The 245,000-nt window shown below is 45.7% G+C and overlaps 4 protein-coding genes across 13 annotated transcripts in view; 2 read left to right on the plus strand and 2 right to left on the minus strand.

Moving 5' to 3' along the window:
* The first annotated feature begins 11,484 nt into the window (after window positions 1-11,484).
* On the plus strand, window positions 11,485-119,623 carry LOC110510383 (anoctamin-1-like). Of its 2 annotated transcripts, none has more exons than XR_005041890.1 (26): window positions 11,485-12,200; window positions 18,888-19,298; window positions 25,337-25,435; window positions 31,007-31,158; window positions 31,363-31,417; window positions 31,537-31,588; window positions 46,132-46,187; window positions 46,340-46,384; window positions 51,117-51,181; window positions 52,274-52,408; window positions 59,220-59,380; window positions 61,285-61,367; window positions 68,408-68,512; window positions 70,719-70,802; window positions 80,838-80,912; window positions 85,124-85,325; window positions 86,111-86,222; window positions 88,227-88,284; window positions 88,403-88,503; window positions 89,840-89,988; window positions 93,787-93,939; window positions 94,045-94,097; window positions 102,320-102,498; window positions 115,383-115,488; window positions 118,416-119,364; window positions 119,491-119,623. XR_005041890.1 is itself a non-coding variant. In XM_036972743.1 (26 exons), the coding sequence occupies exons 2-26, from the start codon at window positions 12,168-12,170 to the stop codon at window positions 118,809-118,811; spliced, it is 3,120 nt and encodes a 1,039-aa protein (XP_036828638.1). In that variant the 5' UTR covers window positions 11,485-11,921; window positions 12,159-12,167; the 3' UTR covers window positions 118,812-119,623. The 2 variants fall into 2 exon arrangements, 1 of the variants encoding a protein (XP_036828638.1); XM_036972743.1 differs by having other exon boundaries at window positions 11,485-11,921; window positions 12,159-12,200; window positions 118,416-119,623.
* Window positions 119,624-119,908: 285 nt separating this feature from the next.
* On the plus strand, window positions 119,909-121,738 carry LOC110515991. 9 transcript variants are annotated; one of them, XM_036972770.1, is made up of 5 exons: window positions 119,910-120,465; window positions 120,506-120,720; window positions 120,758-120,933; window positions 120,973-121,296; window positions 121,385-121,738. In XM_036972770.1, the coding sequence occupies exons 1-5, from the start codon at window positions 120,189-120,191 to the stop codon at window positions 121,440-121,442; spliced, it is 1,050 nt and encodes a 349-aa protein (XP_036828665.1). In that variant the 5' UTR covers window positions 119,910-120,188; the 3' UTR covers window positions 121,443-121,738. The 9 variants fall into 9 exon arrangements, with proteins under 9 accessions (XP_036828666.1, XP_036828665.1, XP_036828668.1 ...); XM_036972773.1 differs by having other exon boundaries at window positions 121,045-121,296; XM_036972768.1 differs by having other exon boundaries at window positions 119,910-120,205; window positions 120,242-120,465; window positions 120,758-121,296.
* Window positions 121,739-133,722: 11,984 nt separating this feature from the next.
* On the minus strand, window positions 133,723-142,934 carry LOC110515990 (golgin subfamily A member 6-like protein 22). The gene is made up of 6 exons (XM_036972774.1): window positions 142,895-142,934; window positions 139,781-139,823; window positions 138,268-138,381; window positions 136,270-136,338; window positions 134,688-134,783; window positions 133,723-134,046 (listed from the first exon to the last, which is right to left on the minus strand). Exons 2-6 carry the CDS (start codon window positions 139,820-139,822, stop codon window positions 133,954-133,956), a joined length of 414 nt encoding a protein of 137 aa, XP_036828669.1. The 5' UTR covers window position 139,823; window positions 142,895-142,934; the 3' UTR covers window positions 133,723-133,953.
* Window positions 142,935-172,383: 29,449 nt separating this feature from the next.
* LOC110516398 (neurotrophin-3-like) overlaps window positions 172,384-245,000 on the minus strand; it is a 113,517-nt gene continuing 40,900 nt past the window's right edge. The window contains exon 2 of the mRNA XM_036972737.1: window positions 172,384-174,483. Coding sequence (XP_036828632.1) covers window positions 173,674-174,483 — 810 coding nt within the window. The 3' untranslated portion in view covers window positions 172,384-173,673. The remainder of the gene's footprint in view (window positions 174,484-245,000) is intronic.

Genomic DNA, 245,000 nt, shown 5'->3' on the forward strand with positions numbered 1-245,000 from the left:
TTCCATATAGCCAGTAAACCTCTACAGAACAGAACAGTTCCATATAGCCAGTAAACCTCTACAGAACAGTTCCATATAGCCAGTAAACCTCTACAGAACAGTTCCATATAGCCAGTAAACCTCAACAGAACAGTTCCATATAGCCAGTAAACCTCTACAGAACAGTTCCATATAGCCAGTAAACCTCAACAGAACAGTTTCATATAGCCAGTAAACCTCTACAGAACAGTTCCATATAGCCAGTAAACCTCTACAGAACAGAACAGTCCCATATAGCCAGTAAACCTCTACAGAACAGAACAGTTCCATATAGCCAGTAAATCTCTACAGAACAGAACAGTTCCATATAGCCAGTAAACCTCTACAGAACAGTTCCATATAGCCAGTAAACCTCTACAGAAGAGGACAGAAGGACAGTCATTAGAGCAGGGTTTCTCCTCCCTTAATCTCCCATTAGGGAATTAACCCCAGACCACAACCTAACACACTCTAACCCTAACTGCTGCTAGTTACAGCACTAAGCCTGGACACATTGAGAATATCCTCTGAACTCAACACACAGGACGCTCTGTCTGTCTGTCTCACCATGGCAACTGGAAGGCCCCCCTCCTGTACAGGTAAGAACCAGTGTCCAGTCCTTTCAGTGTGTGTGTGAGCCACATGGTTGTTAATGAGAGAACTCAGCGCATGCAGACTACTGTTGTTCTCAGGATCAGTTTATTATGGTTAGATGTTAAATATATCACATGGTTCTGTACTGACCATGTGACTGTCTGCTGTTACTGACCTGATGGGAACTCTCTACATGGTTCTGTACTGACCTGATGGGAACTCTCTACATGGTTCTGTACTGACCAGATGGGAACTCTCTACATGGTTCTGTACTGACCAGATGGGAACTCTCTACATGGTTCTGTACTGACCAGATGGGAACTCTCTACATGGTTCTGTACTGACCAGATGGGAACTCTCTACATGGTTCTGTACTGACCTGATGGGAACTCTCTACATGGTTCTGTACTGACCTGATGGGAACTCTCTACATGGTTCTGTACTGACCTGATGGGAACTCTCTACATGGTTCTGTACTGACCTGATGGGAACTCTCTACATGGTTCTGTACTGACCTGATGGGAACTGACCTGATGGGAACTCTCTACATGGTTCTGTACTGACCTGGTGGGAACTGTCTACATGGTTCTGTACTGACCTGATGGGAACTCTCTACATGGTTCTGTACTGACCTGATGGGAACTCTCTACATGGTTCTGTACTGACCTGATGGGAACTGACCTGATGGGAACTCTCTACATGGTTCTGTACTGACCTGATGGGAACTCGCTACATGGTTCTGTACTGACCTGATGGGAACTGACCTGATGGGAACTCTCTACATGGTTCTATACTGACCTGATGGGAACTCTCTACTCTACCTTCCTTTATCAACAGGATAGATAAAGTACATGTTGTGCTGTAGAATTTGTGAATGATGTCTCTTGTATAATACATTCTATACATTGACCCCTGAGACATCCCGAAAATCTATCTGTAGTGTCTGTAGTGCTTTAATCCACAAACCATTATGACCACTCTATGGAAAGGGGAGACTGTCATGAACGTGATGGTGTTCTCCATAAGTGTCACAGGGGAGGGGGGGTTATATTTATCATTAAAATAGGGTTCCTTCAACGTTGCTCTGATGTCCAAAAGCTTTCAGGTCGAGGTGGGGGTGGGGTGGGGGGTAGGCAGTTCTATGTATAACTAGTCACAGCAGGAACTCCATTAGAAACCATTAGATATTTATAACACTGGGGAGTCTGTCTATAGTGCTGAATCCAGCACATCATGTCACTATGGCGACGCTCTCTAAATAATCACAACGCTTTTAGACATCATACACCCCTCCTGGCTGATCCTGCTGTGTGTCTGTTCCATAATGTGGTAGGATATATGACCTGTCTGTGTGTCTGTTCCATAATGTGGTAGGATATATGACCATGCTGTGTGTCTGTTCCATAATGTGGTAGGATATATGAACTGTCTGTGTGTCTGTTCCATAATGTGGTAGGATATATGACCTGTCTGTGTGTATGTTCCATAATGTGGTAGGATATATGACCCTGCTGTGTGTCTGTTCCATAATGTGGTAGGATATATGACCTGTCTGTGTGTCTGTTCCATAATGTGGTAGGATATATGACCCTGCTGTGTGTCTGTTCCATAATGTGGTAGGATATATGAACTGTCTGTGTGTCTGTTCCATAATGTGGTAGGATATATGACCTGTCTGTGTTTTCCATAATGTGGTAGCATATATGACCTGTCTGTGTCTATTCCATAATGTGGTAGGATATATGACCCTGCTGTGTGTCTGTTCCATAATGTGGTAGGATATATGACCTGTCTGTGTGTCTGTTCCAGAATGTGGTAGGATATATGACCTGTCTGTGTGTCTGTTCCATAATGTGGTAGGATATATGACCCTGCTGTGCGTCTGTGTGTTCCATAATGTGGTAGGACATATGAACTGTCTGTGTGTCTGTTCCATAATGTGGTAGGATATATGAACTGTCTGTGTGTCTGTTCCATAATGTGGTAGGATTGATGACCCTGCTGTGTGTCTGTTCCATAATGTGGTAGGATAGATGACCCTGCTGTGTGTGTTTTCCATAATGTGGTAGGATATATGAACTGTCTGTTTGTCTGTGGGTTCCATAATGTGGTAGGATATATGACCCTGCTGTGTGTCTGTTCCATAATGTGGTAGGATATATGACATGTCTGTGTGTTCCGTAATGTGGTAAGATATATGGCCATGCTGTGTGTCTGTTCCATACTGTGGTAGGATATATGACCTGTCTGAGTGTTCCATAAAGTGGTAGGATATTTCACCATGCTATGTGTCTGTTCTATAATGTGGTAGGATATATGACCTGTCTGTGTGTCTGTTCCATAATGTGGTATGATATATGACCCCTCTGTGTGTCTGTTCCATAATGTGGTAGGATATATGACCTGTGTGTGTCTGTTCCATAATGTGTTAGGATATATGAACTGTCTGTGGGTTCAATAATGTGGTAGGATATATGACCCTACTGTGTGCCTGTGTGTTCCATAATGTGGTAGGATATATGACCCCACTGTGTGTCTGTCCCATAATGTAGTAGGATATATGAACTGTGTGTCTGTTCCATAATGTGGTAGGATAGATGGCCTGTCTGTGTGTCTGTTCCATAATGTGGTAGGATATATGACCCCACTGTGTGTCTGTGTGTTCCATAATGTGGTAGGATGTTTGACCCTGCTGTGTGTCTGTGTGTTCCATAATGTGGCAGGATGTATGACCCTGCTGTGTGTCTGTGAGTTCAATAATGTGGTAGGATATATGAACTGTCTGTGGGTTCCATAATGTGGTTGGATATATGACCCTGCTGTGTGTCTGTTCCATAATGTGGTAGGATTTATGACCCTGCTGTGTGTCTGTTCCATAATGTGGTAGGATACATGACCCTGCTGTGTGTCTGTTGCATAATGTGGTAGGATATATGACCCTGCTGTGTGTCTGTTCCATAATGTGGTAGGATACATGACCCTGCTGTGTGTCTGTTCCATAATGTGGTGATATATATGACCCTGCTGTGTGTCTGTGTGTTCCATAAAGTGGTAGGATATATTACCCTGCTGCTGTTTCTGTGTGTTCCATAATGTGGTAGGATATATGAACTGTCTGTGTGTCTGTTCCATAATGTGGTAGGATATATGACCCTGCTGTGTGTCTGTTCCATAATGTGGTAGGATATATGACCCTGCTGTGTGTCTGTTCCATAATGTGGTAGGATATATGACCCTGCTGTGTGTCTGTTCCATAATGTGGTAGGATAGATGAACTGTCTGTGTGTCTGTGGGTTCCATAATGTGGTAGGATATATGACCCTGCTGTGCGTCTGTTCCATAATGTGGTAGGATAGATGAACTGTCTGTGTGTCTGTGGGTTCCATAATGTGGTAGGATATATGACCTGTCTGTGTGTCTGTTCCATAATGTGGTAGGATACATGAACTGTCTGTGTGTCTGTTCCATAATGTGGTAGGATATATGACCCTGCTGTGTGTCTGTTGCATAATGTGGTAGGATATATGACCCTGCTGTGTGTCTGTTCCATAATGTGGTAGGATACATGACCCTGCTGTGTGTCTGTTCCATAATGTGGTGATATATATGACCCTGCTGTGTGTCTGTGTGTTCCATAAAGTGGTAGGATATATTACCCTGCTGCTGTTTCTGTGTGTTCCATAATGTGGTAGGATATATGAACTGTCTGTGTGTCTGTTCCATAATGTGGTAGGATATATGACCCTGCTGTGTGTCTGTTCCATAATGTGGTAGGATATATGACCCTGCTGTGTGTCTGTTCCATAATGTGGTAGGATATATGACCCTGCTGTGTGTCTGTTCCATAATGTGGTAGGATAGATGAACTGTCTGTGTGTCTGTGGGTTCCATAATGTGGTAGGATATATGACCCTGCTGTGCGTCTGTTCCATAATGTGGTAGGATAGATGAACTGTCTGTGTGTCTGTGGGTTCCATAATGTGGTAGGATATATGACCCTGCTGTGTGTCTGTTCCATAATGTGGTAGGATATATGACCCTGCTGTGTGTCTGTGTGTTCCATAATGTGGTAGGATATATGACCTGTCTGTGTGTCTGTTCCATAATGTGGTAGGATATATGACCCTACTGTGTGTCTGTGTGTTCCATAATGTGGCAGGATATATGACCCTGCTGTGTGTCTGTTCCATAATGTGGTAGGATATATGACCTGTCTGTGTGTCTGTGTGTTCCATAATGTGGTAGGATATATGAACTGTCTGTGTGTCTGTTCCATAATGTGGTAGGATAGATGAACTGTCTGTGTGTCTGTGTGTTCCATAATGTGGTAGGATATATGACCCTGCTGTGTGTCTGTTCCATAATGTGGTAGGATAGATGAACTGTCTGTGTGTCTGTGGGTTCCATAATGTGGTAGGATATATGACCCTGCTGTGTGTCTGTGTGTTCCATAATGTGGTAGGATATATGACCCTGCTGTGTGTCTGTTCCATAATGTGGTAGGATAGATGAACTGTCTGTGTGTCTGTGGGTTCCATAATGTGGTAGGATATATGACCCTGCTGTGTGTCTGTTCCATAATGTGGTATGATATATTGACCTGTCTGTGTGTCTGTTCCATAATGTGGTAGAATATATGACCTGTCTGTGTGTCTGTTCCATAATGTGGTAGGATATATGACCCTGCTGTGTGTCTGTTCCATAATGTGGTAGGATATATGACCTGTCTGTGTGTCTGTTCCATAATGTGGTAGGATAGATGAACTGTCTGTGTGTCTGTTCCATAATGTGGTAGGATAGATGAACTGTCTGTGTGTCTGTTCCATAATGTGGTAGGATATATGACCCTGCTGTGTGTCTGTTCCATAATGTGGTAGGATAGATGAACTGTCTGTGTGTCTGTGGGTTCCATAATGTGGTAGGATATATGACCTGTCTGTGTGTCTGTTCCATAATGTGGTAGGATATATGACCTGTCTGTGTGTCTGTTCCATAATGTGGTATGATATATGACCCCTCTGTGTGTCTGTTCCATAATGTGGTAGGATATATGACCTGTCTGTGTGTCTGTTCCATAATGTGGTATGATATATGACCCCTCTGTGTGTCTGTTCCATAATGTGGTAGGATATATGAACTGTCTGTGGGTTCAATAATGTGGTAGGATATATGACCCTGCTGTGTGTCTGTTCCATAATGTGGTAGGATATATGACCCTACTGTGTGTCTGTGTGTTCCATAATGTGGTAGGATATATGACCCCACTGTGTGTCTGTCCCATAATGTAGTAGGATATATGAACTGTGTGTCTGTTCCATAATGTGGTAAGATAAATGAGCTGTCTGTGTTTCTGTTCCATAATGTGGTAGGATATATGACCCTGCTGTGTGTCTGTGGGTTCAATAATGTGGTAGGATATATGAACTGTCTGTGGGTTCCATAATGTGGTAGGATATATGACCTGTCTGTGGGTTCCATAATTAAAAAAAATATATATTTCACCTTTATTTAACCAGGTAGGCTAGTTGAGAACAAGTTCTCATTTACAACTGCGACCTGGCCAAGATAAAGCATAGCAGTTCGACACATACAACGACACAGAGTTACACATGGAGTAAAACAAACATACAGTCAATAATACAGTATAAACAAGTCTATATACGATGTGAGCAAATGAGGTGAGATAAGGGAGGTAAAGGCAAAAAGGCCATGGTGGCAAAGTAAATACAATATAGCAAGTAAAACACTGGAATGGTAGATTTGCAATGGGAGAATGTGCAAAGTAGAAATAAAAATAATGGGGTGCAAAGGAGCAAAATAAATAAATAAATAAAATGCAGTAGGGAAAGAGGTAGTTGTTTGGGCTAAATTATAGGTGGGCTATGTACAGGTGCAGTAATCTGTGAGCTGCTCTGACAGTTGGTGCTTAAAGCTAGTGAGGGAGATAAGTGTTTCCAGTTTCAGAGATTTTTGTAGTTCGTTCCAGTCATTGGCAGCAGAGAACTGGAAGGAGAGGCGGCCAAAGAAAGAATTGGTTTTGGGGGTGACTAGAGAGATATACCTGCTGGAGCGTGTGCTACAGGTGGGAGATGCAATGGTGACCAGCGAGCTGAGATAAGGGGGGACTTTACCTAGCAGGGTCTTGTAGATGACATGGAGCCAGTGGGTTTGGCGACGAGTAGGAAGCGAGGGCCAGCCAACGAGAGCGTACAGGTCGCAATGGTGGGTAGTATATGGGGCTTTGGTGACAAAACGGATTGCACTGTGATAGACTGCATCCAATTTGTTGAGTAGGGTATTGGAGGCTATTTTGTAAATGACATCGCCAAAGTCGAGGATTGGTAGGATGGTCAGTTTTACAAGGGTATGTTTGGCAGCATGAGTGAAGGATGCTTTGTTGCGAAATAGGAAGCCAATTCTAGATTTAACTTTGGATTGGAGATGTTTGATATGGGTCTGGAAGGAGAGTTTACAGTCTAACCAGACACCTAAGTATTTGTAGTTGTCCACGTATTCTAAGTCAGAGCCGTCCAGAGTAGTAATGTTGGACAGGCGGGTAGGTACAGGTAGCGATCGGTTGAAGAGCATGCATTTAGTTTTACTTGTATTTAAGAGCAATTGGAGGCCACGGAAGGAGAGTTGTATGGCATTGAAGCTTGCCTGGAGGGTTGTTAACACAGTGTCCAAAGAAGGGCCAGAAGTATACAGAATGGTGTCGTCTGCGTAGAGGTGGATCAGAGACTCACCAGCAGCAAGAGCAACCTCATTGATGTATACAGAGAAGAGAGTCGGTCCAAGAATTGAACCCTGTGGCACCCCCATAGAGACTGCCAGAGGTCCGGACAACAGACCCTCCGATTTGACACACTGAACTCTATCAGAGAAGTAGTTGGTGAACCAGGCGAGGCAATCATTTGAGAAACCAAGGCTGTCGAGTCTGCCGATGAGGATGTGGTGATTGACAGAGTCGAAAGCCTTGGCCAGATCAATGAATACGGCTGCACAGTAATGTTTCTTATCGATGGCGGTTAAGATATCATTTAGGACTTTGAGCGTGGCTGAGGTGCACCCATGACCAGCTCTGAAACCAGATTGCATAGCAGAGAAGGTATGGTGAGATTCGAAATGGTCGGTAATCTGTTTGTTGACTTGGCTTTCGAAGACCTTAGAAAGGCATGGTAGGATAGATATAGGTCTGTAGCAGTTTGGGTCAAGAGTGTCACCCCCTTTGAAGAGGGGGATGACCGCAGCTGCTTTCCAATCTTTGGGAATCTCAGACGACACGAAAGAGAGGTTGAACAGGCTAGTAATAGGGGTGGCAACACTTTTGGCAGATAATTTTAGAAAGAAAGGGTCCAGATTGTCTAGCCCGGCTGATTTGTAGGGGTCCAGATTTTGCAGCTCATTCAGAACATCAGCTGAGCAGATTTGGGAGAAGGAGAAATGGGGAAGGCTTGGGCGAGTTGTTGTGGGGGGTGCAGTGCTGTTGACCGGGGTAGGAGTAGCCAGGTGGAAAGCATGGCCAGCCGTAGAAAAATGCTTATTGAAATTCTCAATTATGGTGGATTTATCAGTGGTGACAGTGTTTCCTATCTTCAGTGCAGTGGGCAGCTGGGAGGAGGTGTTCTTATTCTCCATGGACTTTACAGTGTCCCAGAACTTTTTTGAGTTAGTGTTGCATGAAGCAAATTTCTGCTTGAAAAAGCTAGCCTTGGCTTTTCTAATGTGGTAGGATAGATTCACTGTCTGTGGGTTCCATAATGTGGTAAGATATATGACCCTGCTGTGTGTCTGTTCTATAATGTGGTAGGATATATAACCCTGCTGTGTGTCTGTTCCATAATGTTGTAGGATATATGACCCTGCTGTGTGTCTGTTCCATACTGTGGTAGGATATATGACCCTGCTGTGTGTGTGTTCCATAATGTGGTAGGATATATGAACTGTCTGTGTGTCTGTGGGTTCCATAATGTGGTAGGATATATGACCCTGCTGTGTGTCTGTGTGTTCCATAATGTGGTAGGATACATGAACTGTCTGTGGGTTCCATAATGTGGTAGGATATATGACCCTGCTGTGTGTCTGTTCCATAATGTGGTAGGATATATGAACTGTCTGTGGGTTCCATAATGTGGTAGGATATATGACCCTGCTGTGTGTCTGTGGGTTCAATAATGTGGTAGGATTTATGAACTGTCTGTGTGCCTGTTCCATAATGTGGTAGGATGTATGACCGTGCTGTGTGTCTGTTCCATAATGTGGTAGGATATATGAACCTTTTGTGTGTCTGTGCGTTCCATAATGTGGTAGGATATATGAACTGTCTGTGTTCCATAATGTGGTAGGATATATGACCCTGCTGCGTGTCTGTTCCATAATGTGGTAGGATATATGACCCTGCTGTGTGCCTGTTCCATAATGTGGTAGGATATATAACCCTGCTGTGTGTCTGGTCCATAATGTGTTAGGATATATGAACTGTCTGTGGGTTCAATAATGTGGTAGGATATATAACCCTGCTGTGTGTCTGGTCCATAATGTGTTAGGATATATGAACTGTCTGTGTGTTCCATAATGTGGTAGGATATATGAGCTCTCTGTTTGTCTGTTCCATAATGTGGTAGGATATATGACCCTACTGTGGGTCTGTGTGTTCCATAATGTGGTATGATGTATGACCCTGCTGTGTGTCTGTGGGTTCAATAATGTGTTAGGATATATGACCTGTCTGTGGGTTCCATAATGTGGTAGGATATATGACCCTGCTGTGTGTCTGTTCCATAATGTGGTAGGATATATGACCCTGCTGTGTGTGTGTTCCATAATGTGGTAGGATATATGAACTGTCTGTGTGTCTGTGGGTTCCATAATGTGGTAGGATATATGACCCTGCTGTGTGTTCCATAATGTGGTAGGATATATGATCCTGCTGTGTGTCTGTGTGTTCCATAATGTGATAGGATATATGACCCTGCTGTGTGTCTGTGTGTTCCATAATGTGGTAGGATATATGACCCTGCTGTGTGTCTGTTCCATAATGTGGTAGGATATATGAACTGTCTATGGGTTCCATAATGTGGTAGGATATATGACCCTGCTGTGTGTCTGTTCCATAATGTGGTAGGATATATGAACTGTCTGTGGGTTCCATAATGTGGTAGGATATATGACCCTGCTGTGTGTCTGTGGGTTCAATAATGTGGTAGGATTTATGAACTATGTGTGCCTGTTCCATAATGTGGTAGGATGTATGACCCTGCTGTGTGTTTGTTCCATAATGTGGTAGGATATATGACCCTGCTGTGTGTCTGTGGGTTCATTAATGTGGTAGGATTTATGAACTGTCTGTGTGCCTGTTCCATAATGTGGTAGGATATATGACCCTGCTGTGTGTCTGTTCCATAATGTGGTATGATATATGACCCTGCTGTGTGTCTGTGCGTTCCATAATGTGGTAGGATATATGAACTGTCTGTCTGTTCCATAATCTGGTAGGATATATGACCCTGCTGTGTGTCTGTTCCATAATGTGGTAGGATATATGACCCTGCTGTGTGCATGTTCCATAATGTGGTAGGATATATGACCCTGCTGTGTGTCTGGTCCATAATGTGGTAGGATATATGACCCCACTGGGTGTCTGTTCCATAATGTGGTAGGATTTCTGACCTGTCTGTGTGTCTGTTCCATAATGTGGTAGGATATATGACCCTGCTGTGTGTCTGTTCCATAATGTGGTAGGATATATGACCTGTCTGTGTGTCTGTTCCATAATGTGGTAGGATATATGAACTGTCTGTGTGTCTGTTCCATAATGTGGTAGGATACATGAAATGTCTGTGTTCCATAATGTGGTAGGATATATGACCCTTCTGTGTGTCTGTGTGTCCCATAATGTGGTAGGATATATGACCTGTCTGTGTGTCTGTTCCATAATGTGGTAGGATATATGACCTGTCTGTGTGTCTGTTCCATAATGTGGTAGGATATATGAACTGTCTGTGTGTCTGTTCCATAATATGGTAGGATATATGACCTGTCTGTGTGTCTGTTCCATAATGTGGTAGGATATATGACCCTGCTGTGTGTCTGTTCCATAATGTGGTAGGATAGATGACCCTGCTGTGTTTGACTGAGTGTGTGTTTTGGATAATGTGATATTAGATGTTGTGTGTAACTGAGTATTTGTATAGCACAATATGGTGTGTATATTGGATATTGTGATGTGTATACTAGGTGTCTATGATGTGTGTGTATTGGATAATGTGATGTGTATACTAGGTGTCTATGATGTGTTTGTCTGCAGGAACATGGAGTGGCTGCAGGGTGCCCACAGCTGTCAGCGAGTCATCGTCCATACACAGTGATGCCCTGTTCGACCCGGGGCCTGGTACTCCTGATCTGGGTCTGGACCGGAACATGTCTCTGGGCTCTACAGGTCCTGGTCTAGGTCGGAACATCTCTCTGGGCTCTACAGGTCCTGGTCTGGGTCGGAACATCTCCCTGGGCTCTACAGGTCCTGGTCTGGGTCGGGACATAGACTCCCTAAAGGAGCTGACACATACAGTATGGACATGATTTAGGAGCAGTGCTTGACTTGGACAGAAAAAAAGTTGTCAGAGGCATATATGTGTGTGTGTTTTAAATCAACAATATCGATGTTTGTCCAATCAGATGATTTCAGTGGAACAGTTTGAACGGTCTTATTATGCTGAATACCTTTCTGACTACCGTGTTGGAGAAACATTAAAACGAAATAGCTCAACTATAAAAAGTATTTCATTTGACAGTGTTAAAGGCGTTCGAGCCTGTCAGGTGTGTTGATACTTGGAACGTTTCTACGGTTACGCGCTCAGGGAAAGAACATGGCAAGCGCTGTCATGTATGAAAAATGAACACGTACAAGAGGCGTGGATACATAATTTTAATGAAGAATAAACACCAACAAGAGGCGTGGATACCTACTGCTCATTATTTAAAGGTCGTAGTATTTTTCGGTCTCATTGTAATGAAAAACAACAATTATTAATATACGTTCTTCGTGCATGACAGTGCTTTCCACTTTAATTCCCTGAGCGCGTCGCCGTAGAAACCATCAGTATCACCTCACCTGTGAGCCCGGTTGTTCCCACTGGTTCCTCGTTACCGTAATTTATCAGGGAGCATCGACCAATCAACCCACCTGGGTGAACATGAGTTGAGCGTGTGCCAAACTTCCGAGGACGCGCGCAGTCAGAATCAACAGACGGATGAATCGACGGAACCTGTAGCTCAGACTCATAGCCCAATTAATTCACGGGGAGCTCCAGGTAGACTATAGTTTGATAGGTATCTAGATGAAACATGTGTGTAGGCCATAGCCTACTAATCTTGAGTCCCCTGCCAAGTGAGAGGCGCGTCGCTTGGCTCCCCCAAATTGACGGATTACCGAGATGCGCGTGCTGATAATGATGAGTTCTGCGCGTACAGCTGCTGCTACTATTCCGTTATTATTCTCCTCCCGGTCTAACGACACCGTTCCTTTATTCTCCTGTCTGTGTTTGTAGCGCTACAGAATGCATCAATACGCCAGCCAAGACAAGATTCCTGTAAGTAACTCCGCAAACGGTTGACTTTCTGCTAACTGTTGATTCTGCTCCTGCGTTTGTTTGTTATGACATGCCAAATCCTTTCCCAGTACGTACGTATGTGAACTGAAAACATGTTTTTGTTATAGAGTATTTTATGTCGCCTGGCTGGTTATTACTGTAGAGATTGTCCTCCATTTATGCTGTCAAGGAGAACCTCTCACCTAAAAGGTATTGCTGAATTATTTAACCCTACATTACCAGACTTGATATAACCTCATCAGTGGTCTCCAACCCTGGTCCTGTGGAGATACAGGGTGGTCAACAGTGGTCTCCAACCCTGGTCCTGTGGAGATACAAGGTGGTCAACAGTGGTCTCCAACCCTGGTCCTGTATAGTTACAGGGTGATCATCAGTGGTCTCCAACCCTGGTCCTGTATAGTTACAGGGTGGTCTCCAACCCTGGTTCTGTAGAGATACAGGGTGGTCATCAGTGGTCTCCAACCCTGGTCCTGTGGAGATACAGGGTGGTCAACAGTGGTCTCCAACCCTGGTCCTGTATCGTTACAGGGTGGTCAACAGTGGTCTCCAACCCTGGTCCTGTATAGTTACAGGGTGGTCTCCAACCCTGGTTCTGTAGAGATACAGGGTGGTCATCAGTGGTCTCCAACCCAGGTCCTGTATAGTTACAGGGTGGTCTCCAACCCTGGTTCTGTAGAGATACAGGGTGGTCATCAGTGGCCTCCAACCCTGGTCCTGTATAGTTACAGGGTGGTATCCAACCCTGGTCGTGTATAGATACAGTGTGGTCTCCAACTCTGGTTCTGTATAGATACAGGGTGGTCATCAGTGGTCTCCAACCCTGGTCCTGTATAGATACAGGGTGGTCTCCAGCCCTGGTCCTGTATAGATACAGGGTGGTCAACAGTGGTCTCCATTCCTGGTCCTGTATAGATACAGGGTGGTCAACAGTAGTCTCCAACCCTGGTCCTGTATAGTTACAGGGTGGTCTCCAACCCTGGTCCTGTATAGATACAGGGTGGTCTCCAGCCCTGGTCCTGTATAGATACAGGGTGGTCAACAGTGGTCTCCATTCCTGGTCCTGTATAGATACAGGGTGGTCAACAGTAGTCTCCAACCCTGGTCCTGTATAGTTACAGGGTGGTCTCCAACCCTGGTCCTGTATAGATACAGGGTGGTCTCCAACCCTGGTCCTGTATAGTTACAGGGTGGTCTCCAACCCTGGTCCTGTATAGATACAGGGTGGTCATCAATGGTCTCCAACCCTGGTCCTGTATAGATACAGGGTGGTCTCCAACTCTGGTCCTGTATAGATACAGGGTGGTCATCAGTGGTCTCCATCCCTGGTCCTGTATAGATACAGGGTGGTCTCCAACCCTGGTCCTGTATAGATACAGGGTGGTCATCAGTGTTCTCCAACCCTGGTCCTGTATAGATACAGGGTGGTCATCAGTGGCCTCCAACCCTGGTCCTGTATAGTTACAGGGTGGTCTCCAACCCTGGTCCTGTATAGTTACAGGGTGGTATCCAACCCTGGTCGTGTATAGATACAGTGTGGTCTCCAACCCTGGTCCTGTATAGATACAGGGTGGTCATTAGTGGTCTCCAAACCTGGTCCTGTGGAGATACAGGGTGGTCTCCAACCCTGGTTCTGTAGAGATACAGGGTGGTCATCAGTGGACTCCAACCCTGGTCCTGTATAGTTACAGGGTGGTCTCCAACCCTGGTTCTGTAGAGATACAGAGTGGTCATCAGTGGACTCCAACCCTGGTCCTGTATAGTTACAGGGTGGTCTCCAACCCTGGTTCTGTAGAGATACAGGGTGGTCATCAGTGGTCTCCAACCCTGGTCCTGTATAGATACAGGGTGGTCTCAACCCAGGTCCTGTATAGTTACAGGGTGGTCTCCAACCCTGGTCCTGTATAGATACAGGGTGGTCATCAATGGTCTCCAACCCTGGTCCTGTATAGATACAGGGTGGTCTCCATCCCTGGTCCTGTATAGATACAGGGTGGTCATCAGTGGTCTCCATCCCTGGTCCTGTATAGATACAGGGTGGTCTCCAACCCTGGTCCTGTATAGATACAGGGTGGTCAATAGTGGTCTCCAACCCTGGTCCTGTATAGATACAGGGTGGTCATCAGTGTTCTCCAACCCTGGTCCTGTATAGTTACAGTGTGGTCTCCAACTCTGGTCCTGTATAGATACAGGGTGGTAATTAGTGGTCTCCAAACCTGGTCCTGTGGAGATACAGGGTGGTCTCCAACCCTGGTCCTGTGGAGATACAGGGTGGTCATCAGTGGTCTCCAGCCCTGGTCCTGTATAGATACAGGGTGGTCTCCAACCCTGGTCCTGTATAGTTACAGGGTGGTCTCCAACCCAGGTCCTGTATAGTTACAGGGTGGTCTCCAACCCTGGTCCTGTATAGATACAGGGTGGTCTCCAACTCTGGTCCTGTATAGATACAATGTGGTCATCAGTGGTCTCCATCCCTGGTCCTGTATAGATATAGGGTGGTCTCCAACCCTGGTCCTGTATAGATACAGGGTGGTCATCAGTGGTCTCCAACCCTGGCCCTGTGGAGATACAGGATGGTCATCAGTGGTCTCCAACCCTGGTCCTGTATAGATACAGGGTGGTCATCAGTGGTCTCCAACCCTGGTCCTGTGGAGATACAGGGTGGTCTCCAACCCTGGTCCTGAGGAGGTACAGGGTGGTCATCAGTGTTCTCCAACCCTGGTCCTGTATAGATAGATACAGGGTGGTCATCAGTGGCCTCCAACCCTGGTCCTGTATAGTTACAGGGTGGTCTCCAACCCTGGTCCTGTATAGTTACAGGGTGGTCTCCAACCGTGGTCCTGTATAGATACAGGGTGGTCATCAGTGGTCTCCAACCCTGGTCCTGTATAGATACAGGGTGGTCATCAGTGGTCTCCAACCCTGGTCCTGTGGAGATACAGGGTGGTCTCCAACCCTGGCCCTGTGGAGATACAGGATGGTCATCAGTGGTCTCCAACCCTGGTCCTGTATAGATACAGGGTGGTCATCAGTGGTCTCCAACCCTGGTCCTGTGGAGATACAGGGTGGTCTCCAACCCTGGTCCTGAGGAGGTACAGGGTGGTCATCAGTGTTCTCCAACCCTGGTCCTGTATAGATAGATACAGGGTGGTCATCAGTGGCCTCCAACCCTGGTCCTGTATAGTTACAGGGTGGTCTCCAACCCTGGTCCTGTATAGTTACAGGGTGGTCTCCAACCCTGGTCCTGTATAGATACAGGGTGGTCATCAGTGGTCTCCAACCCTGGTCCTGTATAGATACAGGGTGGTCATCAGTGGTCTCCAACCCTGGTCCTGTGGAGATACAGGGTGGTCTCCAACCCTGGTCCTGTATAGTTACAGGGTGGTATCCAACCCTGGTCGTGTATAGATACAGTGTGGTCTCAAACCCTGGTCCTGTATAGATACAGGGTGGTCATCAGTGTTCTCCAACCCTGGTCCTGTATAGATACAGGGTGGTCATCAGTGGCCTCCAACCCTGGTCCTGTATAGTTACAGGGTGGTCTCCAACCCATGTCCTGTATAGCTACAGAGTGGTTTCCAACCCTGGTCCTGTATAGATACAGGGTGGTTTCCAACCCTGGTCCTGTATAGATACAGGGTGGTTTCCAACCCTGGTCCTGTATAGATACAGGGTGGTTTCCATCCCTGGTCCTGTATAGATACAGGGTGGTCATCAGTGGTCTCCAACCCTGGTCCTGTATAGTTACAGGGTGGTCTCCAACCCTGGTTCTGCATAGATATAGGGTGGTCATCAGTGGTCTCCAGCCCTGGTCCTGTATAGATACAGGGTGGTTTCCAACCCTGGTCCTGTATAGATACAGGGTGGTTTCCAACCCTGGTCCTGTATAGATACAGGGTGGTCATCAGTGGTCTCCAACCCTGGTCCTGTATAGTTACAGGGTGGTCTCCAACCCTGGTTCTGCATAGATATAGGGTGGTCATCAGTGGTCTCCAGCCCTGGCCCTGTATAGTTACAGGGTGGTCTCCAACCCTTGTCCTGTGGCGATACAGGGTGGTCATCAGTGGTCTCCAACCCTGGCCCTGTGGAGATACAGGATGGTCATCAGTGGTCTCCAACCCTGGTCCTGTGGAGATACAGGGTTGTCATCAGAGGTCTCCAACCATGGTCCTGTATAGAAACCGGGTGGTCATCAGTGTTCTCCAACCCTGGTCCTGTATAGATACAGGGTGGTCATCAGTGGGCTCCAACCCTGGTCCTGTATGGTTACAGGGTGGTCTCAACCCTGGTCCTGTATAGTTACAGGGTGGTCTCCAACCCTGGTCGTGTATACATACAGTGTGGTCTCCAACCCTGGTCCTGTATAGATACAGGGTGGTCTCAACCCTGGTCCTGTAAAGTTACAGGGTGGTCTCCAACCCTGGTCGTGTATAGATACAGTGTGGTCTCCAACCCTGGTCCTGTATAGATACAGTGTGGTCTCCAACCCTGGTCGTGTATAGATACAGTGTGGTCTCAACCCTGGTCCTGTATGGTTACAGGGTGGTCTCAACCCTGGTCCTGTATAGTTACAGGGTGGTCTCCAACCCTGGTCGTGTATAGATACAGTGTGGTCTCCAACCCTCGTCCTGTATGGTTACAGGGTAGTCTCAAGCCTGGTCCTGTATAGTTACAGGGTGGTCTCCAACCCTGGTCGTGTATAGATACAGTGTGGTCTCCAACCCTGGTCCTGTATAGTTACAGGGTGGTCTCCAACCCTGGTCGTGTATAGTTACAGTGTGGTCTCCAACCCTGGTCCTGTATGGTTACAGGGTGGTCTCCAACCCTGGTCGTGTATAGATACAGTGTGGTCTCCAACCCTGGTCCTGTATAGATACATTGTGGTCTCCAACCTTGGTCCTGTGGAGATACAGGGTGGTCTCCAACCCTGGTCCTGTGCAGGGGGTGCAGGCTTTAGTTCCAGCCCAGCACTAACACCTGATTGCACAAGTCAAGGTGATGATGAGTTGATTTGTTGAATCATGTGTGTGTGTGTATTCAGATAGAAATAGATTATGTAGAATAAGGTGTCAGGTGTATGTACAGTACCAGTCAGAAGTTTGGACACACCTACTCATTCCAGGGTTTTTCTTTATTTTTTTAAACGTTTTTCTACATTGTAGATTAACAGTGAAGACAAAAACCATGAAATAACACACATGGAATCATGTAGTAGCCAAACGAGTGTTAAACAATTCAACATATATTTGAGATTCTTCGAAGTAGCCACCCTTTGCCGTGATGACAGCTTTGCACACTCTTGGCATTCTCTCAACCAGCTTCATGGGGTAGTCACCTGGAATGCATTTCAATTAACAGGTGTGCCTTCTTAAAAGTTAAGGTGTTTGAGCCAGTCAGTTGTGTTGTGACAAGGTAGAGGTGGTATACAGAAGATAGCCCTATTTGGTTAAATACCAAGTCCATATTATGGCATGAACAGCTCAAATAAGCAAAGTGAAATGACAGTCCATCATTACTTTAAGGCATGAAAGTCAGTTAATCCGGAACATTTCAGGAACATTGAACTTTTCTTCAAGTGCAGTGGCAAAATCCATCAAGCGCTATGATGAAACTGGCTCTCATGAGGACCGCCACAGGAAAGGAAGAGTTACCTCTGCTGCAAAGGTTAAGTTCATTAGAGTTAACTGCACTCAGATTGCAGTTCAGAGGAGACTGTGAGACTGATACTTATTTCACCTTTATTTAACCAGGTAGGCTAGTTGAGAACAAGTTCTCATTTACAACTGCGACCTCATTTCCAACATGGCTACCACAGCTTTTTGCAGGGATACGCCATCCCATCTGATTTGGGCTTAGTCCCACTATCATTTGTTTTCCACAGGACGATGACCCAAAACACACCTCCAGGCTGTGGAAGGGCTATTTGATCGAAAAGCAGAGGTGTGAGTCCTGCATTAGATGACCTGGCCTCCACAATCACCTGACCTCAACCCAATTCAGATGGTTTGGGATGAGTTGGACCGCAGAGTGAAGGAAAAGCAGCCAACAAGTGCTCAGCGTATGTGGGAACTCCTTCAAGACTGTTGGAAAAGCATTCCAGGTGAAGCTGGTTGAGAGAAGGCCTAGAATGTGCAAAGCTGTCATCATGGCAAAGGGCGGCTACTTTGAAGAAATAAAATATTTAGATTTGAACACTTGTTTTGGTTACTACATGATTCCAGATGTGTTATTTCATAGTTTCGATGTCTTTACCATTATTCTACAATGTAGAAAATATAAAACATAAAGAAATCCTCTTGAATGAGTAGGTGTCAACATTTGACTGGTACTGTACAACTTCTGCATGTTTCAATAAAGTTGACCTGCTATTCACCCTCCTCAGAACCAGGGAGGGGTGTGTTCATCTCTGTTTTAGATTTGTGTTTTGGTGTTGAATTTAGCTACTTCTGCCCTACTGAACAGTGACTGACCAGTCCCCTGTCTGTCTCCTCTCCTCCAGGGAGGGGGTGTTAGTTACTGACCAGTCCCCTCTCCTCTCCTCCAGGGAGGGGGTGTTAGTTACTGACCAGTCCCCTCTCCACCAGGGAGGGGGTGTTAGTTACTGACCAGTCCCCTCTCCTCCAGGGAGGGGGTGTTAGTTACTGACCAGTCCCCTCTCCTCTCTTCCAGGGCGGGGGTGTTGGGCTAGCGGCCCCCCAGGATGGCCAAAGTTCTTGTCAGTTCTTCTCAGATGGTCGGAGGAAGGTGGACTATGTTCTGGTGTTCTACCAACGCAAACAGATCTCTGTGAGGGGTGGCGACCGGCTGCACCGTCTCTCCGCCCCTCCACACCCTCCTCATCGCCTCTCTGTCATCTCCAATGGTAGCTCCCCCCTCTCCGGCCCTGTGGGGGGTGTAGGGCAGGGGGGTTTGGGATGTGCAGCCGGGCAGCGGAGTGCGGGGGACGGGGAGGTGTGTGTGGACCTGGCGGTGGAGGTGGAATTAGAGGCGGACCCAGCTGAAGGAGAGATGGTGCTGATCAGGGAGGAGTTTGAGGCCAGGCTACTGGAGGCGGGGCTTGAGATGGAGAGAGACACCGAGGTGAGAGACCAACCGGTCTGTGTGTGTGTGTGTGCGCGCTCGGTGGTTGCTGGTCTGGTGTTATTTCTGGTGAAATGTATCATTATCGCTGCAGTTTAAAAAATAACAAAGTAATTAACAAACCAATTTGTAATATTTAACATTGCTCACCTAATGAAAAGTAAGGGGAATTTGACCCTAAATATATTTTCACTTGTATTTCTAGTCCATCCACCATGCATGCGGTCTGGAAATATCGTCATTTAGTGTACGTTTGCATCATAGTTAAAGAAACACCCGTCTTTCAAAAAGTTGCATTGCCGTCACCATATGAGACTCTGCTCTTCCGCCCTGCTCTTCTAGCCCAGTGATTCTCAGAAAGCAGCAGACGTTAACTGACTCTACCTCTCGTGTTGTTCAACCAAGCAGCAGACGTTTTAACTGACTCTACCTCTCGTGTTGTTCAACCAAGCAGCAGACGTTAACTGACTCTACCTCTCGTGTTGTTCAACCAAGCAGCAGACGTTTTAACTGACTCTACCTCTCGTGTTGTTCAACCAAGCAGCAGACGTTAACTGACTCTAGCTCTCGCGTTGTTCAACCAAGCAGCAGACGTTAACTGACTCTACCTCTCGCGCTGTTCAACCAAGCAGCAGACGTTAACTGACTCTACCTCTCGCGCTGTTCAACCAAGCAGCAGACGTTAACTGACTCTAGCTCTCGCGCTGTTCAACCAAGCAGCAGACGTTAACTGACTCTACCTCTCGCGCTGTTCAACCAAGCAGCAGACGTTAACTGACTCTACCTCTCGCGCTGTTCAACCAAGCAGCAGACGTTAACTGACTCTACCTCTCGTGTTGTTCAACCAAGCAGCAGACGTTAACTGACTCTACCTCTCGTGTTGTTCAACCAAGCAGCAGACGTTAACTGACTCTAGCTCTCGCGCTGTTCAACCAAGCAGCAGACGTTAACTGACTCTAGCTCTCGCGCTGTTCAACCAAGCAGCAGACGTTAACTGACTCTACCTCTCGCGCTGTTCAACCAAGCAGCAGACGTTAACTGACTCTACCTCTCGTGTTGTTCAACCAAGCAGCAGACGTTAACTGACTCTACCTCTCGTGTTGTTCAACCAAGCAGCAGACGTTTTAACTGACTCTACCTCTCGTGTTGTTCAACCAAGCAGCAGACGTTAACTGACTCTACCTCTCGTGTTGTTCAACCAAGCAGCAGACGTTTTAACTGACTCTACCTCTCATGTTGTTCAACCAAGCAGCAGACGTTAACTGACTACCTCTCGTGTTGTTCAACCAAGCAGCAGACGTTTTAACTGACTCTACCTCTCGTGTTGTTCAACCAAGCAGCAGACGTTTTAACTGACTCTACCTCTCGTGTTGTTCAACCAAGCAGCAGACGTTAACTGACTACCTCTCGTGTTGTTCAACCAAGCAGCAGACGTTTTAACTGACTCTACCTCTCGTGTTGTTCAACCAAGCAGCAGACGTTTTAACTGACTCTACCTCTCGCGCTGTTCAACCAAGCAGCAGACGTTTTAACTGACTCTAGCTCTCGCGCTGTTCAACCAAGCAGCAGACGTTTTAACTGACTCTACCTCTCGTGTTGTTCAACCAAGCAGCAGACGTTAACTGACTCTAGCTCTCGCGCTGTTCAACCAAGCAGCAGACGTTAACTGACTCTACCTCTCATGTTGTTCAACCAAGCAGCAGACGTTAACTGACTCTACCTCTCGCGTTGTTCAACCAAGCAGCAGACGTTTTAACTGACTCTACCTCTCGCGCTGTTCAACCCAAAGGTGGGCGTGTAGTCCCAATAATCTTCTGTGACCAATGTTTACTAGAGCCCTGCATGTATTTTAACCCTGATTCCTACCCATACCCGCAACTTTCAGACCCCACCCTACCCAGGCCCAGTTGCGCTGCCTGAAACCCAAAATGAGAAATTACTTATTCCCTTAGTAAAGCCATTAGTTGCTCCACTCTGTGTGTCACCCTCACTCTGCATGCGCTCTGCTCATGGTGGCTCTGTGGGGCTCACAGCGTTGTACGAGAACTTCAGTTGCTTGGCAATTTCTCGCATGGAATAGCCTTCATTTCTCAGAACAAGAATAGACCGACGAGTTTCAGAAGAAAGTTCTTTGTTTCTGGACATTTTGAGCCTGTAATCGAACCCACAAATGCTGATGCTCCAAATACTAGTCTAAAGAAGGCCAGCTTTATTGCTTCTTTAATCAGAACAACAGTTTTCAGCTGTGCTAACATAATTGCAAAAGGGTTTTCTAATGATCAATTAGCCTTTTTTAAAATGATACACTTGGATGAGCTAACACAACGTGCCATTGGAACACAGGAGTGATGGTTGCTGATAATGGGCCTCTGTAGATATTCCATATATCTACATAGGCGTCCATTTTGCTTTGTCATTGTGGTGTATTCTGTGTAGATCGCTGAGAAAAGGATACATCTATTTTTCTATTCAGCTGTAGGAGCTGGGTTCTACAGTATGAACCCCTGCTGTCTCTGGCTCCACACCCACCCGGCCATCTAGATGTGTGAAAGTTAGTGTATAAGCTAATGATCCATCTATGACATTCCTTGTGTAAACTTAAATAGTGTATTACCATACCATTTTTTGTATGTTCTCTATAGTTACTGGTATGTACTTGAAAATGTATCAATTGACCAATATTGTCCAGTATTTGTTTTATTATTTGACCTTTAGTTAATTAGGCAAGTCAGTTAAGAACAAATTCTTATTTTCAATGATGGCCTGGGAACAGTGGGTTAACTGCTTTGTTCAGGGGCAGAACGACAGGTTTTTACCTTGTCGGCTCAGGGATTCGATCTTGCAACCTTTCAGTTACTAGGCCAACGCTCTAACCACTGGGCTATCTGCCACCCTGTCCAGCATTGCGATACTTCACCGGATCAATCTGGAACTTTGCACACAGACTGCTATATTATATTATGGCCTTTCTCTTGCATTAAATAATAATAATAATAATAATAATAATAATAATAATAATAATAATAATAATAATAATAATAATAATTTGAAAACACTTTAAAATGATATTTTACCAGATCTAATGTGCTATATTCTCCTACATTCATTTCACATTTCCACAAACTTCAAAGTGTTTCCTTTCAAATGGTGTCAAGAGTATGCCTGTCCTTGCTTGAGGGCCTGAGCTACAGGCAGTTAGATTTGGGTATGTCATTTTAGGTGAAAACAAAGGGTTCGATCCTTGAGGATTTATGACATGAAGGGTCAGTCAATCCGGATAATTTCAAGAACTTTGAACATTCCTTCAAGTGCAGTCACAAAAACCATCCAGCGCTATGATGAAACTGGCTCTCATGAGGAGCACCACAGGAAAGGAAGACCGTGATTTACCTCCGCTACAGAGGATAAGTTCATTAGAGATACCAGCCTTAGAATTTGCAGCCCAAATAAATACTTCAGAGAGTTCAAGTAACAGACACATCTCAACATCAACTGTTCAGAGGAGTGTGTGAATCAGGCCCTCATGGTCGAATTACTGCAAAGAAACCACTACTAAAGGACACCAATAAGAAGAAGAGACTTTGGCCAAGAAACATGAAATCTGTCCTTTTTTGTCCGAGTCCAAATTTGAGATTTTTGGTTACAACCGCCGTGTCTTTGTGAGACGAAGAGTAGGTGAACGGAGGATCTCCACATGTGTGGTTCCTACCGTGACGCATGGAGGAGGTGTGGGGGTGCTTTGCTGGTGACACTGTGATTTTATTTTTTTGAATTCAAGACACACTTAACCAGCATGGCTACCACAGCATTCTGCAGCGATACGTCATCCCATGGGTTTGCGCTTAGTCCGACTATCATTTGTTTTTCAACAGGACAATGACCCCAAACACACCTCCAGGCTGTGGAAGGGCTATTTGACCAAGGAGAGTGATGGAGTGCTGCATCAGATGACCTGGCCCCCATAATCACCCGACCTCAACCCAATTGAGATGGTTTGGGATGAGTTGGACCGCAGAGTGAAAAACAGCCAACAAATGCTTAGCATATGTGGGAACTCCTTCTATACATTCCAAGTGACGATCTCATGAAGCTGGTTGAGAGAAGGCCAATAGTGTGCAACGCTGTCAAGGCAGGGTGGCTAATTAGAACCTAAAATATATTTAGATTTGTTTATCAAATCAAATCAAATCAAATCAAATTTATTTTATATAGCCCTTCGTACATCAGCTGATATCTCAAAGTGCTGTACAGAAACCCAGCCTAAAACCCCAAACAGCAAGCAATGCAGGTGAAGAAGCACGGTGGCTAGGAAAAACTCCCTAGAAAGGCCAAAACCTAGGAAGAAACCTAGAGAGGAACCAGGCTATGTGGGGTGGCCAGTCCTCTTCTGGCTGTGCCGGGTGGAGATTATAACAAAACATGGTCAAGATGTTCAAATGTTCATAAATGACCAGCATGGTCGAATAATAATAAGGCAGAATAGTTGAAACTGGAGCAGCAGCACAGTCAGGTGGACTGGGGACAGCAAGGAGTCATCATGTCAGGTATTCCTGGGGCATGGTCCTAGGGCTCAGGTCCTCCGAGAGAGAGAAAGAAAGAGAGAATTAGAGAGAGCATATGTGGGATGGCCAGTCCTCTTCTGGCTGTGCCGGGTGGAGATTATAACAGAACATGGCCAAGATGTTCAAATGTTCATAAATGATCAGCATGGTCGAATAATAATAAGGCAGAACAGTTGAAACTGGAGCAGCAGCACAGCCAGGTGGACTGGGGACAGCAAGGAGTCATCATGTCAGGTAGTCCTGGGGCATGGTCCTAGGGCTCAGGTCCTCCGAGAGAGAGAAAGAGAGAAGGAGAGAATTAGAGAACGCACACTTAGATTCACACAGGACACCGAATAGGACAGGAGAAGTACTCCAGATATAACAAACTGACCCTAGCCCCCCGACACATAAACTACTGCAGCATAAATACTGGAGGCTGAGACAGGAGGGGTCAGGAGACACTGTGGCCCACTCCGAGGACACCCCCGGACAGGGCCAAACAGGAAGGATATAACCCCACCCACTTTGCCAAAGCACAGCCCCCACACCACTAGAGGGATATCTTCAACCACCAACTTACCATCCTGAGACAAGGCTGAGTATAGCCCACAAAGACCTCCGCCACGGCACAACTTAAGGGGGGGGGGGGGGGGGGGGGGGGGGCGCCAACCCAGACAGGATGACCACAATGTCAATGTTTATCAATGTGTTATTTCATAGTTTTTATGTGTTCACTATTATTTTATAATGGATAAATAGTAAAATAAAGAAAAACCCTTGAATGAGTCGGTGTGTCCAAACTGTTGACTGGTATTGTGTGTATATATTTAATACAGAATGGCTAAAAAATAAGTGAAACTTGAAAAATTCTCCAATGGATTTTGATAATTTGCTGTTAAAGTGGAGGACCGTTTCCTATTTCCTAGTTGCTCCAAAGCTCAGGTGGCCAAGTGTCGGCAATGGAGACGAGCTGTTGGTTCAGCCAAAGATGATCTATTATACTGCTCAGTCGCCACTCGCAAAGAGGAACAACTGTGTTTGTGATGAATTAACAACGCCATACTGGAGAGTGGTAACATTGAAATAAAACCAGAAAAGGAATTTAGACTGAAGTATTAGCACGTCATCTCATAGAGGAAACACACGGCATTGAAAATATCAGAAGTTTACAACTTCAACCACAAATATATAATACTTTGACTAAAATGACGACTTGACTTAAATCATCGTGCACTATTATGGGTAAGCTATGGATATCGTCTTTCCGCTGAAAATAAGTGGATTTCCACTCTAGCGGGCGTTTTAAGTCAATTTAAATGGGGATTATACAACCTGTATTTCTTGACAAACCTACTTTATCAAATAATTGATGGGGCAGGGTTGGGAGGTGGTGGGAGGGTTTGCAATCCTACCTGACTGTTGGTTCCCACCACCTGTCCTCCTCCTGGTATTAAACTATGGTTCCTACCTGTTGGTTACTGTCCTCTCCCCCAGGTCAGGGTCTACGGGCCCAGCTTCACGAGACTCCATGTCCCCTGGCAGGTCCTGAGCAGAGAGGCAGAGTTCCTCAAGATCAAAGTCCCCACTAAGAAGGTGAGACCTCCACCACTTTACAGCCGTGTGTGTGTGTGTGTGTAATCCTATGGATGGCTCCTCCCCTAACATAAACAGGGGGTTAATCTCGGTGTTTCCCTGCACCTTTTTTAAATGTATTTTTTAACTCATCCGTTGTTGTTGCCTTGTTTATAGAAGTTTAACAGTCTTTAATGTTGCATCAGATTGCCCAGCTACAGTAGAGCCACATGAAGACACGGTGGGATTATTCTCCTACTTAGATTACATTTGCTGGTACCTGAAACATTATGTGAATCAAACACACTACAGCAGAGACTTGTCTTTTACAATGTAACAACTCACATTGGGGAAAATGGACCAAAGGGGACATACTTCATTGGAACGCCGACTGCGAGCCAGGTCTAATCGCCCAACATCAGTGCCCGACCTCACTAATACTGTTGTGGCTGAATGGAAGCAAGTCCCCACAGCAATGTTCCAACATCTAGTGGAAAGCCTTCCCAGAAGAGTGGAGGCTGTTATAGCAGCAAAGAGGGGACCTACTCCATATTAAATCCCATGATTTTGCAATGAGATTTTGGATGAGATCACCATGCGCAATGCTAAGCTTTGGCTGGAGTGCCATTTTGGAATGAGCTGTACAACGAGCAGGTGTCCACATACACTACTTGACCAAAAGTATGTGGACACCTGCTCGTTGTACAGCTCATTCCAAAATGGCACTCCAGCCAAAGCTTAGCATTGCACATGGTGATCTTAGACTTGTGTGCGGCTGCTCAGCCATGGAAACCCATTTCACGAAGATCCCGACTGACAGAAATTAAATGCATTCAATTGTCTTTTTCCCCCTCATCAATCTACATACGATACCCCATAATGACAAAACAAAAACAAGTTTTTAGAATTTTGTTGCACATAAAAAAAAGCTGAAATAACACTTACATACATTTTCAGACCCTATAGTTAGTACTTTGTTGAAGCACCTTTGGCAGCGATTACAGCCTGTAGTCTTCTTGGGTACAAGCTTGACTCTCCTGTATTTGGGGAGTTTCTCCCATTCCTCTCTTCAGATCAATCAAATATATTTACATAGCTCTTCTTACATCAGCTGATGTCACAAAGTGCTGCACAGAAACCCAGCATAAATCCCCAAAAGGCAAGCAATGCAGGCTGTGCCGGGTTGAGATTATAACTGAACACGGCCAAGATGTTCAAATGTTCATAGATGACCAGCAGGGTCAAATAATAATAATCACAGTGGTTGTAGGTCAGCACTTCAGGAGAAAATGCCAGTTGGCTTTTTATAGCCGACCATTCAGAGTATCTCTACCGCTCCTACTGTCTCGAGAGAGTTGAAAACACCAGGTCTGGGACAGGTTCTCTCAAGCTCTGTCAGGCTGGATGGAGAGCGTCGCTGCACAGCTATATTCAGGTCTCTTCAGAAATGTTCGATCGGGTTCAAAACCGGTCTCAGGCTGGGCCACTCAAGGACAGTCGGAGACTCGTCCCGAAGCCACTCCTGAGTTGTCTTGGCTGTGTGCTTAGGGTCATTGTCCTGTTGGAAGGTGAACCTTCGCCCCAGTCAGGACCTGAGCCCTCTGGTTTTCATCAAGGATCTCTGTACTTTGCTCCGTTCATCTTTGCCTTGATCATGACTAGTCTCCCAATCCCTGCTGCCAAAAAATATCCCCTCAGCATGATGCTGCCACCACCATGCTTCACCGTAGGGATGGTGTCAGGTTTCCTCCAGACGTAACGCTTGGCATTCAGGCCAAGGAGTTAAATCTTGGTTTCATCAGACCAGGGAATCTTGTTTCTCATGGTCTGAGAGTCTTTCTTTAGTTCCCTTTTGGCAAACTCCAAGGGGGTGTCATGTGCCTTTTACTGAGGAGTGGCTTCCATTTGCCCACTCTACCATAAAGTCCTGATTGGTGGAGTGTTGCAGAGATGGTTGTCCTTCTGGAAGGTTCTCCCATCTCCACAGAGGACCTGTCAGTGACGATTGATATTTTGGTCACCTCGCTGACCAAGGTCCTTCTTCCACGATTGCTCAGTTTGGCTGGCCGGCCAGCCCTAGGAAGATTCTTGACATTATGGGGTATTCTGTGTAGATTGCGGAGTTACGTTTATTTATTTAATCCATTTTGGAAAAAGGCTGTAACGTAACAAAATGTAGGAAAGTCAAGGGGTCTGAAAACTTTCTGAAGAAACTGTATATAGAGGTACTATCACTGCTCCCGTTCCACCTCCCTGATGTGGAGGTACTGTCACTGCTCCCGTTCAACCTCCCCTGATGTGGAGGTCACTGCTCTCGTTCCACCTCCCCTGATGTGGAGGTACCGTCACTGCTCCCGTTCCACCTCCCCTGATGTAGAGGTACTATCACTGCTCCCGTTCCACCTCCCCTGATGTAGAGGTACTGTCACTGCTCCCGTTCCACCTCCCCTGATGTAGAGGTACTGTCACTGCTCCCGTTCCACCTCCCCTGATGTAGAGGTACTGTCACTGCTCCCGTTCCACCTCCCCTGATGTAGAGGTACTGTCACTGCTCCCGTTCCACCTCCCCTGATGTGGAGGTCACTGCTCCCGTTCCACCTCCCCTGATGTGGAGGTACTGTCACTGCTCCCGTTCCACCTCCCCTGATGTGGAGGTACCGTCACTGCTCCCGTTCCACCTCCCCTGAAGTGGAGGTACCGTCACTGCTCCCGTTCCACCTCCCCTGATGTAGAGGTACTGTCACTGCTCCCGTTCCACCTCCCCTGATGTAGAGGTACTGTCACTGCTCCCGTTCCACCTCCCCTGATGTAGAGGTACTGTCACTGCTCCCGTTCCACCTCCCCTGATGTAGAGGTACTGTCACTGCTCCCGTTCCACCTCCCCTGATGTGGAGGTCACTGCTCCCGTTCCACCTCCCCTGATGTGGAGGTACCGTCACTGCTCCCGTTCCACCTCCCCTGATGTGGAAGTACCGTCACTGCTCCCGTTCCACCTCCCCTGATGTGGAGGTACCGTCACTGCTCCCGTTCCACCTCCCCTGAAGTGGAGGTACCGTCACTGCTCCCGTTCCACCTCCCCTGATGCGGAACGGGAGCATACTGATTGAACGCATTCTGTCCAGTGGAGGCTGCTGAGGGGAGGATGGCTCATAATAATGGATGGATGAGCTTAATGTCTTTTTATGCTCGCTTTGAGGCAAGCCACACTGAAATATGCACAAGAGCACCAGCTGTTCTGGATGACTGTTATAACGCTCTCGGTAGCCGATGTGAGTAAGACCTTTTAAACAGGTCATCATTCACAAAGCCGCGGGGCCAGACGGATTACCAGGACGTTGATTTAAAGCATATGTTGACCAACTGGTAAGTGTCTTCACTGACATTTTCAACCTCTCCCTGACCGAGTCTGTAATACCTACATGTTGCAAGCAGACCACCATAGTCCATGTGCCCAAGGAAGCGAAGGTAACCTGCCTAATTGATTACCGCCCCGTAGTTCAGCAGGTGGTAAGATTAGGCAACAACACTGTCACACTGATCCTCAACACTGATCCTCAACACTGAGGCCCCTCAGGGTGTGTCCTTAGTCCCCTCCACGACTGCGTGGCCAAACACGACTCCAACACCATCATTTAGTTTGCTGACGACACAACAGTGGTAGGTCTGATCACGACAACGATGAGACAGCCTATAGGGAGGAGGTCAGAGACCTGGTAGTGTGGTGCCAGGACAACAACCTCTCCCTCAATATGACCAGGACAAAGGAGCTGATCATGGACTACAGGAAAAGGCGGGCCAAACAGGCGGGCCGAACAGGCCCCCATTAACATCGACGGGGCTGTAGTGGAGTGGGTCGAGAGTTTCAAGTTCATTGGTGTCCACATCACTAAGGTAGTCGTGAAGAGGGCACGACACATCCTTTTTCCCCTCTGGAGACCCCAGATACTCAAAAGGTTCTACAGCTGCACCATCGAGAGCATCCTGACCGGTTGCATCACCACCTGGTATGGCAACTGCTCGGCATCTGACTGTAAGGCGCTACAGAGGGTAGTGCGTACAGCCCAGTACATCACTGGGGCCAAGCTTCCTGCCGTCCAGGACCTATATACTAGGCGGTGTCAGAGGAAGGCTGCTGAACAATTAATCAAATGGCCACTGGACTATTTACATTTACCCCCATCCATTTGTTTTTACACTGCTGCTACTCGCTGTTTATTATCACTTTACCCCTACCTACAAATTACCTCAACTAACCTGTACCCCTGCACACTGACTCGGTACCCCCTGTATATAGCCTCGCTATTGTCATTTTATTGTGTTACTTTTTATTATTGTTTACATTAGTTTTATTTGGAAATATATTCTTAACTCTTCTTGAACTGCACTGTTGGTTAATCAAATGTATTTATAAAGCCCTTTTTACATCAGCCGATGTCACAAAGTGCTGTACAGAAACCCAGCCTAAAACCCTGATGTTAATGGGGGCCTGTAAGGGCTTGTCAGTAAGCTTTTCACGGTGAGGTCTACGCTTGTTGTATTCGGCGCATGTGACAAAGTCTGATTTGGAACAGAGTGAATGGAAACACATGGAAGCCATGTCTGATGTATTTAATCCCATTCTGCTTCAGCCATTACCATGAGCCCGTCCTCCCTAATTAAGGTGGCACCAACCTGCTGTGATTCTGTCCTACTTCTTGACCTGCTGGTTAGGGAAAAACAAGGTCAAACAGAAAAATAGGTTGGGCAAGATAGTCAGAACTTGTGGAGAAATCATGTCATCCCTCTACCTGGGCAGAGCCCTCCATCCCTCTACCTGGGCAGAGCCCTCTATCCCTCTACCTGGGCAGAGCCCTCCATCCCTCTATCTGGGCAGAGCCCTCCATCCCTCTACCTGGGCAGAGCCCTCCATCCCTCTACCTGGGCAGAGCCCTCTATCCCTCTACCTGGGCAGAGCCCTCTATCCCTCTACCTGGGCAGAGCCCTCTATCCCTCTACCTGGGCAGAGCCCTCCATCCCTCTACCTGGGCAGAGCCCTCCATCCCTCTACCTGGGCAGAGCCCTCCAGAAGGCCAACACAATAGAGGTTGACTCTTCCCATCCACTCCACCCTGAATTACAGCCCCTGCCTCTGGCTGCAGGTACAGACTGACCTGAAGTCTTAAAGAATTCGGGCCAAGTTCTCTTTTATTGCAATTCTGCAACTTACTAAAATGTTGGCCTGATTGCACATTTACATGGAGTCTGTTTTGACTTTTACATGGAGTCTGTTTTGACTTTTACATGGAGTCTGTTTTGACTTTTACATGGAGTCTGTTTTGACTTTTACATGGAGTCTGTTTTGACTTTTACATGGAGTCTGTTTTGACTTTTACATGGAGTCTGTTTTGACTTTTACATGGAGTCTGTTTTGACTTTTTTCTAAATATTTGCTATTTGCTGTTTTTATTTTGTTTTTATGACCACTGCACCATGAGTGGCCTCTGAGGACATTACATTTTTCTGAATCCCCAGCCCCTGCTGCAGTGGGAGGGAGACCCTGTATATGAGCCACAGCAGGTGCCTCTATTAATCTGTCTGTGTTGGTCTGTCTAGAGCTATGATCTGAAGCAGGAGAATGGGTTCAGTGCCAGCCTCAGTGAGTTCTGGAGGAAGGTGAACCAGCCGTTCCAACCCAACATCCCCCAGCTAGGCCACAGCACCACTAAGCAGCTCTCACACTGCTTCTCCAGGGACAAACTACACTTGTAAGATGCACCCACGCCACACCACGCCCCACGCACCACACCAAGCCCCACGCCACGCCCCACACCACGCCCTACGTCACGCCACGCCCCACGCTATGCCCCAAGCCCCACACACGTCCTCACACACACTCTGACAACAGCTGGTCTGTATATGGAGTCACCATCAGTTTCCCTGAGTTGACACCTGTTCTTTGTTCTCTACAGATTTAACATCACCTCTAAAGACACGTTCTTTGACAACGCAACACGCAGTCGAATAGTGAGTCTGTCATTCAGGATGTTTCTCTGTTTTATATGAATGTCAAGAATCAATGGGAATATGGTTTCAGCTCTCTGTTTCTCTCTGACACAGTATTCTGTGTGACCTAACCCCCTCAGGTGTACGAGATCCTGAGACGCACCGCCTGCACACGCACCAGCCAATCCATGGGTGAGTGACCTCTAACCTCTGATTTGCCCAAAGTTGCCTACTTTTTGAGGTCATTGACCTTCTCCATGGTTCCACAGTACAGGTCCAGACAGGGTTACAGTGAGTGATTGGTGTTCTCCATGGTTCCTTCTCCATGGTTTCTCAGTACAGGTCCAGACAGGGGTACAGTGAGTGATTGGTGTTCTCCATGGTTCCTTAGTACAGGTCCATACAGGGGTACAGTGAGTGATTGGTGTTCTCCATGGTTCCTTAGTACAGGTCCATACAGGGGTACAGTGAGTGATTGGTGTTCTCCATAGTTCCTCAGTACAGGTCAATACAGGGTTACAGTGAGTGATTGGTGGAAGGTCTGCATTAGAGGTGGATACGGGATTGAAATAAATTCTGGTCCTGTCTAGTTCTGTCATGATTAGTTCATTATTGGAGTCCGGTGTGTTAGTTGGGGCTGGGGAAAAAGTGTGAAATTTGCCCATCCCTGGTGTAGTGTGTAGGGGGTAGTGTTGTAGGGGGTAGTGTTGTAGGGGGTAGTGTTGTAGTGGGTAGTGTGTAGGGAGTAGTGTGTAGTGTTGTAGGGGGTAGTGGTGTAGGGGGTCGTGTTTGGTGTCACATTTAGAAATAAATACACTGATCAGCTCGGGGGGGGGGGGGGGGGGGGGGGGGGGATCACAGTTAGAAATAAATACAATGATCAGATAGGGGGGAAATCACAGTTAGAAATAAATACAATGATCAGATAGGGGGGAAATCACAGTTAGAAATAAATACAATGATCAGATAGGGGGGAAATCACAGTTAGAAATAAATACAATGATCAGATAGGGGGGAAATCACAGTTAGAAATAAATACAATGATCAGATAGGGGGGAAATCACAGTTAGAAATAAATACAATGATCAGATAGGGGGGAAATCACAGTTAGAAATAAATACAATGATCAGATAGGGGGGAAATCACATTTAGAAATAAATACAATGATCAGATAGGGGGGAAATCACAGTTAGAAATAAATACAATGATCAGATAGGGGGGAAATCACAGTTATAAATAAACACAATGTATGTAGCTTCTCCACCTACAGGTTTCTGTGCCAATGTGCCACACAACTTATAAACAAAGCATAGTGACTTCGGGACCTTCATGGTTTGTGTTTTCAACACCACAATAGACTATGAATCTGGACAAACAGAAAACACATCCCACCCTGCCTTGCAGTCCTACTCAGGTTTAAAGGCTTGATAATCTCCGAATGTCATTCAACTTTTGGGTGTTTTGTAACAGATGTCTCTTTCCGTTCATCAATTGGCCGCTGCACAGTTTGGATTGATTGATTGATTGATTTGTCAGTTAAAATAAATAAATATATTCACACAGTACAAATATGTTTTAAAGGATTTGCACAATAAAGCCAGGGACTCATTTCCATTATAGTCCCTATTTTTAACATGACACTGCTGGGGAACCATGATGTATACAACAGCGATGGTCTATACAAATGTGTTCTTATCCAATAAGACTTTGTATTTAAAACAGTGAATGTTGGTCTCTGGCATTATGATGGCGGACAACTCTAACTCATGGAAAAACAGTTGGATAGGGACCTGGGGTCTGAGTCCATGATAATTCTGTGGACCAGACCAAGCTGAATGAATACTACCACAGACAGCCAGGCTGTTTAAAATGCACAACCTCCAGATGAGTATGAGGGGGGAGTACAGCTTGTTATGCTTGTTATGGCTGGTCTGGAGCATCTGTAGATGGTTGGGGCTGCTGGGGAACCATGATGCTCAGCATAATCAGACACTAGACTAGATGTTTGGGCATGCTGGGGGACCATGATGTGCAGCATATTCACACTGGACTAGCACACAGAGACTTTTGGGTGGCTATGACTAGGTATCCATACAATTAGCGACCAGGTTTTAATGTGAATATTTAAAAAAAAAAACATTTTCCCATCGGAGTTGTGTTTCTATCAAATTGACTTGTTGTGCACATAAAAATAACATTGTGGTTAAATTCCTAGTTAGTCTATTGGTGGACATAGTGCAGGATAGACAGACTGGTAGTCTATATTGTTACTATGAATGGTGGATAGACAGACTGGTAGACTATATTGTCACTATGAATGGTGGACAGAGGGCAGGATAGACAGACTGGTCGTCTATATTGTCACTATGAATGGTGGATAGGCAGACTGGTAGTCTATATTGTTACTATGAATGGTAGACAGACTGGTAGTCTATATTGTTACTATGAATGGTGGACAGAGGGTAGGATAGACGGACTGGTAGTCTATATTGTTACTCTGAATGGTGGATAGACAGACTGGTAGTCTATAATGTCACTATGACTAAATAACACCCTACCCTGTCCAATAAATAACACGCTACCCTGTCCAATAAATAACACGCTACCCTGTCCAATAAATAACACGCTACCCTGTCCAATAAATAACACACTACCCTCCCCTGTCCAATAAATAACACACTACCCTGTCCAATAAATAACACGCTACCCTCCCCTGTCCAATAAATAACACGCTACCCTGTCCAATAAATAACACACTACCCTCCCCTGTCAAATAAATAACACACTACCCTCCCCTGTCCAATAAATAACACACTACCCTCCCCTGTCCAATAAATAACACGCTACCCTGTCCAATAAATAACACGCTACCCTGTCCAATAAATAACACGCTACCCTGTCCAATAAATAACACGCTACCCTGTCCAATAAATAACACACTACCCTCCCCTGTCAAATAAATAACACACTACCCTCCCCTGTCCAATAAATAACACACTACCCTCCCCTGTCCAATAAATAACACGCTACCCTGTCCAATAAATAACACGCTACCCTGTCCAATAAATAACACGCTACCCTGTCCAATAAATAACACACTACCCTCCCCTGTCCAATAAATAACACACTACCCTGTCCAATAAATAACACGCTACCCTCCCCTGTCCAATAAATAACACGCTACCCTCCCCTGTCCAATAAATAACACACTACCCTGTCCAATAAATAACACGCTACCCTGTCCAATAAATAACACGCTACCCTGTCCAATAAATAACACACTACCCTCCCCTGTCAAATAAATAACACACTACCCTCCCCTGTCCAATAAATAACACACTACCCTCCCCTGTCCAATAAATAACACGCTACCCTGTCCAATAAATAACACACTACCCTTTCCAATAAATAACACACTACCCTCCCCTGTCCAATAAATAACACACTACCCTGTCCAATAAATAACACACTACCCTGTCCAATAAATAACACACTACCCTGTCCAATAAATAACACGCTACCCTGTCCAATAAATAACACACTACCCTTTCCAATAAATAACACACTACCCTCCCCTGTCCAATAAATAACACACTACCCTGTCCAATAAATAACACGCTACCCTGTCCAATAAATAACACACTACCCTGTCCAATAAATAACACACTACCCTGTCCAATAAATAACACACTACCCTGTCCAATAAATAACACGCTACCCTGTCCAATAAATAACACACTACCCTCCCCTGTCCAATAAATAACACACTACCCTGTCCAATAAATAACACACTACCCTGTCCAATAAATAACACGCTACCCTCCCCTGTCCAATAAATAACACGCTACCCTCCCCTGTCCAATAAATAACACGCTACCCTCCCCTGTCCAATAAATAACACACTACCCTCCCCTGTCCAATAAATAACACACTACCCTCCCCTGTCCAATAAATAACACGCTACCCTCCCCTGTCCAATAAATAACACACGACCCTGTCCAATAAATAACACGCTACCCTCCCCTGTCCAATAAATAACACGCTACCCTCCCCTGTCCAATAAATAACACACGACCCTGTCCAATAAATAACACACTACCCTCCCCTGTCCAATATATAACACACTACCCTGTCCAATAAATAACACACTACCCTCCCCTGTCCAATAAATAACACACTACCCTCCCCTGTCCAATAAATAACACACTACCCTCCCCTGTCCAATAAATAACACGCTACCCTCCCCTGTCCAATAAATAACACACGACCCTGTCCAATAAATAACACGCTACCCTGTCCAATAAATAACACGCTACCCTCCCCTGTCCAATAAATAACACGCTACCCTCCCCTGTCCAATAAATAACACGCTACCCTCCCCTGTCCAATAAATAACACGCTACCCTCCCCTGTCCAATAAATAACACGCTACCCTCCCCTGTCCAATAAATAACACGCTACCCTCCCCTGTCCAATAAATAACACGCTACCCTCCCCTGTCCAATAAATAACACACGACCCTGTCCAATAAATAACACGCTACCCTGTCCAATAAATAACACGCTACCCTGTCCAATAAATAACACGCTACCCTTTCCAATAAATAACACACTACCCTCCCCTGTCCAATAAATAACACGCTACCCTGTCCAATAAATAACACGCTACCCTGTCCAATAAATAACACGCTACCCTTTCCAATAAATAACACACTACCCTCCCCTGTCCAATAAATAACACACTACCCTGTCCAATAAATAACACGCTACCCTGTCCAATAAGTAACACGCTACCCTGTCCAATAAATAACACGCTACCCAGTCCAATAAATAACACAATACGCTACCCTGTCCAATAAATAACACGCTACGCTACCCTGTCCAATAAATAACACGCTACCCTCCCCTGTCCAATAAATAACACGCTACCCTCCCCTGTCCAATAAATAACACGCTACCCTCCCCTGTCCAATAAATAACACGCTACCCTCCCCTGTCCAATAAATAACACGCTACCCTCCCCTGTCCAATAAATAACACGCTACCCTCCCCTGTCCAATAAATAACACGCTACCCTGTCCAATAAATAACACGCTACCCTGTCCAATAAATAACACGCTACCCTGTCCAATAAATAACACGCTACCCTGTCCAATAATTTTTTTTATTTTTATTTTACCTTTATTTAACCAGGCAAGTCAGTTAAGAACAAATTCTTATTTTCAATGACGGCCTGGGAACAGTGGGTTAACTGCCTGTTCAGGGGCAGAACGACAGATTTGTACCTTGTCACCTCGGGGGTTTGAACTCACAACCTTCCGGTTACTAGTCCAACGCTCTAACCACCACGCTACCCTGTCCAATAAATAACACGCTACCCTCCCCTGTCCAATAAATAACACACGACCCTGTCCAATAAATAACACACTACCCTCCCCTGTCCAATATATAACACACTACCCTGTCCAATAAATAACACACTACCCTCCCCTGTCCAATAAATAACACACTACCCTCCCCTGTCCAATAAATAACACGCTACCCTCCCCTGTCCAATAAATAACACACTACCCTCCCCTGTCCAATAAATAACACGCTACCCTGTCCAATAAATAACACACTACCCTTTCCAATAAATAACACACTACCCTCCCCTGTCCAATAAATAACACACTACCCTGTCCAATAAATAACACACTACCCTGTCCAATAAATAACACACTACCCTGTCCAATAAATAACACGCTACCCTGTCCAATAAATAACACACTACCCTTTCCAATAAATAACACACTACCCTCCCCTGTCCAATAAATAACACACTACCCTGTCCAATAAATAACACGCTACCCTGTCCAATAAATAACACACTACCCTGTCCAATAAATAACACACTACCCTGTCCAATAAATAACACACTACCCTGTCCAATAAATAACACGCTACCCTGTCCAATAAATAACACACTACCCTCCCCTGTCCAATAAATAACACACTACCCTGTCCAATAAATAACACACTACCCTGTCCAATAAATAACACGCTACCCTCCCCTGTCCAATAAATAACACGCTACCCTCCCCTGTCCAATAAATAACACGCTACCCTCCCCTGTCCAATAAATAACACACTACCCTCCCCTGTCCAATAAATAACACACTACCCTCCCCTGTCCAATAAATAACACGCTACCCTCCCCTGTCCAATAAATAACACACGACCCTGTCCAATAAATAACACGCTACCCTCCCCTGTCCAATAAATAACACGCTACCCTCCCCTGTCCAATAAATAACACACGACCCTGTCCAATAAATAACACACTACCCTCCCCTGTCCAATATATAACACACTACCCTGTCCAATAAATAACACACTACCCTCCCCTGTCCAATAAATAACACACTACCCTCCCCTGTCCAATAAATAACACACTACCCTCCCCTGTCCAATAAATAACACGCTACCCTCCCCTGTCCAATAAATAACACACGACCCTGTCCAATAAATAACACGCTACCCTGTCCAATAAATAACACGCTACCCTCCCCTGTCCAATAAATAACACGCTACCCTCCCCTGTCCAATAAATAACACGCTACCCTCCCCTGTCCAATAAATAACACGCTACCCTCCCCTGTCCAATAAATAACACGCTACCCTCCCCTGTCCAATAAATAACACGCTACCCTCCCCTGTCCAATAAATAACACGCTACCCTCCCCTGTCCAATAAATAACACACGACCCTGTCCAATAAATAACACGCTACCCTGTCCAATAAATAACACGCTACCCTGTCCAATAAATAACACGCTACCCTTTCCAATAAATAACACACTACCCTCCCCTGTCCAATAAATAACACGCTACCCTGTCCAATAAATAACACGCTACCCTGTCCAATAAATAACACGCTACCCTTTCCAATAAATAACACACTACCCTCCCCTGTCCAATAAATAACACACTACCCTGTCCAATAAATAACACGCTACCCTGTCCAATAAGTAACACGCTACCCTGTCCAATAAATAACACGCTACCCAGTCCAATAAATAACACAATACGCTACCCTGTCCAATAAATAACACGCTACGCTACCCTGTCCAATAAATAACACGCTACCCTCCCCTGTCCAATAAATAACACGCTACCCTCCCCTGTCCAATAAATAACACGCTACCCTCCCCTGTCCAATAAATAACACGCTACCCTCCCCTGTCCAATAAATAACACGCTACCCTCCCCTGTCCAATAAATAACACGCTACCCTCCCCTGTCCAATAAATAACACGCTACCCTGTCCAATAAATAACACGCTACCCTGTCCAATAAATAACACGCTACCCTGTCCAATAAATAACACGCTACCCTGTCCAATAATTTTTTTTATTTTTATTTTACCTTTATTTAACCAGGCAAGTCAGTTAAGAACAAATTCTTATTTTCAATGACGGCCTGGGAACAGTGGGTTAACTGCCTGTTCAGGGGCAGAACGACAGATTTGTACCTTGTCACCTCGGGGGTTTGAACTCACAACCTTCCGGTTACTAGTCCAACGCTCTAACCACCACGCTACCCTGTCCAATAAATAACACGCTACCCTCCCCTGTCCAATAAATAACACACGACCCTGTCCAATAAATAACACACTACCCTCCCCTGTCCAATATATAACACACTACCCTGTCCAATAAATAACACACTACCCTCCCCTGTCCAATAAATAACACACTACCCTCCCCTGTCCAATAAATAACACGCTACCCTCCCCTGTCCAATAAATAACACACGACCCTGTCCAATAAATAACACGCTACCCTGTCCAATAAATAACACGCTACCCTCCCCTGTCCAATAAATAACACGCTACCCTCCCCTGTCCAATAAATAACACGCTACCCTCCCCTGTCCAATAAATAACACGCTACCCTCCCCTGTCCAATAAATAACACGCTACCCTCCCCTGTCCAATAAATAACACGCTACCCTCCCCTGTCCAATAAATAACACGCTACCCTCCCCTGTCCAATAAATAACACACGACCCTGTCCAATAAATAACACGCTACCCTGTCCAATAAATAACACGCTACCCTCCCCTGTCCAATAAATAACACGCTACCCTCCCCTGTCCAATAAATAACACGCTACCCTCCCCTGTCCAATAAATAACACGCTACCCTCCCCTGTCCAATAAATAACACGCTACCCTCCCCTGTCCAATAAATAACACGCTACCCTCCCCTGTCCAATAAATAACACGCTACCCTCCCCTGTCCAATAAATAACACACGACCCTGTCCAATAAATAACACGCTACCCTGTCCAATAAATAACACGCTACCCTGTCCAATAAATAACACGCTACCCTTTCCAATAAATAACACACTACCCTCCCCTGTCCAATAAATAACACGCTACCCTGTCCAATAAATAACACGCTACCCTGTCCAATAAATAACACGCTACCCTTTCCAATAAATAACACACTACCCTCCCCTGTCCAATAAATAACACACTACCCTGTCCAATAAATAACACGCTACCCTGTCCAATAAATAACACGCTACCCTGTCCAATAAATAACACGCTACCCAGTCCAATAAATAACACAATACGCTACCCTGTCCAATAAATAACACGCTACGCTACCCTGTCCAATAAATAACACGCTACCCTCCCCTGTCCAATAAATAACACGCTACCCTCCCCTGTCCAATAAATAACACGCTACCCTCCCCTGTCCAATAAATAACACGCTACCCTCCCCTGTCCAATAAATAACACGCTACCCTCCCCTGTCCAATAAATAACACGCTACCCTCCCCTGTCCAATAAATAACACGCTACCCTGTCCAATAAATAACACGCTACCCTGTCCAATAAATAACACGCTACCCTGTCCAATAAATAACACGCTACCCTGTCCAATAATTTTTTTTATTTTTATTTTACCTTTATTTAACCAGGCAAGTCAGTTAAGAACAAATTCTTATTTTCAATGACGGCCTGGGAACAGTGGGTTAACTGCCTGTTCAGGGGCAGAACGACAGATTTGTACCTTGTCACCTCGGGGGTTTGAACTCACAACCTTCCGGTTACTAGTCCAACGCTCTAACCACCACGCTACCCTGTCCAATAAATAACACGCTACCCTCCCCTGTCCAATAAATAACACGCTACCCTCCCCTGTCCAATAAATAACACACGACCCTGTCCAATAAATAACACACTACCCTCCCCTGTCCAATATATAACACACTACCCTGTCCAATAAATAACACACTACCCTCCCCTGTCCAATAAATAACACACTACCCTCCCCTGTCCAATAAATAACACGCTACCCTCCCCTGTCCAATAAATAACACACGACCCTGTCCAATAAATAACACGCTACCCTGTCCAATAAATAACACGCTACCCTCCCCTGTCCAATAAATAACACGCTACCCTCCCCTGTCCAATAAATAACACGCTACCCTCCCCTGTCCAATAAATAACACGCTACCCTCCCCTGTCCAATAAATAACACGCTACCCTCCCCTGTCCAATAAATAACACGCTACCCTCCCCTGTCCAATAAATAACACACGACCCTGTCCAATAAATAACACGCTACCCTGTCCAATAAATAACACGCTACCCTGTCCAATAAATAACACGCTACCCTTTCCAATAAATAACACACTACCCTCCCCTGTCCAATAAATAACACACTACCCTGTCCAATAAATAACACGCTACCCTGTCCAATAAATAACACGCTACCCTGTCCAATAAATAACACGCTACCCTGTCCAATAAATAACACGCTACGCTACCCAGTCCAATAAATAACACGCTACCCTACCCTGTCCAATAAATAACACGCTACCCTCCCCTGTCCAATAAATAACACGCTACCCTCCCCTGTCCAATAAATAACACGCTACCCTCCCCTGTCCAATAAATAACACGCTACCCTCCCCTGTCCAATAAATAACACGCTACCCTCCCCTGTCCAATAAATAACACGCTACCCTCCCCTGTCCAATAAATAACACGCTACCCTCCCCTGTCCAATAAATAACACGCTACCCTCCCCTGTCCAATAAATAACACGCTACCCTCCCCTGTCCAATAAATAACACGCTACCCTGACCAATAAATAACACGCTACCCTCCCCTGTCCAATAAATAACACGCTACCCTCCCCTGTCCAATAAATATCACGCTACCCTGTCCAATAAATAACACGCTACCCTGTCCAATAAATAACACGCTACCCTGTCCAATAAATAGCACGCTACCCTGTCCAATAAATAACACGCTACCCTGTCCAATAAATAACACGCTACCCTGTCCAATAAATAACACGCTACCCTGTCCAATAAATAACACGCTACCCTGTCCAATAAATAACACGCTACCCTGTCCAATAAATAACACGCTACCCTGTCCAATAAATAACACGCTACCCTGTCCAATAAATAACACGCTACCCTGTCCAATAAATAACACGCTACCCTGTCCAATAAATAACACGCTACCCTGTCCAATAAATAACACGCTACCCTGTCCAATAAATAACACGCTACCCTGTCCAATAAATAACACGCTACCCTGTCCAATAAATAACACGCTACCCTGTCCAATAAATAACACGCTACCCTGTCCAATAAATAACACGCTACCCTGTCCAATAAATAACACGCTACCCTGTCCAATAAATAACACAATACCCTCCCCTGTCCAATAAATAACACACTACCCTGTCCAATAAATAACACGCTACCCTCCCCTGTCCAATAAATAACACGCTACCCTCCCCTGTCCAATAAATATCACGCTACCCTCCCCTGTCCAATAAATAACACGCTACCCTCCCCTGTCCAATAAATAACACGCTACCCTCCCCTGTCCAATAAATAACACGCTACCCTCCCCTGTCCAATAAATAACACGCTACCCTCCCCTGTCCAATAAATAACACGCTACCCTGTCCAATAAATAACACGCTACCCTGTCCAATAAATAACACGCTACCCTCCCCTGTCCAATAAATATCACGCTACCCTGTCCAATAAATAACACGCTACCCTGTCCAATAAATAACACGCTACCCTGTCCAATAAATAACACGCTACCCTTTCCAATAAATAACACACTACCCTCCCCTGTCCAATAAATAACACACTACCCTCCCCTGTCCAATAAATAACACGCTACCCTGTCCAATAAATAACACGCTACCCTGTCCAATAAATAACACGCTACCCTGTCCAATAAATAACACGCTACCCAGTCCAATAAATAACACAATACGCTACCCAGTCCAATAAATAACACGCTACCCTACCCTGTCCAATAAATAACACGCTACCCTCCCCTGTCCAATAAATAACACGCTACCCTCCCCTGTCCAATAAATAACACGCTACCCTCCCCTGTCCAATAAATAACACGCTACCCTCCCCTGTCCAATAAATAACACGCTACCCTCCCCTGTCCAATAAATAACACGCTACCCTCCCCTGTCCAATAAATAACACGCTACCCTCCCCTGTCCAATAAATAACACGCTACCCTCCCCTGTCCAATAAATAACACGCTACCCTGACCAATAAATAACACGCTACCCTGTCCAATAAATAACACGCTACCCTCCCCTGTCCAATAAATATCACGCTACCCTGTCCAATAAATAACACGCTACCCTGTCCAATAAATAACACGCTACCCTGTCCAATAAATAGCACGCTACCCTGTCCAATAAATAACACGCTACCCTGTCCAATAAATAACACGCTACCCTGTCCAATAAATAACACGCTACCCTGTCCAATAAATAACACGCTACCCTGTCCAATAAATAACACGCTACCCTGTCCAATAAATAACACGCTACCCTGTCCAATAAATAACACGCTACCCTGTCCAATAAATAACACGCTACCCTCCCCTGTCCAATAAATAACACAATACCCTCCCCTGTCCAATAAATAACACACTACCCTGTCCAATAAATAACACGCTACCCTCCCCTGTCCAATAAATAACACGCTACCCTCCCCTGTCCAATAAATATCACGCTACCCTCCCCTGTCCAATAAATAACACGCTACCCTCCCCTGTCCAATAAATAACACGCTACCCTCCCCTGTCCAATAAATAACACGCTACCCTCCCCTGTCCAATAAATAACACGCTACCCTCCCCTGTCCAATAAATAACACGCTACCCTGTCCAATAAATAACACGCTACCCTGTCCAATAAATAACACGCTACCCTCCCCTGTCCAATAAATATCACGCTACCCTGTCCAATAAATAACACGCTACCCTGTCCAATAAATAACACGCTACCCTGTCCAATAAATAACACGCTACCCTTTCCAATAAATAACACACTACCCTCCCCTGTCCAATAAATAACACACTACCCTGTCCAATAAATAACACGCTACCCTGTCCAATAAATAACACGCTACCCTGTCCAATAAATAACACGCTACCCTGTCCAATAAATAACACGCTACCCAGTCCAATAAATAACACAATACGCTACCCAGTCCAATAAATAACACGCTACCCTACCCTGTCCAATAAATAACACGCTACCCTCCCCTGTCCAATAAATAACACGCTACCCTCCCCTGTCCAATAAATAACACGCTACCCTCCCCTGTCCAATAAATAACACGCTACCCTCCCCTGTCCAATAAATAACACGCTACCCTGACCAATAAATAACACGCTACCCTCCCCTGTCCAATAAATAACACGCTACCCTCCCCTGTCCAATAAATATCACGCTACCCTGTCCAATAAATAACACGCTACCCTGTCCAATAAATAGCACGCTACCCTGTCCAATAAATAACACGCTACCCTGTCCAATAAATAACACGCTACCCTGTCCAATAAATAACACGCTACCCTGTCCAATAAATAACACGCTACCCTGTCCAATAAATAACACGCTACCCTGTCCAATAAATAACACGCTACCCTGTCCAATAAATAACACGCTACCCTGTCCAATAAATAACACGCTACCCTGTCCAATAAATAACACGCTACCCTGTCCAATAAATAACACGCTACCCTGTCCAATAAATAACACGCTACCCTGTCCAATAAATAACACGCTACCCTGTCCAATAAATAACACGCTACCCTGTCCAATAAATAACACGCTACCCTGTCCAATAAATAACACGCTACCCTGTCCAATAAATAACACGCTACCCTCCCCTGTCCAATAAATAACACAATACCCTCCCCTGTCCAATAAATAACACGCTACCCTCCCCTGTCCAATAAATAACACGCTACCCTCCCCTGTCCAATAAATATCACGCTACCCTCCCCTGTCCAATAAATAACACGCTACCCTCCCCTGTCCAATAAATAACACGCTACCCTCCCCTGTCCAATAAATAACACGCTACCCTCCCCTGTCCAATAAATAACACGCTCCCCTGTCCAATAAATAACACGCTACCCTGTCCAATAAATAACACGCTACCCTGTCCAATAAATAACACGCTACCCTGTCCAATAAATAACACGCTACCCTCCCCTGTCCAATAAATATCACGCTACCCTGTCCAATAAATAACACGCTACCCTGTCCAATAAATAACACGCTACCCTGTCCAATAAATAACACGCTACCCTGTCCAATAAATAACACACTACCCTCACCTGTCCAATAAATAACACGCTACCCTGTCCAATTAATAACATGCTACCCTCCTCCCATAGCAAAATGTCTCTCTGTCCTTATCATTCGTTTTCAGTTGTTTTCTACATATAAAACTAGATGGCTAGCTAGATGAATAGAATTCACGTATTGCCAGATGATAATTATAAAGTAAAACGTTAATTACATAAAGCAATCTTGTTTCGTCTGTATTGGTAAAAGGTAACGTTAATGCAGGAATGTTAGCACAGAGTGCTTCTCAAATGGACCATTTTATGCACGGTATTATACATATTAGGACACACCCTCTGTTTTTCTCTCTCTTCGCCTGAGCCTCTCCCCTTCCCCCCCTCTTCCCAGTTCCCTTTATTGTCCTCTCCCCCCTCTTCCCAGTTCCCTTTATCATCCTCTCCCCCCTCTTCCCTTTATCGTCCTCTCCCCCCTCTTCCCAGTTCGCTTTATCGTCCTTTCTCCCTCTCCCCCCTCTTCCTAGTTCCCTTTATTGTCCTCTCCTCCTCTCCCCCCTCTTCCCTTTATTGTCCTCTCCTCCTCTCCCCCCTCTTCCCTTTATTGTCCTCTCCTCCTCTCCCCCTCTCTTCCCAGATCCCTTTATCGTCCTTTCTCTCTCCTGAAGTGTGTTGTGGGGTCAGGCTGAGATTTAAGCAGAGGTATGTGGGAGTTGTGGTCCCTGTAGCTGTGCTGTGATTGGCTCGTTGGTGAAGCTAATTACTGTGATGTTTCTGGCTTCGTAGAGGTCTTGTTAATTAGTTCATGAGGTAATGAATCAATTAGTTAAAGCTGTTCCCACTGAGCTTCCCACTGTTCCACCCTCCCCTCTCCTGCCCTCTCATCTCCTTCCCTCTCCTCTCCTGCCCTCTCCTCTACTGCCCTGCCATATTCTCTCCTCTCTTGCCCCCACCCAGCCACTTCTCTCCTCTCTGAATGGGAAAGCTGATACAGATCACTGAAGCATCTCTCACTAATATTAGATGAGTTGTTTGATACATTGAGTAACCGACACCTCTCCCTCTTTCTCTCTCAGGCATCACCACATTAATAGCTAAAGGTGTCTATGATTCAGCCTTCCCTCTCCATGATGTAAGTTCCTGTCCTTCCAGCTGCACATACAGTATTTGTGATGTTACTGTTAACCTCGTGATAATGTTGCTATTGATAACGCAAACTGTAATACACTGTGAGCTTTCTAATTGTGATGTGATTGGTCTGTCTGACTCCTCCCCTCTCTGCAGGGGGATTATAAGGTCGTGGGTCACTCTGAGAGGAATGACAGACAGGTAACTACTGCTCTACTGTACTATACTATAATATACTGTTGCTACAACCTGGCTCAAGATTGTAACAAACAATGGGAAACCACACACTGAATGAAGGAATATTTTTTTTATTTTATTTCATAAATAAACACTCACAACAATAATCAGATGAGGCATGACAGTCAGTAAATTAGGTGTCAACTGCCAAAACCACAACGAAACGACCAAAGGTATGCATGGAGAGAGGAATCTCTTGCTGAATGGGGAAACGGTGGCTTTATGCCACAGCTGAGCTGTCACAGGTGTACCCCATCAGCCATGACGACCCTCCCAGCTCCGCCCACCTCTCCTACTCCGCCCACCAATCTCCTGCAGGAAGTAAGCACAGCAAAACCCAGTAGACAGAGCAGGGAGGTGCCGTAACACTACTCTACTACAGTGCTTCCCAAACTGGGGGTTGGGACCCACTTGTGGGTCCAGGTGGGTCACAGGATTTAGCTTTAAAACTGCAAAATGTTCTCTCTGCTGCCGATATGTTTTTTCTTTTTCACACTCAACCCTTACGTTGGGTCACGATAACACACCTCTATTGGTGGGCCACGAGAAGTAAAAACGATTGGGAAATCCTGATGTCTGGACTCTACTCTGATGTCTGGACTCTACTCTGATGTCTGGACTCTACTCTGATGTCTGGACTCTACTCTGATGTCTGGACTCTACTCTGATGTCTGGACTCTACTCTGATGTCTGGACTCTACTCTGATGTCTGGACTCTACTCTGATGTCTGGACTCTACTCTGATGTCTGGACTGGACTCTACTCTGATGTCTGGACTGGACTCTACTCTGATGTCTGTATTGTACTCTACTCTGATGTCTGGACTCTACTCTACTCTTATGTCTGGACTCTACTCTACTCTTATGTCTGGACTCTACTCTACTCTGATGTCTGGACTCTACTCTGATGTCTGGACTCTACTCTGATGTCTGGACTCTACTCTGATGTCTGGACTCTACTCTGATGTCTGGACTCTACTCTGATGTCTGGACTCTACTCTGATGTCTGGACTCTACTCTGATGTCTGGACTCTACTCTGATGTCTGGACTCTACTCTGATGTCTGGACTCTACTCTGATGACTGGACTCTACTCTGATGACTGGACTCTACTCTGATAACTGGACTCTACTCTGATGACTGGACTGGACTCTACTCTGATGACTGGACTGGACTCTACTCTGATGTCTGGACTGGACTCTACTCTGATGTCTGGACTGGACTCTACTCCGATGTCTGGACTGGACTCCACTCCGATGTCTGGACTCTACTCTACTCTGATGTCTGGACTCTACTCTGATGTCTGTATTGGACTCTACTCTGATGTCTGGACTGTACTCTACTCTGATGTCTGGACTCTACTCTACTCTGATGTCTGGACTGGACTCTACACTTATGTCTGTACTCTACTCTGATGTCTGTATTCTACTCTGATGTCTGGACTGTACTCTGATGACTGGACTGTACTCTACTCTGATGTCTGTATTGTACTCTACTCTGATGTCTGTACTGTACTCTACTCTGATGACTGGACTGTACTCTACTCTGATGTCTGTATTGTACTCTACTCTGATGTATGTACTGTACTCTACTCTGATGACTGGACTGTACTCTACTCTGATGTCTGTATTGTACTCTACTCTGATGACTGTACTCTACTCTGATGTCTGGACTGTACTCTACTCTGATGACTGTACTCTACTCTGATGTCTGGACTGTACTCTACTCTGATGTCTGGACTGTACTCTACTCTGATGTCTGTATTGTACTCTACTCTGGTGTCTGTATTGTACTCTACTCTGATGTCTGTATTGTACTCTACTCTGATGTCTGTACTGTACTCCAATCTGATGTCTGGACTGGACTCTACTCTGATGTCTGGACTCTACTCTACTCTGATGACTACTGTACTCTACTTTACTCTGATGTCTGGACTGTACTCCTACTCTACTCTGATGACTGGACTCTACTCTGATGTCTGGACTGGACTCTACTCTGATGTCTGGACTCTACTCTACTCTGATGTCTGGACTCTACTCTACTCTGATGTCTGGACTCTACTCTACTCTACTCTGATGTCTGAACTCTACTCTACTCTACTCTGATGTCTGGACTCTACTCTACTCTGATGTCTGGACTGGACTCTACTCTGATGTCTGGACTGGACTCTACTCTGATGTCTGGACTGGACTCTACTCTGATGTCTGGACTGGACTCTACTCTGATGTCTGGACTGGACTCTACTCTGATGTCTGGACTGGACTCTACTCTGATGTCTGGACTGGACTCTACTCTACTCTGATGTCTGTACTCTACTCTACTCTACTCTACTCTGATGTCTGGACTCTACTCTACTCTACTCTGATGACTGGACTCTACTCTACTCTGATGACTGGACTGGACTCTACTCTACTCTGTTGACTGGACTCTACTCTACTCTGATGTCTGGACTCTACTCTACTCTGATGTCTGGACTGGACTCTACTCTACTCTGATGTCTGGACTGGACTCTACTCTACTCTGATGTCTGGACTCTACTCTACTCTGATGTCTGGACTCTACTCTACTCTGATGTCTGGACTCTACACTACTCTGATGTCTGAACTCTACTCTACTCTGATGTCTGAACTCTACTCTACTCTGATGTCTGGACTGGACTCTACTCTGATGACTGGACTCTACTCTACTCTGTCTGTATTGTACTCTACTCTGATGTCTGGACTGTACTCTATTCTGATGTCTGGACTGTACTCTACTCTGATGTCTGGACTGGACTCTACTCTGATGTCTGGACTGGACTCTACTCTGATGTCTGGACTGGACTCTACTCTGATGTCTGGACTGGACTCTACTCTGATGTCTGGACTGGACTCTACTCGGATGTCTGGACTGGACTCTACTCTGATGTCTGGACTGGACTCTACTCTGATGTCTGGACTGGACTCTACTCTGATGTCTGGACTGGACTCTACTCTGATGTCTGGACTGGACTCTACTCTGATGTCTGGACTCTACTCTACTCCGATGTCTGGACTCTACTCTACTCTGATGTCTGGACTCTACTCTACTCTGATGTCTGTATTGGACTCTACTCTGATGTCTGGACTGTACTCTACTCTGATGTCTGGACTGTACTCTGATGTCTGGACTCTACTCTGATGTCTGTATTGTACTCTACTCTGATGTCTGTATTGTACTCTACTCTGATGTCTGGACTCTACTCTACTCTGATGTCTGGACTGGACTCTACACTTATGTCTGTATTCTACTCTGATGTCTGTATTCTACTCTGATGTCTGGACTGTACTCTGATGTCTGGACTCTACTCTGATGACTGTATTGTACTCTACTCTGATGTCTGTATTGTACTCTACTCTGATGACTGGACTGTACTCTACTCTGATGTCTGTATTGTACTCTACTCTGATGTCTGTATTGTACTCTACTCTGATGTCTGTACTGTACTCTACTCTGATGACTGGACTGTACTCTACTCTGATGTCTATTGTACTCTACTCTGATGTCTGGACTGTACTCTACTCTGATGACTGGACTCTACTCTGATGTCTGGACTGTACTCTACTCTGATGACTGTACTCTACTCTGATGTCTGGACTGTACTCTACTCTGATGTCTGGACTGTACTCTACTCTGGTGTCTGTATTGTACTCTACTCTGGTGTCTGTATTGTACTCTACTCTGATGTCTGTATTGTACTCTACTCTGATGTCTGTACTGTACTCCACTCTGATGTCTGAACTGGACTCTACTCTGATGTCTGGACTGGACTCTACTCTGATGTCTGGACTGGACTCTACTCTGATGTCTGGACTCTACTCTACTCTGATGACTACTGGACTCTACTTTACTCTGATGTCTGGATTGTACTCTACTCTACTCTGATGACTGGACTCTACTCTGATGACTGGACTCTACTCTGGACTGGACTCTACTCTGATGTCTGGACTCTACTCTACTCTGATGTCTGGACTCTACTCTACTCTACTCTGATGTCTGAACTCTAGTCTACTCTGATGTCTGGACTCTACTCTACTCTGATGTCTGGACTGGACTCTACTCTGATGTCTGGACTGGACTCTACTCTGATGTCTGGACTGGACTCTACTCTACTCTACTCTACTCTACTCTGATGTCTGGACTCTACTCTACTCTACTCTGATGACTGGACTCTACTCTGATGACTGGACTCTACTCTACTCTGATGACTGGACTGGACTCTACTCTACTCTCATGACTGGACTCTACTCTACTCTGATGTCTGGACTCTACTCTACTCTGATGTCTGGACTCTACTCTACTCTGATGTCTGAACTCTACTCTACTCTGATGTCTGAACTCTACTCTACTCTGATGTCTGGACTGGACTCTACTCTGATGACTGGACTCTACTCTACTCTGTCTGTATTGTACTCTACTCTGATGTCTGGACTGTACTCTATTCTGATGTCTGGACTGTACTCTATTCTGATGTCTGGACTGTACTCTACTCTGATGACTGGACTGTACTCTACTCTGATGTCTGTATTGTACTCTACTCTGATGTCTGTATTTTACTCTACTCTGATGACTGGACTGTACTCTACTCTGATGACTGGACTCCACTCTACTCTGATGACTGGACTGTACTCTACTCTGATGTCTTTACTGAACTCTACTCTGATGTCTGTTCTGTCTAAGCTGCTGCATGATGAGTGGGCCAGATATGGAGCCTTCTACAAATACCAACCTGTGGACCTCATCAGGTATCTACATTACTACATGATTACTACATGACATTATCATTGGGTGTCGGCATTACTACATTAATACCACATTACCAACAATACTATGTTATAACAACATGACATTATCAGATGCCCACATTACCACAACTATATTACATTATCATCCGGTACCAACATTACAACATTGTTATTTCATTACATTATCACCAGGTGCCCACATTATTGTTACATCATCGGGTACCTACATTATTATTGCATTATCATCAGGTGCCTACATTACTATATTACTGCGTTACAATATCATCAGGTACCAGCATTACTACAATGTTACCATATTACTGTTATTACTACATTACATATCAGATACCAACATTAATATGCTATCACTACATGACATTATCAGGTATCAACATTACATTATTACTGCAGTACATTATCAGATAACAACATTACTATGCTATTACTACATGACATTATCATTACATTACAATATCAGATACCAACATTACTATGCTATTACTACATTATCATCAGGTATCAACATTGCATTATTACTGCATTACATTATCAGATACCAGCATTACTATGCTATTACTACATTAAATTATCATTGCATTACATTATCAGATACCAACATTACTATGCTATTACTACATTATCATCAGGTATAAGCATTGCATTATTACTGCATTACATTATCAGGTACCAATACTACTATTATTACTACATAGATCATTAGATACCATTATTACTACATTACATTGTCATTTTTTTACAGAGCAATTTACAGGAACAATTAGGGTTAAGTGCCTTGCTCATGGGCACATTGACCGATTTAAAAAAATAAATATATAAAAATAATTCTCGCCTGGTCGCCTCAGGGCTTCAAACCAGCGACCTTTCGGTTACTTGCCCAATGCTCTTAATCGCTAGGCTACCTGCTGCCCCCTCATTAGTTACCAACATTAGATTAAAACTACATTATCATCGCTCAATATTACTAGTGAACCCAAACCCTAACAGCTGCCTCACCAGGCTCTATTAGTACATTACAATGCTGCATTATATTAAGTATCACACATCTGACTGCTGATGACCTCTGACATACAGGAAGTACTTTGGGGAGAAGATCGGTCTGTACTTTGCCTGGCTGGGCGTCTACACTCAGCTGCTCATACCAGCCTCTATGGTTGGGATTATCGTCTTCTGCTACGGCTGTTACACTGTGGATATGGACGTACCCAGGTACACACACACACACCAGCTACACGCCAGCTACATGTCAGGTACACACACGCCAGCTACATGTCAGGTACACACACACACACACACGCCAGCTACATGTCAGGTACACACACGCCAGCTACATGTCAGGTACACACACGCCAGCTACATGTCAGGTACACACACACGCCAGCTACATGTCAGGTACACACACACGCCAGCTACATGTCAGGTACACACACAGGCCAGCTACATGTCAGGTACACACACACACACACACACACACACACACACACACACACACACACACACACACACACACACACACACACACACACACACACACACGCCAGCTACATGTCAGGTACACACACACGCCAGCTACATGTCAGGTACACACACACGCCAGCTACATGTCAGGTACACACACACGGCAGCTACATGTCAGGTACACACACACGCCAGCTACATGTCAGGTACACACACACGCCAGCTACATGTCAGGTACACACACACGCCAGCTACATGTCAGGTACACACACACACACCAGCTACATGTCAGGTACAGACACACGCCAGCTACATGTCAGGTACAGACACACGCCAGCTACATGTCAGGTACAGACACACGCCAGCTACATGTCAGGTACACACACACGCCAGCTACATGTCAGGTACACACACACGCCAGCTACATGTCAGGTACACACACACGCCAGCTACATGTCAGGTACACACACACGCCAGCTACATGTCAGGTACACACACAGGCCAGCTACATGTCAGGTACACACACAGGCCAGCTACATGTCAGGTACACACACACACACCAGCTACATGTCAGGTACACACACACACACACACACACCAGCTACATGTCAGGTACACACACAGGCCAGCTACATGTCAGGTACACACACAGACCAGCTACATGTCAGGTACACACACAGACCAGCTACATGTCAGGTACACACACAGGCCAGCTACATGTCAGGTACACACACAGACCAGCTACATGTCAGGTACACACACAGACCAGCTACATGTCAGGTACACACACAGACCAGCTACACACACAGACCAGCTACACACACAGACCAGCTACACACACAGACCAGCTACACACACACACACACACACACACAGACCAGCTACACACACACACAGACCAGCTACGTGTCAGGCACACACTCTAGTCTTGTCTGTGTGTAGGAGGAACATTGGCAGACTGGAAACAACAGCTGAACAGGAAGGCACTGGGACCTCATTTAGAAACGTTGTGTTTGCACAAAGTATGCCCCAAAACGTGCCAGTTTTCAGCCAAAAGTCATTTAAAGAGAGGCCCGTTAGCGTCCGCTATGGTCATTTAAAGAGAGGCCCGTTAGCGGCCGCTATAGTCATTTAAAGAGAGACCGTTGATGGTTCTATAGTCATTTAAAGAGAGACCGTTGATGGTTCTATTGTCATTTAAAGAGAGACCGTTGATGGTTCTATAGTCATTTAAAGAGAGACCGTTGATGGTTCTATAGTCATTTAAAGAGAGACCGTTGATGGTTCTATAGTCATTTAAAGAGAGGCCGTTGATGGTTCTATTGTCATTTAAAGAGGGGCCGTTGATGGTTCTATAATCATTTAAAGAGAGGCCGTTGATGGTTCTATAGTCATTTAAAGAGAGACCGTTGATGGTTCTATAGTCATTTAAAGAGAGGCCGTTGATGGTTCTATAGTCATTTAAAGAGAGGCCGTTGATGGTTCTATAGTCATTTAAAGAGAGACCGTTGATGGTTCTATAGTCATTTAAAGAGAGACCGTTGATGGTTCTATAGTCATTTAAAGAGAGGCCGTTGATGGTTCTATAGTCATTTAAAGAGAGGCCGTTGATGGTTCTATAATCATTTAAAGAGAGACCGTTGATGGTTCTATAGTCATTTAAAGAGAGGCCGTTGATGGTTCTATAGTCATTTAAAGAGAGGCCGTTGATGGTTCTATAGTCATTTAAAGAGAGACCGTTGATGGTTCTATAATCATTTAAAGAGAGGCCGTTGATGGTTCTATAGTCATTTAAAGAGAGACCGTTGATGGTTCTATAGTCATTTAAAGAGAGGCCGTTGATGGTTCTATAGTCATTTAAAGAGAGGCCCGTTAGCGGCCGCTATAGTAATTTAAAGAGAGGCCGTTGATGGTTCTATAGTCATTTAAAGAGAGGCCGTTGATGGTTCTATAGTCATTTAAAGAGAGACCGTTGATGGTTCTATAGTCATTTAAAGAGAGGCCGTTGATGGTTCTATAGTCATTTAAAGAGAGGCCGTTGATGGTTCTATAGTCATTTAAAGAGAGGCCCGTTAGCGACCGCTATAGTCATTTAAAGAGAGGCCGTTGATGGTTCTATAATCATTTAAAGAGAGACCGTTGATGGTTCTATAGTCATTTAAAGAGAGACCGTTGATGGTTCTATAGTCATTTAAAGAGAGACCGTTGATGGTTCTATAGTCATTTAAAGAGAGACCGTTGATGGTTCTATGGTCATTTTAAAGAGAGGCCGTTGATGGTTCTATGGTCATTTTAAAGAGAGGCCGTTGATGGTTCTATAGTCATTTAAAGAGAGGCCGTTGATGGTTCTATAGTCATTTAAAGAGAGGCCGTTGATGGTTCTATAGTCATTTAAAGAGAGGCCGTTGATGGTTCTATAGTCATTTAAAGAGAGGCCGTTGATGGTTCTATAGTCATTTAAAGAGAGGCCCGTTAGCGGCCGCTATAGTAATTTAAAGAGAGGCCGTTGATGGTTCTATAGTCATTTAAAGAGAGGCCGTTGATGGTTCTATAGTCATTTAAAGAGAGACCGTTGATGGTTCTATAGTCATTTAAAGAGAGACCGTTGATGGTTCTATAGTCATTTAAAGAGAGGCCGTTGATGGTTCTATAGTCATTTAAAGAGAGGCCGTTGATGGTTCTATAATCATTTAAAGAGAGGTCGTTGATGGTTCTATAGTCATTTAAAGAGAGGCCGTTGATGGTTCTATGGTCATTTAAAGAGGGGCCGTTGATGGTTCTATAATCATTTAAAGAGAGGCCGTTGATGGTTCTATAGTCATTTAAAGAGAGGCCGTTGATGGTTCTATAGTCATTTAAAGAGAGGCCGTTGATGGTTCTATGGTCATTTAAAGAGGGGCCGTTGATGGTTCTATAATCATTTAAAGAGAGGCCGTTGATGGTTCTATAGTCATTTAAAGAGAGGCCGTTGATGGTTCTATAGTCATTTAAAGAGAGGCCGTTGATGGTTCTATAGTCATTTAAAGAGAGGCCGTTGATGGTTCTATAGTCATTTAAAGAGAGACCGTTGATGGTTCTATAATCATTTAAAGAGAGGCCGTTGATGGTTCTATAGTCATTTAAAGAGAGGCCGTTGATGGTTCTATAGTCATTTAAAGAGAGACCGTTGATGGTTCTATAGTCATTTAAAGAGAGACCGTTGATGGTTCTATAGTCATTTAAAGAGAGGCCGTTGATGGTTCTATAGTCATTTAAAGAGAGGCCGTTGATGGTTCTATAGTCATTTAAAGAGAGGCCGTTGATGGTTCTATGGTCATTTAAAGAGGGGCCGTTGATGGTTCTATAATCATTTAAAGAGAGGCCGTTGATGGTTCTATAGTCATTTAAAGAGAGGCCGTTGATGGTTCTATAGTCATTTAAAGAGAGGTCGTTGATGGTTCTATAGTCATTTAAAGAGAGGTCGTTGATGGTTCTATAGTCATTTAAAGAGAGACCGTTGATGGTTCTATAATCATTTAAAGAGAGGCCGTTGATGGTTCTATTGTCATTTAAAGAGGGGCCGTTGATGGTTCTATAATCATTTAAAGAGAGGCCGTTGATGGTTCTATAGTCATTTAAAGAGAGGCCGTTGATGGTTCTATAGTCATTTAAAGAGAGGCCGTTGATGGTTCTATAGTCATTTAAAGAGAGGCCGTTGATGGTTCTATAGTCATTTAAAGAGAGACCGTTGATGGTTCTATAATCATTTAAAGAGAGGCCGTTGATGGTTCTATAGTCATTTAAAGAGAGGCCGTTAATGGTTCTACAGTCATTTAAAGAGAGGCCGTTGATGGTTCTATAGTCATTTAAAGAGAGGCCGTTGATGGTTCTATAGTCATTTAAAGAGAGGCCGTTGATGGTTCTATAGTCATTTAAAGAGAGGCCGTTGATGGTTCTACAGTCATTTAAAGAGAGGCCGTTGATGGTTCTATAGTCATTTAAAGAGAGGCCGTTGATGGTTCTATAGTCATTTAAAGAGAGACCGTTGATGGTTCTATAATCATTTAAAGAGAGGCCGTTGACGGTTCTATAGTCATTTAAAGAGAGACCGTTGATGGTTCTATAGTCATTTAAAGAGAGACCGTTGATGGTTCTATAGTCATTTAAAGAGGGGCCGTTGATGGTTCTATAGTCATTTAAAGAGAGGCCGTTGATGGTTCTATAATCATTTAAAGAGAGACCGTTGATGGTTCTATAGTCATTTAAAGAGAGGCCGTTGATGGTTCTATAGTCATTTAAAGAGAGGCCGTTGATGGTTCTATAGTCATTTAAAGAGAGACCGTTGATGGTTCTACAGTCATTTAAAGAGAGGCCGTTGATGGTTCTATAGTCATTTAAAGAGAGGCCGTTGATGGTTCTATAGTCATTTAAAGAGAGGCCGTTGATGGTTCTATTGTCATTTAAAGAGAGACCGTTGATGGTTCTATAGTCATTTAAAGAGAGGCCGTTGATGGTTCTATTGTCATTTAAAGAGAGACCGTTGATGGTTCTATAGTCATTTAAAGAGAGACCGTTGATGGTTCTATAGTCATTTAAAGAGAGGCCGTTGATGGTTCTATTGTCATTTAAAGAGAGGCCGTTGATGGTTCTATAGTCATTTAAAGAGAGGCCGTTGATGGTTCTATAGTCATTTAAAGAGAGGCCGTTGATGGTTCTATAGTCATTTAAAGAGAGGCCGTTGATGGTTCTATTGTCATTTAAAGAGAGGCCGTTGATGGTTCTATAGTCATTTAAAGAGAGACCGTTGATGGTTCTATAGTCATTTAAAGAGAGACCGTTGATGGTTCTATAGTCATTTAAAGAGAGGTCGTTGATGGTTCTATTGTCATTTAAAGAGAGACCGTTGATGGTTCTATAGTCATTTAAAGAGAGGCCGTTGATGGTTCTATTGTCATTTAAAGAGAGGCCGTTGATGGTTCTACAGTCATTTAAAGAGAGGCCGTTGATGGTTCTACAGTCATTTAAAGAGAGGTCGTTGATGGTTCTATAGTTCCTCTGTGTTCTTTTGCCCATCTTTATTGTTATTGGCCAGTCTGATATTTGGCTCTTTCCTGTGCAACTCTGCCTAGGAGGCCAGCATTCTTGCCTCTTCACTGTTGACGTTGAGACTGGTGTTTTGCGTTTACTACTTAAGGAAGCTGCCAGTTGAGGACTTGAGGCATCTGTTTCTCAAACTAGACACTCTCATGTACTTGTCCTCTTGCTCAGTTGTGCACCGGGGCCTCCCACTCCTCTTTCTATTCTGGTTAGAGCCAGTTTGCGCTGTTCTGTGACGGCAGTAGTACACAGCGTTGTACAAGATCTTCAGTTTCTTGGAAATTTCTCGCGTGGAATAGCCTTAATTTCTCAGAACAAGAATAGACTGACGAGTTTCAGAAGAAAGTTCTTTGTTTCTGACCATTTTGAGCCTGTACTTGAACCCACAAATGCTGATGCTCTAAATACTCAACTAGTCTCAAGAAGGCCTGTTTTATTGCTTCTTTAATCAGAACAACAATTTCAGCTGTTCTAACTTAATTGCAAATGGGTTTTCTAATGATCAATTAGCCTTTTAAAATGATAAACGTGGATTAGCTAACAATTCTGAACAATTTTATGTTTTATGTTATTTTAATGGACAAAAAATGTGCTTTTCTTTCAAAAACAAGGACATTTCTAAGTGACCCCAAACATTTGAATATACGTAATACATAGATATCATTATCAAGTTCTCTAATTCCTTTAGATACCGTCTTGGCCTATTTCCAATACTTCCACAGTATACAGATAATAAGGGTGTTATTGTCCCCATAACAGGTGACTGATGGGTGTTTTTCAGGCAGAATTATAATGCCTGTTCTCGCGTGCACAGTTTGAAGACCGGTGTGATTTATACCAGGAAGCGTGGGTATGTTTGGCGTGCACCAAGTTTAGAAGTATCAATATGTTTGTGGGTTAGCAGTCTGTACAGAAATGGTGCACGCAGATATTTAGTGTTCAATTTACTCAGCGGTTATAAATGAGGCCCCGGGTGTCTCTGGAACATTCCAAGTCGGGGTTGGGACCCCTATTGGAGGCACAGGGGAATTGCAGTGGAGTCCCCTCATACAAAATTGACCTTTTTTTGTTGCGAAAGAAAAATGTGACTGTGTGTAGCCTGGAGATGTGTGATAAGCAGCAGAACTTCACTGTGTGTAGCCTGGAGATGTGTGATAAGCAGCAGAACTTCACTGTGTGTGTGTGTGTGTGTGTGTGTGTGTGTGTAGCCTGGAGATGTGTGATAAGCAGCAGAACTTCACTATGTGTCCCCTGTGTGTGTGTGTGTGTGTGTGTAGCCTGGAGATGTGTGATAAGCAGCAGAACTTCACTGTGTATGTGTGTGTGTGTGTGTGTGTGTAGCCTGGAGATGTGTGATAAGCAGCAGAACTTCACTGTGTGTGTGTGTGTGTGTGTGTGTGTGTGTGTGTGTAGCCTGGAGATGTGTGATAAGCAGCAGAACTTCACTATGTGTCCCCTGTGTGTGTGTGTGTGACTGTGTGTGTAGCCTGGAGATGTGTGATAAGCAGCAGAACTTCACGATGTGTCCTCTGTGTGACGGAGTGTGTGACTACTGGCACCTGTCCACCGCCTGTGGCACCGCCCGCGCATCCCACCTGTTCGACAACCCTGCCACCGTCTTCTTCGCTATCTTCATGTCCCTCTGGGGTATGTATTAACGTTCTGTTGTCCCCTTACTACCCCCATCTTCATATCCCTCTGGGGTATGTATTAACGTTCTGTTACCCCTTACTACCCCCATCTTCATGTCCCTCTCGGGTGTGTATTAACATTCTGTTACCCCTTACTACCCCCATCTTCATGTCCCTCTGGGGTATGTATTAACGGTGTTACCCCTTACTACCCCTTACTACCCCCATCTTCATGTCCCTCTGGGGTATGTATTAACGTTCTGTTACCCCTTACTACCCCCATCTTCATGTCCCTCTGGGGTATGTATTAACATTCTGTTACCCCTTACTGCCCCTTACTACCCCCATCTTCATGTCCCTCTCGGGTGTGTATTAACGTTCTGTTACCCCTTACTACCCCCATCTTCATGTCCCTCTGGGGTATGTATTAACATTCTGTTACCCCTTACTGCCCCTTACTACCCCCATCTTCATGTCCCTCTCGGGTGTGTATTAACGTTCTGTTACCCCTTACTACCCCCATCTTCATGTCCCTCTGGGGTATGTATTAACGTTCTGTTACCCCTTACTGCCCCTTACTGCCCCTTACTACCCCCATCTTCATGTCCCTCTCGGGTGTGTATTAACGTTCTGTTACCCCTTACTACCCCCATCTTCATGTCCCTCTGGGGTATGTATTAACGTTCTGTTACCCCTTACTGCCCCTTACTACCCCCATCTTCATGTCCCTCTGGGGTATGTATTAACGTTCTGTTACCCCTTACTGCCCCCATCTTCATGTCCCTCTGGGGTATGTATTAACGTTCTGTTACCCCTTACTACTCCCATCTTCATGTCCCTCTGGGGTATGTATTAACGTTCTGTTACCCCTTACTACCCCTTACTGCCCCTTACTACCCCCATCTTCATGTCCCTCTGGGGTATGTATTAACTTTCTGTTACCCCTTACTGCCCCTTACTACCCCTAACTACCCCCATCTTCATGTCCCTCTGGGGTATGTATTAACGTTCTGTTCCGTCAGCCAGCCCGCCCGTCAGCCAGCCCGCCCGTCAGCCAGCCCGCCCGTCAGCCAGCCCGCCCGTCAGCCAGCCCGCCCGTCGGCCAGCCCGTCGGCCAGCCCGTCGGCGAGCCGTCCCGTCAGCCGCGAGCCCACCCGTCAGCCTGCGAGCCGTTCCGTCAGACGGCGAGCCGTTCCGTCAGCCAGCCCGTCAGTCAGCCAGCCCGTCAGTCAGCCAGCCCGTCAGTCAGCCAGCCCGTCAGTCAGCCAGCCCGTCAGTCAGCTAGGCCGTCAGCTAGCCCGTCAGCCAGCCCGCCCGTCAGCCAGCTTGTCAGTCAGCCAGCCCGTCAGCCAGCCCGTCAGGTAGCCGTCAGCCGGCGAGCCGTCCCGTCAGCCGGCGAGCCGTCCCGTCAGCCGGCGAGCCCGCCAGTGAGCCAGCCCGTCAGTCAGTCAGCCAGCCCGTCAGTCAGTCAGCCAGCCCGTCAGTCAGCTAAGGCCGTCAGCTAGCCCGTCGGTCAGCTACCCCGTTAGCCAGCTAGACCGTCAGCTAGGCCGTCAGCCAGCCAGCTAGTCCGTCAGCCAGCTAGTCCGTCAGCCAGCTAGTCCGTCAGCCAGCTAGTCCGTCAGCCAGCTAGGCAGTCAGCTAGCCCGTCAGTCAGCTAGGCCGTCAGCTAGCCCGTCAGCCAGCCAGCCCATCAGTCAGCCAGCCCGTCTGTGGGGGGCCAGGTCTGTGTATTATTAGACACAGTAGGACCTCTGGGGGTGTAACCAAAGTGTAACCCCCCGCTGCTCTGCTACCACTGTGTCTCAGGTTTCCTCTGCTAGAGTTGGTGGACCTATATTCACATGCCTGTGTGTGTCTGTGATCATGTCTGTGTGTGTCTGTGATCATGTCTAAGTCTGTGTGTGTCTGTGTGCGTAGTTGCGACGTTCCTGGAGCACTGGAAGCGTCGTCAGATCAGTTTGAACCACAGCTGGGACCTCACAGGACTAGAGGAAGAGGAGGTAAACACCATTACATATCACACCCCACAGCCTCACAGGACTAGAGGAAGAGGAGGTACACACCATTACATATCAGACCCCACAGCCTCACAGGACTAGAGGAAGAGGAGGTACATACCATTACATATCACACCCCACAGCCTCACAGGACTAGAGGAAGAGGAGGTACACACCATTACATATCACACCCCACAGCCTCACAGGACTAGAGGAAGAGGAGGGACACACCATTACATATCAGACCCCACAGCCTCACAGGACTAGAGGAAGAGGAGGTACACACCATTACATATCAGACCCCACAGCCTCACAGGACTAGAGGAAGAGGAGGTACACACCATTACATATCAGACCCCACAGCCTCACAGGACTAGAGGAAGAGGAGGGACACACCATTACATATCACACCCCACAGCCTCACAGGACTAGAGGAAGAGGAGGTACACACCATTACATATCAGACCCCACAGCCTCACAGGACTAGAGGAAGAGGAGGGACACACCATTACATATCACACCCCACAGCCTCACAGGACTAGAGGAAGAGGAGGTACACACCATTACATATCAGACCCCACAGCCTCACAGGACTAGAGGAAGAGGAGGTACACACCATTACATATCAGACCCCACAGCCTCACAGGACTAGAGGAAGAGGAGGGACACACCATTACATATCACACCCCACAGCCTCACAGGACTAGAGGAAGAGGAGGTACACACCATTACATATCAGACCTCACAGGACTAGAGGAAGAGGAGGGACACACCATTACATATCACACCCCACAGCCTCACAGGACTAGAGGAAGAGGAGGTTCACACCATTACATATTCACTTCACACTACCCCATCCCACCACATCCCACCACATCCCATCCCATGCCACCACATCCCATGCCACCACATCCCATGCCACCACATCCCATGCCACCACATCCCATGCCATCCCATCCCATGCCACCACATCCCATCCCATGCCACCACATCCCATGCCACCACATCCCATGCCACCACATCCCATCCCATGCCACCACATCCCATCCCATGCCACCACATCCCATCCCATGCCACCACATCCCATCCCATGCCACCACATCCCATGCCACCACATCCCATGCCACCACATCCCATGCCACCACATCCCATGCCACCACATCCCATGCCACCACATCCCATGCCACCACATCCCATGCCACCACATCCCATGCCATGCCATCTCATCCCATGCCACCATATCCCATCCCATGCCACCACATCCCATCCCATGCCACCACATCCCATCCCATCCCATGCCACCACATCCCATGCCACCACATCCCATGCCACCACATCCCATGCCACCACATCCCATGCCACCACATCCCATCCCATGCCACCACATCCCATCCCATGCCACCACATCCCATCCCATGCCACCACATCCCATCCCATCCCATGCCATCCCATCCCATGCCATCCCATCCCATGCCACCACATTCCATGCCACCACATTCCATGCCACCACATTCCATGCCACCACATCCCATGCCACCACATCCCATGCCACCACATCCCATGCCACCACATCCCATCCCACCACATCCCATCCCATCCCACCACATCCCACCACATCCCATGCCACCCCATCCCATGCCACCACATCCCATGCCACCACATCCCATGCCACCACATCCCATGCCACCACATCCCATGCCACCACATCCCATGCCACCACATCCCATGCCACCCCATCCCATGCCACCACATCCCATGCCACCCCATCCCATGCCACCACATCCCATCCCATGCCACCACATCCCATGCCACCACATCCCATGCCACCACATCCCATGCATCCCCTTCTTAATGGTCAGTTTACTCCACCCCTTAATGGTTACTATACTCTACTCCTTAATGGTTACTATACTACACTCCTTAATGGTTACTATACTCCACTCCTTAATGGTTACTATACTCCACCCCTTAATGGTTACTATACTCCACTCCTTAATGGTTACTATACTACACCCCTTAATGCCAGGTTACTATACTCCACCCCTTAATGGTTACTATACTCCACTCCTTAATGGTTACTATACTACACCCCTTAATGGTTACTATACTCTACTCCTTAATGGTTACTATACTACACTCCTTAATGGTTACTATACTCCACTCCTTAATGGTTACTATACTACACCCCTTAATGGTTACTATACTACACTCCTTAATGGTTACTATACTACACTCCTTGATGGCTACTATACTACACCCCATAATGGTTACTATACTACACTCCGTAATGGTTACTATACTACACTCCTTAATGGCTACTATACTACACCCCATAATGGTTACTATACTACACTCCTTAATGGTTACTATACTCCACTCCTTAATGGTTACTATACTACACCCCTTAATGGTTACTATACTACACTCCCTAATGGTTACTATACTACACCCCATAATGGTTACTATACTCCACTCCTTAATGGTTACTATACTCCACTCCTTAATGGTTACTATACTCCACTCCTTGATGGTTACTATACTCCACTCCTTGATGGTTACTATACTCCACTCCTTAATGGTTACTATACTCCACTCCTTAATGGTTACTATACTACACCCCTTAATGGTTACTATACTCCACTCCTTGATGGTTGCTATACTCCACTCCTTAATGGTTACTATACTACACCCCTTAATGGTTACTACACTCCACTCCTTAATGGTTACTATACTCCACTCCTTAATGGTTACTATACTCCACTCCTTAATGGTTACTATACTACACTCCTTAATGCTTACTATACTACACCCCTTAATGGTTACTATACTCCACTCCTTAATGGTTACTATACTACACTCCTTAATGGTTACTATACCCCACTCCGCAATGGTTACTATACCCCACTCCTTAATGGTCAGGTTACTATACTCCACTCCATAATGGTCAGGTTACTATACTCCACCCCATAATGGTTACTACACTCCTTAAAGGTTACTATACTCCACTCCTTAATGTCAGGTTACTATACTCTACTCCTTAATGGTTACTCTACTACACTCCTTAATGGTTACTATACTACACTCCTTAATGGTTACTATACTCCACTTAGTGCCACCACATCCCATCCCATCCCATGCCACCACATCCCATCCCATCCCATGCCATCCCATCCCATAGCACCACATTCCATGCCACCACATTCCATGCCACCACATTCCATGCCACCACATTCCATGCCACCACATTCCATGCCACCACATCCCATGCCACCACATCCCATGCCACCACATCCCATCCCATCCCATCCCATCCCACCACATCCCACCACATCCCATGCCACCCCATCCCATGCCACCACATCCCATGCCACCACATCCCATGCCACCACATCCCATGCCACCACATCCCATGCCACCACATCCCATGCCACCACATCCCATGCCACCCCATCCCATGCCACCACATCCCATGCCACCCCATCCCATGCCACCCCATCCCATGCCACCACATCCCATCCCATGCCACCACATCCCATGCCACCACATCCCATGCATCCCCTTCTTAATGGTCAGTTTACTCCACCCCTTAATGGTTACTATACTCTACTCCTTAATGGTTACTATACTACACTCCTTAATGGTTACTATACTCCACTCCTTAATGGTTACTATACTCCACCCCTTAATGGTTACTATACTCCACTCCTTAATGGTTACTATACTACACCCCTTAATGCCAGGTTACTATACTCCACCCCTTAATGGTTACTATACTCCACTCCTTAATGGTTACTATACTACACCCCTTAATGGTTACTATACTACACTCCTTAATGGTTACTATACTACACCCATTAATGGTTACTATACTACACTCCTTGATGGCTACTATACTACACCCCATAATGGTTACTATACTACACTCCGTAATGGTTACTATACTACACTCCTTAATGGCTACTATACTACACCCCATAATGGTTACTATACTACACTCCTTAATGGTTACTATACTCCACTCCTTAATGGTTACTATACTCCACTCCTTAATGGTTACTATACTACACCCCTTAATGGTTACTATACTACACTCCTTAATGGTTACTATACTACACTCCTTGATGGCTACTATACTACACCCCCTAATGGTTACTATACTACACTCCGTAATGGTTACTATACTACACTCCTTAATGGCTACTATACTACACCCCATAATGGTTACTATACTACACTCCTTAATGGTTACTCTACTACACTCCTTAATGGTTACTATACTCCACTCCTTAATGGTTACTATACTACACCCCTTAATGGTTACTATACTACACTCCCTAATGGTTACTATACTACACCCCATAATGGTTACTATACTCCACTCCTTAATGGTTACTATACTCCACTCCTTAATGGTTACTATACTCCACTCCTTGATGGTTACTATACTCCACTCCTTAATGGTTACTATACTCCACTCCTTAATGGTTACTATACTACACCCCTTAATGGTTACTATACTCCACTCCTTGATGGTTGCTATACTCCACTCCTTAATGGTTACTATACTACACCCCTTAATGGTTACTACACTCCACTCCTTAATGGTTACTATACTCCACTCCTTAATGGTTACTATACTCCACTCCTTAATGGTTACTATACTACACTCCTTAATGTTTACTATACTACACCCCTTAATGGTTACTATACTCCACTCCTTAATGGTTACTATACTACACTCCTTAATGGTTACTATACCCCACTCCGCAATGGTTACTATACCCCACTCCTTAATGGTCAGGTTACTATACTCCACTCCATAATGGTCAGGTTACTATACTCCACCCCATAATGGTTACTACACTCCTTAAAGGTTACTATACTCCACTCCTTAATGTCAGGTTACTATACTCTACTCCTTAATGGTTACTCTACTACACTCCTTAATGGTTACTATACTACACTCCTTAATGGTTACTATACTCCACTTAGTGCCACCACATCCCATCCCATCCCATGCCACCACATCCCATCCCATCCCATGCCATCCCATCCCATAGCACCACATTCCATGCCACCACATTCCATGCCACCACATTCCATGCCACCACATTCCATGCCACCACATTCCATGCCACCACATCCCATGCCACCACATCCCATGCCACCACATCCCATGCCACCACATCCCATGCCACCACATCCCATGCCATCCCATCCCATCCCATCCCATCCCACCACATCCCATGCCACCACATCCCATGCCACCCCATCCCATGCCACCACATCCCATGCCACCACATCCCATGCCACCACATCCCATGCCACCACATCCCATGCCACCACATCCCATGCCACCACATCCCATGCCACCACATCCCATGCCACCCCATCCCATGCCACCACATCCCATGCCACCCCATCCCATGCCACCACATCCCATCCCATGCCACCACATCCCATGCCACCACATCCCATGCCACCACATCCCATGCATCCCCTTCTTAATGGTCAGTTTACTCCACCCCTTAATGGTTACTATACTCTACTCCTTAATGGTTACTATACTACACTCCTTAATGGTTACTATACTCCACTCCTTAATGGTTACTATACTCCACCCCTTAATGGTTACTATACTCCACTCCTTAATGGTTACTATACTACACCCCTTAATGTCAGGTTACTATACTCCACCCCTTAATGGTTACTATACTCCACTCCTTAATGGTTACTATACTACACCCCTTAATGGTTACTATACTACACTCCTTAATGGTTACTATACTACACCCATTAATGGTTACTATACTACACTCCTTGATGGCTACTATACTACACCCCATAATGGTTACTATACTACACTCCGTAATGGTTACTATACTACACTCCTTAATGGCTACTATACTACACCCCATAATGGTTACTATACTACACTCCTTAATGGTTACTCTACTACACTCCTTAATGGTTACTATACTCCACTCCTTAATGGTTACTATACTACACCCCTTAATGGTTACTATACTACACTCCCTAATGGTTACTATACTACACCCCATAATGGTTACTATACTCCACTCCTTAATGGTTACTATACTCCACTCCTTGATGGTTACTATACTCCACTCCTTAATGGTTACTATACTCCACTCCTTAATGGTTACTATACTACACCCCTTAATGGTTACTATACTCCACTCCTTGATGGCTGCTATACTCCACTCCTTAATGGTTACTATACTACACCCCTTAATGGTTACTATACTCCACTCCTTAATGGTTACTATACTACACTCCTTAATGGTTACTATACCCCACTCCGCAATGGTTACTATACCCCACTCCTTAATGGTCAGGTTACTATACTCCACTCCATAATGGTCAGGTTACTATACTCCACTCCATAATGGTCAGGTTACTATACTCCACTCCATAATGGTCAGGTTACTATACTCCACTCCATAATGGTCAGGTTACTATACTCCACTCCATAATGGTCAGGTTACTATACTCCACTCCATAATGGTCAGGTTACTATACTCCACCCCATAATGGTTACTACACTCCTTAAAGGTTACTATACTCCACTCCTTAATGTCAGGTTACTATACTCTACTCCTTAATGGTTACTCTACTACACTCCTTAATGGTTACTATACTACACTCCTTAATGGTTACTATACTCCACTTAGTGGTTACTATACTCCTTAATGGTTACTATACTCTACTCCGTAATGGTTACTCTACTACACTCCTTAATGGTTACTATACTACACTCCTTAATGGTTACTATACTCCACTTAGTGGTTACTATACTCCTTAATGGTTACTATACTACACTCCTTAATGGTTACTATACTACACTCCTTAATGGTTACTCTACTACACTCCTTGATGGTTACTCTACTACACTCCTTAATGGTTACTATACTCCACTCCTTAATGGTCAGGTTACAATACTCCACTCCAACTGACACCAGTCCAGGTCCTCATCACTGACTGACCATCAGAACAAATGAACCGGTCTCTCTTCTCCCCAGGACCACCCGAGGCCCAAGTATGAAACCATCCTGCTCCAGAAGAGACAGATGATGAGGAACAAGGAGAAGAAGAACGAGAAAAAGAAGAAGAAGAAGAAGATTGAGGTGGGGATATATTTTACTCCCCCCAGGATTTAAACCCTCAACTGGTGTTTGATCTGTTGCCAATGTACAAACACCAGCTTTCTACCGGTAGAAACCCCAGGGGGACTGAGTAGAGATGGGGGGTGCTACGGTATAGAAAGCCCAGGGGGACTGAGTAGAGATGGGGGGTGCTATGGTATAGAAAGCCCAGGCGGACTGAGTAGAGATGGGTGGTGCTACTGTATAGAAAGCCCAGGCGGACTGAGTAGAGATGGGGGGTGCTACGGTATAGAAAGCCCAGGGGGACTGAGTAGAGATGGGGGGTGCTACGGTATAGAAAGCCCAGGGGGACTGAGTAGAGATGGGGGGTGCTATGGTATAGAAAGCCCAGGCGGACTGAGTAGAGATGGGTGGTGCTACTGTATAGAAAGCCCAGGCGGACTGAGTAGAGATGGGGGGGTGCTACGGTATAGAAAGCCCAGGGGGACTGAGTAGAGATGGGGGGGTGCTACGGTATAGAAAGCCCAGGGGGACTGAGTAGAGATGGGGGGGGGGGGGGGGTGCTACGGTAGAAAGCCCAGGGGGACTGAGTAGAGATGGGGGGTGCTACGGTATAGAAAGCCCAGGGGGACTGAGTAGAGATGGTGGGGTGCTACGGTATAGAAAGCCCAGGGGGACTGAGTAGAGATGGGGGGGGGGGGGGGGGTAATACGGTATAGAAAGCCCAGGGGGACTGAGTAGAGATGGGGGGTGCTACGGGAGAAAGCCCAGGGGAACTGAGTTGAGAGAGCGATGGGGGGGGGGGGGATGCTACAGTATAGAAAGCCCAGGGGGACTAGATTGAGATGGCAGGGGGGTGGGATGGTGCTACGGTATAGAAAGCCCAGGGGGACTGAGTTGAGATAGAGATGGGGGGTGCTACGGTATAGAAAGCCCAGGGGGACTGAGTTGATATAGAGATGGGGGGTGCTACGGTATAGAAAGCCCAGGGGGACTGAGTTGAGATAGAGATGGGGGGGTGCTACGGTATAGAAAGCCCAGGGGGACTGGGTTGAGATAGAGATGGGGGGGGTGCTACGGTATAGAAAGCCCAGGGGGACTGGGTTGAGATAAAGATGGGGGGGTGCTACGGTATAGAAAGCCCAGGGGGACTGGGTTGAGATAGAGATGGGGGTGTGCTTCGGTATAGAAAGCCCAGGGGGACTGGGTTGAGATAGAGATGGGGGGTGCTACGGTATAGAAAGCCCAGGGGGACTGAGTTGAGATAGAGATGGGGGGGGGGGGGTGCTATGGTAGAAAGCCCAGGGAGTCTGAGTTGAGAGAGATATGGGGGTGTGCTACGGTATTGAAAGCCCAGGGGGACTGAGTAGAGATAGGGGGGGGGGGTGGTGCTACGGTAAAAAGCCCAGGGGGACTGAGTTGAGATAGAGATGGGGGGGGGGGGGGGGTGCTATGGTAGAAAGCCCAGGGAGTCTGAGTTGAGAGAGATATGGGGGTGTGCTACGGTATTGAAAGCCCAGGGGGACTGAGTAGAGATAGGGGGGGGGGGGGTGGTGCTACGGTAAAAAGCCCAGGGGGACTGAGTTGAGATAGAGATGGGGGGGGGGGGGGGGGGTGCTATGGTAGAAAGCCCAGGGAGTCTGAGTTGAGAGAGATATGGGGGTGTGCTACGGTATTGAAAGCCCAGGGGGACTGAGTAGAGATAGGGGGGGGGGTGGTGCTACGGTAAAAAGCCCAGGGGGACTGAGTTGAGATAGAGATGGGGGGGTGCTACGGTATAGAAAGCCCAGGGGGACTGGGTTGAGATAGAGATGGGGGGGGGGGGTGTTACGGTAGAAAGTGAGGAAGTAGAGCCGCTGTCTGTCTCTCCAGGCCTGTTGGAGCAGCCCCATGCAGAGCTGCTGTCTCTTTCCAGGCCTGTTGGAGCAGCCCCATGCAGAGTCACTGTCTGTCTCTCTCCAGGCCTGTTGGAGCAGCCCCATGCAGAGCTGCTGTCTGTCTCTCCAGGCCTGTTGGAGCTGCCCCATGCAGAGCCGCTGTCTCTCTCCAGGCCTGTTGGAGCAGCCCAATGTCTTCACAACAACACATTGTGCTGATTCAACATACTGGGATGTTACCATCATACCATGTTCCTAACCACTGTTTGCTGGAGGGATATGGTTGGAGGGTGGGAAGGCATGTGTGTTGGCTGTTTGTGTCCTGTGTTCAGCCATGCTCTGTGTTGCAGCCTGTGCAGCGGGAGGAGGACGTGGCGGCAGGGAAAGACAGGTGGAGACAGAAGTTACTGTCTGCTATGAACACTGGGACATCGGTAACACTCCTCTTCTCCTCTGCTTGCTCCTCTTCTCCTCCTGCTCCTCTTCTTCTCCTCTGCCTGCTCCTCTTCTTCTCCTCTGCCTGCTCCTCTTCTTCTCCTCTGCCTGCTTCTCTTCCCTTCCTCCTCCTTCTGCTCCTCCTTCTCCTCATCCTCTCCCCTCCTCCTCTTGCTTCTAAACAGGCAGACTCTCAGGAACTCTCTATTTGAGCAGCAGTTATGTTAGCGAGCGGCTGTGTGGCCGAGGAGCGGCTGTGTGGCCGAGGAGCGGCTGTGTGGCCGCTCTCTATATGGCCTGGAGAGGATGGCAGCCGTCTTTTTATTGGCTCTTAACCAACTGTGCTATTTTGTTTTGTTTTTTTCTCATTGTTTGTAACTTATTTGTACATAATGTTGCTGCTACTGTCTCTTATGACCGAAAATAGCTTCTGGACATCAGAACAGCGATTACTCACCTCGAATTGGACAAATAATTTCTCTTGAATGAGTCGGACAGGAATGATATACTCCAAACACCCGAACAGACCCTCCTCCCTGTCATTCACTGAAGAAACAGAGATTTCCCGGAACGAGATTGCCTTGTGAGGATCAGGTGGTGAGAGCCTAATCTGCCTTGGCTAACAGTACGGATGGCAATGTTCAATCGTTGGAAAATAAATGGGACGAACTGAAGGCACGTATATCCTACAAACGGGACATTAAAAACTGTAATATCTTATGTTTCACAGTCGTGGCTGAACAACGACATTAATAACATCCAGCTGGCGGGTTATACACTCTATAGGCAGAATAGAACAGCGGCCTCTGGTAAGACACGGGCGGAGGTCTATTTATATTTGTAAACAACAGCTGGTGCACGATGTCTAAGGAAGTCTCGAGGTTTTGCTCGCCTGACGTAGAGGATCTCATGATGAGCTGTAGACCACAGTAACTACCTAGAGTTTTCGTCTGTATTTTTTAAAGCTGTCTACATACCACCACAGACCGATGCACTAAGACCGCACTCAATGAGCTGTATACCACCATAAGCAAACAGGAAAACGCTCATCCAGAGGTGGCGCTCCTAGTGGCCGGGGACTTTAATGCAGGGAAACTTAAATCTGTTTTGCCTCATTTCTATCAGCATGTTAATGTGCAACCAGAGGGGGGAAAAAACCTCTGGACCACCTTTACTCCACACACAGAGACACGTACAAAGCTCTCCCTCGCCCTCCATTTGGCAAATATGACCATAATTCCATCCTCCTGATTCCTGCTGACAAGCAAACATAAAGCAGGAAGCACCAGTGACTCGGTCAATAAAAAAGTGGTCAGATGAAGCAGATGCTAAACAACAGGACTGTTTTGCACAGACTGGAATATGTTCCGGGATTCTTCCGATGGCAGTGAGGAGTACACCACATCAGTCACTGATTTCATCAATAAGGAAAGGGAAAGATGAAATACCTAGCCAGTTGTACAACTGAATGCATTCAACTGAAATGTTTCTTCTGAAATTAACCCAACCTCTGAATCAGAGAGGTGCGGGGGCTGCCATAATCGACATCCACGCCTGGACGAACAGTGGATTAACTGCGTTGTTCAGGGAAAGAATGACAGATTTTTTATCTTGTCAGCTCGGGGATTCGATCCAGCAACCTTTCGGTTAATGGCCCAACACACCTACCCGCCAGGCCACCTCCCACTATGCCCAAGAAGTGCATCGATGATGTCGTTCCTGCAGTGACTGAACGTACATCCCCCAGCCAGAAGCCATTGATTACAGGCAACATTCGCTCTGAGCTAAAGGTTAGAGCTGCAGCTTTCAAGGAGCGGGACTCTAACCCGGAAGCTTATAAGAAATCCCGCTACGCCCTCCGACAAACCATCAAACAGGCAAAGCGTCAATACAGTACTAAGATCAAATCGTCCTACACCAGCTCTGATGCTCATCAGATGTGGCAGTGCTTGCAAACTATTACAGACTACAAAGGGAAGCACACCTGAGAGCTGCCCAGTGACACGTGCCTACCAGAGGAGCTAAATAACTTATATGCTCGCTTAGAGGCAAGTAATACTGAAACATGCATGAGAGCATCAGCTGTTCCGGACAACTGTGATCACGCTCTCCACAGCCAATGTGAGTAAGACCTTTAAACAGGTCAACATTCACAAGGGCGCAGGGTCAGACGGATTACCATGATGTGTACTCAAAGCATGCTCTGTCCAACTGGCAAGTGTCTTCACTGACATTTTCAACCTCACCCTGTCTGAGTCTGTAATCCCAACATGTTTCAAGCAGACCACCATAGTCCCTGTGCCCAAGAACCTGCCTAAATGACTACTGACCCGTAGCACTCACGTCTGTAGCCATGAAATGCTTTGAAAGGCTAGTCGTGGCTCACATCAACACCATTATCCCAGAACCCCTTGGTCCTCAGATCCTCAAAAGGTTTTACAGCTGCACCATCGAGAGCATCCTGATGGGTTGCATCACTGCCTGATATTGCAACTGCTCGGCCTCCGACCGCAAGGCACTACATAGGGTAGTGTGTACGGCCCAGTACATCACAGGTCCTGTCATCCAGGACCTCTATACCAGGCGGTGTCAGAGGAAGGCGCTAACAATTGTGAAAGACTTAGTCATAGACTGTTCTCTCTGCTACCACACGGCAAGCTTTACTGAAGCGCAAAGTCTCGGTCCAAGAGGCTTCTAAACAGCTTCTTGGAACAGCTAATCAAATGGCTACCCAGGCTATTTGCATTGCCGCCTCCTCTTCTACGCTGCTGCTACTCTGGTATTATCTATGCATAGTCACTTTAACTCTACCTACATGTACATATTACCTCAATTACCTCGACTAACCGGTGCTCCCGCACATTGACTCTGTACCGGTACCCCCTGTATGTAGCCATGCTATTGTTATTTACTGCTGCTCTTATTTTTCTTACTTTTCTAAGTGTTTTCTTGAAACTGCATTGTTGGGCTTGTATGTGACAAATACGATTTGATTTGACTACAGACAGAAACATGGCTTCACTAACTGAATAGAGACAGAAACATGGCTTCACTAACTGAATAGAGACAGAAACATGGCTTCACTAATTGAATAGAGACTGAAACATGGCTTCACTAATTGAATAGAGACTGAAACATGGCTTCACTAACTGAATAGAGACAGAAACATGGCTTCACTAATTGAATAGAGACAGAAACATGGCTTCACTACCGGAATAGAGACTGAAACATGGCTTCACTACCGGAATAGAGACTGAAACATGGCTTCACTACCGGAATAGAGACTGAAACATGGCTTCACTAACTGAATAGAGACAGAAACATGGCTTCACTAATTGAATAGAGACAGAAACATGGCTTCACTAACTGAATAGAGACTGAAACATGGCTTCACTAACTGAATAGAGACTGAAACAGAAACATGGCTTCACTAACTGAATAGAGACAAACAGAAACATGGCTTCACTAACTGAAACATGGCTTCACTAACTGACTAGAGACAGAAACATGGCTTCACTAATTGAATAGAGACTGAAACATGGCTTCACTAACTGAATAGAGACAAACTGAAACATGGCTTCACTAACTGACTAGAGACAGAAACATGGCTTCACTAATTGAATAGAGACTGAAACATGGCTTCACTACCTGAATAGAGACTGAAACAGAAACATGGCTTCACTAACTGACTAGAGACAGAAACATGGCTTCACTAATTGAATAGAGACTGAAACATGGCTTCACTAACTGAATAGAGACAAACTGAAACATGGCTTCACTAACTGAATAGAGACAAACTGAAACATGGCTTCACTAACTGAATAGAGACTGAAACATGGCTTCACTAACTGAATAGAGACTGAAACATGGCTTCACTAACTGAATAGAGACTGAAACATGGCTTCACTAATTGAATAGAGACTGAAACATGGCTTCACTACCTGAATAGAGACTGAAACCTGGCTTCACTACCTGAATATAGACTGAAACAGAAACATGGCTTCACTAACTGAATAGAGACTGAAACCTGGCTTCACTACCTGAATAGAGACTGAAACAGAAACATGGCTTCACTACCGGAATAGAGACTGAAACATGGCTTCACTCCCTGAATAGAGACTGAAACATGGCTTCACTACCTGAATAGAGACTGAAACATGGCTTCACTAACTGAATAGAGACAAACTGAAACATGGCTTCACTAACTGAAACATGGCTTCACTAACTGACTAGAGACAGAAACATGGCTTCACTAATTGAATAGAGACTGAAACATGGCTTCACTAACTGAATAGAGACAAACAGAAACATGGCTTCACTAACTGAATAGAGACAAACTGAAACATGGCTTCACTAACTGAATAGAGACTGAAGCATGGCTTCACTAACTGAATAGAGACTGAAACATGGCTTCACTAACTGAATAGAGACAGAAACATGGCTTCACTAACTGAATAGAGACTGAAACATGGCTTCACTAATTGAATAGAGACAGAAACATGGCTTCACTAATTGAATAGAGACTGAAACCTGGCTTCACTCCCTGAATAGAGACTGAAACATGGCTTCACTACCTGAATAGAGACTGAAACATGGCTTCACTAACTGAATAGAGACAAACTGAAACATGGCTTCACTAACTGAAACATGGCTTCACTAACTGACTAGAGACAGAAACATGGCTTCACTAATTGAATAGAGACTGAAACATGGCTTCACTAACTGAATAGAGACAAACAGAAACATGGCTTCACTAACTGAATAGAGACAAACTGAAACATGGCTTCACTAACTGAATAGAGACTGAAACATGGCTTCACTAACTGAATAGAGACTGAAACATGGCTTCACTAACTGAATAGAGACAGAAACATGGCTTCACTAACTGAATAGAGACTGAAACATGGCTTCACTAATTGAATAGAGACAGAAACATGGCTTCACTAATTGAATAGAGACTGAAACAAGAACATGGCTTCACTAACTGAATAATCAAATTGTATTGGTCACATACACGTGTTTAGCAGATGTTATTGCAGGTTTATCAAAATGCTTGTGTTTCTAGCTCCGACAGTGCAGTAATATCTAACAATTTCACAACATATACCCAATACCTACATATCTTAAGTAAATGAATGGAATTAAGAATATATAAATATATGGAGGAGAAATGTCAGAGCAGCATAGACTAAGATACAGTAGAATAGAATACAGTATATACATACGAGATGAGTAATGCAAAATATATAAACATTATTATTATTATTATTATTATTATGAATAGTGTTCAATGTATTCAAGTGGCCAGTGATTTAAAGTCTATGTATATAGGCAGCAGCCTCTGTGTTAGTGATGGCTATTTAACAGTCTGATGGCCTTGAGATGGAGGCTGTCTGATGGCCTTGAGATGGAAGCTGTTTTTCAGTCTCTCTGTCCCTGCTTTGATGCAGCTGTACTGACCTCTCCTTCTGGATGATAGCGGGTGAACAGGCAGTGGCTCGGGTGGTTGTTGTCCTTTGCTGATCTTTTAGGCCTTCCTGTGACATCAGGTGGTGTAGGTGTCCTGGAGGGCAGGTAGTTTGCCCCCGGTGATGCGTTGTGCAGACCTCAGTACCCTCTGGAGAGCCTTACGGTTGTGAGCGGAGCAGTTGCCGTACCAGGCGGTGATACAACCCGACAGGATGCTCTCGATTGTGCATCTGTAAAAGTTTGTGGGTTTTAGGTGCCAAGACAAATTTCTTCAGCCTCTTGAGATTCTGTGTGGGTGTACCATTTCAGTTTGTCAGTGATGTGTACTCCAAGGAACTTAAAACATTCCACCTTCTCCACTACTGTCCCATCGATGTGGATAGGGGGTGCTCCCTCTGCTCTTTCCTGAAGTCCACAATCATCTCCTTTTTGTTTTGTTGACGTTGAGTGAGAGGTTATTTTCCTGACACCACACTCCGAGGGCCCTCACCTCCTCCCTGTAGGCTGTCTCATTGTTGGTAATCAAGCCTAACTACTGTTGTGTCGTCTGCAAACTTGATGATTGAGTTGGAGGCGTGCTTGGCCACGCAGTCATGTGTGAACAGGAAGTACAGGAGAGGGCTGAGAACGCACCCTTGTGGGGTCCCTGTGTTGAGGATCAGCGAAATGGAGGTGTTGTTTCCTACCTTCACCTCTTGGGGGCGACCCGTCAGGAAGTCCAGGACCCAGCTTCACAGGGCGCAATGATGAGCTTGGAAGGTACTATGGTGTTGAATGCTGAGCTACTGTAAATTAACAGCATTCTTACATAGGTATTCCTCTTGTCCAGATGGGTTAGGGCAGTGTGCGTTGCGATGGCGATTGCATCGTCGGTGGGTCTATTGGGGCGGTAAGCAAATTGGAGTGGGACTAGGGTGTCAAGTAGGGTGGAGGTGATATGATCCTTGATTAGTCTCTCAAAGCACTTAATGATGACAGAAGTGAGTGCTACGGGGCGATAGTCGTATAGCTCAGTTACCTTCGCTTTCTTCGGAACAGGAACAATGGTGGACACCTTGGAGCATGTGGGAACAGCAGACTGGGATAGGGAGAGATTTAATATGTCCATGAACACACCAGCCAGCTGGTCTGCACAAGCTCTGAGGACGCAGCTAGGGATGCTGTCTGGGCTGGCAGCCTTGCGAGGGTTAACACATTTAAATGTCTTACTCAGGTCGGCCACGGAGAAGGAGAGCACACTGTCCTTGGTAGTGGGCCTCGTCAGTGGCACTGTGTGATCCTCAAAGTGAGCGGAGAAGGTGTTCAGTTTGTCCAGAAGCAGGATGTTTGTGTCCACGACGTGGCTGGTTTTCCATTTGTAGACCGTGATTGTCTGTAGACCCTGCCACATATGTCTGGTGTCTGAGCTGTTGAATTGTGACTCCCCTTTGTCTCTATGCTGATGTTTTACTTGTTTGATTGACTTGCGGAAGGAATTAACTTGTTTGATTGCCTTGTGGAGGGAATAACTACACTTCATATTCTGCCATTGTTCCCAGTCACCTTGCCGTGGTTAAATGCGATGGTTCACGCTTTCAGTTTTGCGCGAATGCTGCCATCTGTCCACGGATTCTGGTTAGGGTAGGTTTTAATAGTCAGTGGGTACAGCATTGCCTATACACTTCCTGATAAACTCAGTCACCGTATAATCAGTAAATCCCCAGTATAATCGAATAGAGACTGAAACAGAAACCTGGCTAACTGACTAGAAAGGAAATTAGCAGTACTGTGGCCTGGTTGAACACAGCAGATTCTATCCCAGCTTAACCCAGCCTCCTGACCTTCACCCAGCCTCCCGACCTTCACCCAGCCTCCCGACCTTCACCCAGCCTCCCGACCTTCACCCAGCCTCCCGACCTTAACCCAGCCTCCCGACCTGATCTTCACCCAGCCTCCCGACCTGATCTTCACCCAGCCTCCCGACCTTCATTAAGCCACCCGACCTTCATTAAGCCTCCCGACCTTCGCCCAGCCTCCCGACCTTCACTTAAGCCTCCCGACCCGAACTTCATTCAGCCTCCCGACCTTCATTCAGCCTCCCGACCTTTACCCAGCCACCCGACCTTCACCCAGCTACCCGACCTTCACCCAGCCTCCCGATCTGACCTTAACCCAGCCTCCCGACCTTCACTCAGCCACCCGACCTGACCTTAACCCAGCCACCCGACCTTCATTAAGCCTCCCGACCTTCGCCCAGCCTCCCGACCTTCACTTAAGCCTCCCGACCCGACCTTCATTCAGCCTCCCGACCTTCATTCAGCCTCCCGACCTTCACCCAGCCACCCGACCTTCACCCAGCCACCCGACCTTCACCCAGCCTCCCGATCTGACCTTAACCCAGCCTCCCGACCTTCACTCAGCCACCCAACCTTCACTCAGCCACCCGACCTTCACCTAGCCTCCCGACTTGACCTTCACCCAGCCTCCCGACCTTCACCCAGCCTCCCGGCCTGACCTTAACCCAGCCACCCGACCTTCATTAAGCCACCCGACTTTCACCCAGCCTCCCGACTTGACCTTCACCCAGCCTCCCGACCTTCACCCAGCCTCCCGACCTTCACCCAGCCTCCCGACCTGACCGTAACCCTGTCTGACTTCCTCTTCCCTTCCGTCTGACGTTGCTCTGACTAGATGGCAGAACATTGTCACTAGGTGCCTTGTGGTACATCTCTGTACTCTGTTAATTCCTGCTCTAGATAGAAAGGGTGTGTGTGAGGTGACATATGGCCCAGAGGAAATCCCATGACAGTAATTTCCCAAAGGGCTTAGCGGCCTGCAGGGAGGAGGAGTGTGTGTGATGCACTCTGACAGGGATGTGGTGGTGTCAGGAGAGAGTCCTGACCTTATAGTGGGTCTCTTTGGGTTCATTTCAGTGCAAGACCACATGGTTACCACCCTCAGCAAGGGTGCTGAAAACCAGATTCATCCAGTTTACAGGGGAAATGGAAAGAGAGCCTGTGAAGCAACTTCCTCTTTTGGACGTTAACAAGCAGACACTCCAGCTTAACTCCTCCTCCACAATTACTGGATTGGTTGAACAGTGCAGAAGAGAACCATCCAGACAGGACCAGAATGAAAGGCCTGCTACATTAGGTTATATGGACACTAATCTCCTGTGTTACTGCCATCACTTTTACTAGTGTCAAGACGAGAGGTGGGGGGAGGAGACAAGAGGTGGGGGGAGGAGACGAGAGGTGGGGGGAGGAGACGAGAGGTGGGGGGAGGAGACGAGAGGTGGGGGGAGGAGACGAGAGGTGGGGGGAGGAGACGAGAGGTGGGGGGAGGAGACGAGAGGTGGGGGGAGGAGACGAGAGGGGGGGAGGAGAGGGTTAGAGTATTTATGTCAGTGCTGTGTGGATGTGTTTGGGTGGGTGCTAGGTGGTGGATGTGTGTGGGTGGGTGCTAGGTGGTGGATGTGTGTGGGTGGGTGCTAGGTGGTGGGTGTGGGTGTGGGTGGGTGCTAGGTGGTGGGTGTGGGTGGGTGCTAGGTGGTGGGTGCTAGGTGGTGGGTGGGTGTGGGTGGGTTGGTGGGTGTGGGTGGGTGGGTGGGTGCTAGGTGGTGTTTGGGTGGGTGGGTGCTAGGTGGTGTTTGGGTGGGTGGGTGCTAGGTGGTGGGTGGGAGGGAGGGTGGATGTGGGCGGGTGGTGGGTGGATGTGGGTGGGTGCTAGGTGGTAGATGTGGGTGGGTGATAGGTGGTGGGTGGGTGCTTGGTGCTGTGTGTGTGTGTGGGTGCTTGGTGCTAGGTGCTAGGTGGTGCTGTTGTCCACCTTATGATCTGACAACGTGCTGCATCACTGGGACATCTACAGTCACTGTCTGTGTGTGTTTCAACTTGTAATGTCACAAGTACTGGGAAATGGTTTCTACCAGCTCCAAACCCAACAATGTAGTGATCACTATCAATGGTTAGGGTTAGAGGTCAAACAGCAGTCCTGTCTCAGAGGACCAAACAGCAGTCCTGTCTCAGAGGACCAAACAGCAGTCCTGTCTCAGAGGACCAAACAGCAGTCCTGTCTCAGAGGACCAAACAGCAGTCCTGTCTCAGAGGACCAAACAGCAGTCCTGTCTCAGAGGACCATACAGCAGTCCTGTCTCAGAGGACCATTAGTTAGTGGCCAAACAGCAGTCCTGTCTCAGTGGTCTTTCTTGATCTTTACTGGTGTCTACTGGTCTATCTTGGCTTCTGTTGACTTCTGTTGGCTTCTACTGGTCTATATTGGCTTCTGTTGGCCTCTACTGGTCTATATTGAGCTTTATTGGTCTCTTCTGGTCTCTACTGGTCTCTTCTGGTCTCTTCTGTTCTCTACTGGTCTCTACTGGTATCTTCTGTTCTCTACTGGTCTCTACTGGTCTCTACTGGTTTCTTCTGTTGTCTACTGGTATCTTCTGTTCTCTACTGGTGTCTACTGGTCTCTCTGTTCTCTCTGTTCTTTACTGGTCTACTAGTCTCTTCTGGTCTATATTGGTCTCTAATGGCAATCTACATGTGCTTGTGCTCTTAATGTGTCTCTAACCTCTAACCCAGACAGGTGTGGAGAAGCTGACCTGGAGGGACCGTCTGCCTGGATACCTCATCAACATCTCCTCCATCCTCTTTATGGTGACTGTGCTTTTAGTTTGGCCTAATGTTGTCTCTCTCTCTCTCTGTCCCTCGCTCTGTGTCTCTCTCTCTCTCTGTCCCTCTCTCTCTGTCCCTCTCTCTCTGTCCCTCTCTCTCTGTCCCTCTCTCCGTGTCTCTCTCTCTGTCTCCTCTCCGTATCTGTCTCCGTGTCTCTCTCTCTGTCTCCTCTCTCCATGTCTCTCTCTCTCTCTGTCCCTCTCTGTGTCTCTCTCTCTGTCTCCTCTCCCCGTGTCTCTCTCTCTGTCTCCTCTCTCTGTGTCTCTCTCTCTGTCCCTCTCTCCGTGTCTCTCTCTGTCTCCTCTCTCTGTCTCTCTCTCTGTGTCTCTCTCTCTCTCTGTCCCTCTCTCCGTGTCTCTCTCTCTGTCTCCTCTCTCTGTCTCCTCTCTCCGTGTCTCTCTCTGTCTCCTCTCTCTGTCTCCTCTCTCTGTCTCTCTCTCTGTGTCTCTCTCTCTCTGTCCCTCCGTGTCTCTCTCTCTGTCTCCTCTCTCCGTGTCTCTCTCTGTCCCTCTCTCTCTGTCCCTCTCTCCGTGTCTCTCTCTCTCTGTCTCCTCTCTCTGTGTCTCTCTCTCTGTGTCTCTCTCTCTCTGTCTCCTCCCTCTGTCTCCTCTCTCTGTCTCTCTCTCTGTCCCTCTCTCCGTGTCTCTCTCTGTCCCTCTCTCCGTGTCTCTCTCTCCGTCTCCTCTCTCCGTGTCTCTCTCTCTCTCTGTCCCTCTCTCCGTGTCTCTCTCTGTCTCTCTCTCTCCGTGTCTCTCTCTCTCCGTGTCTCTCTCTCTCCGTGTCTCTCTCTCTCCGTGTCTCTCTCTCTCCGTGTCTCTCTCTCTCTGTCTCTCTCTCTCTCTCTGTCTCTCTCTCTCTCTCTCTCTGTCTCTCTCTCTCTCTGTCTCCTCTCTCTGTCTCTCTCTCTCTCTCTCTCTGTCTCTCTCTCTCTCTCTCTGTCTCCTCTCTCTGTCTCCTCTCTCTGTCTCCTCTCTCTGTCTCCTCTCTCTGTGTGTCTCTCTCTCTGTCTCTCTCTCTCTGTCTCCTCTCTCTGTCTCCTATCTCTGTGTCTCTCTCTCTCAAGGGGCTTTATTGCTTTGGGAAACATATGTTAACATTGCCAAAGCAGGTGAAGTTGATAATATCCAAAAGTGAAATATACAATAAAAATGAACAGTAAACATTACACTAACAGAAGTTCCAAAAGAATAGACATTTCAAATGTCATATGTACAGGGTTGTAACGATGTGCAAATAGTTAAAGTACAAAAGGGAAAATAAATAAGCATAAATATGGGTTGTATTTACAATGGTGTTTGTTCTTCACTGGTTACCCCTTTCTTGTGGCAACAGGTCACAAATATTGCTGCTGTGATGTCACACTGTGGTATTTCACCCAGTATATATGATTCGTTTTTTTGTGGACCTGTGTAATCTGAGAGAAATATGTATCTCTAATATGGTCATACATTTAGCAGGAGGTTAGGAAGTGCAGCTCAGTTTCCACCTCATTTTGTGGGCAGTGTGCACATAGCCTGTCTTCTCTTGAGAACCATGTCTGCCTATGGCATCCTTTCTCAATAGCAAGGCTGTACATAGTCAAAGATTTCCTTAAGTTTGGGTCAGTCACAGTGGTCAGGTATTCTGCCACTCTGTGGTCAGGTATTCTTTCCAAAATGTCAAGTAATTATCTTTTGGTTTTCTCATGATTTGGTTGGGTCTAATTGTGTTGCTGTCCTGGGGCTCTGTGGGGTCTGTTTGTGTTTGTGAACAGAGCCCCAGGACCAGCTTGCTTAGGGGACTCTTCTCGAGGTTCATCTCTCTGTAGGTGATGGCTTGGTTATGGAAGGTTTGGGAATCGTTTTCTTTTAGGTGGTTGTAGATTTGAATGGCTCTTTTCTGGATTTTGATAATTAGCGGGTATCTGCTTAATTCTGCTCTGCAGGTATTATTTGGTGTTCTAAGTTGTACGCGGAGGATATTTTTTGGTGTTTGTCCCATTTAGTGAATTCTTGGTTGGTGAGCGGACCCCAGACCTCACAACCATAAAGGGCAATGGGTTCTATAACTGAGACAAGTATTTATATGTAGAATTTATGTTCCTTTTGATTTCATAAAAGGCCCTTCTTACCTTGTCTCTCAGATCGTTCACAGCTTTGAAGTTACCTGTGGCGCTGAAGTTTAGGCCGAATATTGTATATTTTTTTTATGTGCTCTAGGGCAACAGTTTCAAAATGGAATTTGTATTTATGGTCCTTGACCTTTTTTGGAACGCCATTTTTTGTCTTCCTGAGATTTACTGTCAGGGCCCAGGTCTGTCAGGGCCCAGGTCTGTCAGGGCCCAGGTCTGTCAGGGCCCAGGTCTGTCAGGGCCCAGGTCTGTCAGGGCCCAGGTCTGTCAGGGCCCAGGTCTGTCAGGGCCCAGGTCTGTCAGGGCCCAGGTCTGTCAGAATCTGTGCAGAAGATCTAGGTGCTGCTGTAGACCCTCCTTGGTTGTGGACAGAAGCACCAGATCATCACCAAACAGTAGACATTTGACTTCAGATTCTAATAGGGTGAGGCCAGGTGCTGTAGACTGTTCTAGTGCCCTCGCCAATTCGTTGATATATATATATATGTTGAACAGGGTGAAGTTTAAGCTGCATCCCTGTCTCACCCCATGGCCCTGTGGAAATAAATGTGTGCATACTTGTTGATTGTGTACATGGATTTTATAATGTCGAACTGCTTTCCATCAATTTGTCTAGCAGACCCTCATGCAAAATTGAGTCAAACCCTTTTTTTAAATCAACAAAGCATGCAAAGACTTTGCCTTTGTTTTGGTTTGTGTGTTTGCCAATTAGGGTGTGCAGGGTGAATACGTGGTCTGTCGTATAGTAATTTGGTTCTGGTAGTCTTTAATAGTTGATTCTAAGATTTGTATTTGATAATTTAGATGTTTTGCTGTTTGATCTGTGTTATAGGGCCAACAGATTGAAGAAGTGGTTAACCCATACATCTCCGTTGTGGAAAGATAACTCTTCGTGTTTGTTTAGTGTTTCCCATTTGATTCATCATAGTGAAACGGAGGCTCAGGTTTTCTGCTCAGTTTGGGCTGAGGGACTAATACAGTAATGTCTCTCTGTCCTCGTTTGGGCTGAGGGACTAATACAGTAATGTCTCTCTGTCCTCGTTTGGGCTGAGGGACTAATACAGTAATGTCTCTTTGTCCTAGTTTGGGTTTAGGGATTAATACAGTAATGTCTCTCTGTCGTAGTTTGGGCTGAGGGACTAATACAGTACTGTCTCTCTGTCCTCGTTTGGGCTGAGGGACTAATACAGTAATGTCTCTCTGTCCTAGTTTGGGCTGAGGGACTAATACAGTAATGTCTCTCTGTCCTAGTTTGGGCTGAGGGACTAATACAGTAATGTCTCTCTGTCCTCGTTTGGGCTGAGGGACTAATACAGTAATGTCTCTCTGTCCTCGTTTGGGCTGAGGGACTAATACAGTAATGTCCCTCTGTCCTCGTTTGGGCTGAGGGACTAATACAGTAATGTCTCTCTGTCCTAGTTTGGGCTGAGGGATTAATACAGTAATGTCTCTCTGTCCTAGTTTGGGCTGAGGGACTAATACAGTAATGTCTCTCTGTCCTCGTTTGGGCTGAGGGACTAATACAGTAATGTCTCTCTGTCCTAGTTTGGGCTGAGGGACTAATACAGTAATGTCTCTCTGTCCTCATTTGGGCTGAGGGACTAATACAGTAATGTCTCTCTGTCCTCGTTTGGGCTGAGGGACTAATACAGTAATGTCCCTCTGTCCTCGTTTGGGCTGAGGGACTAATACAGTAATGTCTCTCTGTCCTAGTTTGGGCTGAGGGATTAATACAGTAATGTCTCTCTGTCCTAGTTTGGGCTGAGGGACTAATACAGTAATGTCTCTCTGTCCTCGTTTGGGCTGAGGGACTAATACAGTAATGTCTCTCTGTCCTAGTTTGGGCTGAGAGACTAATACAGTAATGTCTCTCTGTCCTAGTTTGGGCTGAGGGACTAATACAGTAATGTCTCTCTGTCCTAGTTTGGGCTGAGGGATTAATACAGTAATGTCTCTCTGTCCTAGTTTGGGCTGAGGGACTAATACAGTAATGTCTCTCTGTCCTAGTTTGGGTTGAGGGACTAATACAGTAATGTCTCTCTGTCCTAGTTTGGACTAACACAGTAATGTCTCTCTGTCCTAGTTTGGGCTGACGTTCTCTGCGGTTTTCGGTGTGATCGTGTATCGTATTGTCGTTTCCGCTCTAATGGCGATGTCACCTGACCCGGAGACCAAGTCTAACGTGCGTGTCACCGTCACGGCAACCGCTGTCATCATCAACCTGGTGGTCATTCTGATACTGGATGAGATCTATGGAGCTGTGGCCGTCTGGCTCACTGAGCTGGGTAACACACCTCTACATTCAGATTATTAAGTGTTGTAGCTGGGTAACACACCTCTACATTCAGATTATTAAGTGTTGTAGCTGGGTAACACACCTCTACATTCAGATTATTAAGTGTTGTAGCTGGGTAACACACCTCTACATTCAGATTATTAAGTGTTGTAGCTGGGTAACACACCTCTACATTCAGATTATTAAGTGTTGTAGCTGGGTAACACACCTCTACATTCAGATTATTAAGTGTTGTAGCTGAGTAACACACCTCTACATTCAGATTATTAAGTGTTGTAGCTGGGTAACACACCTCTACATTCAGATTATTAAGTGTTGTAGCTGAGTAACACACCTCTACATTCAGATTATTACATGTTTGTGTCCTGTGTGCTAACTCAGATTTCTCAAATACTTTTTCATACGGTCTCCTGAATAAGACATCTCTCTCTCCTCTTTCCCATCACTCTCTCCCATCACTCTCTCCTCTCTCCCATCCCTCTCTCCTCCTCTCCTCTCTCCCATCACTCTCCCATCACTCTCTCCTCTCTCCGATCCCTCTCTCCTCCTCTCCTCTCTCCCATCACTCTTCTCTCCCCTCTCCCATCACTCTCTCCTCTCTTCTCTCCCCTCTCCCATCACTCTCTCCTCTCTTCTCTCCCATCACTCTCTCCTCTCTCCCATCCCTCTCTCCTCCTCTCCTCTCTCCCATCACTCTTCTCTCCCCTCTCCCATCCCTCTCTCTTCACCTCTAATCATCCTTCTTCTCTCCATTCCCCCTCTCTCCTCTCCCAGAAATTCCAAGGACAGAGAGTAACTTTGAGCAGCATCTGATTCTGAAGGCTTTTCTACTGAAGTTCATGAACGCCTACGCCCCCATATTCTATGTAGCTTTCTTTAAGGGACGGTACGACACAGACGCACACATGTATACGTGGGGTTATGTGGAGAGATGAATGACACTGGGTTAGGGATTAGGGGTTGGGGTTAGGGGTTAGGGGTTAACATGTGGAGAGATGAATGACACTGGGGTTGGGGTTAGGGGTTGGGGTTAGGGGTTAGGGGTTAACATGTGGAGAGATGAATGACACTGGGTTAGGGGTTAACATGTGGAGAGATGAATGACACTGGGTTAGGGATTAGTGGTTGGGGTTAGGGGTTAGGGGTTAACATGTGGAGAGATGAATGACACTGGGTTAGGGATTAACATGTGGAGAGATGAATGACACTGGGTTAGGGGTTGGGGCTAGGGGTTAGGGTTAGGGGTTAACATGTGGAGAGATTAATGACACTGGGTTAGGGGTTGGGGTTAGGGGTTAACATGTGGAGAGATGAATGACACTGGGTTAGGGTTGGGGTTAGGGGTTAACATGTGGAGAGATGAATGACACTGGGTTAGGGTTAGGGGTTAGGGGTTGGGGTTAGGGGTTAACATGTGGAGAGATGAATGACACTGGGTTAGGGGTTAGGGTTAGGGGTTGGGGTTAGGGGTTAACATGTGGAGAGATGAATGACACTGGGTTAGGGGTTAGGGGTTGGGGCTAGGGGTTAGGGTTAGGGGTTAACATGTGGAGAGATTAATGACACTGGGTTAGGGGTTAGGGTTAGGGGTTAACATGTGGAGAGATTAATGACACTGGGTTAGGGGTTGGGGTTAGGGGTTAACATGTGGAGAGATTAATGACACTGGGTTAGGGGTTGGGGTTTGGGGTTAGGGGTTGACATGTGGAGAGATTAATGACACTGGGTTAGGGTTAGAGGTTAACATGTGGAGAGATGAATGACACTGGGGTTGGGGTTAGGGGTTAACATGTGGAGAGATGAATGACACTGGGTTAGGGGTTAGGGTTAGGGGTTAACATGTGGAGAAATGACACTGGGTTAGGGGATAGGGGGTGGGGCTAGGGGTTGTTAGGGGTTGTTGACCGTTTGAGACAGAACTGTGAACAGACAGGACTCTACTCTGAGTAGGACCGTTTGAGACAGAACTGTGAACAGACAGGACTCTACTCTGAGTAGGACCGTTTGATGAGACAGAACTGTGAACAGACAGGACTCTACTCTGAGTAGGACTGTTTGATGAGACAGAACTGTGAACAGACAGGACTCTACTCTGAGTAGGACTGTTTGATGAGACAGAACTGTGAACAGACAGGACTCTACTCTAAGTAGGACCGTTTGATGAGACAGAACTGTGAACAGACAGGACTCTACTCTGAGTAGGACTGTTTGATGAGACAGAACTGTGAACAGACAGGACTCTACTCTGAGTAGGACTGTTTGATGAGACAGAACTGTGAACAGACAGGACTCTACTCTGAGTAGGACTGTTTGAGACAGAACTGTGAACAGACAGGACTCTACTCTGAGTAGGACCGTTTGATGAGACAGAACTGTGAACAGACAGGACTCTACTCTGAGTAGGACCGTTTGATGAGACAGAACTGTGAACAGACAGGACTCTACTCTGAGTAGGACCGTTTGATGAGACAGAACTGTGAACAGACAGGACTCTACTCTGAGTAGGACCGTTTGATGAGACAGAACTGTGAACAGACAGGACTCTACTCTGAGTAGGACTGTTTGAGACAGAACTGTGAACAGACAGGACTCTACTCTGAGTAGGACCGTTTGATGAGACAGAACTGTGAACAGACAGGACTCTACTCTGAGTAGGACTGTTTGATGAGACAGAACTGTGAACAGACAGGACTCTACTCTGAGTAGGACCGTTTGATGAGACAGAACTGTGAACAGACACCCATACTATCATACTATCATGCTGAATAGAACAGGTCTTTGACAGCCTTTATGTAATTATACTCACCCTGCTGTGTGTGTGTGTGTGTGTGTGTGTGTGTGTGTGTGTGTGTGTGTGTGTGTGTGTGTGTGTGTGTGTGTGTGTGTACAGGTTTGCAGGCAGGCCGGGAGACTACGTCTATGTTTTTAATGACTACCGGATGGAGGAGGTGAGGTGGAGGGGGGTGTTTGTACACTAATGTTCTTGCTTACAACTTTACTGTCTGGCCTCTGTCATACTCTTGGCTCTGCCCCCCCCCCCCCCCCCCCCCTCTCTCTCCCTCTCAGTGTGCCCCTGGAGGTTGTTTAATAGAGTTATGTATTCAGCTCAGCATCATCATGGTGGGGAAACAACTCATTCAGAACAATGTATTTGAGATCGGCATCCCGTGAGTACACCAGACACACACACACACACACACACACTGCCCTGCCCATTCCTCCTCTATATCTGCCTTTATCAGATTCTGCTGAAGGACATTTTCTCTCCTGACTTTATGAGCCTAACATCAATATCAGGGATTTAATATTTTAATGTTAGGACGTTCTCTATTACTCTGTGCTGCTTCACTGGGGATCATAGTGGCTCATAGTGGTTCATAGTAGTTCATAGTGGCTCATAGTGTCTTATTTAATATTTTAATGTTAGGATGTTCTCTATTACTCTGTGCTGCTTCACTGGGGCTCATAGTGGCTCATAGTGGTTCATAGTGGCTCATAGTGGCTCATAGTGGCTCATAGTGTCTTATTTAATATTTTATTGTTAGGACGTTCTCTATTACTCTGTGCTGCTTCACTGGGACTCATAGTGGCTCATAGTGGCTCATAGTGGTTCATAGTAGTTCATAGTGGCTCATAGTGTCTTATTTAATATTTTAATGTTAGGACGTTCTCTATTACTCTGTGCTGCTTCACTGGGGATCATAGTGGCTCATAGTGGCTCATAGTGGCTCATAGTGGTTCATAGTGGTTCATAGTAGTTCATAGTGGCTCATAGTGGCTTATAGTAGTTCATAGTAGTTCATAGTGGCTCATAGTGTCTTATTTAATATTTTAATGTTAGGACGTTCTTTTACTCTGTGCTGCTTCACTGGGGATCATAGTGGCCCATAGTGGCTCATTTAATATTTTAATGTTAGGACGTTCTCTACTACTCTGTGCTGCTTCACTGGGGCTCCTAGTGGTTCGTAGTGGCTCCTAGTGGCTCCTAGTGGCTCCTAGTGGTTCCTAGTGGCTCCTAGTGGTTCATAGTGGTTCATAGTGGCTCATAGTGGCTCATAGTGGCTCATAGTGGCTCATTGTGGCTCATTTAATATTTTAATGTTAGGACGTTCTCTACTACTCTGTGCTGCTTCACTGGGGCCCATAGTGGTTCATAGTGGTTCATAGTGGCTCCTAGTGGTTCATAGTGGCTCATTTAATATTTTAATGTTAGGACGTTCTCTACTACTCTGTGCTTTCTCACTGGGGCTCGTAGTGGCTCGTAGTGGTTCATAGTGGCTCATAGTGGTTCATAGCATATTTTTTAATGTTAGGATGTTCTCCATTACTCTGTGCTGCTTCACTGGGGCGCATAGCAGCTTATAGCAGCTTATAGTGGCTCATAGTGTCCTATTGTGTCCTATAGTGTCTTGGTGTCATCGAGTTTCATGGTTCTCTTTCTCTCTGACTCATCTCTCCTTTTCTCTCTCCATCTTTTCCTCCCTTCTCGCTCTCCCTCGTCAGTAAGTTGAAGAAATTGATCCGAGCATGGAAGGGTAAGGGGATTTCATTGGAGGAGAGAGAGGAGCAGCGTGCCAGACCTCCTCAACAGTGGAACCTCGACTACACCCTGGTCCCCTTTGAAGGACTGACCCCCGAGTACATGGAGATGAGTGAGTATATAGTAACAGTAGGTAACAGAGGTGAGGAGGTCAGGTAATTAACTAGACACCTGGACCATACCACCCTGCCTCTCTCTCCCTGTTACCTGGACAGAGACCATACCACCCTGTTACCTGGACAGAGACCATATCACCCTGCCTCTCTCTCCCTGTTACCTGGACAGAGACCATACCAGCCTGCCTCTCTCTCCCTGTTACCTGGACAGAGACCATACCACCCTGCCTCTCTCTCCCTGTTACCTGGACAGAGACCATACCACCCTGCCTCTCTCTCCCTGTTACCTGGACAGAGACCATACCACCCTGCCTCTCTCTCCCTGTTACCTGGACAGAGACCATACCACCCTGCCTCTCTCTCCCTGTTACCTGGACAGAGACCATACCACCCTGCCTCTCTCTCCCTGTTACCTGGACAGAGACCATACCACCCTGCCTCTCTCTCCCTGTTACCTGGACAGAGACCATACCACCCTGCCTCTCTCTCCCTGTTACCTGGACAGAGATCATACCACCCTGCCTCTCTGCCTCTCTCTTAGACTTGGTACACTTACAGCTCATCTCTTGGCAGTAGTACTATAGATTACTTTATCACTGAACCTCATCCCAGATCCAAGATGGCGTAGCAGTTCAGACGTCTTTGTCTTGTCGTGTCCCGTGTATATATCTTAGGCTTGGTACACTTACAGCTCATCTCTTGGCTACTGTAGATTACTTTATCACTGAACCTCATCCCAGATCAAAGATGGCGTAGCAGTTCAGGCGTCTTTGTCTTGTTGTGTCCCGTGTATATATCTTAGGCTTGGTACACTTACAGCTCATCTCTTGGCTACTGTAGATTACTTTATCACTGAACCTCATCCCAGATCCAAGATGGCGTAGCAGTTCAGGCGTCTTTGTCTTGTTGTGTCCCGTCTATATATCTTTTTTTTCCATCGTATATATTTCGTAGATATTTTTTATATTTTTAACCTCAGTTTCAACATGCTCTCCTACAACCCGCCACCCAATGTGGTATGGATCTGCTATTTTCTATACTGCAGAACCGGAACCCCCAACAGGAGATAGCCAGCTTACTAGCTAGTAGTCAGTTAGCCACTGCTAGTGGTCATCAGCTAACCTTAGCCTGGTCAACTCCTGCCAGTCAGCATAGAGCGACTCAACCCAGATCATACCGGACTGCTTTTTCTCCACATTTCCGTGTTTCCTACCGCAAGCTCTGAACCTTTTCACCTGGATCATCACAGCTAGCTAGCTGCTATCCAAGTGGCTACCCCCTGGCTATCGTCTCTGTCCCGACGCAAACACCAGTGAGCCTGGAACTAGCCTCGTGCTAGTCCCATCTCCCGGCTAGCTGAAGAGGTCCATCAGCCACTCCTTGGGCTACAATACATATTTTGCCAATTGGCCTGGACCCCTTTTACTGCCGACACTGAGCCCCGACGATTCCATCACGACTGGTCCACCGACATAATCTGCCGAGGGGTTTCAACAGGCTTCTCTGTTGCGACATCCCCTGAAGGCCCATCCGCTAGCCTGCTAGCCGCGACCCGCTAGCTGTTTAGAGCATATTGGAATGTTAGCTGAAGAGGACCTTCAGCCAATTTCTTGGGCTACAATACCTATTTTGCCAATTGGCCTGGACCCTTTTACCACACGGAGCACTGCTGATCCATCATGACTGGTCTGCCGACGTAACCACACGAGGGGGCTACAACAGACTTCTTCCGTTAAGACGTCCCGCTAAGGCCCTTCTGCTAGCCTTTTAGACCCGGCCAGCTAGCTGTCTGACTCGCCGTGTCTCCAGCTCACCTAGCTTCCCACTGGTCCCTATGATCACTCGGCTACGCATGCCTCTCCCTAATGTCAATATGTCTTGTCCATTGCTGTTTTGGTTAGTGATTATTGTCTTATTTCACTGTAGAGACTCCAGCCCTGCTCAATATGCCTTAACTAGCTATTTTGTTTCACCTCCCACACATGCGGTTGACCTCACCTGGTCTAAATGGTGGCTCTATAGACAAAACCTCTCATCGTCACTCAATGCCTAGTTTTACCTCCACTGTATTCACGTCCTACCATACCCTTGTCTGTACATTATGCCTTGAATCTATTTGTCCGTGCCCAGAAACCTGCTCCTTTTACTCTCTGTTCCGAACGCACTAGACAACCAGTTCTTATAGCCTTTAGCTGTACCCTTATCCTACTCCTCCTCTGTTCCTCTGGTGATGTAGAGGTTAATCCAGGCCCTGCAGCGCCTAGCTCCACTCCCATTCCCCAGGCGCTCTCATTTGTTGACTTCCCTAAACCACTTCAGCGAGCAGGCCATTCTAATCGACCTGGCCTGGGTATCCTGGAAGGATATTGACCTCAATCTGTCAGTAGAGGATTCCTGGTTATTCTTTAAAAGTGCTTTCCTCACCATCTTAAATAAATAAGCATGCCCAATTCAAAAAATGTTGAACCAGGAACCTATATAACCCTTGGTTCTCTCCAGACCTAACTGCCCTTGACCAGCACAAAAACATCCTGTGGCATTCTGCATTAGCATCTAATAGCCCTCTGTGATTTGCAATATTTCAGGGAAGTTAGGAACAAATATACACAGGCAGTTAGGAAAGTTAAGGCTGGCTTTTTCAAACAGAAAATTGCATCCTGTAGCACAAACTTCAAAAGGTTCTGGGACACTGTAAAGTTCATGAAGAATAAGAGCACCTCCTCCCAGCTGCCCACTACACTGAGGCTAGGAAACACTGTCACCACTGATAAATCCACGATAATTGAGAATTTCAATAAGCATTTTTCTACGGCTGGCCATGCTTTCCACCTGGCTACCCCAACCCCGGTCAACAGCACTGCACCCCCCACAGCAACTTGCCCAAACCTCCCCCATTTCTTCTCCTTCACCCAAATCCAGATAGCCGATGTTCTGAAAGAGAATCTGGACCCCTACATATCAGCTGGGTTAGACAATCTGGACCCTCTCTTTCTGAAACTATATCACAATTGTTGCAACCCCTATTCCTAGCCTGTTCAACCTCTCTTTCGTATTGTCTGTTATCCCCAAAGACTGGAAAGCTGTCGCAGTCATCCCCCTCTTCAAAGGGGGACACTTCTGTCCCTTCTTTGGACACTGTGTTAACTAACCTCCAGACGAGCTTCAATGCCATACATCTCTCATTCTGTGGCCTCCAACTGCTCTTAAATGCAAGTAAAACTAAATGCATGCTCTTCGACCGATTGCTGCCCGCACCTGCCTGCCCGCCCGTCCAGTATCACTACTCTGGACTGTTCTGACTTAGAATATGTGGACAATTACAAATACCTAGGTGTCTGGTTAGGCTGTAAACTCCTTCCAGACTCACATTAAGCATCTTCTAGGTCCTGAACTCGGGGTGGGTCCCCTGCTAGGTCCTGAACTCGGGGTGGGTCCCCTGCTAGGTCCTGATCTCGGGGTGGGTCCCCTGCTAGGTCCTGAACTCGGGGTGGGTCCCCTGCTAGGTCCTGAACTCGGGGTGGGTCCCCTGCTAGGTCCTGAACTCGGGGTGGGTCCCCTGCTAGGTCCTGAACTCGGGGTGGGTCCCCTGCTAGGTCCTGAACTCGGGGTGGGTCCCCTGCTAGGTCCTGAACTCGGGGTGGGTCCCCTGCTAGGTCCTGAACTCTGGGGTGGGTCCCCTGCCCTCCAGCTGTTTGTTGATGTGTTGTAGAGGACTACCAGATAAGATAATGACTTGTTCCATACACTTCCTCATGTTGTTCCTCTCTACCACTCTGTGTGTGTTCTCTCCCCAGTTATCCAGTTTGGTTTTGTTTCTCTGTTTGTCGCGTCGTTCCCTCTGGCTCCTCTCTTCGCTCTTCTCAACAACGTGATCGAGATCCGCCTCGATGCCAAGAAGTTTGTCACCGAGCTGCGACGACCGGACGCTGTCCAAGCCAAAGACATCGGTAACACACACGCTTGCACGCAAAGACGCATGTCCACACACAGATCCACACACAGATCCACACACCTCCACTCTTCTCTCACAACTCTGTTCTCTCTCTCTGTAGGAATCTGGTACAACATCCTGAGTGGAATGGGAAAGTTCTCTGTCATTATAAATGTAAGTGTTAACATTGGAGCGCACACACTCATTCTAAAAACAGTGTATTTTTGCACCCTGATGCAATAAAGATAATATTCATCCATTTTTAATGTTATATTGTTTTTCTGCATCTCTTAGTGATGTTCTGTCATTTCCCGGGGTTATTTAATGTTTTCATGTGTATCTGAGCTATTGCCGTTCAAGCAGGCAGAAACCTGTCCGAAATGAAGTAGCACTGTGATAGTCAGTCACTACACTGGAAGTTAATATGAAGTAGCCCTCTGATAGTCAGTCACTACACTGGAAGTTAATATGAAGTAGCACTGTGATAGTCAGTCACTACACTGGAAGTTAATAGGAATATGACTTTTAGATGGTAAAACGTCTAATAGTGACTGATGTCATAACTCTTCTCTCCAATGGGGTGATGATATGTTTGATGTTCCTACCTGGAGAAATGTGTCATTCTAAGAGGAGAGCCCACCACAATGTCTCCTATTTGTCTGCCTCTTCAGTCCAGGTGCATTGCATGGTGCCGTTGCCAATGTCAGACTCCACTCTGCTTCAATCTGCAGGTTGGATATGGTGAGATTGTAGACTCCTAAATTGATAGGGCAGTTTGTTTAGGCGATTTTACAACTAGATACAATACATGCTGATATTGTCTTTGGTATTATCGTCTGCAGACATGTTGGCTTGCCATCCAGCTCATAGAGATTCACGTTTTATGAGTCGTATGTATGGGATACACATGGGATACATCGTCCAACTAAATGCTTACTTGCAGTTTCCTTCTAGACAATGCAACAACAATAAGAACTAATAAACAATAACAATAGAAACTAAGTAAATGTCTCAGTAGAATTAACATGTTAGCATCAGTATAATACACGAAGGCACAATTTGTAGTCCAATATTTGTATGTGTATTGGGGAAGGGTGGGTTGGAGGGCAAGTGTATAAACTGAGCAGTATTGTAAGAGTCTGGTAACAGCAGTTGTGTGTGTGTGTGTGGCATGAACATGTGTCCTTGTGAATGTTAACCTGTTTAAAGGTCTTACTCACGTCAGCTACGGAGAGCGTGATCACACAGTCGTCCGAAACAACTGGTGCCGTCATGCATGGTTCGGTGTTGCTTGCATCGTAGCGGGATTTCTTATAAGCGTCCGGATACGTGTCCCCCTCCTTGAAAGCGGCAGCTCTAGCCTTGAGCTCAGTACGGATGTTGCCTGTAATCCATGGCTTCTGGTTGGGATGTCTACGTACGGTCGCTGTGGTGAAAACGTTGTTGTTGTTAATGATTAATGAATCCGGATGAATCCCGTAACATATTCTCTGCTAGCTAAACAGTCCTGTACCTTAGCATCCGTTTCATCGGACCACTTTCTTATAGAGCACATCACTGGTACTTCCTGTTTGAGTACGCAGGAATCAGGAGGATAGAGTTATGGTCAGATTTGCCAAATGGAGGGAGAGCCTTGTATGTGTCTGTGTGTGGAGTAAATGTGATTCAGTTTTTTTCAGCTCTAGTTGTACGTGACATGCTGGTAGAAATGACATAAGATGGATTTCAGTTTTCCTGCGTTAAAGTCTCCGGGTACTAGGAGCGCCACTTCTGGATGAGAATTTTCTTGTTTGCTTATGGCCTTATACAGCTCATTGGGTGTGGTCTTAATCTGAGGACCCATGCCAAATATTTTTAGTTTCCTGAGGGGGAAAGGCTTTGTTGTGCCTGCCCTATTCACGACTGTCTTGATTTGTTTGGACCATTCTAGTTTGTTGGTGATGTGGACGTCAAGGAACTTGAAGCTCTCAACCTGCTCCACTACAGCCCCGTCAATGAGAATGGGGGCGTGTTCGGCCCGCCTTTTCCTGTAGTCCACAATCATCTCCTTTGTCTTGATTGCTTTGAGGGATACGTTGTTAGTCTGGCACCACCCTGCCAGGTTTCTGACCTCTGCCCTATAGGTTGTCTCGTCATTGTCAGTGATCAGGCTGTTGTCGTCTGCAACTTAATGATGGTGTTGGAGTCGTGCCTTGTGTGTTGTTACCTACCCTTACCACCTGGGGCGGCCCGTCAGGAAGTCCAGGATCCAGTTGCAGAGGGTCCTGGGTGTTTAGTCCCAGAGTCCTTAGCTTAGTGATGAGCTTTGATCAAATTTATTTATATAGCCCTTCTTACATCAGCGGATATATCAAAGTGCTGTACAGAAACCCAGCCTAAAACCCCAAACAGCAAGGTGTAGAAGCACGGTGGTTAGGAAAAACTCCCTATAAAGGCCAAACCCTAGGAAGAAACCTAGAGAGGAACCAGGCTGTGTGTATGTGGGGTGGCCAGTCCTCTTCTGGCTGTGCCGGGTGGAGATTATAATAGAACATGGTCAAGATGTTCAAATGTTCATAAATTACCAGCATGGTCAAATAATAGTAATGGCACTATGGTTTTGAACGCTGAACTGTAGTCAATGAATAGCATTCTCAAGTAGGTGTTCCTTTTGTCCAGGTGGGGAAGGGCAGTGTGGAGTGCAATAGAGATTGCATCATCTGTGTATCTGTTTGAGTGATATGCAAATTGGAGTGGGCTAGGGTTCCTGGGATGATGGTGTTGATGTGAGCCATGACCAGCCTTTCAAAGTACTTCATGGCTACGGACGTGAGTGCTACGGGTCGGTAGTCATTTAGGCAGCTTACCTTAGTGTTCTTGGGCACAAGCTTGAAACATGTTGGTATTACAGACTCAATCAGGGACGTGTTGAAAATGTCAGTGAAGACACCTGCCAATTGGTCAGCACATGCCCGGAGCCCCCTCAATGGTAATCCGTCTGGCCCAGCTGCCTTGTGAATGTTGACCGGTTTTAATAAAGGTCTTACTCACGTCAGCTACGGAGAGCGTGATCACACAGTTGTCCAGAACAGCTGATGCTCTCATGCATGCATCAGTGTTGCTTGCCCCGAAGTGAGCATAGAAGTGATTTAGCTCGTCTGGTAGGTTTGTGTCACTGGGCAGCTCACGGCTGTTCTTCCCTTTGTGCTCTGTAATAGTTTGCAAGCCCTGCCACATCTGACGAGCATCGAAGCCGGTGTAGTACGATTCAATCATAGTCCTGTATTGACGCTTTGCCTGTTTGATGGTTCGTCTGAGGGCGTAGCAGGATTTCTCATAAGCGTCCTGGTTAGAGTCACGCTCCTTGAAGGCGGCAGCTCTTCCCTTTAGCTCAGTGCAGATGTTGCCTGTCATCCATGGTTTCTGGTTGGGTTATGTACGTACAGTGGGGAGGACGTCATTGATGCACTTATTGATGAAGCCAGTGACTGATGTGGTGTACTCCTCAATTCCACTGGAGGAATCAGGAAACATATTGCAGTCTGTGACAAACAGTCCCGTGGCTTAGTGTCTGCATCATCTTCTTTATTGACAGAGTCACTGGAGCTTCCTGCTTTAGTTTTTGTTTGTAAGCATGAATCAGGAGGATGGAATTAGGGTCAGATTTGCCAAATGGGTGGCGAGGGAGAACTTTGTATGCGTCTCTGTGTGTGGTGTAAAGGTGGTTTAGAGTTTTTTTTTCCCTCTGGTTGCACATTTAACATGCTGATAGAATTTAGGTAAGACTGATTTCAGTTTTCCTGCATTAAAGTCCCCTGCTGCTAGGAGTGACACCTCTGGGTGGGCATTTTCCTGTTTGCTTATTTCCTTCTATTACTGACTGATTGCAGTCTTAGTGCCAGCTTCCACCTGTGGTGGAAAATAAACAGCCTCAAAAAATCTAGATGAAAACTCTCTTGGCAAATTGTGTGGTCTACAGCTTATCATGAGATACTCTAATTCGGCCGAGCAAAATCTAGAGATTTCTTTAGATTTTGTGCACCAGCTGTTGTTTACAAATGTACACAGATCTCTCCCCCTCGTCTTACCTGGAGTGTGCTGTTCTTTCTAGCCGGTGCAGCGTATATCCCGCTAGCTGAATGTTATCCATGTTGACATTCAGCCACAATTCGGTGAAACATAAGATATTACAGTTTTTGATGTCCCGTTGGTAGGATAATCGTGATCGTACCTCGTCTAATTTATTGTCCAATGATTGTCAACATTCTGCAGCCATGTCAACATTCTGCAGCCATGTCAACATTCTGCAGCCTGGGGAACAGTCTGCAGCCTGGGGAACAGTCTGCAGCCTGGGGAACAGTCTGCAGCCTGGGGAACAGTCTGCAGCCTGGGGAACAGTCTGCAGCCTGGGGAACAGTCTGCAGCCATGTCAACAGTCTGCAGCCATGTCAACATTCTGCAGCCTGGGGAACATTCTGCAGCCATGTCAACATTCTGCAGCCTGGGGAACATTCTGCAGCCATGTCAACATTCTGCAGCCTGGGGAACATTCTGCAGCCATGTCAACATTCTGCAGCCTGGGGAACATTCTGCAGACTAGGGAACATTCTGCAGCCTGGGGAACATTCTGCAGACTGGGGAACATTCTGCAGCCGTGTCAACATTCTGCAGCCGTGTCAACATTCTGCAGCCGTGTCAACATTCTGCAGCCTGGGGAACATTCTGCAGCCTGGGGAACATTCTGCAGCCATGTCAACATTCTGCAGCCTGGGGAACATTCTGCAGCCTGGGGAACATTCTGCAGCCATGTCAACATTCTGCAGCCATGTCAACATTCTGCAGCCTGGGGAACATTCTGCAGCCATGTCAACATTCTGCAGCCATGTCAACATTCTGCAGCCTGGGGAACATTCTGCAGCCTGGGGAACATTCTGCAGCCTGGGGAACATTCTGCAGCCATGTCAACATTCTGCAGCCATGTCAACATTCTGCAGCCATGTCAACATTCTGCAGCCATGTCAACATTCTGCAGCCATGTCAACATTCTGCAGCCATGTCAACATTCTGCAGCCTGGGGAACATTCTGCAGCCATGTCAACATTCTGCAGCCATGTCAACATTCTGCAGCCTGGGGAACATTCTGCAGCCATGTCAACATTCTGCAGCCTGGGGAACATTCTGCAGCCGTGTCAACATTCTGCAGCCTGGGGAACATTCTGCAGCCGTGTCAACATTCTGCAGCCTGGGGAACATTCTGCAGCCTGGGGAACATTCTGCATTCTCACAGAAGGTTCACTAGGCTCTTAGAACTTAATATCTCTCTTAAAGCTCAGTGATGGCACGGGACCAGAGATAACCGGCTGCTTTTCAGACCCTTTTAGGGTGTTGCTCATCCTAGATCCTGATCCAGCCAGACATCATCCTCAAATCATCCTGTAAATGGATCAACCAGATAATCCCCCAAATATTTAGTGCTACATGAGATAATGTCCTCTGTAATATGTCTCTCTGTTTGATGTGATGAGATAATGTCCTCTGTAATATGTCTGTTTGACGTGATGAGATAATGTCCTCTGTAATGTCTCTGTTTGACGTGATGAGATAATGTCCTCTAATGTCACTCTCTGTTTGACGTGATGAGATAATGTCCTCTAATGTCACTCTCTGTTTGACGTGATGAGATAATGTGTAGTAATGGAGACTGGAGTGATATTCAATAATAATGTTGGCTTTGTTTCATGCGGATTGTTTTGCTGCTGTAAACCTTAAAACAACAGTGTTTGATCTCACGGCTGTAAGCCCTGGCAGTTTAATATAGAGCAGATTTATATGATCATATCAGGGAGAGACCATAAGACACTATCTGCCTTCAGGGACCAGCTTCTCCCTGGGAACCACCTCCACACACACACATGTATGTGTGTGTATATAGCCTGTTAGCATGTATCTTGATAGCGTTTAAACCTGTTAGCATGTGGCCTGTGAGCGTGTGTGTAGGTGGTTCCCAGGGAGACTAACACGGCTGACAGGCTACATGCTAACAGGCTTAAATGCTATCAGGATACATGCTAGCAGGCTATATATATACACACACACACGACCCCTGACAGAACCCATCTGGATTCTCTGGAGTTAGTTTTCATTATAACCGAGGTTGTCATGGAGATGATGTAACTGTCACTGTAAACATATTACAGTTGTGTGGAAGTTGTCATGGTAATGATGTAAGAGTGGTGTGGAGGTTGCCATGGTGATGTTATTCCAGGCTTTTTAATAGAGAGGTGTTAATGACTGGGTTGGCTACTTGTGGCTCTGTAGCAATGATGCTGCCACTAACATGGCTAGCAGGCTACATTCTTTCAGGCTAACAGGCTACATGCTAACAAGCGACAGGCTAAGAAGCTAGCCTGCTAACAGGCTACATGCTAACAGGCTTAAAAGCTCACAGTATACAGGCTAAATGCTAAACAGGCAACATGTCAAACAGGCAACATGCTGACAGGCTACCTAAATGGGATACTGCGAGATCTCGTCGTTTTTCTACTTACCCAGAGTCCTATGAACTCATGGATACCATTTTTATTCCTCTGCATGCAGTTTGGAGGTCATTGAAGTTAGCTTAGCACAATTGCTGGAAGTCTCCTCTCAAAAGCAGGGAAATGGACCATCTAACTACTCCAAAGCTGGGTGTTTGGTCATTTATAGTCTTACAAAGCTATACATAGTATAAATATTTATGGATATGAATATTTTATATCCACTTCCTCATTCTTTCCCGAGGCTCGCGAGTGGCACAGCGGTCTAAAGAACTGCATCTCAGTGCTAGAGGCGTCACTACAGATCCTGGTTCGATTCCAGGTTGTATCACAAGCGGCCGTGATTGGGAGTCCCATAGGACAATTAGCCCAGTGTCGTTAGGGTTTGGCCAGGGTAGGCCGTTATACCTAGTTAACTTACCTAGTTAAAGTCGCGTAACGATGTATAGAGATTACAACGTGTCTGTCTCATTATGGTATAGAGATCACAACGTGTTTGTCTCATTATGGTATAGAGATCACAACGTGTCTGTCTCATTATGGTATAGAGATTACAATGTGTCTGTCTCATTATGGTATAGAGATCACAACGTGTCTCATTATGGTATAGAGATCACAACGTGTCTCATTATGGTATAGAGATCACAACGTGTCTCATTATGGTATAGAGATTACAACGTGTCTGTCTCATTATGGTATAGAGATTACAACGTGTCTGTCTCATTATGGTATAGAGATTACAACGTGTCTGTCTCATTATGGTATAGAGATCACAACGTGTCTGTCTCATTATGGTATAGAGATCACAACGTGTCTGTCTCATTATGGTATAGAGATCACAACGTGTCTGTCTCATTATGGTATAGAGATCACAACGTGTCTGTCTCATTATGGTATAGAGATTACAACGTGTCTGTCTCATTATGGTATAGAGATCACAACGTGTCTGTCTCATTATGGTATAGAGATCACAACGTGTCTGTCTCATTATGGTATAGAGATCACAACGTGTCTGTCTCATTATGGTATAGAGATTACAACGTGTCTGTCTCATTATGGTATAGAGATCACAACGTGTCTGTCTCATTATGGTATAGAGATTACAACGTGTCTGTCTCATTATGGTATAGAGATTACAACGTGTCTGTCTCATTATGGTATAGAGATTACAACGTGTCTGTCTCATTATGGTATAGAGATCACAACGTGTCTGTCTCATTATGGTATAGAGATTACAACGTGTCTGTCTCATTATGGTATAGAGATCACAACGTGTCTGTCTCATTATGGTATAGAGATCACAACGTGTCTGTCTCATTATGGTATAGAGATCACAACGTGTCTGTCTCATTATGGTATAGAGATTACAACGTGTCTGTCTCATTATGGTATAGAGATCACAACGTGTCTGTCTCATTATGGTATAGAGATCACAACGTGTCTGTCTCATTATGGTATAGAGATCACAACGTGTCTGTCTCATTATGGTATAGAGATTACAACGTGTCTGTCTCATTATGGTATAGAGATCACAACGTGTCTGTCTCATTATGGTATAGAGATTACAACGTGTCTGTCTCATTATGGTATAGAGATCACAACGTGTCTGTCTCATTATGGTATAGAGATCACAACGTGTCTGTCTCATTATGGTATAGAGATCACAACGTGTCTGTCTCATTATGGTATAGAGATCACAACGTGTCTGTCTCATTATGGTATAGAGATCACAACGTGTCTGTCTCATTATGGTATAGAGATTACAACGTGTCTGTCTCATTATGGTATAGAGATCACAACGTGTCTGTCTCATTATGGTATAGAGATCACAACGTGATCACAACCTCAGTCTCCCTTTATTGTGCTCTCTCTCCCTGTCAGGCGTTCGTGATCTCGTTTACCTCAGACTTCATTCCCAGGCTGGTGTACCAGTACATGTACAGTCAGACAGGCACCATGCACGGCTTCATAGACCACACCCTCTCTCACTTCAACGTGTCCAACTTCAGACCCGGCAACGCCCCCACCTCCTCATACCTCTCTGAGACCACCGTCTGCAGGTTAGTGCCACATACACACACTGTTGTCTCTCCTTTCATTGAAGCCTCCGTGCAGGAGCGCTGGTAGTCAGGATTGTTTTCCATTTATTTCTCAAGGTTTGGACGTTAGCACGGTAGTACAGTGGGCCCCGATTGGTGTCACCTCGTTAGTACGGTGGGCCCCGATTGGTGTCACCTCGTTAGTACATTAGTAAGTTGGGCCCCGATTGGTGTCACCTCGTTAGTACGGTGGGCCCCGATTGGTGTCACCTCGTTAGCACGTTAGTACGGTGGGCCCCGATTGGTGTCACCTCGTTAGTACGTTAGTACAGTGGGCCCCGATTGGTGTCACCTCGTTAGTACGGTGGGCGCACCGATTGGTGTCACCTCGTTAGCACGTTAGTACGGTGGGCGCACCGATTGGTGTCACCTCGTTAGCACGTTAGTACGGTGGGCGCACCGATTGGTGTCACCTCGTTAGTACGTTAGTACAGTGGGCCCCGATTGGTGTCACCTCGTTAGTACGGTGGGCGCACCGATTGGTGTTACCTCGTTAGCACGTTAGTACGGTGGGCGCACCGATTGGTGTCACCTCGTTAGTACGGTGGGCGCACCGATTGGTGTCACCTCGTTAGTACGTTAGTACAGTGGGCCCCGATTGGTGTCACCTCGTTAGTACGGTGGGCGCACCGATTGGTGTCACCTCGTTAGCACGTTAGTACGGTGGGCGCACCGATGGGTGTCATCTCGTTAGTACGGTGGGCCACGATTGGTGTCATCTCGTTAGTCTGTGTTTTACCTGTGATGTTTAACGAGTGGCTGGCTCAGATGTTTAAAGAGTGGCTGGCCCAGTGCCCCAGTTGTCTTGATAGATGTGGAGGGTCATCTCCTTTAGTTGTCTTGATAGATGTGGAGGGTCAACACCTTTAGTTGTCTTGATAGATGTGGAGGGTCAACTCCTTTTGTTGGCTTGATAGATGTGGAGGGTCATCTCCTTTAGTTGTCTTGATAGATGTGGAGGGTCATCTCCTTTAGTTGTCTTGATAGATGTGGAGGGTCAACTCCTTTAGTTGTCTTGATAGATGTGGAGGGTCAACACCTTTAGTTGTCTTGATAGATGTGGAGGGTCAACTCCTTTAGTTGTCTTGATAGATGTGGAGGGTCAACACCTTTAGTTGTATTGGTAGATGTGGAGGGTCAACACCTTTAGTTGTCTTGATAGATGTGGAGGGTCAACTCCTTTAGTTGTCTTGATAGATGTGGAGGGTCAACACCTTTAGTTGTATTGGTAGATGTGGAGGGTCAACTCCTTTAGTTGTCTTGAGAGATGTGGAGGGTCAACTCCTTTAGTTGTCTTGATAGATGTGGAGGGTCAACTCCTTTAGTTGTCTTGAGAGATTTTGGTTTTCTTCCTCTCTAAGTTTAGTGTGGGTTTTTCTTTTGTTGGCCTCTAAGTGGGCATCTCATGGTGGGTATCTTGTAGGTTCCAGTTGTTGTTGCTAGTGGACAGCCCCTTGAATGTCTTTCATAACCCCTCCTAAAACCCCACCTGATTCGTTTTGGTTGTTGTCATTGGCTCTTTGTTAGTTCCCCCTTCTGTTTGAGGGACAATTTTAGCTTTTCTCGTTGGGTAACGTAACAGGTTGGACTGACATTATAGTCTGGTGCTTGAGGATCCATGGTGTTCCCAAGCTATCAATCAGTCTGTTACCTCTCTCTCCTGCTACCCCTCTCTCTCCTGCTACCCCTCTCTCTCCTGCCACCCCTCTCTCTAGTCATCAGTGTTGTTGGTCCAGTTAACAGTGTCTGTCCTACAGCAATGTTCCAACTCTCTGGCTTTAAATCATTAGCTAAATGGCATAACCCTAACCCTGCAGGTCTGTTAGGAATTCTGTTACATAACTGTAGAGGCAGAACCCTACAGCCCTGTTGGTGTTAAAATCCTTCTAACCCAACACAGAGGGTGTTACTGTCTGTCTGACTGGGACCCTCCAGGTCTGTTGGGGATTCTGTTACGTAACAGTACTGTAGAGACGGTCTGTTTAAAACACACGCCACTTTAAGACTATAGGAATGTCCCTCCAGTGTTAAAGCATGACTAATGAGCCATTCCCAGAAAACACTATATTTGTGTCATGAATGAAATGTTTTATTCAAGAAAGAGAGACTATTCAGTAAGGACAGATCATTGTCTTCCTGGGGGGTGGGCCGGTTGGAGACAGGGATGGATGGAGGGAGAGATGCCATCTTCCTGGGGGGTGGGCCGGGTGGGGACAGGGATGGATGGAGGGAGAGATGCCATCTTCCTGGGCGGTGGGCCGGGTGGGGACAGGGATGGATGGAGGGAGAGATGACATCTTCCTGGGGGGTGGGCCGGGTGGGGACAGGGGTGGATGGAGGGAGAGATGCCATCTTCCTGGGGGTTGGGCCAGGTGGGGACAGGGGCGGATGGAGGGAGAGATGCCATCTTCTGGGGGTGGGCCGGGTGGGGACAGGGATGGATGGAGGGAGAGATGACATCTTCCTGGGGGGTGGGCCGGGTGGGGACAGGGGTGGATGGAGGGAGAGATGCCATCTTCCTGGGGGGTGGGCCAGGTGGGGACAGGGGCGGATGGAGGGAGAGATGCCATCTTCCTGGGGGGTGGGCCGGGTGGGGACAGAGGTGGATGGAGGGAGAGATGCCATCTTCCTGGGGGGTGGGCCGGGTGGGAATGGGTGGATGGAGGGAGAGATGCCATCTTCTGGGGGTGGGCCGGGTGGACAAAACATTAAGAACACCTTCCTCAGATTGAGTTGCTCCTCCCCTTTAGCCCTCAGAACAGCCTCAATTCGTCGGGCGTGGACTACAAGGTGTTGAAAGCGTTCCACAGGGATGCTGGCCCATGTTGACTCCAATGTTTCCCACTGTTGTATCATGTTGGCTGGATGTCCTTTGGGTGGTAGACCATTCTTGATACACACAGGAAACTGTTGAGCGTGAAAAACCCAGCAGTGTTGCAGTTCTGGACACAAACCGGTTCGCCTGGAACCTACTACCATACCCTGTTCAAAGGCACTTAATTCTCATGTCTTGTCCGTTCACCCTCTGCCATTTAGCAGACACTTCTATCCAAAGCGACTTTAAGTAGTGCAGACCTATCTTTTGGTCTGGGTGGCCCCAGCAGGAGTCAAACCCTCAGCCCTGGAGCATCATGCTCTACCAACTGAGCCACACAGGACCACATACTGGGAACTAGAGAAGCTGGGGGAGCAACATGCTCTACCAACTGGGCCACACAGGACCACATACTGGGAACTAGAGAAGCTGGGGGAGCAACATGCTCTACCAACTGGACCACACAGGACCACATACTGTGTTTCTGCTTAAACGTACTGGGAACTAGAGAAGCTGGGGGAACAACATGCTCTACCAACTGAGCCACACAGGACCACATACTGGGAACTAGAGAAGCTGGGGGAACAACATGCACTACCAACTGAGCCACACAGGACCACATACTGGGAACTAGAGAAGCTGGGGGAGCAACATGCTCTACCAACTGAGCCACACAGGACCACATACTGGGAACTAGAGAAGCTGGGGGAGCAACATGCTCTACCAACTGAGCCACACAGGACCACATACTGGGAACTAGAGAAGCTGGGGGAGCAACATGCTCTACCAACTGAGCCACACAGGACCACATACTGGGAACTAGAGAAGCTGGGGGAGCAACATGCTCTACCAACTGGGCCACACAGGACTACATACTGGGAACTAGAGAAGCTGGGGGAGCAACATGCTCTACCAACTGAGCCACACAGGGCCACATACTGTGGTTCTGCTTAAACATACTGGGGAACTAGAGAAGCTGGGGGCTTTATCAGCGGGGGAATGATATCAGGCATGCACCACGTTTTCTGGCAAAGGGGCTCACTCGGAAATTGGCTGCGTGTGTGTGTGTGTGTGTGTGTGTGTGTGTGTGTGTGTGTGTGTGTGTGTGTGTGTGTGTGTGAGGGAGGGAGGGAGGGAGGGGTGGGAATGGGCTGACCCTTGTTTTTTTGCAGATTTGAGCCCTGTTCCCCAGAGATACTAGTGGAAATCAGTCCAACTTCCTCTGGTACTGTCACGCACTCATCTAGAGGAAATACAGTGATCTCCAACAGTATTGAGACAGGGACCCATTTTGGTTGTTTTGGCTCTGTACTCCAGCACTATGGATTTGAAATGATACAGTGACCATGAGGTTAAAGTGCAGACTGTCAGATTTAATTTGAGGGTATTTCATCCACATAAGGGGAGCCGTTTTAGAAATGACAGACAAAGTATTAGGACAAATTCACTTGTGTGTTAAAGTAGTCAAACGTTTAGTATTCAGTCCCATATTCCTAGCACGCAATGACTACATCAAGCTTACAAACTTGTTGGATGCATTTGCTGTTTGCTTTTGTTGTATTCGGGGCGGCAGGGTAGCCTAGTGGTTAGAGCGTGGTTAGATATGTTTCTAAGCACTTCTACATTAATGTGGATGTTACCATGGCTACGGATAATCCTGAATGAATCGTGAATAATTACGAGTGAGAAAGACACAAAGATCATACCTCCAAGACATGCTAACCTCGCACCATTACAATAACAGGGGAGGTTAGCATATCATACCTCCAAGACATGCTAACCTCTCACCATTACAGTAACAGGGGAGGTTAGCATTTTATATCATACCCCCAAGACATGCTAACCTCTCACCAATACAATAACAGGGGAGGTTAGCATTTTATATCATACCTCCAAGACATGCCAACCTCTCACCAATACAATATCAGGGGAGGTTAGCATTTTATATCATACCCCTAAGTTATGCTAACCTCTCACCATTGCAGTAACAGGGGAGGTTAGCATGTTATATCATACCCCCAAGACATGCTAACCTCTCACCATTACAATAACAGGGGAGGTTAGCATATCATACCTCCAAGACATGCTAACCTCTCACCATTGCAGTAACAGGGTAGGTTAGCATATCATACCTCCAAGACATGCTAACCTCTCACCATTGCAGTAACAGGGTAGGTTAGCATATCATACCTCCAAGACATGCTAACCTCTCACCATTACAATAACAGGGGAGGTTAGCATATCATACCTCCAAGACATGCTAACCTCTCACCATTGCAGTAACAGGGGAGGTTAGCATATCATACCTCCAAGACATGCTAACCTCTCACCATTGCAGTAACAGGGGAGGTTAGCATTTTTGGGGTGTATGATATTTGTACGTCTAACTTTCTGATTCATCTTTATTTACCATTAATTTCTATTGGACACAAAATAATCTGAAACGCAACCAAAACAAACAGCATCCAACAAGTTTGTAGAATCATACGTTTCATGTAATCAAATTATAGTGCTGAATACAACAGGTGTAATAGACCTCACAGTGAAATACTGAATACAACAGGTGTAATAGACCTCACAGTGAAATGCTTACTGACAAGCCCTTAACCAACAATGTTTTAAGAAGTTTTAAGAAAAATAAGTGTTCAGTAAAAAATAATAAACGTAAGCAGTAACCCAGCAGTAAAATAACAAGCGAGGCAAAATACAGGGGGTACCGGTACAGAGTCAATATGGAGGCTATATACAGGGGGTACCGGTACAGAGTCAATGTGGAGGCTATATACAGGGGGTACCGGTACAGAGTCAATGTGGAGGCTATATACAGGGTATTACGGTACAGAGTCAATGTGGAGGCTATATACAGGGGGTACCGGTACAGAGTCAATGTGGAGGCTATATACAGGGGGTACCGGTACAGAGTCAATGTGGAGGCTATATACAGGGTGTTACGGTACAGAGTCAATGTGGAGGCTATATACAGGGTGTACCGGTACCCCCTGTATATAGTCTCCACATTGACTCTGTACCGGTGGAGACTATATACAGGGGGTACCGGTACAATGTGAAGACTATATACAGGGGGTACCGGTACAGAGTCAATGTGGAGGTTATATACAGAGGGTACCGGTACAGAGTCAATGTGGAGGCTATATACAGGGGGTACCGGTACAGAGTCAATGTGGAGGCTATATTCAGGGTATTACGTTACAGAGTCAATGAGGAGACTATATACAGGGGATACCGGTACAGAGTCAAAGGGGGCACCAGTTAGTCGAGGTAATTGAGGTAATATGTACATGTAGGTAGAGTTAAAGTGACTATGCACAGATAATTAACAGAGTAGCAGCAGCGTAAAAGATGGGTCTGTGTAGCCCTTTGATTATTTGTTCATGAGTCTTATGGCTTGGGGGTAGAAGCTATTAACAAGCCTTTTGGACCTAGAGTTGGCGCTGGAGTCTGACAATTTTTAGGTCCTTCCTCTGACGGGTATAGATGTCCTGGATGTACTGGGCTGTACGCACTACCCTCTGTAGTGCCCTGTGGTCGGAGGCCAGGCAGTTGCCATATCAGGCAGTGATGCAACCAGTCAGGATGCTCTCGATGGTGCAGCTGGTAGAACCTTTAGAGGATCTGAGGACCCATGCCAAATCTTTTCAGTCTCCTGACTGGGAATAGGTTTTGTCGTGCCCTCTTCACAACTGTCTTGGTGTGCTTGGACCATGTTTGTTAGTTGGTGATGTGGAACCAAGGAACTTGAAGCTCTTAACATGCTCCACTGCAGCCCCGGCGATGAGAATGGGGGTGTGCTCTGTCCTCCTTTTCCTGTAGTCAACAATCATCTCCTTAGTCTTGATCACATTGAGGAAGAGGTTGTTATCCTGGCACCACACTGCCAGGTCTCTGACCTGCTCCCTATAGGCTGTCTCGTCGTTGTCGGTGATCTAGCCTACCACTGGTGTGTCACAAGCACACTTAACGATGGTGTTGAATTCGTACCTGGCCGTGCAGTCATGAGTGAACAGGGAGGGAGTACATGCGGGGACTGAGCATGTACCCCTGAGAGGCCCCTGTGTTAAGGATCAGCGTGGCAGATGTGCTGTTACATACCCTTACCACCTGGGAGTGACCGTCAGGAAGTCCAGGATCCAGTTGCAGAGGGAGGTGTTTCGTCCCAGAGTCCTTAACTTAGTGATGAGCTTTGAGGGCATCATGGTGTTGAATGCTGAGCTGTAGTTAATGAATAGCATTCTCACATAGGTGTTCCTTTTGTCCAGGTGGGAAAGGGCCGTGTGGAGTGCAATAGAGACTGTATCATCTGTGGATCTGTCGGGGTGGTATGCAAATTGGAGTGGGTCTAGGGTGCCTGGAATAATGGTGTTGATGTGAGCCATGACCAGCCTTTCAAAGCACTTCATGGCTACAGATGTGAGTGCTACGGGTCGGTAGTCATTTAGGCAGGTTACCTTAGTGTTCTTGGGCACAGGGACTATGGTGGTCTGCTTGAAACATGTTGCTATTAGACTCAGACAGGGACAGGTTGAAAAAGTCAATGAAGACTTGCCAGTTGGTCAGCACATGCTCAGAGTACACGTCCTGGTAATCCGTCTGGCCCTGCGGCCTTGTGAATGTTGACCTGTTTACAGGTCTTACTCACATCAGCTGCGGAGAGCGTGATCACACAGTCGTCCCAAACAGCTTATGCTCTCATACGTGTTTCAGTGTTACTTGCATCGAACCGAGCATAGAAGTAATTTAGCTTGTCTGGTAGGCTCGTGTCACTGGGCAGCTCTCGGCTGTGCTTCCCTTTGTAGTCTGTAATAGTTTGCAAGCCCTGCCATATCTGATGAGCATCGAAGCCGGTGTAGTACGATTCAATCATAGTCCTGTATTGACAAGGTGTTCGATGGTTCATCTGAGGACATAGCAGGATTTATTATAAGCTTCCGGGTTAGAGTCACGCCCCTTTAAAGCGGCAGCTCTACCCTTTAGCTCAGTGTGGATGTTGCCTGTTCTCCATGGCTTCTGTTTGGGGTATGTACGTATGGTCACTGTGGGGAAGGCGTCATCGATGCACTTATTAATAAAGCCAGTGACTGATGTGGTGTACTCCTTAATGCCATCGGAAGAATCCCTGAACAAATTTCAATCTGCTAGCAAAACAGTCCTGTAGTTTAGCATCTGCTTCATCTGACTACTTTTTTTATTGACTGAGTCGCTGGTGCTTCCTGCTTTAGTTTTTGCTTGTAAGCAGGAATTAGGATGGAATTATGGTCAGATTTGCCAAATGGAGGGTGAGGGAGAGCTTTGTATGCGTCTCTGTGTGTGTGGAGTAAAGGTGGTCCAGAGTTTTCTTTCCCTCTGGTTGCACATTTAACATGCTGATAGAAATGAGGTAAAACAGATTCAAGTTTCCTTTCATTAAAGTCCGCGGCCACTAGGTGCGCCCCCTCTGGATAAGTGTTTTCCTGTTTGCTTATGGCCGTATTTAGCTCATTGGTCTTAGTGGCAGCATCGGTTTGTGGTGGTAAATAGACGGCTACAAATAATATAGATAAACTCACTTGGTAAATAATGTGGTCTACAGCTTATCATCAGAAACTCTACCTCAGGCGAGCAAAACCTCAAGACCTCCTTAGATTTCGTGCACCAGCAGTTGTTTACAAATATACATAGACCTCCGCCCCGTGTCTTACCAGAGGCCGGTGGTCTATCCTGCCGATAGAGTGTTTAACCTGCCAGCTGTATGTTATTCATTTCTTCGTTTAGCCACGACTCGGTGAAACATAAGGTATTCCAGTCCCGTTGCTAGGATAAACGTGATTGTAGTTCGTCTATTTTATTTTCCATTGATTGTACGTTGGTTAATAGGACCGATGGTAAAGGGAGATTAACCGCTCGCCGACGGATCCTTACAAGGCACCCAGACCTTCGTCCCCCGATATCTCCGTCTCTTTCTCCTGCGAATGATGGGGATGGGGGCCATGTCGGGCATCTGAAGTAAATCCTACCCGTCCGACTCGTTAAAGAAAAAGGTTTCCTCCAGTACGGGTTGAGTAATCGCTGTCCTGATATCTAGAAGCTCTTTTCAGTCACAAGACACGGTGGCAGAAACATTATGTTCAAGCTAAGTTAGCAAATAACGCAAAAAACACGCACAATGGCACAGTTGGTTAGGAGATCGTACAACGGCAGCCATCTCCCCCGGTGCCGAAACTCATTGCTTATGGAACCAAATACTAAACATTTGAGTATTACAAATATAAGTGAATTTGTCCGAAGATTTTTGGTCCTCTAAATTGAGGGGGGACTATGTACAAAAAGTGGTGTAATTTCTCAACGATTCACCCAATATGGATGAAAATACCCTCAAATTAGAGCTTGATATCTACACTTTGACCTCGTAGTAATTTTATCGTTTAAAATCCAAAGTGCTGGAGTACAGAGCCAAAATAACAACAAATAAATCACTGTCCCAATACTTTTGGAGAGCTCTGTATTATTGAATGAGTGTGTGTCTGTTCTATTTTTGACATGGTCAGTATTGTGATAACCAAACATGGAGGCAGCCAGAGGATCATTGAGGTGATGTCTTTTTCAGGGAATCAGATCTGTGTGTGTGTGAGGGGGGACTCCCAGGGAGAGGCTCCCAGGGAGAGGCAGGGGCCTGAGGGCAGATAGAGTGTAGGGTGGCTGGGTGAATCGGAGCCAGTCTCACACATTCCTGCTCCATGCCTGTATATGGCCATACACCAGGACCAGTCTGTCTCTATGATGTTTTCCTAATTCAATACAGCCAATCAAACGTTTAGAGGAAATTCAACTTGGCTTTGATGTCCATTCTGACAAGAATAGTTTCTCTGTTTTCATCCGTCTGTCTGACCTGCTGTAGTATCGTAGTATCTCTAGCGACTCTAGTTGTTTCATAGTAGAAACCCAGTTTCTAATAGAAACATTAAACTGGCTGTTATTGTGCTTTATGGTCCTCCAGCCACGGTCCTCTAGCCACGGTCCTCTAGCCATGGTCCTCTAGCCGAGGTCCTCTAGCCATGGTCCTCTAGCCGAGGTCCTCTAGCCGAGGTCCTCTAGCCGAGGTCCTCTAGCCGAGGTCCTCTAGCCGAGGTCCTCTAGCCGAGGTCCTCTAGCCGAGGTCCTCTAGCCGAGGTCCTCTAGCCGAGGTCCTGTAGCCGAGGTCCTGTAGCCACGGTCCTGTAGCCACGGTCCTCTAGCCACGGTCCTCTAGCCACGGTCCTCTAGCCACGGTCCTCTAGCCACGGTCCTCTAGCCACGGTCCTCTAGCCACGGTCCTCTTGCCATGGTTCTCATTAATAACATGGCTGTATAGAGGGGTACTGAGGGGCATCATTAATAGCATGGTTGTATAGAGGATATAACATGGTTGGATAGAGGATAGAGGGGTACTGAGGGGAATCATTAATAACATGGTTGGATAGAGGATAGAGGGGTACTGAGGGGAATCATTAATAACATGGTTGGATAGAGGGGTCCTGAGGGGCATCATTAATAACATGGTTGGATAGAGGGGTCCTGAGGGGCATCATTAATAACATAGTTGTATAGAGGGGTACTGAGGGGCATCATTAATAACATAGTTGTATAGAGGGGTACTGAGGGGCATCATTAATAGCATGGTTGTATAGAGGATATAACATGGTTGGATAGAGGATAGAGGGGTACTGAGGGGAATCATTAATAACATGGTTGTATAGAGGATAGAGGGGTACTGAGGGGCATCATTAATAACATGGTTGTATAGAGGGGGTACTGAGATGCATCATTAATAACATGGTTGTATAGAGGGGGTACTGAGATGCATCATTAATAACATGGTTGTATAGAGGGGTACTGAGGGGAATCATTAATAACATGGTTGTATAGAGGGGTACTGAGTGGCATCATTAATAACATGGTTGTATAGAGGGGTCCTGAGATGCATCATTAATAACATGGTTGTATAGAGGGGGCACTGAGGGGCATCATTAATAACATGGTTTGATAGAGGGGTACTGAGATGCATCATTAATAACATGGTTGTATAGAGGGGTACTGAGGGGCATCATTAATAACATGGTTGTATAGAGGGGTACTGAGGGGCATCATTAATAACATGGTTTGATAGAGGGGTACTGAGATGCATCATTAATAACATGGTTGTATAGAGGGGTATCATTAACATGGTTGTATAGAGGATAGAGGGGCACTGAGGGGCATCATTAATAACATGGTTGTATAGAGGGGTATCATTAACATGGTTGTATAGAGGGGGTACTGAGATGCATCATTAATAACATGGTTGTATAGAGGGGGTACTGAGATGCATCATTAATAACATGGTTGTATAGAGGGGTACTGAGATGCATCATTAATAACATGGTTGTATAGAGGGGTATCATTAACATGGTTGTATAGAGGGGGTACTGAGATGCATCATTAATAACATGGTTGTATAGAGGGGTACTGAGATGCATCATTAATAACATGGTTGTATAGAGGGGTACTGAGATGCATCATTAATAACATGGTTGTATAGAGGGGGTACTGAGATGCATCATTAATAACATGGTTGTATAGAGGGGTACTGAGATGCATCATTAATAACATGGTTGTATAGAGGGGGTACTGAGATGCATCATTAATAACATGGTTGTATAGAGGGGTACTGAGATGCATCATTAATAACATGGTTGTATAGAGGGGTACTGAGGGGCATCATTAATAACATGGTTTGATAGAGGGGTACTGAGATGCATCATTAATAACATGGTTTGATAGAGGGGTACTGAGGGGCATCATTAATAACATGGTTGTATAGAGGGGTACTGAGGGGCATCATTAATAACATGGTTGTATAGAGGGGTACTGAGGGGCATCATTAATAACATGGTTGTATAGAGGGGTACTGAGGGGCATCATTAATAACATGGTTGTATAGAGGGGTACTGAGGGGCATCATTAATAACATGGTTGTGTAGAGGATGGAGGGTTACTGAGGAGCATCATTAATAACATGGTTGTATAGAGGGGTACTGAGGGGCATCATTAATAACATGGTTTGATAGAGGGGCACTGAGGGGCATCATTAATAACATGGTTGTATAGAGGGGTACTGAGATGCATCATTAATAACATGGTTGTATAGAGGGGTACTGAGGGGCATCATTAATAACATGGTTGTATAGAGGGGTACTGAGGGGCATCATTAATAACATGGTTGTATAGAGGGGTACTGAGATGCATCATTAATAACATGGTTGTATAGAGGGGTATCATTAACATGGTTGTGTAGAGGATAGAGGGGCACTGAGGGCACTTACCCGACAGTCTGACCACCTCCATTATGACCCTGTTCCGTAGACTACAGTCTTACCACCTCCATTATGACTCTGTCCCCTAGGCTACAGTCTGACCACCTCCATTATGGCTCTTTCCCCTAGACTACAGTCTGACAACCTCCATTATGGCTCTGTTCCCTAGACTATAGTCTGACAACCTCCATTATGACTCTGTCCCCTAGACTACAGTCTGACCTTCTCCATTATGGCTCTGTCCCCTAGACTACAGTCTGACCTCCATTATGGCTCTGTCCACTAGACTACAGTCTGACCACCTCCATTATGGCTCTGTCCCCTAGACTACAGTCTGACCACCTCCATTATGGCTCTTTCCCCTAGACTATAGTCTGACCACCTCCATTATGGCTCTGTCCCCTAGACTACAGTCTGACCCTAACCCTAAAATACTCAGACCATTCAAAACCAAATTTGGGTATAGATTACTACAGAGGGAGAAACATGTCGGTCTCCTAGTCTACGGGCTGTGTTCATTACTACAGAGGGAGAAACACTGGCCAGCAGCTCTGTTCTCCTGTTGCATTGTGTGTCTGTCTGGCTAGTCATGTGTTACATCTAGTAACTGGTTTAGAGAGTAGAAGTGTCCGTCTGCTGTCTGCCTTAAAGGGATCACTAACATTTCCAAGACCTCTAGTAACCCCCCCCTCCCAACCCCCCAGGTATAAGGACTACAGAGAGCCTCCATGGTCAGCTGAAGCCTACCAGTTCTCTAAAACCTACTGGGCTGTCCTTGCTGCCAGACTGGCCTTCGTCATCCTGTTCCAGGTATAGTACCACAAATAGCAGGGACACTTATGAACATTTAAACAAGTATTGTATCAGGATATATTCTGTATGTACAGTACCACAAATATCAGGGACACCTATGAACATTTAAAAAGTACTTTAGTCAGGAGATATTCTGTATGTACAGTACTAGTCAAAGGTTTGGACACCTACTAGCCACCCTTTGCCTTGATGACAGCTTTGCAAACTCTTGGCGTTCTCTCAACCAACTTCACCTGGAATGCTTTTCCAACATTCTTGAAGGAGTTCCCACTTTTGCTGAACACTTGTTGGCTACTTTTCCTTCACTCTGCAGTCCATCTCATCCCATACCATCTCTATTGGGTTGAGGTCAGGTGATTGTGGAGGCCACGTCATCTGATCACTCTCCTTCTTGGTCAAATAGCCCTTACACAGCCTGGAGGTGTGTTGGGTCATTGTCCTGTTGAAAAACAAATGATAGTCCCACTGAACACAAACCAGATGGGATTGAGCATCGTTGCAGAATGCTGTGGTAGCCATGTTGGTTAAGTGTGCCTTGAATTCTAAGTCAATCACTGACCGTATCACCAGCAAAGCACCATCACACCTCCTCCTCCATGCTTCACGGAGGGAACCACACATGCGGAGATCATTGGTTCACCTACTCTGCGTCTCCCAAAGACACGGCGGTTGGAACCAAAAATCTCAAATCTGGACTCATCACACCAAAGGACAGATTTCAATCAGTCTGATGTCTATTGCTCATGTGTTTTGGCCCAATCAAGTCTCTTCTTCTCATTGGTGTCCTTTAGTAGTTTTTTTTTTGCAGCAATGAGGGCCTGATTCACGCAGTCTCCTCTGAACGAATGATGTTGAGATGTGTCTGTTACTTGAACTCTGAAGCATTTATTTGGACTGCAGTCTGAGGCTGGTAACTGAGGCTGGTAACTGAGGCTGGTAACTGAGGCTGGTAACTGAGGCTGGTAACTGAGGCTGGTAACTGAGGCTGGTAACTGAGGCTGGTAACTGAGGCTGGTAACTGAGGCTGGTAACTGAGACTGGTAACTGAGACTGGTAACTGAGACTGGTAACTGAGACTGGTAACTGAGACTGGTAACTGAGACTGGTAACTGAGACTGGTAACTGAGGCTGGTAACTGAGGCTGGTAACTGAGGCTGGTAACTGAGGCTGGTAACTGAGACTGGTAACCTCTGCAGCAGAGGTAACTCTGTCTTCCTTTCCTGTGGTGGTCCTCATGAGAGCCAGTTTCGTAGAGCTTGATGGTTTTTGCGACTGCATTTGAAACTTTCAAAGTTCTTGACATTTTCCGGATTAACTGACCTTCATGTCTTAAAGTAATGATGGACTGTCTTTTCTCTTTGCTTATTTGAGCTGTTCTTGCCATAATATGGACTTGGTCTTTTACCAAATAGGGCTATCTTCTGTATACCACCCCTACCTTGTCACAACAAAACTGATTGTCTCAAACGTATTAAGGAAAGAAGTTCCACAGGTGAACTTTTAACAACACCTGTTAATTGAAATGCATTCCAGGTGACTACCTCATGAAGCTGGTTGAGAAAATGCCAGAGTGTGCAAAGCTGTCATCAAGGGCAAGTGTGGCTATTTCGAAGAATCTGAAATACTTTTTGGTTACTACATGATCCCATATGTGTTATTTCATAGTTTTGATGTCTTCACTATTATTCTACAATGTAGAAAATTGTAAATAAATAAATAAATAAACTTGAATGACTAGGGTTGTCCAAACTGTTGACTGGTACTGTATGTAATATCAAACTGACTCTGGAACAGTTACCTGGTACTGTATATAATATCAAACTGACTCTGGAACAGTTACCTGGTACTGTATGTAATATCAAACTGACTCTGGAACAGTTACCTGGTACTGTATGTAATATCAAACTGACTCTGGAACAGTTACCTGGTACTGTATGTAATATCAAACTGACTCTGGAACAGTTACCTGGTACTGTATGTAATATCAAACTGACTCTGGAACAGTTACCTGGTACTGTATGTAATATCAAACTGACTCTGGAACAGTTACCTGGTACTGTATGTAATATCAAACTGACTCTGGAACAGTTACCTGGTACTGTATATAATATCAAACTGACTCTGGAACAGTTACCTGGTACTGTATGTAATATCAAACTGACTCTGGAACAGTTACCTGGTACTGTATGTAATATCAAACTGACTCTGGAACAGTTACCTGGTACTGTATGTAATATCAAACGGACTCTGGAACAGTTACCTGGTACTGTATGTAATATCAAACTGACTCTGGCACAGTTACCTGCTACTGTATGTAATATCAAACTGACTCTGGAACAGTTACCTGGTACTGTATGTAATATCAAACTGACTCTGGAACAGTTACCTGGTACTGTATGTAATATCAAACTGACTCTGGCACAGTTACCTGGTACTGTATGTAATATCAAACTGACTCTGGAACAGTTACCTGGTACTGTATGTAATATCAAACGGACTCTGGAACAGTTACCTGGTACTGTATGTAATATCAAACTGACTCTGGCACAGTTACCTGGTACTGTATGTAATATCAAACGGACTCTGGAACAGTTACCTGGTACTGTATGTAATATCAAACTGACTCTGGAATAGTTACCTGGTTCAATGATCAGTGTGGTTGGACAACTGTGGTTGCAGTGTGGTTGGACAACTGTGGTTGCAGTGTGGTTGGACCACTGTGGTTGCAGTGTGGTTGGACCAATGATCAGTGTGGTTGGACCACTGTGGTTGCAGTGTGGTTGTATTTTAGTCACAGTGGAGCATTTATCAGATGATTCAGTACATCACCAACCAGTTTAACAAACTCCTGTCTTCTGTTGTCACTTTGTGCTACATCCTTCCTTCAACCTCCACCCTGACGTCCATGACGCTGTCTCCATCAGAACCTGGTGATGTTCCTGAGCCTGCTGGTTGCCTGGGTGATCCCAGACGTACCGAAGAACATCAGTGAGCAGCTGAAGAGAGAGAAGACTCTGCTGGTGGACGTGTTCCTCCGGGAGGAGAAGGAGAAGTTCCACCTCCTCCAGAGCCTCTTTTCCTCCAAGGACCTGCCCAGCCAGGGTCACCCCGACACGGCCCACTTCCGTACTCTACCCCTAGGCCTCTCTCAGGGCCTAGGCCAGCCCCCGGGCGGAGAGGGAGGGGAATCCCGGGTGAGATGCAGGGCTGCCAGTTTCAGCCAGTTCACCAGACAGATGTCCATGTCTCCTAGCAACAACGCAGGCCGACAGATGTCCATGTCTCCTAGCAACGACGCAGCCCGACACACAGCGGTCTGACACGCTGCTGTAGCGGTTGGATACAAACGATCTTTATCCCCACAGGAGAAGTTCAGACACTAGTGTGGTAGCTACATGGAGTCTGAATGCTCCTCTGTATCTCTCACCCATGTAGACTTGGTGTTCTCTTTCTGAAGCAGTGTGATGCTGGAACATACTGATCATGGATTTGTTCTTCTGGCCGGATAATCTACATATTCTTGACCATTGTATGTTAATCTGCATGATGAGAAGTGACTGTATAGTTCCCTTAAGGAAAAACACCTTCAGCCTGACGGTCTTCTCTGAGAGAGCTTCCCATGTCTGGAACACACATGGAGCTGCTGTTTACGGTACCTTCACCAATAACCTAAAGACATGGCTAACGGACAGTCAGGTGTGTCAACACCATCCCCAGCTGTGTAGACCTGCATGTTGTCTGCTATACAGTGTTGGCTCTTTTTCTGTCATGCTGTTTGGTTGCTTTTTGTGTTGTTGCTTTCTGTCTGTGTTAAGTGTTACTGGTCATATGTTGCTCTGTCTGTCTGTCTGTGTCTCTGTCTGTGTGTTACAGGTCATATGTTGCTCTGTCTGTCTGTGTCTCTGTCTGTCTGTGTGTTACAGGTCATATGTTGCTCTGTCTATGTTACTGGTTATATGTTGCTCTGTCTGTCTGTGTCTGTCTGTCTGTGTGTTACAGGTCATATGTTGCTCTGTCTATGTTACTGGTTATATGTTGCTCTGTCTGTCTGTGTCTCTGTCTGTCTGTGTGTTACAGGTCATATGTTGCTCTGTCTATGTTACTGGTTATATGTTGCTCTGTCTGTCTGTGTCTCTGTCTGTCTGTGTGTTACTGGTTATATGTTGCTCTGTCTGTCTGTGTTAAAAAGTGTTACTGGTCATATGTTGCTCTGTCTGTGTTACTGGTCATATGTTGCTCTGTCTGTGTTACTGGTTATATGTTGCTCTGTCTGTGTTACTGGTTATATGTTGCTCTGTCTGTGTTACTGGTTATATGTTGCTCTGTCTGTGTTACTGGTTATATGTTGCTCTGTCTGTGTTACTGGTTATATGTTGCTCTGTCTGTGTTACTGGTTATATGTTGCTCTGTCTGTGTTACTGGTTATATGTTGCTCTGTCTGTGTTACTGGTTATATGTTGCTCTGTCTGTGTTACTGGTTATATGTTGCTCTGTCTGTGTTACTGGTTATATGTTGCTCTGTCTGTGCTTATTGTCTGTCTGTATTGTTATTGGATTTGTTTTTAATAACCTTCCCAGGGACTCTGGTTGAAAATGATCCAGCTGGCTAAAACCATCACCTTTACAGAAATGTTGATAAATGTGTACTGTTCCTGTAAAAAATAAAACTTAAGAATAATAATTAAAAGGACTGGGTAATGTACAGAATATCAAGGTCCAGAGTGTATAACTGGGTAATGTACATGTTGAGGTTCAGAGTGTATAACTGGGTAATGTACATGTTGAGGTTCAGAGTGTATAACTGGGTAATGTACATGTTGAGGTCCAGAGTGTATAACTGGGTAATGTACATGTTGAGGTTCAGAGTGTATAACTGGGTAATGTACATGTTGAGGTTCAGAGTGTATAACTGGGTAATGTACATGTTGAGGTTCAGAGTGTATAACTGGGTAATGTACATGTTGAGGTTCAGAGGTGTATAACTGGGTAATGTATAGAATATCAAGGTCCAGAGTGTATAACTGGGTAATGTACATGTTGAGGTTCAGAGTGTATAACTGGGTAATGTACATGTTGAGGTTCAGAGTGTATAACTGGGTAATGTACATGTTGAGGTCCAGAGTGTATAACTGGGTAATGTACATGTTGAGGTTCAGAGTGTATAACTGGGTAATGTACATGTTGAGGTTCAGAGTGTATAACTGGGTAATGTACATGTTGAGGTTCAGAGTGTATAACTGGGTAATGTACATGTTGAGGTTCAGAGGTGTATAACTGGGTAATGTATAGAATATCAAGGTTCAGAGTGTATAACTGGGTAATGTACATGTTGAGGTCCAGAGTGTATAAATGGGTAATGTACATGTTGAGGTCCAGAGTGTATAACTGGGTAATGTACATGTTGAGGTTCAGAGTGTATAACTGGGTAATGTACATGTTGAGGTCCAGTGTGTATAACTGGGTAATGTATAGAATATCAAGGTTCAGAGTGTATAACTGGGTAATGTACATGTTGAGGTCCAGAGTGTATAAATGGGTAATGTACATGTTGAGGTTCAGAGTGTATAACTGGGTAATGTACATGTTGAGGTTCAGAGTGTATATCTGGGTAATGTACATGTTGAGGTTCAGAGTGTATAACTGGGTAATGTACATGTTGAGGTCCAGAGTGTATAACTGGGTACTGTACATGTTGAGGTTCAGAGTGTATAACTGGGTAATGTACATGTTGAGGTTCAGAGTGTATAACTGGGTAATGTACATGTTGAGGTCCAGAGTGTATAACTGGGTAATGTACATGTTGAGGTTCAGAGTGTATAACTGGGTAATGTACATGATGAGGTGTTAGCATCTTTCACATTTCACAGGTGTTGGCATCTTTCACATTTCACAGGTGTAAGCATCTTTCACATTTCACAGGTGTTAGCATCTTTCACATTTCACAGGTGTAAGCATCTTTCACATTTCACAGGTGTAAGCATCTTTCACATTTCACAGGTGTTAGCATCTTTCACATTTCACAGGTGTAAGCATCTTTCACATTTCACAGGTGTTAGCATCTCACGTTTCACAGGTGTTAGCATCTTTCACATTTCACAAGAGGAGGGGACATTTGGTCCATATTCTTGCCTGTAAAGAGAGGGTGGAGCTCTTTGTTCCGGTTCATTCCATCTCTTCTCTTAAAGCCCATGTAGTTGTTGAAAGTGTATTTTTAAATCATCATCATTGTACGGCTAATAAATCACTGTATTTCCTGAAAATAACATAAAATATATTTTGGTCATTTATTTCCCCGAGCCTCATTTTGCCATTGAAATGCTCAGTCTGATCATGTGGCCGTGTTGATACAAATGTAATGTACAGAGCCCTGATTGGCAGATAGGATGGTCCAGACTTGGGTTTCCCAAACTCGGTGCTGGGGCCCCTTGGGTGGACCTTTTGCTCTGTCCCCCAGCACTACTCCGCTGATTCAGATAATCACAGCTTGATGATGAGTTGGTTATTTGAATCAGCTGTGTAGTTCAAAAACCAAAGTGTGCACCTAGGGGGGGAGGCCCCAGGGCTGAGTTTGGGAACCCATGATCTAGACTTTAGAATCTACCCGCTTACCCCTTCAAAGTAGGTGGAGACATATCAGAGGAGACATTAATTAATTGGGGAGAACAGGCTCGTGTTCATGACTGGTATGGATAACTGGTATGGTATCAAACACGTTTTCCATGTGTTTGATGCCATTACATTCACTCTGACCATTATTATGAGCCATCCTCCCCTCAGCAGCCTCCTGTGATGCATATTCAAATAGAATATGACTGGTCGTTTGTCAGAATAACCAGATCAGATTGTGATGTCATGACCGGGGCCAAAAACTCCATGCCTGAAATTACAGGCATTTATTTCAGAAAGCCCTTTCCCAAAAAAAAGGTATTATCATTATTTTCACAATCTGAGTGTTGTATGTCTTAAAACAACACTGGGAACAATTTGGACGGCACTGCTTCTTTAACCCTCTACTGCAGTGGTTCTGTAACCTTCTACTGCACTGCCTATTTATCCTTCTACTGCAGTGGTTCTGTAACCTTCTACTGCACTGCCTATTTATCCTTCTACTGCAGTGGTTCTGTAACCTTCTACTGCACTGCCTCTTTATCCTTCTACTGCAGTGGTTCTGTAACCTTCTTCTGCACTGCCTCTTTATCCTTCTACTGCAGTGGTTCTGTAACCTTCTACTGCACTGCCTCTTTATCCTTCTACTGCAGTGGTTCTGTAACCTTCTACTGCAGTGGTTCTGTAACCTTCTACTGCAGTGGTTCTGTAACCTTCTACTGCAGTGGGCTAAATCAGGGCCACACAGAGTAATGTAACCTCCTACTGCAGTGGGCTAAATCAGGGCCACACAGAGGTCTGTGACCTTCTACTGCAGTGGGCTAAATCAGGGCCACCCAGAGTTATGTGACCTTCTACTGCAGTGGGCTAAATCAGGGCCACACAGAGGTATGTAACCTTCTACTGCAGTGGGCTAAATCAGGGCTACACAGAGGTCTGTAACCTTCTACTGCAGTGGGCTAAATCAGGGCCACACAGAGTTATGTGACCTTCTACTGCAGTGGGCTAAATCAGGGCCACACAGAGGTATGTAACCTTCTACTGCAGTGGGCTAAATCAGGGCCACACAGAGGTCTGTAACCTTCTACTGCAGTGGGCTAAATCAGGGCCACACAGAGGTATGTAACCTTCTACTGCAGTGGGCTAAATCAGGGCCACACAGAGGTCTGTAACCTTCTACTGCAGTGGGCTAAATCAGGGCCACACAGAGGTCTGTAACCTTCTACTGCAGTGGGCTAAATCAGGGCCACACAGAGGTCTGTAACCTTCTACTGCAGTGGGCTAAATCAGGGCCACACAGAGGTCTGTAACCTTCTACTGCAGTGGGCTAAATCAGGGCCACACAGAGGTCTGTAACCTTCTACTGCAGTGGGCTAAATCAGGGCCACACAGAGTAATGTAACCTTCTACTGCAGTGGGCTAAATCAGGGCTACACAGAGGTATGTAACCTTCTACTGCAGTGGGCTAAATCAGGGCCACACCGAGTTATGTGACCTTCTACTGCAGTGGGCTAAATCAGGGCTACACAGAGGTATGTAACCTTCTACTGCAGTGGGCTAAATCAGGGCCACACAGAGGTCTGTAACCTTCTACTGCAGTGGGCTAAATCAGGGCCACACAGAGGTCTGTAACCTTCTACTGCAGTGGGCTAAATCAGGGCCACACAGAGGTCTGTAACCTTCTACTGCAGTGGGCTAAATCTAATTCTACTGCTTTTAGTTTAGTTTATTAATTCAACCATTTTTAAAAACAAGAACACATAAAACTTGAAAAACCCAGCCCTCTAACATCATAGTGGATTAAACCTGTCAGAAGAACCCATCCCTGTAACATCAGTGGATTAAACCTATCAGAACAACCCAGCCCTGTAACATCATAGTGAATTAAACATGTCAGAAGAACCCATCCCTGTAACATCATAGTGGATTAAACCTATCAGAACAACCCAGCCCTGTAACATCATAGTGGATTAAACCTATCAGAACAACCCAGCCCTGTAACATCATAGTGGATTAAACCTGTCAGAAGAACCCAGCCCTGTAACATCATAGTGGATTAAACCTATCAGAACAACCCAGCCCTGTAACATCATAGTGGATTAAACCTGTCAGAACAACCCAGCCCTGTAACATCATAGTGGATTAAACCTATCAGAACAACCCAGCCCTGTAACATCATAGTGGATTAAACCTGTCAGAAGAACCCAGCCCTGTAACATCATAGTGGATTAAACCTGTCAGAAGAACCCAGCCCTGTAACATCATAGTGGATTAAACCTGTCAGAAGAACCCAGCCCTGTAACATCATAGTGGATTAAACCTATCAGAACAACCCATCCCTGTAACATCACAGTGGATTAAACCTGTCAGAAGAACCCAGCCCTGTAACATCATAGTGGATTAAACCTGTCAGAACAACCCAGCCCTGTAACATCATAGTGGATTAAACCTATCAGAACAACCCAGCCCTGTAACATCATAGTGGATTAAACCTATCAGAACAACCCAGCCCTGTAACATCATAGTGGATTAAACCTATCAGAACAACCCAGCCCTGTAACATCATAGTGGATTAAACCTATCAGAACAACCCAGCCCTGTAACATCATAGTGGATTAAACCTGTCAGAAGAACCCAGCCCTGTAACATCATAGTGGATTAAACCTATCAGAACAACCCAGCCCTGTAACATCATAGTTAATGAAACCTGTCAGAACAACCCAGCCCTGTAACATCATAGTGGATTAAACCTGTCAGAACAACCCAGCCCTGTAACATCATAGTTAATGAAACCTACAGTAAATTCGTAAACTATTCAGACCCTTTGACTTTTTCCATATTTTGTGACATTACACCCTTAATCTAAAATTAAAGGTGTAGTGTCTTCATCAATCTAGAGACACTATCCCATAATCACAATGCAAAAACAGCTTTTAAGAAATTTTAGCACATTTAAATAAAAAATAAAAAAGATACCTTATTTACGTCAGTATTTAGACCCTTTTCTATGAGACTTGAAATTGATCTCAGGTGCATCCTGTTTCCATTGATCATCCTTGAGATGTTTCTACAACTTCATTGGAGTCCACCTGTGGTAAATTCAATTGATTGGACACAGTTGACAGTGCATGTCAGAGAAAAAACCAAGCCATCTGTAGAGCTCCGAGACACGATTGTGTCGAGGCACAGATCTGGGGAAAGGAACCAAAAAATGTCTGCAACATTAAAGGTCTCCAAGATCACAGTGGCCTCCATCATTCTTAAATGGAAGAAGTTTGGAACCACCAAGACTCTTCCTAGAGCTGGCCGCCCGGCCAAACTGAGCAATCGGGGGAGAAGGGCCTTGGTCAGAGAGGTGACCAAGAACCCGATGGTCACTCTGACAGAGCTCCAGAGTTCCTCGGTGGAGATGGGAGAACCTTCCAGAAGGACAACCATCTCTGCAGCACTCCACCAATCAGGTCTTTATGGTAGAGTGGACAAAAGAAAAGCCACTCCTCAGTAAAAGGCACGTGACAGCTCGCTGGGAGTTTGCCAAAAGGAATCTAAAGAACTCAGACCATGAGAAACAAGATTCTCTGGTCTGATGAAACCAAGATCTAACTCTGAAAATAGCTGTGCAGCAACGCTCCCCATCCAAGCTGACAGAGCTTGAGAGGATCTGCAGAGAAGAATGGGAGAAACTCCCCAAACACAGGTGTGGCAAGCTTAGCATCATACCCAAGAAGACTTAAGGCTGTAATCTCTACCAAAGGTGCTTCAACAAAGTACTGAGTAAAGGGTCTGAATAGTTGTTCTTGCTTTTTCATTATGGAGTATTGTGTGTAGATTTAAAACAATTTAATCAATTTTAGAATAAGGTTGTAACGTAACAAAATGTGGAGAAAGTCAATTAGTCTGAATACTTTTCGAATGCCCTGTATCTGACCCAGATGACAGCAGAACAGAGAAGGAGCAGAACAGGATAATGTAAGGAGAGCCTGTGTTCTGAAGTCATAAACAGCCACCAGGCTGCACTTTCACAGGGTGTCATGTGTTGGCTACACCTCTACATTCCCCTATTGTGTGCGTGTGTGCGTGCGTGCTTAAGCCCAGCCTGTGGCACATTCCTGAACCGGCTCCACAAAACTTCGATGAACTGATTTGTCTCAGGTGATGTTTACTATGTCTCTCTCTCTCTCTTTCTCTCAATTCAAATTCAATTTAAGGGGCTTTATTGGCATGGGGGACATATGTTAACATTGCCAAAACAAGTGAAATAGATAATAAACAAAAGTGAAATAAACTATCAAAATGAACAGTAAACATTACACTCACAGAAGTTCCAAAATAATAGAGACATTTCAAATGTCATTATGGCTAGATACAGTGTTGTAACGAAATGCAAATAGTTAAAGTACAAAAGGGAAAATAAATAAGCATAAATATGGGTTGTATTTACAATGGTGCTTGTTCTTCACTGGTTGCCCTTTTCTTGTGGCAACAGGTCACAATTCATGCTGCTGTGATGACACACTGGTATTTCACCCAGTAGATATGGGAGTTTATCAAAATTGGCTTTGTTTTCTAATTATTTGTGGATCTGTGTAATCTGAGGGATATATGTGTCTCTAATATGGTCATACATTTGGCAGGAGGTTAGGAAGTGAGCACATAGCCTGTCTCCCTTGAGAGTCAGGTCTCCCTACGACAGCCTTTCTCAATAGCAAGGCTATGCTCACTGAGTCTGTACAGTCAAAAATATGTCCTTCATTTTGGGTCAGTCAAAGTGGTCAGGTATTCTGCTGCTGTGTACTCTCGGTTTAGGGCCAAATAGCATTCTAGTTTGCTCTGTTTTTTGTTAGTTCTTTCCAATGTGTCAAGTAATTAACTGAGTTTTCTCATGATTTGGTTGGGTCTAATTGTGCTGCTGTCCTGGGGCTCTGTGGGTCTGTTTGTGTTTGTGAACAGAGCCCCAGGACCAGCTTGCTTAGGGGACTCTTCTCCAGGTTCATCTCTCTGTAGGTGATGGCTTTGTCATGGAAGGTTTGGGAATCGCTTCCTTTTAGGTGGTTATAGAATTGAACGGCTCTTTTCTGGATTTTAATAATTAGCGAGAATTAGCCTAATTCACTGCATGTATTATTTGGTGTTTTACGTTGTACACAGAGGATATTTTTTGCAGAATTATGCATGCATTCTCAATTTGGTGTTTGTCCCATTTAGTGAATTGTTGGTTGGTGAGCGGACCCCAGACCTCACAACCATAAAGGGCAATGGGTTCTATAACTGAGACAAGTATTTATATGTAGAATTTATGTTCCTTTCGATGGCGTAGAAGGCCCTTCTTACCTTGTCTCTCAGATGGTTCACAGCTGTGTGGAAGTTACCTGTGGCGTTGATGATTAGGCCAAGGTATGTATAGTCTTTTGTGTGCTCTAGGGCAACGGTGCCTATGTGGAATTTGTATTCGTGTTCCTGGTAACTGGACATTTTTGGAACAGCATTATTTTTGTCTTACTGAGATTCATTGTCAGGGCCCACGTCTGACATAATCTGTACAGAAGATCTAGGTGCTGCTGTAGGCCCTCCTTGGTTGGGGACAGAAGTCTGTATATTTAATCATTTCAGAACTTCATTCAATGTAATTGTTGAATGCAGTGGGATCTGGTCGTCTTTAATAGTTGATTCTAAGATTTATATTTGACCATGTACATGTTTTTGCTGTTTGTTCTTTGCTAAAGAGCCAATCAGATTGGAGAAGTGATTTATCCATACTTATCTGGTTTGGATAGATAACTCTTCATGTTGTTGTTTGTTTAGTGTTTTCCAATTTTCTTAGAAGTGTCTAGATTCTATGGATTTTTCAATTACATATAGCTGATTTCTGAAAAGCTGTTCCTTCTTTTTCTGTTTTGTTTTAGTGGTTCACTATAGTGAAGGTATAGGCTCAGGTTTTCTGGGTCTCTGTCTTTCTTATTGGGTCTTCATCAAACCATTTTTCATTGACTCTTTCTCTCTCTTTCCTTCTGTCTCTCCACCCCCCCCCCCCCCCCCCCCCCCATCAGGATTCATCTGAACAGAGTAATGGTTGGTTAGACAGGAGAGAGACCAGTATGTCATTCTCTAAATAGAGTTATTGTAATGGAGGGTTAGACAGGAGAGAGACCAGTATGTCATTCTCTGGATAGAGTTAGTGTAATGGAGGACAGGAGAGAGACCAGTATGTCATTCAATGGATAGAGTTAGTATAATGGAGGGTTAGACAGGAGAGAGACCAGTTTGCCATTCTCTGGATAGAGTTAGTGTAATGGAGGACAGGAGAGAGACCAGTATGTCATTCAATGGATAGAGTTAGTATAATGGAGGGTTAGACAGGAGAGAGACCAGTTTGCCATTCTCTAGATAGAGTTAGTTTAATGGAGGACAGGAGAGAGACCAGTATGTCATTCTCAGGATAGAGTTAATGTAATGGAGGACAGGAGAGAGACCAGTATGTCATTCTCTGGATAGAGTTAGTGTAATGGAGGACAGGAGAGAGACCAGTATGTCATTCAATGGATAGAGTTAGTATAATGGAGGGTTAGACAGGAGAGAGACCAGTTTGCCATTGTCTAGATAGAGTTAGTTTAATGGAGGACAGGAGAGAGACCAGTATGTCATTCTCAGGATAGAGTTAATGTAATGGAGGGTTAGACAGGAGAGAGATCAGTATATCATTCTCTGGACAGAGTTAGTGTAATGGAGGACACGAGAGAGACCAGTATGTCATTCTCTGGATAGAGTTAGTGTAATGGAGGACAGGAGAGAGATCAGTATGTCATTCTCTGGATAGAGTTAGTGTAATGGAGGACAGGAGAGAGACCAGTATGACATTCTCTGGATAGAGTTAGTATAATGGAGGGTTAGACCTAAGAGAGACCAGCATGTCATTCTCTAAATATAGTTATTATAATGGAGGACAGGAGCGAGACCAGTATGTCATTCTCTGGATAGAGTTATTGTAATGGAGGGTTAGACAGGAGAGAGACCAGTATGTCATTCTCTGGATAGAGTTAGTGTAATGGAGGACAGGAGAGAGACCAGTATGTCATTCAATGGATAAAGTTAGTATAATGGAGGACAGGAGAGAGACCAGTATGTCATTCTCTGGATAGAGTTAGTATAATGGAGGACAGGAGAGAGACCAGTATGTCATTCTCTGGATAGAGTTAGTATAATGGAGGACAGGAGAGAGACCAGTATGTCATTTTCTGGATAGAGTTAGTATAATGGAGGGTTAGACAAGAGAGAGACCAGTATGTCATTCTCTGGATAGAATTATTGTAATGGAGGACAGGAGAGAGACCAGTATGTCATTCTCTGGATAGATTTAGATTAATGGAGGACAGGAGAGAGACCAGTATGTCATTCTCTGGATAGAGTTAGTGTAATGGAGGACAGGAGAGAGACCAGTATGTCATTCTCTGGATAGAGTTAGTGTAATGGAGGGTTAGACAGGAGAGAGACCAGTATGTCATTGTCTGGATATAGTTATTGTAATGGAAGGTTAGACAGGAGAGAGACCAGTATGTCATTCTCTGGATAGAGTTAGTATAATGGAGGACAGGAGAGAGACCAGTATGTCATTCAATGGATAAAGTTAGTATAATGGAGGACAGGAGAGAGACCAGTATGTCATTCTCTGGATAGAGTTAGTATAATGGAGGACAGGAGAGAGACCAGTATGTCATTCTCTGGATAGAGTTAGTGTAATGGAGGACAGGAGAGAGACCAGTATGTCATTCTCTGGATAGAGTTAGTGTAATGGAGGGTTAGACAGGAGAGAGACCAGTATGTCATTCTCTGGATATAGTTATTGTAATGGAAGGTTAGACAGGAGAGAGACCAGTATGTCATTCTCTGGATAGAGTTAGTATAATGGAGGACAGGAGAGAGACCAGTATGTCATTCAATGGATAGAGTTAGTATAATGGAGGACAGGAGAGAGACCAGTATGTCATTCTCTGGATAGAGTTAGTATAATGGAGGACAGGAGAGAGACCAGTAATGTCATTCTCTGGATAGAGTTAGTGTAATGGAGGACAGGAGAGAGACCAGTATGTCATTCTCTGGATAGAGTTAGTGTAATGGAGGGTTAGACAGGAGAGAGACCAGTATGTCATTCTCTGGATAGAGTTAGTGTAATGGAGGGTTAGACAGGAGAGAGACCAGTATGTCATTCTCTGGATATAGTTAGTGTAATGGAGGACAGGAGAGAGACCAGTATGTCATTCTCTGGATAGAGTTAGTGTAATAGAGGACAGGAGAGAGACCAGTATGTCATTCTCTGGATAGAGTTAGTGTAATGGAGGACAGGAGAGAGACCAGTATGTCATTCTCTGGATAGAGTTAGTATAATGGAGGACAGGAGAGAGACCAGTATGTCATTCTCTGGATAGAGTTAGTGTAATGGAGGATTAGACAGGAGAGAGACCAGTATGTCATTCTCTGGATAGAGTTTGTATAATGGAGGACAGGAGAGAGACCAGTATGTCATTCTCTGGATAGAGTTAGTATAATGGAAGGTTAGACAGGAGAGAGACCAGTATGTCATTCTCTGGATAGAGTTAGTGTAATGGAGGACAGGAGAGAGACCAGTATGTCATTCTCTGGATAGAGTTAGTATAATGGAAGACAGGAGAGACCAGTATGTCATTCTCTGGATAGAGTTAGTGTAATGGAGGACAGGAGAGAGACCAGTATGTCATTCTCTGGATAGAGTTAGTGTAATGGAGGACAGGAGAGAGACAAGTATGTCATTCTCTGGATAGAGTTAGTGTAATAGAGGACAGGAGAGAGACCAGTATGTCATTCTCTGGATAGAGTTAGTGTAATGGAGGACAGGAGAGAGACCAGTATGTCATTCTCTGGATAGAGTTAGTGTAATAGAGGACAGGAGAGAGACCAGTATGTCATTCTCTGGATAGAGTTAGTGTAATGGAGGACAGGAGAGAGACCAGTATGTCATTCTCTGGGTAGAGTTAATGTAATAGAGGACAGGAGAGAGTGGTAGAATCTAACTGTAGCCCTCCACTTATGTTCCTTGTTCTAGAAACACACACACACACACACACTAGAGATGCAGACACACAAATAGAAACACAACAGTTACTCTTTCCTCTACTTTTATTCTGAAGTCAATATCATAAACACTACAGTGATGTACGCTTTTATTCTGAAGGCAGTATCATAAACACTACAGTGAAGTATGCTTTTATTCTGAAGTCAATATCATAAACACTACAGTGATGTACGCTTTTATTCTGAAGTCAATATCATAAACACTACAGTGAAGTACGCTTTTATTCTGAAGTCAATATCATAAACACTACAGTGAAGTATGCTTTTATTCTGAAGTCAATATCATAAACACTACAGTAATGTACGCTTTTATTCTGAAGTCAATATCATAAACACTACAGTGAAGTATGCTTTTATTCTGAAGTCAACATCATAAACACTACAGTGAAGTACGCTTTTATTCTGAAGTCAATATCATAAACACTACAGTGAAGTACGCTTTTATTCTGAAGTCAACATCATAAACACTACAGTGATGTACGCTTTTATTCTGAAGGGAATATCATAAACACTACAGTGAAGTATGCTTTTATTCTGAAGTCAATATCATAAACACTACAGTGAAGTACGCTTTTATTCTGAAGTCAACATCATAAACACTACAGTGATGTATGCTTTTATTCTGAAGGGAATATCATAAACACTACAGTGAAGTATGCTTTTATTCTGAAGTCAATATCATAAACACTACAGTGAAGTATGCTTTTATTCTGAAGTCAATATCATAAACACTACAGTGATGTACGCTTTTATTCTGAAGTCAATATCATAAACACTACGGTGACACAGTATATCTGGATGTTCTGACAAGCTCAGCCATTCAGGACAATTCAACAATGTTTTTGTGAAAGTCCCACCTCATTATTGGTGATGGTTCTGGCACTGATCTTAGTTACCGTAACATGTTCCAACCCAGTGTGTTAGTAAGCAACACAAGCAGCTTAGAGCTCTGGTTTAGTCCCAGCTACAGGTCCTGTTCTCTAGGTCTGTCCTCTGGGTGGAAGAGAGGGATCAGGTAGTTCAGAGCTCTGGTTTAGTCCCAGCTACAGGTCCTGTTCTCTAGGTCTGTCCTCTGGGTGGAAGAGAGGGATCTGGCAGTTCAGAGCTCTGGTTTAGTCCCAGCTACAGGTCCTGTTCTCTAGGTCTGTCCTCTGGGTGGAAGAGAGGGATCTGGCAGTTCAGAGCTCTGGTTTAGTCCCAGCTACAGGTCCTGTTCTCTAGGTCTGTCCTCTGGGTGGAAGAGAGGGATCTGGCAGTTCAGAGCTCTGGTTTAGTCCCAGCTACAGGTCCTGTTCTCTAGGTCTGTCCTCTGGGTGGAAGAGAGGGATTAGGTAGTTCAGAGCTCTGGATTAGTCTCAGCTACAGGTCCTGTTCTCTAGGTCTGTCCTCTGGGTGGAAGAGAGGGATTAGGTAGTTTAGAGCTCTGGATTAATCTCAGCTACAGATCCTGTTCTCTAGGTCTGTCCTCTGGGTGGAAGAGAGGGATCAGGTTGTTCAGAGCTCTGGATTAGTCCCAGCTACAGGTCCTGTTCTCTAGGTCTGTCCTCTGGGTGGAAGAGAGGGATTAGGTAGTTCAGAGCTCTGGATTAGTCTCAGCTACAGGTCCTGTTCTCTAGGTCTGTCCTCTGGGTGGAAGAGAGGGATTAGGTAGTTCAGAGCTCTGGATTAGTCCCAGCTACAGGTCCTGTTCTCTAGGTCTGTCCTCTGGGTGGAAGAGAGGGATCAGCGGTGAGATGGAGAAACAGACAAAGGATTGTGGTCTCCAAAGGAGACACCTGTTTCTCCCTTCCTCCTTTTCTCTCTATATCCCCCCTCTCCCTTTTTCCACCCCCCATTCTTTTCTCTCTCTCCCTCTCTCTCTGTCCATCAACATCTTTTGTCCTGGTCTCCTTTAAAGGTTCATCAAAGAGAACCAGGCACGCAGTTACTTTGGTGTGTCGTACGCCTAGGGACACACACACACACACACACACACACACACTCACACTCACACTCACACTCTGACAGGGCAGGCTAGTCTGTTTGCCAGGACACACCTAGATCTGAACACATATGCGTAAACAGACCCTACACACATCCATCAGACCTGGATTCCCCCTCCCCCTCCCCCAGCCCAGGGTCCATCAGACCTGGATCCCCCCTCCCCCAGCCCAGGGTCCATCAGACCTGGATCACCCCCCCAGCCCAGGGTCCATCAGACCTGGATCCCTCCCCCCTCCCCCAGCCCAGGGTCCATCTACTACTAATACAGCTCCTGTTACTAATACAGCTCCTACAGCTCCTATTACTAATACAGCTCCTATTACTAATACAGCTCCTACAGCTCCTATTACTAATACAGCTCCTATTACTAATACAGCTCCTACAGCTCCTATTATTAATACAGCTCCTATTATTAATACAGCTCCTATTACTAATACAGCTCCTATTACTAATACAGCTCCTATTACTAATACAGCTCCTATTACTAACACAGCTCCTATTACTAATACAGCTCCTATTGCTAATACAGCTCCTATTACTAATACAGCTCCTATTATTAATACAGCTCCTATTACTAATACAGCTCCTATTATTAATACAGCTCCTATTATTAATACAGCTCCTATTACTAATACTGCTCCTATTATTAATACAGAGAGATGACTATAGATCTATATAGTCTAGATCACTATAGATATATATACTGATTAGACGGGACAGGTTGTCTGTGAACTGGTTGTGAAATGGGTCTTTCCTGCAGGTCTAAGTTGTCTAGATCCTGGTAAGCAGCTGGTCCAGGGCTTGGCTGGACTCAGAGTCTGTCTGGAGGGACATCTCCTCTGCTAGCACACTCCTCTGGAAGTCCTGCAGGGAGAGAGACATCATCACACATGCTCAGATCACATCACTTCAGTGAATCTAATGGTGGCAAATCCCTGCTACTCCTGAACCACAGTATGGATAAATGGTACCAGTCTTTGGTACATAAACCCTCAATGTCCCTGCTACTCCTGAACCACAGTATGGATAAATGGTATCAGTCTTTGGTACATACACCCTCAATGTCCCTGCTACTCCTGAACCACAGTATGGATAAATGGTACCGGTCTTTGGTACATCAACCCTCAATGTCCCTGCTACTCCTGAACCACAGTATGGATAAATGGTATCGGTCTTTGGTACATAAACCCCCAATGTCCCTGCTACTCCTGAACCACAGTATGGATAAATGGTATCAGTCTTTGCACCCTGTAGGTTGGGTTCTGATACGTAAGTCCTAATGTTCATGTTTGAAACATTAAATGTGTTTCTAGATCTCCTAAAGCTGTTCTTTGATGTTAACCTGAGGTATGTCCATGTTGTCCTCACAGCTTTCGATCAGCTGCAAAGGTTCAAATTTATTTGACATGGTGTCAACCTCTAGGAATGAATAGGTGTGTGTGAGGTGTGTGTGAGCGAGCCGTTGTGTGTGTGTGTGTGTGTGTGTGTGTGTGTGTGTGTGTTACCCTGAAGCGACGGAGTCGTGCCAGTCTTTCTCTGAGTCTTTGTTCCTGAGTGGAGGCCAACTCTGCTACATGATGACGCCACAGCTGCTCCTTTTCCTGACACACACACACACACACACACACACACACACACACACACACACACAGGGGCATGTTACTCCTCTCTTCCCTCTTGATGGAAAGGGCTTGGTCTGACCCCTGACCTCTAAACCCTGACTCCTGACAGTTACATGCCTCAGCAGAGCCCGCCGGGATAGTGTTTCCTGTGTGTGTGTGTGGCTGCTGCACAGATAGAGTTCTACATCTGGAAACTGTTCAATCAGAAATGCTCCTACCTTGTAATCTCTCCAAACATGTTTTGGCAACTCGTCAACAAGGAAGGAAGGAAGGAAGGCAGGCAGGCAGGCAGGCAGGCAGGCAGGCAGGCAGGCTGGCTGGCTGGCTGGCTGGCTGGCTGGCTGGCTGGCTGGCTGGCTGGCTGGCTGGCTGGCTGGCTGGCTGGCTGGCTGGCTGGCTGGCTGGCTGGCTGGCTGGCTGGCTGGCTGGCTGGCTGGCTGGCTGGCTGGCTGGCTGGCTGGCTGGCTGGCTGGCTGGCTGGCTGGCTGGCTGGCTGGCTGGCTGGCTGGCTGGCTGGCTGGCTGGCTGGCTGGCTGGCTGGCTGGCTGGCTGGCTGGCTGGCTGGCTGGCTGGCTGGCTGGCTGGCTGGCTGGCTGGCTGGCTGGCTGGCTGGCTGGCTGGCTGGCTATTGAAGTGGCTTGTTGTATTTAGGTGTCTATGGTTGATAGATGAGAATGGCTGGAAATGAAACAAACATGATGGCCAAGGCCAGACACACTGTGTGACTTATGTAAGTCTGAAGCTCCATCAGTTTGTTGATACATGTGGTTGCAGGCAGCCAGTGATGCAGACAGCCAGTGATGTGGACAGTCAGTGATGTATAAAGCCTGTTATGTGGACAGTCAGTGATGTGGACAGCCAGTGATATATAAAGCCAGTGATCATTGTTGATACATGTGGTTCTATATAGAGAGAGAGTTCTGTCAGTCTGTAGCTCCATCAGTTTGTTGATACATGTGGTTGCAGGCAGCCAGTGATGCAGAGAGCCAGTGATGTGGACAGCCAGTGATGTATAAAGCCTGTTATGTAGACAGTCAGTGATATGTACAGCCAGTGATATATAAAGCCAATGATGTGGACAGTAAGTGATGTATAAAGCCAGTGATGTATAAAGCCAGTGATGTGGACAGTCAGTGATGTGGACAGCCAGTGATGTGGACAGCCAGTGATGCAGAGACACAGCGGAAGCAACCACAACAGCATGCTTGTTTCACATGCACCTATGCACAGACACAGCCTGTTAGAGAGTAGACTGCTCTCAGCTCGCAGCGTGTGTGAGTGTCTGCTGTGAGGCAGCAGCTCCAGCCCCGGGTCAGTTGTTTGGTTGAGGACAGGAACAGAGTCTCACAGTGAACCGTGCTAAACGACCATCGCTACGACGCAAATCACCTTCAGTTACTGCAGCCTGGCTTCATGGCAGTGTTGAGGGATGTGAGGTTATTAAAAGGCTCTATGTGTGTGTTACCTTCCTACTCTCCTCCAGGTCTCGGATTCTGTCCTGCTCCTGCTGCACTCGCTCCCGACGCCGCCGCACCTGGCAACCATAGGAAGCTACATCACAGGAACTTACATCACAGGAAGTTACATTGCACTGCTGCAGTTATGAACCAGTAAAATCAGAAAGGGCCAGAGAAAACCCCTAGTTTACGAAACCCAGTTAGGGTAATCTCAGGTAGATATCCACCCTCTCCTAGAGAGAGATAGAGGTATATACTCACCCTCTCCTAGAGAGATAGAGGTATATACTCACCCTCTCCTATAGAGATAGAGGTATATACTCACCCTCTCCTAGAGAGATAGAGGTATATACTCACCCTCTCCTAGAGAGATAGAGGTGGCTCTCAAGAGAAGACAGGCTATGTGCTCACTGCCCACAAAATGAGGTGGAAACTGAGCTGCACTTCCTAACCTCCTGCCCAAGGTATGACCATATTAGAGAGACATATTTCCCTCAGATTACACAGATCCACAAAGAATTCGAAAACGAATCCAAATTTGAAAAACTCCCATATCTACTGGGTGAAATTCCACAGTGTGCCATCACAGCAGCAAGATTTGTGACCTGTTGCCACGAGAAAAGGGCAACCAGTGAAGAACACACACCATTGTAAATACAACCCATATTTATGCTTATTTATTTTATCTTGTGTCCTTTAACCATTTGTACATTGTTAAAACACTGTATATATATATATATGACATTTGTAAAGTCTTTACTGTTTTGAAACCTCTGTATGTGTAATGTTTACTGTTAATTTTTGTTGTTTTTCACTTTATATATTCACTTTGTATGTTGTCTACCTCACTTGCTTTGGCAATGTTAACACATGTTTCCCATGCCAATAAAGCCCTTGAATTGAATTGAATTGAATTGAATAGAGGTAGATGTCCACCCTCTCCTAGAGAGATAGAGGTATATATTCACCCTCTCCTAGAGAGATAGAGGTATATACTCACCCTCTCCTAGAGAGATAGAGGTAGATGTCCACGCTCTCCTAGAGAGATAGAGGTAGATGTCCACCCTCTCCTAGAGAGATAGAGGTAGATGTCCACCCTCTCCTAGAGAGATAGAGGTATATATTCACCCTCTCCTAGAGAGATAGAGGTATATACTCACCCTCTCCTAGAGAGATAGAGGTAGATGTCCACGCTCTCCTAGAGAGATAGAGGTAGATGTCCACCCTCTCCTAGAGAGATAGAGGTATATATTCACCCTCTCCTAGAGAGATAGAGGTAGATGTCCACCCTCTCCTAGAGAGATAGAGGTATATATTCACCCTCTCCTAGAGAGATAGAGGTATATATTCACCCTCTCCTAGAGAGATAGAGGTATATACTCACCCTCTCCTAGAGAGATAGAGGTAGATGTCCACCCTCTCCTAGAGAGATAGAGGTAGATGTCCACCCTCTCCTAGAGAGAGAGGTAGATGTCCACGCTCTCCTAGAGAGAGAGATATAGGTATATATTCACCCTCTCCTAGAGAGAGAGAGATAGAGGTATATATTCACCCTCTCCTAGAGATAGAGGTAGATGTCCACGCTCTCCTAGAGAGAGAGATAGAGGTATATATTCACCCTCTCCTAGAGAGAGAGATAGAGGTAGATACTCACCCTCTCCTAGAGAGATAGAGGTAGATGTCCACGCTCTCCTAGAGAGATAGAGGTAGATGTCCACCCTCTCCTAGAGAGATAGAGGTATATATTCACCCTCTCCTAGAGAGATAGAGGTAGATGTCCACCCTCTCCTAGAGAGATAGAGGTAGATGTCCACCCTCTCCTAGAGAGATAGAGGTAGATGTCCACCCTCTCCTAGAGAGATAGAGGTATATACTCACCCTCTCCTAGAGAGATAGAGGTATATATTCACCCTCTCCTAGAGAGATAGAGGTAGATACTCACCCTCTCCTAGAGAGATAGAGGTAGATATCCACCCTCTCCTAGAGAGACAGAGGTATATACTCACCCTCTCTACTTTGTCTTCCTTCCAGTCTTCTCCCAGCGTGTCTGTCTCCTTGTGGCTGTTCCCCTTCTCTCCCAGGAACGCATAGTCCTCCTCCTTACACATCCCTCTCATGGACTACAGAATGACATCATCACATCCCTCTCATGGACTACAGAATGACATCATCACATTCCCCCCATGGACTACAGAATGACATCATCACATCCCTCTCATGGACTATAGAATGACATCATCACATCCCCCTCACTGGGATGACATCTGTCACGTTCAAAACGGCTGGGACCTGGAATCTCGTAACTCGGAAATTTCAGACTCTAAAAAATGAGCTCTTACTTGGAAAAATTATTAGTCAACCAACCAGTTGGTCAACCAACTCAGAATCTTGCTGCGTTTAAAACAGGAAACTCAGAAAAATGCAAGGTCAAATCATGACTTCAGTGATCTTCAGGTCGGAAAGTTTGAGCTATAGAAAGAAGCCTGAGTTCCCGAGTTGGAACTTTGAGTGGGATGACAGTGTTTTTTTCCTGAGTTCCCGAGTTGGAACTTTGAGTGGGATGACAGTGTTCTTTTCCTGAGTTCCCAGTTGGAACTTTGAGTGGGATGACAGTGTTTTTTTCCTGAGTTCCCGAGTTAGAACTTTGAGTGGGATGACAGTGTTTTTTTCCTGAGTTCCCGAGTTGAAACTTTGAGTGGGATGACAGTGTTTTTTTCCTGAGTTCCCGAGTTGGAACTTTGAGTGGGATGACAGTGTTTTTTTCAGAGTTCCCAGTTGTTTTGAACACGTCATGGTGCCACGTTCATATGCTAGTTAGAACTAGGAAACTCTGAAATATCCAACTTGCTGATACGTTGAAAGCTGCACGTGTATAACTGTAACCAGTTAACAATTCGTACATTTCAGAGTTTCCTAGTTCCGACTAGTACTTGAACGCAGCCATCCCCCTCGTGAACTACAGAACGACATCATGATCTAATAACATCCCCCTCGTGGACTACATAATGACATCATGATCTAATAACATCCCCCTCGTGAACTACAGAATGACATCATGATCTAATAACATCCCCCTCGTGGACTACATAATGACATCATGATCTCATTTCATCCCCCTCGTGAACTACAGAATGACATCATGATATCATAACATCCCCCTCGTGGACTACAGAATGACATCATGATCTCATATCCTCCCCCTATGGACTAGAGGAGGAGACTGATTGTGCTTTTAAGACAACTGGGAACTTAGGGGGGAAAAAAAGTTCAAATCATGATGTAAGTGATCTTCAGGTCAGAAGGTCGGAGCTCTAGAAAGATGCCTGAGTTCCCGCGTTGGAATTCCGAGTTGGATGACCGCTCAAAATGATTTGTCCCAGTTTGAGCTCATTTTTTCCAGAGTTCCCAGTTTGTCTTGAAGGCACTGAAGTCTTAGTGTACAAGAACCCAGGAGAGAACCATGTATGTCCCAGTGAGATGCACATGTCTTGTTAAAGTTGGACAACAGTTTACACTTACCTTAGACATGGGAATCCCTTCAAACTTAACAACATGGTCCATCCTGGACAGGAAGGACACAGTTACTACACACACAGCTACAGTTACTACAAAGTTACTACACACACAGCTACAGTTACTACACAGTTACTACACACACAGGTACAGTTACTACACACACAGCTACAGTTACTACACAGTTACTACACACACAGGTACAGTGAATACACAGTTACTACTACACACAGGTACAGTTAATACACAGTTACTACACACAGCTACAGTTACTACACAGTTACTAAACACACAGCTACAGTTACTACACACACAGCTACAGTTACTACACACACAGCTACAGTTACTACACAGTTACTACACACACAGCTACAGTTACTACACACACAGCTACAGTTACTACACAGTTACTACACACACAGCTACAGTTACTACACAGTTACTACACACACAGCTACCGTTACTACACAGTTACTACACACACAGGTCCAGTTACTACACACACAGCTACAGTTACTACACCGTTTCTACACACACAGGTACAGTTACTACACAGTTTCTACACACACACAGGTACAGTTACTACACACACAGCTACAGTTACTACACAGTTTCTACACACACAGGTACATTTACTACACACACAGCTACAGTTACTACACACACAATTACAGCTACTACACAGTTACTACACACACAGCTACAGTTACTACACAGTTACTACACACACAGCTACCGTTACTACACAGTTACTACACACACAGGTACAGTTACTACACACACAGCTACAGTTACTACACACACAGCTACAGTTACTACACAGTTTCTACATACACAGGTACAGTTACTACACAGTTTCTACACACACAGGTACAGTTACTACACACACAGCTACAGTTTCTACACACACAGCTACAGTTACTACACACACAGCTACAGTTACTACACAGTTTCTACACACACAGCTACAGTTACTACACACACAGCTACAGTTACTACACACACAGCTACAGTTACTACACAGTTACTACACACAGGTACAGTTACTGCACACACAGCTACAGTTACTACACAGTTACTACACACACAGCTACAGTTACTACACACACAGCTACAGTTACTACACACACACAGCTACAGTTACTACACACACACGGCTACAGTTAATACACAGTACAGTTGACATATTGCAGTAAACTTTACACACACACATGCTCCCCAGTTAGCATATACAGTGCCTTGCGAAAGTATTCGGCCCCCTTGAACTTTGCGACCTTTTGCCACATTTCAGGCTTCAAACATAAAGATATAAAACTGTATTTTTTTGTGAAGAATCAACAACAAGTGGGACACAATCATGAAGTGGAACGACATTTATTGGATATTTCAAACTTTTTTAACAAATCAAAAACGTAAAAATTGGGCGTGCAAAATTATTCAGCCCCCTTAAGTTAATACTTTGTAGCGCCACATTTTGCTGCGATTACAGCTGTAAGTCGCTTGGGGTATGTCTCTATCAGTTTTGCACATCGAGAGACTGACATTTTTTTCCCATTCCTCCTTGCAAAACAGCTCGAGCTCAGTGAGGTTGGATGGAGAGCATTTGTGAACAGCAGTTTTCAGTTCTTTCCACAGATTCTCGATTGGATTCAGGTCTGGACTTTGACTTGGCCATTCTAACACCTGGATATGTTTATTTTTGAACCATTCCATTGTAGATTTTGCTTTATGTTTTGGATCATTGTCTTGTTGGAAGACAAATCTCCGTCCCAGTCTCAGGTCTTTTGCAGACTCCATCAGGTTTTCTCCCAGAATGGTCCTGTATTTGGCTCCATCCATCTTCCCATCAATTTTAACCATCTTCCCTGTCCCTGCTGAAGAAAAGCAGGCCCAAACCATGATGCTGCCACCACCATGTTTGACAGTGGGGATGGTGTGTTCAGCTGTGTTGCTTTTACGCCAAACATAACGTTTTGCATTGTTGCCAAAAAGTTCAATTTTGGTTTCATCTGACCAGAGCACCTTCTTCCACATGTTTGGTGTGTCTCCCAGGTGGCTTGTGGCAAACTTTAACCGACACTTTTTATGGATATCTTTAAGAAATGGCTTTCTTCTTGCCACTCTTCCATAAAGGCCAGATTTGTGCAATATACGACTGATTGTTGTCCTATGGACAGAGTCTCCCACCTCAGCTGTAGATCTCTGCAGTTCATCCAGAGTGATCATGGGCCTCTTGGCTGCATCTCTGATCAGTCTTCTCCTTGTATGAGCTGAAAGTTTAGAGGGACGGCCAGGTCTTGGTAGATTTGCAGTGGTCTGATACTCCTTCCATTTCAATATTATCGCTTGCACAGTGCTCCTTGGGATGTTTAAAGCTTGGGAAATGTTTTTGTATCCACATCCGGCTTTAAACTTCTTCACAACAGTATCTCGGACCTGCCTGGTGTTCCTTGTTCTTCATGATGTTCTCTGCGCTTTTAACGGACCTCTGAGACTATCACAGTGCAGGTGCATTTATACGGAGACTTGATTACACACAGGTGGATTGTATTTATCATCATTAGTCATTTAGGTCAACATTGGATCATTCAGAGATCCTCACTGAACTTCTGGAGAGAGTTTGCTGCACTGAAAGTAAAGGGGCTGAATAATTTTGCACGCCCAATTTTTCAGTTTTTGATTTGTTAAGAAAGTTTGAAATATCCAATAAATGTCGTTCCACTTCATGATTGTGTCCCACTTGTTGTTGATTCTTCACAAAAAAATACAGTTTTATATCTTTGTTTGAAGCCTGAAATGTGGCAAAAGGTCGCAAAGTTCAAGGGGGGCGAATACTTTCGCAAGGCACTGTACATAGTTAAACACACACACACACACACACACACACACACACACACACACACACACACAGTTGGTAAATTCACAGTTAAACACTAATAGTTAGTTACCATGCCAACAGCTCCACACTCAGTCACATTAAACCTTCTCACACAATACTCATTGTCTATTAGTACTACTAATTTAAGACTACTAAGTCAAATAGAATATGTTATTTGCATTTGTTCCAGTATTGTCCTACTATAAGCTACTGTCCTAGTTAAGGCAGTCAGATGCACTGACCTGAGGCCTGGTCTGGTAGGCTGTAGCCTTCTGTGTCTCTGTAGAGTCCTCTGGTCTGTCTCTCTGTGTGTCCGTAGAGTCCTCTGGTCCGTCTCTCTGTGTGATGTCCCGTTGTTTGTCCACTGATCATTATTATAGCCAGGGTGTCCACTGATCCTCCCATGTTACAGTGTGACCACACGTCTCAGAGATGGCAGCTATTTCAGCAGCGACCTGTCAGAAGTGGCACTCTCCCACTAATAAAGAAACGCTGTCACGGGGTGACTGATGGAGCTGCTGGGGTGTCGTTCCACCACGGGGTGACTGATGGAGCTGCTGGGGGTGTCGTTCCACCACGGGGTGACTGATGGAGCTGCTGGGGTGTCGTTCCACCACGGGGTGACTGATGGAGCTGCTGGGGGTGTCGTTCCACCACGGGGTGACTGATGGAGCTGCTGGGGGTGTCGTTCCACCACGGGGTGACTGATGGAGCTGCTGGGGTGTCGTGTCACCACGGGGTGACTGATGGAGCTGCTGGGGGTGTCGTTCCACCACGGGGTGACTGATGGAGCTGCTGGGGTGTCGTTCCACCACGGGGTGACTGATGGAGCTGCTGGGGGTGTCGTTCCACCACGGGGTGACTGATGGAGCTGCTGGGGTGTCGTTCCACCACGGGGTGACTGATGGAGCTGCTGGGGGTGTCGTTCCACCACGGGGTGACTGATGGAGCTGCTGGGGTGTCGTTCCACCACGGGGTGACTGATGGAGCTGCTGGGGTGTCGTTCCACCACGGGGTGACTGATGGAGCTGCTGGGGGTATCGTTCCACCACGGGGTGACTGATGGAGCTGCTGGGGTGTCGTTCCACCACGGGGTGACTGATGGAGCTGCTGGGGTGTCGTTCCACCACGGGGTGACTGATGGAGCTGCTGGGGTGTCGTTCCACCACAGGGTGACTGATGGAGCTGCTGGGGGTGTCGTTCCACCACGGGGTGACTGATGGAGCTGCTGGGGGTGTCGTTCCACCACGGGGTGACTGATGGAGCTGCTGGGGTGTCGTTCCACCACGGGGTGACTGATGGAGCTGCTGGGGTGTCGTTCCACCACGGGGTGACTGATGGAGCTGCTGGGGGTGTCGTTCCACCACGGGGTGACTGATGGAGCTGCTGGGGTGTCGTTCCACCACGGGGTGACTGATGGAGCTGCCGGGGTGTCGTTCCACCACGGGGTGACTGATGGAGCTGCCGGGGTGTCGTTCCACCACGGGGTGACTGATGGAGCTGCTGGGGGTGTCGTTCCACCACGGGGTGACTGATGGAGCTGCTGGGGGTGTCGTTCCACCACGGGGTGACTGATGGAGCTGCTGGGGTGTCGTTCCACCACGGGGTGACTGATGGAGCTGCTGGGGTGTCGTTCCACCACGGGGTGACTGATGGAGCTGCTGGGGGTGTCGTTCCACCACGGGGTGACTGATGGAGCTGCTGGGGTGTCGTTCCACCACGGGGTGACTGATGGAGCTGCTGGGGTGTCGTTCCACCACGGGGTGACTGATGGAGCTGCTGGGGGTGTCGTTCCACCACAGGGTGACTGATGGAGCTGCTGGGGGTGTCGTTCCACCACGGGGTGACTGATGGAGCTGCTGGGGTGTCGTTCCACCACGGGGTGACTGATGGAGCTGCTGGGGGTATCGTTCCACCACGGGGTGACTGATGGAGCTGCTGGGGGTGTCATGCCACCACGGGGTGACTGATGGAGCTGCTGGGGGTGTCGTTCCACCACGGGGTGACTGATGGAGCTGCTGGGGTGTCGTTCCACCACGGGGTGACTGATGGAGCTGCTGGGGGTGTCGTGCCACCACGGGGTGACTGATGGAGCTGCTGGGGGTGTCGTTCCACCACGGGGTGACTGATGGAGCTGCTGGGGTGTCGTTCCACCACGGGGTGACTGATGGAGCTGCTGGGGGTGTCGTTCCACCACGGGGTGACTGATGGAGCTGCTGGGGGTGTCGTGCCACCACGAGGTGACTGATGGAGCTGCTGGGGGTGTCATTCCACCACGGGGTGACTGATGGAGCTGCTGGGGGTGTCGTTCCACCACGGGGTGACTGATGGAGCTGCTGGGGGTGTCATGCCACCACGGGGTGACTGATGGAGCTGCTGGGGGTGTCAATACTCTTCCCTGAGGCTCTGATGGGGGGGTTGGGTGTCATGTCAGCTGGGGGGACTGTTGTCATGTTTGTGTTGTTTTCCAGACCTGGGTACCACCCCCTACAGAATGTGCCTGGGCTGGCAGTGATTTACCCATGAGGTCACCATTCAAGCCTCAGTAACACAAGAAGAGGAAAGGACAGGAGAGAGGGATCACTGGCCTAGAAGAGGACACAACAGGAGAGATAGGGATCACTGGCCTAGAAGAGGACACGACAGGAGAGAGAGGGATCACTGGCCTAGAAGAGGACACAACAGGAGAGAGAGGGATCAATGGCCTAGAAGAGGACACAACAGGAGAGAGAGGGATCACTGGCCTAGAAGAGGACACAACAGGAGAGAGAGGGATCAATGGCCTAGAAGAGGACACGACAGGAGGGAGGGATCACTGGCCTAGAAGAGGACACAACAGGAGAGAGGGATCATTGGCATAGAAGAGGACACAACAGGAGAGAGGGATCACTGGCCTAGAAGAGGACACAACAGGAGAGAGAGGGATCACTGGCCTAGAAGAGGACACAACAGGAGAGAGAGGGATCACTGGCCTAGAAGAGGACACAACAGGAGAGATAGGGATCACTGGCCTAGAAGAGGACACAACAGGAGAGAGGGATCACTGGCCTAGAAGAGGACACAACAGGAGAGAGAGGGATCACTGGCCTAGAAGAGGACACAACAGGAGAGAGGGATCACTGGCCTAGAAGAGGACACAACAGGAGAGAGAGGGATCACTGGCCTAGAAGAGGACACAACAGGAGAGAGAGGGATCACTGGCCTAGAAGAGGACACAACAGGAGAGAGGGATCACTGGCCTAGAAGAGGACACAACAGGAGAGAGGGATCACTGGCATAGAAGAGGACACAACAGGAGAGAGAGGGATCACTGGCCTAGAAGAGGACACAACAGGAGAGAGGGATCACTGGCCTAGAAGAGGACACAACAGGAGAGAGAGGGATCACTGGCCTAGAAGAGGACACAACAGGAGAGAGGGATCACTGGCCTAGAAGAGGACACAACAGGAGAGAGGGATCAATGGCCTAGAAGACAAGAAAAAAAAAAGAAGACAGACGCCTCTCAGAGAGTTGTCTTCTTTAACTGTTGTCAGGAGGGAGTCTTGACAGGGATGAGTGTTAACTCTCTGAGAGGCTTTATCTGTTGTCAGGAGGGAGTCTTGACAGGGATGGGTGTTAACTCTCTGAGAGGCTTTAACTGTTGTCAGGAGGGAGTCTTGACAGGGATGAGTGTTAACTCTCTGAGAGGCTTTATCTGTTGTCAGGAGGGAGTCTTGACAGGGATGGGTGTTAACTCTCTGAGAGGCTTTAACTGTTGTCAGGAGGGAGTCTTGACAGGGATGAGTGTTAACTCTCTGAGAGTCTTTATCTGTTGTCAGGAGGGAGTCTTGACAGGGATGAGTGATAACTCTCTGAGAGGCTTATGTCTTCTTTAACTGTTGTCAGGAGGGAGTCTTGACAGGGATGAGTGTTAACTCTCTGAGAGGCTTTCACTGTTGTCAGGAGGGAGTCTTGACAGGGATGAGTGTTAACTCACTGAGTGGCTTCAACTGTTGTCAGGAGGGAGTCTTGACAGGGATGAGTGTTAACTCGCTGAGAGGCTTATGTCTTCTTTAACTGTTGTCAGGAGGGAGTCTTGACAGGGATGAGTGTTAACTCTCTGAGAAGCTTTAACTGTTGTCAGGAGGGAGTCTTGACAGGGATGAGTGTTAACTCTCTGAGAGGCTTATGTCTTCTTTATCTGTTGTCAGGAGGGAGTCTTGACAGGGATGAGTGTTAACTCTCAGAGAGGCTTTAACTGTTGTCAGGCGGGAGTCTTGACAGGGATGAGTGTTCACTTTCTGAGAGGCTTTAACTGTTGTCAGGAGGGAGTCTTGACAGGGATGCGTGTTAACTCTCTGAGAGGCTTATGTCTTCTTTATCTGTTGTCAGGAGGGAGTCTTGACAGGGATGAGTGTTAACTCTATGAGAGGCTTTCACTGTTGTCAGGAGGGAGTCTTGACAGGGACGAGTGTTAACTATCTGAGAGGCTTTAACTGTTGTCAGGAGGGAGTCTTGACAGGGATGAGTGTTAACTCTCTGAGAGGATTTAACTGTTGTCAGGAGGGAGTCTTGACAGGGATGAGTGTTAACTCTCTGAGAGGCTTTAACTGTTGTCAGGAGGGAGTCTTGACAGGGATGAGTGATAACTCTCTGAGAGGCTTATGTCTTCTTTAACTGTTGTCAGGAGGGAGTCTTGACAGGGATGAGTGATAACTCTCTGAGAGGCTTATGTCTTCTTTAACTGTTGTCAGGAGGGAGTCTTGACAGGGATGAGTGATAACTCTCTGAGAGGCTTTCACTGTTGTCAGGAGGGAGTCTTGACAGGGATGAGTGTTAACTCTCTGAGTGGCTTCAAATGTTGTCAGGAGGGAGTCTTGACAGGGATGAGTGTTAACTCGCTGAGAGGCTTATGTCTTCTTTAACTGTTGTCAGGAGGGAGTCTTGACAGGGATGAGTGTTAACTCTCTGAGAAGCTTTAACTGTTGTCAGGAGGGAGTCTTGACAGGGATGAGTGTTAACTCTCTGAGAGGCTTTAACTGTTGTCAGGAGGGAGTCTTGACAGGGATGAGTGTTAACTCTGAGAGGCTTATGTCTTCTTTATCTGTTGTCAGGAGGGAGTCTTGACAGGGATGAGTGTTCACTTTCTGAGAGGCTTTAACTGTTGTCAGGAGGGAGTCTTGACAGGGATGCGTGTTAACTCTCTGAGAGGCTTATGTCTTCTTTATCTGTTGTCAGGAGGGAGTCTTGACAGGGATGAGTGTTAACTCTATGAGAGGCTTTCACTGTTGTCAGGAGGGAGTCTTGACAGGGACGAGTGTTAACTATCTGAGAGGCTTTAACTGTTGTCAGGAGGGAGTCTTGACAGGGATGAGTGTTAACTCTCTGAGAGGATTTAACTGTTGTCAGGAGGGAGTCTTGACAGGGATGAGTGTTAACTCTCTGAGAGGCTTTAACTGTTGTCAGGAGGGAGTCTTGACAGGGATGAGTGTTAACTCTCTGAGAGGCTTTAACTGTTGTCAGGAGGGAGTCTTGACAGGGATGAGTGTTAACTCTCTGAGAGGCTTATGTCTTTTTTATCTGTTGTCAGGGCTATTCCAGGAAATACAGAGCACACAGGGTTAGCGTCCCAAAGAGCACCCTGTTCCCTAGGGGCCCTGTTCAAATGCTTCACACTCTATGGGGAATAGGGTGCTTTAGAGCCCTGGTCAACAGTAGTGCACTATATAGGGAATAGGGTGCCATTTGGGACGTAATCTAAGACTTCACACTCACGATATTTATAGACAGACAACTTGTGTTGTTGCTCACTGCTGCTGGACTTCCTGTTCCTGCTGTGGGCGGGGGGGTCCGAGGATTGACGGGGGGAGCCCAATTCCCAACTCAGCAGGACTGCATCCTGGAGCGATGTTTGTCCAAATCTCTGGCCTCGTTCCGCTGGGCAGGACTGGAGCTGGGGGAGAGAGCCTGGGGTTGGTCTAGGTGAGAGGGGATGTGGCTGGGTTAGGTAAACATACTGATGGGGAGGAGGAGTTGGGCTGGGTCAGGCTGGGGGAGAGAGCCTGGGGTTGGTCTAGGTGAGAGGGGATGTGGCTGGGTCAGGCTGGGGGAGAGAGCCTGGGGTTGGTCTTGGTGAGAGGGGATCTCCCTCTCTACCTCTCTCTCTACCTCCCTCTCTACCTCTCTCTCTCTACCTCCCTCTCCCCTCTACCTCTCCCTCTATCTCCCTCTCTACCTCCCTCTCTACCTACAGTTGAAGTCAGAAGTACATACACTTAGGTTGGAGTCATTAAAACTCATTTTTCAACCACTCCACAAATGTCTTGTTAACAAACTATAGTTTCGGCAAGTCGGTTAGGACATCTACTTTGTACATGACACAAGTAATTTTTACAACAATTATTTACAGACAAATTATTTCACTTATAATTCACTGTATCACAATTCCAGTGGGTCAGAAGTTTGCATACACTGAGTTGACTGTGCCTTTAAACAGCTTGGAACATTCCAGAAAATTATGTCATGGCTTTAGAAGCTTCTGATAGGCTAATTGACATAATTTGAGTCAATTGGAGGTGTACCTGTGGATGTATTTCAAGGCCTACCTTCATACTCAGTGTCTCTTTACTTGACATCATGGGAAAATCAAAAGAAATCAGCCAAGATCTCAGAAAATAAATGTAGACCTCCACAAGTCTGGTTCATCCTTGGGAGTAATTTCCAAATGCCTGAAGGTACTACGTTCATCTGTACAAACAATAGTAAGCAAGTTTAAACACCATGGGATGACGCAGCCATCATACCGCTCAGGAAGGAGACGCGTTCTGTCTACTCGAGAAAAGTGCAAATCAATCCCAGAACAACAGCAAAGGACCTTGTGAAGATGCTGGAGGAAACAGGTACAAAAGTATCTATATCCACAGTAAAACGAGTCCTATATCAACATAACCTGAAAGGCCGCTCAGCAAGGAAGAAGCCACTGCTCCTAAACCACCATATAAAAGCCAGACTACGGTTTGCAACGGCACATGGAGACAAAGATCGTACGTTTTGGAGAAATGTCCTCTGGTCTGATGAAACTAAAATAGAACTGTTTGGCCATGATGACCATCGTTATGTTTGGAGGAAAAAGGGGGAGGCCTGCAAGCCTAAGAACACCATCCGAACCGTGAAGCACGGGGGTGGCAGCGCTTTGCTGCAGGAGGGACTGGTTGTCACGTTCTGACCATCGTTCTTGTGTGTTTTCCTTGTTTTAGTGATGGTCAGGACGTGAGCTGGGTGGGCATTCTATGTTGTGTGTCTGGTTTGTCTATTTCTATGTTTGGCCTGATATGGTTCTCAATCAGAGGCAGGTGTTAGTCATTGTCTCTGATTGGGAACCATATTTAGGTAGCCTGTTTTGTGTGGGGTTTTGTGGGTGATTGTTCCTGTCTTTGTGGCACCAGACAGGACTGTTTCGGTATTTTCACGGTTCTTGTTTTGTAGATTGTTGTACTTTCATCTTTATTAAATATGTACAAAACTAACCACGATGCATCTTGGTCCGCCTCTCTTTCCCCAGAAGAAAACCGTTACACTGGTGCACTTCACAAAATAGACGGCATCATGAGGAAAGAAAATGATGTGGATATATTGAAGCAACATCTCAAGACATCAGTCAGGAAGTTAAAGATTGGTCTTAAATGGCTCTTCCAAATGGACAATGACCCCAAGCATACGTCCAAAGTTGTGGTAAAATGGCTTAAGGACAACAAAGTCAAGGTATTGGAGTGGCCATTACAAAGCCCTGACCTCAATCCCATAGAATATTTGTGGACTGAACTGAAAAAGCGTTTGCGAGCAAGGAGGCCTACAAACCTGACTCAGTTACACCAGCTCTGTCAGGAGGAATGGGACAAAATTCACCCAACTTATTGTGGGAAGCTTGTGGAAGGCTACCCAAAACGTTTGACCCAAGTTAAACACTTACAGGCAATGCTTCCAAATACTAATTGAGTGTATGTAAACTTCTGACCCACTAGGTATGTGATGAAAGAAATAAAAGCTGAAATAAATCATTCTCTACTATTATTCTGACATTTCACATTCTTAAAATAAAGTGGTGATCCCAACTGACCTAAAACAGGGATTATTTACTATGATTAAATGTCAGGAATTGTGAAAAACTGAGTTCAAATGTATTTGGCGAAGGTGTATGTAAACTTCTGACTTCAACTGTATCCCCCTCTCTCTTTCTCTCTCCCTCCTCCTTTCACCACCTCTCTTTCTCTCTCCCTCCTCCTCTCACCACCTCTCTTTCTTGATCTCCCTCTGGCTCGCTCTCACTCTCTCACTCACTCCCTCTCTTTGTCTCTCTCTCGCTCACTCCCTCTCTTTCTCTCTCTCTCTCTCACTCACTCCCTCTCTTTCTCTCTCTCTCTCTCACTCACTCCCTCTCTTTCTCTCTCTCTCTCTCACTCACTCCCTCTCTTTGTCTCTCTCTGGCAGCCTCTCTCTCTCCCTTCCTCCCTCTCTGGCAGCCTCTCTCTCTCCCTTCCTCCCTCTCTGGCAGCCTCTCTCTCTCCCTTCCTCCCTCTCTGGCAGCCTCTCTCTCTCCCTTCCTCCCTCTCTGGCAGCCTCTCTCTCTCCCTTCCTCCCTCTCTGGCAGCCTCTCTCTCTCCCTTCCTCCCTCTCTGGCAGCCTCTCTCTCTCCCTCCCTTCCTTCCTCCCTCTCTGACAGCCTCTCTCTCTCCCTCCCTCTCTGGCAGCCTCTCTCTCCCTCCCTTCCTTCCTTCCTTCCTTCCTCCCTCCCTCCCTCCCTCCCTCCCTCCCTCCCTCCCTCCCTCCCTCCCTCCCTCCCTCCCTCCTTTTCCCTGCCTCTTTCTGTCTCTGTCATTGGAACCTACTGCTGGACAGTCACAGACCCACAGGATGTAACTCAGTAATAACACACACAGGTAGAGACTGAGTTATAGAAAACATGTTTATTCATGTTTCACCACACAGATGGACGGACAGACAGACAGACAGATGGGCTGTGAGTCCTGATCTGTTGGCGAGGGTAGAGTCAAAGGGATAGCATCTGTAAGCTCTGCTCTGGGGTCAGTTCTCAGTAGAGTCAGATGAATAGAGGACAGAGTCTTTAAGCGCTGCTCTGGGGTCAGTTCTCAGTGTGTTTAACAGAACACTGTACTGTGATGGAGCAGGCTGGAGGTCAGGACAGCACCGTAGATTTACCCAATCAACTAAACATCCAGAAGTACAGAGTAAAAGACAGACAGAACACAATACAGGCAGTATAGTCAGTTTACACCAGCCATCTAATAGGTCGCTAACAGAACTACTACCATCCAACAGACTCTTCACTAGAACTCATGTTTTGTCACGTTGACTTCAGTCCTACAGCCTGGATGGGGCTGGGGGGGTCACGTATCCTTTAGCTGTCCTTAAATGTGCGATGTTTGGCACATTCTCCTCATTAAATAGCTGGGAACTCTAAAGAAGAAGAAAACAACATTCCTTGTCCAGGAAATGCATTGGATTCAGCACTGGAGGTTGTATGTGTCTCTAAACACCAAGTGGTTAGAAGCAGCCAGAGTGACATTGGGTTAGCATGGTAACAGCAGGGCACTCCAATGTCCTCCAAACCAACAGAAACCATGTGACAGAATATCCAATGGGTTCTAGAATCTACTACAGTGTCAACAATGGATGTAGGAGATCCTCTGTGTGTGGATACAGTTTCAGACCTGTCCAGGTGTATCGGTGGGTATTAGAGTGTATCGGTGGGTATTAGAGTGTATTAGAGTGTATCGGTGGGTATTAGAGTGTATCGGTGGGTATTAGAGTGTATTAAAGTGTATCGGTGGATATTAAAGTGTATTAAAGTGTGTCGGTGGGTATTAAAGTGTATCGGTGGGTATTAAAGTGTATCGGTGGGTATTAAAGTGTATCGGTGGGTATTAAAGTGTATTAAAGTGTATCGGTGGATATTAGAGTGTATTAGAGTGTATCGGTGGGTATTAGAGTGTATCGGTGGGTATTAGAGTGTATTAGAGTGTATCGGTGGGTATTAGAGTGTATCGGTGGGTATTAGAGTGTATCGGTGGGTATTAGAGTGTATTAAAGTGTATCGGTGGATATTAAAGTGTATTAAAGTGTATCGGTGGATATTAAAGTGTATTAAAGTGTATCGGTGGGTATTAAAGTGTATTAAAGTGTATCGGTGGGTATTAAAGTGTATCTGTAGGTACTAAAGTGTATCGGTGGGTATTAAAGTGTATCGGTGGGAATTAAAGTGTATCGGTGGGTATTAAAGTGTATCTGTAGGTATTAAAGTGTATCGGTGGGTATTAAAGTGTATCGGTGGTTATTAAAGTGTATCGGTGGGTATTAAAGTGTATCGGTGGGTATTAAAGTGTATTAAAGTGTATCTGTGGGTATTAAAGTTTATCGGTGGGTATTAAAGTGTATCGGTGGGTATTAAAGTGTATCGGTGGGTATTAAAGTGTATCGGTGGGTATTAAAGTGTATCGGTGGGTATTAAAGTGTGTCGGTGGGTATTAAAGTGTATCGGTGGGTATTAAAGTGTGTCGGTGGGTATTAAAGTGTATCGGTGGGTATTAAAGTGTATCGGTGGGTATTAAAGTGTATCGGTGGGTATTAAAGTGTGTCGGTGGGTATTAAAGTGGATCTGTGGGTATTAAAGTGGATCGGTGGGTATTAAAGTGTATCGGTGGGTATTAAAGTGTATGTGTGTATGACTGTGTAATAAATTGTACTGGTGTGTGTTGTAGAAAGGCAGGGTGTAGGTCTGTGGGAGAACTCCTATCTGTAATGGTGTGAGTGGTATAGGTCTGTGGGAGAACTCCTATCTGTAATGGTGTGGATGGTATAGGTCTGTGGGAGAACTCCTATCTGTAATGGTGTGGGTGGTATAGGTCTGTGGGAGAACTCCTATCTGTAATGGTGTGGGTGGTATAGGTCTGTGGGGGAACTCCTATCCTTAATGGTGTGGGTGGTATAGGTCTGTGGGAGAACTCCTATCTGTAATGGTGTGGGTGGTATGGGTCTGTTGGAGAACTCCTATCTGTAATGGTGTGGGTGGTATAGGTCTGTGGGAGAACTCCTATCTGTAATGGTGTGGGTGGTATGGGTCTGTTGGAGAACTCCTATCTGTAATGATGTGGGTGGTATAGGTATGTGGGGGAACTCCTATCCTTAATGGTGTGGGTGGTATGGGTCTGTTGGAGAACTCCTATCTGCAATGATGTGGGTGGTATAGGTCTGTGGGAGAACTCCTATCTGTAATGGTGTGGATGGTATAGGTCTGTGGGAGAACTCCTATCTGTAATGGTGTGGGTGGTATAGGTCTGTGGGAGAACTCCTATCTGTAATGGTGTGGGTGGTATAGGTCTGTGGGGGAACTCCTATCCTTAATGGTGTGGGTGGTATAGGTCTGTGGGAGAACTCCTATCTGTAATGGTGTGGGTGGTATGGGTCTGTTGGAGAACTCCTATCTGTAATGGTGTGGGTGGTATAGGTCTGTGGGAGAACTCCTATCTGTAATGGTGTGGGTGGTATGGGTCTGTTGGAGAACTCCTATCTGTAATGATGTGGGTGGTATAGGTATGTGGGGGAACTCCTATCCTTAATGGTGTGGGTGGTATGGGTCTGTTGGAGAACTCCTATCTGTAATGATGTGGGTGGTATAGGTCTGTGGGAGAACTCCTATCTGTAATGGTGTGGGTGGTATGGGTCTGTTGGAGAACTCCTATCTGTAATGGTGTGGATGGTATAGGTCTGTGGGAGAACTCCTATCTGTAATGATGTGGGTGGTATAGGTATGTGGGAGAACTCCTATCTGTAATGATGTGGGTGGTATAGGTCTGTGGGAGAACTCCTATCTGTAATGGTGTGGGTGGTATAGGTCTGTGGGAGAACTCCTATCTGTAATGGTGTGGGTGGTATAGGTCTGTTGGAGAACTCCTATCTGTAATGGTGTGGGTGGTATAGGTCTGTGGGAGAACTCCTATCTGTAATGGTGTGGGTGGTATAGGTCTGTGGGGGAACTCCTATCTGTAATGATGTGGGTGGTATAGGTCTGTGGGGGAACTCCTATCTGTAATGGTGTGGGTGGTATAGGTCTGTTGGAGAACTCCTATCTGTAATGGTGTGGGTGGTATAGGTATGTGGGGGAACTCCTATCCTTAATGGTGTGGGTGGTATAGGTATGTGGGAGAACTCCTATCTGTAATGATGTGGGTGGTATAGGTATGTGGGAGAACTCCTATCTGTAATGGTGTGGGTGGTATAGGTATGTGGGGGAACTCCTATCCTTAATGGTGTGGGTGGTATAGGTATGTGGGAGAACTCCTATCTGTAATGATGTGGGTGGTATAGGTATGTGGGAGAACTCCTATCTGTAATGGTGTGGATGGTATAGGTCTGTGGGAGAACTCCTATCTGTAATGATGTGGGTAGTATAGGTCTGTTGGAGAACTCCTATCTGTAATGATGTGGGTGGTATAGGTATGTGGGGGAACTCATATCTGTAATGGTGTGGGTGGTATAGGTGTGTGGGGGAACTCCTATCTGTAATGGTGTGGGTGGTATAGGTCTGTGGGAGAACTCCTATCCTTAATGATGTGGGTGGTATCGGTCTGTTGGAGAACTCCTATCTGTAATGGTGTGGGTGGTATAGGTCTGTGGGGGAACTCCTATCCTTAATGGTGTGGGTGGTATAGGTGTGTGGGGGAACTCCTATCTGTAATGATGTGGGTGGTATAGGTATGTGGGGGAACTCCTATCTGTAATGATGTGGGTGGTATAGGTCTGTTGGAGAACTCCTATCTGTAATGATGTGGGTGGTATAGGTCTGTTGGGGAACTCCTATCTGTAATGGTGTGGGTGGTATAGGTCTGTTGGAGAACTCCTATCTGTAATGATGTGGGTGGTATAGGTCTGTGGGAGAACTCCTATCTGTAATGGTGTGGGTGGTATGGGTCTGTTGGAGAACTCCTATCTGTAATGGTGTGGATGGTATAGGTCTGTGGGAGAACTCCTATCTGTAATGATGTGGGTGGTATAGGTATGTGGGAGAACTCCTATCTGTAATGATGTGGGTGGTATAGGTCTGTGGGAGAACTCCTATCTGTAATGGTGTGGGTGGTATAGGTCTGTGGGAGAACTCCTATCTGTAATGGTGTGGGTGGTATAGGTCTGTTGGAGAACTCCTATCTGTAATGGTGTGGGTGGTATAGGTCTGTGGGGGAACTCCTATCTGTAATGATGTGGGTGGTATAGGTCTGTGGGGGAACTCCTATCTGTAATGGTGTGGGTGGTATAGGTCTGTTGGAGAACTCCTATCTGTAATGGTGTGGGTGGTATAGGTATGTGGGGGAACTCCTATCCTTAATGGTGTGGGTGGTATAGGTATGTGGGAGAACTCCTATCTGTAATGATGTGGGTGGTATAGGTATGTGGGAGAACTCCTATCTGTAATGGTGTGGGTGGTATAGGTATGTGGGAGAACTCCTATCTGTAATGGTGTGGATGGTATAGGTCTGTGGGAGAACTCCTATCTGTAATGATGTGGGTGGTATAGGTCTGTTGGAGAACTCCTATCTGTAATGATGTGGGTGGTATAGGTATGTGGGGGAACTCATATCTGTAATGGTGTGGGTGGTATAGGTGTGTGGGGGAACTCCTATCTGTAATGGTGTGGGTGGTATAGGTCTGTGGGAGAACTCCTATCCTTAATGATGTGGGTGGTATCGGTCTGTTGGAGAACTCCTATCTGTAATGATGTGGGTGGTATAGGTCTGTTGGAGAACTCCTATCTGTAATGATGTGGGTGGTATAGGTCTGTTGGGGAACTCCTATCTGTAATGGTGTGGGTGGTATAGGTCTGTTGGAGAACTCCTATCTGTAATGGTGTGGGTGGTATAGGTCTGTGGGAGAACTCCTATCTGTAATGGTGTGGGTGGTATAGGTCTGTGGGAGAACTCCTATCTGTAATGGTGTGGGTGGTATAGGTCTGTGGGAGAACTCCTATCCTTAATGGTGTGGGTGGTATAGGTCTGTGGGAGAACTATCTGTAATGGTGTGGGTGGTATGAGTCTGTTGGAGAACTCCTATCTGTAATGGTGTGGGTGGTATAGGTCTGTGGGAGAACTCCTATCTGTAATGGTGTGGGTGGTATAGGTCTGTGGGAGAACTCCTATCTGTAATGGTGTGGGTGGTATGGGTCTGTGGGAGAACTCCTATCTGTAATGGTGTTGGTGGTATAGGTCTGTGGGAGAACTCCTATCTGTAATGGTGTGGGTGGTATAGGTATGTGGGGGAACTCCTATCCTTAATGGTGTGGGTGGTATAGGTCTGTGGGAGAACTCCTATCTGTAATGGTGTGGGTGGTATAGGTCTGTTGGAGAACTCCTATCTGTAATGATGTGGGTGGTATAGGTATGTGGGGGAACTCCTATCTGTAATGATGTGGGTGGTATAGGTCTGTTGGAGAACTCCTATCTGTAATGATGTGGGTGGTATAGATCTGTGGAAGAACTCCTATCCTTAATGGTGTGGGTGGTATAGGTATGTGGGGGAACTCCTATCTGTAATAGTGTGGGTGGTATAGGTCTGTTGGAGAACTCCTATCTGTAATGGTGTGGGTGGTATAGGTCTGTGGGAGAACTCCTATCTGTAATAGTGTGGGTGGTATAGGTCTGTGGGAGAACTCCTATCTGTAATGATGTGGGTGGTATAGGTCTGTTGGAGAACTCCTATCTGTAATGATGTGGGTGGTATAGGTATGTGGGGGAACTCCTATCTGTAATGGTGTGGGTGGTATAGGTGTGTGGGAGAACTCCTATCTGTAATGGTGTGGGTGGTATAGGTCTGTGGGAGAACTCCTATCCTTAATGATGTGGGTGGTATGGGTCTGTTGGAGAACTCCTATCTGTAATGGTGTGGGTGGTATAGGTCTGTTGGAGAACTCCTATATGTAATGATGTGGGTGGTATAGGTATGTGGGGGAACTCCTATCCTTAATGGTGTGGGTGGTATAGGTGTGTGGGGGAACTCCTATCTGTAATGGTGTGGGTGGTATAGGTCTGTGGCAGAACTCCTATCTGTAATGATGTGGGTGGTATAGGTCTGTTGGAGAACTCCTATCTGTAATGATGTGGGTGGTATAGGTCTGTTGGGGAACTCCTATCTGTAATGGTGTGGGTGGTGTAGGTCTGTTGGAGAACTCCTATCTGTAATGGTGTGGGTGGTATAGGTCTGTGGGAGAACTCCTATCTGTAATGGTGTGGGTGGTATAGGTCTGTGGGAGAACTCCTATCTGTAATGGTGTGGGTGGTATAGGTCTGTGGGAGAACTCCTATCCTTAATGGTGTGGGTGGTATAGGTCTGTGGGAGAACTCCTATCTGTAATGGTGTGGGTGGTATGAGTCTGTTGGAGAACTCCTATCTGTAATGGTGTGGGTGGTATAGGTATGTGGGAGAACTCCTATCTGTAATGGTGTGGGTGGTATAGGTCTGTGGGAGAACTCCTATCTGTAATGGTGTGGGTGGTATGGGTCTGTGGGAGAACTCCTATCTGTAATGGTGTGGGTGGTATAGGTCTGTGGGAGAACTCCTATCTGTAATGGTGTGGGTGGTATAGGTATGTGGGGGAACTCCTATCCTTAATGGTGTGGGTGGTATAGGTCTGTGGGAGAACTCCTATCTGTAATGGTGTGGGTGGTATAGGTCTGTTGGAGAACTCCTATCTGTAATGATGTGGGTGGTATATGTATGTGGGGGAACTCCTATCTGTAATGATGTGGGTGGTATAGGTCTGTTGGAGAACTCCTATCTGTAATGGTGTGGGTGGTATAGGTATGTGGGGGAACTCCTATCTGTAATGGTGTGGGTGGTATAGGTGTGTGGGGGAACTCCTATCTGTAATGGTGTGGGTGGTATAGGTCTGTGGGAGAACTCCTATCTGTAATGATGTGGGTGGTATAGGTCTGTTGGGGAACTCCTATCTGTAATGGTGTGGGTGGTATAGGTCTGTGGGAGAACTCCTATCTGTAATGGTGTGGGTGGTATAGGTCTGTGGGAGAACTCCTATCTGTAATGGTGTGGGTGGTATGGGTCTGTGGGAGAACTCCTATCTGTAATGGTGTTGGTGGTATAGGTCTGTGGGAGAACTCCTATCTGTAATGGTGTGGGTGGTATAGGTATGTGGGGGAACTCCTATCCTTAATGGTGTGGGTGGTATAGGTCTGTGGGAGAACTCCTATCTGTAATGGTGTGGGTGGTATAGGTCTGTTGGAGAACTCCTATCTGTAATGATGTGGGTGGTATAGGTATGTGGGGGAACTCCTATCTGTAATGATGTGGGTGGTATAGGTCTGTTGGAGAACTCCTATCTGTAATGATGTGGGTGGTATAGATCTGTGGAAGAACTCCTATCCTTAATGGTGTGGGTGGTATAGGTATGTGGGGGAACTCCTATCTGTAATAGTGTGGGTGGTATAGGTCTGTTGGAGAACTCCTATCTGTAATGGTGTGGGTGGTATAGGTCTGTGGGAGAACTCCTATCTGTAATAGTGTGGGTGGTATAGGTCTGTGGGAGAACTCCTATCTGTAATGATGTGGGTGGTATAGGTCTGTTGGAGAACTCCTATCTGTAATGATGTGGGTGGTATAGGTATGTGGGGGAACTCCTATCTGTAATGGTGTGGGTAGTATAGGTGTGTGGGAGAACTCCTATCTGTAATGGTGTGGGTGGTATAGGTCTGTGGGAGAACTCCTATCCTTAATGATGTGGGTGGTATGGGTCTGTTGGAGAACTCCTATCTGTAATGGTGTGGGTGGTATAGGTCTGTTGGAGAACTCCTATATGTAATGATGTGGGTGGTATAGGTATGTGGGGGAACTCCTATCCTTAATGGTGTGGGTGGTATAGGTGTGTGGGGGAACTCCTATCTGTAATGGTGTGGGTGGTATAGGTCTGTGGCAGAACTCCTATCTGTAATGATGTGGGTGGTATAGGTCTGTTGGAGAACTCCTATCTGTAATGATGTGGGTGGTATAGGTCTGTTGGGGAACTCCTATCTGTAATGGTGTGGGTGGTGTAGGTCTGTTGGAGAACTCCTATCTGTAATGGTGTGGGTGGTATAGGTCTGTGGGAGAACTCCTATCTGTAATGGTGTGGGTGGTATAGGTCTGTGGGAGAACTCCTATCTGTAATGGTGTGGGTGGTATAGGTCTGTGGGAGAACTCCTATCCTTAATGGTGTGGGTGGTATAGGTCTGTGGGAGAACTCCTATCTGTAATGGTGTGGGTGGTATGAGTCTGTTGGAGAACTCCTATCTGTAATGGTGTGGGTGGTATAGGTATGTGGGAGAACTCCTATCTGTAATGGTGTGGGTGGTATAGGTCTGTGGGAGAACTCCTATCTGTAATGGTGTGGGTGGTATGGGTCTGTGGGAGAACTCCTATCTGTAATGGTGTGGGTGGTATAGGTCTGTGGGAGAACTCCTATCTGTAATGGTGTGGGTGGTATAGGTATGTGGGGGAACTCCTATCCTTAATGGTGTGGGTGGTATAGGTCTGTGGGAGAACTCCTATCTGTAATGATGTGGGTGGTATAGGTATGTGGGAGAACTCCTATCTGTAATGGTGTGGGTGGTATAGGTATGTGGGAGAACTCCTATCTGTAATGGTGTGGATGGTATAGGTCTGTGGGAGAACTCCTATCTGTAATGATGTGGGTGGTATAGGTCTGTTGGAGAACTCCTATCTGTAATGATGTGGGTGGTATAGGTATGTGGGGGAACTCATATCTGTAATGGTGTGGGTGGTATAGGTGTGTGGGGGAACTCCTATCTGTAATGGTGTGGGTGGTATAGGTCTGTGGGAGAACTCCTATCCTTAATGATGTGGGTGGTATCGGTCTGTTGGAGAACTCCTATCTGTAATGATGTGGGTGGTATAGGTCTGTTGGAGAACTCCTATCTGTAATGATGTGGGTGGTATAGGTCTGTTGGGGAACTCCTATCTGTAATGGTGTGGGTGGTATAGGTCTGTTGGAGAACTCCTATCTGTAATGGTGTGGGTGGTATAGGTCTGTGGGAGAACTCCTATCTGTAATGGTGTGGGTGGTATAGGTCTGTGGGAGAACTCCTATCTGTAATGGTGTGGGTGGTATAGGTCTGTGGGAGAACTCCTATCCTTAATGGTGTGGGTGGTATAGGTCTGTGGGAGAACTATCTGTAATGGTGTGGGTGGTATGAGTCTGTTGGAGAACTCCTATCTGTAATGGTGTGGGTGGTATAGGTCTGTGGGAGAACTCCTATCTGTAATGGTGTGGGTGGTATAGGTCTGTGGGAGAACTCCTATCTGTAATGGTGTGGGTGGTATGGGTCTGTGGGAGAACTCCTATCTGTAATGGTGTTGGTGGTATAGGTCTGTGGGAGAACTCCTATCTGTAATGGTGTGGGTGGTATAGGTATGTGGGGGAACTCCTATCCTTAATGGTGTGGGTGGTATAGGTCTGTGGGAGAACTCCTATCTGTAATGGTGTGGGTGGTATAGGTCTGTTGGAGAACTCCTATCTGTAATGATGTGGGTGGTATAGGTATGTGGGGGAACTCCTATCTGTAATGATGTGGGTGGTATAGGTCTGTTGGAGAACTCCTATCTGTAATGATGTGGGTGGTATAGATCTGTGGAAGAACTCCTATCCTTAATGGTGTGGGTGGTATAGGTATGTGGGGGAACTCCTATCTGTAATAGTGTGGGTGGTATAGGTCTGTTGGAGAACTCCTATCTGTAATGGTGTGGGTGGTATAGGTCTGTGGGAGAACTCCTATCTGTAATAGTGTGGGTGGTATAGGTCTGTGGGAGAACTCCTATCTGTAATGATGTGGGTGGTATAGGTCTGTTGGAGAACTCCTATCTGTAATGATGTGGGTGGTATAGGTATGTGGGGGAACTCCTATCTGTAATGGTGTGGGTGGTATAGGTGTGTGGGAGAACTCCTATCTGTAATGGTGTGGGTGGTATAGGTCTGTGGGAGAACTCCTATCCTTAATGATGTGGGTGGTATGGGTCTGTTGGAGAACTCCTATCTGTAATGGTGTGGGTGGTATAGGTCTGTTGGAGAACTCCTATATGTAATGATGTGGGTGGTATAGGTATGTGGGGGAACTCCTATCCTTAATGGTGTGGGTGGTATAGGTGTGTGGGGGAACTCCTATCTGTAATGGTGTGGGTGGTATAGGTCTGTGGCAGAACTCCTATCTGTAATGATGTGGGTGGTATAGGTCTGTTGGAGAACTCCTATCTGTAATGATGTGGGTGGTATAGGTCTGTTGGGGAACTCCTATCTGTAATGGTGTGGGTGGTGTAGGTCTGTTGGAGAACTCCTATCTGTAATGGTGTGGGTGGTATAGGTCTGTGGGAGAACTCCTATCTGTAATGGTGTGGGTGGTATAGGTCTGTGGGAGAACTCCTATCTGTAATGGTGTGGGTGGTATAGGTCTGTGGGAGAACTCCTATCCTTAATGGTGTGGGTGGTATAGGTCTGTGGGAGAACTCCTATCTGTAATGGTGTGGGTGGTATGAGTCTGTTGGAGAACTCCTATCTGTAATGGTGTGGGTGGTATAGGTATGTGGGAGAACTCCTATCTGTAATGGTGTGGGTGGTATAGGTCTGTGGGAGAACTCCTATCTGTAATGGTGTGGGTGGTATGGGTCTGTGGGAGAACTCCTATCTGTAATGGTGTGGGTGGTATAGGTCTGTGGGAGAACTCCTATCTGTAATGGTGTGGGTGGTATAGGTATGTGGGGGAACTCCTATCCTTAATGGTGTGGGTGGTATAGGTCTGTGGGAGAACTCCTATCTGTAATGGTGTGGGTGGTATAGGTCTGTTGGAGAACTCCTATCTGTAATGATGTGGGTGGTATATGTATGTGGGGGAACTCCTATCTGTAATGATGTGGGTGGTATAGGTCTGTTGGAGAACTCCTATCTGTAATGGTGTGGGTGGTATAGGTATGTGGGGGAACTCCTATCTGTAATGGTGTGGGTGGTATAGGTGTGTGGGGGAACTCCTATCTGTAATGGTGTGGGTGGTATAGGTCTGTGGGAGAACTCCTATCTGTAATGATGTGGGTGGTATAGGTCTGTTGGGGAACTCCTATCTGTAATGGTGTGGGTGGTATAGGTCTGTGGGAGAACTCCTATCTGTAATGGTGTGGGTGGTATAGGTCTGTGGGAGAACTCCTATCTGTAATGGTGTGGGTGGTATGGGTCTGTGGGAGAACTCCTATCTGTAATGGTGTTGGTGGTATAGGTCTGTGGGAGAACTCCTATCTGTAATGGTGTGGGTGGTATAGGTATGTGGGGGAACTCCTATCCTTAATGGTGTGGGTGGTATAGGTCTGTGGGAGAACTCCTATCTGTAATGGTGTGGGTGGTATAGGTCTGTTGGAGAACTCCTATCTGTAATGATGTGGGTGGTATAGGTATGTGGGGGAACTCCTATCTGTAATGATGTGGGTGGTATAGGTCTGTTGGAGAACTCCTATCTGTAATGATGTGGGTGGTATAGATCTGTGGAAGAACTCCTATCCTTAATGGTGTGGGTGGTATAGGTATGTGGGGGAACTCCTATCTGTAATAGTGTGGGTGGTATAGGTCTGTTGGAGAACTCCTATCTGTAATGGTGTGGGTGGTATAGGTCTGTGGGAGAACTCCTATCTGTAATAGTGTGGGTGGTATAGGTCTGTGGGAGAACTCCTATCTGTAATGATGTGGGTGGTATAGGTCTGTTGGAGAACTCCTATCTGTAATGATGTGGGTGGTATAGGTATGTGGGGGAAATCCTATCTGTAATGGTGTGGGTGGTATAGGTGTGTGGGAGAACTCCTATCTGTAATGGTGTGGGTGGTATAGGTCTGTGGGAGAACTCCTATCCTTAATGATGTGGGTGGTATGGGTCTGTTGGAGAACTCCTATCTGTAATGGTGTGGGTGGTATAGGTCTGTTGGAGAACTCCTATATGTAATGATGTGGGTGGTATAGGTATGTGGGGGAACTCCTATCCTTAATGGTGTGGGTGGTATAGGTGTGTGGGGGAACTCCTATCTGTAATGGTGTGGGTGGTATAGGTCTGTGGCAGAACTCCTATCTGTAATGATGTGGGTGGTATAGGTCTGTTGGAGAACTCCTATCTGTAATGATGTGGGTGGTATAGGTCTGTTGGGGAACTCCTATCTGTAATGGTGTGGGTGGTGTAGGTCTGTTGGAGAACTCCTATCTGTAATGGTGTGGGTGGTATAGGTCTGTGGGAGAACTCCTATCTGTAATGGTGTGGGTGGTATAGGTCTGTGGGAGAACTCCTATCTGTAATGGTGTGGGTGGTATAGGTCTGTGGGAGAACTCCTATCCTTAATGGTGTGGGTGGTATAGGTCTGTGGGAGAACTCCTATCTGTAATGGTGTGGGTGGTATGAGTCTGTTGGAGAACTCCTATCTGTAATGGTGTGGGTGGTATAGGTATGTGGGAGAACTCCTATCTGTAATGGTGTGGGTGGTATAGGTCTGTGGGAGAACTCCTATCTGTAATGGTGTGGGTGGTATGGGTCTGTGGGAGAACTCCTATCTGTAATGGTGTGGGTGGTATAGGTCTGTGGGAGAACTCCTATCTGTAATGGTGTGGGTGGTATAGGTATGTGGGGGAACTCCTATCCTTAATGGTGTGGGTGGTATAGGTCTGTGGGAGAACTCCTATCTGTAATGGTGTGGGTGGTATAGGTCTGTTGGAGAACTCCTATCTGTAATGATGTGGGTGGTATATGTATGTGGGGGAACTCCTATCTGTAATGATGTGGGTGGTATAGGTCTGTTGGAGAACTCCTATCTGTAATGGTGTGGGTGGTATAGGTATGTGGGGGAACTCCTATCTGTAATGGTGTGGGTGGTATAGGTGTGTGGGGGAACTCCTATCTGTAATGGTGTGGGTGGTATAGGTCTGTGGGAGAACTCCTATCTGTAATGATGTGGGTGGTATAGGTCTGTTGGGGAACTCCTATCTGTAATGGTGTGGGTGGTATAGGTCTGTTGGAGAACTCCTATCTGTAATGATGTGGGTGGTATAGGTCTGTTGGAGAACTCCTATCTGTAATGATGTGGGTGGTATAGGTCTGTTGGGGAACTCCTATCTGTAATGGTGTGGGTGGTATAGGTCTGTGGGAGAACTCCTATCTGTAATGGTGTGGGTGGTATAGGTCTGTGGGAGAACTCCTATCTGTAATGGTGTGGGTGGTATAGGTCTTTTGGAGAACTCCTATCCTTAATGGTGTGGGTGGTATAGGTCTGTGTGAGAACTCCTATCTGTAATGATGTGGGTGGTATAGGTCTGTTGGGGAACTCCTATCTGTAATGGTGTGGGTGGTATAGGTCTGTTGGAGAACTCCTATCTGTAATGATGTGGGTGGTATAGGTCTGTTGGAGAACTCCTATCTGTAATGATGTGGGTGGTATAGGTCTGTTGGGGAACTCCTATCTGTAATGGTGTGGGTGGTATAGGTCTGTGGGAGAACTCCTATCTGTAATGGTGTGGGTGGTATAGGTCTTTTGGAGAACTCCTATCCTTAATGGTGTGGGTGGTATAGGTCTGTGGGAGAACTCCTATCTGTAATGGTGTGGGTGGTATGAGTCTGTTGGAGAACTCCTATCTGTAATGGTGTGGGTGGTATAGGTCTGTGGGAGAACTCCTATCTGTAATGGTGTGGGTGGTATAGGTCTGTGGGAGAACTCCTATCTGTAATGGTGTGGGTGGTATGGGTCTGTGGGAGAACTCCTATCTGTAATGGTGTGGGTGGTATAGGTCTGTGGGAGAACTCCTATCTGTAATGGTGTGGGTGGTATAGGTATGTGGGGGAACTCCTATCCTTAATGGTGTGGGTGGTATAGGTCTGTGGGAGAACTCCTATCTGTAATGGTGTGGGTGGTATAGGTCTGTTGGAGAACTCCTATCTGTAATGATGTGGGTGGTATAGGTATGTGGGGGAACTCCTATCTGTAATGATGTGGGTGGTATAGGTCTGTTGGAGAACTCCTATCTGTAATGATGTGGGTGGTATAGGTCTGTGGAAGAACTCCTATCCTTAATGGTGTGGGTGGTATAGGTATGTGGGGGAACTCCTATCTGTAATGATGTGGGTGGTATAGGTCTGTTGGAGAACTCCTATCTGTAATGGTGTGGGTGGTATAGGTCTGTGGGAGAACTCCTATCTGTAATAGTGTGGGTGGTATAGGTCTGTGGGAGAACTCCTATCTGTAATGATGTGGGTGGTATAGGTCTGTTGGAGAACTCCTATCTGTAATGATGTGGGTGGTATAGGTATGTGGGGGAACTCCTATCTGTAATGGTGTGGGTGGTATAGGTGTGTGGGGGAACTCCTATCTGTACTGGTGTGGGTGGTATAGGTCTGTGGGAGAACTCCTATCCTTCATGATGTGGGTGGTATAGGTCTGTTGGAGAACTCCTATCTGTAATGATGTGAGTGGTATAGGTATGTGGGGGAACTCCTATCCTTAATGGTGTGGGTGGTATAGGTGTGTGGGGGAACTCCTATCTGTAATTATGTGGGTGGTATAGGTATGTGGGGGAACTCCTATCTGTAATGATGTGGGTGGTATAGGTCTGTTGGAGAACTCCTATCTGTAATGATGTGGGTGGTATAGGTCTGTTGGGGAACTCCTATCTGTAATGGTGTGGGTGGTATAGGTCTGTTGGAGAACTCCTATCTGTAATGATGTGGGTGGTATAGGTCTGTTGGAGAACTCCTATCTGTAATGATGTGGGTGGTATAGGTCTGTTGGAGAACTCATATCTGTAATGATGTGGGTGGTATAGGTCTGTTGGGGAACTCCTATCTGTAATGGTGTGGGTGGTATAGGTCTGTTGGATAACTCCTATCTGTAATGGTGTGGGTGGTATAGGTCTGTGGGAGAACTCCTATCTGTAATGGTGTGGGTGGTATAGGTCTGTGGGAGAACTCCTATCTGTAATGGTGTGGGTGGTATAGGTCTGTGGGAGAACTCCTATCCTTAATGGTGTGGGTGGTATAGGTCTGTGGGAGAACTCCTATCTGTAATGGTGTGGGTGGTATAGGTATGTGGGGGAACTCCTATCCTTAATGGTGTGGGTGGTATAGGTCTGTGGGAGAACTCCTATCTGTAATGGTGTGGGTGGTATAGGTCTGTTGGAGAACTCCTATCTGTAATGATGTGGGTGGTATAGGTATGTGGGGGAACTCCTATCTGTAATGATGTGGGTGGTATAGGTCTGTTGGAGAACTCCTATCTGTAATGATGTGGGTGGTATAGGTCTGTGGGATAACTCCTATCCTTAGTGGTGTGGGTGGTATAGGTATGTGGGGGAACTCCTATCTGTAATAGTGTGGGTGGTATAGGTCTGTTGGAGAACTCCTATCTGTAATGGTGTGGGTGGTATAGGTCTGTGGGAGAACTCCTATCTGTAATAGTGTGGGTGGTATAGGTCTGTGGGAGAACTCCTATCTGTAATGATGTGGGTGGTATAGGTCTGTTGGAGAACTCCTATCTGTAATGGTGTGGGTGGTATAGGTCTGTGGGGGAACTCCTATCTGTAATGATGTGGGTGGTATAGGTCTGTTGGAGAACTCCTATCTGTAATGATGTGGGTGGTATAGGTATGTGGGAGAACTCCTATCTGTAATGGTGTGGGTGGTATAGGTCTGTGGGAGAACTCCTATCTGTAATGATGTGGGTGGTATAGGTCTGTGGGAGAACTCCTATCTGTAATGGTGTGGGTGGTATAGGTCTGTTGGAGAACTATCTGTAATGGTGTGGGTGGTATAGGTCTGTGGGGGAACTCCTATCTGTAATGATGTGGGTGGTATAGGTCTGTTGGAGAACTCCTATCTGTAATGATGTGGGTGGTATAGGTATGTGGGAGAACTCCTATCTGTAATGGTGTGGGTGGTATAGGTCTGTTGGGGAACTCCTATCTGTAATGGTGTGGGTGGTATAGGTCTGTTGGAGAACTCCTATCTGTAATGGTGTGGGTGGTATAGGTCTGTGGGAGAACTCCTATCTGTAATGATGTGGGTGGTATAGGTCTGTGGGGGAACTCCTATCTGTAATGGTGTGGGTGGTATAGGTCTGTGGGAGAACTCCTATCTGTAATGGTGTGGGTGGTATGGGTCTGTGGGAGAATTCCTATCTGTAATGGTGTGGGTGGTATAGGTCTGTGGGAGAACTCCTATCTGTAATGGTGTGGGTGGTATAGGTCTGTGGGAGAACTCCTATCTGTAATGATGTGGGTGGTATAGGTCTGTGGGAGAACTCCTATCTGTAATGGTGTGGGTGGTATAGGTCTGTGGGAGAACTCCTATCTGTAATGATGTGGGTGGTATAGGTCTGTGGGAGAACTCCTATCTGTAATGGTGTGGATGGTATAGGTCTTCTCCAGCTGTTATCACAGGAGAACAATGCAACGATGATGTTCCACTCTACAGGTCATTGGTTCTAACCCCCTCTCTGTTCCACTCTATAGGTCATTGGTTCTAACCCCCTCTCTGTTCCACTCTATAGGTCATTGGTTCTAACCCCCTCTCTGTTCCACTCTATAGGTCATTGGTTCTAACCCCCTCTCTGTTCCACTCTATAGGTCATTGGTTCTAACCCCCTCTCTGTTCCACTCTATAGGTCATTGGTTCTAACCCCCTCTCTTTTCCACCCTATAGGTAATTGGTTCTAACCCCCTCTTTGTTCTACCCTATAGGTAATTGGTTCTAACCCCCTCTGTTCCACCCTATAGGTAATTGGTTCTAACCCCATCTGTTTCCACCCCCGGGTCTCTGCTGTCAGTCAGCTTCTTATAATCCCTTCTCTGTTCCATAATATAGGCCAGTGGTTCCACCCTTCTGATATTTCCCTGTTGTCTGAATCGCCCCTTCCTCTCCCCTCCTCCCCTCTGCTGGTGTAAAGGAGCTCCATGGTCAGGTTGTTAAAGGTCTATATTTGGGTCAGATGGTTTCTAGTGGTGCCTGTATCAACATCGGATAGCTGTATAATCCTACTGGAGTTGGAGAATCTATGAAACTCCTTAAATATAACCTCTGGTTTAAACTCTCATTCCTTACTTTGTCAGCCTGTCAATCCCCCTCCCTGCATCAAAGCTTTAGTAACTTTGTTAACTCTGTGTTAGCTGCCTGAGTTGGTCTGGTTTAGCTGTCTCTATGTGGCCTGTGGGATGGAACTTTACAATTTGTGTAAATGTTCTGTGATGGTTGCATGGTTGTTCTGTGATGGTTGCATGGTTGTTCTGTGATGGTTGCATGTTTGTTCTGTGATGGTTGCATGGTTGTTCTGTGATGGCTGTATGGTTGTTCTGTGATGGCTGTATGGATGTTAGGAGATGGATTGTATGAATGTTCTGTGATTGTTGTATGAATGTTATGAGATGGTTGTATGGATGTTCTGTGATGGTTGCATGGTTGTTCTGTGATGGTTGCATGGCTGTTCTGTGATGGTTGCATGGTTGTTCTGTGATGGCTGTATGGTTGTTCTGTGATGGCTGTATGGATGTTAGGAGATGGATTGTATGAATGTTCTGTGATTGTTGTATGAATGTTATGAGATGGTTGTATGGATGTTCTGTGATGGTTGCATGGTTGTTCTGTGATGGTTGCATGGTTGTTCTGTGATGGTTGCATGTTTGTTCTGTGATGGTTGCATGGTTGTTCTGTGATGGCTGTATGGTTGTTCTGTGATGGTTGCATGGTTGTTCTGTGATGGCTGTATGGTTGTTCTGTGATGGCTGTATGGTTGTTCTGTGATGGTTGCATGGTTGTTCTGTGATGGCTGTATGGTTGTTCTGTGATGGTTGTATGGATGTTAGGAGATGGATTGTATGAATGTTCTGTGATTGTTGTATGAATGTTATGAGATGGTTGTATGGATGTTATGAGATGGTTGTACGGATGTTATGAGAAGGTTGTATGAATGTTAGGAGATGGTTGTATGGATGTTATGAGAAGGTTGTATGAATGTTAGGAGATGGTTGTATGAATGTTCTGTGATGGTTGTATGGATGTTATGAGGGGCCTCCCGAGTGGCTCAGTAGTCTAAGGCTGTGCCACTAGAGATCCTGGGTTCGAGTCCAGGCTCTATCGCAGCCGGCAGCGACCGGGAGACCCATGAGACGGCATCCAGGTTAGGGGAGGGCTCTTGTCCCAATCCACACTAGCTACTCCTGTGGTGGGCCGGGTGCAATGCATGCTGACACGGTCGCCAGGTGTACGGTGTTTCCTCCCACACGTTGGTGCGGCTGGCTTCTGGCTTAAGCGGGCATTGTGTCAAGAAGCAGTGCGGCTTGGCTGGGTTGTATTTCAGAGGACGCACGGCTCTCAACCTTCGCCTCGAGTCCGTCGCCGCGAGTCCGTCGCCTCGAGTCCGTCGCCGCGAGTCCGTAAGGGAGTTGCAGCGATGGGACAAGACTGTAACTATCAGTTGGATACCACGAAATTGGGGAGAAAAAGGGGTAAAAATTCAAAGTAAATTATGTTCTGTGATGGTTGTATGAATGTTCTGTGATGGTTGTGTGGAGGTTCCTCCCAATACATTGAGGTTGACAGGTCTTCTCAGTGTTCTCTGACCCTGAGGTAGTGTTAGGGGTCAGGGTTAGGTAGGGTTAGTGAGGTAGGGTTAGGGGTCAGGGTTAGGTAGGGTTAGTGAGGTAGGGTTAGGGGTCAGGGTTAGGTAGGGTTACTGAGGTAGGGTTAGTGGTCAGGGTTAGGTAGGGTTACTGAGGTAGGGTTGGGGGTCATGGTTAGGTAGGGTTAGTGAGGTAGGGTTGGGGGTCATGGTTAGGTAGGGTTAGTGAGGTAGGGTTAGGGGTCAGGGTTAGGTAGGGTTACTGAGGTAGGGTTAGGTAGGGTTAGTGAGGTAGGGTTAGGGGTCAGGGTTAGGTAGGGTTAGTGAGGTAGGGTTAGGGGTCAGGGTTAGGTAGGGTTACTGAGGAAGGGTTGGGGTTCAGGGTTAGGTAGGGTTACTGAGGTAGTGTTAGGGGTCAGGGTTAGGTAGGGTTACTGAGGTAGGGTTGGGGGTCAGGGTTAGGTAGGGTTACTGAGGTAGGGTTAGGGGTCAGGGTTAGGTAGGGTTAGTGAGGTAGGGTTAGGGGTCAGGGTTAGGTAGGGTTAGTGAGGTAGGGTTAGGGGTCTGGGTTAGGTAGGGTTAGTGAGGTAGGGTTAGGGGTCAGGGTTAGGTAGGGTTAGTGAGGTAGGGTTAGGGGTCAGGGTTAGGTAGGGTTACTGAGGTAGGGTTGGGGGTCAGGGTTAGGTAGGGTTACTGAGGTAGTGTTAGGGGTCAGGGTTAGGTAGGGTTACTGAGGTAGGGTTGGGGGTCAGGGTTAGGTAGGGTTACTGAGGTAGGGTTAGGGGTCAGGGTTAGGTAGGGTTAGTGAAGTAGGGTTAGGGGTCTGGGTTGTTTGTTTGGTAGGGTTAGTTTGATAGACAGGTGTCAGATTTAGTGTCTGAGCCTGAACCAACTGACCTCTAAACTCTAACCTCTGACCTAGAAGTCTTATGAATAGCTCTCTGGCATTGCTGTCTGACCTCGTACCCGACAGGAAGTCTGAGGTCTTATGCAACACACAACTCTGTCCTCCAGACTTCCAAATGACATCAATGTATGATTTAGGTAAAAGCCCACCCGACAGAGAGTGATCTGAAGCTGGGATTGGCCTGTCGTAAAGCATCTTACAGGCTAGCTTAGGGGTTTCAATCCTAGCTCTGTACATAGGAACATGTCCTTAGGCAGCTTTCCACTCCCTAAGACACCATGTCATTAGCTATGGCACAGTCTGATGTGAGCCTGATACCTGCTACCTACCTGCTAACCTGCCTCAACACTTCAACCTACCTGCTGCTTGCCCTCAACATCACAGAGTTCTATCAGGTTCTACTGGGTTCACTCGGGTTCTACTAGATTCTACCAGGTTCTGAGGTTCTACCAGGTTCTAACAGGTTCTGAGGTTCTACCAGGTTCTATCATACTGTTCCACTGTTCTCAGGGCGGGGTATCACCAAACATAGAGGTGAGCATTCACCAAGGTTAGAAGTTGGCTTTAGGCTTAGAGAGTGGAGGTGGCTTTAGGCTTAGAGAGTGGAGGTGGCTTTAGGCTTAGAGAGTGGAGGTGGCTTTAGGCTTAGAGAGTGGAGGTGGCTTTAGGCTTAGAGAGTGGAGGTGGCTTTAGGCTTAGAGAGTGGAGGTGGCTTTAGGCTTAGAGAGTGGAGGTGGCTTTAGGATTAGACGTTGGGTTTCGGGTTAGAGGTTGGAGATGGTCAGACAGGACCAGATTAACAGGAAGAGGAGGGGGCTGAGAGGCTTTGGTCCTGATAACATTAGTGGAACATGACCTAATGAGGCCAGACAGACATGCTCCATGTGCTCTATACATACTGCCCAGCCTCCCTACAGCCACAGCTCTTCCAGGCCAGAGGCCTGGTACCAAAGTACCATATCAGACCTCATGTATTGAGCCTGGATGATACAGCAAAACCTATAGTTACTACATCATGGAAAACCCAAACATGTCTGGTCTGTTGTATGTCAGCACGTCTGTTGTATGTCAGCGCGTCTGTCAGCACGTCTGTCGTCTGTCAGCACGTCTGTTGTATGTCAGCACGTCTGTCGTCTGTCAGCACGTCTGTTGTATGTCTGCACGTCTGTCAGCACGTCTGTTGTATGTCAGCACGTCTGTTGTATGTCAGCACGTCTGTCAGCACGTCTGTCAGCACGTCTGTTGTATGTCAGATCGTCTGTCGTATGTCAGCACGTCTGTCAGCACGTCTGTCGTCTGTCAGCACGTCTGTCAGCACGTCTGTCGTCTGTCAGCACGTCTGTCAGCACGTCTGTTGTATGTCAGATCGTCTGTCGTATGTCAGCACGTCTGTCAGCACGTCTGTCATCTGTCAGCACGTCTGCCGTATACCCGTACATGTTCGTGGTTTGTCCATACATCCAGACAGTACATATTTAGTCCACAATAACATTTGGACCAGATTTCTGTTTTCAACAGTCAGAGCAGTGATGTCATAGAATGAGCTGAATGACAGTGTAGATCCCCTACTCCACACCTGGTGATGTCATATCTTCTTTTTCATCTGCTGCCCTAGGTATATCAACAAGGCACGTCGTCTCTTCATACTAGGCTGTACTGTCCAGCCCAATGGTAGAGTCTCTCCATGCTAGGCTGTACTGTCCTGCCCAATGGTAGAGTCTCTCCATGCTAGGCTGTACTGTCCTGCCCAATGGTAGAGTCTCTCCATGCAAGGCTGTACTGTCCAGCCCAATGGTAGAGTCTCTCCATGCTAGAATGTACTGTCCAGCCCAATGGTAGAGTCTCTCCACAATAGGCTGTACTGTCCAGCCCAATGGTAGAGTCTCTCCATACAAGGCCGTACTGTCCAGCCCAATGGTAGAGTGTCTCCATACAAGGCCGTACTGTCCAGCCCAATGGTAGAGTCTCTCCATGCTAGGCTGTACTGTCCAGCCCAATGGTAGAGTCTCTCCATGCTAGGCTGTACTGTCCAGCCCAATGGTAAAGTCTCTCCATGCTAGGCTGTACTGTCCAGCCCCATTGTAGAGTCTCTCCATGCTAGGCTGTACTGTCCAGCCCAATGGTAAAGTCTCTCCATGCTAGGCTGTACTGTCCAGCCCCATGGTAGAGTCTCTCCATGCTAGGCTGTACTGTCCAGCTCCATGGTCTGAGTCTGAAGATGCTAGGCTGTGTGGTGGCTGTGGAGCCGCATGTTAGGAGTTCTTGGTTTATTTATTTTTTATTTTTTTCCTTTGATGATGACTTCAATAAATAACAAATATATTTATATATCATATATAGCCATGTAGAAACTACATGTATTTCACATAACTTAAATAATAATTTATATGTACAGCCCCCCCTTCATAATAAGGAAATATATTCCATAATGTCTATGGTCGAGTTGTGTGTTTACGTCCTGCGGTGTTTCCGTGACAACGCACAGACACAGGAAGTGTCTATCCGTATCCAGCGCCAGCCCACAGAGGTCCGGTCCTGCGTCAGAGCTCTGACGTACGTCTGAGAGGTCTTACACTGCGAGTTCCAGTGTTTGTCATCGATGCCACGACAGCCGCTCTTAAAAGGTTTGGCAGTCCGACACTTGGTCTCATAGAAGTACTGCTTAACAAAGTTGCTTTCGGCGGTTCCCATCTTTATCTGATCCAGGACGGTGACCTGACGACCCCTGATGTCCACCGCATTCGTCTTGTCTGTCACCCACTGTGATTGGCTGTCACAGACAGAGTACTCCCCGCGGTAACTCTTGTGTTCTGCGTATCTCTTCCTGCGGGTCTTGTTGGTTCTGTCAGAGCTGCCCACATAGTCATCTATAGAGTAGAGCGGAGGAGGCTGCAGGGGAGCCCGCTCACTCAGCAGGACCCGGGGAGAGTTGTAGTGTTTCTGCTGCTCCAGCAGGTCAGACGACCTGGGCTGGTACAGCGAGCTGCGCCTCTCCAGGAATCTACTGTCGTCCAGAGGGGTGTCAATGGCGAGCAGGCCCAATGGTGGCAATGTGTCCTGGGCCTGCCTGTCCTGGCCCTCACCCTGCCTCCCCCGGCCGCGGGTCAGGTCCGCCTGCAGCAGCTGGATGATGAGGGAGTTGATGGGGTCCTGGGTGGGCGGGGGCTGCTGGCGCTCCATGTGCGTTGCCTGGATACCGTAGAGGTACGCTAGGAACAACACATACAGCAACATGGACATCACTAGATTCACCTGTAAGATCTGTGGAGTAGAGGAGACAGGATATCAGTTATTAATCACCTATAATCAATAATTACACCACTAGATTCACCTGTAAGATCTGTGGAGTAGAGACAGAATATCAGTTATTAATCACCTATAATCAATAATTACACCACTAGATTCACCTGTAAAATCTGTGGAGTAGAGGATTCAGAATATCAGTTATTAATCACCTATAATCAGTAATTACACCACTAGATTCACCTGTAAGATCTGTGGAGTATAGGAAACAGAATATCAGTTATTAATCACCTATAATCAATAATTACACCACTAGATTCACCTGTAAGATCTGTGGAGTAGAGACAGAATATCAGTTATTAATCACCTATAATCAATAATTACACCACTAGATTCACCTGTAAGATCTGTGGAGTAGAGGAGACAGACTATCAGGTATTAATCACCTATAATCAATAATTACACCACTAGATTCAGTTATTCTGGATTCAGTTACTGATTCAGATACTGATTCAGATCAGTTATAATTTATTAATCACCTGGAGCATTATCAATGTTTTATATTCTGAATCTAGAATCATGCCAAAATGCTAATAGAATTAGTCCTAGAACATTATGAATGTTGTTTTATGTTCTGAATCTAGAATCATGCCAAAATGCTAATGGTATTAGTCCTGGAACATTATGAATGTTGTTTTATGTTCTGAATCTAGAATAATGCCAAAATGCTAATAGAATTAGTCCTGGAGCATTATGAATGTTGATTTATATTCTGAATCTAGAATCATGCCAAAATGCTAATGGAATTAGTCCTGGAGCATTATGAATGTTGATTTATGTTCTGAATCTAGAATCATGCCAAAATGCTAATATAATTAGTCCTGGAGCATTATGAATGTTGTTTTATGTTCTGAATCTAGAATCATGACAAAATGCTAATATAATTAGTCCTGGAGCATTATGAATGTTGTTTTATGTTCTGAATCTAGAATCATGCCAAAATGCTAATATAATTAGTCCTGGAGCATTATGAATGTTGTTTTATGTTCTGAATCTAGAATCATGCCAAAATGCTAATGGTATTAGTCCTGGAACATTATGAATGTTGTTTTATGTTCTGAATCTAGAATCATGCCAAAATACTAATAGAATTAGTCCTGGAGCATTATGAATGTTGATTTATATTCTGAATCTAGAATCATGCCAAAATGCTAATGGAATTAGTCCTGGAGCATTATGAATGTTGATTTATGTTCTGAATCTAGAATCATGCCAAAATGCTAATATAATTAGTCCTGGAGCATTATGAATGTTGTTTTATGTTCTGAATCTAGAATCATGCCAAAATGCTAATGGAATTAGTCCTGGAACATTATGAATGTTGTTTTATGTTCTGAATCTAGAATCATGCCAAAATGCTAACGGCATTAGTCCTGGAGCATTATGAATGTTGTTTTATGTTCTGAATCTAGAATCATGCCCAAATGGTAATATAATTAGTCCTGGAGCATTATGAATGTTGTTTTATGTTCTGAATCTAGAATCATGCCAAAATGCTAATAGAATTAGTCCTGGAGCATTATGAATGTTGTTTTATGTTCTGAATCTAGAATCATGCCAAAATGCTAATAGAATTAGTCCTGGAACATTATGAATGTTGTTTTATGTTCTGAATCTAGAATCATGCCAAAATGCTAATGGTATTAGCCCTGGAACATTATGAATGTTGTTTTATGTTCTGAATCTAGAATCATGCCAAAATGCTAATAGAATTAGTCCTGGAGCATTATGAATGTTGATTTATATTCTGAATCTAGAATCATGCCAAAATGCTAATGGAATTAGTCCTGGAGCATTATGAATGTTGATTTATGTTCTGAATCTAGAATCATGCCAAAATGCTAATATAATTAGTCCTGGAGCATTATGAATGTTGTTTTATGTTCTGAATCTAGAATCATGCCAAAATGCTAATAGAATTAGTCCTGGAACATTATGAATGTTGTTTTATGTTCTGAATCTAGAATCATGCCAAAATGCTAACGGCATTAGTCCTGGAGCATTATGAATGTTGTTTTATGTTCTGAATCTAGAATCATGCCAAAATGCTAATAGAATTAGTCCTGGAGCATTATGAATGTTGTTTTATGTTCTGAATCTAGAATCATGCCAAAATGCTAATAGAATTAGTCCTGGAGCATTATGAATGTTGTTTTATGTTCTGAATCTAGAATCATGCCAAAATGCTAATAGAATTAGTCCTGGAGCATTATGAATGTTGTTTTATGTTCTGAATCTAGAATCATGCCAAAATGCTAATAGAATTAGTCCTAGAACATTATGAATGTTGTTTTATGTTCTGAATCTAGAATCATGCCAAAATGCTAATGGAATTAGTCGTGGAGCATTATGAATGTTGTTTTATGTTCTGAATCTAGAATCATGCCAAAATGCTAATATAATTAGTCCTGGAACATTATGAATGTTGTTTTATGTTCTGAATCTAGAATCATGCCAAAATGCTAATGGAATTAGTCCTGGAACATTATGAATGTTGTTTTATGTTCTGAATCTAGAATCATGCCAAAATGCTAATAGAATTAGTCCTGGAACATTATGAATGTTGTTTTATGTTCTGAATCTAGAATCATGCCAAAATGCTAATGGAATTAGTCCTGGAACATTATGAATGCTGTTTTATGAATGGAAAGGCACTGGAGCGATGAACCACTCTTGATGTCTCTGCCTGGCCGGCTGAGTAACTGGCTTACTGGTGCTCTTCCATGCCGTCCCTAGGAGGGGTGCGTCACTTGAGTGGGTTGAGTCACTGACATGATCTTCCTGTCCGGGTTGGCCCCACCCCCCTCGGGTTTGTTCCGTGGGGGACATCTTCGTGGGCTATACTTGGCCTTGTCTCAGGGTAGTAAGTAGGTGGTTGAAGATATCCCTCTAGTGGTGTGGGGGCTGTGCTGTGCCTGTCCGGGGGATTCATCGGATGGGGTCACAGTGTCAGCCGACCCCTCCTGTCTCAGGCTCCAATATTTATGCTGCAATAGTTTGGGTCAGGGGGGTAGGGTCAGTCTGTTATATCTGGAGTATTTCTCCTGTCTTATCGGGTGTCCTGTGTGAATTTAAGTATGCTCTGTGTAATTCTCTCCCTCCCCTCCCGGAGGACCTGAGCCTCAGGACAATCTGGCCTGATGACTCCTTGCTGTCCCCAGTCCACCTGGCCGTGCTGCTGCTCCAGTTTCAACTGTTCTGCCTGCGACTATGGAACCCTGGCCTGTTCACCGGACATTCTACCTGTCCCGGACCTGCTGTTTTCGACTCTCTCTCTCTACCGCACCTGCTGTCTCTAACTTTGAATGATCGTCTATGAAAAGCCAACTGACATTTACTCCTGAGGTGCTGACCTGTTGCACCCTTTACAACCACTGTCATTATTATTATTATTTGACCCTGCTGGTCATCTATGAACGTTTGAATATCTTGGCCATGTTCTGTTATAATCTCAACCCGACATAGCCAGAAGAGGACTGGCCGTCCCTCTCCCCCTCTCTAGGGAGTTTTTCCTAGCCACTGTGCTTCTGCTTGTGTTTGGGATTTAAGCTGGGTTTCTGTACAGCACTTTGTGACATCAGCTGATGTAAAAAGGGCTTTATAAATAAATAAATACATTTGATTGATTGATTTTATGTTCTGAATCTAGAAAATCATGACAAAATGACTAGGAGTAGGAGGAGGGGGAGAGGGACTAGGAGGAGGAGGAGAAGGGGGAGAGGGTCTAGGAGGAGGAGGGGGGCTAGGAGGAGGAGGGGGAGAGGGCCTAGGAGGAGAATGAGGGGGAGGGGGACTAGGAGGAGGAGGAGGAGGGGGAGGGGGACTAGGAGGAGGAGGGGGAGGGGGACTAGGAGGAGGAGGGGGGCTAGGAGGAGGAGGGGGAGAGGGCCTAGGAGGAGAAGGAGGGGGAGGGGGACTAGGAGGAGGAGGAGGGGGAGGGGGACTAGGAGGAGGAGGGGGAGGGGGACTAGAAGGAGGAGGGGGGAGATGGACTAGGAGGAGGAGGAGGGGGAGAGGGACTAGGAGGAGGAGGGGGACAAGGAGGAGGAGAAGGACTAGGAGGAGGAGGAGGGGGACTAGGAGGAGGAGGAGGAGGGGGACTAGGAGGAGGAGAAGGGGGAGATGGACTAGGAGGAGGGGGAGGTGGAGGGGGAGGTGGACTAGGAGGAGGGGGAGAGGGACTAGGAGGAGGAGGGGGACTAGGAGTAGGAGGGGGACAAGGAGGAGGAGGGGGGGGGACTAGGAGGAGGAGGGGGGGACTAGGAGGAGGAGGAGGACAAGGAGGAAGGGGAGAGGGACTAGGAGGAGGAGAGGGGGGAGGGGGACTGGGGGGCGAGGAGGGGGAGGGGGACTAGGAGGAGGAGGACTAGGAGGAGAAGGGGGAGGGACTAGGAGGAGGAGGAGGGGAGAGGGACTAGGAGGAGGAGGAGGGGGAGAGATTAGGACTAGGAGGAGGAGGGGGAGGAGGACTAGGAGGGGGAGGAGGACTAGTAGGAGGAGGGGTAGGGGGACTAGGAGGAGGAGGGGGAGGAGGACTAGGAGGGGAGGAGGACTAGGAGGAGGAGGGGGAGGAGGACTAGGAAGGGGAGGGGGAGGGGGACTAGGAGGAGAAGGGGGAGAGGGACTAGGAGGAGGAGGAGGGGGAGAGAGACTAGGAGGAGGAGGGGGACTAGGAGGAGGAGGAGGGGGAGGGGGACTAGGAGGAGGAGGGGGATTAGGAGGAGGAGGGGAGAGGAACTAGCAGGAGGAGGGGGAGAGGGACTAGGAGGAGGAGGGGAGAGGGACTAGGAGGAGGAGGGGTACAGGGACTAGGAGGGGGAGGGGTACTAGGAGGAGGAGGGGGACTAGGAGGAGGAGGAGGACTAGGAGGAGGAGGGGGAGGAGGACTAGGAGGGGGAGGGGGACTAGGAGGGGGAGGGGGAGGAGGACTAGGAGGGGGAGGGGGACTAGGAGGAGAAGGACTAGGAGGAGGAGGGGGAGGAGGACTAGGAGGGGGAGGGTGACTAGGAGGAGGGGGAGCGGGACTAGGAGGAGGGGGAGGGGGACTAGGAGGAGGAGGAGGGGGACTAGGAGGAGGAGGGGGGAGAGGAGGAGGGGGAGAGAGACTAGGAGGAGGAGGGGGAGGGGGACTAGGAGGAGAAGGGGGAGGGACTAGGAGGAGGAGGAGGGGAGAGATTAGGACTAGGAGGAGGAGGGGAGGAGGACTAGGAGGGGGAGGAGGACTAGTAGGAGGAGGGGTAGGGGGACTAGGAGGAGGAGGGGGAGGAGGACTAGGAGGGGAGGAGGACTAGGAGGAGGAGGGGGAGGAGGACTAGGAAGGGGAGGGGGAGGGGGACTAGGAGGAGAAGGGGGAGAGGGACTAGGAGGAGGAGGAGGGGGAGAGAGACTAGGAGGAGGAGGGGGACTAGGAGGAGGAGGAGGGGGAGGGGGACTAGGAGGAGGAGGGGGACTAGGAGGAGGAGGGGAGAGGAACTAGCAGGAGGAGGGGGAGAGGGACTAGGAGGAGGAGGGGAGAGGGACTAGGAGGAGGAGGGGTACAGGGACTAGGAGGGGGAGGGGTACTAGGAGGAGGAGGGGGACTAGGAGGAGGAGGAGGACTAGGAGGAGGAGGGGGAGGAGGACTAGGAGGGGGAGGGGGACTAGGAGGGCGAGGGGGACTAGTACTAGGAGGGGGAGGGGGACTAGGAGGAGAAGGACTAGGAGGAGGAGGGGGAGGAGGACTAGGAGGGGGAGGGTGACTAGGAGGAGGAGGAGGGGGAGAGGGACTAGGAGGAGGGGGAGGGGGACTAGGAGGAGGAGGAGGGGGAGAGGAACTAGGAGGAGGAGGGGGGAGAGGAGGAGGGGGAGAGAGACTAGGAGGAGGAGGGGGTGGGGGAGGAGGAGGAGGGGGAGGGGGACTAGGAGGAGGAGGTGGGGGACAAGGAGGAGGAGGAGGAGGGGGACTAGGAGCTGGAGAAGGAGGAGTGGGAATAGGAGGAGGAAGGGGACTCGGAGGAGGAGGAGGGGGACTAAGATGTGGAGGGGTAGAGGGACTAGGAGGAGGAGGAGGAGGGAGAGGGGGACTAGGAGGAGGAGGACGGGGACTAGGAGGAGGGGGAGAGGGACCAGGAGGAGGAGGGGATGGGGACTAGACATAGGAGGAGGGGGAGTAGGAGGAGCGGGAGGAGGGGGACTAGGAGCTGGAGGCCCGGGGAGGGGGACTAGGAGGAAGAGGAGGGGGACTAGGAGCTGGAGGAGGAGGGGGACTTGGAGGAGGAGGAGAGGGACTAGGAGGAGGGGGAGAGGGACTAGGAGGAGGAGGAGGAGGAGGGGGAGAGGTACTAGGAGGAGGGGGAAGGGGACTAGGAGGAGGAGAGGGATAGGGACTAGGAGGAGGAGGGGGAGGGGGACTAGGAGGAGGAGGGGGAGGGGGCCTAGGAGGAGGAGGAGGAGGGGGCCTAGGAGGAGGAGGAGGAGGAGGGGGCCTAGGAGGAGGAGGAGGAGGAGGGGGAGGAGTGGTAACATGAAACAGGAGGGGGCCTAGGAGGAGGAGGAGGAGGGGGAGGAGTGGGAACATGAAACAGGAGGGGGACTAGGAGATGGTGAAGTGTACCTCTGTGTGACGGGGATACCAGGGGCTGAGACCAGAGTTATTCAGAGTTGTACAGTTCATCAGCTAGTGGTTTACAGTCTATTAGGGATGTAGACATTCTGCTGGGTTGTGGCCAGTTCCTTGAAACACTGATCTGTAGCCTGGGGCATCCAGTTGCTCATTTGGTCACAACAACATTTGAGGCACAGAACTAGAATGAGATTCTATTTCTATTATTTGAGGTCAAGGGTCAAAGCAGGTGTGTGAATCACTGGTCTCTGCTAATATAATGTAACATTAGCAGCAATGTTGCGTGTAGCTCTGCTGCTACTATAGACTCCAGACGCCATGCCGAGAGGAAACCTGTCCAAACTCTTACAAGTCTGACGTGATTGCAACACATGGGTTGAAGTTCCCCTATGAACAGATCTAGGATCAGCTTCACCTTCCCCAATCCTAACCTTAGCCATAAGTGGGGGACAATATAAAACTGACCCAAGACCAGCATCTAGGGGATGTCTTCACCCTCCACCATACAGATCAGGAAGTAGTCTGTGTGACGGCAGTAGATGTCCTGAGGGAAGAAACGGATCAGGCCTAAACGGGATCCTACCTCTGCAGCGCTGAGAGAAGCCAATACAGTAGTAGTACACACTGCACTGATACACCCTGAAGAACTAGTTTATTCCTGTTGGCTACAGAGACCCTGGCAGGTAGATAATGACTCTCACTGAGGCACAGATCATTATTGTCATCCAGATTCTGAATGACAGAGAAAGAGAGAGCTACAGAATGAGATAAACACTCTAATCTAAAAATAATTCAAGACAAGAAGTGATGAACAACAACTCTATTCAATTAGAATATATAAAAAATTAACTTTGCGCCTCAAGTGAAGAGGTTTTGACTTCGCTAGCTAGCTACACAACATAAACCTAGCCAGTAGGCTAACAAGCTAGCCAGAAAAATGTAGCTAGAACAAACCTAGCAAGGGGAGTTAATACAACTACATCAAACAACTAAACTGAGTGAGTAAACCAAAAAGGATCACGGACTCCAACTTTAAATATATCTTCTGTTGTTTTCTAGTTTGAAGATGTTCTACTCTTTTTGCTGTTTTTGAGCTAAATTAGAGCTAGCTAGCAACAGCAGACAAACAAACCCGGTTACCATGGCACCGTGGCAGCAGAACAGCAGCAGTAGCAGAGCCCAGAGGCCCCATGTCCCCCTGAGTCCCTTCTCTACCCTCCAGAGGCCCCATGTCCCCCTCAGCGCTGAGTCCCTTCTCTACCCTCCAGAGGCCCCATGTCCCCCTGAGTCCCTTCTCTACCCTCCAGAGGCCCCATGTCCTCACTCCCCCACAGTGCTGAGTCCCTTCTCTACCCTCCAGAGGCCCCATGTCCCCCTGAGTCCCTTCTCTACCCTCCAGAGGCCCCATGTCCCCACTCCCCCTCAGCGCTGAGTCCCTTCTCTACCCTCCAGAGGCCCCATGTCCCCACTCCCCCTCAGCACTGAGTCCCTTCTCTACCCTCCAGAGGCCCCATGTCCCCCTGAGTCCCTTCTCTACCCTCCAGAGGCCCCATGTCCCCCTCAGCACTGAGTCCCTTCTCTACCCTCCAGAGGCCCCATGTCCCCCTCAGCACTGAGTCCCTTCTCTACCCTCCAGAGGCCCCATGTCCCCCTCAGCACTGAGTCCCTTCTCTACCCTCCAGAGGCCCCATGTCCAGAGGCCCCAGCCCAGCTGGGGTGAATCCTAAGAGTTTACGTTAATTGAAAAATTATATTTTAATAGTTCTTGTTGGATTGTGAGAGTGTATCTAAAAACAGTTGGAATTGACAAGGAATGAAGTCCTCTGCTTTTGGGCTAAAGAGCAGAAACACAGACTTCCTGAAAGAAATTAAGTCCTCTGCTTTTGGGCTAAAGAGCAGAAACACAGACTTCCTGAAAGAAATTGATGATGTTGATATTGTAGTACTTTTAATTTTAAATTGTTTTTAACCTTTATTTAACTAGGCAAGTCAGTTAAGAACAAATTCTTATTTTACAATAATGGCCTACCAAAAGGCATAAGGCCTCCTGTGGAGACGGGGTCTGGGACAAAACACACATCACGACAAGAGAGACAACACAACACTACATAAAGAGAGACCGAAGACGACAACATAGCATGGCAGCAACACAAATGACAACAAGATTGTAGCAACACAACATGGTAGCAACACAACATGACAACAACATGGTAGCAGAACAAAACATGGTACAAACATTATTGGGCACGTACAACAGCACAAAGGGAAAGAAGGTAGAGACAACAATACATCACCCGATACAGCCACAACTGTCAGTAAGAGGGTACATGATTGAGTCTTTGAATGAAGAGATAAAACTGTCCAGTTTGAGTGTTTGTTGCAGCTCGTTCCAGTCGTTAGCAGCAGCGAACTGAAAAGAGGAGCGACCCAGGGATGTGTGTGCTTTGGGGACCTTTAACAGAATGTGACTGGCAGAATGGGTGTTGTATGTGGAGGATGAGGGCTGCAGTAGATATCTCAAAAAGGAGGGGGAGTGAGGCCTAAGAGGGTTTTATGATTAAGCATCAACCAGTGGTTTTACGACAGGTATACAGAGATGACCAGTTTACAGAGGAGTATAGAGTGCAGTGATGTGTCCTATAAGGAGCATTGGTGGCAAATATGATAGCCGAATGGTAAAGAACATCTAGCCGCTCGAGAGCACCCTGACCTGCTGATCTATAAATTATGTCTCAGTAATCTAGCATGGGTAGGATGGTCATCTGAATCAGGGTTAGTTTGGCAGCTGGGGTGAAAGAGGAGCAATTACGATAGAGGAAACCAAGTCTAGATTTAACTTTAGCCTGCAGCTTGGATATGTAGACAGTGCACCGTCTAGCCACACTCCCAAGTACTTGTATGAGGTGACTACCTCAAGCTCTAAACCCTCAGAGGTAGTAATCACACCTGTGGGGAGAGGGGCATTCTTCTTACCAAACCACATGACCTTTGTTTTGGAGATGTTCAGAACCAGGTTAAGGGTAGAGAAAGCTTGTTGGACACTGAGAAAGCTTTGTTGTAGAGCATTTAACACAAAAACCAGGCAGGGGCCAGCAGAGTATAAGACTGTATCATCTGCATATAAATGGATGAGAGAGCTTCCTACTGCCTGAGCTATGTTGTTGATGTAAATTGAGAAGAGAGTGGGGCCTAGGATCGAGCCTTGGGGTACCCCCTTGGTGACAGGCAGTGGCTGAGACAGCAGAAGACTGTCTCAGCCAGAGACTCAGGACATGGCAGAGACTCCGGACATGGCAGAGACTCAGGACATGGCAGAGACTCAGGACATGGCAGAGACTCAGGACATGGCAGAGACTCAGGACATGGCAGAGACTCAGGACATGGCAGAGACTCAGGACAGGGCAGAGACTCAGGACATGGCAGAGACTCAGGACATGGCAGAGACTCAGGACATGGCAGAGACTCAGGACATGGCAGAGACTCAGGACATGGCAGAGACTCAGGACAGGGCAGAGACTCCGGACAGGGCAGAGACTCAGGTGGAATGGTAATATGGTATAAACCTGAACTAACTCATCCAATCGAATTGATCAAAACAGGATAATTCTTTATCTGGTTAAAAATCAACAAGGAGGCCATCTTAACAGATTAAAACGTCTTCCTCTGTGCCACATACATTTCCCCCTCAGAGTCACCCTACTTCAATGAAGAGAGTTTCTCCATTCTAGAGGGGGAAATTAGTCACTTTCAGGCCCAAGGCAACGTACCGGTCTGTGGAGACCTGAATGGTGAAACAACAGAAGAACTAGACACTATTAACAGTCATGGGGATAAACACCTACCAGGAAGCAACAACCTTCCCTCTCCACATACCCCCCCAGAAACAACTATGACAAAGTGAAAAACTCAAATGGAGTACAGCTCCTGAAGCTCTGTGGAACACTGGGTCTGTACATAGTCAATGGTAGGCTGAGATGGGACTGTTTTGGTAGGTACACCAATAGCTCATCTCTTGGCAGCAGTACTGTAGACTACTTTATCACTAACCTCAACCCAGAGTCTCTCAGAGCCTTCACAGTCAGCCCACTGACACCTCTCTCAGAGCCTTCACAGTCAGCCCACTAACACCTCTCTCAGTGCCTTCACAGTCAGCCCACTGACACCTCTCTCAGAGCCTTCACAGTCAGCCCACTGACACCTCTCTCAGAGCCTTCACAGTCAGCCCACTAACACCTCTCTCAGAGTCTTCACAGTCAGCCCACTGACACCTCTCTCAGAGCCTTCACAGTCAGCCCACTAACACCTCTCTCAGAGCCTTCACAGTCAGCCCACTAACACCTCTCTCAGAGCCTTCACAGTCAGCCCACTAACACCTCTCTCTGACCACAGTAAAATCACAGTGTATTTGAGAAGAGTGGAATCCAACCATGAAGCAACACGGCCCAATAAATGACATGGTACTAAACAGGCCTATAGACGGAGTGAGAACAGTACAGACATCGACCAAAAAGCAATTAGTAGCCAAAAAATACAATCTCTCCTGGACAACTTTTTAGCCTTAACATTCTCCTACAGCAATGAAGGTGTAAATGTGTCAGTTTGGAACATAAACTTTAGATCTGACAAATGATCCTCCTTGGAAACATAAGAGGAACCCATAGAGAATAGAGAATGAAAAATGGTTCGATAATGATTGGAGAAATCTAAAGAAGTCATTGAGAAATATATCTAATCAAAAACACAGAGAACCAGACATAAAAAATATAGGCCTTCAATATGGGGAAACACTGAAGCAATACAAACACACCCTAAGAACAAAGGAACAGAACATTAGAAATCAGCTGGATGGAATTGAGGAATCCATAGAATTAAACCACTTCTGGGAGAATTGTAATAAATGAAACAAACCTCATCATTTGGCTCTCCAAAATGGGGACATGGGGAGAAATCACTTTGCAAACCTCTTCATTTGGCACTCCAAAATGGGGATATGGGGAGAAATCACTTTGCAAACCTTATCATTTGGCACTCCATAATGGGGATATGGGGAGAAATCACTTTGCAAACCTCATCATTTGGCTATCCATAATGGGGATATGGGGAGAAATCACTTTGCAAACCTCATAATTTGGCACTCCATAATGGGGATATGGGGAGAAATCACTTTGCAAACCTCATCATTTGGCTCTCCAAAATGGGGATATGGGGAGAAATCACTTTGCAAACCTTATCATTTGGCACTCCATAATGGGGATATGGGGAGAAATCACAAACATGACAAATCCTTGAATCAGCAGTCAAAGACTATCAGAGACCTTTGGAAACTACGCACTCTCCAACCCAAAAAGACCTGTGGATACCCCAGTTACAGAAGAAGAATTATTGGAAAAACTATGCACTCTACAACCCAAAAAGGCCTGTGGTGCTGAAGGTATTTTAAATGGGCAGACTGATAAAGACATGGGAAAAGGGCAGACTGATAAAGGGCAGACTGATGAAGACATGGTAAAGGGCAGACTGACGAAGACATGGTAAAGGGCAGACTGATGAAGACATGGTAAAGGGCAGACTGATAAAGACATGGTAAAGGGCAGACTGATAAAGACATGGTAAAGGGCAGACTGATAAAGACATGGCAAAGGGCTGACAGATAAAGACATGGTAAAGGGCAGACTGATGAAGGGCTGACAGATAAAGACATGGTAAAGGGCAGACTGATAAAGGGCTGACAGATAAAGACATGGTAAAGGGCAGACTGATGAAGGGCTGACAGATAAAGACATGGTAAAGGGCAGACTGATAAAGACATGGTAAAGGGCAGACTGATAAAGACATGGTAAAGGGCTGACTGATAAAGACATGGTAAAGGGCAGACTGATGAAGGGCTGACAGATAAAGACATGGTAAAGGGCAGACTGATGAAGACATGGTAAAGGGCAGACTGATGAAGACATGGTAAAGGGCAGACTGATGAAGACATGGTAAAGGGCTGACAGATAAAGACATGGTAAAGGGCAGACTGATGAAGACATGGTAAAGGGCTGACAGATAAAGACATGGTAAAGGGCAGACTGATGAAGACATGGTAAAGGGCTGACTGATAAAGACATGGTAAAGGGCAGACTGATGAAGACATGGTAAAGGGCTGACTGATAAAGACATGGTAAAGGGCTGACTGATAAAGACATGGTAAAGGGCTGACTGATAAAGACATGGTAAAGGGCTGACTGATAAAGGCATGGTAAAGGGCTGACAGATAAAGACATGGTAAAGGGCAGACTGATGAAGGGCTGACAGATAAAGACATGGTAAAGGGCAGACTGATAAAGACATGGTAAAGGGTAGACTGGTCCAGTCAGGGCACAGAGACAGAGTTCTGACCTAATACTTTAGACCACAGGACTGCTAGTGGAAACTCTCCCAGTTTCAGCCACTGCCTTTGGCATTATACCCCACTTCCAGCCCTGTACCACAGCCTCAGCCCTCTACCTTGGCCCCAGCTCCAGTCCTCTACCTTGGCCCCAGCTCCAACCCTCTACCTCAGCCCCAGTTCCAGTCCTCTACCTTGGCCCCAGTTCCAGTCCTCTTTCTCATAACCTAAAACCCAAGGCCAAATCTACACTGGAGTTGCTTAACAAGAAGACAGTGACTGTTCTTGAGTGGCCAAGTTACAGTTTTGACAGAGTTTGAAGAATTCTGAAAAGAAAAATGGGCAAATATTGCACAATCTAGGTGTGGAAAGCTCTTAGAAACTAACCCAGAAAGACTCACAACAGTAATCACTGCCAAAGGTGCTTCTACTAAGTTTCTAAAAACCTGTTTTCACTTTGTCATTATGAGGTATTGTGTGTAGATGGGTGAGAAAAATATCTAATTTAATTGATTTTGAATTCAGGCTGTAACAACACAACGTGGAATAAGTGGTAAGGATACTTTCTGAAGGCCCTGTATTCTCTATCCATGGAACTAGTTCACTGTGCCTCCAGGCTGGCGCTAGCATGCCATGTTTGTTTACGCATACAAAGCTGTTCATTTCATTCTATTCAAACAGACCTCATTTCAAAGGAAACAAGCACTCATTAGGATCTGGTGTAGCCAATTAGTGGTTGCAGACAACACACCTGAACACACTTAAGAAGATGGAGGATAGAGAGCTTTGTTGATGCTGATAATGGAATGTTTATGTTTTTAAATTACATTCTTAGAATGTTCTTTGAACGTTACTCGTGTTCTTAATGTTCTGAGAACATGACTTCAAATAGAACCATGAGGAGACCTGCAGAAAAAGTTATGCTGAAGTACTGAAATTCCCACAGAAGAATGTTGTTTCTTAACTTTCTCTGAATGTTAACTTTCTTTAAAGACCCAGCACAGTCATCCTAGTTCCCAAGTAAAAATAAATGACCAAAAACATTACCAATAATATTTTTATGCTCAGAATTAAAGAAACTGTACCTTTTCTCTCATCTCTAACTATCAGGAAGTCTGAAAGAACAGACTGAGTGGGTGGGGAGCTTATATTCATGAGCTCGCCTTGACTGACAGCTCTTTGAAACACCCTTGTGGTCGTTGCCAGGTAGCAAGGTAACAACGGGTCACATGTCATTGATGACCAGGTAAACAATGGACCACATGTCATTTCAAGCCTAAATAGTAGGCCTCAACCCAATTTCTCTGGCAAAATGCTCTCATGGTCAACAGAGCTGGTAATGGACTGTTGGATATCAGAGAAACAGCAGCAACACACCACTGCATTTCTACTGTTTTGTAACTAATTACAGAATACACTTCTGATACACTTCTTCAGCAGAATGAGTAAAACCTGAGATGCCTTAGAAGCTTAGACATAAGGGAATGTACATGGAAACAGCATACAATAAGTGGACTGGACAATGTATTGGTGCCTCTGTATTAGCATTAGAAATTACAACATGTTCACAATTGTATGTATTGAGTGGTATGTGGCAGGGTCTACAGTCAATCACAGATTAAAAAAAGGAAAACCAGCCCCATCGCGGACACCGATGTCCTGCTCCCAGACAGACTAAACAACTTCTTTGCTCGCTTTGAGGACAATACAGTGCCACCAAAACGGCCCGCTACCAAAAGCTGCAGGCTCTCCTTCACCGCAGCCAACGTCAGTAAAACATTTAAACGTGTTAACCCTCGCAAGGCTGCCGGCCCAGACGGCATCACTAGCCTTGTCCCCAGAGCATGCGCAGACCAGCTGGCTGGTGTGTTTACGGACATATTCAATCAATCCCTATCCAAGTCTGCTGTTCCCACATGCTTCAAGAGGGCCACCATTGTTCCTGTTCCCAAGAAAGCTAAGGTAACTGAGCTAAATGACTATCCGTCATCATGAAGTGCTTTTAGAGACTAGTAAAGGACCATATCACCTCCACCCTACCTGACAACCTAGACCCACTCCAATTTACTTACTGCCCCAATAGGTCCACAGGCGATGCAATCGAAACCACACTGCACACTGCCCTAACCCATCTGGACAAGAGGAATACCTATGTAAGAATGCTGTTCATCGACTACAGCTCAGCATTTAAAACCATAGTACCTTCCAAACGTGTCATTAAGACCCTGGGTCTCGACCCTCCCTGTGCAACTGGGTACTGGACATTCTGACGGAACGCCCCCAGGTGGTGAGGGTAGGAAACAACATCTCCACCCCGCTGATCCTCAACACTGGGGCCCCACAAGGGTGCATTCTCAGCCCTCTCCTGTACTCCCTGTTCACCCACGACTGCGTGGCCACGCACGCCTCCAACTCAATCATCAAGTTTGCAGGTAGGCTTGATTACCAACAACGGAAAGAGCAGAGGGAGCACCCCCCTATCCACATCGACGGGACAGTAGTGGAGAGGGTGGAAAGTTTTAAGTTTTTGTCGTACACATCAGAGACAAACTGAAATGGTCCAACCACACAGACAGCGTTGTGAAGAAGGCGTCTCTTCAACCTCAAGAGGCTGAAGAAATTCGGCTTGTCACCAAAAACACTCACAAACTTTTACAGATGCACAATCGAGAGCATCCTTTCGGGATGTATCACCGCCTGGTACGGCAACTGCTCCCCCACAACCGTAAGGCTCTCCAGATGGTAGTGAGGTCTGCACACCGCATCACTGGGGGCAAACTACATGCCCTCCAGGACACCTACACCACCCGATGTCACAGGAAGGCCAAAAAGATCATCAAGGACAACAACCACCCGAGCCACTGCCTGTTCACCCCACTATCATCCAGAAGGGGAGGTCAGTACAGGTGCATCAAAGCTGGGACCGAGAGACTGAAAAACAGCTTCTATCTCAAGGCCATCAGACTGTTAAACAGTCATCACTAACATTGAGTGGCTGCTGCCAACATACTGACTCAAATCTCTAGCCACTTTAATAATAAAAAATTGGATGTAATAAATGTATCACTAGACACTTTAAACTATGCCACTTTATATAATGTTTACATACCCTACATTACTCATCTCATATGTATATACTGTACTCTATACCATCTACTGCATCTTGCCTATGCCGTTCGGCCATCGCTCATCCATATATTTATATGTGCATATTCCTATTCATTCCTTTACACTGTGTGTATAAGGAAGTTGTTGTGAAATTGTTAGATTACTCGTTGGTTATTACTGCACTGATGGAACTAGAAGCACAAGCATTTCGCTACACTCACATTAGCATCTGCTAACCATGTGTGTATGTGACCAATAAAATTTGATTTGATTTGATCAGCCATTCCTTTGATCATTTACAATAGGCCAGCATGTCAAAATATTGATCAACATGAACACTCAAAGGTGAGACATCATTTGACAATTCAAAAATGATAAAAGCCGTAGGAATTCAGGTCCCATTGATTCGTACAATTTGTAACACTCATCTCCCGTCTGAATTCTTGAGATAAACAACATAAAGTGACAATGTGATAGCATAGCACGTACAAGTGAATTAGTTAGGCTTTAGGAAATGCAACCAACTACAGATTTTGATGGGGAGATGGAGAGGAGGGGGACACATTTAGTCACCACTTGGCTTCAGTCACCCCAAAGATTGAATCGGGAGACAAATCCAGCTACGGTCTCCTCCTTGTTGGGCCTCTTTCACTGAACGTTTTGAGGACATGACTTAAGATGGAAGCCTGAGGTAACCTGTAGTGTCCATATACTTTTGGTCATGTTGTGTATATCCGGTCTGTAGGGCCAAGAGGGGAGCAGCTATAGAGAGTCACTTATGATCCAATAGTGTCTCTGGGCTGGAGTGGGGCAGCCACAGAGACGGTTAATGTAGAGCTTTGTGATGCTTCCCAGAACCACAAGAGAACAGCTCCCCACAGAACCAAAATAGAAAATTACCTAAAAAAAACAGGCTTGCTTTCGGCCCCCAGGATTTTTTTCATTTCAAGACAATGGTTTCTTACAGAGCGTCCCGTTAACCGCTGTGATCTGGCCAGAGGAGGGGAGGAATACTTATCCGCTTAACTTTGAAATAACCTGGTCTTGTGATATTGATTTGTGAAGCTTCCATGAAGAATCACTGTTTACTGGGTGGTGATCGTGCCCACAGAACAGGACCTCTGTTATTAGTAATGCCTCAGGACACTGCAATGCTGCACGCTGTGTTGGAATGTCAAACAGGACACTGCAATGCTGCACACTGTGTTGGAATGTCAAACAGGACACTGCAATGCTGCACACTGTGTTGGAATGTCAAACAGGACATTGCAATGCTGCACACTGTGTTGGAATGTCAAACAGGACACTGCAATGCTGCACGCTGTGTTGGAATGTCAAACAGGACAGTTCAATGCTGCACACTGTGTTGTCATATCAAACAGGACACTGCAATGCTGCACACTGTGTTGGAATGTCAAACAGGACACTGCAATGCTGCACGCTGTGTTGTCATATCAAACAGGACATTGCAATGCTGCACACTGTGTTGGAATGTCAAACAGGACACTGCAATGCTGCACGCTGTGTTGGAATGTCAAACAGGACAGTTCAATGCTGCATGCTGGGTTTGAATGTCAAACAGGACACTGCAATGCTGCACACTGTGTTGTCATATCAAACAGGACACTGCAATGCTGCACACTGTGTTGTCATATCAAACAGGACATTGCAATGCTGCACACTGTGTTGGAATGTCCAACAGGACACTACAATGCTGCACACTGTGTTGTCATATCAAACAGGACACTGCAATGCTGCACACTGTGTTGTCATATCAAACAGGACACTGCAATGCTGCACACTGTGTTGTCATATCAAACAGGACACTGCAATGCTGCACACTGTGTTGTCATATCAAACAGGACATTGCAATGCTGCACACTGTGTTGGAATGTCAAACAGGACACTGCAATGCTGCACGCTGTGTTGGAATGTCAAACAGGACACTGCAATGCTGCACACTGTGTTGTCATATCAAACAGGACACTGCAATGCTGCACACTGTGTTGTCATATCAAACAGGACATTGCAATGCTGCACACTGTGTTGGAATGTCAAACAGGACACTGCAATGCTGCACACTGTGTTGTCATATCAAACAGGACACTGCAATGCTGCACACTGTGTTGTCATATCAAACAGGACATTGCAATGCTGCACGCTGTGTTGGAATGTCAAACAGGACACTGCAATGCTGCACACTGTGTTGGAATGTCAAACAGGACACTGCAATGCTGCACGCTGTGTTGGAATGTCAAACAGGACAGTTCAATGCTGCATGCTGGGTTTGAATGTCAAACAGGACACTGCAATGCTGCACACTGTGTTGTCATATCAAACAGGACACTGCAATGCTGCACACTGTGTTGTCATATCAAACAGGACACTGCAATGCTGCACACTGTGTTGTCATATCAAACAGGACACTGCAATGCTGCACGCTGTGTTGTCATTTCAAACAGGACACTGCAATGCTGCACACTGTGTTGTCATATCAAACAGGACACTGGATACTATGATACAGACAGACAGTCTGGTGATACTAGGATACAGGCAGACAGTCTGGTGATACTAGGATACAGGCAGACAGTCTGGTGATACTAGGATACAGACAGACAGTCTGGTGATGCTAGGATACAGACAGACAGTCTGGTGATGCTAGGATACAGACAGACAGTCTGGTGATTGTAGGATACAGGTGGACAGTCTGGTGATACTAGGATACTAGGATACAGACAGACGGACAGTCTGGTGATACTAGGATACAGCCAGACAGTCTGGTGATACTAGGATACAGACAGACAGTCTGGTGATACTAGGATACTAGGATACAGACAGACAGACAGTCTGGTGATACTAGGATACAGACCACACATACAGAGCTACAGGGTTACAGCTTGGTTTCCATTCATAAACCAACTATTCCACTAATTTTTGCCAGGGCTGATTTGTAACAGGACTGATGATTTGTGCCAGGGCTGATTTGTGCCAGGGCTAATTTGTGCCAGGGCTGATTTGTGCCAGGGCTGATTTGTGCCAGGGCTAATTTGTGCTAGGGACACCTAGAATTAGAGCTACAGACACTACAGAAAGCAACAGACAGTCACAGCTAGGGATACAAAGAACACACACTGCAAGAGCTAGGGCTACAGACAACAGACAGCTATGGGTAGGGCTACAGACACTACAGACAGCCACCGACACTACCAGGGCCACATACAATCCAGGCAGCAACATACACCACAGACAGTTAGAGCTAGGGCTACAGACAATAGACAGCTATAGGTAGGGCTACAGACACTACAGACAGCTACAGCTACAGACACACCAGACAGCTTCAGCTAGGGTTACAGACACTACAGACGGCTACAGCTAGAGTTACAGACACTACCGACAGCTACAGTTAGGGCTATAGACATACCAGACACATACAGCTAGGGTTACAGACACCACAGACAGCTACAGCTAGAGTTACAGGCACTACAGACAGCTAGAGACACACCAGACAGCTACAGCTAGAGTTCCAGACACTACAGACAGCTAGAGTTACAGACACCACAGACAGCTACAGCTAGAGTTACAGACACTACCGACAGCTACAGTTAGGGCTATAGACATACCAGCCACATACAGCTACAGCTAGAGTTACAGGCACTACAGACAGCTAGAGACACACCAGACAGCTACAGCTAGAGTTCCAGACACTACAGACAGCTAGAGTTACAGACACCACAGACAGCTACATCTAGAGTTACAGACACTACCAACAGCTACGGTTAGGGCTACAGACACTAGAGGCACCTACAGTTAGCCAGACACTACAGACACCTACAGCTAGAGTTACAGACACTACAGACGGCTAAAGCTACATATACAGACACTATCGACAGCTACATTTAGGGCTACAAACAATACAGACACCTACAGCTAGAGTTACAGACACTACAGACGGCTAAAGCTACATTTACAGACACTACGAACAGCTTCAGTTAGGGCTACAGACACTACAGACACATACAGCTAGAGTTACAGACACTACAGACACATACAGCTACATTTACAGACACTACCGACAGCTTCAGTTAGGGCTACAGACAGCTACAGCTACATTTACAGACACTACCGACAGCTTCAGTTAGGGCTACAGACAGACAGCTACAGCTAGAGTTACAGACAGCTACAGACAGCTTCAGTTAGGGCTACAGACAGACAGCTACAGCTAGGGTTACAGACAGCTACAGACATCTACAGTTAGCCAGACACTGCAGACAGCTACAGTTAGCCAGACACTCCAGACAGCTACAGTTAGCCAGACACTATAGACAGTTACAGTTAGCCAGACACTACAGACAGCTACAGATAGCCAGACACTGCAGACAGCTACAGTTAGCCAGACACTACAGACAGCTACAGCTAGAGTTACAGACACCACAGACAGCTACAGCTAGAGTTACAGACACTACAGACAGCTACCGCTAGAGTTACAGACACTCCAGACAGTTACAGTTAGCCAGACACTACCGACAGCTACAGCTAGAGTTACAGACACCACAGACAGCTACAGCTAGAGTTACAGACACTACAGACAGCTACCGCTAGAGTTACAGACACTCCAGACAGTTACAGTTAGCCAGACACTATAGACAGTTACAGTTAGCCAGACACTAAAGACAGCTACAGATAGCCAGACACTGCAGACAGCTACAGTTAGCCAGACACTACAGACAGCTACAGCTAGAGTTACAGACACCACAGACAGCTACAGTTAGCCAGACACTACAGACAGCTACAGCTAGAGTTACAGACACCACAGACAACTACAGCTAGAGTTACAGACACCACAGACAGCTACAGCTAGAGTTTCAGATACTACAGACAGCTACAGTTAGCCAGACACTACAGACAGCTACAGCTAGAGTTACAGACACCACAGACAGCTAGAGCTAGAGTTACAGACACTACAGACAGCTACAGCTAGAGTTACAGACACAACCGACAGCTACAGCTAGAGTTACAGACACTACAGACGGCTACAGCTAGAGTTACAGACACCACAGACAGCTACAGGTAGAGTTACAGACACCACAGACAGCTACAGCTAGAGTTACAGACACTACAGATAGCTACAAATAGGACTATAGACACTAGTAGAATAGCTTAGGCTAACATTCACCTGCCAGGAATGATGTTTGGTGACTGGCTGACTGGCTGATGTAGTAGGCTTATAGCCGACTGATCTCTTAACTCCTTCAGGATTAACAGAAGTGTCCCTGGGGTATATTAGGTTCTAACTGTTCAACCACCACATATCTATCAGGGCTCTTCACTGTTTAACCATCACATATCTAGCAGGACTCTTCACTGTTTAACCACCACATATCTAGCAGGGCTGTTCACTGTTTAAACACCACACATCTAGCAGGGCTCTTCACTGTTTAACCACCACATATCCTGCAGGGCTCTTCACTGTTTAACCACCACATATCTAACAGGGCTCTTCACTGTTTAACCACCACCGCAGGGCTCTTCACTGTTTAACCACCACATATCTATCAGGGCTCTTCACTGTTTAACCACCACATATCTAGCAGGGCTCTTCACTGTTTAAACACAACATATCTAGCAGGGCTCTTCACTGTTTAACCACCACATATCCTGCAGGGCTCTTCACTGTTTAACCACCACATATCTAACAGGGCTCTTCACTGTTTAACCACCACCGCAGGGCTCTTCACTGTTTAACCACCACATATCTATCAGGGCTCTTCACTGTTTAACCACCACATATCTAGCAGGGCTCTTCACTGTTTAAACACAACATATCTAGCAGGGCTCTTCACTGTTTAACCACCACATATCCTGCAGGGCTCTTCACTGTTTAACCACCACATATCTAACAGGGCTCGTCACTGTTTAACCACCACATATCTAGCAGGGCTCTTCACTGTTTAACCACCACATATCTAGCAGGGCTCTTCACTGTTTAACCACCACATATCTAGCAGGGCTCTTCACTGTTTAGCCACCACACATCTAGCAGGGCTCTTCACTGTTTAACCACCACATATCTAGCAGGGCCCTTCACTGTTTAAACACCACATATCTATCAGGGCTCTTCACTGTTTAAACACCACATATCTATCAGGGCTCTTCACTGTTTAAACACCACATATCTAGCAGGGCTCTTCACTGTTTAACCACCACCGCAGGGCTCTTCACTGTTTAATCACCACATATCTAGCAGGGCTCTTCACTGTTTAACCACCACATATCTATCAGGGCTCTTCACTGTTTAACCACCACATATCCTGCAGGGCTCTTCACTGTTTAACCACCACCGCAGGGCTCTTCACTGTTTAACCACCACATATCTAGCAGGGCTCTTCACTGTTTAACCACCACATATCTATCAGGGCTCTTCACTGTTTAACCACCACATATCTAGCAGGGCTCTTCACTGTTTAACCACCACATATCTAGCAGGGCTCTTCACTGTTTAACCACCACACATCTAGCAGGGCTCTTCACTGTTTAAACACCACATATCTAGCAGGGCTCTTCACTGTTTAACCACCACATATCTAGCAGAGCTCTTCACTGTTTAAACACCACATATCCTGCAGGGCTCTTCACTGTTTAACCACCACATATCTAGCAGGGCTCTTCACTGTTTAACCACCACATATCCTGCAGGGCCCTTCACTGTTTAAACACCACATATCCTGCAGGGCTCTTCACTGTTTAACCACCACATATCTAGCAGGGCTCTTCACTGTTTAAACACCACATATCTAGCAGGGCCCTTCACTGTTTAAACACCACATATCTAGCAGGGCTCTTCACTGTTTAAACACCACATATCTATCAGGGCTCTTCACTGTTCAACCACCACATATCTAGCAGGGCTCTTCACTGTTTAACCACCACCGCAGGGCTCTTCACTGATTAATCACCACATATCTAGCAGGGCTCTTCATTGTTTAACCACCACATATCTAGCAGGGATCTTCACTGTTTAACCACCACATATCTAGCAGGGCTCTTCACTGTTTAACCACCACATATCTAGCAGGGCTCTTCACTGTTTAACCACCACATATCTAGCAGGGCTCTTCACTGATTAACCACCACTGCAGGGCTCTTCACTGTTTAACCACCACATATCTAGCAGGGCTCTTCACTGTTTAACCACCACCGCAGGGCTCTTCACTGTTTAACCACCACCGCAGGGCTCTTCACTGTTTAAACACCACATATCTAGCAGGGCTCTTCACTGTTTAACCACCACATATCTAGCAGGGCTCTTCACTGTTTAACCACCACATATCTAGCAGGGCTCTTCACTGTTTAACCACCACATATCTAGCAGGGCCCTTCACTGTTTAACCACCACATATCTATCAGGGCTCTTCACTGTTTAACCACCACATATCTAGCAGGGCTCTTCACTGTTTAAACACCACATATCTAGCAGGGCTCTTCACTGTTTAACCACCACATATCTAGCAGGGCTCTTCACTGTTTAACCACCACATATCCTGCAGGGCTCTTCAATGTTTAAACACCACATATCTAGCAGGGCTCTTCACTGTTTAAACACCACATATCTAGCAGGGCTCTTCACTGTTTAACCACCACATATCCTGCAAGGCTCTTCACTGTTTAAACACCACATATCCTGCAGGGCTCTTCACTGTTTAACCACCACATATCTAGCAGGGCCCTTCACTGTTTAAACACCACATATATAGCAGGGCTCTTCACTGTTTAAACACCACATATCTAGCAGGGCTCTTCACTGTTTAACCACCACATATCTAGCAGGGCTCTTCACTGTTTAACCACCACATATCCTGCAGGGCTCTTCAATGTTTAAACACCACATATCTAGCAGGGCTCTTCACTGTTTAACCACCACATATCCTGCAGGGCTCTTCACTGTTTAACCACCACATATCTAGCAGGGCTCTTCCCTGTTTAACCACCACATATCTAGCAGGGCTCTTCACTGTTTAACCACCACATATCTAGCAGGGCTCTTCACTGTTTAACCACCACATATCTAGCAGGGCTCTTCTCTGTTTAACCACCACCACAGGGCTCTTCACTGTTTAAACACCACATATCTTGCGGGGCACTTCACTGTTTAAACACCACCACAGGGCTCTTCACTGTTTAACCACCACATATCTAGCAGGGCTCTTCCCTGTTTAACCACCACATATCTAGCAGGGCTCTTCCCTGTTTAACCACCACATATCTGGCAGGGCCCTTCACTGTTTAACCACCACATATCTTGCAGGGCTCTTCACTGTTTAGCCACCACCACAGAGCTCTTCACTGTTTAACCACCACATATCTAGCAGGGCACTTCCCTGTTTAACCAACACATATCTAGCAGGGCTCTTCACTGTTTAACCACCACATATCTAGCAGGGCTCTTCACTGTTTAACCACCACCGCAGGGCTCTTCACTGTTTAACCACCACATATCTAGCAGGGCTCTTCACTGTTTAAACACCACATATCTAGCAGGGGTCTTCACTGTTTAAACACCACCTCAGGGCTCTTCACTAATTAACCACCACATATCTAGCAGGGCTCTTCACTGTTTAACCACCACCGCAGGGCTCTTCACTGTTTAAACACCACATATCTAGCAGGGCTCTTCACTGTTTATGCACCACCACAGGGCTCTTCACTGTTTAAACAGCGCGGGGCTCTTCAGACTATCTGATCTTTAAATGCTTCCTATCAAAACATCCAAGAGGATCATAATGGGACCTTCCTGGACAATGATCAGTTTCTACCACTGTATACCTCTACTAGCTTGATCCAGAAAATGGCTGCTCATTGTTGGACTCCAGGTGAGTGTAAATGGCTGCTCCTTGTTGGACTCCAGGTGAGTGTAAATGGCTGCTCCTTGTTGGGCTCCAGGTGAGTGTAAATGGCTGCTCCTTGTTGGACTCCAGGTGAGTGTAAATGGCTGCTCCTTGTTGGACTCCAGGTGAGTGTAAATGGCTGCTCCTTGTTGGACTCCAGGTGAGTGTAAATGGCTGCTCCTTGTTGGGCTCCAGGTGAGTGTAAATGGCTGCTCCTTGTTGGGCTCCAGGTGAGTGTAAATGGCTGCTCCTTGTTGGACTCCAGGTGAGTGTAAATGGCTGCTCATTGTTGGACTCCAGGTGAGTGTAAATGGCTGCTCATTGTTCCACTCCAGGTGAGTGTAAATAGCTGCTCATTGTTGGACTCCAGGTGAGTGTAAATAGCTGCTCATTGTTGGACTCCAGGTGAGCGTAAATGGCTGCTCCTTGTTGGGCTCCAGGTGAGTGTAAATGGCCTTTTCCTTGTTAGACTCCAGGTGAGTGTAAATGGCTGCTCCTTGTTGGGCTCCAGGTGAGTGTAATTGGCTGCTCCTTGTTGGACTCCAGGTGAGTGTAATTGGCTGCTCCTTGTTGGACTCCAGGTGAGTGTAAATGGCTGCTCCTTGTTGGACTTCAGGTGAGTGTAAATGGCTGCTCATTGTTGGACTCCAGGTGAGTGTAAATGGCTGCCCCTTGTTGGGCTCCAGGTGAGTGTAAATGGCCTTTTCCTTGTTAGACTCCAGGTGAGTGTAAATGGCTGCTCCTTGTTGGGCTCGAGGTGAGTGTAAATGGCTGCTCCTTGTTGGACTCCAGGTGAGTGTAAATAGCTGCTCATTACTGGACTCCAGGTGAGTGTAAATGGCTGCTCCTTGTTGGACTCCAGGTGAATGTAAATCGCTGCTCATTGTTGGACTCCAGGTGAGTGTAATTGGCTGCTCCTTGTTGGGCTCCAGGTGAGTGTAAATGGCCTTTTCCTTGTTAGACTCCAGGTGAGTGTAAATGGCTGCTCCTTGTTGGACTCCAGGTGAGTGTAAATGGCTGCTCCTTGTTGGACTCCAGGTGAGTGTAAATAGCTGCTCATTATTGGACTCCAGGTGAGTGTAAATGGCTGCTCCTTGTTGGACTCCTGGTGAATGTAAATGGCTGCTCATTATTGGACTCCAGGTGAGTGTAAATGGCTGCTCATTGTTCCACTCCAGGTGAGTGTAAATAGCTGCTCATTGTTGGACTCAAGGTGAGTGTAAATAGCTGCTCATTGTTGGACTCCAGGTGAGTGTAAATAGCTGCTCATTGTTGGACTCCAGGTGAGTGTAAATGGCTGCTCATTGTTGGACTCCAGGTGAGTGTAAATGGCTGCTCCTTGTTGGGCTCCAGGTGAGTGTAAATGGCCTTTTCCTTGTTAGACTCCAGGTGAGTGTAAATGGCTGCTCCTTGTTGGGCTCCAGGTGAGTGTAAATGGCTGCTCCTTGTTGGACTCCAGGTGAGTGTAAATGGCTGCTCCTTGTTGGACTCCAGGTGAGTGTAAATGGCTGCTCCTTGTTGGACTCCAGGTGAGTGTAAATGGCTGCTCATTGTTGGGCTCCAGGTGAGTGTAAATGGCCTTTTCCTTGTTAGACTCCAGGTGAGTGTAAATAGCTACTCATTATTGGACTCCAGGTGAGTGTAAATGGCTGCTCCTTGTTGGACTCCAGGTGAATGTAAATGGCTGCTCATTGTTGGACTCCAGGTGAGTGTAAATGGCTGCTCCTTGTTGGGCTCCAGGTGAGTGTAAATGGCTGCTCCTTGTTGGGCTCCAGGTGAGTGTAAATGGCCTTTTCCTTGTTAGACTCCAGGTGAGTGTAAATGGCTGCTCCTTGTTGGACTCCAGGTGAGTTTAAATGGCTGCTCCTTGTTGGACTCCAGGTGAGTGTAAATAGCTGCTCATTATTGGATTCCAGGTGAGTGTAAATGGCTGCTCCTTGTTGGACTCCAGGTGAGTGTAAATGGCTGCTCCTTGTTGGACTCCAGGTGAGTGTAAATGGCTGCTCCTTGTTGGACTCCAGGTGAGTATAAATGGCTGCTCCTTGTTTGACTCCAGGGGAATGTAAATGGCTGCTCATTATTGGACTCCAGGTGAGTGTAAATGGCTGCTCCTTGTTGGCCTCCAGGTGAGTGTAAATGGCTGCTCCTTGTTGGACTCCAGGTGAGTGTAAATGGCTGCTCCTTGTTGGACTCCAGGTGAGTGTAAATGTCTGCTCCTTGTTGGGCTCCAGGTGAGTGTAAATGGCTGCTCCTTGTTGGGCTCCAGGTGAGTGTAAATGGCTGCTCCTTGTTGGGCTCCAGGTGAGTGTAAATGGCTGCTCCTTGTTGGACTCCAGGTGAGTGTAAATGGCTGCTCCTTGTTGGACTCCAGGTGAGTGTAAATGGCTGCTCCTTGTTGGACACCAGGTGAGTGTAAATGGCTGCTCATTGTTCCACTCCAGGTGAGTGTAAATAGCTGCTCATTGTTGGACTCAAGGTGAGTGTAAATAGCTGCTCATTGTTGGACTCCAGGTGAGTGTAAATAGCTGCTCATTGTTGGACTCCAGGTGAGCGTAAATGGCTGCGTCTCGGAACCAGAAAGAAGGAGAAGAATTGTTCTCTGGCTTCTTCCCCCTTCGTCCGGACTTTCAAATCGCTTTGAGCCCCTGTACCAGCTGTCTTCTGCTGGGGGTTTGGATGTTCCCTCCAGCTACCTCTCCCTGTCCTAGTCAATCAACTGCCTGGGCACATTCTGGACCACCGAGGCCCCCCTCTGCTGGGCCGTGCTCTCTGGATCAGAGCTCTGTCCCTTTTGGCTGTTGGATCCACGCAAATCATTTGAGTTCCTGGATCCTTTCACAGCATTATAAGGCTGCGTTGAGACAATGACTTATCATTGTCTCAACACAGCCCAGCTCAGTAAATCCCTACCATTGTGACGCTGAGTTGTCGTAATGCTTCAGCAAATGTACATTATACCAGGGGGGGTAGTAGACATACCAGGGGGGTTAGTAGACACTAATGTATGTCCCTCTTACTGCCCTGAATGCTTCTGCTGATCCTACAGCTGTTGTATGCAGTAATCATGTGTCTATGAACCAGAGTTATACTGTTAGCACTGAGGATGTGTGTCCTACAGGAAGTCCACTGTGTGCAGCTCACCCTGCACTGACATAAATAAACAGAGCATGTCTACCTCTGCTAAGCATCCCAGAAAAGTGTTAAAAATGGCCCACGTTATCATATGTAGCTTAAGAAACAAGGTTCATGAAATCAATAATTTGCTAGCAACAGATGACATTCATATTCTGATCATCTCTGAAACTCACTTAGTTAATACATTTGATGATACAGTGGTAGCAATACATGTTTTCAACATCATCAGAAGAGACAGGAATGCCAAAGGTGGAGGTGTTGCTGTTTATATTCAGAACCACATTCCTGTAAAGCTTAGAGAGGATCTAATGTTAAATACTATTGAAGCAATATGTCTACAGGTTCATATGCCTCACCTAAAGACCATTCTGATGGGAAGCTGCTATAGACCAAGTGCTAACAGTCAGTATTTGGATAACGTGTGAAATGCTTGATAATGTATGTGATACCAATAGAGAGGTATATTTTCTGGGGGATTTAAATATTCACCGGCTTTCATTAGGCTTCCCACTCAAGAGAGAGCTTCAAACTGTAACCAGTGCCTGCAACCTGGTTCAGGTTATCAATCAACACACCAGGTTAGTTAAACAGCACAGGAATGAAATCATCAACATGTATTGATCACATATTGACTAATACTGCAGAAACTTGTTTTAAAGCAGTATCCAAATCCACAAGATGTAGTGATCACAACATAGTAGCCATATCTAGGAAAACCAAGAAGTTTTGTAGTGATTCATATGTTGGAAATGTAAAGATTATTTTCTGGTCTGTGGTGTGTAATGAGGAGCAACCAGATGCTGCTGGTCTGTGGTGTGTAATGAGGAGCAACCAGACACTGCTGGTCTGTGGTGTGTAATGAGGAGCAACCAGATGCTGCTGGTCTGTGGTGTGTAATGAGGAGCAACCAGACGCTGCTGGTCTGTGGTGTGTAATGAGGAGCAACCAGATGCTGCTGGTCTGTGGTGTGTAATGAGGAGCAACCAGATGCTGCTGGTCTGTGGTGAGTAATGAGGAGCAACCCGATGCTGCTGGTCTGTGGTGTGTAATGATGAGCAACCAGACGCTGCTGGTCTGTGGTGTGTAATGAGGAGCAACCAGATGCTGCTGGTCTGTGGTGTGTAATGAGGAGCAACCAGACGCTGCTGGTCTGTGGTGTGTAATGAGGAGCAACCAGATGCTGCTGGTCTGTGGTGTGTAATGAGGAGCAACCAGATGCTGCACTTTACATATTTATGAAATTGCCTAACCCAGTTACTAATAAGCACGCACCCACTAAGAAAATTACTGTAAAAACTGTTAAATCCCCTTGAAAAAGTATATGGTTGAGAGGGATGAGGCAAAATAAATGGCAGCCCAACGGATTGGCAAACCTACTGTAAATTGAGAAATCATGTGACTAAACTGAATAAAAAGAAGAAACTATACTATTACATAAATAATGAGAATAAAAAGCTTTAATTAAATTTTGGGGAAAAAGGCAAACTCTGCGCCATCATTCATTGAATCAGATGGCTCGTTCATCACTAAACCCACTGATATTGCGAACTGCTTTAATGATTTTTTTCAATGGCAAGATTAGCAAACTTAGACATGACAGCAACAAACGCTGACACTACACATCCAAGTATATCGGATATATAGCATATTATGAAAGACAATCTAATTATGACAAGCATTGAAATGTTGAATTCCGTAAAGTCAGTGTGGAAGAGGATAAAAAATTATTGTTGTCTATCAACAATGACAAGCCACCGGGTCTGACAACTTGAATGGTAAAATACTGAGGATAATAGCAGACGATATTTCCACTCCTATTTGCCATATCTTCAATGTAAGCCTACTAGAAAGTGTGAGCCCTCAGGCTTGGAGGCAAGCTGAAGTTTTCCCCTGCCTAACGATAGTAAAGCCCCTTTTCTGGCTCAAATAGCCCAACAATAAGCCTGTTACCAAACCTTCTTAAAGCTTTGTAAGAAATGGTGTTTGACCAGATACAATGCTGTTTCACAGTAAACAAATTGACAACAGACTTTCAGCACGCTTATAGAGAAGGACATTCAACAAGCACAGCACTTACACAAATGACTGATGATTGGCTGAGAGGAATTGATGCTAAAATATTGTGGGGGCTGTTTTGTTGGACTTCAGTGCGGCTTTTGACATTATTGACCATAATCTGTTGCTGGAAAAACGTATGTGTTGTGGCTTTACACACCCTGCTATATTGTGGATGAAGAGTTACCTGTCTAACAGAACACAGAGGGTGTTCTTTAATGGAAGCCTCTACAACAAAATTGAGGTAGAATCAGGAATTCCCCAGGGCAGCTGTCTAGGCCCCTGATCGAGTTGAGGAGACTGTGGTCAAAACATATTGATACAACAGTAGCTAAGATGGGGAGAAGTCTGTCCATAATAAAGCACTGCTCTGCCTTCTTAACAACACTGTCAACAAGGCAGGTCCTACAGGCCCTAGATTTGTCGCACCGGGACTACTGTTCAGCCGTGTGGTCAGGTACCACAAAGACGGACTCAGGAAAATTGCAATTGGCTCAGAACAGAGCAGCACGGCTGGCCCCTGGATGTACAACGAGATCTAACATTAATAATATGTATGTAAATCTCTCCTGGCTCAAAGTGGAGTAGAGATTCACTTCATCACTACTTGTATTTGTGAGAGTTATTGACATGTTGAATGCACCAAGCTGCCTGTTTAAACTACTAACACACAGCTCAGACACCCATGACTACCCCACAAGACATGACACCAGAGGTCTCTTCACAGTCCCCAAGTCCAGAACAAATTATGAGAGGCGCACAGTACTACATAGAGCCACGACTCACATAATATTCACATAAAGTAACACATGATAGTAGTAAAATTATATAAAAAAACTGTTAAAAACACACGTTATGCAGGGACTGTGAAGCAACACAAACATAGGCACAGACACATGCATACAAACACACGATAACACATGGATTTGGTGTCGTAGATATGTGGTAGGGGCCTTAGGGCACACAATTAATCTGTTGAGAATGTATTGTAATGTTTTAAAAACTGTATAACTGCCTTAATGTTGCTGGACTCCAGGAAGAGTAGCTGCTGCCTCTAGCAGACTGGAATATGTTCCTGGATTCATCCAATGGCATTGAGGAGTATATCACGTCAGTCATCGGCTTCATCAATAAGTGCATCGACAACGTCGTCCCCTCAGTGATAGAACGTACATTTCCCAACCAGAAGCAATGGTAACAGGCAACATCCGCACCGAGCTAAAGGCCAGAGCTTCTGCTTTCAAGGATGCTTATAAAAACTCCCGCTACGCCCTCAGACGAACCATCAAACAGGGAAAGTGTCAATACAGGACTGAGAATGAATCCTACTACACCGGCTCTGACACTCATCATATGTGGCAGGGCTTGAGAGCCCCAGCTGTTCCAGACAACTGTGTGATCATGCTCTCCGTAGCCGATGTGAGCAAGACCTTTAAACAAGTCAATATTAACAAAGCCGCTGGGCCAGACGGATTACCAGGAGGTGTACTCAAAGCATGCGCGGACCAACTGTCAAGTGTCTTCACTGACATTTTCAACCTGTCCCTGATCGAGTCTGTAATACCGACATGTTTCAAACCGATCACCATTGTCCCTGTGCACAAGATAGCGAAGGTAACCTGCTTAAATTATTACCGCCCTGTAGCACTCACGTCTGTAGCCATCTACCTCTTCCATACATTACCCCTGTCCTGTTATCTACCTCTTCTATACATAACCCTGTCCTGTTATCTACCTCTTCCATACATAATCCTGTCCTGTTATCTACCTCTTCCATACATAATCCTGTCCTGTTATCTACCTCTTCCATACATAACCCTGTCCTGTTATCTTCCTCTTTCATACATAACCCCTGTCCTGTTATCTACCTCTTCCATACATAACCCTGTCCTGTTATCTACCTCTTCCATACATAACCCTGTCCTGTTATCTACCTCTTCCATACATAACCCCTGTCCTGTTATCTACCTCTTCCATACATAACCCCTGTCCTGTTATCTACCTCTTCCATACATAACCCTGTCCTGTTATCTACCTCTTCCATACATAACCCTGTCCTGTTATCTACCTCTTCCATACATAACCCCTGTCCTGTTATCTACCTCTTCCATACATAACCCTTGTCCTATTAGTTACCTCTTCCATACATAACCCTGTCCTGTTATCTACCTCTTCCATACATAACCCTTGTCCTGTTATCTACCTCTTTCATACATAACCCTTGTCCTGTTATCTACCTCTTCCATACATAACCCCTGTCCTATTAGTTACCTCTTCCATACATAACCCTGTCCTGTTATCTACCTCTTCCATACATAACCCTTGTCCTGTTATCTACCTCTTTCATACATAACCCTTGTCCTGTTAGCTACCTCTTTTATACATAACCCCTGCCCAGTTATTTCATACATAAACCTTGGTCTGTTAGTTCTTTCACACATAAGCCCTGTCCTGTTAGCTTTTTCATAGATAACCCCTGTCCCGTTACCAACCGCTTCCATACATAACTTCTGTTCTGTTGGCTAACTATTTCATACATAACCTCTGTTCTGTTGGCTAACTATTTCATACATAACCTCTGTTCTGTTGGCTAACTATTTCATACATAACCTCTGTTCTGTTGGCTAACTATTTCATACATAACCTCTGTTCTGTTGGCTAACTATTTCATAGATAACCTCTGTTCTGTTGGCTAACTATTTCATACATAACCTCTGTTCTGTTGGCTAACTATTTCATACATAACCTCTTTTCTGTTGGCTAACTATTTCATACATAACCTCTGTTCTGTTGGCTAACTATTTCATACATAACCTCTGTTCTGTTGGCTAACTATTTCATACATAACCTCTGTTCTGTTGGCTAACTATTTCATACATAACCTCTGTTCTGTTGGCTAACTATTTCATACATAACCTCTGTTCTGTTGGCTAACTATTTCATACATAACCTCTGTTCTGTTGGCTAACTATTTCATACATAACCTCTGTTCTGTTGGCTAACTATTTCATACATAACCTCTGTTCTGTTGGCTAACTATTTCATACATAACCTCTGTTCTGTTGGCTAACTATTTCATACATAACCTCTGTTCTGTTGGCTAACTATTTCATACATAACCTCTGTTCTGTTGGCTAACTATTTCATACATAACCTCTGTTCTGTTGGCTAACTATTTCATACATAACCTCTGTCCTTTTAGTTACACCTTCCATACATAAACCCTGTCCAGTTAGCATTTTCATACATAACCCCTGTCTTGTTAGATACCTCTTTCATACATAACCCCTGTCTAGTTAGCTCTTTCATACATAACCCCTGTCTAGTTAGCTCCTTCATGCATAACCCCTGTCTAATTAGCTCCCTCATGCATAACCCCTGTCTAGTTAGCTCCTTCATGCATAACCCCTGTCTAGTTAGCTCCTTCATGCATAACCCCTGTCTAGTTAGCTCTTTCATGCAAAACCCGTCCTGTTTGCACAACTAGAAAATAGAGTAGAATCCATTATAGCCTGGTATACCCTGCCACTCCCCACATCCACAACACAGAGTATCTCTTCAGTTGGACAACATAGCCTGGGATTCCCTCTCTCTCCACACATCCACACCACAGAGTATCTCTTCAATTGATCTCTTCAGGTGTTAGTTGGACAACATAGCCTGGTATTCCCTGTCTCTCCACACATCCACACCACAGAGTATCTCTTCAGGTGTTAGTTGGACAACATAGTCTACTCAGTCTGTTGCTGGTTGGAAAAAGGTCACTGATAAAACTTCACACATGTTCACATGGGGCTCAGTTAAATCAACAGCAGCTGGTAGTGTGTGTGTGTGTTGTGTGTGTGTGTGTTAGCGGTGCCGGTGTGTGTGTTTGTGTGTGCGTGTTAGCGGTGTCAGTGTGTGTGTGTGTGTGTGTGTGTGTGTGTGTGTGTGTGTGTGTGTGTGTGTGTGTGTGTGTCGTGTGTGTGTTTGTGTGTGCGTGTTAGCGGTGTCAGTGTGTGTGTGTGTGTGTGTGTGTGTGTGTGTGTGTTAGCGGTGTGTGTGTGTTAGCGGTGTTAGTGTGTGATGTGGTCCAGCATGAGAAGTGTAAACTTAACACACATACACTGAATACTCCCCAGCAGCGGACACAGTCATGATGTCTGAACACGTTTACAGCTGAGCCCAGTCGTTGCAGAGGACGTCACAACCTGGACCAATTAGTCATACTGAGAGCTGTGTGGACCAATGAGCATACTGAGAGGTGTGTGGACCAATGAGCATACTGAGAGGTGTGTGGACCAATTAGTCATACTGAGAGCTGTGTGGACCAATGAGCATACTGAGAGGTGTGTGGACCAATGAGCATACTGAGAGGTGTGTGGACCAATGAGCATACTGAGAGGTGTGTGGACCAATGAGCATACTGAGAGGTGTGTGGACCAATGAGCATACTCTGAGTCATACTGAGAGCTGTGTGGACCAATGAGCATACTGAGAGGTGTGTGGACCAATGAGCATACTGAGAGGTGTGTGGACCAATGAGCATTCTGAGAGGTGTGTGGACCAATGAGCATACTGAGAGGTGTGTGTGTGCCTGTGGTGCTGTGTAGATACCTGCCTGCGTGTGTGGGATTGTTTATGTGTGTGTGTGTGTGTGTGTGTGTGTGTGTGTGTGTGTGTGTGTGTGTGTGTGTGTGTGTGTGTGTGTGTGTGTGTGTGTGTGTGTGTATGTGTGTGTGTGTGTGTGTGTGTGTGTATGTGTGTGTGTGTGTGTGTGTGTGTGTTCCCTGACCTTTATGTGTGGTAATAAACCATTACATGATTTGAGGTTTTACTAGAGAGATTAAAGAGGTATGAGTCAGTACAGCCCTGGGCCAATTAGTTCAATTAGAAGGAGACCTCCTGCTGGTCTGGACTACCTGGTGTAGCCTACACTACTACACTACTACACTACTACACTACTACACTACTACACCACTACACTACTACACCACTACACCACTACACCACTACACTACTACACTACTACACTACTACACTACTACACTACTACACTACTACACTACTACACCACTACACTACTACACCACTACACCACTACACCACTACACTACTACACTACTACACTACTACACCACTACACTACTACACTACTACACTACTACACCACTACACTACTACACTACTACACTACTACACCACTACACTACTACACTACTACACTACTACACCACTACACTACTACACCACTATACTACTACACTACTACACTACTACACTACTACACCACTACACTACTACACTACTACACTACTACACCACTACACTACTACACTACTACACTACTACACCACTACACTACTACACTACTACACTACTACACCACTACACTACTACACTACTACACTACTACACCACTACACTACTACACCACTACACACTACACTACTACACTACTACACTACTACACTACAACACCACTACACCACTACACCACTACACCACTACACCACTATACTACTACACCACTATACTACTACACCACTACACCACTACACTACTACACTACTACACTACTACACTACTACACACTACACCACTACACCACTACACTACTACACTACTACACCACTATACTACTACACCACTACACCACTACACTACTACACTACTACACCACTATACTACTACACCACTATACTACTACACCACTACACTACCACACCACTACACCACTACACTACTACACCACTACACTACTACACTACTACACCACTATACTACTACACTACAACACCACTACACTACCACACTACTACACTACAACACCACTACACCACTACACTACTACACTACTACACCACTATACTACTACACCACTACACCACTACACTACTACACTACTACACTACTACACTACTACACCACTATACTACTACACCACTACACCACTACACCACTACACTACTACACTACTACACCACTATACTACTACACCACTATACTACTACACCACTACACTACCACACTACTACACCACTACACTACTACACTACTACACCACTATACCACCACACCACTACACCACTACACTACTACACCACTATACTACTACACCACTATACTACTACACTACTACACCACTATACTACTACACCACTATACTACTACACCACTACACTACTACACTACTACACCACTATACTACCACACCACTACACCACTACACTACTACACCACTATACTACTACACCACTATACTACTACACCACTACACTACTACACCACTATACTACTACACTACTACACCACTACACTACTACACTACTACACCACTATACTACTACACCACTATACTACTACACCACTACACTACTACACCACTATACTACTACACCACTATACTACTACACCACTACACTACTACACCACTATACTACTACACCACTACACTACTACACCACTATACTACTACACTACCACACTACTACACCACTATACTACCACACTACTACACTACAACACCACTACACTACTACACCACTATACTACTACACCACTACACTACTACACCACTATACTACTACACCACTACACCACTACACTACCACACTACAACACTACTACACCACTACACCACTACACCACTACACCACTACACCACTACACTACCACACTACTACACCACTACACTACTACACCACTACACCACTATACTACTACACCACTACACTACTACACTACTACACTACTACACTACTACACCACTACACTACTACACCACTACACTACTACACTACTACACCACTACACTACTACACCACTACACCACTATACTACTACACCACTACACTACTACACTACTACACTACTACACTACTACACCACTACACTACTACACCACTACACTACTACACTACTACACTACTACACTACTACACTACAACACTAATACACCACTATACTACAACACCACTACACTACTACACCACTACACCACTACACTAATACACCACTATACTACAACACCACTACACTACTACACCACTACACTACCACACTACTACACCACACTACACTACTACACCACTACACCACTACACTACTACACCACTACACTACCACACTACTACACCACACTACACTACTACACCACTACACCACTACACCACTACACTAATACACCACTATACTACAACACCACTACACTACTACACCACTACACTACCACACTACTACACCACACTACACTACTACACCACTACACCACTACACCACTACACTAATACACCACTATACTACAACACCACTATACTACTACACCACTACACCACTACACCACTACACTACTACACCACTACACTACTACACCACTACACCACTACACCACTACACTACTACACCACTATACTACTACACCACTACACTACTACACTACAACACCACTACACCACTACACCACTACACTACTACACCACTACACTACCACACTACTACACTACAACACCACTACACCACTACACTACCACACTACTACACCACTACACTACTACACCACTACACCACTACACCACTACACCACTACACTACTACACCACTATACTACTACACCACTACACTACTACACTACAACACCACTACACCACTACACCACTACACTACTACACCACTACACTACCACACTACTACACTACAACACCACTACACCACTACACTACCACACTACTACACTACTACACTACTACACCACTACACCACTACACTACTACACCACTACACCACTACACCACTACACTACTACACTACTACACCACTACACCACTACACTACTACACCACTACACTACTACACCACTACACCACTACACTACCACACTACTACACTACAACACCACTACACCACTACACTACCACACTACTACACTACTACACTACTACACCACTATACTACTACACCACTACACTACTACACTACAACACCACTACACCACTACACCACTACACTACTACACCACTACACTACCACACTACTACACTACAACACCACTACACCACTACACTACCACACTACTACACTACTACACTACTACACCACTACACCACTACACTACTACACCACTACACCACTACACCACTACACTACTACACTACTACACCACTACACCACTACACTACTACACCACTACACTACTACACCACTACACCACTATACTACCACACTACTACACTACAACACCACTACACCACTACACTACCACACTACTACACTACTACACTACTACACTACTACACTACTACACCACTATACTACTACACCACTACACTACTACACCACTACACTACTACACCACTACACTACTACACCACTACACCACTACACCACTACAGCCGTACCTCAGACCTCTACAGCCGTACCTCAACCCTCTACAGCCGTACCTCAGACCTCTACAGCCGTACCTCAGACCTCTACAGCCGTACCTCAGACCTCTACAGCAGTACCTCAGACCTCTACAGCAGTACCTCAGACCTCTACAGCCGTACCTCAGACCTCTACAGCAGTACCTCAGACCTCTACAGCCGTACCTCAGACCTCTACAGCCGTACCTCAGACCTCTACAGCAGTACCTCAGACCTCTACAGCCGTACCTCAGACCTCTACAGCCGTACCTCAACCCTCTACAGCCGTACCTCAACCCTCTACAGCCGTACCTCAGACCTCTACAGCCGTACCTCAGACCTCTACAGCAGTACCTCAGCCCTCTATAGCAGTACCTCAGACCTCTACAGCCGTACCTCAGACCTCTACAGCCGTACCTCAGACCTCTACAGCAGGGAACTGACATGATAAAAGTAGCTTGGTCTCTAACCCTGAATACTGCAGTTCCACACTAATGTGATAACAGCATGGTCTCTAACCAGACACTGGTCTGTAACAGAAAGACAGTTAACACCACAGTAAAATACACAGCCGTGCTGTTCCCAGAACACGTCATGGTGTGGTGTTGTTGCTGTGACCAACCCGGTCTCAGGGTGACAGACTGAGGCTGGTGGTTTGGCACACTGCCCACTAAGCCACTCTAACACCCAACACAGCCAGCCTATCAGGGGCAGCCTATCAGGGGCAGCCTATCAGCGAGAAGCAGAGATGCTTCATTCAGACAAACTGACTCCAGATGTTCTATAAAGGGGACTACATTCATATTACGCACACACGCGCACTCTCTCTTTCTCTCTCTCTCTCCTTTCTGTCATCCTTGTAGAGCTGTTCCCATCTGGCCTGGTGCAGGAAGGAGGAGAGAGAGGCCAGCGAGGAAGAGGAGAGTTAGGAGGAGGAGCAGCAATCCCCTCCACACAGCAGTGAGTTTACATTGAGGGGCTCAGTCATTCCTCTGGGTTCTCAGTCTCAACATTCACTGTTTGATGAAATCTCATCAACATCAACTGGATGCACATGTTCCAATCAGGCCTCACAGAGAAATCTCACTTGTTAATTACCATGTATAAGACGCCATGTTCCACTGTAGGGTTAGGGCTAGACATACAGGGCCTTGTGTGTTGTGGTACAGTCCACATTGTGTTGTGGTACAGTCCACATTGTGTTGTGGTACAGTCCACATTGTGTTGTGGTACAGTCCACAGTGTGTTGTGGTACAGTCCTGATTGTGTTGTGGTACAGTCCACATTGTGTTGTGGTACAGTCCACAGTGTGATGTGGTACAGTCCACATTGTGTTGTGGTACAGTCCACATTGTGTTGTGGTACAGTCCACATTGTGTTGTGGTACAGTCCACATTGTGTTGTGGTACAGTCCACATTGTGTTGTGGTACAGTCCTGATTGTGTTGTGGTACAGTCCACATTGTGTTGTGGTACAGTCCACATTGTGTTCTGGTACAGTCCACATTGTGTTGTGGTACAGTCCACATTGTTTTGTGGTACAGTCCACATTGTGTTGTGGTACAGTCCACATTGTGTTGTGGTAGAGTCCACATTGTGTTGTGGTACAGTCCTGATTGTGTTGTGGTACAGTCCACATTGTGTTGTGGTACAGTCCACATTGTGTTGTGGTAAAGTCCGCATTGTGTTGTGGTACAGTCCACAGTGTGTTGTGGTACAGTCCACATTGTGTTGTGCATTTAGACAGTTCTGCAAGCAGTCAGACAGCTCCCACAGCATTTAGACAGTTATCCTAGCCTTTAGACAGTTATCCTAGCATTCAGACAGCTCCCACAGCATTTAGACAGTTCTCCTAGCAGTCAGACAGCTCCCACAGCATTTAGACAGTTCTCCTAGTAGTCAGACAGCTCCCACAGCATTTAGACAGTTCTCCTAGCAGTCAGACAGCTCCCACAGCATTTAGACAGTTCTCCTAGCCTTTAGACAGCTCCCACAGCATTTCGACAGTTCCCCTAGCTGTCAGACAGCTAACACAGCATTTAGACAGTTCTCCTAGTGTTTTATCTAAAATTAGGATGATAACATCCCCAAAATATTCAGAGAATGTTTTTGATAATTCTGTAATATCTGTAACATTCTACATCTGTAACAACCAGAACATTCCCCAGACGTTCGCATTAGGCTTCCAGGTAATGTAATAACGCAATGTACCAGTAATGTTTTCCCAGCAAACCAAAATTGGTTCTGTGAAAGTTCTGAGAACATTCGTTAGGTCGCAGCAAATGTTCTAATTTGCATTTTGGGAACCTATCTCTTGTAATGTACCCCTACTGTTTCCACAACCTAATTACATTTTATGAGAACCTTTTATGCACCCTAAAATAAACATTGTAGAATCATCCACTCAGCTGGACAGTTTTTGTGTTCTGAGAACATTTGCTGCGACCTAACGAATAATCTCATAACACAAAAACTGTCCAGCTGAGTGGATGATTCTACAATGTTTATTTTAGGGTGCATAAAAGGTTCTCATAAAATGTAATTAGGTTGTGGAAACAGTAGGGGTACATTACAAGAGATAGGTTCCCAAAATGCAAATTATGCTCAGTTGTGTTGACAATCATACAATGTTTAATAGAGGTTGCACAGGACGTTCCCTTAATGTTGTAGGAATGAAATAAGTCAGTATGTATTATGTTCATAGCGTATTTGATTTAGGTTTAACGTAATATTCAATTTATGTTCCCACAATGTACATTTGACCTTGTCTTGGAGGTGCTCAGAACATTTCAGAACATTTAGGAAATGTAATATTTAAGTTTGACCTAATATTACCACAACATTCCCAGCATGCAAATCAATGTTATCGTTAATGTAGCCATACTGATTCAACAGTAGCTCAGATGGGGAGAAGTCTGTCCATGATAAGGTCCTGCTCTACCTTCTTAACAACACTATCAACAAGGCAGGTCCTACAGGCCCTAGTTTCTACCTTCTTAACAGCCCTATCAACAAGACAGGTCCTACAGGCCCTAGTTTCTACCTTCTTAACAGCCCTATCAACAAGACAGGTCCTACAGGCCCTAGTTTCTACCTTCTTAACAACACTATCAACAAGGCAGGTCCTACAGGCCCTAGTTTCTACCTTTTTAACAACACTATCAACAAGGCAGGTCCTACAGGCCCTAGTTTCTACCTTCTTAACAGCACTATCAACAAGGCAGGTCCAACAGGCCCTAGTTTCTACCTTCTTAACAGCACTATCAACAAGGCAGGTCCTACAGGCCCTAGTTTCTACCTTCTTAACAGCACTATCAACAAGGCAGGTCCTACAGGCCCTAGTTTCTACCTTCTTAACAACACTATCAACAAGGCAGGTCCTACAGGCCCTAGTTTCTACCTTCTTAACAGCACTATCAACAAGGCAGGTCCGACAGGCCCTAGTTTCTACCTTCTTAACAGCACTATCAACAAGGCAGGTCCTACAGGCCCTAGTTTCTACCTTCTTAACAGCACTATCAACAAGGCAGGTCCTACAGGCCCTAGTTTCTACCTTCTTAACAACACTATCAACAAGGCAGGTCCTACAGGCCCTAGTTTCTACCTTTTTAACAACACTATCAACAAGGCAGGTCCTACAGGCCCTAGTTTCTACCTTCTTAACAGCACTATCAACAAGGCAGGTCCTACAGGCCCTAGTTTCTACCTTCTTAACAGCACTATCAACAAGGCAGGTCCTACAGGCCCTAGTTTCTACCTTCTTAACAGCACTATCAACAAGGCAGGTCCTACAGGCCCTAGTTTCTACCTTCTTAACAGCACTATCAACAAGGCAGGTCCTACAGGCCCTAGTTTCTACCTTCTTAACAACACTATCAACAAGGCAGGTCCTACAGGCCCTAGTTTCTACCTTCTTAACAACACTATCAACAAGGCAGGTCCTACAGGCCCTAGTTTCTACCTTCTTAACAACACTATCAACAAGGCAGGTCCTACAGGCCCTAGTTTCTACCTTCTTAACAGCACTATCAACAAGGCAGGTCCTACAGGCCCCAGTTTCTACCTTCTTAACAACACTATCAACAAGGCAGGTCCTAGAAAACCAGGAGGTTGAGACCTGAGCAATTAACAATTGTCTGAAATGAGAATTTCCGTTAAATCTGGAGAGAAACATAGTGGGGAAGTATTCCAATTCCAATCCAATGTAATCTATAAAGCAGGAAGCCGCAGGTCTTGGGCGACCCTTTGCCACCCCATTTCTTGTGTAGTGTTTTCACGTTGAACAAACACCAGGAGGTTGACCCCAAGCCTCCTCGGGCTGGCCTTCTAGGCAAGGTGTGTCTTTGAGTTAAACCCCACCTACTCAAATGACCCTGCTGCCATGAACCCGGAGGATAAATAAAAGTCACTTGCAAACTAGCTAACGTTCCAGCAGCCAGAAACAAACACAGAGAAAATGAAGCCAACAAGCCAACTTGTTTGCAGGCTGTAGCAGGGACAAAAGAAACAAGCATCATGCTAGCTAACTAGGTGGTGGACAGCATTTTCGGCCCAGGACCACCCAACAAAAGCATCGAGCAATAACATCACACAGACATGTATTTGTCAGGGAGATACTGGTGGAGACAGTCTGATCTCTAGAGGGAACCTGAGATACTGGTGGAGACAGTCTGATCTCTAGAGGGAACCTGAGATACTGGTGGAGACAGTCTGATTTAGAGGGAACCTGATATACTGGTGGAGACAGTCGGATTTAGAGGGAACCTGAGATACTGGTGGAGACAGTCTGATTTAGAGGGAACCTGAGATACTGGTGGAGACAGTCTGATTTAGAGGGAACCTGAGATACTGGTAGAGACAGTCTGATTTAGACGGAACCTGATATACTGGTGGAGACAGTCTGATTTAGAGGGAACCTGATATACTGGTGGAGACAGTCTGATTTAGAGGGAACCTGAGATACTGGTGGAGACAGTCTGATTTAGAGGGAACCTGAGATACTGGTGGAGACAGTCTGATTTAGAGGGAACATGAGATACTGGTGGAGACCACAGGATGACTGATGAATAACCAGTCTGTCTATATACAGTATTGATTCCTATCTAGTGTTAACAGCCCACCAGGATGACTGATGAATAACCAGTCTGTCTATATACAGTATTGATTCCTATCTAGTGTTAACAGCCCACCAGGATGACTGATGAATAACCAGTCTGTCTATATACAGTATTGATTCCTATCTAGTGTTAACAGCCCACCAGGATGACTGATGAATAACCAGTCTGTCTATATACAGTATTGATTCCTATCTAGTGTTAACAGCCCACCAGGACCACAGCCCACGCTGACCACCAGCGTGGTCAGTCAAGTAAACAATGGCTCATCTGAATGACATAGTGGTGAACTATGGTCCGTCAAGTCATAGGATGGCGCATTAGCATGACACATGTGACACAGGTTACAACACAACACCACATCCTATTGGATGAAAATGAGACTGTTGCAACACGGCCTTATTCTGTGGTAACGTCTTCTCCCCCATTTAGCTGTAGTCAACAACCCTGGAGAGCATTGAAGAAGATGAGGTGGTTGAATTCATAAACGGTGTGTAAATTCTCCTCCTATTCCGTCAACATTGTGTTATTGTCACGGCCGTTGAATGAAGAGGACAGCGTGGTGAGCGTTCATATTATTTTATTTAGAAAAGACGCCGAACAAAACAATAAACACTGCGGAACAAACTGTGAAGCTAAAGGCCATGTCCCATAAACACAGGCAACTTCCCACAAAGAAAGGAGGGAAAAGGGCTGCCTAAGTATGGCTCCCAATCAGAGACAACGATAGACAGCTGTCCCTGAATGAAAACCACACCCAGCCAAAACATAGAAATAGAAAATCAAAACATAGAATGCCCACCCCCATATCACACCCTGACTAAAGCAAATAGAGACATGAAAAGGCTCTCTAAGGTCAGGGCGTGACAGTTATCAAACCAAACAAATGTTTATTTGGTGTATGTACAGGATGCAGCGGGGGGGGGGAGTACAGGAAGATGACATTGAGTTGTACTGTAACAAAATGTTTCATGTTTTCCCACGTCAACCTATAATGCAGAGGATCTCCTGGACCTGTTGGAGGAGGAAACAACATCAGCCATAAACTATGAGGAACATCCCAAACATTAAACCTATAATGCAGAGGATCTCCTGGACCTGTTGGAGGAGGAAACAACATCAGCCATAAACTATGAGGAACATCCCAAACATTCAACCTATAATGCAGAGGATCTCCTGGACCTGTTGGAGGAGGAAACAACATCAGCCATAAACTATGAGGAACATCCCAAACATTCAACCTATAATGCAGAGGATCTCCTGGACCTGTTGGAGGAGGAAACAACATCAGCCATAAACTATGAGGAACATCCCAAACATTCAACCTATAATGCAGAGGATCTCCTGGACCTGTTGGAGGAGGAAACAACATCAGCCATAAACTATGAGGAACATCCCAAACATTCAACCTATAATGCAGAGGATCTCCTGGACCTGTTGGAGGAGGAAACAACATCAGCCATAAACTATGAGGAACATCCCAAACATTCAACCTATAATGCAGAGGATCTCCTGGACCTGTTGGAGGAGGAAACAACATCAGCCATAAACTATGAGGAACATCCCAAACATTCAACCTATAATGCAGAGGATCTCCTGGACCTGTTGGAGGAGGAAACAACATCAGCCATAAACTATGAGGAACATCCCAAACATTCAACCTATAATGCAGAGGATCTCCTGGACCTGTTGGAGGAGGAAACAACATCAGCCATAAACTATGAGGAACATCCCAAACATTCAACCTATAATGCAGAGGATCTCCTGGACCTGTAGGAGGAGGAAACAACATCAGCCATAAACTATGAGGAACATCCCAAACATTCAACCTATAATGCAGAGGATCTCCTGGACCTGTTGGAGGAGGAAACAACATCAGCCATAAACTATGAGGAACATCCCAAACATTCAACCTATAATGCAGAGGATCTCCTGGACCTGTTGGAGGAGGAAACAACATCAGCCATAAACTTTGAGGAACATCCCAAACATTCAACCTATAATGCAGAGGATCTCCTGGACCTGTTGGAGGAGGAAACAACATCAGCCATAAACTATGAGGAACATCCCAAACATTCAACCTATAATGCAGAGGATCTCCTGGACCTGTTGGAGGAGGAAACAACATCAGCCATAAACTATGAGGAACATCCCAAACATTAAACCTATAATGCAGAGGATCTCCTGGACCTGTTGGAGGAGGAAACAACATCAGCCATAAACTATGAGGAACATCCCAAACATTCAACCTATAATGCAGAGGATCTCCTGGACCTGTTGGAGGAGGAAACAACATCAGCCATAAACTATGAGGAACATCCCAAACATTCAACCTATAATGCAGAGGATCTCCTGGACCTGTTGGAGGAGGAAACAACATCAGCCATAAACTATGAGGAACATCCCAAACATTCAACCTATAATGCAGAGGATCTCCTGGACCTGTTGGAGGAGGAAACAACATCAGCCATAAACTATGAGGAACATCCCAAACATTCAACCTATAATGCAGAGGATCTCCTGGACCTGTAGGAGGAGGAAACAACATCAGCCATAAACTATGAGGAACATCCCAAACATTCAACCTATAATGCAGAGGATCTCCTGGACCTGTTGGAGGAGGAAACAACATTAGCCATAAACTATGAGGAACATCCCAAACATTCAACCTATAATGCAGAGGATCTCCTGGACCTGTTGGAGGAGGAAACAACATCAGCCATAAACTATGAGGAACATCCCAAACATTCAACCTATAATGCAGAGGATCTCCTGGACGTGTTGGAGGAGGAAACAACATCAGCCATAAACTATGAGGAACATCCCAAACATTCAACCTATAATGCAGAGGATCTCCTGGACCTGTTGGAGGAGGAAACAAAATCAGCCATAAACTATGAGGAACATCCCAAACATTCAACCTATAATGCAGAGGATCTCCTGGACCTGTTGGAGGAGGAAACAACATCAGCCATAAACTATGAGGAACATCCCAAACATTCAACCTATAATGCAGAGGATCTCCTGGACGTGTTGGAGGAGCAAACAACATCAGCCATAAACTATGAGGAACATCCCAAACATTCAACCTATAATGCAGAGGATCTCCTGGACCTGTTGGAGGAGCAAACAACATCAGCCATAAACTATGAGGAACATCCCAAACATTAAACCTATAATGCAGAGGATCTCCTGGACCTGTTGGAGGAGGAAACAACATCAGCCATAAACTATGAGGAACATCCCAAACATTCAACCTATAATGCAGAGGATCTCCTGGACCTGTTGGAGGAGGAAACAACATCAGCCATAAACTATGAGGAACATCCCAAACATTCAACCTATAATGCAGAGGATCTCCTGGACCTGTTGGAGGAGGAAACAACATCAGCCATAAACTATGAGGAACATCCCAAACATTCAACCTATAATGCAGAGGATCTCCTGGACCTGTTGGAGGAGGAAACAACATCAGCCATAAACTATGAGGAACATCCCAAACATTCAACCTATAATGCAGAGGATCTCCTGGACCTGTTGGAGGAGGAAACAACATCAGCCATAAACTATGAGGAACATCCCAAACATTCAACCTATAATGCAGAGGATCTCCTGGACCTGTTGGAGGAGGAAACAACATCAGCCATAAACTATGAGGAACATCCCAAACATTCAACCTATAATGCAGAGGATCTCCTGGACCTGTTGGAGGAGGAAACAACATCAGCCATAAACTATGAGGAACATCCCAAACATTCAACCTATAATGCAGAGGATCTCCTGGACCTGTTGGACAGAGGAAACAACATCAGCCATAAACTATGAGGAACATCCCAACCATTCAACTACACTACATGATGAGGAACATCCCAACCCTTCAGCTACATGGTGAGGAACATTCTAACCCTTCAGCTACATGATGAGGAACATCCTAACCCTTCAGCTACATGATGAGGAACATCCCAACCCTTCAGTTACATGATGAGGAACATCCTAACCCTTCAGCTACATAATGAGGAACATCCCAACCATTCAGCCATACTACATGATGAGGAACATCCTAACCCTTCAGCTACATGATGAGGAACATCCTAACCCTTCAGTTACATGATGAGGAACATCCTAACCCTTCAGCTACACTACATGATGAGGAACATCCCAACCCTTCAGCTACATGATGAGGAACATCCTAACCCTTCAGCTACACTACATGATGAGGAACATCCTAACCCTTCCGCTACATTATGAGGAACATCCTAACCCTTCAGCTACATGGTGAGGAACATCCTAACCCTTCAGCTACATGATGAGGAACATCCCAACCATTCAGCTACACTACATGATGAGGAACATCCCAACCATTCAGCTACACTACATGATGAGGAATATCCTAACCCTTCCGCTACATTATGAGGAACATCCTAACCCTTCAGCTACATGATTAGGAACATCCGAACCCTTCAGCTACATGGTGAGGAACATTCTAACCCTTCAGCTACATGATGAGGAACATCTCAACCCTTCAGCTACATGATGAGGAACATCCCAACCATTCAGCTACACTACATGATGAGGAACATCCTAACCCTTCAGCTACATGGTGAGGAACATCCTAACCCTTCAGCTACATGATGAGGAACATCTCAACCCTTCAGCTACATGATGAGGAACATCCCAACCATTCAGCTATACTACATGATTAGGAACATCCGAACCCTTCAGCTACATGGTGAGGAACATCCTAACCCTTCAGCTACATGATGAGGAACATCTCAACCCTTCAGCTACATGATGAGGAACATCCCAACCATTCAGCTATACTACATGATTAGGAACATCCGAACCCTTCAGCTACATGGTGAGGAACATCCTAACCCTTCAGCTACATGATGAGGAACATCTCAACCCTTCAGCTATACTACATGATGAGGAACATCCTAACCCTTCAGCTACATGACGAGGAACATCCTAACCCTTCAGCTACATGATGAGGAACATCCTAACCCTTCCGCTACATGATGAGGAACATCCCAACCCTTCAGCTACATGATGAGGAACATCCCAACCATTCAGCTACACTACATGATGAGGAACATCCCAACCATTCAGCTACACTACATGATGAGGAACATCTTAACCCTTCAGCTACATGATGAGGAACATCTTAACCCTTCAGCTACATGATGAGGAACATCCCAACCCTTCAGCTACATGATGAGGAACATTCCAACCATTCAGCTACACTACATGATGAGGAACATCCTAACCCTTCAGCTACACTACATGATGAGGAACATGCTAACCCTTCAGCTACACTACATGATGAGGAACATCCTAACCCTTCAGCTACACGATGAGGAACATCCCAACCCTTCAGCTACACTACATAATGAGGAACATCCCAACCCTTCAGCTACATTATGAGGAACATCCTAACCCTTCAGCTACATTACATGATGAGGAACATCCTAACCCTTCAGCTACACGATGAGGAACATCCCAACCCTTCAGCTACACTACATAATGAGGAACATCCCAACCCTTCAGCTACATTATGAGGAACATCCTAACCCTTCAGCTACATGATGAGGAACATCCCAACCCTTCAGCTACAAGATGAGGAACATCCTAACCCTTCAGCTACATTATGAGGAACATCCTAACCCTTCAGCTACATGATGAGGAACATCCCAAACCTTCAGCTATGCTACATGATGAGGAACATCCTAACCCTTCAGCTACATTATGAGGAACATCCTAACCCTTCAGCTACATGATGAGGAACATCCCAACCATTCAGCTATACTACATGACGAGGAACATTCTAACCCTTCAGCTACACTACATTATGAGGAACATCCTAACCCTTCAGCTACATGATGAGGAACATCCTAACCCTTCAGCTACATGATGAGGAACATCCTAACCCTTCAGCTACATGACGAGGAACATCCTAACCCTTCAGCTACATGATGAGGAACATCCTAACCCTTCAGCTACATGATGAGGAACATCCCAACCCTTCAGTTACATGATGAGGAACATCCTAACCCTTCAGCTACATAATGAGGAACATCCCAACCATTCAGCCATACTACATGATGAGGAACATCCTAACCCTTCAGCTACATGATGAGGAACATCCTAACCCTTCAGTTACATGATGAGGAACATCCTAACCCTTCAGCTACACTACATGATGAGGAACATCCCAACCCTTCAGCTACATGATGAGGAACATCCTAACCCTTCAGCTACACTACATGATGAGGAACATCCTAACCCTTCCGCTACATTATGAGGAACATCCTAACCCTTCAGCTACATGGTGAGGAACATCCTAACCCTTCAGCTACATGATGAGGAACATCCCAACCATTCAGCTACACTACATGATGAGGAACATCCCAACCATTCAGCTACACTACATGATGAGGAATATCCTAACCCTTCCGCTACATTATGAGGAACATCCTAACCCTTCAGCTACATGATTAGGAACATCCGAACCCTTCAGCTACATGGTGAGGAACATTCTAACCCTTCAGCTACATGATGAGGAACATCTCAACCCTTCAGCTACATGATGAGGAACATCCCAACCATTCAGCTACACTACATGATGAGGAACATCCTAACCCTTCAGCTACATGGTGAGGAACATCCTAACCCTTCAGCTACATGATGAGGAACATCTCAACCCTTCAGCTACATGATGAGGAACATCCCAACCATTCAGCTATACTACATGATTAGGAACATCCGAACCCTTCAGCTACATGGTGAGGAACATCCTAACCCTTCAGCTACATGATGAGGAACATCTCAACCCTTCAGCTACATGATGAGGAACATCCCAACCATTCAGCTATACTACATGATTAGGAACATCCGAACCCTTCAGCTACATGGTGAGGAACATCCTAACCCTTCAGCTACATGATGAGGAACATCTCAACCCTTCAGCTATACTACATGATGAGGAACATCCTAACCCTTCAGCTACATGACGAGGAACATCCTAACCCTTCAGCTACATGATGAGGAACATCCTAACCCTTCCGCTACATGATGAGGAACATCCCAACCCTTCAGCTACATGATGAGGAACATCCCAACCATTCAGCTACACTACATGATGAGGAACATCCCAACCATTCAGCTACACTACATGATGAGGAACATCTTAACCCTTCAGCTACATGATGAGGAACATCTTAACCCTTCAGCTACATGATGAGGAACATCCCAACCCTTCAGCTACATGATGAGGAACATTCCAACCATTCAGCTACACTACATGATGAGGAACATCCTAACCCTTCAGCTACACTACATGATGAGGAACATGCTAACCCTTCAGCTACACTACATGATGAGGAACATCCTAACCCTTCAGCTACACGATGAGGAACATCCCAACCCTTCAGCTACACTACATAATGAGGAACATCCCAACCCTTCAGCTACATTATGAGGAACATCCTAACCCTTCAGCTACATTACATGATGAGGAACATCCTAACCCTTCAGCTACACGATGAGGAACATCCCAACCCTTCAGCTACACTACATAATGAGGAACATCCCAACCCTTCAGCTACATTATGAGGAACATCCTAACCCTTCAGCTACATGATGAGGAACATCCCAACCCTTCAGCTACAAGATGAGGAACATCCTAACCCTTCAGCTACATTATGAGGAACATCCTAACCCTTCAGCTACATGATGAGGAACATCCCAAACCTTCAGCTATGCTACATGATGAGGAACATCCTAACCCTTCAGCTACATTATGAGGAACATCCTAACCCTTCAGCTACATGATGAGGAACATCCCAACCATTCAGCTATACTACATGACGAGGAACATTCTAACCCTTCAGCTACACTACATTATGAGGAACATCCTAACCCTTCAGCTACATGATGAGGAACATCCTAACCCTTCAGCTACATGATGAGGAACATCCTAACCCTTCAGCTACATGACGAGGAACATCCTAACCCTTCAGCTACATGATGAGGAACATCCTAACCCTTCAGCTACATGATGAGGAACATCCTAACCCTTCAGCTACATGATGAGGAACATCCTAACCCTTCAGCTACATGATGAGGAACATCCTAACCCTTCAGCTACATGATGAGGAACATACTAACTTTTCAGCTACACTACATGAGTCGCCATCAGCATTGTGTCGATGTGACGTTGTACCTGCTACACCAGAAACCAACCAAATCAACTTCATTTCAATTCACAAGAGCTTCAGTCATTATCAGTAGTCCAGTTCTCCATGGTTCTGTTACTATGACAGTGGTCCAGTCCTCCATGGTTCTGTTACTCTGACAGTAGTCCAGTCCTCCATGGTTCTGTTACTATGACAGTGGTCCAGTCCACCATGGTTCTGTTACTATGACAGTAGTCCAGTCCTCCATGGTTCTGTTACTCTGACAGTAGTCCAGTCCACCATGGTTATGTTACTATGACAGTGGTCCAGTCCACCATGGTTCTGTTACTCTGACAGTAGTCCAGTCCACCATGGTTCTGTTACTATGACAGTGGTCCAGTCCACCATGGTTCTGTTACTCTGACAGTAGTCCAGTCCACCATGGTTCTGTTACTCTGACAGTAGTCCAGTCCACCATGGTTCTGTTACTATGACAGTGGTCCAGTCCACCATGGTTCTGTTACTCTGACAGTAGTCCAATCCTCCATGGTTCTGTTACTCTGACAGTAGTCCAGTCCACCATGGTTCTGTTACTCTGACAGTGGTCCAGTCCACCATGGTTCTGTTACTCTGACAGTAGTCCAGTCCACCATGGTTATGTTACTATGACAGTGGTCCAGTCCACCATGGTTCTGTTACTCTGACAGTAGTCCAGTCCACCATGGTTCTGTTACTATGACAGTGGTCCAGTCCTCCATGGTTCTGTTACTCTGACAGTAGTCCAGTCCTCCATGGTTCTGTTACTCTGACAGTGTTAATGCTGATGGGAGAAAACAAATCATATCACTGAAATGTAATAAAATCACTGTGTCAAAGGACTTTCCAGACCAGGTTTTCGTAGTAGACTCTAGCTCAATGTCATTGTAAATTCATTCCTCAAGGTTCATCAAGAGAAAGGAAAATACGTAAAAAGAGCGTAATGGCTGCAGTTCTGTAAGAGCACCAGTTTCCTACCAAGCCCTCTGCACCGTTGTTCCTGAAGAAACTCTGGCTTGGTTGGTAGTGGGACAGGAGAGGCAAATCTGAGTCTGTGGGGAATGTTGGCACTGTGTGGGAAAACATCACACTAACTGTTACTTCGCAATGTCATATTCCAGGTCGCAGTTGCAAATGAGAATTTGTTCCCAACTAGCCTACCTGGTTAAATAAAGGTTAAATAAAAAATATTCCTGTATATACCCCACCTTATCCTGTACATACGCCAAATAAACATCCATTTTGGTTTGATAACATATTATTGCTTATGAATTCAGCAATCAACTCACCATCAATTAATTGATAGTTGGTAACATACTGGCCGTGGTCACCTGAGAGAGACAGGAGCTAGGTAATATACTGGCCATGGTCTCTCCTGAGAGAGAGGAGGTAGGTAATATACTGGCCATGGTCTCACCTGAGAGAGAGGAGGCAGGTAATATACTGGCCATGGTCTCACCTGAGAGAGACAGGAGCTAGGTAACATACTGGCCATGGTCTCACCTGAGAGAGAGGAGGTAGGTAATATACTGGCCATGGTCTCACCTGAGAGAGACAGGAGCTAGGTAATATACTGGCCATGGTCTCACCTGAGTGAGACAGGAGGTAGGTAATATACTGGCCATGGTCTCACCTGAGAGAGAGAGGAGGTAGGTAATATACTGGCCATGGTCTCACCTGAGAGAGAGGAGGTAGGTAATATACTGGCCATGGTCTCACCTGAGAGAGAGGAGGTAGGTAATATACTGGCCATGGTCTCACCTGAGAGAGAGGAGGTAGGTAATATACTGGCCATGGTCTCACCTGAGAGAGAGGAGGTAGGTAATATACTGGCCATGGTCTCACCTGAGAGAGAGGAGGTAGGTAATATACTGGCCATGGTCTCACCTGAGAGAGAGGAGGTAGGTAATATACTGGCCATGGTCTCACCTGAGAGAGACAGGAGGTAGGTAATATACTGGCCATGGTCTCACCTGAGAGAGACAGGAGCTAGGTAATATACTGGCCATGGTCTCACCTGAGAGAGAGGAGGTAGGTAATATACTGGCCATGGTCTCACCTGAGAGAGAGGAGGTAGGTAATATACTGGCCATGGTCTCACCTGAGAGAGAGGAGGTAGGTAATATTCTAACTCAATATAATTGTATATTAATTTCTCTAGTTTCATCAGGAGAAGGGAAAATACTTGGAGCGTAATGTCTGCCTGTCTGATCAACAGTTTCCTACCGAGCTCTCTGCACCGATGTTCCTGAAGAAAATATGTATAGGTTGGTAGTGGAACAGGAGTCTGTGGGGGATGTTGGCACTGTGTGGGAAAACATCACACTGTTACTCCCATAGTAATAACGGTACAACGTCATCTTCTCGTATTCATCACACTGTTACTTCCATAGTAATAACGGTACAATTTAAATGGGGGAGAAGACATTACCACCATCAATGCTCTGTTGACTACAGCTAAATGGGGGAGAAGACATTACCACCATCAATGCTCTGTTGACTACAGCTAAATGGGGGAGAAGACATTACCACCATCAATGCTCTGTTGACTACAGCTAAATGGGGGAGAAGACATTACCACCATCAATGCTCTGTTGACTACAGCTAAATGGGGGAGAAGACATTACCACCATCAATGCTCTGTTGACTACAGCTAAATGGGGGAGAAGACATTACCACCATCAATGCTCTGTTGACTACAGCTAAATGGGGGAGAAGACATTACCACCATCAATGCTCTGTTGACTACAGCTAAATGGGGGAGAAGACATTACCACTATCAATGCTCTGTTGACTACAGCTAAATGGGGGAGAAGACGTTACCACCATCAATGCTCTGTTGACTACAGCTAAATGGGGGAGAAGACGTTACCACCATCAATGCTCTGTTGACTACAGCTAAATGGGGGAGAAGACATTACCACCATCAATGCTCTGTTGACTACAGCTAAATGGGGGAGAAGATATTACCACTATCAATGCTCTGTTGACTACAGCTAAATGGGGGAGAAGACATTACCACCATCAATGCTCTGTTGACTACAGCTAAATGGGGGAGAAGACATTACCACTATCAATGCTCTGTTGACTACAGCTAAATGGGGGAGAAGACGTTACCACCATCAATGCTCTGTTGACTACAGCTAAATGGGGGAGAAGACGTTACCACCATCAATGCTCTGTTGACTACAGCTAAATGGGGGAGAAGACATTACCACCATCAATGCTCTGTTGACTACAGCTAAATGGGGGAGAAGACGTTACCACCATCAATGCTCTGTTGACTACAGCTAAATGGGGGAGAAGACATTACCACCATCAATGCTCTGTTGACTACAGCTAAATGGGGGAGAAGACATTACCACCATCAATGCTCTGTTGACTACAGCTAAATGGGGGAGAAGACATTACCACCATCAATGCTCTGTTGACTACAGCTAAATGGGGGAGAAGACGTTATCACCATCAATGCTCTGTTGACTACAGCTAAATGGGGGAGAAGACATTACCACAGAATAAGTCAGTGTTACAACAGTCTCATTTTCATCCAATAGGATGTGGTGTTGTGTTGTAACCTGTGTCACATGTGTCATGCTAATGAACCATCCTATGACTTGATGGACCATAGTTCACCACTATGTCATTCAGATGAGCCATTGTTTACTTGACTGACCACGCTGGATATTCATTCAGTGGTCCTGGTGGGCTGTTAACACTAGATAGGAATCAATACTGTATATAGACAGACTGGTTATTCATCAGTCATCCTGGTGGGCTGTTAACACTAGATAGGAATCAATACTGTATATAGACAGACTGGTTATTCATCAGTCATCCTGGTGGGCTGTTAACACTAGATAGGAATCAATACTGTATATAGACAGACTGGTTATTCATCAGTCATCCTGGTGGGCTGTTAACACTAGATAGGAATCAATACTGTATATAGACAGACTAGTTATTCATCAATGTTCTGAACAGGAAACCATAGCTAACTAACTATTTTGGTAGTTTACCAACAAAATCATTATTGAATCATAAAAAAAAAGCATAACACAAAATGCATACAGCCTTTCTTACCTCTCAGACTGTCTCCACCAGTATCTCAGGTTCCCTCTAGATCAGACTGTCTCCACCAGTATCTCAGGTTCCCTCTAAATCAGACTGTCTCCACCAGTATCTCAGGTTCCCTCTAAATCAGACTGTCTCCACCAGTATATCAGGTTCCCTCTAAATCAGACTGTCTCCACCAGTATCTCAGGTTCCCTCTAAATCAGACTGTCTCCACCAGTATCTCAGGTTCCCTCTAAATCAGACTGTCTCCACCAGTATTTCAGGTTCCCTCTAGATCAGACTGTCTCCACCAGTATCTCAGGTTCCCTCTAAATCAGACTGTCTCCACCAGTATCTCAGGTTCCCTCTAAATCAGACTGTCTCCACCAGTATCTCAGGTTCCCTCTAGATCAGACTGTCTCCACCAGTATCTCAGGTTCCCTCTAAATCAGACTGTCTCCACCAGTATCTCAGGTTCCCTCTAAATCAGACTGTCTCCACCAGTATCTCAGGTTCCCTCTAAATCAGACTGTCTCCACCAGTATCTCAGGTTCCCTCTAAATCAGACTGTCTCCACCAGTATCTCAGGTTCCCTCTAGATCAGACTGTCTCCACCAGTATCTCAGGTTCCCTCTAGATCAGACTGTCACCACCAGTATCTCAGGTTCCCTCTAGATCAGACTGTCTCCACCAGTATCTCAGGTTCCCTCTAAATCAGACTGTCTCCACCAGTATTTCAGGTTCCCTCTAGATCAGACTGTCTCCACCAGTATCTCAGGTTCCCTCTAAATCAGACTGTCACCACCAGTATCTCAGGTTCCCTCTAAATCAGACTGTCTCCACCAGTATCTCAGGTTCCCTCTAGATCAGACTGTCTCCACCAGTATCTCAGGTTCCCTCTAGATCAGACTGTCTCCCCCAGTATCTCAGGTTCCCTCTAAATCAGACTGTCACCACCAGTATCTCAGGTTCCCTCTAGATCAGACTGTCACCACCAGTATCTCAGGTTCCCTCTAGATCAGACTGTCTCCACCAGTATCTCAGGTTCCCTCTAAATCAGACTGTCTTCACCAGTATCTCAGGTTTCCTCTAAATCAGACTGTCTCCACCAGTATCTCAGGTTCCCTCTAAATCAGACTGTCTTCACCAGTATCTCAGGTTCCCTCTAAATCAGACTGTCTTCACCAGTATCTCAGGTTTCCTCTAAATCAGACTGTCTCCACCAGTATCTCAGGTTCCCTCTAAATCAGACTGTCTTCACCAGTATCTCAGGTTCCCTCTAAATCAGACTGTCTCCACCAGTATCTCCCTGACAAATACATGTCTGTGTGATGTTACTGTACCACATTTTATTGCTCTATGCTTTTGTGGGGTGGTCCTGGGCCGAACATGCTGTCGACCACCTAGTTAGCTAGCATGATCGTCTACAAACCAAACACCCTAACATGTCAACAATCTGCAGATCTAGCTTTAACTAGCTAACGTTAGTTAGTTGAAATAAAGGCTTTGGGAATCTGGTGGAGTGTATCTACATGATTCTATTGTTAGACTCGTTTCTGTACAAAACAGTCCAAATTCAGAAGATGTTAGCTAGCTAGCTAAGTATCTGTGTTCGCTAGCTTGGACATTCAGGTTAGCAGCTAGCTAGTAAGATAAAAACAGAACCCAACACTTACCTATCAGTGCATGAGAACGGTGGCCATTTCGGCGTCACTCTTCCGGCAGGGTAGCCTAGTGGTTAGAATGATGTTTCTTTTGTCCCTGCTACAGTCTGCAAACAAGTTGGCTTGTTGGCTTCGTTTGCTCTGTGTTTGTTTCTGGCTGCTGGAACGTTAGCTAGTTTGCAAGTGACTTTTATTTCTCCTCCGGGTTCATGGCAGCAGGGTCATTTGAGTAGGTGGGGTTTAACTCAAAGACACACCTTGCCTAGAAGGCCAGCCCGAGGAGGCTTGGGGTCAACCTCCTGGTGTTTGTTCAACGTGAAAACACTACACAAGAAAAGGGGTGGCAAAGGGTCGCCCAAGACCTGCGGCTTCCTGCTTTATAGATTACATTGGATTGGAATTGGAATACTTCCCCACTATGTTTCTCTCCAGATTTACCGGAAATTATCATTTCAGACAATTGTTAAATATGGTCATTCAGAACACCATTTCTACGTTAGTAAAATGTTCCTTAGTACCGTCAAATTAAATAAGAAAACAAGTTAACTTTCTCGCAATTTCAAAATCCCATTTCATAAAACCCAAGTTTAAGTCCAGCATATGAAGAGGTTCTGAGGAACGTTTTAATAACTCAGAAAGTGCATTTCACTGGGCCTGGAATAACATTGGCAAAATATTGCCAATGCAACGAATCAAATTTGATTTGAATTGTGTTCTGTGTTGACCATCTTTGACTGAAACCCTATGAGGTCACAACTATCCCTTGATGCAGAGGATTAATGATCTGACTACAGAGTTCACAACTATCCCCTGGTGCAGAGGATTAATGATCTGGCTACAGAGGTCACAACTATCCCCTGGTGCAGAGGATTAATGATCTGGCTACAGAGGTCACAACTATCCCCTGGTGCAGAGGATTAATGATCTGGCTACAGAGGTCACAACTATCCCCTGGTGCAGAGGATTAATGATCTGGCTACAGAGGTCACAACTATCCCCTGGTGCAGAGGATTAATGATCTGGCTACAGAGGTCACAACTATCCCCTGGTGCAGAGGATTAATGATCTGGCTACAGAGGTCACAACTATCCCCTGGTGCAGAGGATTAATGATCTGGCTACAGAGGTCACAACTATCCCCTGGTGCAGAGGATTAATGATCTGACTACAGAGTTCACAACTATCCCCTGGTGCAGAGGATTAATGATCTGGCTACAGAGGTCACAACTATCCCCTGGTGCAGAGGATTAATGATCTGGCTACAGAGGTCACAACTATCCCCTGGTGCAGAGGATTAATGATCTGGCTACAGAGGTCACAACTATCCCCTGGTGCAGAGGATTAATGATCTGGCTACAGAGGTCACAACTATCCCCTGGTGCAGAGGATTAATGATCTGGCTACAGAGGTCACAACTATCCCCTGGTGCAGAGGATTAATGATCTGGCTACAGAGGTCACAACTATCCCCTGGTGCAGAGGATTAATGATCTGGCTACAGAGGTCACAACTATCCCCTGGTGCAGAGGATTAATGATCTGGCTACAGAGGTCACAACTATCCCCTGGTGCAGAGGATTAATGATCTGGCTACAGAGGTCACAACTATCCCCTGGTGCAGAGGATTAATGATCTGACTACAGAGTTCACAACTATCCCCTGGTGCAGAGGATTAATGATCTGGCTACAGAGGTCACAACTATCCCCTGGTGCAGAGGATTAATGATCTGGCTACAGAGGTCACAACTATCCCCTGGTGCAGAGGATTAATGATCTGGCTACAGAGGTCACAACTATCCCCTGGTGCAGAGGATTAATGATCTGGCTACAGAGGTCACAACTATCCCCTGGTGCAGAGGATTAATGATCTGGCTACAGAGGTCACAACTATCCCCTGGTGCAGAGGATTAATGATCTGGCTACAGAGGTCACAACGATCCCCTGGTGCAGAGGAGTAATGATCTGGCTACAGAGGTCACAACTATCCCCTGGTGCAGAGGATTAATGATCTGGCTACAGAGGTCACAACTATCCCCTGATGCAGAGGATTAATGATCTGGCTACAGAGGTCACAACTATCCCCTGGTGCAGAGGAGTAATGATCTGGCTACAGAGGTCACAACTATCCCCTGGTGAAGAGGATTAATGATCTGGCTACAGAGGTCACAACTATCCCCTGGTGCAGAGGAGTAATGATCTGGCTACAGAGGTCACAACTATCCCCTGGTGCAGAGGAGTAATGATCTGGCTTCAGAGGTCACAACTATCCCCTGGTGCAGAGGAGTAATGATCTGGCTACAGAGGTCACAACTATCCCCTGGTGCAGAGGATTAATGATCTGGCTACAGAGGTCACAACGATCCCCTGGTGCAGAGGAGTAATGATCTGGCTACAGAGGTCACAACTATCCCCTGGTGCAGAGGAGTAATGATCTGGCTGCTGGTATGAAGATTACAGGTTCAATCGCACATTGTTCAAACATGTTTCTTTAGAATATTTAAAAAGGAATTGAGGCTCAGATACAGTCTACTGCCAGAGAGGATGTCTTTGTTAACTATATCAGCAACAATATAGTCCTGAAATGGGAATTGCCATAAAACATGGAGAGAAACCAAATGGGGATGTTTTATCTTATACTTTAACGAGCACATTAACGATAACATTGATTTGCATGCTGAGAATGTTGTGGTAATATTAGGTCAAACTTAAATATGACATTTTCTAAATGTTCTGAAATGTTCTGAGGACCTCCAAGACAAGGTCAAAAATGTACATTGCGTATATTTTGTTCAACCTAAACCAAATATGAACGTCTTATTTACTGACTTATTTCATTCCTGCAAAAGGAACATTTTGTGCACATTGGAGTTTGTGTGTTCTGGGGACATGTCTCTTATCATATCCCCACAATGTTCCCACAACCCACAATGTTCCCACAACCTAATGAAACACTCTGAAAACCTTTAAAGAACAGATTAAATGTGTTCTGGGAACCTATCTCTTGTCATGTCAACACAATGTTCCCACAACCTAAAGAAACACTCTGAAAACCTTTAAAGAACAGATTAAATGTGTTCTGGGAACCTATCTCTTGTCATATCCCCACAATGTTCCCACAACCTAATGAAACACTCTGAAAACCTTTAAAGGACAGATTAAATGTATTCTGGGAACCTATCTTGTCATATCCCCACAATGTTCCCAAAACCTAATGAAACACTCTGAAAACCTTTAAAGAACAGATTAAATGTGTTTTGGGAACCTATCTCTTGTCATGTCAACACAATGTTCCCACAACCTAAATAAACATTCTGAAAACCTTTAGAGAACAGATTAAATGTATTCTGGGAACGTTCTTGTAACCTCAGGGGAATGTTTTCACATCAACATTGTAAAATCATCCACACAACTGGACAGTTTTAGATTTTTTGAGAACATTTGCCGCAACCTAACGAATGCTTTGGGAACTTTCACAGAACCCTTTTTGGTTTGCTGGGTTAGTTCCAACCATTCCATGTGTTCCATGAAGATTTACTGGAAGGTAGAAATGTACTACCTTGTATTACCACAGCCTCCAATGACTATATCCACCACTCCCATGTACTGGAACAGCTCCAGCCCTTAGGTTTTTCTACATGGGGAAAAGGGTGCTCAGCTGAGTAATACAGCATTCTGACTTCCACCCACTCCTCCCCTAAGGCGCTCTGCCCCTTCCTCCACTGAGGCGCTCTGCCCCCTCCTCCACTGAGGCACTCTGCCCCTTCCTCCACTGAGGCGCTCTGCCCCCTCCTACACTGAGGCGCTCTGCCCCTTCCTCCCCTGAGGCGCTCTGCCCCCTCCTTCACTGAGGCGCTCTGCCCCCTCCTCCACTGTGGCACTCTGCCCCCTCCTCCACTGAGGCACTCTGCCCCCTCCTCAACTGAGGCTCTCTGCCCCTTCCTCCACTGAGCTGCTCTGCCTCCTCCTCCACTGAGGCGCTCTGCCCCTTCCTCCACTGACGCACTCTGCCCCCTCCTCCACTGAGGCGCTCTGCCCCTTCCTCCACTGAGGCGCTCTGCCCCCTCCTACACTGAGGCGCTCTGCCCCCTCCTCCACTGAGGCACTCTGCCCCTTCCTCCACTGAGGCGCTCTGCCCCCTCCTCCACTGAGGCGCTCTGCCCCCTCCTCCACTGAGGCGCTCTGCCCCCTCCTCCACTGAGGCGCTCTGCCCCCTCCTCCACTGAGGTGCTCTGCCCCCTCCTCCCCTGAGGCACTCTGCCCCCTCCTCCACTGAGGCGCTCTACCCCCTCCTCCCCTGCGGCACTTCGTCAAGTGGAAATGGGAAGGGCAGAATTCTGATCGTTACACAGGAGTTGCTGCTGAATGTTTTGATACCTGAGGGCAGGTGACTCACCTGTGTACATACACATGTACACGAGCACATGCATATATAAAGGCAGAGTCTAAATGAATACATAAAGGCAGTCTAAATGCATACATAAAGGCAGTCTAAAGGAATACATAAAGGCAGTCTAAATGCATACATAAAGGCAGTCTAAATGAATACATAAAGGCAGTCTAAATGAATACATAAAGGCAGTCTAAATGCATACATAAAGGCAGTCTAACTGCATATATAAAGGCAGAGTCTAAATGCATACATAAAGGCAGTCTAAATGCATACATAAAGGCAGTCTAAATGCATACATAAAGGCAGTCTAAATGCATACACAAAGGCAGTCTAAATGCATACATAAAGGCAGTCTAAATGCATACATAAAGGCAGTCTAAATGCATACATAAAGGCAGTCTAACTGCATATATAAAGGCAGAGTCTAAATGCATACATGAAGGCAGTCTAAATGCATACATAAAGGCAGTCTAACTGCATATATAAAGGCAGAGTCTAAATGCATACATAAAGGCAGTCTAAATGCATACATATAGGCAGTCTAAATGCATACATAACGGCAGTCTAAATGCATACATAAAGGCAGAGTCTAAATGCATACATATAGGCAGTCTAAATGCATACATATAGGCAGTCTAAATGCATATATAAAGGCAGTCTAAATGCATACATATAGGCAGTCTAAATGCATACATATAGGCAGTCTAAATGCATATATAAAGGCAGTCTAAATGCATACATATAGGCAGTCTAAATGCATACATATAGGCAGAGTCTAAATGCATACATAAAGGCAGAGTCTAAATGCATACATATAGGCAGTCTAAATGCATACATAAAGGCAGTCTAAATGCATACATAAAGGCAGAGTCTAAATGCATACATAAAGGCAGTCTAAATGCATACATAAAGGCAGTCTAAATGCATACATATAGGCAGAGTCTAAATGCATACATATAGGCAGTCTAAATGCATACATAAAGGCAGTCTAAATGCATACATATAGGCAGTCTAAATGCACACATAAAGGCAGTCTAAATGCATACATAAAGGCAGTCTAAATGCATACATAAAGGCAGTCTAACTGCATATATAAAGGCAGAGTCTAAATGCATACATAAAGGCAGTCTAAATGCATATATAAAGGCAGAGTCTAAATGCATACATAAAGGCAGTCTAAATGCATACATAAATGCAGTCTAAATGCATACATACAGGCAGTCTAAATGCATACATAAAGGCAGTCTAAATTCATACATATAGGCAGAGTCTAAATGCATACATAAAGGCAGTCTAAATGCATACATAAAGGCAGTCTAAATGCATACATAAAGGCAGAGTCTAAATGCATACATATAGGCAGTCTAAATGCATACATAAAGGCAGTCTAAATGCATACATATAGGCAGTCTAAATGCACACATAAAGGCAGTCTAAATGCATACATAAAGGCAGTCTAAATGCATACATAAAGGCAGTCTAACTGCATACATAAAGGCAGTCTAAATGCATACATACAGGCAGTCTAAATGCATACATGAAGGCAGTCTAAATTCATACATACAGGCAGTCTAAATGCATACTTAAAGGCAGAGTCTAAATGCATACATATAGGCAGTCTAAATGCATACATAAAGGCAGAGTCTAAATGCATACATATAGGCAGTCTAAATGCATACATAAAGGCAGAGTCGAAATGCATACATAAAGGCAGAGTCTAAATGCATACATATAGGCAGTCTAAATGCATATATAAAGGCAGAGTCTAAATGCATACATATAGGCAGTCTAACTGCATATATAAAGGCAGTCTAAATGCATACATAAAGGCAGTCTAAATGCATATATAAAGGCAGTCTAAATGCATATATAAAGGCAGAGTCTAAATGCATACATAAAGGCAGTCTAAATGCATACATAAAGGCAGTCTAAATGCATATATAAAGGCAGTCTAAATGCATATATAAAGGCAGAGTCTAAATGCATACATAAAGGCAGTCTAAATGCATACATAAAGGCAGTCTAAATGCATATATAAAGGCAGAGTCTAAATGCATACATAAAGGCAGAGTCTAAATGCATACATAAAGGCAGTCTAAATGCATACATAAAGGCAGTCTAAATGCATACATAAAGGCAGTCTAAATGCATACATAAAGGCAGAGTCTAAATGCATACATAAAGGCAGTCTAACTGCATATATAAAGGCAGAGTCTAAATGCATACATAAAGGCAGTCTAAATGCATACATATAGGCAGTCTAAATGCATACATAACGGCAGTCTAAATGCATACATAAAGGCAGAGTCTAAATGCATACATATAGGCAGTCTAAATGCATACATATAGGCAGTCTAAATGCATATATAAAGGCAGTCTAAATGCATACATAAAGGCAGTCTAAATGCATACATATAGGCAGTCTAAATGCATACATATAGGCAGTCTAAATGCATATATAAAGGCAGTCTAAATGCATACATATAGGCAGTCTAAATGCATACATATAGGCAGAGTCTAAATGCATACATAAAGGCAGAGTCTAAATGCATACATAAAGGCAGTCTAAATGCATACATAAAGGCAGTCTAAATGCATAAATATAGGCAGAGTCTAAATGCATACATATAGGCAGTCTAAATGCATACATAAAGGCAGTCTAAATGCATACATATAGGCAGTCTAAATGCACACATAAAGGCAGTCTAAATGCATACATAAAGGCAGTCTAAATGCATACATAAAGGCAGTCTAACTGCATATATAAAGGCAGAGTCTAAATGCATACATAAAGGCAGTCTAAATGCATATATAAAGGCAGAGTCTAAATGCATACATAAAGGCAGTCTAAATGCATACATAAATGCAGTCTAAATGCATACATACAGGCAGTCTAAATGCATACATAAAGGCAGTCTAAATTCATACATATAGGCAGAGTCTAAATGCATACATAAAGGCAGTCTAAATGCATACATAAAGGCAGTCTAAATGCATACATAAAGGCAGAGTCTAAATGCATACATATAGGCAGTCTAAATGCATACATAAAGGCAGTCTAAATGCATACATATAGGCAGTCTAAATGCACACATAAAGGCAGTCTAAATGCATACATAAAGGCAGTCTAAATGCATACATAAAGGCAGTCTAACTGCATACATAAAGGCAGTCTAAATGCATACATACAGGCAGTCTAAATGCATACATAAAGGCAGTCTAAATTCATACATACAGGCAGTCTAAATGCATACTTAAAGGCAGAGTCTAAATGCATACATATAGGCAGTCTAAATGCGTACATAAAGGCAGAGTCTAAATGCATACATATAGGCAGTCTAAATGCATACATAAAGGCAGAGTCGAAATGCATACATAAAGGCAGAGTCTAAATGCATACATAAAGGCAGTCTAAATGCATATATAAAGGCAGTCTAAATGCATATATAAAGGCAGAGTCTAAATGCATACATAAAGGCAGTCTAAATGCATACATAAAGGCAGTCTAAATGCATATATAAAGGCAGAGTCTAAATGCATACATAAAGGCAGAGTCTAAATGCATACATAAAGGCAGTCTAAATGCATACATAAAGGCAGTCTAAATGCATACATAAAGGCAGTCTAAATGCATACATAAAGGCAGAGTCTAAATGCATACATAAAGGCAGTCTAAATGCATACATATAGGCAGAGTCTAAATGCATACATATAGGCAGTCTAAATGAATACATAAAGGCAGTCTAAATGCATACATATAGGCAGAGTCTAAATGCATACATAAAGGCAGTCTAAATGCATACATATAGGCAGTCTAAATGCATACATATAGGCAGTCTAAATGCATACATATAGGCAGAGTCTAAATGCATACATAAAGGCAGAGTCTAAATGCATACATATAGGCAGTCTAAATGCATACATATAGGCAGTCTAAATGCATACTTAAAGGCAGTCTAAATGCATACATAAAGGCAGAGTCTAAATGCATACATATAGGCAGTCTAAATGCATACATAAAGGCAGTCTAAATGCATACATAAAGGCAGAGTCTAAATGCATACATATAGGCAGTCTAAATGCATACATAAAGGCAGTCTAAATGCATACATAAAGGCAGTCTAACTGCATACATAAAGACAGAGTCTAAATGCATACATAAAGGCAGAGTCTAAATGCATACATAAAGGCAGAGTCTAAATGTATACATATAGGCAGTCTAAATGCATGCATATAGGCAGAGTCTAAATGCATACATAAAGGCAGAGTCTAAATGCATACATATAGGCAGTCTAAATGCATACATAAAGGCAGAGTCTAAATGCATACATAAAGGCAGTCTAAATGCATACATAAAGGCAGTCTAAATGCATACATATAGGCAGAGTCTAAATGCATACATATAGGCAGTCTAAATGAATACATAAAGGCAGTCTAAATGCATACATTTAGGCAGAGTCTAAATGCATACATAAAGGCAGTCTAAATGCATACATATAGGCAGTCTAAATGCATACATATAGGCAGTCTAAATGCATACATATAGGCAGAGTCTAAATGCATACATAAAGGCAGAGTCTAAATGCATACATATAGGCAGTCTAAATGCATACATATAGGCAGTCTAAATGCATACTTAAAGGCAGTCTAAATGCATACATAAAGGCAAAGTCTAAATGCATACATAACGGCAGTCTAAATGCATACATAAAGGCAGTCTAAATGCATACATAAAGGCAGAGTCTAAATGCATACATATAGGCAGTCTAAATGCATACATAAAGGCAGTCTAAATGCATACATATAGGCAGAGTCTAAATGCATACATAAAGGCAGAGTCTAAATGCATACATAAAGGCAGAGTCTAAATGGATAGATATAGGCAGTCTAAATGCATGCATAAAGGCAGTCTAACTGCATACATAAAGGCAGAGTCTAAATGCATACATATAGGCAGTCTAAATGCATGCATAAAGGCAGTCTAACTGCATACATAAAGGCAGTCTAAATTCATACATATAGGCAGAGTCTAAATGCATACATAAAGGCAGTCTAAATGCATACATAAAGGCAGTCTAAATGCATACATAAAGGCAGAGTCTAAATGCATACATATAGGCAGTCTAAATGCATACATAAAGGCAGTCTAAATGCATACATATAGGCAGTCTAAATGCACACATAAAGGCAGTCTAAATGCATACATAAAGGCAGTCTAAATGCATACATAAAGGCAGTCTAACTGCATACATAAAGGCAGTCTAAATGCATACATACAGGCAGTCTAAATGCATACATAAAGGCAGTCTAAATTCATACATACAGGCAGTCTAAATGCATACTTAAAGGCAGAGTCTAAATGCATACATATAGGCAGTCTAAATGCGTACATAAAGGCAGAGTCTAAATGCATACATATAGGCAGTCTAAATGCATACATAAAGGCAGAGTCGAAATGCATACATAAAGGCAGAGTCTAAATGCATACATATAGGCAGTCTAAATGCATACATAAAGGCAGTCTAAATGCATATATAAAGGCAGCGTCTAAATGCATACATAAAGGCAGTCTAAATGCATACATAAAGGCAGTCTAAATGCATATATAAAGGCAGAGTCTAAATGCATACATAAAGGCAGAGTCTAAATGCATACATAAAGGCAGTCTAAATGCATACATAAAGGCAGTCTAAATGCATACATAAAGGCAGTCTAAATGCATACATAAAGGCAGAGTCTAAATGCATACATAAAGGCAGTCTAAATGCATACATATAGGCAGAGTCTAAATGCATACATATAGGCAGTCTAAATGAATACATAAAGGCAGTCTAAATGCATACATATAGGCAGAGTCTAAATGCATACATAAAGGCAGTCTAAATGCATACATATAGGCAGTCTAAATGCATACATATAGGCAGTCTAAATGCATACATATAGGCAGAGTCTAAATGCATACATAAAGGCAGAGTCTAAATGCATACATATAGGCAGTCTAAATGCATACATATAGGCAGTCTAAATGCATACTTAAAGGCAGTCTAAATGCATACATAAAGGCAGAGTCTAAATGCATACATATAGGCAGTCTAAATGCATACATAAAGGCAGTCTAAATGCATACATAAAGGCAGAGTCTAAATGCATACATATAGGCAGTCTAAATGCATACATAAAGGCAGTCTAAATGCATACATAAAGGCAGTCTAACTGCATACATAAAGACAGAGTCTAAATGCATACATAAAGGCAGAGTCTAAATGCATACATAAAGGCAGAGTCTAAATGTATACATATAGGCAGTCTAAATGCATGCATATAGGCAGAGTCTAAATGCATACATAAAGGCAGAGTCTAAATGCATACATATAGGCAGTCTAAATGCATACATAAAGGCAGAGTCTAAATGCATACATAAAGGCAGTCTAAATGCATACATAAAGGCAGTCTAAATGCATACATATAGGCAGAGTCTAAATGCATACATATAGGCAGTCTAAATGAATACATAAAGGCAGTCTAAATGCATACATTTAGGCAGAGTCTAAATGCATACATAAAGGCAGTCTAAATGCATACATATAGGCAGTCTAAATGCATACATATAGGCAGTCTAAATGCATACATATAGGCAGAGTCTAAATGCATACATAAAGGCAGAGTCTAAATGCATACATATAGGCAGTCTAAATGCATACATATAGGCAGTCTAAATGCATACTTAAAGGCAGTCTAAATGCATACATAAAGGCAAAGTCTAAATGCATACATAACGGCAGTCTAAATGCATACATAAAGGCAGTCTAAATGCATACATAAAGGCAGAGTCTAAATGCATACATATAGGCAGTCTAAATGCATACATAAAGGCAGTCTAAATGCATACATATAGGCAGAGTCTAAATGCATACATAAAGGCAGAGTCTAAATGCATACATAAAGGCAGAGTCTAAATGGATAGATATAGGCAGTCTAAATGCATGCATAAAGGCAGTCTAACTGCATACATAAAGGCAGAGTCTAAATGCATACATATAGGCAGTCTAAATGCATGCATAAAGGCAGTCTAACTGCATACATAAAGGCAGAGTCTAAATGCATACATAAAGGCAGGGTCTAAATGCATACATATAGGCAGAGTCTAAATGCATACATAAAGGCAGGGTCTAAATGCATACATATAGGCAGTCTAAATGCATACATAAAGGCAGAGTCTAAATGCATACATAAAGGCAGAGTCTAAATGCATACATAAAGGCAGAGTCTAAATGCATATATAAAGGCAGAGTCTAACTGCATACATAAAGGCAGAGTCTAAATGCATACATATAGGCAGTCTAAATGCATACATAAAGGCAGAGTCTAAATGCATACATAAAGGCAGTCTGAATGCATACATAAAGGCAGTCTAAATGCATACATATAGGCAGAGTCTAAATGCATACATAAAGGCAGTCTAAATGCATACATATAGGCAGTCTAAATGCATACATATAGGCAGTCTAACTGCATACATAAAGGCAGTCTAAATGCATACATATAGGCAGTCTAAATGCATACATAAAGGCAGAGTCTAAATGCATACATATAGGCAGTCTAAATGCATACATAAAGGCAGAGTCTAAATGCATACATATAGGCAGTCTAACTGCATACATAAAGGCAGAGTCTAAATGCATACATAAAGGCAGAGTCTAAATGCATACATATAGGCAGTCTAACTGCATACATAAAGGCAGAGTCTAAATGCATACATAAAGGCAGAGTCTAAATGCATACATATAGGCAGAGTCTAAATGCATACATATAGGCAGTCTAACTGCATACATAAAGGCAGAGTCTAAATGCATACATATAGGCAGTCTAAATGCATACATATAGGCAGTCTAAATGCATGCATAAAGGCAGTCTAACTGCATATATAAAGGCAGAGTCTAAATGCATACATAAAGGCAGTCTAAATGCATACATATAGGCAGTCTAAATGCATACATATAGGCAGTCTAAATGCATGCATAAAGGCAGTCTAACTGCATATATAAAGGCAGTCTAAATGCATACATATAGGCAGTCTAACTGCATACATAAAGGCAGTCTAAATGCATACATATAGGCAGTCTAAATGCATACATAAAGGCAGAGTCTAAATGCATACATATAGGCAGTCTAACTGCATACATAAAGGCAGAGTCTAAATGCATACATAAAGGCAGAGTCTAAATGCATATATAAAGGCAGTCTAAATGCATATATAAAGGCAGTCTAAATGCATACATAAAGGCAGTCTAACTGCATACATAAAGGCAGAGTCTAAATGCATACATAAAGGCAGAGTCTAAATGCATATATAAAGGCAGTCTAAATGCATACATAAAGGCAGTCTAAATGCATATATAAAGGCAGTCTAAATGCATACATAAAGGCAGAGTCTAAATGCATACATAAAGGCAGTCTAAATGCATACATAAAGGCAGAGTCTAAATGCATACATAAAGGCAGTCTAAATGCATACATAA

The sequence above is a fragment of the Oncorhynchus mykiss genome, unplaced genomic scaffold, assembly GCF_013265735.2.
Source record: "Oncorhynchus mykiss isolate Arlee unplaced genomic scaffold, USDA_OmykA_1.1 un_scaffold_191, whole genome shotgun sequence".
Lineage (NCBI taxonomy): Eukaryota > Metazoa > Chordata > Actinopteri > Salmoniformes > Salmonidae > Oncorhynchus > Oncorhynchus mykiss.

Excerpts from the sequence above, each read along its gene's own strand:
- LOC110515991 (XM_036972764.1), top strand. The coding sequence starts at position 120,189 with ATGTACAGAATATCAAGGTCCAGAGTGTATAACTGGGTAATGTACATG. Across the intron at positions 120,466-120,505 it reads GTACATGTTGAGGTTCAGAG|TGTATAACTGGGTAATGTAC; the intron begins GTGTATAACTGG and ends CAAGGTCCAGAG. Across the intron at positions 121,297-121,384 it reads TGGGTAATGTACATGTTGAG|GTGTAAGCATCTTTCACATT; the intron begins GTTCAGAGTGTA and ends CACATTTCACAG.
- LOC110515990 (XM_036972774.1), bottom strand. The coding sequence starts at position 139,822 with ATGGACCATGTTGTTAAGTTTGAAGGGATTCCCATGTCTAAG. Across the intron at positions 138,382-139,780 it reads AAGGGATTCCCATGTCTAAG|TCCATGAGAGGGATGTGTAA; the intron begins GTAAGTGTAAAC and ends GTCATTCTGTAG. Across the intron at positions 136,339-138,267 it reads AGGAAGACAAAGTAGAGAGG|GTGCGGCGGCGTCGGGAGCG; the intron begins GTGAGTATATAC and ends TATGGTTGCCAG.
- LOC110510383 (XM_036972743.1), top strand. The coding sequence starts at position 12,168 with ATGCATCAATACGCCAGCCAAGACAAGATTCCT. Across the intron at positions 70,803-80,837 it reads CTATGAACACTGGGACATCG|ACAGGTGTGGAGAAGCTGAC; the intron begins GTAACACTCCTC and ends CCTCTAACCCAG. Across the intron at positions 102,499-115,382 it reads TCTGAGACCACCGTCTGCAG|GTATAAGGACTACAGAGAGC; the intron begins GTTAGTGCCACA and ends CCAACCCCCCAG.